General features: G+C 35.0%; 1 long non-coding RNA gene across 2 annotated transcripts; it reads left to right on the forward strand.

Annotated features, from left to right (window-relative positions):
* The first annotated feature begins 46,586 nt into the window (after positions 1-46,586).
* LOC146993511 (uncharacterized) lies at positions 46,587-225,112 on the forward strand. Of its 2 annotated transcripts, none has more exons than XR_015038288.1 (3): positions 46,587-46,944; positions 80,354-80,414; positions 224,619-225,112. It is a non-coding gene; the product is annotated as an uncharacterized LOC146993511 (long non-coding RNA). The 2 variants fall into 2 exon arrangements; XR_015038289.1 differs by having other exon boundaries at positions 224,622-225,112.
* Positions 225,113-288,358: the final 63,246 nt, after the last annotated feature.

The raw sequence follows: 288,358 nt of genomic DNA on the forward strand, positions 1-288,358 counted from the left end.
AACATGGCGGGAGTTCTGTTATGGTTTGGGCAGCCATATCGTGGTTCTCTGCTAGCCTCATGATAACTGTGTCAGGGCACATGACTGCCAAGACTTTTGTGAACATTTTGGCAGATCAAGTTCATCCCATGGTACAAACTTTGTTCCCCGATGGTGATGATGTCTTCCAAGACGACAAAGCCCCTATTCACGCAGCTCACATTGTCCAGGACTGGTTTTCTGAGCACGAGGATGAGTTGTCCCATCTCCCCTGGCCACCACAGTCACCAGACCTGAATATTATCGAACCTTTGTGGTCTACATTGGAACGGAAAGTGCGTTCTCGTTATCCACCGCCAACATCGTTATCTGAACTTGCCACCATTTTGCAGGAAGAATGGTATAATATTCCCTTGGCAAACATACAGGAACTATATTTATCCATTCCGAGAAGACTGCAAGCTGTTTTGGATGCCAACGGGTTTCCTACACCATATTAAGCAAAGAAACATGTTTTTTTAAAGGTGTTTCCATATTTTTGTCCAACCCCTGTATATTTCAAGATGTTTAATTAAATAACTGACTGTTATATTGTAGAAAATAATGAGATGTTAATTGTACATCCAAACGTTTCCGAAGTAAAAATTGATGTATCAATCTATACAATAGTAAATAAAGAAATATTTGCTTTTATAATGGGTCCTTCACCCGTAAATCTCTTACAGGAAATTACATCGTTGTGTCTGTCGAATATGGCTGAAGAGAGAATAGAGAAAGAATTATAGATTGATGATACCTTTCAATAAATTAACTTAATTTGCATAACTTGCGTGTAACTTCGAGAACAAAGGAACAATGGAAGCTGAAAGACACTCAATTAAACTATTTAAGGGGACTCATACACCTTAAAACCCATAAGATCTTCGAATATGTGACTGTTGCAAGAATTTGAATAACTAATTTATTTTAAAAGAAATTAATTACAACGTTTTACAGCTGACTTCATAATATAGCTGCTTCCTGAAATAGTAATCAGAAAGTTTGTACATGTTGTTTCGTGTTGTTTCATCAATCCGCTTTGGGACAAAATTGTTCATCATGTTTCCACCTTGCGCGCACAATGTAAAACATTCTGTTGCATAATTTAATTCCATATTTAATGTGTAGCTTTTATAACATTTGGAAACTACCGTGAACCCAAAATTCTAAGAATTTCATGTTAAATTTTTATTTTATTTGGAGTTGAGTTTATAAAATGTATTTTATTAAGAAAATCTGTAATGTTTTCATGCATAAAATTTTTTAATATTAAAATATCATCATATTTTTGGTTCCGTTAGAAAATAGTGCCCATATAAAGAATTCCATCTAATTTCAAGTATGTACCATTAGCCATTTTTAAAATATCATGCGAGCAAGGTGGAAACATGACGAAAAATTTTGTCCCATAGCGGTTTAAATTACAAAAATATTTGTGGCAACACATACTTTCTGGTTACTAGTTCCCAAACCAGCTATATTATGCAGTCACCTGTAAAACGTTGGAAGTAATTGCTTTTAAATAAGTAAAATATCCCAATTCTTGCAGCAATCACATATTCGAAGATCATAAGGGGTTTAAGGTATATGAGCCCCCTTAAAGCAAAGGGGTTAAGGGTTGAAAAAGTAAGTTTGTAACAGGGGCAACATGAAACAACATGTACATTAGAAGTAGTTAAAAGGGGAAAAAACTGCACTATTGATAAATGCAAAAAATCATGTTATCTCTATTAGAGAGTGCCAGTACATATTAAAAGCTGAATTTATTGAATTATGCGGAAGTTAAAATAACTACGAAATGAAACGTAAACCTTTAGGCAATTACCTAACTATAAAGCATTATCATTCTAATTCTAATTCATTACCATTCATTAAGCATTATATTCTAGTTCTAATTTATTCACCATCATTCTAATAGTAACAAGATATAGATATTAACTCATTGAAAATTCAGATATGAAACGGTTATTAATTCATGGATAATTTAAATAATAACATGGATCATTTAACAATAAAGGACGTTTAATAATAAATAAATTCAATATTCTTGTAGTGGTTTGAGATCAATGTGCATTTTTAGTCAAAAGGGGCAATTTGCCCAGAACGACTATTAATTTCGTTTTGGCATTTTGCGTCTATTCGCTATGAACCTTGATTTACTTTCCAAAGTGTTGCCACCAAATATTATCGCCCTGTATTATATTTGAAGGAATTAAATAACGAAGAATCTGCATAAATCTGTGTATGTTTCTCGCATTGTGATAAAACAACGGTATATAGAGCCATCCAGTTTTGAATAACGTACGTTTCCACCCGAATCTGAGCATCTGCAAAACCGAATTTGGAATTTGTTCAGTAATCTGTTTCATATTTTGTAAAACATGACCAAATTTTTGATTAACAGACTTAGCGCTTTCAAAGCGAGCAATAGCAAAACTGTACAGGGAAAAAAAATTAACTCCAGCGCGCAAGATTTTGTATCGGAAATTCTAAAGATACGCTCATTTTAAAATTATTTTGCGATATCGCTGTTGAACTGAATTTTATGGTTTAAGTGCGAAGAACATGATATTTTATAAATAAAGGTAACACACAGAAAGTTAAGAAAAGCCGCATTGGGTGTAATGTAAAATATGAAAGTTTTCAGATTTTTTTTTTTTTTTTTTTTTTTTTTTTTAGTCCAAAGGGATTTGAATCCCGAAGGACTATTAGTTTCGTTTTGGCATTTTGCGTCGGACTCATAAATGTCAGTTCACTTTTCAAACTGTTGCCATAAAATGTTAGAGTCCTGCATTATATTTGAAGAAATTAAATAATGAAAAATCTGCATAAATGTATGTATATTTCTCGTATTGTGATAAAACAACGGTACATAGAGTCATCGAATTTTGAATAACGTAATCCTCCAACGAATATGAGCATGTGGAAGACCAAATTTGAAATTTGAAATTTGTTTTATGATCGATTTCCTATTTTTTAAAACTTTGACGAATTTTTGATTAACAAACTCAAGGATTTCAGAGCGAGCAATGGCAACGTTGTGCAGAAAAAACATTTTTATCTCCAGCGCGTGAGTCTCTGTATCGGAAATTCTAAAGATATGCTCGTTTTAAAACTATTTTGCGATATTGCTGTTGCACTGGATCTTATGGTTTAAGTGCGAGGAACATGATATTTAATAAAGAAAGGTAACACACAAAATGTTAAAAAACGCCCCTTTGGACGTAATTTAAAATCTGAAACATTTCAGATTTTTTTTTAAAATTTTTAATTTTTTTTTTTTTTTTTTTTTTTTTTTTTTTTTTTGTATATAGTGATTCCGTTTCTTCGCTGTATTACAAGCAGGCAAACCAGACGATAAGGGCTCCATTTACTGGCGAGTCAGAAACTGCCTAAATCTCCAGAGGCTATACGAGAGAGCTCCACTGCCCTCGGCCAACCCAGGAGTAATTCACATGTCAGATATCGTCCGCCCACAAGTGTTGACCGAGGGGTGCCACTCCCCCAGACAACCTTCGATATCTGACCGTATAGCGTCCCTACATCTGAGAAGCAGACAAAACACCAGTATGGTCCCTGTCAAGCCTGAACCAACTACTGAATAAATAATGGCACAAATCCTGTGAAGACTGAATATTTACCCCAGAGGTTGAGGCTGTCTAGACATTGGTCTAGCCAGTTTGCTGGACAGAACTCCGGGATTCCTCCCATAAACGGTCGGTTCTGGAAATTCCAACCCAATTGAACCCCAGAGATTGTGTCCGATATCATCAGCCCAAGTGTTGATCGAGGGGTGCCAATTCCCCAGACAACCTTCGATATCTGACCGTATAGCGTCCCCACATCTAAGGAGCAGACAAAACACAAGTATGGTCCCTGTCAAGCCTGAACCAACCACTGAAGAAATAATGGCACAAATCCTGTGAAGACTGAATATTTACCCCAGAGGTTGAGGCTGTCTAGACATTGGTCTAGCCAGTTTGCTGGGCAGAACCCCGGGATTCCTCCCATAAATGGTCAATTCTGGGAATTCCAACTCAATTGAACCCCAGAGATTGTGTCCGATATCATCAGCCCAAGTGTTGACCGAGGGGTGCCACTCCTCCAGACAACCTTCGATATCTGACGTATAGCGTCCCCACATCTAAGGAGCAGACAAATCACCAGTACTGTCCCTGTCAAGCCTGAACCAACTACTGAATAAATAATGGCACAAATCCTGTGAAGACTGAATATTTACTCCAGAGGTTGAGGCTGTCTAGACATTGGTCTAGCCAGTTTGCTGGACAGAACCCTGGGATTCCTCCCATAAATGGTCGATTCTGGGAATTCCAACCCAATCGAGAACCTAGTTACCCAGGAGAACCTAGTTACCAGCGAGGCAACGAGGAGTCCGATGTCGGACTGGAACAGGAAGAGCTATATGGTAGTGCGTTACTGTCCCGGCAGCTGCACCCACTCTCAGAAAATCCAGATCGAACCCCGGGTTTCCTCCCATAAAATGGTCGGTTCCGGAAATCCAATCCTTGCCATCTTCAAGGGAGTACAACTAACCCCCGCCGTTATATTTATTACAGAAAATTAGTTTTTCAGAGAAACTTTCTATTGAAATTCAGGCTATTATTAAGACATCGCAAGATCTTGATATCGACATTCATTTTGCTTAGGTTCGTGAACACTGTGGAAATTGTGGAGCTGATGCTCCAGCAAAGCCAGACACGAAACGTCACACTGATTTAAATCTCTGTGTTCCCGTTTCTCAATGGAAGCGCTTTTATAGAGATGATAGTATCTATTCTAAAACTGGCCAAAAGCACAATGGACTAAAATTTGTTCAGTTTTCAATAGATTTTAAACTAACACAATTTTCAACTGAACATGGAAATTTTAAGAGCTATTTAAAGTGATCTGGACTTCTAGCGCTTTGTGCAGCTGTGGTAGTGGCAATGAAGATGTTAAGCATATCCTTTTTGAGTGCATTCGTCATGTTCAGCGGAGGAAGATATGTCTAGAGAGGAGAAAACGTTGATCCTTCTCTCTATATCTTGGCTACCAACTGTTTCTGAACTTTTCCAAACTAAGGATATAGCTTTGGCTTTTAGAAATTTCATTCTTATTTCAGATTACTGAGTTTTGTTAGCCTAAAGGGGCAGTTTACCAGAAGGTCTTTTAATTTCATATTCGCATTTTGCGTTGATTCATTATAAATATCGAATCAATTTTTAAATTGTTACCTCTAAATATTAGAGCCATGTATTGTATTATATTTAAAGAAATAAATAATGAAGAATCTTCATAAATGTATATGTATGCTTCTCGAACTGTGGGAAAAAAGGTACCTAGAGCCATTAAATTTTAAATAACGTACGTCTCCAACCAATTATGGGCATCTGAAAGCCCGAATTTGGAATTTCTTTTATTATATGTTTCATACATTTTAAAGCATCTATGAATTCTTGATTAAGAAACTCAACGATTTCAAAGCGAGCAATGGGAATACTGTTCGGGAAATTTTTTTTTTAACTCCAGCACGAGAGATTGTGTATCGGAAATTCTAAAGATATGGTCATTTTAAAATTATTTTGCGATATTGCTGTTGAACTTAATTTTATGGTTAAGAACATGTTATTTAATAAATAAAGTTAAGGCACAAAACGTTAAAAAAACGCCCCTTTGTTTGTAATATAAAATTTGAAAGCTTTCAGATTTTTATAAATTTTTATTTATTAATAATGTTTTCCCTTTTGCAGTGCTATCGTACATTTGCTTATTTATTTTGTTAGTGCTATACTTTGAGAAACACTAATAGTTGAAATTAGAGTTAACCAAAGAAAGGTTTAATAAAGCTAGAAAGTTTAAAACTAAAATGAGAAAATTTTGCATGAAGATCCACCGAAACAGGAAAGTGGTTAGAGACTCTGACTGACGTACCGAAGGACCCAGGTTAAATCCCGGAGAAGGCATGTATGTAACTTGTCCGTCCCTTCAATAAGAGGTAACGGTGTTGCACCTGTTGAGTGCCTTCGTAATAAAGTGACCACCGCTTCGGGCCTTAGTTGTGGCCAAAACCTATAAACAGCTCGAGCTCGCCATTGTGGGAGAGGGAGAATTCCATGAAGATATTAAAAGATTGCTGGATTCCGTGAAGGAATAGCACAATCATCACAAGGTACTACAGTTATTTTACGTATATGGGAGCAACAGAAGTGAAGTGTAATTAAAAGTATGTGTCTCTGAGGTATTATAAGACAATACAAAGTCATCTTCATGATGCATGGCACGACAGCTCAGGATGGGACAAGTCCTTCTGAACTAGACATTTTCAACCTCTTTTAGTAGCGACCAAACTCCTCCTTAGTTTTAAGGACTAAACAATCCTCCTCTACAGCATATATCCATCGAAGTCTAGGTCTTCTTCTTGTGTTACTTAGCCAGCTGAAGATATTTCTTTTGGTATGTTACCGTTGCTCATACGGATAACATGTCCAGGCCAACTGACGAGGCTTATTTTAACAGAATGAACATGACCTGGCTCTTTGAACATTCGTCATTATTCGTTGTTGCGTTGTCTATGCTAAAAACCATTTTTTCCTGATTTGTTCCGAAAACACTCTTCAGGACCAAGATGCCCTCTTCGTTCACGTCATAGCCCAAGTCTCCGAAGCGTAAGGCAGGACAGGACGGATTAGGGTCTTGTAGATCTTTGTCTTTCTTTAGAGGTCTTACAGAGCTCTGTCTTTCCAGATGAAAAGTCGAATCGAAGTAAATGTTTTGATCCATAAAAAGATTTACTAGATTCAACAATACGTCTCTTTATTTCAAGTACAATGCAAAATAGTGAGAATAATTAAGCAAACTGCTATGGAATGAAAAGATAATGACTCTGCAACAAAAATAAAATGATCCCTTCCAAATCTCATTATGTTAATCAAAACGGTAACAGGAGAATATCAATTAATGGTGGATTACCGAAAGTAAAATTTTGAAATAATGAAAGAGGAATATCCTTTACTTTGGAGAAACAACTAATTCGAAATCTCAAATTGCTGCGAAGCGTTCTCAACATTAGATATAGGATATTTGAAAAGGATCGCAAGGATATTTGAAAACAACCGCAAGTGAAGGAATGAAACCGGAGACTACTTTCATAGCTCCTGATTGAAAGAGGATGAATTCCTGTCGTCTTAGTCATTGGTCTAATTCACCAGCTGAACTTCCGCTTCGATGTCTGTGGGTTTTAAAATTAATGCAAATTAAGAATCTTTGTGCAATTTGGATCATTTTGTTACAAAATACGGAAAGAAATTGTGGACGGACGTACAACCAAAGTTTTAAAATCTTTAAATATTGCAAAGCTAAATTTAGAGATATCTGGATGCATGTTGAGAATGAGACAAGCACCAAATTCCTAGCCTTTATAATCTATGTTACATTGTAAGCCAGTATATGGTAAAACACGAGTAAATAAGAATAACCTCAACTAGAAATCATAGAAGAATAGCAACATTTACAGGATTAATGGTGTTCTTTAATTGATTAGTTACCAAATACACTCGGCCACCAATGGTGAGTAGTTGAGACTGAAAAATAGAGAGAGTCCTGGGCTTCAATCCAAGGCAATAATCGTCGTAAGGAAATCGGTGAGTTTCGTGATTTTCCTCAATTGTAACGTACATAAGAGCAACGTTTCTCTTACAAAGTCCTCCACGAAACATCCCTTCAATTAGGTATATAGACCTTGTGTGCTATGCTTTACACGAATAACCTAACGTAACCCAACTTTGTTCGAAAACAAAACATTTAAGTCGATTAACTCAGAAGTGAACTGAATTCGAAACGTAAACTAGCAGCAAAAATCCTTTTACTTACTTAAGAATCGTTTAATTGATGAACCTCTTTTGTCAGTATGCCAGGCTGTTGTAAAATTGTACTGTAGTGCTTGTTGAAATATTTTAATCAATGGTATTTATTTTACTATGTTATCAAGAAGACCAACACGGCCACATTAATATATAATCCAAGTAAATAGGAACTTTTGACAATTATGTGTATGTTACACAGGCTAAGATAGTTTTTAACTCGAATAATATTCACAATAACCGATTGCCAAATATTATATTTCATGCCAAAATAGCTTTTGCATGTCGTACCTTTGCGCATATTACATCAAGGATAAACTTATGATTCCAAGCAAATTGCAAACCCAGTACTCCGGAACAACTGAACCACTGAAGAAGAATTTTTAATGCTACAGATGTTGACTCACAGGCAGATAAATTCATCATGTTAGAAAAACCCTAGCGATGGAAAGGACTAAAACAAAAAACCAATTTACAGATTATTTCTCTAGGATAAACCATTCTTTTGAATTTTAAAGAATAACAGAAACGAAACGTTATTTCATCCAATGCGAAAAAGTCATAGAAAAGGTTCGTTTGTTAAGGTTTTCTGCTGTCTATATATACTGAAGTGACAAACGTCGTGGGATAGCAATATGCAAATGTACAGATGGCAGTAGTATCGCGTAGAAAATTTATAAATGCGAAGTGTTTTGGCAGGGCTTTCATTTGTGTTCAAGTTATTCATGTGAAGAGGCTTTGACGTGATTATGGCCGCACGACGAGAATTAATAGACTTTGAACGCGGAATGGTAGTTGAAGCTAGACGCATGGGTCATTCCATTTCGGATATCGTTAGGGAATTCAACATTCCGAGATCCACAGTGTCAATAGTGTGCCGAGAGTATCTAATTTCAGGCATAACATCCCACCATGGACAGCGCAGTGGCCGACCACCTGCACTTAACAACCGAGAGCAGCGACGTCTGCTTAGAGTTGTCAATGTTCACAGACAAGCAACACTGCGTCAAATAAGCGCAGAAATCAATGTGGGACGTACGAGGGACGTGTCCGATAGGACAGTGCGGCGAAATTTGTCTCCCTTGGGCTATGCCAGCAGAAGACCGACTCGAGTGCCTTTACTGACAGCACGACATCGTCTGCATCGACTCTCGTGGATTCGTGAGCATATCAGTTGGTCCCTAAACGAATGGAAAACCGTGGCTTGGTCAGATGAGTCACGATTTCAGTTGGTAAGAGCTGATGGTAGGGTTCGAATGTGGCGCAGACCCCACGAAGCTATGGACCCAAGTTGTCAACAAGGAACTGTTCAAGCTGGTGGTGGTTCCATAATGGTCTGGGCTGTTTTTACATAGCATGGACTCGGTCCTCCGGTGCAACTGAACGGAGATTGACTGGAAATGGATACCTTCAGCTACTTGGAGATCACTTACAGCCATTCATGGACTTCACTTACTCAAACAACGATGGGATTTTTATGGATGACAATGCGCCATGTCACCGGGCCACAATTGTTCGCGATTGGTTAGAAGAACATTCTGGACGATTCCAGCGAATGATCTGGCCACCTAGATCGCTCGACATGAATCCCATCGAATATTTATGGAACATCATCGAGAGGTCAGTTCGTGCCCAAAACCCTGCACCGTCAACACTTTCACAATTATGGACGTCTATAGAGGCAGCATTGCTCAATATTCATTCAGGGGACTTCCAACGACTTGTTGAGTCCATGCCACATCGAATTGCTGCACTTCGCCGGGCAAAAGGAGGATCGACAAAATATTAGGAGGTATCCTATGACTTTTGTCACTTCAGTGTATATAAAGAAGAAAGTTTGTTTCTTGACTAATAACTCAGTCATAACTATAGCAATCGTCACCAAACTTTCTACAATTCTTTTCTGATCCTGGAAAAAGTTGACGTTCACTTTTTTCTGAAAAAGGTAGCTAAAATCAGAGATATTAATTAAAAACTCGGGAAAATGATCCTTTTCGCACTCATTTTTCCGAGTGGCTACATTCTCCCAAGCTCGAGATGAAAATCTGCGTTATTTCGAACGTTGTTGCCACTGCTCGCTTTCAAATCGTAGAGTTTGTTAATCACAAATTTCTAAGTTTTACAAAATCGACATATGTAAGGAAGAATGTCTGTTTGTATGATTGTTTGTTTGTGCGCGTTATTGATTTCTGACGAATACTTTGCAACATTCAATCGACTAAAATTGAATATAAGGGAAATATTGGATGGAACTTGAGCTTCTACGACCATTTGATTAGAAAGACCAAAATCGTGCGGGGCATTGTTGCCGATATAATGAGAGAGAATTTGTTTATTTTTCTATCGAAATTTTTTATGTGGGTTCCATATCGCATCAGCCTGAAAATGTATGACTATGAATCGTATTTTTTGCATCGTTATTAGAAAAGGATTATAGCGGTATCGATCTATCTGTTGTTAGATGCATTACTCTCTATCTTACTTAAATACTATTGAGTACTTTCGCTAGTATATGATATTCTGAAGCAAGCAGAATTCTAGGCGTAGTTCAAGATGCTACTGATATTCCTCAACGAAAAAAATGTGACTTCCATCTTATTCCTATGTGATATTTGAATGCTTTGAAGGGGGCTCATAAACCTTAAACCCCTTATGATCTTCGAGTATGTGACTGTTGCAAGAATTGGGATAACTTTTTTATTTTAAAAGCAATTACTTCCAAATGTTTATGGCTGACTACATAATATAGCTGCTTTCTGAAATCGTAATCAGAAAGTTTGTGTTGCCACAAATATTTTTTATAATTTATACGCTTTGTGACAAAGGTTTTCGTTGTGTTTTCACCTTGCGCTCACAGTTTAAAATTATATGTTCCATTATTTAATTCCATAGTTTATATATAGCTTTTATAACATTTGGAAGCTACTGTAAACCAAAAGACTGAGAATTTCATGTTAAATTTTTATTTTATTTGGAGTCGAGTTTATAAAATTTATTTTATTAAAAAAATCTGCAACGTTTTCGTGGATAAAATTTTTTAATATTAAAATATTCATCAAATTTTTGGTTCAGTTAGAAAATAGTGCCCATATAAAGAATTCCATCGAATTTCAAGTACGTACCGTAAGCCATTTTTAAAATATCATGCGCGCAAGGTGGAAAAATGACGAAAGATTTTGTCACAAAGCAGATTAAATTACAAAAATATTTGTGGCAACACAGACTTTCTGGTTACTAGTTTACAAAGCAGCTATATTATGTAGTCAGCTGTAAAAGGTTGGAGGTAATTACTTTTCAAATAAATAAACTATCTCAATTCTTGCAACAGTCACATAATTCCAAGCTCATAAGGGCTTTAAGGTGTATGAGTTCCCTTAAACAAATTTCGGCCGGGAAACTGCAATACGTTTTATAGCGTGTAAAATCAAGAAAGAGATAATTTGAAATCATACATATGAAATATCTCTGATAATTTTGTCAGTCATCCAAAAAGAAATTTGGTTTCTTAAGGATACGTTAACCAGATGTATGCCTCTGTAAATACACTTTGCACTAACACAAAAAGAGGGGCAGTTCTATATCTCCCTTTCTACTAGGCCGATTGACGAAACTTGTTTTTCTGATATAGATTTGTTCAAATATCAGTATTTTCACACAAAATCAGACTTTTTCTGAAGTGAATATCGATATTTTTGCCTATTTTAATTCCATGCCACAAATTATGCCAAAGTGCAAAGTTTTGCAAAAATCGCCCGAGTAGGTTTTAAAACATTAGCTTCCAAACTTTTAGCTTTTCAGTGTTAATTGAAATCGGTATATATTTACTAATATATGCTTTTCTGTTTTTAACGTCTTTTATATTTCGGAGTTTAAGCTTAATATAAATAATATTCGCACATTTTTGTGATTTATTCCTAAAATTTGTATTTTTAGTAATTTCTATAAAATTGTTAAAACACTTTTTGAATTGTAACTTGTGAAGTTTTTATTTAGATATATTTTTAAACATGCCTGCAAAAAATTAGACTTTTTTATTTAAATTTTACCAAGATATATATATATATATGAATTTATATATTGGGGCGTTTTGAAATTTGTCATATTTGTTTTTAACGAATAACATCAAATGTGATTTGCGCATTTTGTTAAAATTACTTGAAAGAATAAACGAGGCACCTTTTTTTCCACTCGTGCTCAGTGAAAGAGAAAGGAAAAAAGGTTATCATAAATTAAGAATTTCGCCGAGTGAATTATTCTTGACGCTAACTGAAAAACTTGCGTTCAACATAAATTTTTAAATTTCTCGGGAAGTTTCGAAGCAAATTTTACAAAATTTAACATTTAGCGGTAATTTGAGTCGTATAATTGAAATATGGAAAAACATCGGTTTGTCATTTATAAAAAATATCCGATTTTGTGTCAAAATACCTATGTTAGAACAATGCTCTATCAAAATATTATATATATATATATATATATATATATATATATATTCTAATTTTCGCTTTTGAGACATGAACAACGCAAGTTGAATTTTGTCAATCCACCCAGCAGAACAGGAAAAATAGAACTGCCTTTTTTTTAGCCCAAAGAGCGCATAAGGTCTATTAATTTCGTTAGCCCAGAAAGGCTATTAATTCCGTTTTGGCATTTTGTTTTGATTCACTATAAACGTAGGTTCACTTTTCAAATTGTTGCCACCAAATATTAAAGCTCTGCATTATATTTAAAGAAATTATAATGCAGAATATGCATGAATGTATGCAAATTTTTCGCACTTTGAAAAAACAACGGTACCTAGAGGCATTAAATATTGAATTACGTAATCCTCCACCGAATATGGGCATGTGGAAGCCATAATTTGGAATTTGTTTTGTTATCAATTTCATATAACATTTCAACGAATTTTCGATTAACAAACTCAACGATTTCAAAGAGAACAATGGCAACAGTGGGCGGTAAAAAAACCTTTTTTTTATCTTGAGCTCGCGAGACTGTGTATCGGAAAAGGTATGCTCATTTTAAAATTATTTTGCAATATTACTGTTGAATTGAATTTTATGATTTAAGTTCGAAGAACGTGATATTTAATAAACAAAGGTAACACACAAAACGTTAGAAAAGTCCCTTTGAGCGTAATGCAAAATCTGAGAGCTTGGGGATTTTTTTTCTTTCCTCACTACTTTTTAACAAAAGCAGGTAAACTGTACGTTTAAAAGTCCATTTTTTTTCAGAATGTACATAAGGTACTACGTAAAAATTTCGTTCGCGAAAAACGCTTATAAGAAATCTGATTTGTGTCTCGCCTGCCAATATCTCTCCCAGAGTCATCCAGCATTAAGTGCAGGGCAACTACTCAGATATGAGGCATCCATTTCCTGATGAAGTTTGCACAATTTACAAATTGTGCAAATTGTGTGAGTTGGGATAATATTCATTCGATGTAGATGTTTTAAAAGGCAGTCGTGGCCAGTAAGAAGAAGAAAGATAATAACAGATTTGTTCCTGAGTCATAAAGGAGCGTCTGAAATTCTGTTAATTCATAATTTATGACTGTTCCTTTCGGTAACATCTTCCCAAAAAGCTTCTTTGTTGTAATTTTTGATTACGTTTTTGGTAGTGTAAAAATGGGATGTGGTGGTCAGTTATTTGGAGAATATTGGCCCCTTTCGTTGGCAAAAAATCTGTCTTATCATTTCCATGAAGGCCATAGTGTGATGGTAACCATCGTATAGCAACTTCTTTTCCCTCCTGAGCTAAGTTGGTATTAAAAACTGCTGACGTTTTAAAACATCAACAGACATTGGAGATTCAAAAGAAGAAATGGCTAGAGCAGCAGCTTTAGAATCAGGAAGTATGTCAACCTTTGAAAAATGATCAAGGTGACATTGGAGTTGGGATAAGGCCGTGCATATGGCTGCGATCTCACCATCAAAAGCATTTTTATTACTTCCAACAGGATTATAAAATGAATAAAGCTTGCAAAAGATGCCAGCTCCTCTATTAATACCATCAGCCAACACAGAGCCATCCGTAAACACATGCAGCCATTCGCTGTCAGAGTATAAAACATTGATGGTTTCCAAAGACATAGATTTTAAAATTTGGTCATTTGTTTCTTTTTTGAGGATTTCTTGCAACAAATTAATTCTGACTACATATTTTCTTATATCAATTGGACATCGTGGTTTCACAAAATTTTCAGCTTGCATCTAAGGTCTAGCTGATCTCTGATGAAAACGGCTGCCTGAAGGAAACCATTCTGAGTTTTAAGTCTTCTTTCCGTCAGTAAAAGGCAATAGTTCCACAGAGCAAAGCAAGTCTGGTTCCCTTAATGTTTTTCCCATAGGATTAGTGTTTTCTCTTCCACAGTGGATTTAATGCATATATGGTGTGTCGCTAGTAAATGTGGATCAACTGGGCTGGTTTTAATTGCGACAGTGATAAGTCGGAGAGCCTGGTTTTGAAAAATCGAGAGAATCGATCACGTGATTAGATGCTACCACGAGGGTTCGGCTCGCAACAGTAAGAAATAAGAGGTAGAATATAAAAGCTGTATGTCAAATCAAAACGTGGTTCTTGAACAAACCCATTTAGATCCAGTATAGTTCCTTTTATTACACTCTTCATTTCAACATGGTCCTTCTAAGTCAATTTTCTGTCGCAAACGGCACCCAATAAAAACCTCAATATCGAATTAAAAAAATAGTTTAAAATCAATTATATTTCAGTTGTACACCTTGCATAAAAAAGGAACAGTTCTATATCTCTCCCCGTTCTACTGGACCAATTGTCGAAATTTAACTTGCTTTTTCCATGTCTCGACAGCGCGACTTAGGATATATATTAGATTTATATATTTTTTTTGTTTTTTGTGCAAGGTATACAGCTTATTTTTTTATTTCTGCGACCGAAGTCAGATGCATATATACATATTACCATATAGTCAAAGATATCTATCAATCCTGCTTTGGGCAAAAATGGCTTGTATTTTTTGTCCAGTTTGGCAACGCTCCCTTTTCTTTATTTTCTATCAATCAGGTGTCAAAACATTGTTAATCCGAAGGGGCTTTGTCCCTGAAGAACTATTGTTTTCGTTTTACGATTTTGCGTTGAATTCTGAATGTCCGTTGCACTTTTCAAACTGTTGCCACCAAATACGATCACCCTGTATTACATTTGAAGATAATTAAATAATGAAGAATCTGCATAAATGTGTGTATGTTTCTTGCATTGGGATAAAACAACGGTACCTAGAGCCATCCAATTTTGAATAACGTAATCCTACTGCGAATATGGGCATCTGGAAGACCAAATTTGAAACTTAGAATTTGTTTTATGATCGGTTTCATATTTTGTAAGCCTTTAACGAATTTTTGAGTAACAAACTCAACGATTTAAAAGCGAGCAATGGCAACACTCCACGGGAGGGAAAAAAACATTTTTATCTCCCAGCGCGTGGAACTGTCTATGGGAAATTCAAACGATATGCTCATTTTAAAATTATTTTGTGACGACGTTGCTGTTGAACTGAATTTTATGGTTTAAGTGCAAAGAGCATCATAATAAATAAATAAAGGTAACACACAAAACGTTAAAAAAAAACGCCTCTTTAGACGTAATTTAAAATCTGAAACATTTCGGATTTTTTTTTTAATTTATATATATTATTTAATATAAATTTATTAGTTATTTCAGTTACTATAAAATCTGTGAAGCATGTGTGTCCAATTTCTCTAGATTAGGCCATATCGCAATATATAGTGCTTTTATTAGCCATATATTTTACTAAATGGTAATAGCTGTATAAATGTTCATACTAGATCTGCTGGGTGATTTAAACTTCGCCAAGTTGTGGTTCAAAATGGCTCAGATGCCAGACTATCGCAAGAGCCTTCTACTTCCTATATTGTTTTTATTGCTTGATCTGCCTGCAGCGAAAAAACGAAGTCCTTCCTATCTCTACGAGCAGTTCTGATTAAAATCTCGGATAATATTAGGGAGGACAGATATAGGGGCACAACTATATTGATTCCCAGTATCTGTCGTCTTCTCTGTTTCCCGAGTTCCCCCCCCGTCCTACTCTTTGTGTGTTTATGCGTGTTTTTTTTATTTTATTTTTTTTTTTTTTTTGTATCAAAATATTTGCCTTGCAACAAATTTTTCCCCTCCCCTTCCTTCCTACGTTTACTACGGAAGTATTATGAAGTGTTTGCTCTGGATGAAACTGAAAGATATTAGGTTTTCCGAAATTAAATTTCGATTTTGAATACGATGATGCAATTACCTAAATTTGATGAAAAAGGTGGAAAATTCATATTAACTTAGTCTCTGGATATACTTTAGGTGCAGATGAAGTACGTCTGTCTACAGATGAACTCCTCCAACAAATATTTAATATTTTCTTACTCGGATTTAGCCATTCTTGGGTACCACATGTTGCAATGGTTACCGGAAGCTGACGCGTAAACATTTGAGCCTGTGTTTAAATCATTGGTTAAGCATGGACATTAGACAGTATAGTGTCTCTGTATAATAGGGGCACATAAAATTTGTCAATACGACAGCCTTCTTGGGCGGTTTTTGGTGACAGAAAAGAATACCCAATGCTAAGATTCCATTCTCTAGATGACGCTCGTCAAATTAGGTGAGTACACACACATGTTCCTCGTGTGCTTTTCCTAAATGAATAATTTGAATTAAAATTTAACTAAACAGTAGTAATTTGACTTTTAAAAGGTAAAAAGGAATCAAGAACTTCGACTTTGGCACTCTACATCACATGGATAGTAACGGAGAGCAACTCCGCCAATGTTCTTCTTAGTTATAATATTTTCTCATTCTCTCATTAAAGCAGGTGTAACGTGTATACGAGCCAGTTCCCTTAGAAAGTGCTCCACGAAGGCATCCCTCCCCTTAGGCAGATAGCTCTCGAGGGTTTGCCATAATCACACACACACTGAAGCTCACCTGGGGCTAAGAGCTAAAGTCGATGAACTTTGGTAGTTCGGTCCGGGATTAGAATTCCGGCGAATGGAGCGCATCTGTGTTTTTTCCCATGTGTAACGTGGATATGAGTTAGTTTCCCTTAAAAAGGTCATCCACGAAGACATCCCTCCCCTTCGGCGCATAACATTAGAGTGCTTTGCCATAAGTAAATAAGCCAACCAAACTGAACCAATCCAATATTTCATTGGCGAAATTATCTGCTGTATTATTCTTCAATTACTTAAATTGGAATAATTTTTTACGAGATAATCACACAAAATCAATTTTTCGCTTTTACATATATATTCCGTTTATTATCTATTTACGAAAACATTCTGTGATCATTCATAGTTAAAGAGTAAATAACAACATTTCAGTGCAACGATGTATGCAGAATAATACAAAAAGAAATTCCATTGCAAATGAATATTTCTGAAGAAGTTTTCTAGATTACTAAGGTTTAGATGAAAAATATATATTTTTAGTGAAGAAGATTTAAACTATCAGAATTCTTGATATTCACTGCTCTTCATTATTAGGATTTATGTAAACTAATGAAGCTTGGAAATTCTAAAATAGAAATAAATATTTATTTATCATTATTAAAAATCAATGTGTGCATAAATTTTCCAGTGAGAACTTTTAGTACGTGTTTGAAAAATGCTAATAAAATATTTTATAATTATAATGTACATTTTTAGTTTATAGTAGCTTCTAAAGTTAAAAGAATGCAACATGGATTTCTGATAATAAAAAAGAAAATTAGGTGACGGGGGGAGGGAAAACTAAAGTAATTATCATATTACTGGCAGACTAAATTCTAAACTGGCCTATGTTAATTAGTTGAAAATGTATGGTAACATCCCTAAATGGCATTTTTCCAAAATGAAACGAAACAATGTTTTTGAAGCGGCAGATTTTTGAAATGTTTAAGTTCAAGAATGAAACCTCGCAAGTGTGAAAAAACTGTGATGTTTTCCTGAAGCTAAAGTATGTAAATATTCAGAGTTGTATAAGTTAGCAGAGGAGATAGATCCTACATAATGCAAATGCAACAGTATTTTCTGTTTCAAAATAGCAAATATGACAGGCATCAGAAGACAGCTGCTAATAGATTGGTATATTTAAAATATAATTCAAATCAATAGCTTCAAAAAAAAGCTTAATTAGGTTCGAAGTTGAGAAGTATTAAAATTCTTGGCCATCAGAAGGTAACGGGAAATATTTGTACGTTTTTTCAGAGTCGTAGGGGTTAGCCAGAGGGATCGCACAAAACATTTTTTGATTCAAACGACGAGTGTGGACAGATATTATAAAAAAAATCTCTTTATATTTTTAATAAAATTAGAAACGCAACAACCTTGAATTTAGCGTAGTTTAGTCAAGATCTCAATCGATTTCGAGGGCAACCAGGTACAGGTCCCTCTTCTTCAGGCGCAAAGAAATCGGCGAGGATGATTATAGATAGTTATATTTAAATTACAATTATATTTAATATCTTTAAAAGATATAAATTATATTCTTTTGTTTTGTTTTGTTTTTTAATTTGATTATGACAAAGCACTCGAGGGCTATCTGCCTAAGAGCAGAGATGCCTTCGTTGAGAACTTTCGTAGGAAAACTGACTCGTATACCTGTTACACAAGGGGAAAACACCAAAGCGCCCGTGCAGCCAGTCCTTTCTCTAAGGTTGAGTTCTGAACCGACTTTACTACTCGGCCAGTGGTGGGCTTGGTTAGGTTCGAAGTTGAGAAGCGTTAAAATATCGATACTTGGTGATCAGAAGGTGGCAAGGGTTGGTTTTTGTTTGGTTTATATAATTATGGTAAAAACCTCGAGGGCTATCTACCTAAGGAAAGGGATGCTTTCGTGGAGGACTTCCTAAGGAAAACTGGCTCGTTTACACGTTACACATAGGGAAAACCACGAAAACGCTGGTGCAGCCAGCCTGTTCGTTAGGATTCGAACCCCGGATCAAACTACTAGTGTTCAGATACTTTACCACTTGGCCGTGGTCAGCAGGTGGAATGGAATAATTAATACATTGCGATATGTCATTAATGTGATTAATACATTTTGTCAATGTAATTAATACATTATGTCAATGTAATTAATACATTTCAAAATGTTTTGCTATTGCATAAATGTTTTTTATTGGATTAATAGGTAGGACATATAATGATGCGAATAGTAACCAAGAAAGAACTATTTTAAATGTTTCTAATATTAGTATGGTTGGATTTGAGAAGTATTATAGATGGAAAATAAACTAACACTGGTTTAGAAGTGTAAATTATAGCGGTGCACAAATATTGAAATGAGAAAAGAAAGAAAAACTTCTAAAAGTTTAAAATCTTCTAAGAATTTTTCAAAATTCTTTAAATTAAAAATCGAATTAATCATATTTCTTCATAAATTAATAAATGCTGAAAATTATTAACCGAAAAGGGCTATTAGTCTCAAAATGGGTATTTTCGTTTGTTCACTGTAAATGGTGTATCACTCTTCAAATTGTTGTCATCAAATATTATCGCCCTGTATTATTTTTGAAGAAATTAGATAGTGAAGAATCTGCGTGTATACATGTATATTCCTCATACTGTGAAAAAACTATGGTACCTACAGCCATCATATTTTGTATAACGTAGTTCCTCAGCCGAACATGTGCACCTAGAAGATCGAATTCCGAATTCAGTAAATTCGTAATGCAGTAAAGTCTAAGATACTTTCAATTTATTCTGGAAGGTTATTGTGTTATAAATTAAGAGATTTAAAGCAAATAAACACAGTTCTTCAGAATATATTTTTCTACTTTTAAATATAATTGATCTAAATAATCATGTATTAAAATGATGAGATATCTAAATAGAAATATGCAATATTTTTTTAATGACATTAGCTGGTTTTGTGGAGACATTAGGTATTTTTTTGGAAATAGGAGAGATGAAAAATGAGCAACGCCCTCGTCGGGAATCGAACCACGGACCTCTGGAATACGCGCCCAACGTACTGACCACTACACTGCGAAGACAGGCTAAGAAGGCGGGAGAATACCTTATATACTCCCCCTTTTAAAGGGCGACTGGGGTTTAAGGGACCCAATCGCCAAATCCTGGGTGTGGAGAATCAACATCCACCACTCTTTTAGTTCGGGCGCCACTGTACAGACATTAGGTATTTTTTAGAAGCAGGAGAGATGAAAAATGAGCAACGCCCTCGGCAGAAATCGAACCATGGACCTCTGAAATACGCGCCCAGCTTACTCACCACTATACTACGAAGGCATGCTAAGAAGGCGGGAGAAATACCTTATAGTTCCATTAACTCTTTGAAAACCGAAGTTTTCTCTAACCTGTATGCATAAAATACCGAACCGCCCGAAAAGCTTTTCGAGAGTCACAGCATTTTCCTCCCCTCCCCATCCATTAACGCACAAAGAAGAGTGAAGATTTCAAATATCATCCTGTCTACTTCCTAACAAATAAAGATAAGAAAAATAAAGATACCACGAATAAATCCTTTTAGGACAAGCTGCCTGCAATAAACTGATACAATGCATTTGGGGAAACTGCACCTGCTGCTACATACCTTAGGGGAGGGAAGAAAAGAACATCAGAATTTCGGCCGTTTTGAGTGGTTGTGGTCGTTTGAATGAAAGGCTGTCTGGGGCGTTATGGTCTTCAAAGAGTTAAAATCGTTATATATTTCGTCTTTTTTATAATAACTATTTTAAGTGGCTGGCAGCGCGAAAGGCTAGTTTTTAATGAAATAATATAACGAATATAAAAATATGTATGGCAGCCTCTAATACCCTTTCAGGAATTCTAAAGGTATGCTGTTTTAAAATATTTTGTAATTTTGCTATTGCATTGAATTTTATGCGAGGTAAGGACAAAGAGTGTGATATTTAATAAATGAAGTTAAGACAAAAAAAGTGGCCACTAGTGGGGTCCCTGAAAATTTGACAGAGTTTGAAAAATTAAAGGAGCAGTAAACTTCGCTTTCTCATTGCAGGTTTAAATCTTTTTAACTGATATATGTTTAGAACTGGATAAAGGAGTTTGAGATAAATATAGAAAATATAATGTTTTCTTTCGATATATGATCTGTTCATCGAATGGTTACGTAGAATAACAATTGTATTGTATGATGATCGAGAGAAAGGTCGATGTAAAACAAAACAAAAGCTAACTAATTTATAGAGAAAAATATTGATTTTCAATCATTTCTCGGTAGAAGAAAATGTGTGTGTGTGTGTATGGCAAAGCCTCGAGGGCTATCTGCCTAAGAGGAGGGATGCCTTCGTGGAGGACTTTCTAAGGGAAACTGGCTCGTATACACGTTACACATGGGGAAAACCACGAAAACGCCCATGCAACCAGCCCGTTCGCGGGATTCGAACCTCGGACCGAACTACCAGTGTTCAGCGACTTTACCGCTCGGCCGCTGGTGGGCGGTAGAAGAAAATGAAGGTTGCGCAAACGTATTATAGCAAACTATACAAAATTTATGATTTTTTAAAAAATATTATCAGTTACCCCAAACAAATTAAATATATTTTGCAATTTCAAACTAAGTTATCTATAAGAATATTTTCTCCCTCCTTTCTGCATGCCTTCGTGGTGTAACGGTAAACACACTAACGGTGCGCGTATTCTAGAGGTACTGGTTCGAGTCCGGGCTGCGTAATGGCAAACTGCACATTCAGTTGATCAATGGTAAACGAATTTCGCATACTGCGCATGCCCAGAAGATAATTTGGCGCAATTACGACTTTGGTACGGTCTTAAAAGTAGACAAATACGACGTATGATTGATTTTCTGTTATCTGGGTTTTAAAACTTGTTAAGTTGTAAGTTGTTAAACCTGTTAAGTTGTAATTACTTAGAGTATAAATATTGATCGTAATCTACACAAATTTTCGTTTAAAAATGATTACAAAAAAGGAAACATTACAAGATACATTAGCTGAATCTTTGTTGATTATACTTGTGAAGAATAAAAGCAACTGCGTACGAGGGTTGGAACTTTAATAGTGGCAACTATTTATTTACAAGGAATACAAAAGTGATTCATGTCACCATGTTTTACAGTCCTTCAATATAGTCGCCAGCATTGTGTACAACCCATTTCCAACGATGTGGAAGTCGCAGAATATCTGTAGCAGCGCCTGTTTTGTTGATAGTTTGAATGGATCGGTCTACTGCCGCAAGAATCTCAGGAACAGTTTGGAAGCGAGTGCCACGAAGTGGTTCTTTCATCTTAGGAATTAAGTCATAGTCACAAGGGCTTAGATCTACGGAGTATAGTGGATGGTAAAGCACTTCCCAGCCCCATCGCTTGAACAAATCAGTCACAGCTTGCGCTGCATGCGGCCGACCATTGTCATGCAAAATGAGAGGAGCGTTCTGCAGAAAGTGTCGCCGTTTTTTCTCAAAGCTGGTCGGAGATTGTGCTCCAAAAAGGAGCAGTAATACTGAGCAGTGACGGTCTGCTGTGAGGGAACGGTATGCGTTAGAATGACACCATCACAGTCGTACACGAGAATCACCATAACTTTCACATTGCTGGGGTTCTGACGAAATTTCGAACGTCGTGGTGACCCGTGATGACGCCATTCGTTTGATTGGCGTTTCAGTTCTGGCTTGTACGATCGGGCCCAAGTCTCATCCAACGTAATGATACGGCATAAAAAAGCATCTCCTTCGCACTTATAGCGCTCCAGGTGGGTTCGGGCAGCATCGTATCGTAGCCATTTCTGCATTTTACGTCAATTGATGTGGAACCCATCGTGAAGCAATTTTTCTCATGGACAGGCGTTCCTTCAGAATGTGCAGCACAGTCGTATGCGCTAATCCTGTTTGTCCGGCCAGCTGACGAATCGTTTGGCGGCGATCACTGTCCATTAGTGCGGCAACAGCTTGCACGTCTGCATCGCTGACACTCGGACGACCTGGCCGCAGCATGTCTGCCACGTTTTGGCGTCCTTCATTGAATGCTTTCATCCATCTTGCTACGGTTCTGTAAGGCAATGCAGATTCCCCGCAAGCCTCTTGAAGCCCTTGATGACACTGTCGTGCTGTACGACCTCTGGCACATTCAATATTTATCCAACATCGTTGTTCTTGTTTTGAAAACATCCTGACAACACTTACTTTAGACCGCGAGCTAATACAAGGATTCGTTCTTCGCGTCATTCTGCATGTGCGTGACGTAAGCAGGACGAGTCATTTTCCTGAGAGGTAAGGTAGGTATGTAGTTTACGTGTGGTATACGCGATATTCTTTGGTTTTGTTGCGTAGCGTTTTTTCAGCTGTGTTGCCACTATTAAAGTTCCAACCCTCGTATTTACCATTATCAGGACTTGTATTTCTCTTGACTTGCTTTGGAAACATGAATGGTCCTGAATAGGAACAGGGAGCTTACTCAAGCTGTGTTCAGGAAGGTGTGAAATAGACAACACAAGCAGGAAGGGTACACGAAACCCTTTATTTTCTATCTTTTACAGGTATTTCCGAAACTTCGGAATACAGAGACCAACCACTCGTGGTCTGAACGTAAGAATATAAAACTACTAACTAAAACTCTAACTAAAATCTAACTTTGAATTAGTATACAAATGCCTAGCACTAAGATTGGCCTTTATTTAATGAAAGGTACGTATGTAGTACGCCGAGCTGCTTAAACTACAAAACGTTCGCAAATAACAAGAGGGCTAAACCTCTGGCCTTGAAGGCAACCAGCAACAGAGTGAAAACTCGTAAAACTACAGTGGCAAGCGGCTTGCTTCCTATAACTCCTTCCTCTCTCTCTCTCTCTCTTGGCAAAAAGCCACAACTTAAATACTCGGCGTTAGCAAGACAATTTGCATAAACAAGTTAAAGCATTTAATTCTGGCCGGAAGTAGAAAATAAGAAGTGATAGTACAGTTTTAAAATAAAATAAACGTTAGTAAAACTTAGGATCCTTACACCATAAGTTCCATTCGTATATACCTTAACAAATTAAGGAATAAATCCAGTTTAAATTGCGGAATTAAAGGAAAGGAAATTATTATAAATAACTGATATTAAATATAAAATTTATGAACAAAATAAAAAAAAATGAAATGAAACTGAAGCAAATGCATTAAGTACAAACAAATTTCGGTACTATTGTATTTGTAAACACTCGATAAGACTTACATGGCAAACAGAATTATGTAGGGTTGCTTATGCCTTAGTCGCAAGCATTTCCACCCAAGCCAACGGCACACTACTGAGCATGCGCAGTAAGTGAAATTCGTTAACGTTGATCAACTCAATGTGCGGTTTGCCATTACGCGTCCGGGCGACGGCATTGCTCATTTGTAATGTCTCTGCTTCGAAATAACCTAATAACTCTACGGTGGCACCCGAACTGAAAAAGGTGGTGGATGATGATTCTTTACCACCAGGATTTGTCGGTTGGGTTCCCTAATCCCTAGCCGCCCTAGGGGGAGTATTTTCTCACTCCTCTCTACATGCCTTCGTGGTGTAACGTTTAGCACACTCGGCGCGTATTTGAGAGATCCAGGTTCGAATCCCGGCGAGCGCATTTCTCATTTTCCCCATCTCTTGCTTCAATAAATCCTAATGTCTCTATACTCTTACTTCCAGTACTAAAGTTACATTTTTCAATCATTCCTAATTCTGATAAAAGAAATTACATACTAGACTTAATCAAATGATAATAAAGTTGCAGTTGTCGTTAGCATTGTTATGGTGAAATGTTACCTAAATCCTTTGAGACAAGAGAAGCATTTTTGTCCCACATAGTTTTCTTCAAATGCTTTCACTGTATACATTGGTGTAGAAAATATGTCAGGTTTACTTGAGAGAAACCTGTCGCTGTAAGCGTCCTCTTAAGCCATTATTTACTGGGCCGAAAGTGTGTCTCCGAGAGATACTATAAAAAAAACATCTAACTGAATTTTAATGATGGCAATCTTCCCAGAATCGGAACGACGCAGCGTTTTTATTTACGATAAACATGCAAATATTGGGAGAAACAAAAAATAAGTAAGGAAAAAGGAGAAAAATACTAAATTTGATAAAGAGCGCCATTGAGAAGGGTAAACAATACGAGATCGGAATGCGAAATGGGATTTTTATCGAGTGTATATTCAAAGTAGCGTCCGTTTAAGCTGCCTCGTTGCAACAGAAACAAACGAGAGCAAGTAAAATAAAAATCGATGAAATTTGCATGCGAGGAGACAATTTCCTGAATATATCATTGGTTCCGATCTTAGTGCAGTTGGTACGGGAAATATCCGTAGGGGAAATTATTTGACGGTTGTAAAAATTTTCTGATAAGGTAAAAATCTATGAGGTAATACTATCAAATGTTTTCTGAATTTAAATATTTTGATACATTCTCATAAATATATCCCTTTTTTGTCAAGTGCACAAACTTCTGCTGACTGATTTTGAGAATAAAAATATGTAATAGCTGATAATTGGGTTACAGCCGAAAACATCGCGGCAAAAACATCGTGGACGAAAACGTCGCGGAGAAAACAACGCAAGGCGAAAACGTCGTGCTACAAAACATCGTGGGAGAAAACATCGCAGTTCTAAAACGTCGTGGTACAAAACACCGTCGTCGAAAATAAAGCGGTTCAAAAACTTCGCAGTTTAAAAACATCGTCGTCGAAAATATCGTGGTAAAAAATAAAGTATCTACAAATCATCGCATGACGATAACATCGCAGACATGCTTTTTTCAGGCATGCTTTAATAAGTGTAAATGGATATTCCCATAATGATTTGTGAGCGCAAGATGGAAAGAAGGATAATTTTTACTTTCATATTTTTTATTAATTAATAATTTTTTGCTGAGAAAATAAAAAAGAAACTTAAGCATAGAAAATTAATGCAACTTATAGCACTTAATAGAATTTTAAACCGACATAGTTAACTAACAAAGGCCATTAATAAATCATTTTTATAAAGTTTTTACTGATAATATTTCATGAAAAGTATAATCTATAAGTTAAATTTAATTTTCTATGCTTAAGTTTCCTTCTTACGTTTTCAGCAAAACTTTATTAGTTAATAAAAAATGTGAAAGTAAAATTTATCCTTCTTTACACCTTGCGCTCACAAATCATTATGGGAATATCCATTTACAATTATTAAAACCTGAAAAAAGCATGTCTGCGATGTTATCGTCATGCGATGATTTGTAGGTACTTTATTTTTTACCACGATATTTTCGACGACGATGTTTTTAAACTGCGAAGTTTTTGAACCGCTTTATTTTCGACGACGGTGTTTTGTACCACGACGTTTTAGAACTGCGATGTTTTCTCCCACGATGTTTTGTAGCACGACGTTTTCGCCTTGCGTTGTTTTCTCCGCGACGTTTTCGTCCACGATGTTTTTGCCGCGATGTTATCGGCGGACACCGATAATTGTTATACTGAACAACTCTATTTCTACTAATGCTTTAGAGAATATTATGCTTCAGAGTATAAAGGTAAAAATGCGTATAGACCCGACCTCAAAAGCGATCGAAAATGCTTGCTTATAACAAGTTTGACAGAGCTGTAAAACGTAGCCATGTCTAAGAACTAAGAACATCCTCCGTGAATATAGCTAAATAATCACTTCGAGTTCTACTTTCACACTGGAGTATCAAAATGAGATTTACCTAAAGCAAAAACTTCTGGATCCTCGGCTATATAATAAAAACAAACAAACAAACAAAAAGCTGAAAGCTTTCAGATTTTACATTACGCCCATATATTTTAGCCATGTTAAGTTTTTTAAGACGCTCATTTTTCAAAGAAATCTTCCAGATTTTTTTTAGGGTATAAAGGGAATTGTTTGAGAAAATATTTCTATGTTATTTTTTGGCTCTATGCTAATCTCCTTATTCTATATTAGTTTTAAATTTTTACCTTGAAATCTTGCCTAAAATCAAACGGCGAACCCTAGGTGTGCCCAGACCGGGCTCACCGATAGTCTAGAACAACTGAGAGTCTGTATTCTTTGGTTTTCCGCATCTCATCGGTCAGTTCATTGAAAACAATTTCAGCACTCTTTTCGAAGCTGTATTCAATCAGTTTGCCCACTTTGGGCACACCCACGGAATTAAACAGTAAGTGCTACCTTCACAAAATTTTACTTTTGTATTCCTGTAAGCCTAATTAGACTGCCTCCCTTTTTCTTATCAAAACTCTAACTTTAAAAGGTAGCGTGCCGGAAAGGGTTAATCAAAAATTCCTTAAATTGTTACAAAATACGAAATTGATAAAAGCAAATTTCAAATTCCAAATTCCGGCTTCTTAATCCCCATATTCGGTGGAAGATGACGTTTTCAAAACTGGACGACTCTAGGTATTGTTGTTTTATCACAATGCGAGAAACTTACATGCAGATTCTTCATTATTCAATTTTCTTAAATATAACACAGGGCTCTAATATCTGGTGACAACAATTGGAAAAGTAAACCAACATGTACAGTGAACTAACGCCAAATGCCAAAACGAATGTAATACCCCTTCTGAGCTAACGCCCTTGGGGCTAAAAATACGATGATTTAGGGTAGTTAGCGAAAAATATATGAAGTCCAGTCCTTTTGAATATTGCATTGCACCAATGTGCGCTGTGACATCTGATATTCCCCTGGGGCTAGTAGAAGCATGCCTGTTGCACGGTGCATTCTGGAGGTTTAATACTGCGGCACAGTGGTAGGTCACGATACATTTTCTACCAGATGTATTCAGCGTAGACCAAGTCTGGAAAGAGGTCTAGGTCTGGAAGTACTTGCATATGATGTATGCAATTCTGAACAACCTGTGATGAATGTAGCCGGAAAATGTCATGCGAAAATTAAAGCTCTATAACTTCAAGCAAGGCAACTCACGTAGCCCTACAGCCTAATCTCCATTTCGCTGGTGCCACGAACTTCTACTAGAGTGTTCCCCTATCATAAGATATGGCTCTTCGAGCCATAGTGCTTCGCCCTTGAGTAGTTGATGTGTCCTGCTTGTAGGATTTTCCTTAAGTTCAATTAACCAATTATTCAAATTTTCGTTATCTTGCCTGAACTCCTCAACTTTCCCTCGCATTTTTTCGCCAGGATGCTAATTTAAGAGCCAGTGGAAGTTTCGTTTCTGATCTTACTGTTACGCGGAGTTGCTGATACGCCTTTTGGCCATTTGAATAACTATCACTCCTGGTAGGTTGTCGAGTCAACCTAGTCAGCCGTAACTTAAGGTGGTAGTCTATTACTACTCTTTTTTAGACTTGAATTAATTTATGTAAAAACCCTTGAGTTCCACCGCAGGTTGTCGGTGTTACTGTAAAGCACGAAGTACGTGCCTTTCTGTTCGTAGTTGAAAATAATAAAGGGTTATTTTCCCAGTTCTTCTGTGCTGGTAATATTTCACGTCTGTGCAAGAAGTCGTCAGGTTCATTAGTAGGATCTGGTACAGTTTATGTGGCCAAAGAGAGTTAGATCCTATATGCTGAGCATAGGGCCTCCATACCCGGACACGATCCGAAACTGTAAAGTGACTCATCACTCACTGGCGTCATAGATTGCCATTCCGTAGCATTCCACGTTGCTCGGGTTGTACACCACTGGAAATGAAACTGCCATATTCCTGTATTAAAGACAGTATACATAAAAGGCACAATCGCAGATTCGCTTTCCGTACGCTTCTTGGAATAGTTTTCTCAACCACTTGCGCCTCTTCACGTATAGTGGACGAGATTATCACGTGATCTATAAGTCCCTAGGTGAATGATTCTTGTATCTTCTCTGGCCGTGGTCTGGTTGGTCCTTCCCAAACGGTATGACGTGTTTAGCTTCTGTACTGTTGGTGTTTAGCCTCATATACTGTTGGTGGTATTGTCGGAAGGTATCTCAATGATCAATGCGGTGAGTTATATGGTGCACAGACAGCGATTTTCATTTCAATGATAATTCCCTTCTTGGTGTTTGATAAATGTGCCATTTGTTGTCTCCGCAGTCTAAACGGCTTAGTCCTTCTTCTGAGCATGTGACATCACCTGCCGATACTGGATCGTATCAAGATTTTAGAACATTTGCATGTCAACACACACTGTAGCAATTTCGCGGTTTCGTGGTCGTCGCACGGTTTTTTCGATGTGCTGATTTTATTGAACATAAGCGTGTATTTAGTTATTTTACAACATCATATTTTAAGTTCATGTAATTAATCAAAATATCTTGAAAACTAATTTACTATTACAAGCATCCTAAGATAATTTATAGAGTTTTAAATGAGCTAAAATACACTCATGTCCATAAATTAAGGATAATGAAAAATCTGGCAAAGGAAGAGTTAGAAGCAAAACAAATTTGACTTATTTGTAAATCTTATTTATTAAACAAAAGCTAAAGAGCAAAAAACGATGTTGTATGTTTGATATTATTAAAAAAATTAGCGATTTTTTCTCCCTGGAGCAAATTACAAAAAAAAACTATTTACAAAAAAACAATATTACATGGTTGGTATGATTGTTAATACATTGTATGTCTCCCAGACGATGCAATACAGTCCGTACAACGCCTAGGCATGCTGAGTATCAAATTATCGATCTGATCTTGGGGGATATTACACCACTCAAAAAGCAATGCTCTCCGAAGTTCCGGTAGACATGTAGGAGGAGGTTGACGGGCTGCAACTCGTCGGCCAAGCATGCTCTCTACCCCAGGCTAACCGCAGGCGACAGTGAGTTGCAATAAGTGGAACGCATCTGACAGGTCTACGTGCATATAGACCAATCTAAGCGTCTGTACACGGTCTGCCTTGAAATTGTCGTACCAGTGGCTGAAGAGAGCTGACGAGACAAGTCTGAGGCTGTGCTCCGCCTGTTTCTTTTGGCAGTAACTGCCAAATACCGGTCCTCATTGGGCTTTATAACTCTGGGGCGACCTGTGCTGTAACGTCTACTCACATTACCATCATCTTGGAATCGTTGCCAAAGCCTGGAAAGGAAACTCTGGGCAATTCCAAGTTCGTCTGATACTTCCAGTTGGGTACGCCGACATTCCAGACGGCCGATAATTCTACCGCGTAAAAAATCATCCAAATGCGTCCTTTGTGTCATAACTATTCGGTTATTGCACTGAAATGCTTATAAAGCGCCTGCGAACAATTTTACTTCTTTGCCTGTATTCCTTATGTATCACTCTCTTACACTCTTGTCATTGTGACGTACCATCTGTGTCATCTGGTTACTTCCTGAAATTTGCATATCATTCTTGAAGATGTGTGTAGTGATTTTACAGGTGATATATTTATTTTAGAGTTCGATTTACGCGTGACTTCGAATTATCCTTAATTTATGGACATGAGTGTATTATGCCTCGAAGAAGCCTGTCTTTTGTCCAATATTTAAAAAAACATGTGTTTTAAAAGTGTGATTATTCCTCGTAACCGGTAATATCAAAATAACGGATCTTTAAATCCGAAATATAAACCTATGAGGTAAAAAGTATGCTAATGGGCTAAAAATCTAATCTTTATATGCTGGAATATTTGTACTGTGTTTCTGCCCCCCAGCTTATCAACCCATCAAGCCTTACCTAACCAGTGAATCAAGGACTTATCCAGAATATAAAGATGAATTATCAATGTCTATTAATGTGTGTATAAATGAAGTTCAGGCGGCCAACCGGTATAATGGTTAGCGTCTCTGACTGCCGTGCCGAAAGGCTCGGGTTCGAATCCCGGAGAAGGCATGGATGTTTGTAAATGTATAGTGTCCGTGCGGCATGGAGGCAGTCCAAATATGCGGCGAGCCGAAAGTCCTCTCGAGTGGTTGTGGTAGGGGAAGAGTGGTGAGAGACCTTCGGTCCCATCTCCCCTCAAGGTGCTCTCCATCAAAATTAGGGGCGGAATTGAGCTAAATCGAACTGTCACCTGTAAAGCACCGTTCAGACAGGAATTTATCTGAGCTAACGGAAACAACTGACTTAATCGACTCATCTCCATAACCAGTTTTTCCCATAGCGCACAGAGTTGAAAAGTTTGAACTGCACGCATAGCGAAGACGCACGCATAGCACATGCAACTGACTGCATTAATTCAGATAAACCCCAGTCTGAATGGCCCTTAAAGCGTTCAAGGCTGTTGTCAACGGCAGGCGTAAGCTTGAGCTTGTTGCCTTATTGGACTAGGGCTGACTATAGGTCAGACAAATGAGCATTAGCAGCAACAACAATATGTGAACTCTGAAAGTAGTGTTCACGATTAGTAGAAGTAATTCGCACTGAAGAAAGCAACATTTAGCTTGTCTTTCACCTGGTAAGATACAAAGAAAAGTAAGTCACTGTTTTCTGTAAAAATCGTGCCTCTGATCGTAGTTGGTATATGATAAATCGAGTGACAAAAATTTTGTTGTTTTAAATTATTTTCGGCACCCGTTTCACACATCTTAGATTTGCTTACATGTTCAGATAAGTTTGGTGTTAGTCAGAGGATCTCCAGGCTTAAGCGGATTGTAGACAATTCTGATCCTTTCCCACTCTCTCAAAAGACGACGAAATAATCGAAATAATCTGTCTCCGTTACATGATGCTATGAAGCTTCTTTGTACAGTGAATTTTTAAAACAATGGATTTCTATCAATCCTGCTTTGGGCAAAAATGGCTTAGAATTTTTGTCCAATTTGACAAAAATCTTTATTTATTCTCTTCTTTATTTTCAATCAATCAGGTGTCAAAACATCGTTAGTCCAAAGGGGCTTTGTCCCTGAAGGACTATTGTTTTCGTTTGCGACTTTGCGTTGAATCACAAAAAATAGCGAATCGCTTTTCAAACTGTTGCCACCAAAGTTAGAGTCTTGCATTATATTTGAAGAAATTAAATAATTAAAAATCTGCATAAATGTATGTCTATTTGCATAAATGTATGTCATAAATGTATGCATAAATGTATGTCTATTGGGATAAAACAATGGTCCATAGAGCCATCGAAGTTTCAATGACGTAATCCTCCTACGAATATGGGCATGTGGAAGACCAAATTTGACATTTGGAATTTGTTTTATGATCGATTTCCTATTTTGTAAAACTTTAACAAATTTTTGAGTAACAAACTGAAGGATTTGAAAGCGAGCAATGGCAGCACTCCACGGGGGGAAGGGACTTTTTTGGTTTAAGTGCAAAGAACATGATATTTAATACGTAAAGGTAACACACAAAACGTTAAAAAAACGCCCCTTTGGGCATAATTTAAAATTTGAAATCTTTCATATTTTTGTTTTATTTTATTTTATTTTATTTTATTTATTTTTGCCTGTACAGTTTTGCCATTGCTGGCTTTTAAATCGTTGAGTTTGTTAATCAAAAATTCAATGAAGTGTTACAAAATATGAAATCGATAATAAAACAAATTTCAAATTCCAAATTAGGGCTTCCAGATGCCCACATTCGGTGGAGGATTACGTTATTCAAAATTAGATGTTTCTAGGTACCTTTGTTTTATGATAATGCGAGTAACGTACATACATTTATGCAGATTCTTCATTGTTTAATGTCTTTAAATATAAAAGAGGATGATAATATTTGGTGACAACAATTTGAAAAATGAACCGACATTTAAAGTTTTCGACGCAAAATGCCAAAACGAAATTAATAGCCCTTCTGGGCTAATGAGGGGTATTAAATGGAGCATTTAAAATATAGAACGTTTAGGTAAAATATTTCTGTAAATACATTGAAAGTCGTATAAAAAAATGTGCAAAACAGCTTTTGTATTGTTAGTGATATCCAATGCTTTGTAATTCATAAATTAATCATTTCTTGAGAAATTTTCATAAAACATTTTTCACTTATCTTCGCCCATAGAACCCATAGATCACTTATCTTCGCCATAGATCACTTATCTTCGCCTCTTAGAAATACACTGACTACCAATAAGTATTTGGACACCTATGCAAATGACCATATCTGCGGTCCTAAGGTACGACACGGACTCCGCCGGTATATATCGTGTAAGAAACAGCATCGGCTTTAGCCGCATGCAAGATGCCTCGCAGTTCGGAGCTCTCTGATTTCGAGAAAGGTATAATCATCGGATATCACAAATGTGGCTATCCTTAAGGGACATATCTAGCGTTCTGAAGTACCCAAAATCGACAGTGGCCTATGTGATTAAGAAGTGTAAGGTGAGCGGTGATTGTCGGAATGTGCTCCGAGTCGGCAGACCAACGAAACTGGGAGATAGAGACCGACGAGTGCTGTTCAGAGAAATTCGGAAGAACCGCACCCAACCGATGGCCCTCATCCGCGAGGAGTTTCAACAGGCATCCGGGAGTATTGTTTCAATGAATACCATCCGTAAGGAAGCACATCTGCTTGGTTTTCATGGTCGTGCTGCTGCCCATCAGTCTTTGATCCCAAAGTCCAACCGCGCTGCTCGGTTAATGTGGTGCAAAGCACATCGAAATTGGACTGTAGATCAGTGAAAACGGGTTCTTTGAAGTGACGAATCAAGGTTCACCCTTTACCGTTCGGATGGCAGGGTCTGGATCTGGCGTCTACCTGGAGAACGTCTCCTGCCAGAATGCATTGTGCCAACAGTCAAGTTCGGCGGAGGTGGAATTATGGTCTGAGGGTGTTTCTCCTGGTATGGGCTGGGACCCTTGGTCCCCATTCATGGTAAGCTCAACTCCGATGCCTACTGCACTATTTTAGATGACAATGTGCTTCCTACGTTGTGGCAGTTTTACGGGTTGGACCCCTGTTAGTTTCAGGGCGACAATGCCAGTTGTCATGTTTCGACGTTAGCCAAGGCTTCGTATAGTGCCAATGGAGTTCATCGAATGAACTGGCCTGCCCAGAGTCCAGACCTGAACCCTATCGAGAATCTCTGGGACGAGTTGCATCGCCGAATTCAGGGGTGCACTACCCGTGCAAAATCGGTGAAGGAACTTCTATGTCTTCTCCAAGCCGAGTGGGAAGAAAATACCACTAGCTGTCATACAAAGACTTGTGGAAAGTATGCCCCGGAGGGTCCACGCTGTAATTACCTCTCGTGGAGGCTCTACCAACTATTGATTTTGAATAAAGTTAGTTTTCTTTTCTATCACAGGTGTCCAAATACTTATTGGCAGTCAGTGTATAAGAGATTCAGCTTCGAGATATCGTATCTTTGTAATGTATAAGATGGTTAGAATTGTTCTGGATCAGAACTGCCATAACTTTCGGAAAAATTTTTGTTGGAAAAGGAAATGAATTTTTTTTACCAAGCTAAGAAATTACCATATTAGCCAAAGAATAATCCTAAAACGTGCATAATAATATTAAACCACCCTAATTATTAAATTTATTTGGCACAAAAATCGTATTAGGTTTAGTACAAATTAACTTAGTGGATATTCATGTCAGTATACAGTGGAGAGAAAAAAATGGTAATCCTCGCTGCTGTTTAAAATTTAATTCTAGGAAAATAAAATTGCATCATTATTATTTCCGACTTCTGTTTCTAAAACGGAAAATCAAACGAAAGGGGTAGCTCCAATTTAAAACGCATCTGAAGGTCGCTTCCGATTAAAGACCAATCAACGAAAAGAGACCGCGTTATCAAATTATCACAAAAGCGAAGCTATTAATTAAAATAGCCTATGCTTTTCTAACAGAAAGTTTTGATAACGATTTTTAGTTGCCTTCGCTACATTTATCGAAATGATAAATTGAAAGTCATGATTAATAGACGGCGGAGTTTGGCTTCAGACTCGCGCGGCTGCAGAAGTTGAATCCCTTTAGCAAACCACAGAACTTTGCAAAAGACTTTTCGTAATTACGGAGTGGTGAAAATTATGTTTAGACGCGAAGTTTTATAACCTTCACGTAACGATCTTAACTTGATGAGTCATTAATTTTAATTATCTGAAATAATTCATTTATCGCCGCCAGTGGAAATACTTAAATGCAGCTCAATTTGGAGGTAACTTACCGTAACGCAACCAGCCCATCACTTAAACTAAATGGTACTTGAAATATGGCGATGAGAATTAATTAACTTTCATTCTCGTAAAAGAATAATTACCAACACAAGAGGTATTTCGTTTTAAGTTAGAGTGGAATTTTAAAATGGTGATTAAGTTTATCCTGAATCATATTTTATAACACATAAAAAAGAGGTGCCTATTAACAAGCGCAGAGAAGACACGGCATCATTCTTTTATTGGTTTGGGTTCTACGTCAACAGTTAAAAGGTCTTTCGTCAAATGTGTTTCTGGTTGCTAACTTCTACTTAAAATGATTTTACAAAGTTACTAACTAGCGTTTCTGAAGTTCAACTCTGTTCTGTTCAATCTAAATTTAACATACGCATAATCTGTCCGGGCGATTACGCAAAATAGTTAAAGTAGGCAGGTGACAGGTGATGGAGGACGCGGACGCCTGATGTTTAGCAGAGGTAAACAGGCATGTGTCCCACGCCCTCCCTTAACTAGAGGCAACACCTCCCTAGAGCCGCAAAAGGCCCGCCCCGAGAGTGTATTGAGATATTCAAATGAGAGTTAAACTAGGCAGGTGACAGGTGACGGAGGACGGGGACGCCTGGCGTATAACATAGGTAAACAGGCATATGTCCCACGTCCTCCACTATCTCGAAGAAGCAACTCGCTGGAGCCCCGTGAGGCTGCACCGGGAGTTTACATGGCCATACAGGGGCTAGATGTCAAGTAGATTTTATATAGGACGTTATTAATAACTCAAAGTAACTTAAAAAGAATATAAAGGATAGCTTTAAACACTAAAACACACATATAAGCTGAAACACATAGATATACAAAATTAAACGTAAAAGCATAAAAACACACTCGAAATTACGTAACATAAAGACATAAAAACACACACGAGAATACATAATATGACACATAGAATACATATAGAAACACGTAGAGCACATAAATGCAAATATTGCACACAGAAGAAACATATGAGACATAGTAATGTGTGGGTAAAGCAGAAGCGCTGTGCGGAAATATGCTCAATACCCATAATACAAAATGTGCATACTTTCATTAGGGGCTTCTGTTGCATGATTTACATATTTCCTTGCATACACTACATTGGTGCATTGTACGGATATTATATATTTCGATTTGGGATAATTACAGTTATAGTTAAACTAGGCAGAAAGACATTGCCAGTGGTTATAAACTTTTGTAAAGTTTTTCTACATTATATGACAATAACTTAACTACCTCTGGCCGACCAGCGGCCAAGCAGTAAAATCGCTGAACGCTGGTAATTCGGTCTCAGGTTCAAATTCCGGCGAATGGGTTGGTTGCATGGCCGTTTTCGTGTTTTTCCTCATGTGTAACGTGTATACGAGCCAGTTTCCCGTAGAGAGTCCTCCCCAAGGCAAAAAAATAAAAAAAAAATGTATAAATTATGTATTTAAAAAATACACAAATTTTAAAAAATAAATAAATAAGATATCTCGATATTGCTCTTTCTTGTATATACTCTTGTCATTTCTTTAAGCTGTACTAACATTCTCCTAATCTCAGGCAATGCATGTTAAATTTGTACTCTGATATTAATGTATCGTGTACCGTGCAGTATATTCAAGCAATGTAATTTATTCTTTACTGTAATTTAAATGTAATGTAATCCGCACATGTCAAACTGTAAATTGTACACTTATCCAGTGTATTGTATACCGCAATGTATCCTCATGCAGTGTAATGTATCGTATTTAGTACTGTTTTATCATGTGTATAATTTAAACGTAATGTAGTGCTGTGTAATGTAACTTCACCTTCCAGGCAATGCATATTTATTGTATGCAACATAAATCAGTGAATTGTACGCAGCATCACCTACGGTAGTTAGAGACAACAGTTACCTCAGTCTAAGACACAAACATCCGGTCGGCCAAGTTCTGTCGAATTTTTTTCTGAGTTAGCATTACTCCGCTTGGTTTGTTCTTAGGACGGAGGCCTTCTTAAAGGCCCTTACGGAGAGGCCCTTACGTTTACCCTTACGGAGAGCCGACCACTGGTACTGTGGTCCGCGGTTCGAATTTCGTGATTTGGCTGGCTGCATGCGCGTTTTCGTGCTTTTCCCGTTGTGTAACTTGAATTCGAGCCAGTTTCCCCCAGAAATATCTCCACGAAGGCATTCCATTTCCTTACGCAGATAGCCCTCGAGTGCTTTGCCATAGTTAAAATAAACCAAACCAAATCAATTTAGTACTTTTGTAACTTAATACGAAAGAGTATATATCCAGCCTATTTGAGAAATAACAGAAATAATACAGTCACAAAAAGATAGTCTGCCGGAAGTTACAGTTAACCGTCCAAACGCAGGATCAGTTAATAATGCGTTCACTTTTTATACTGAATATACATAAGATATGTTCCGATCGCCTAGGTAGAAAATCGCAGGAAGAAAAAGTACCGATTTTTCTTCCTTCCCCCCCCCCTGCGTTTCTGAATTTTGTACCCGCAGTCAGATGTATAAGATTCGTTCGGACTAAGAACAAGACAAGAAATAAATGGCTTCATGCTAGGAATTGATTGTACAAGATTTAGATATTGCAATTCTTCAAGCTCATTTAATATCTAGAATTTGTGTTGTTTTTTGGGTCTAGCAAATCAAGAAGTTATTCAATATGAGAAAGAGTTTTTTTTCCTCTTTCGTCGTTGTTTTCGCTTATTAACTACAAACCAAACAACGGTTTGTAATACACTGCTGGCCATTAAAACTGCAACACTGTGAAGGAAAGTAAATACAAAGAAGATACTTATTGTACGTAAACAGGATCGCGGGAATACAAATGATTAAGTTTGTAAGCAATTTTGGGGTTTACAGGGGTGCGAAATTAGTAGAAAGAGCTGCCACCCTTGACAGCTAAAACGGCCCTTACCTGGTTAGGCATGGAGTCGAATTGGGTTTGGATGACTGAAATTGGCAACTCATTCTATGCTGCTTCAAGTCTATGCCCCACTTCATCAACCGTATTATCTGGAGAGGGATGCGGGCTATTTGAGTGGGTGAAAGATCTAGAGACCGGGCAGGCCAGGGCAGCAATCGAATACCCTGTGTATCGATGAAGGTCAGAACACGACGCGCAACATGTGATCTTGCATTAACTTGTTGAAAGATGATGTTTGGCAGGCCTCGAGGATAGGGCACAACCACTGGACATAAGATGCCAGAGACGTACCGATCTTTGTAAGCAATTTTGGGGTTTACAGGGGTGCGAAATTAGTAGAAACAGCTGCCACCCCTGATAGATAAAACGGCCCTTCCGGTTAGGCATGGAATCAAACTGGGTTTGGATGACTGAAACGGTCAACTCATTCTATGCCACACTTTATCAACCATATTAGCTGGAGAGGGGTGGCAGGATAGTCTCTCAGCAACCAATGACCAGATGTTTTCAGTGGGTGACAGATCTGGAAACCGAGTAGGCCAGGAAGCAATCGAATACCCCGCTTATCGAGGAATGTTAGAACACAACGTGCAACATGTGGTCTTACATTATCTTGTTGCAAGATGGCGTCGAAGATAGTTCACAACCACTGTACGGTAGATGTCAGAAAAGTACAGATCTGTGTTCAAATTACCTTCGATCCGAACTAGAGATGTGCGTGTCGTGTACCCAGTGGTCGCCCAAACTATCACAGCAGGTGCAGCGCCCCCTCGCAATGCAAGCAATGTCCTTCACATCCGCCATTCGCAGAGCTTTTTGTATTTCAGGATCCCGGATGCCATCGATGAAGTATTTGCAAGGACAGGATTTCCCTTGTTTCTGTTGGGCATTCCGAAAAGGCGAGATGGGACAGCCTTTCAACATCCGTGGCGAGCTCCTGAAGTGTTTCGGTAGGCTTCTGTTAACGAGATTTTAATTGGAGTCTGCTGTAGTCTTAAACACTTCTCCCCAAAGCGCAGCTCCAAGGCGCCGGGAAGAGCTTCGAAATCTAATCTTTTGTTTTCGGGAAAAGTCTGAAGGATATCCGCTGCGTCGGCTCTTAAAGAAGCGGCGAGATGACAGGCCTTAGCTTGGGAATCTCATCCATTCGCAATCCGCCACGATAGAAAATTGTGTCTTATACACCTGCCAGGAAGTCTTCCCATCATATGTCGATAGCTTCAGAGAGGGACAAGCAGGCATGGGTAGAAATTTTAAACCATTTAATTTATAATTGAACTAACATTAGCTTTTTAAATACAAAATTCGTAACAATATAACGACTGAAAGCAATTACGTGAGTAAATATAAAACTATTTTAGTAAATATGAAACAATTGCATGCTTATTATTAATGCACGTCACTTTAAAAAAAATGGTACCACAAAAGATATTTAGTGTTGCCATCTTACCGAAATTCTATGCATAGGAAAGGAATGATGTCGAGTATTTAAACAATTTCATAAAAATCATTTGTTATTTTTTTCCCAGCAAGTGAATTATATCATAATTAATATAATTGTATCTCGTTCCAAAGAAAAACAATTTTTTTTCTTTCAGTTCTTGTTCCCGCAGGCATAAACTGAAAAGCCGAAAAATGAAAAAAAAATGCCCATTTAAATTTTTAAAATATTACCTTTTTTCGAAGCTAAAGATTGACACTTGGGCTTTGGCAACAAAACATTTGAAATCCTCCCGCCTCATTATGGAAGTTAAAGGACTTGTTGTGTGAAGGCAACAAAATTTTTTTGGGTGTTTCAATTAAAAGGCGAAAAGTATCGAATTTCCTTTTTTATTTGATAATAATTAGTTTGTTTGTTTCGGACCTGAGGGCTAATTTTCGATCTTTTTATATCTGAGACCAAGATTAATTTTACGCTGGGTCGCTTTTCTGACTTGGGGCTGTAATTTTTTTTTTCTTTCTTAAACTTACTGTGTTTTCTTTCACTTGTAATGATGTTTGAGCGTAATTAAGACAAATTGTGGACGGTATATCGATGCATGAAAAGAACTGAAAAATTTCATGCGCTACAATTTCTCCTAATTGCGGGAATACTGGGTACTTTCATGGTTAAAAGTACTTTTTTATCGAAAGGATTTCGAATGAAGCTTTTAAAAAGATGTTTTTAAAACTTAAAAATCTTTCACTAAAGATACTAAACCAAAGTTAAAAAATAGTATTTGTAATTTGTTTTTAATATTTAGAACTCAGTTTGAATAATGGATAGCATTTTAACTTGCCCCCCCCCTATTTGTGGCAAGTTACTTAGAATTATCAAAAAGTGTTACTTATTTGGTAATAAAACGTAAAGGAAAGTAATTACAAAAACAAAAGCCTTTTCTTTCGACAATACATGCGTCACACTTTTATTGTACGGAGACACGGGCACACAATTATGTTGTTGTTTCTTATGCTCATTTGTCTAACCTATAGTCAGCCCAAGCCTACGAAATTCCTCTTTGCAGGGAGCGTAAAATACGCGTGTCGTTGGCAACAGCCTTGATCACCTTACAGGTGACAGTGCAATTTAGCTCAGTTCCAACCTCCAATTTTGATGGACAGCACCCCGAGGAAACAGCTCCGAGAGTCTACCACCGCTCTTCCCCTACCATCAACCTCTTGAGAGAAATTTAGGCTCGCCGCGTATTTGGAGTGCCTCCATGGCGCACCGACACTATACATTTACAAACATCTATGCCTTCTCCGGGATTCGAATCCGGGGCCTTCGGCAGGGCAGTTGATGATGCTAACCTCTTTACCGATTAGGCGGCAGTAGACAATTATCATGCCATGGAACAATTTTTTGCATACGTTTATCCTGCCACAAGAAACTTACCATAAAACGAGACAAGCTTTTATGTATCTCCTCATACATATCTGTCGTCATGAGAAATATAGTTATTTGGGTAAAATTCTCAAGTCGTTAGCAAAACGCTTCGCACCCAAACTTGTCTTTAATTTTATGAAAAAAAAATGGGAATCTCTACGAATGAGGTTTAAGTTATATAACACTTGCTCCTAAACCTTTCAAACGAATGTTCTGAAACGAGTGTTGTTTGCCTGCAAGAACATTTTTTTTAATGGCCGGGCGCTTTATTTAATAGCCATTAGCTTTGCGCCACTACAAGGGCCGGAAGTGGTGACCATTTCATTACGAAAGCACCTAACAAGTGGCTACCGTTGCTTCCTATTAAGGGACGGACTATTACAACCATGCCTTCTCCAGGATTTGAACCCGGTCCCATTATTATAACAGCATCACTAACGGCTGGGCGGTGCATGCAAGAACATTGAAGCAGACATTATATTGTAGTACGGTTTTTAATGGATAGTATCACACTGACCATTAAAGAATTCCGCCACCGAACCGGTATAATCGTTAGCGTCGTCGACTGCCATGCCGAAGAATCCGGTTCGAATCTTGGAGAATGCATGGATGTTTGTAAATGTATAGTGTCCGTGCGGCATGGAGGCACTCCAAATATGCGGCGAGCCGAAAGTTCTCTCGAGAGGTTGATGGTAGGGAAAGAACGCTGTTAGACCCTCGTAGCTGTCTCCTCGGTGTGCTGTCCGTCCAAATTGAGGGGTGGAACTGAGGTAAATCGCACTGTCACCTGTAAGGTGCTCAAAGCTGTTGGACACGCGTATTTTACGCTTCTTGCAAAGAGGAATTTTGTAAGCTTGGGCTGACTTTATGTTAGACAAGTGAGCATTAGTCCACACCAACAACAAAGAATTCCAGCAAATAACTGCCTTTCTTAATAGATTAATGGTAGTAGTGTATGACCGGAAAATCTATTTTCCTCTACAATAAAAAGTGACTCAATGCCGTAGATACCTGTGTGTAAATGTAGATAGTCTACGTAGATACTTCTTTTTTGTTACAGTGGCCCGGAGATTGAATCGCCAATCAACCGAGAAGTCTTGCCACCTACAAACTACCACCAGATCTTGCAAAATCTGGCTGCGTGTTCTTATATCTCGCCAAGCGATCGTGTTGCGAGCACAGTGTTGAGTTTTTGCTCTCGCCGCTTGTCTTATATTATTCATTTATGATGAGGTTTTCGAACTCGCATTGTTTATTTCATTATATTCATTGCTTTTTTGTGTGATTATGACTTTAACCATCTTTAATTTACCAAGTAATGAGGTGGATGCCGTACCATTTTTTTGAAGAAAAGAGTCTTTTTACCTGACAAACGAGTATGTGAAAATGGCCACAATATGAAACTTTGTGTTGACGACGAAACCATTTGTAGATGCGTTGCTAAAAATTGTGAAAAGAAGGGCCTGCATGTTGGAAATTGGTTCAACAGGTTCCTGAATATCGTTCGTCACCGGTATTAGATTTTTGTATTCTTGGGCAGAGAAGTTGACGTCCTTGAAATGGTGTCACAAAAAGTTTAATGTGTTGAAATGGTGTCACAAAAAGTTTAATGTTCTTGAAATGGTGTCACAAAAAGTTTAATGTGTGAAAGTACTGCAGTTGACTGGAACAATTACATGCGGTAAAATAATAATAATAATAATAATGGGAAGGCTTCGTAAAAACATTCTTAGGAAACCATATGTGAGTATTATTGTTATTATTATATATTGTGTTGTTTATTTTTACATTAACGCTTCACGAGTTTGGCGAGATTACAGCCGAGATCTTGGCTCAAATCTAAAATCGCCAAATATGGTTGGTGGCTGCGATATTAAAGAAGTATCGTATGTACTGAGGTTTTTATTTAAAGGTTTTAACCAACTTCTTTCATTATTTTTTAGATCCGCCGCTGAACACTGATAGTACGGTCGTCCGAGATTCGAATAAGTGAACGTGCTGGCTGCATAGGCGTTTTCGTGGTTTTCCATATCTGTAACGTATATGCGAGATAGTTTTCTTTAGAACGTCCTCCACGAAGGCAAATAACCCTCGAGGCTTTGCTGTAATTACATGAAAGCAATAAAATCCTTCCGGAAATGTATTCAGAAGAAATTAATAGTTACTTATTAGCAATAATATTTTCAATTACAAATATTCAGTGCATTTGGAAAATCAACAGGGGGTCTCTTTCTTCATGAATAATGACTGAAACTTCCATTACGCAGAGAATCAATCTTTTCCAACCGTAGAAGGTATAGAAGAAAAACATACCAAACAATAAAGAAATCCTTATTTAGGATCCCAAAATATTGATAACATACATCGCTATTTTTAATCCGCGTTGTTTCATTTCGTGATATCGATTTAAAATTATTAAAATTCTAATTCAGTGCTTCAGTGCCCACCAGCGGCTGAGCGGTAAAGTTGCTGAACACTGGTAGTTCGGTTTGAGGTTCGAATTCCGAGAACTGGCCGGCTGCATGGGCGCTTTCGTGACTTTCCCCGTGCATAACGTGTATACGAGCCAGTTTACCTTAGAACACCCTCCATGAAGGCATCCCTTAGGCCCTCGAGGCTTTGCCGTAATCAAATAAACCAGACTAAGTATAAAAAAATAATTCTACAACACCTTTTTTTAATATTTAAAACCTACTTTAGTGTGGTATGACAGCATTTTGATATCAGACGTTTCTTGATGCTAATAAAAGAAGTTCGAGAGGAATGTACGTGAAATGCGTTTTAAAAATATTAATTTTATCTTTGAAATTACTTTGAAAATTCTATAGCACATCTTTCCTACCAGCGGTTCAGGAAAAATTATTTATTGAAAATAATTTTTAAGGAGCATCCGTTTCCATTTTATCCTTTACAACAGTAAATTAAAATTTCAATATTTGATTATTATCCTTTTCCATAAAAGAAAGACTACCCATGAAAATTAAATTTAATATGCACAGAACTACACAAAATTTTAAAATTATTTTCATAAAATTCTTTAAGTTATTCTGAGGAAGTGTGTAAGCAGACGTAAAACTAGAATGAATATTTAAAGAATTTGAGACTATAACCACCGTTTTTGAACACCATTCTTATCTATTTACAACATAGATAAGAATTCTTGATAGCTTGAAACAATTAAGTTGCAGAGCGAAATGGAAGAGTTCACACATATTAAAACTGAAGGAAATCAGACATTTCTTGGCAGGGCTAAATATTAAAGTGAATATATAATTGATAAGGAATACTTATATCAGATTGATAGTAACAATCGCAATCAAAATAAAGAGAATTATTCCTATGCAACGAAATTGGTATATATCGTGCAAGTCATTTTTAAAAAAATTGTCAAATACCCGCCTAAAAGATGAAATTATTTACTACTCTTTCAGATCTGTTTTGGCCGTGATTTTTCCTGTCGACACGCCTTCCGTCGATAGAGTTTTAAACATTTATTTCATCCAAATAAATTAAAATTAGCCCTAAATTAAACTTTCGATCTGAATTTATTTACACTCCAACATTTAAAAGAGCCACCGTACCGGGACAGAGGTTAGCGACGCTGACTACGTACCGAAGGAGCCGGGTTCGAAACCCGGAGAAGGCATGGATGTTTTTAAAAGTATAGTGTCTGTGCGGCATGCGGGGACTGTAAATATGCGGCGAGTCGAAAGTCCTCTAGAGTGGTTAATGGTAGGGGAAGAAGGGGAAGACTTTCGGACCCGTGACCCCCCTGGGGTGCTGCCCATCAAAATTAGGGGGGACTGAGCTAACTCGCACTGTCACCTGAAAGGTGCTCAAGGCTGTTATTGTGATGATGTAACTGTCAGACAATTGAGGTAAGTCACAACAACATTTCAAAGAAAAATGTACCATAAAAAACCAGAAAACAAGTAAAAAAATAAAAAAAAACAATAAAATTACACAAATAGTTTGCTTTGCTTTTTGCGTGAGAATAGTGTCTTTTATGATCCTTAATAAAATAAAATTTTTATTTTTTAATAAATTTAAAATTCAACCCAAAGAAAATAACAATTTTTTGTTTATTTTTCCTTTCTCAACGCAAAATATCATGAACAGAAAAATAACAACTTTAAAAAGTACATATCACTTGGTTAAAATATTCTTAAGAAGTACAGATAAAACAACTTTTTCTAAGTGATTCAAAAACTTACGCTGATACGCATAGAACTTTTATTCGCGGAGAAGTTTAATGAAAGATTTTATACATCCTTCATTGACCATAATATATTGTCGTGTTTCTGATCATTTTCTGCAACGGATAACATTTCTTCGCTAACTGAAAACAATAACACTTCTATTAGATATTAAAAACGTTTCTTGTGCCATTTCATCTATGCTAATATATATATAAAGAAGAATGTCTGTGTGTTTATTAGTTCGCTATTAACTCAGTCACCACTATAGCTATCGTCACCAAACTTTCAACAATTCTTTTCTGGGTTCTGGCACAGGTCGAAGTCCACTTTTTTCCACAAAAAAAATTAAAAATCAGAGATGTTAATTAAAAGCTCTGAAAGCGTTAATTTGTGCACTCCTTTTTCCAAACGGCAACATTCTTGCACGCTGGAAATGAAAATCGGCTTTATCCGAGAAGCGTTGCCATTGCTCCGTTTCAAATCGTAAGAGTTTGTTAATAAAAATATTTAAGTTTTACAATGAAATAAAAATAGCATTGGCAAACATTAACTACATTATTCCCGATTCCAAAAACTCGTGGGAAGCCATTTTGACTATTTCCATCTTCGTACGACTTTAATCAGCCGAAACATTAATTAAAAACTCTGAAAGCACGAATTCGAGTGGCAACAGTCTCGCGCGTTGGAAATAAAAATATTTTATTTCGAAAATTGTTGCTACCGCTCGCTTTCAAATCGTAGAGTTTGTTAATCAAAAATGTGTAAGTTTTACAAAATCTATGTATATAAAGAAGAATGCCTGTGTGTTTGTTTGTTCACGTTATTGATTTATGATCAATTATGATCCATTTTTTGCCACATTTAATCGATTAGAATTGAATATAGATGAAATATTGGCTGGAACTTGACTTTTTACGATCAATTAATTAGAAAGACGAAAATCATTGAAACCTGCGTGCCATTGTTTCCGATATAATGAGAGAGAATTAGTTTATTTTTTATGTAGCTTCCAAATCGCATCAGACTAAAAAATGTATGACCATGAATCGTAATTTTTACATGGATTTCTCTACAGAAATTGCTTTTTACTCCAAATTGAATTGGCTAAAATGCTTCATAAGAATAAGTTCTTTGAGTATCAGCATTGGTTCGTAATCCCTTCTATTCGCGGAAATATTTGGCTTGAATACAATTGCTGGTTTGGCTTTACCTTATAACTCAAGTAAAGACGAAACACCTTAGTATTTACGTATTTTTATTAATTATTGTTCATTGAACGAGAGTTGGTTTGTTCCCCTTGAAAAGTCAACTAATTTCCGATCAATGACAATGATTACATGTTTTTAATTTAATTCTCCTTTTACAATTGAAATTTTGTTCTTCCTGATGATTTAATTCCAGACCCCGTTAAAACATTATTAACATTTTACTTTCAAGTTACTTCAAAACATCTTTCAAAATATAACTTACCAATATGGATTCACTCTTTTAAAATAATTCTACTTTAATTAAACATAGGAGATAATATAATCAATTAATCAATATTGTTTAGGAAATAAATTATTTGTTCTATACAAATATTTCATGTCTGTAAAATTATATGGTACTTTGGTATTATCGCAACCATCTTCGCAGAAACCGCCAAACTTTCAGAAGTCGCCAAACTGTGGCAAACGATAGTTCTTCAGGTCACCATATCGATAACTGTAAGTTTGAATAAGCAACTTCACCTGTTGTGGTTGTATCAGAGGTTCTAAAGGCAAATTGCTATATTTTTATTTTTCAGTTGAATTTTGAAATATGCGCTTGTGGGATTCGCCTTCAAATGATTGCAGGTTCTTTAAAATGATTGCAGGAATTTAGTATTTTGCCACAAAGGATGGAATATTCAAATTCGCATTTCATGATGAAGCGTGAAAAAGGAGTCACGAACACGTCGGTTTCCGAAACGGTTAATTGGTTCCAGAATAGTCGTCTGTCATTTACTACAGCAGTCAGACTTGCATACAGCCTGGAATAAAGAATTAACGAGTGTTAAATGTTGCTTGGAAGAGTTAGAAATACCTAGTAAGACTGTGGGAGACTAGAATAACATGCGGAAGATACAATAACCTATTTGTAAGTAGTTTCATAATTTTTTCCCGAGAGATATATTGAACTAAAATTAAAATATGTACCTAATAATATATATGATATAAAATATATAACTTTCTCCGATTTGAAATGACCATTCTTTTTAAAAGAAATCGCCAAATTGCTCCAGTGTGCTTGCGATAATTACAAATTATATTGTATATATATTGTCGTTGTACTCTCTTTTTTTCGATTTTTATAAATTTCTATAATTTTCACGGTATTTTAGAATATTTCTATCTGACTAATAAACCACAAAATTTGCTTTTAATGTAATATAAGAGTAATGGCAATAAACCTTATAAGTTAATGAGAAGAAGTGTTTTTCTCGAGATCAAATAATCCTGTTACCTGTTCTACATAAATTCCTTCTAATTTATGCAACGCGTACAGTTAAATGAACTTTCGTTACTTCTATGTGGACCTCACAAAGATATAATTATGTAGGATCCTTAAGATAATGTTTCAACTTTTGTAGATAATATAGAAAAAGATCCACTAATAATTTTCTGAGAGAGGAAATGTACTACATTATCAACAAACTTTTTTTTCCCCTACAAAAAAGAGGGAGACAAAGTTAATGAGTTACGTTTCTCTTAAATATGGTATCGACAATGGGCTTGTTAAAGTGCGTTTTCTTTCAGTATTATATGTTCTTTTAACGCAATATTTCACTCATAGATTTATGGATATCTTGAATTTCGTACATTTGCTCATTTTTTACTTCCTTATACAAAGTAAAGAAAGTATTAGAATCACGAAAATTTCCAGGTATCATATTTCAACGAAAATAGCCATTTTGACAGCTAACGAATACAATTTATCGATGCTTTTGCGTGACATCTGTACTTAAGGAGAGAATGAAGGACTCTTTTTCCTCAAACGAATTATAAAATTGATTTAAAATGGATTCAAAAGAGATTTTTTTCGTGGCGTCTGTACGTACGTACGTATGTATGTTTCTCGCATAACTCAAAAACGAGTAGCCTCAGAACGTTGAAATATTATACATAGGACTGCTATAACATGCACCTCCCGTTTTGGTAGCAATCAGCAGCGCCAAAAGTATAAAATTTGCACAAGTAGTAGTAACTTGTTTTCGCACTAAATGAATTTAAGATCATACAACATTATATATATATATTCACTCTGTTGGCTCGGTTCAGTGTGCTCAGTTTCTTTATTCTTATATGTTTGTAAACTGCATTTTTTGCTTTAAAAATGATTGAATCATGTTGTTCTTATCTTCCGGTTAAGGTTTTTATGCCTTTAATTAATCTGCATGCAATATTTGTAGAATTATCAACAATTTAAAAGTTGTTTAAATGCGGCTAAGCCTAATTTTTGGTTATTTTATCAGCAATATTTGTTGACTACTGAAACTTTGCAGAATAGTGAATTTAGTTTTTGCCCCTTCAGTGTCTTTTTGCCGAGTGGGATCAAGAGTAAAGTTCCCGTTTTGTGCTCCGAAAAATCTGCCTTATTGCCTGCTGGCGAATTGCTTGTTTCCACTTAGAAACTGTAATTTTAATCGTAATTTTTTTTACTTGTTTTAGCTGTATTTGGTGTTTTATGTTTTTCTATATTTTTCAATTTTTAACGAAAATATTTTGAGATTTTATGTATCTTTGCTTTCCCGCGAGGTGAGAACTGAATTAATAGGATGAGAAATATATCTCTAATGAAATTCGAGGAAATAAGTTTAAATGAAATGCAGGAGAAAATGATAATGAATAATTTAATATTCCGTACAATTGTGGTTGTATTCATCAGATATTTTTCTTTACAAAGAAAACCATAGGGGGGGGATAAAAGAGGAGTCACCTTTCTTTTAAATAAGGTACCAACAATGGGTTTGTTAAGGAGCTTTTTCTTTCAGTATTATACATTCTTTTAACGTAAAAATTCCATTCATAGATTTATTGATATTTTGTATATTTGTTTCTTTTTTTTAAATAATGAACAAACTCTCCCCTTTTGTCTTCCAGTAGATAATAAACAGAAAGGGGGAAAACTCTTCATCACAAATCACTTCCGCCAAAAATTATTTATATACCATTTCAATTCAGACGATTCGATCTCTTTTCAGAAACTCCAAAATGGCGCAGAGTTGCGAAATTAACTGCTCGCGTTATTATGTTTACCAAATGCACGGGTGATTTTCCGCAGAATGCTGAATGCTCTCCTCGGTGAAACATTTTAATTACAAAACAGGAAACGTTAGCTGTTGCGTCTCAAACAATAGAAGAATGCGAGACTTTAATGACGAGCAATTCTCGCAATGTGGAGGAGGTGAAAGATGTATGGAATTTAAACGCCCGAATGTTTCCAGACAAAACAATAAAGTGCTTCTAGTAGCGGATTTAGTAATGAATAATCTAGGGGCTTTTGTTTGCTCGGAATCACGGAACGGGCTCCTTTTCTTTAAATTCAATTTCCAATTCTCTTGAGTTTGGGATACGAAGCACTCGCTTTGTTCCTTCTGGGATTCAAAAAGATTATTTGCTTTTCGTGCAATTGCATTCATACGTTTTATGAAAGAGTAGTTAAATCAGTTCCTGTATAAAAGAAAGAGTGAAGTTTTAATACAAATATCCATATATGAAAATATATGGATAGCTAAAGCGCTTTACCTTCCCGCGCTAATTCTAAAAGGCTTAGTGTTATTATAAACCAAATTTGATAACTACGCCCATGGCAAAGATTCCTTACTGTTTTAGATTAAATACAGAAATTTATTTTCAGGTGACGAGCAACGATCATTGAGTGAAAATAATTCTACAGCCTATGAATAAGATATATCGCACCAAAAGCCTCTTTTATTAATATTATATATTAACTATGTAAATGTCAGAGTTTATTTTAACACACATAAAAAACAAGTAATTTTGGGAAAGATATTTGCTGCACTATTTACTTAAACTATACTTCCCGGTGGCGAAGTAGGTAGCGCGTCCCGCAGTTGCACCACAGCTCAGGGCCGGGCAAGGTTGACTCAGCCTTTCTTCACTTAAGTGTATAAGGTATTTCTCCCACTTCCCTAGCGTGCCTTCGTGGTGTAGTGGTTTGCACACTGGGCCGGTATTCCGCGGTTCGATTCCCGGCGACCGCGTTGTTAATGTTTCATCTTTCCTGCTTCCAAAATACTTAATGTCTCTACAGTGGCGCCCTAACTAAAAGGGTGTTGGATGATGATTCTCCACGCCCAGGATTTGGCGATTGGGTCCGCTAAAAACCGCAGTCGCCCTTTAAAAGGGGGAGTATATAAGGTATTCTCCCACTTCCCTAGCGTGCCTTCGTGGTGTAGTGGTTCAGCACGCTGGCCCGGTATTCCAGAGGTCCGTGGTTCGATTGCCGGCGAAGGCTAATTTTTCATCTGTCCGGCTTTAAAAAAATCCTAATGTCTCTACAAGTGGGTCGCTAAAATGAGTCCCGAGTTCGCTTGGAGACTAAACACAGGAGGTCCTGCGACAAGCTGACCACTTGCCCAGAGCATATGCTGATGCCCTCTGGAGTCAAAGGTCAAGAAAGCAGAAAATGGCACTGCAGGCTGCGGCCCACTAGGGCTGTTGCGCCACTGAATTTAGTTTAGTATTTACTCAAACTAAATTAAATTCGTTTCATTGAATTATTTTAAAATTTACTGAGTTTTATTTTAGTAACGGAGGAAGCGATAATTATTGCTTTGGTACATGGTCTAAAGAAGCAGTATAATGTCACTGTATTGCATCATTACATTATTTATAATATTCAGTGTGCAAGGTAAAACTGTACAGTACATAATTTATAATTAACTGCTTTCAAATAACATGTAGTATCATTGCATACGCAGCTTTGGCACTGTCCTGTGTGATACTGAGGAATAAGTTGTGGTTTGATTCTTCATTAAGTGTGGTCATCAATCACTCCAAATCCACGAAATCCACTCCAAACGCAAAGCTATCAGTAAATTACTGTCACTTCAAAATGTTCTTCTTATACCAGAAATGAATTTGAGACCTTTCAGTCTGCAGATGAGTTCTACTTCTATTGCACCGTCGAAGCCTTGAAAATTGTTTCATCTAATTTTTATTTCAATTTATTTGCTCGTATTCCTTTTTGTCTCCTACTCAGTTTACTAATTTTTCTTTACGGATTGATCCAATTCAAATTCAAAATAGGCCAAGCATGAATATTTCATGATCAGGCAAGAGCTTTGCCAAATATTTGTTTTTCCCCTTGAAGATTTTTTTTTTTTTTTAAAGCCAATGTTCGAGCAATACATTAATCTTTTGAGGTACGGGGAATCTTGAACCGAATGCTTTCCCCCCTTTAAAAAATCACCTCCTATTTGCAACAAAGATTCTTGTGTGTAGTTTAATGGATTCTCAGAGGGGTGCATCTATGTTGCAAAAGGAAGACCTTTGAAAGAGATAAGTGATTAAAATCCCAGGGAAGTCAAATTTGACATTTTACCCCACTTTTCAGCCTGGAAAATGGGGGAAAAAGACATGGCCACTAAAGTGGACAACCCCGTCTTTTCAAAGAGAGGACTCTATGGCCACTATAATGGCCAACCCGTCTTCAAAAGGTTAACAAACCCCTAGCTCTCTTTACCGTTATTTCTTCGTTGATTTTCTATACTGGCTGACTATTATTTGTTGTATTAAGACAGTTTCGCGACAAAGCACTAAAGTGCAGCTCCCGACTCAGTCGATCACTCTCGAGATAATCTCTAAACTCATATCACTATTACTGAACTCAACGTACTCTAGATACTCACTTACTCCGCGTATAAGCAGGGAATATACAGCTTTTGACCAGCCTTCGAGAATAGTCTCGGGAAAACCAGTAAGAATTCGTTGTAGAATGCTCTCGCTCCATCTATGATATATCGCCAATTTTGTCGCCAAATCGGCGATTCCGCACCAAATTTTGCACCCCTACCTTTCCTTGCCACTTTCTGGCAACCCTATACCCCACTTTGTGGGGAAGCTATCCCACCGCATCTGGCCACTTCGTAACAATAGGATTTATAACACAAATTAGTAACGGCATATTAATTTGCAGGATGCAACTTTTATTTCCATAAATATGCCATATTAACATGAAGCGTTACGTTCTTTGTCTGAACCATGGAGGTTAGAATAAATAGAGTAAGCCTTCTGAGTATGTCCCGTGCAATGAAAATTAAGCTATGACACGTCACAGTATGACTTCACGTCTTATCATGGCCGCTGCCATAGGCGAACTTCTGGTTGGTTTTAATTCGTCCTGAAGATGTTTATGTTACTGATAACTTTCTAGGCAGCAATTTTTAGCTTACGTTAAGAGATAATTCTCCGAAAGGGACTACGATGTAATGTCTCTAATTTAATAGTTTCATTCCAATAGTTTCAAAGAAAAAATAATAATTTCTTTCCCTGTATTTGATTAATTAGCCTTAAATCCCTCTTACACTCTAAAGTTGGCTTGTCCCAGACTGGAAAAAGTTTCACCGCCACAGACTTTTTTAACAGGAGACGGAAAGAAAAACCACTCTCAACAACAACTATTGATCCTCCTAAAAAAACTTAAGACTTTTAAAGATCATCTATCAAACCTAAGTCCCGGCAATCATTGAGAAAAGAGTAAAAACCAAAAACCGAACGATTATTTTTGCACGTCCGGAATCGTTTGTTTGTTTCGGTGAGCAGGGGGTGAACCGTATCGACAGAAACAATCATTAGAGTTGAGGTCATTTATCAAGTCTGGAAAAGGTCTGAATATCTGGATACCTGCTCTTGCTGAAATTCTTTTTATAATACACTTTTAAGTCTTAAAAGTTGCTCGGGGCTCAATTTTCAAAGCTCGAGAACTTAAGATAATTTTCTTCGTAGCGTCGTAAACGAAAAAATACTTATTAATACTTTGTTCCCTTATCACCTTCTGTACGTTGATGCTTCTACTATTTGCAGAACACTTTCTGGAACGAAGATCCTGTAATATCTTAGCCAGTTATTTTAGTGTTCAACGACAGTAATCCTTCATCTTTAACTCAGTTGGTGAAACTGTTTTTCCCGTTTTTTGAGTGAATGAAATATTTATATTATGCTATGCAGATGATGTTCGCACATTCTTTAGATAATTTTCACTTTGTTTAGAGTGAAATATTTCACTTAAACTTTTTGTGTTTTAAATGTTCTGTTTGATAACTCTTATTCTTTATTACCATTGAAACTTTCCCTGGTTTTCCAGACTTTACTATATACAGGGTGATACTAGATTATTTTTACAAATGAGGAGGGGTGATAGTAATCATCCAGATGATGAATAATTACCAAAGAACACAGGGTCGCATTTCATTCTCAGAGGCAGAAAAGATTGATATTGTTACGAAATCTACAGGCGCGGTAAGATAGCTTCCCCGCAAAGCAGTTTTAGGGTTACCATAAAATGGCAAAGGGAAGGCAGGGTTGCCACATTTAAGGATAAATCGCCTATTTGGCGACAAAATTGGCGATATACCATGGACGGATGGAGAACCTTCTGGAACGAATTCTAACCGGTTTAGCACAGAATGTTCTCGAACACAAGCCGAAAGCTATATAAACTCTGATGGTCCGCAGTCAGTTAGTGTGTGTGCCTCGTCTAGCGAGCTGATAGTCAGTCATTGAGCGAGTGTCTCGAAGTCTAGCGCCGAGGTGGTCGTCGAGTGCATCGAGAGTCTTTTAGAGCATCGCCAATTAGTGCATCGTCGAGTTTTGTCTTGGACTGTGCTGAGTCGAGAACTATACTCTTGTATATCGTCGAGTGCATCGTGTGGAGAGTCTCGAGAGTACGTGGAGTTCCGAGAACAACCAAGCAGAGATGGAAGCTTTGCAGTGAAGCTGTCTCCACCGTTATTGCCTGACAGTGTGAAGACTGTGTCGCTGAGTTTCAGCGTGTTTATAGGAGATCTTCGACGACTGTAAAAAGTGACTTTGGAGCTGTTCTGATTAAAACTGGCTAAAGTGTGTTTCGATACTTCATCAAGTGTCGTCGTTATTCACTCCAAATCCATACGAACCCCGTACGAACGTGAAGGAAAAGAAATTAACGTAACAACTGGTGTCAGAAGAAAAGAAAAACGCAACAATATTAAACTTCCAACTTGAACTTAAACAGAGCGAATGAACGAGACCAAAAGTTGCCCAATCAGTTTAGTGAAAAACTCAGAGAGAGTGCACAAAACAGGTAGAACCGGAAACTTGGCTTTCGAGCGTTAATTCGAGCTCAGACTTTGATGGCAAACACTCAAATGCACATCTTTGGTTAGGAAGGTCTCAACCTCGCAAACGATTGCAATCTAATCAAGGGCTGAATATTATCAACTAACTCCAAATTCCGCTGCGTGCTGAGATTAGCATGGAATATCCATGCTGTGTTCCGGCTGCCAGAACTTTGTGTGCCATGGAAGGGTGCTTCAATTAAATGAGTACAGTAAGTCCAGGAGGACGGGACAGACGATGGCGAAGGGAAAAAAACTGCTTCCTTGATACTTGATATCAAGGTAGCAGTTTTTTTCTTGATATTTTACTTGATATCAAGGTTTTTTCCACTAATAGATAATTTTCCCCTAATAAATTAGATAATTAACTTGTTGCAATCGTTTGCGAGATTGAGACCATGCTAACCGTGCATTTGAATGTTTGCCATCGATGTCTGAGCTCGAATTGACACTCGAGAGCCAAGGTTTCGGTTCAGTCCGTTTTGTGCACTAGCTGTGAGTTTTTCACTAAACTGATTGTGCAACGTTTGGCCTCGTTCATTCGCTTTCTCAACACTGTTGTCAGTTCAGGTTGGAATTCTGATATTCCTGTTTTCTGCCTCTCAGAGTGGAATGCGATATTCTATGGTAGTTATTGCCCATCTGGATGAGTACTAACCCCCTCTTAAATTGTGAAAACAATTTGGAATCACCCTGTATATATTTGTCTTATATAGTTGCCATTTAGAAATTTTCATGTCGTGTACTGTCGCCTGTTTGATGATCAAGGCTCTTGCCAACGATAGGTGCAATCTTAACTCCTTGCCACGATGAGTTTAGTTGGCTTGTGCTGATGCTACAGCACAGACAGACAAGTGAGAAAAGTCAGACAGACATTTTCATGTACCTAAATTCCTTCTTTTACCCTTATTATTATTGCAAGTTTCAAAACAATAAAGGTTTTTATAGTATCGGAAGAGGTATTTGATCCCATTCTTCTTGAACAACTCTCCAAAGTCCGCGAAGAGTTGCAGGTCGACGTTCGAACAATTTATTCTTTAAAAGTCCAAAAGCGTAAAAATACATGCGAGATACGTTAAGAAATTTAATGGGGATATGAGTGAAGGGTATGGCCTTGATACCTGTTTCTTATTCCATTTTTTGTTTTCAAGAAATTAACAGTGGATTTGGACGTGTGACCTCCTTTGTCTTGATGCAGCTCCACTGATTGATGGCACTGTTAGGAAAAAGATAATATATTTCGTGTTTGAAAATTGGGTAAAAATATGTACCTGATAATATGCAGAGTTGATATTAACATTTTCTCTACTCTCCTTATCTTTAATCTGTCGTTATACGAAACAACAGCAAGAATCATGAATCTCTTTGAAAAACTTTCTTTAGATTCTTTGAACCATGATTTAAGATTTTTCTTCTCTTTGATGATAATATATGGATCTCTTTTTTTGTTGCGGTCATTTAAATATATCCAAGATCTGTCTAGTGGGACAGCATTTTTCCATTTTTGTCCACATAATTGCTTCTCATATAAAGAATTCTGCATCGCTTTCTGCTTTAGGCGCTATGTTGTGGAGAAAGACAATGCACATCATGTGTTTTCGTCTTTTTAAGTGTCAAATCAGCATTATTTTCTTTGTTTGAATATAACATTCAGCGCTATAATGATTTTGCAACTTATCCTTTGGTGAATTTTCTTTTAACGTTAAAGATGTTATCTTCGCAACATTTGAAACGTTCTGTTTTTCGTTAAATACGTAGTTGGAACAATTTTCAACTAGAAGCAAACTTTTGACGTTTTTTCCTTTCTTGTTGATAATATTATCTATCGTAGTTTATATATCGGAAACACTGTAGGTTTTACGCCGTTTTTTGATAAATAGATATGAATAACTTTCTTCGGAAAGAGCACAGATATAGCCTCACATTACATCTTTCAAAGCGCCATTTTCCATGAAAACAAAACTATCAAATAGCAAACAATGCTTTATACTTTCTAAAATTTATTTGCAGCTAGAAAAATCATTCCCAACCCTCCGTTTTATTTTCTTGTTCGAAGTAAAGCAAGTATTGTAATCATGAAAAACTCCAGGTACCATATTTCAACGAAAATATCCATTTTGACAGCTATCGAATGCAATTTAACGATGTTTTTGTGTGACATCTGTACGTATGGACAGAATCTCCCTCCTCCCAAAATTATAAAACTGATTTAAAATGGATTATGAAGAGATTTTTTTCGTGGCTTCTCTAGTACATGCGTTTGTATGTATGTATCTCGTATAACTCAGAAACGAATATTTTGTATATAGGACAGCTATAGGATGTAGTTGTGCACCTCCCTTTTCGGTGGCAATGGGCCGCACCTAAAGCAAATAAATATATATATGTATATAAATATCTCCACTCTGTTACTCGGCTCAGTGAGCTCAGAATTTTTATTTTTATATGTTGGTAAATTGTGCATTTTTTGCTTTAAAAATAGTTGAGTTATGTTGTTCTTATCTTCCGGTTAAGGATTTTATGCCTTTAGTTAACCTGCATGCAATATTTGTAGAACTATCAACCATTTGAGGTGTTTAAGAGCGCTAAGCCTTTTTTTACCATAGCAGCCATATTCGTTTATATAACAGAATAGTAGATTTGTTGCCAATCTAAACAAACTAAGTTTCACAACAACAACTGTTTCTTTTTAATTTGTCTAACTTTTTTATATATCATTTTAGATTTATTATAATATTTGAATAGAATATGTGGCAACGATTAGATAATTCTTCAGATGATATAATTTTTGCGCATTCCGAGTGATAAAATGAATGAGACGTAACGCTGTTAAGTGGACCTAGCGCCAGAGTGTCGCTATGCTAAACAAATGTAGTGAATTTTAAAGAGTGCGTTTTTTCTATTGTGGTTTATACGCTGTCAAGGAAGTAGATTTAATTCAATTCATTAAGTTTAAATGAAATGCAGGAAAGAACGCGTATAATTTAATATTCCGTGCAAGAAAGTCACGTGGTATACACACCAGAGTTTTTAAATAACAAAGCAAAACCATCTAAAAAATGTTGGAACAGCCGCTGTGTAACCAATCTTAAGTGAATTTGTTTTGGAGAAAATTAAATTACTCATTTCTCTTCAGCCATATTACTTTTAAAAGATGCTCATGTTAAAGGATTGAAAACTTAAACTTTAGCATAGCAGGATGCATTTTCGAGTAACTTAAGATAACAGGATTCTTTGCAACTGCAAAGTTAAAAATACGTAAATTGTAACCTACCTGAAAAAAGGGGAAACGTTTTACTCATTCATGCTTGTTAGAACTTCTAAGCTAAGAAAAATTAAATTGCAGTTTAAAAATGAACTCAGTATTGTATTGCTAAGGAATTCCAGCCTTTTATTCCTCAAATGCATTATAATTCAGTCGTCTTTGCTTTTTAATCTGTCTTGTACGCTTTGTTTCCTTGTTAAAACAGTCCAAAAGTCTTTTCTAATTAAAATAAGATCTTCTTCGAATATAATAAGATCCATTTTCACATGGACATATTAAATGTAGTTAAGAGTTTTAAGTTTTAATAATCTGAACTTTCCAAGACAGTATAACTACTTTCATCATGAAAATCTATGTTTTTCTTTCATTTCTCCGTAGACTCTGATCATTATATAAAGAATACAAGTTCATGCGTAGAATAATCAACTTGTTAGGAAGAAGACTACGTCAGGCGGTCTTAAAACTTGCTACAAAAGTAAAGGTAAAGGTAAAAGTATGGGGGACACCAGCGATGTACCATAGGTCAACTGGTAATGCCTTCCCATACTAACTCTTTGAAAAAAAAAAAGGGGTGGGTGGTAATTGCAAGTTTTATAAGAATTTACATAGACTGAAGCTTTCCAAAGGGTCTAGGGTTTGCCTATTATGGTGCATCGTGCAATGGCACTGTAAGCCCCGCATCCAGTATTTATTAAAAATAATGGTGTAGGGCATATATAGGTTACAAAATAGTCGGAATACAATTTGAGATTCACAACATAAATTGAACATCTGATTTGGTGCAACAAAAATAGGAGATAAACATAATTGATAAACAAATAAACATAATGAGATAATTGTAAATAGTACTGGCAACACAATGTTAAAATGAATTGTAATAATAATGCTAAAGAGGTGGGTGTCCATGGGTTATTTCAGATATATTGGGTTATTGCAGTTTATAAAGTTCACGAGCGGAGCCATTTTGTTCATAATCACAGCATGTAAAAGTTCACTAAGTTTCAACTGTATGTGGACTTACACTTGACAGAGATCTAGGCCGTAGGAAGATAGTCGTTGCATAATTTTCTGAAACTTTGGATATTGATGTTTATCTTTAATTAAAAACCTTTGGAATGCCAGGAGATCAGTTCTTGGGGATTTTATGTGAATATTCTCAGTTAAGGGGCATGAGAAAGTGTAATGATCAGGAGTTCCCTGTTCCCCACATAAACAGATATCAGAATTTGCCAAATTTCTTGCGTAGAAATATGTGGGGAAGGGTCCATGCCCTGTTATAAAGTAATTTAGTGAAGGATTCGAGTTCAGAGATGCGAAGCTTACATTGGAGATCAAGTTATATGTGCGTCTTCCCTGTGGAGTATTGTTCCACAAATCCTGCCAAGATTTTGAAGCAAGTTGTTTTAATTGGTACTTGAAATTTGAGCGAGGCCACGGAATGATGATTTCAGTACCATCTTGATTAATAACTTCTTCTTTGGCTAGTTCATCTGCCTGAGCTTTACCAAAATGGTCACTATGTCCTTTGATCCATGAAATTTGAATTTTGTAGTTTGGAATTTTGCCAAGAAGAGAATTTATGTCGGATATCAATGGAGAGGAAAGTAAGGGATTTTTAATAGCTAGAATAGCTACTTGGGAGTCATACAAAGAAACACACATCGTGCGCACAAAATTGTTAAAATATATATTTAAGAAAAACTGAAAGATTTCAGATTTTAATGTTTGTACATAAGGCTTTCTTAAGGGTCTAAAGGGTCTCCCGCTCAGATCGCAGTCGATCAGTCTGCATTCACTCCTCCTAACATTCTTTTTTTTTAGTCCAAATGGGCAATTTGCCCAGAAGGACTTTTAATTTCGTTTTGGCATTTTGAGTCGAAAGCTTTAAAAGGCTGTATCACTTTTCAAATCGTTGTCACCATATATTATCGTCCTGTCCTATATTTAAAGAAATTAAATAATGAAGAATCTGCATAAATGTATATGTATGTTTTCTGCTTTATTTCACAGTGGATGCTGCAATAAATTACATAAAAACTCTAGTAGTGGCGCCCGAACTAAAATACAGTAGACGATCATTCGTCACTACCTGGATTTGGTGACTGGGGTCCCGTCCTTCCCAGTCGCCCTTTAAATACCGGAGATTGTAAAAAGTTTACCCTTCTTTAGAGCATGCCTTTATCATGTCACTGGAAATACATCTCGTTGGGCAATCAAGAGGCTCGAAGTTTGAATATCAGTGAAAGCACTGCACAAATTCTGTTTCCTACTTCGTCTAACATAATAAGTCTTTTAAGGGGACTCATACACCTTAAAACCCATAAGATCTTCGAATAGGTGACTGTTGCAAGAATTGGCATAACTTATTTATTTTAAAAGCAATCACTTCCAACTTTTCACAGCTGACTACATAATATAGCTGCTTTCTGAAATAGTCATCAGAAAGTTCATGTTGCCACAAATATTTTTATAATTTAATCCGCTTTTTGGCAACATTTTTCGTCATGTTTCCACCTTGCGCGCACAGTTTAAAACATTTGGAAACTACTGTGAACCTAAAATTCTAAAAATTTCTTGTTAAATTTTTATTTTATTTGGTGTTGAGGTTATAGAATGTATTTTATTAAAAAAATTTGTAATGTTTTCGTTCACAAAATTTTTCAGTATTAAAATATTTATCATACTTTTGGTTCAGTTAGGAAATAGTGCCCATATAAAGAATTCCATCCGATTTCAAGTACGTACCATTAGCCATTTTTAAAATATCATGCGCGCAAGGTGGAAACATGGCGAAATATTTTGTCTCAAAGAGGATTAAATTACAAAAATATTTGTGGCAACACAAACTTTCTGGTTACTAGTTTCCAAAGCAGCTGTATTATGTAGTCAGTTGTAAAAGGTTGGAAGTAAGTGCTTTTAAAATAAATAAAATATTCCAATTCCTGCAATAGTCACATATTCGAAGATCATGAGGAGTTTAAGGTGTATGAGGCCCCTTAATAAACAAACAAACAAATTCTATGTGTTGAGGCATTGCTGATTTTTCGTCAAAAGATGTACTGAAGTAATATTAATTATCATTACCATAAATATACTCAAAAACTACAGTAAAGTCTCCTTTTAAGATGGTTTAAAGAAGGGATCTTTACAGGCAGATAGGAATTTCAGAAGAAAAAGGATTTTATTCAGAATTTCCGACAACTCTTCCATTATTCACCTAACATTCACGACAGAGCGATAAATTGTCAGAGAAAACGTCTTACGTGGTGATTTTGAAGAAGAAATATAATACTGCGAGAAGGAAAAACTATTTCTAGATTGTCTTTCATGACAGTGCTTTTCTTGGCGTAAGCGAATTTTTAGTTAAGTAAAAAAGCATTTCGACAAACTTGTTTTCTTTTCTCGGTAGTCTCTAGTAACAAAAACGTTTTCTTTTTTCTCAAAATTGAAAACGTTCAAAACAAAAAGCATTTTGTTACGATGACTTTAACAGTGGATAATTCTTTATTCAGACTGTAAAACTGGAGATTTTAAAGGCTGTTTTAAAACGAAGGTGATAAATTAACAGATAAGGGAAAGGGAGCTAATTTGATGTTATAAACTCTCAAATACTGTATGCCGAGGAAAGAGTGCTTTTGATGCATAATATATTTATGTATTTTAATTTTGATAAAGTATCCGAGAACTGCCTCTTTTAGAACTAGCGCATTTGTGAAAGATCTTAGAGAGGAAACTATGTCTTATTCTGGTTAAGAGAAAATAATATACAGCTAACTTACTCAGCTTTTCAGAGCCGTTCATGAGGGAACTGCAAGTGCTTTGCTGTTTCCTACACGATATATACCGGCGAAGTCCGTGACGTACCTTAGGACTGCAGATATCGTCATTTGCATAGGTGCCCAAATACTTATTGGTAGTCAGTGTATTACATTTGATGTCTTGAAAAATAGACTTAAAAACTTTGTAGAACCATTAGGTTATTTTGAAGCAGAAGATGTAAACAATGTGCAGTGCCCTTGCCTGGACTTGAAGCATAAACCTCTCGAATACGCGTCGAGTATGGTTGCAATTACAGGTGACAGGTGACGGAGGACGGGGACGCCTGGTGTTTAACTGAGGTAAACAGGCATATGTCCCACGCCTTCCCCTTTATAGATACAAGAACTCCCTGGGGTCCCACAAAGGTGCACCGGGAGTTACTGAGCCTTCATGAAAAAGTTTACATGGCCATACAAGGGCTATTCCAGTTTGACATTGGTTCTGTACAGATTCTTATATTAATGGTTGACCTGGGTGTTCATAGGCCATAATGCATACATGAAACATAACATTACATACATGATATATGACATGACATTAAACTTATACAATAATACTTGCATGAATTAGTACATACATACTTTACACTTCACATGACATTAGACTACACATACATAATGCATGACATTAATCTACACTTATTAGAGTTATAACCTGACTGTATTTTCAGCTATAATCATATAAAACAATCTATAAATGTAATTCAGTTCTGAAAATGTAAGATAAAGAAACGGCTTAAAAATGGAATCAGCATTGAGATTCTCTTTAAGAAATATGATGAAGCTTATAAAAATCTAGGAAGCGATATACGCGTACTTACATACACACATATACAGTGGTGGCCAAAATTGTGGACACTTTTGGAAATTTTTATGTTTCTGAACTTTGTATGCTTATAGAAAATGTTACGTTTCGCAAAATGCAAACTTGTATATATCAGTTTAAAGAGAGTTTATTACCGAATTCAATACAAAACAAAAAATTCAATTATTTGCAGTACAAAAAAGTTATATGTACTTTAATATAAATAAAAAACACAGTTATTAAGTGGTTTGTAATGTCTAGCTTTCCTGGCCAATCACTGTTCTTGTTCTGAGAACCAATCAAATGCTAGTAACTGCCAGTAGAAGCTGACATCATGTTTATACTTGAAACAATTCATTATTTTGCTTTGTTCCGTAGAAGGAGGACCTGTTTCTTATACACTGCAATTACAAGTAGGAATTTTTGTAAAAATTTTTAATATTTAGTCAAGAAGCAATATCATCAAATAAAAGAGTAAATTGGACACCTAGAAAGAGATGTAATATTATTGTGTTACGAGAAAGTAGTCTTTCCTATGCTGAAATTGCAAGACAGGTGGGTGGTTCAGTGACTACATCTGGAGTCCGAAAGCTCTGTTTACGATATCATGAGACAAATTCAATAAAAAACAAAGAAGGGAAAGGCCGAAAAAGGTGCACCACATCTATTGATGACAGAAGAATACAAAGACTCTGTCTCCAAGATAGAGAAATGTCATCAGCGGCCATCAGAAGTGATCTGAATGATGCTGGTGTTTCTGTCTGTTCAAGAACAATCAGGAGACGATTAACAGATGTTGGAGTGAGAGGTAGAATTCCACGAAAAAAGCCTTATCTTAATTTTCAGCAACGAGAAAAAGGACTACATTGGGCAAAGGAACACATTAATTGGACAGATGATCAGTGGTCACAAGTTATATGGAGTGATCAAACTAAGATATCGTTATTCGGTAGTGTTGGGGGAAAATATGCAAAACGTCGAATAGGAGAAGAGCTACATCCTGACTGCATTCAAGCAACTGTGAAGAACCCAGTTAGTATTATTAATACTAGTATTAATACTACTTTAACTATAACTAATAACTAATAATACTAAGTATTATTAATACTAGTATTAATAATACTTAGTATTATTAGGATGGTATTGGTCGCCTTCATGTCATCGATGGGACACTGAATGCCAGAAAATACATTGACTCTATTCTAGAACCAAAACTTCTACTTTCCATCAGAGATCTCTTTCCCAACAATGCTTCGTTTATTTTTCAGCAGGATTCTGCTCCTTGCCACACGGCCAAAATATCGAAAGAGTGGTTTCGTACAAAGAGCATTAAATTGTTGTCATGGCCAGGAAACAGTCCTGACCTCAATCCTATCGAAAATTTGTGGCACCGTTTGAAAACTCTTATCCGAATGAGGCGCCCATCAAATAAAAGGGAACTAATTGAGGCTATAATTGTTTCCTGGCATCATGTAATAACGAAAGAAGAGCTTAAAACTCTTGTCAGCTCAATGAAACGTCGATGTGAAGCTGTAATCAAAAATAAAGGGTACCCTACTAAGTACTGATAACTCACTGCAGTCATCACTATCTAATGTATATCAATAACTATTATCGTTTAACTTTTTTCGTATTGCAAATAATTGAATTTTATGTTTTGTATTGAATTCAGTAATAAATTCTCTTTAAAATGATATATACAAGTTTGCATTTTGTGAAACGTAACGTTTTCTATAAGCATACAAAGTTCAAAAACATAAATTTCCAAAAGTGTCTACAATTTTGGCCGCCACTGTATATATAATAAATGTAATATTTCAATTGCGTAGAAGACACCGGTACTTTTAACTTTCGATAGTCGTCATGGCTGAGGGTAAAGGCATACAGACGAAACTAACAAAATTTGACGAATCACCAATTTTATCATCACACATATGAAATTATTTTGGCAGATATTTATTCAATCATAGTTAAATACGATCATTTTTATGTGCACAGGCTTTAAAAGTGCAACGTAACCATCTTAGACATAAAAGCATAAGCAGCGTGGAGATGTTTGCAAGGCAGAAGTTCAGAAACGGAGTGACGTAGTTGTTTGCGAAGCAGTATTTATACTAAGTAAGTGCATAAGTATAACTAAGCTGTGATTTGTTAATTTTAGTTTTAGTTCCTTTTTATAGCAGCGTTATGTAACATGGAATGATCTCGAATTTGGGAGAACAAATAAGCTTAGGGGAAGAACACCAAATTTAGAATGGTCAGTTTTGAGATTGCCAATCATTTCATAGCACAGCCATCGTGTTTTGTTATATTTTGCATATATATATATATATAAAAGAAAGCTAAAAAATATGTAAAAGATAAAATATAATTTAAATTAGCAATAGCCTCTTGATGGTTAATTTTAATTTTGTATACCACCTCTGTATTCTAAAAAGTAATCTGAATTGGATTGGATTATTCAATTATGGCAAAGCACACGAGGGCTATCTGCATAAAGGAAGGGATGCCTTCGTGGAGGACTTTCTAAGAGAAACTGGATCGTATACACGTTACACATGGAGAAAACCACTAAACCGCCCATGCAGCCAGCCCGTTCACGGAATTCGAACCTCAGTCCGAACTACCAGTGTTCAGCGTTTTTACCGCTCGGCCGCTGGTGGGCTTAAAACGTGATCTTTCAGGCACTGTGTCATATGAGTTTTGCAAAACGCTGGTGACGTAAATGGAACTAAAACTCAAGCATACAATAATAATTTTGCGGCAAAATTAATTACTCAGTCAAATGCATTGAGAACCGAAATTAACTTATTCTGAATTAAGATTTCATCCTGAACACAACTGTACTTGCTTTCTACACTTCGGTTAACAGGACTTTCTTTCTTCTTATTTCTTCCTACTTCAACGTTATCAAAAATGTACACATTTGGAAATAGATACAAGAAGCCTGCCAGATTGTTTCTGGCGGCAACATGCTTACTGAAATAAAATTGAAGATTTAATCTGCCTCCACTTCCGACTTCCTCGTCATTATGGATCTACAATTTACTTTATTACGCGATCAATGTTTCTACGTATCTACGCTATCCATGTTTCTGTAATATTATATCATCTAAATTTGATTTCATTGCGTATGTACATACACATTTACTAACACGTAAACAATATTAAAAAATCTGATGTGTACACTACATGATTTCCTTGTACGGAATATTAAATTATACGCATTTTTTCTTGCATTTTATTTAAACTTATTAGATTGAATTAAATTTACTTCGCCGACAGCGCATAAACCACAATAGAATAAATGCATTCTTTAAAATTCACTTTGTTTACCATAGCGACACTCTGGCGCTAGGTTTACTTAATAGTATTATATTTCATTCATATTATAACTCAGAATGCACAAAATGTATATCGTTTAAAGAATTATCTAATCGTTGCCACATGTTCTATTCAAATACTATAATAAAGCTAGAATGATGTATAAAATAAATTAAGCAAACAAAACGAAAAGAAACAGTTTTTCACAGACGATTGAGTATTTCTCATTCAATTAATTCAGTTCTCACTTCGCGACAAGACAAAAATACATAAAAACTAAAAATATATGTATTAAAAATTACGAATTAAATCTCAAACACTTATTTCCTCGAAAAAATTCCAGAAAGGATTAAGCATGATTTAATGGGCAATAATAAATGAAAGCGTTATCTTTGTTGTTGCGAAGCTAAGTTTCTCTAGATTGGCAACAAATCCACTAGTCTCCTGTTTCAAATGTAAACATCAATGGCCGCCATTAAAAAAAGGCTTAGCGGCACTTACACAACTTTAAAATTGTTGATAATTCTAAAAATATTGCATACAGATTTACTAAAGGCAGAAAAACCTTAACCGGAAGATAAAAACAACATAATACAATCATTTTTTAAAGCAAAAAATGTACAATTTACAAACATATAAGAGTAAAGAAACTGAGATCACTGAGCCGGGTAACAGAGTGGATATATATATAAATATATTTATATACGTTTGGTGCGGCCGATCGCAACCAAAATACGAGGGGCACATGTACATGTTATAGCAGTGCTATATACAAAATTTCAACGTTCTGAAGCTACTCGTTTTTGAGTTATGCGAGATATGCACATGCGTACATACGTTCGTACAGACGCCACAAAAAATTCTGTTCAGAATTAATTTTACAGCATTTTTATAATTTTTTTGGAGGAAACGAGTCTTTTATTCTGTCCTTAAGTACAGAGATCAGGCAAAAACATCGTTAAATTGCATTCGATAGCGGTCAAAACGGATATTTTCGTTGAAATATGCTGCCTGAATTTTTTCGCTATTAGAACACTTCCTTTTTACTTCGTACAAGGAAGTAAAAAAGCTAAAAAAAATCTGAAAGCTTTCAGATTTTACATTACGCCTAAAGGAGGGTTTTTTAACATTTGTGTGTTATCTTTGTTTATTAAATATCATGTTCTACGTACTCAAACCATAAAATTCAATTCAACAGCGATATCAAAAAATAATTTTAAAAGAGCATATCTTTAGAATTTCCGATACACAGTTTCGCGCTGCAGATAAAAATAATTTTTTGTAATCATTGAGTTTGTTAATCAAACATTCTTTATTTTTGGCTCCCAGATAACCAAATTTGGGCTTTATTCGAATGGAGGACTACGTTATTCAGAACTGGATGTCTCTAGAAACCGTTGTTTTTTCGTGTGCGAAAAACATACAAACATTCATGCAGATTCTTCATTATTTGATTTCTTTAAATAGAATGCGAGGCTCTAATATTTGGTGGCAATATTTTAAAAAGTGATTCAGACTTTTATAGTGAACCAACGCGAAACTCCAAAATGAAACTAACAGCCCTTCTGGGCTAACGCCGTTTGGACTAATTAGAGCAGAAACAACAAAATAGCATAACCAAATACATACAAAATTTAAATGATAAATAATAGTTGAAAATTCTTTGGTCTCTTTCAAGAAGCTGCTGTAAAACGTTCAAGACAGCCACTTTCTGTTTAAAATCAATTGATGTTTCTCAGTAGTTTTGTATTTTTAAATTTATAGGTCATGTGACTGCATGTTTGGTAAAGACGTGTAGTACTAGAATTATCAGATAATTAGAAGATAAGATGAGATATTAATGAGGTTCTAAGTCACTAAGATCAGGTATGCAAAGAAAGAGAAGTTATTCCTACTTCCGTTCAGTCTCAATTTTCTTCATATCCTTTTTTTCTTAACTGAGGAAAGGGGGATCATATAATCCAGGGGAAACTGCTTCTGCATGCGCGCGCAGATGTATCAGGCGCGACAGAAATATCTCGCGCACGAAGCAACTAAATTATCCCCTCCACTTTTTGAAATCACCTGCCAATCATCATAAAAGGAAAATATCGACCGCCGCCCCTCTTCTCGCTGCGTAAACGCCCGACGACGGAAATGACTTAGTAATTATTCACAACGCCAGCCAAACTAAAACAAAAGAGGTATATGAGAGCAAGAGGCAGAAAGTGGAGCAGCAAAAAAAAAAAAAAAAAAAAAAGGAGCAAAAGCAAGAGAAGAGAAAACTGTGCAAAGTCCTTTCAGAAATGCCGCCCCGGGGGTAACGGTCGTTAATTAAACGATAACAGAGGGAAAACTGCGGTGAAGTTTTCTTCTTTACCGTAATCATTATCGCATGGCGGACGTCAAAGTCAGAGAGAGTCTTCTTGAGCGTTGAATGGAGATATAATCTGGCATCTTTCCTGAAGAGAAGAAGATGGCTGCTGCTTCTTTTGTGGGATAAGGCGTTAAAAATGAAAGAAAGTACTGAGGGATAAGAGCAGATTTTTGGAGTTTTGTTCTTCTTCACTGCGGAGCAGGAAGTAACTTGTTCGTCCTGTCATCGGTGGAATTAAGGATCAACAACGATAATGGAATTATGTCCGTGATCATGAACAAGAAGAATCTCGTGGACGTGTCACATAAGATATTCTTTTAAAGCCAATAAAATGCTTACAGTTAAACATCATTTACATGTTACAAGAAAAATAGCTGGTGTTAAACACAAAACATCTTACTAATCCGGCTTTATTCCAGACGAAAGGTTTTATAATTTTAATCCCAATAATGAAAAAAAGGAATTTCTGAAAATTACTTGATTGATCCCGGAAGTAAATAAAAAGTGATGAACGCATCACTACGAAAGCTTCCCAGGAAATGCAGCTTACTTGGACAAGAGGCTTTCAGAAAACTTTAAATGGTTGTAAAAATGGCGCCTTTTACTCGTATGGGGTAAATCAATAAAATCCCTGCAAAAATTACACTTTTTTAACTCCAATACAATTCTTCTCACAAATCTCAGAAAGAACTTAGAAATATTTTTAGCCCAAAGGGTGGTAGCCCAGAAGGGCTATTAATTTCATTTTGCGTTGCTTCACTAAAAACGGCCTTTTACTTTTCAGATTGTTGGCACCAAATATTACATCCCTGCATTATATTTAAAGAAATTAAATAATAAAGAATCTGCATGAATGTATGTAAGTTTCTCGCACTGTGAAAAAACAACGGTAGAAGCATCAAATTTTGAATAACGTAGTCCTCCACCCGAATATAGGCACCTGGAATACCGAATTTGGAATTTGTTTTATTATCTTTTTCATATTTTGTTAAACTTTAACGAATTTTTGATTAACAAACTCAACGATACTAATTCAGAAGTCAAACAACAAAAATCAGCGTTATATTTACAAAATTTTCACAGGACTAGTTTCGATGGTTTTACCGAACCACCATCTTCAGCTGCAAAACTGCAAATGAACAAGATAGGAGATAATGATTAGATAAGATAAGAAAGCCTGGACAAGAATAAGCAAGTGGCGCCATCTGTTGGTGAAACCAGAACTAAAACATAATTCCTTTAAAGGCCGAAGGCAAATTTGGATTGGAATTAGGATCGTTAACTAGAACAGAAAGATTTTTATGAATGTGAAATGCCTCTAGAAAATACAGTTCTCCAATGGATGATTTTTTTTATTTCCTATCTTGTTCATTTGCGGTTTTGCAGCTGAAGATGGTGGTTCGGTAAAACCATCGAAACTAGTCCTGTGAAAATTTTGTAAATATAACGCTGATTTTTGTTGTTTGACTTCTGAATTAGTATTTATTCGGCGTGTTATTGTGTCTTAAACTCACCGATTTCAAAGTGAGCAATAGCAACACTGTAGGAAACAAAACAAAAAAAAAAAAAAAAAAAAAAAACATAATTATCTCAAGCTCGCGAGTATCGGACATATACTCGTTATCTAAAAATATATTAATATTTTCAATATTAATATCAAAGAACATGATATTTAGTAAATAAAGGTAACACACAGAACGTTAAAAACGCCCCTTTGGGCGTAATATAAAGTCTGAAAGCCTTTAGATTTTTTTTTTTATTTATTAGTACAAAGGGGCTTTGTCCCTGAGGAACTATTGTTTTCGTTTTGCAATTTTGCGTCGAATCATTCTGAATGTCCGTTTCCCTTTTCAAACTATTGCCACCAAATATTACGCCCTGTATTATATTTAAAGGAATTAAATAATGAAGAATCTGCATAAATGTATGTATGTTTCTCGCATTGCGATAGAACAACGGTACCTAGAGCCATCAAAATATAATTAGCGTAATCTTCCATAGAATATGGGCATGTGGAATCCCTAATTTTAATTTTAATTTTTTTTTTTATTATCGATTTCATATTTCGTAACGTTTCAGAGAATTTTTAATTAAAAAACTTAACGATTTCAAAGCGAGAAATGCAACGTTCTACAGAAAAAATATTTTTAATTTTTATCTCCAGAGCGTGAGTCTGCATATCGGAAATTATAAAGATATGCTGAAGTTAGAATTATTTTGCGATATTACTCTTGAACTTAATTTTATGGTTTAAGTGCAAAAAACATTATATTTAATAAATAAAGGCAAAACACAAAAAGTTAAAAAAACGCCCCTCTAGGACGTAAATTTAAAATCTGAAACCTTTCAGATTTTTTTTAGACTTTTTAAATTTTTAATTTATTTATAATAACCCTGTATTCTTGTCACCCCACTATTTGTCTTGCATTCGACCAAGAAAATAAGAAGAATTTAAAAAAGAGCGTTTAATAAAATAAAATGAGAATGACAATGAAAATGAAATTAAAACATTTTCATTGAAAACGTCATTGTAACTTTCATTGAAAATGTTTTTATTGTATATTTTACTTTTCTTTGATGTTAGCTAATAGCATCATTCCTTGGAATGATAAAGTTATTCATTTGAATGATGTTGCTAATGATTGTGAATAATTTGATTAGTTAACTATCACGATTGTCATAAGGAAAAGTGAGTAATAAGGAAAAAAAGTGATAATTTATGTGTACCCAAAATTTTTATCGTCCTCAATGCAACAAAGAAATTATATTCTACTCTTCATATAAAATGTTAATTACAGTCCGAAAATTAATTACTGAAAAAAGTTGTCAATTTATGGAATAACTTCATACGCATAAAACCAATAATAATATAAATCGGCTTATTTTATTAATTGTTGGCTGGCAAAGGTATTAAAATTTTAAATCGCTCTAAGGATTTCCTAAATTTTGAATATTAAAGAGCTTTTTTGTCATAATTAAAATACATTTTTCATGAAAGCTTTCCTCGAGGGAATGTAGTGGTAGAATAAATTTTTTGTCGTTTAATGATTAGGCTCTCGCGAAAATCGCTATAAAGGCCACTCCCATTCGAACAATTAAAATGTTGCCATAAAAATGAACTAAAGGTTTATATGCGCTGTATTTTTTCCCTCAGAAAAGAAAGAAATGATAATTAAAATCAGAGAAAACGAATGTAATTTATTAGAACGTAAAAATATGCTAATTAATGTCTTTTATTGAATGTATGTTCTTAAGAAGTATTTATATTTCTGAAAAAAAAAGAACATTATACAGAATATTCTCTATAACAGAAGCGAAATGAGTTTATATTTCATCCAGAAGCTAGTAAAATTTATTCCCAAATTGTTTATTACTTATCATGATAATTACTTAGTCTCTTAATATTTTCTGTTTCTTATCTCTCTTTATTAATCAGTTATGATAAAAAGAAAGTGCCCCCCCCTTTGTGGGCCTCATGAATAATAGTAAAACTGAAAATTAGAAAGGCATCAAAATTATTTTTCATTTAAACTCTAAGTCTTAACTCTAAGTCTACATTTAAACTCTAAATCTGCGATAAAAAAAAAAAGCATTGAAATAATTTCAGTAATAACCAGCACTGTTAAACCTAATTTTATCTACACATTACTAGAATATACAAAAATACATTTTACAGACACTGCTTGCAGATTTTTAGACCATTTTCATTGTATTTACAAAAATATTTTACCTAAACTTGTAGAGACATTAGGTATATTTTGAAAGCATTGAAGATGAAAAATGAGCAACACCCTCACCGAGAATCGAACCACGGACCTTTGAAATACGCGCCCAGCGTGTAGGCCACTACACTAAGAAGGCATGCTAAGAAGGCTGGAGAAATACCTTATATACTCCCCCTTTTAAAGGGCGACTGGGATTTTAGGGGACCCAATCGCCAAATCCTGGGTGTGGAGAATCACCATTCAACACCCTTTTAGTAGAGACATTAAGTTATTTCGAAACCAGGATACATGAAAAATGAGCAATGCCCTCACCGGGGCTCGAATCATGGACCTCTCAAATCCGCGTCGAGCGTGCTGACCGCTTTCTTGAATGCAGAAAGAGTTATTCTGCCTGTAAGTCTCTTTAAATTCATAATAGCTAAGAACATTTACTGCTAAGAATGCTAATTACACTGCTGGCCACTCAAAGAAAGACAAGAGATGTCGCAACAAAATTTATTTAGTAGATAACATGTTGACCAAGTATCAAATGCTTAAATTTATAGACTTCTGTGAAGTTTAGTTCCTTCCAGAATCAGTAGCCAAAGTAGCCGCCATTGTTGGAGATCACCGCTGCCACGCGCCTCGGAATTAATTCAAAGAGACTTTGGATTTGTTCTTGGGGTACAGCAGACCAAGCAGCTTCCACACGTTGCCAAAGTTGATCTGGAATGGCAGCTTGGGATGTAATCTGAGTCAATTGTTCAGCAATCATGGACCACATGTTTTCTATCGGCTAAACATCCGGAGAGCGAGCCGGCCAGGGAAGCAATTCAATCTGGCGATTGACGCAGAACCCTTGGACAATGCGTGCCACGTGTGGTCGCGCATTATCCTGTTGAAATATGGCTGTGGGCAAGCCCTAAATGTAAAGAAGGACAACTGGCTCCAACACCTCGGAGATGTAGCGCAGGCTGTTTGAAATACCGGCAATGCGTACTAGAGGAGTGCAAGAGTGATATCCAATACCGCCATATATCATAACACCCGGTGCAGGACCAGTGGGGCGGTGCATAACGCAGCTGTTCAACATCCTCTCTCCACGGTGTCTCCAGACTCGAATTCGACCATCGTGCTGTTGCAGGCAGAAGCGTGATTCGTCAGTAAAGATAATTTCATTCCAATCTGCCGTCCACATCCTTCTTTCTTCGTAACATTGGTGGCGGAGACGTCTGCGGTTCTCTGTCAAGGGTAGATGAAACAATGGACGTCTTGCGGACAGACCACTATGCTGTCGAATGGTACGCGCAGACACTGGATGATGCGTTAGAGACTGAATGTGCTGTGCTATGGTTCGTGATGTGACTGAGCCATCTGTCACTGCCATGCGCACAATGTTTCTGTCATCACGTGAAGTGGTGCACTGAGGTGGATGCGATCGAACACGTCGGTCCGTCGTACCCTCCTGCATCCAACGGTCACATATCCGCATTACAGTTGTTTGGTTTCGTCCAACACGACTACTGATTTCCTTGAAAGATAATCCACACTCTCGGTAGGCCACTATCCTTCCTCTATCAAACTTGGATACTTGATCAAATGATGATCGCTGTTTATTACGAGGCATAATAGATCTTTTTTTTTTTTTTAACCACAAGAAAAACACAATTGCCGAATTCGAAATCGTCGAAAACTCCAAGCCTTAAATAGCGCTTTGAAGTGGCGCCACAGGCGCGCCTGATATGCGTCTGCGCTGCAATTTTAATCGTTTGCATATCTCACCTCCGCTAATACATGTTGTAAATTTCATGTTATTTGCATGCTTCCTTCAGGGTGATGTATTTACGGTGGCCAGCAGTGTATTATAACCCTGCCTTTAACATCTGACAAGCAAACCCTTCTCACCTTTGATACCGGTTTTCCGACAACACATATATATTCTGAAAACTTATGTCACAGCTAGAAAAACTATGAAAACTTAGGGACAGAGGGGCAAGCGTTTAGGAGTTATAGAACCCACAACTTATCGGTAAAGTGTCGGAAACATAAGAGCAAAAGTCGCTAAAATGCTCGTTTCACGTATTTATATGAACTAATATTATGGTAAGAAGGTGGAGATTTCAATATAAAGGAAGAAACAACTCGTTGAAAAGAAATAATATACGATGGGATGTTGAAAATGTGACTTGTTGTTGTCTTCAAACCAAATCTATTACAAGAGACAGTTAATGTGCATTTTATCAAATAAACAGTAAGAAGGCCATATTTAATCAGGTTCTTGAAACGAGGAGCGCTGAGCTGAAAGGACTGCAGGGCAAGAAAACTACTGCGATGTCAAATATGTGTCGATAATGACTGTGTCCGTTATGAAACGAACAAAAGTTTTGTAGTGCCTGAAAAAATTAATATCCAGAGGGTGTATCTTTCCCGTTCATCCTTCAGGTACTAATTCATTTTGTAAGACTTTACCATCAGGTACTTCGGAAGCAGACAATGCATAAACATACAAGAAATAGGGACGCCATTACGGGAATGTTCACCTATACACACTTTTCTACTCGTGACGTAAGTTTTCAGAAAATATATGGGTTTCCGGAAAACCGGTATCAAAGGAGAGAAGGTTTACTTGTGAGGTTTGCTTTTGTTTAGGCCTTTCAGTTGCTTAACACATCTAATTTTCTCATATGTTAAATGAGATGCATGTTTTTCCGTAATTTCATCACTTAATCCATCATCTCCACGTTTGCACTTATAGAAAGGGGCAGTCTTCATCATTTACTCTTGCCTAGTAAGTAGAGATCATGACCTCTGTGCCTACCACCGATGCATTTATTTTCATGCATTATATAGCAAGTATGGATCATTTGTTCCAATGATAAAGATTAGTGCAATAACAAAATAACTCACGATTTACGGAAAAACATTTTTCATTTGTTTTCACCAAAAATTTATATATTGGTGTTGTATGCCTCATGCGTAACTTGCACAAAAAAAAAGGGGGAGCGGATAGTTCTATATCTCCCGTTTTACTGGGCCAACTGACGAAATTTAACTCGCGTTTTTCACGTCTTGAAATATCGACTTGAGATAATATTAAATTTATATATGCCAGCATTCAAATATAGGTAACGGGTGGCCATAATTAAGCTGACAGTGCTCACAGTGTTTTGTAGCGCGATCTATTTGCGAGAATGACGCCACATTTTGTAGGAAGATTAAACAAGACGGGGGACGAAGGATTGCGTGAAAAAAAAAATTAGTTCCAAAAGTCACCGCTAGGGGAATATTTGGCGCGGTGTAATAGAAAATAGAGTGTTAACAAATGCAAATCAATACGGAAATTACCTTTTATTTTGCATTCAAATGAGGTTCAATGTGGCTGCCGTTGTTGTGGACCACATATTGCATTTTGTGCACAGTATGCAAAACAGCAGAAAGTAACATGTCTGCAGGAATCTCCCGTACAGTCCGTGATATGTTATCCTTCAACGTAGCTAGGTCATGGACCACTCCTTGATAGACCTTGGACTTGAGGTAACCGCATAGCCAGAAGTCGCATGGGGTAAGATCAGGCGACCGAGGTGGCCATGCAGTTCGAAAGTAGGGCTAATGACTCTTTCTGTTGTGAATTTCTGTCGTAGAATCTGTTGCACCCGTACAGCAACGTGTGGAGTACATGAAAATGATTTTCCCCAGGCATTGTCTTTGCTGCAATGCCGGAATGACAAAGCTGTTCATCATGTGGCGATATTTCTCTCCGGTAACAGAACAGGTTTCCGGTTCTGTCCGGGTAAAGTTCTCATAGAAGAATGGACCTACGATAAATTCCGCTGTGAACCCACACCAAACAGTTACCTTTGGTGAATGTAAGGGAATTGCTGTGACTGCATGTGGTGATTTGTCATCCCAAATTCGGCAGTTCTGGGTATTCACAGTTCCATTCAGGTAAAAATGGGCCTCGTCTTCCCATAAGATTTTCCACGGCCAAGCATCATCCACTTCTATTCTTGCAAGAAAGATGAGAGCAAAAGTCAATCGCTTATCATGGTCGGGGTACAATAATTCCTGTACACGCCTGATCTTGTACGGATAGAAGTTGATAATCTTTCGTAAGATTTTCCATACCGTACTGTAAGGCATATCCATATTCCATAAGGCATATCCATAATAAAAGGTAATTTTATTCCGTATTAATTTGCATTTGTTAACCCTCTATTTTCTATTACACAGCGCCAAGTATTCCCCTAGCGGTGACTTTTGGAACTAATTTTTTTTTCGCGGAACCCTTCGTCCCCCGTCTTGTTTAATCTTCCTACAAAATGTGGCGTCATTCTCGCAAATAGATCGCGCTACAGAACACTGTGAGCACTGTCAGTTTAATTATGGCCACCCGGTATATTCAGTCACAAAAATTATAATTTGTAAGTTAGCATAATAGACAAAGAAAAAGTTAGAACTTAGCAATTATAAAATGTTTCCAGATCGTATATTACCGAGTGCAATAAAGTAGGCTTCAAGTAATTAAATACGCATGGGCCCAGAGATTAAACTTAACAACTAACAGTCTTCCGCCAGTCTAAATTCCATGCTCATCCTTGCCATAATATTTGTAGATAAAGAGAGTAGTCATGCAAAACATTAATTTATTTTCGATGTTGTAACTAATAATAATAATAATATCAACAGCAAACACTTTAACGCTCCTGTCACGAATACTTACCCCGAAAGAATAACAAAATTGTATTACCTCCATCTCTTTATCTTTCCAGTTTGGAACGCATCAGCCGAACATCACGCGTTCGAGAGTGAACCAACCAATCACTTCATGTGTTAAATTTGTCACTTACTCTTGCCCATCTACTGAGCACTTTAAATTATTCATAAAGTCTCTTCTCTAAATGTAATAAATACTCCAAGATACATCTTTAGATAATGAAGAAAAGGTTTGTTCGGCTTTCGGGCCGCCTATTTATCAAAGCCTTTCTAAACCGGCCTATCCCTTGGGAAGCCTCCATTTCTGTGGCTATGATATGAGATATAAATAGGCGCTGGTGTCAAATATTCTCCGGTTGACTGAGTGCGCTAAATTTACATATATTTTAATTAGAACCAAGCCCCTTGTTCGAAGCAAGGCTTCATTTTCCGAGCTTCCCCCGCAAACAGCAAAGTGATCAAATTTAATAATTATGCTGCACAACTCCTACGCGCCGGCTCGGCCATAAATATTCATTTTATTGCGCGCACAAGTGGCGTTAAAGCGGTTTATTTCTGTTGGCGGGCCGAGAATTTGTTTCGATTTAAATGCCGTTGCCAGTCTGCGAAGGACAAATACTTCGGAGGTTAATCATAATCGTAAATGCCGCCGCTGATCGGACAGTGTGGAGCGCTTGACGAATGCATTTATGGTTCTTGAGTGTCCATATGTCCGTCCTATTTTCTCTAAGGCACATCACAGATTTTGACAAAGAGGGGAGAACCAATTACTGCTGGTTGATATTTTACGGTACTTCATCAATAGATCCTTTCAGTATGTAGTTGTAACACGTTTGGACTTCTCATTCAGCAGCTCAAGAGTTTCGAAAATAATTAAAAGGCTTTTTTTTACTTGTTCGATATCAGGTTTAATTCCTTGTACGAAGTAAAGAAAGTATTGTAATCACGAAAAATTCCAGGTATCATATTTCAACGAAAATATCCATTTTGACATCTACGGAATGCAAATTAACGAAGTTATTTCGTGATATCGGACAGAATAAAGAACTCTTTTTCCCGAAACGGATTCTAAAACCAATTTAAAAGGGATTCAGAGGAGATTTTTTCGTGGCGTCTGTACGTACGTATACGTACGTACACTTGTGTACAAAACTTGTGTTCTTTTTGCCATAATTCCACGAGAAATCATCTGAGAGACATGAAATTCAGAGAAACGAGAAACGGTATTTTGTATTTAAACGATGATGAAAGCACAGTTGCGAAAAAATGAATAGAATGCATGCAGTATGGAATCAAACAAAAGCATGCTTTATTGAACTCATAATTTCGTTACACATAATTGTCTGTACAACAGGAAGAACAACAAGCAGATGTTCCTTAGTATAGGGTATGCCCTTCCCTTACTGCAATGGTTGCTTCGCACCGTCTCTCCATACTCAGCACCAGATTGTCCAATAGATCTTGAGGTAAGACTGCCCATTCCTCAAACAGTATCTGTTTCAGTTATTGGCTGTTCTCCGGAAGATGCAATAGCGTCTTCCCAAAGCATCCCACATTTGTTCTATGGGATTTAAATGAGGGGAGTATACTAGCCAATCCATTTGAGTGATATCTTCACTTTCCAGTAGCTTCTGAACAGCAGGAGTCCGGTGAGCATTGTCACCCATAAAAAGGAAGTCTGCTCCAGTCTCACGTCAGAACAGGTGCACATGGGGAAGGATTTCATCCTGACAATAGTGATCTCCGGTTACAGATCCTCTGTTGAAAACGTCGAGCTCTGTCGGCCAGTTCAGCATAATGCCTCCCTAGACGAGAACTCCAGGGCCATCGTAACGGTCTTGTTACATGATGTTACTAGAATGAAACCGTGCCCCGACCTCTCTCCAAATCAACTGGCGTTGAGAATCGCTTGTGTCACTAAAACTACTCTCATCCGTAAAGAGGACACGACTCCATTGATGAGATGTCCAGTTTTATGCTCCATGCACCACTCTAAACGGTGGTGCTGATGGCCAACTTTCAAAGGGATGCAGCGTTCAGGACGGAGTGCGAATAGGCCACCTTTGTTTGGGTCTCATCCCAAATAACACGCACTATAATAAATTCGCTGGTTCTTACTTTATTAATTCTCATAATTAATTACAATCACTCATTATCTCATAGCTGTGACCAGCCCTCGTACTTTATCGATGGCAGTTCTCAAACTCGTTTGATCACAACATTACAGATGCGCATGCGCGGATTACATTACAGGTGCGCAGGCGCGAACAATAATGTCGCATTGTTCGGAAAACTGTTAGGGATTCAAGTACCACTTCCTGTTGTCCATTAAAACTGTTAGGTATTCAAGTACCCCTTCCGGTCGTCCAATTCCGGAAAAATGCCTGAAGGGAATACCAAAAGTTAAATTTAAAAACTGCGCAGAATTTTCCTCTGCAGAACAACTTCATAAAAATATGTATTACATATAACAAAATTACGATGAAATAAGCAATATCCCTTAATAAATTAATTATCCTAATAAATAAATTAACCAAATTCTCTTTGCGCTCTCTCGACAAAGGTTTAGTATCCAAGACAAACATTAAATTTAAAAACTACACAGACTTATCGCCTTCATTTTTCCAAGTGGCAACAGTGCTGATTTTCAGCAGTCAACAGTTCAGTATACAATTGAATGTAAAACTGGTGCCAAAACCACATTTCTATAAGAATGAAACTATTCAAAATGATGCGATAAACTCGAAAATATGAAGTAAAAAAAAATCTGATTCGAATTTTGAAAAAAAAATCGCTCTTGTCTAGATGCACCTATATACCAAATTTTATAGCCCTGGGTCTATTAGCTTACGCGCAGTACGAACGAAAGGCACACATACTTTTTCTTTTATTATATGTAGTGATTTAACATTTAAGAAGTATTTTAATAGTTAAGAAAATTCTCAAGATTTCTTCAAAAGCATTCTCCCGATTTTTTGTATTGGTATACTGGTATTTTTTATTACAATAAAATTTCAAGCTTCAAATTCCTAATTATAACTTTATTAGTAAAATAAGTTTCAAATAAATTAAAATATTTTTATCTTAATCATAATGAATATATAATAACTATATCCCTTAATACAAATATTAATTATCCTAATAAAAAAATTAACCAACCTTCCCTTGAAGAGAAAAAAATCATGCAAAACTTTTTAATGTCTTACAAACAGTGAAATAAGCAAAAAATAACATGAAAGAAATTCAAAAAACAAAACATTCCGCGTAAAATTTTACTCTGAATAACAACTTTAACAATAAAAAAATCAATAAAATGTATTATATATATTGAAAAATGACAATGAAATATACCAGTCTCTTAAAAACAGTGACATAAGAAATACGATGAAAAATTGTTGCCAAACCCATATTTCTAAAATAATGAAACTATTCAAAATGATGCGATTTCATCAAAAATCTATCAACAAGAATAAGAAAGGAAAATTGTTGCCAAAATCACATTTTTAAAGATGTGAGATGGGAGAAGTGTACTCGGAAGCTTCATTTAATTTTTTTTTTAAAATACAAAATATTATCATTTTTTCAAAATTCTTTTTGTAAAAGCAGTCGCAAGGATGAAAGTTTAACGTGTCCAAAAATCAAAGAAAAAGAAAATGGACATTTTTAAAAATAAACTTTTTTAGAAAAAATCCCGTCGAAAAGGTGTTAAGCTCACTTTGTTAAATAAATTCGTATTGAATCGATTTATTGAAACACGAAATTTATTTTAAGTTCGTAAAATAGCTAAGCGCCTACGTTTCATGACGATGTGAAAATGGAGGGTGTAGAGTAAAATCTCGCTTTCCTATAGCTCATTATGTCTCAAAATGACGCGATTTCGTTACAAAACATAAAATAAAAAAAATTCGAATTCGAATTTCGAAAAAATCGCTTCGAGGTGCACTGGCTCTTGTCTAGATGCACCTACATACCAAATTTTGTAGCCGTGGGTCTATTAGCTTATGCGCAACGCAAACGAAAGACACACACACGCAGACTCTTTCTTTTATTATATGTAGAGATTTTGTTATCTTTTAGCATTTAATTGATAATTTAAGTTCTCTGAAAAAGTCCTGACTGGCAATATATAAATTTTTAATTTTAAACATATTTTATATATTTTTAATTCTATATTTTTATAGTGGCATCAAAGATGTTGCTTTGAACGCGCCATTTTGAAATCACGTTTGGTTACGATAAAATGTAAGTAAAATTTACAATTATTTTGGTCTATTAATAAATAAAAACCCACTGTTTGTAAGCCTTTTATTTGTATATTTCTTTTATTTCGTTTGCTTCCTAATTTTTATTTCATTCGTTCTTTTTTATATTTATTTTTCATTTATTTTTATTTTTAATTTAAGGTATTGTGCTGAATAAATACTATTGTTATTTCCATTTATTTTTTAAATTAATTGCCTAAAATTATCGCTTCGGTGAATTTTTTCACATTTCTGAAATTATTCAAGAGTTAAATTCAGGTATTTTATAAAACTGAGCAGCAAATTTAAAATTGGAACAGGGATTTTGTTCAGAAATTCGAATAGGCGAAACGCGATCGTTATGAATTGTTGGGGGTACAGAGAGATTATTGGGGGTTCCCCTTCAGAAGTCGGGATTTTTCTGCGGAATAAACGACGATTTTGTTTTAATTGTTCGACTACAATATGTCATGTCAGGAATTCCCAACTTTTTTTCCCCTTAGAGCACATTCTAGAATATCTGTTGGACGGCGAGCACCATTCACTTTTCCAAGGTGAATTTAGAGCTGTATAGAGTTAATAATACATGCATATGAGAAAGATCGGTCGCATTTCGCTTTGTGCTGCTATCTGTGTTGGCCGTAATTTCTAGTTCATTAAAAATGAGAAAAATTTCACGCAGAATAATTTATTGTAAACTAAAACATTTTGATTGTGATCGCACAGCTGCGGGCACACGTTAAAACGATTGGCGGGCATATGGTTGGAAACCCCTGTGTTACGTTATATGTATGCCCCAATATGTTGTACTAATCCTTGTAAAACTGTCACGGGCTTCAAGAGTACCACTTCCTGTTGTCCATTAAAACTGTTAGAGATTCAAGTACCACTTCCTGTTGTCCATTAAAACTGTTAGGGATTCAAGTACCACTTCCTGTTGTCCATTAAAACTGTTAGGGATTCAAGTACCACTTCCTGTTGTCCATTAAAACTGTTAGGGATTCAAGTGCCACTTCCTGTTGTCCATTAAAACTGTTAGGGATCCAAGTGCCACTTCCTGTTGTCCATTAAAACTGTTAGGGATTCAAGTACCACTTCCTGTCCATTAAAACTGTTAGGGATTCAAGTACCACTTCCTGTTGCCCATTAGAACTGTTAGGGATTCAAGTACAACTTCCGGTCGTCCAATTATACCCAAAATCTAATCAATTCTTTACATGAATGCAAAAAGCTTAAATATGGAAAATGGATATTTTTGGAAATTTGAAATAGGAGATATAGTGGACAAAATCATTGTCACACATATGCACACAGACTGGCAGACAGCATCTTAAAAGCAGTAAAGACGGATTGTGAAGAACCTAATTCGGGTTTATTCGCTGAAAACCCGCTATGGAACTTTTGGACAGAAAAAATAAACTCCTTTACGTCTGCGTATCGGTTAGCGAAAGGTAAGAAAGAAAAGATATCGACAAAAAACTACCTCAGCTTAATGAATTCTTAAACATTCGAAGAAGCCTTAATTTCACAAACTCATTTTTATCTTAGCACATTCTCTGAAAAACAGCTTGTATTTAAGCAATAAATGATGAGCCTGATTGGTCCGTAGATACAGCAATAATAATAGATCTCACACTGTGCAATAAATCTTGATTTCAGTCAGAAAACTGGAAACAACCATGAAAGCGACAAAAACCTATTGCCAGTTATAGTAATTGTTATACATTATACATTCTTGTTTCATATCTGAGCATCCATGAGAGCACGATTGGTTTTTTTAAGGCCTAATTTTATGTTACATGGTTAAAAATTACCAAAACATGGAAAAGATATACAATATTAATTTAAAAAGTGTTTGTTAAAAAATAAAATAATTTTAGGCAAAATTCCAGCGTTGAAAAAATTTCAGATAATTGTTATACCTTTATTGGCACTTTCTGATTATTCACGCCCCCACGAAAAGTTTTCAACGCATTGTTGACTTTATAAATTGGCGATAAATATTTGTTAAGCTATCTTTACGTCGTAAAATTTATAGTCTGTAAATAAATAAACAAATAATAAAAAAAATAAAAAATAAACAATTTTTAAAAGAAAAATTTATGCGGGAAAATATAAAAAACTGTATGCCGAATATTTATATTTTTACATTGAAAGATACTCTCCATTTAAATTTAAAGCATGTAAATGCACATACACTAATACACTAGGTGCATGTGAGATGGTGTGTTGCCTCGTGTATACCATGAAGTTAAGGCAGAAAGTAACTCTACTTCTTCTTCTCATCCTAACTTGATATGCATAGTATACACACAAAAATACTACAGAAACGCGAAAATACTTCAAAAACCTTCCACCGAATATTGAAACCTGGGAGCAGATAATTCGAAAGTACCTATTTATTTCAATTTACTAATTTTACATGTACACATCTATTTGACATTTTGATACATCTAGCATAATGTTTGTGGCATTTAATATTTGACTGAGAATGAGGTAAAAAGGCGTAAAATGTCATTAATATTTTTCTTAAATTATCACTAATGAAACTCTTACTCATATTTTCTCATGAAAAGTTAAAAATGGAAAAGTATTGTTACAGTACATGAATCTTGGATGTATTTAAATGACTGCAATAAAAGGAGTTTCATTTTTATTATCATCAAAGAGGAGACATAATTTTTTAAGACAGGGTAAAAAAATTCTAAAGAAAATTTTTCTAAGGGATTTATCGCCCACCAGCGGCCGAGCGGTAAAGTCTCTGAACACTGGTAGTTCGGTCCGAGGTTCGAATCCCGCGAATGGGCTGGCTGCATGGGCGTTTTCGTGGTTTTCCCCATGTGTAACGTGTATACGAGCGAGTTTCCCTTAGAAAGTCCTCCACGAAGGCATCCATCCTCTTAGGCAGATAGCCCTCGAGGCTTTGCCATACTCACACACACACTCTAAGGGAGTTATGATTTTTGTTGGTTTTTCATATAACGACAAGTTAAAAATGAAGAGAGTTGTGAAAATGTTATGATCAACTACACATATTATCAAAAACATATTTCACACCAAATTTTTAAATATGAAATATCTTCTCTTTATACACAGTAAGATCAATGAGTAGAATTGCGTAAAGACAAAGCAACCAGTAACACGTCAAAATCTACTGTTAATATCCCGGGAAAAATTAAACAAGAAACTGGTATCAAGACTATAACCAGGGGCGTAGCTAGAGTTTCCAGCGCCGGGGGACAACTGAAAAATTTGCGCCCCTTTCTGTGTGCGAAAAATGGAAAACATTTCATTAAAAAATTTCGTAGCATGAATTTGGCGCCCCTTGGATGCTGCGCCCGGGGACAGATGTCCCCCTTGCTCCACCCTAGCTACGCCACTGCCTATAACCTTCATTTCTATCTCTACTAAATCTTCTTTCCTCTTACGAACGTTTTTAGTGCAAAGGGGCTTTGTCCCTGAAGGACTATTGTTTTCGTTTTGCGATTTTGCGTTGAATCACTATAAACGGCGAATCACTTTTCAAACTGTTGCCACCAAATGTTAGAGTCCTGCATTATATTTAAAAAAATTAAATTATGGAAAATCTGCATAAATGTATGCATATTTCTCCCATTGTGATAAAACAAAGGTACATGGAACCATCGAATTTTGAATGACGTAATCCTCCTACGAACAGGGGCATGTGGAAGACCAAATTTGAAATTTGGAATTTGTTTTATGATCGTTTTCATATTTTGTGAAACTTTAACGAATTTTTGATTAACAAACTCAAGGATTTCAGAGCGAGTAATGGCAACACTCTACGGGAGGGGGAAAAAACATTTTTATCTCCCAGTGCGGAGAACTGTCTATGGGAAATTCTAAGGATATGCTCATTTTAAAATTATTTTGCGACGACATTGCTGTTTAACTGAATTCTATGGTTTAAGTGCAAAAAGCATGATATTTAACAAATAAGGGTTACACATAAAATGCTAAAAGAACACCCCTTCGAACTTAACTTAAAATCTGAAACCTTTTTCTGAACCTTAAAGATTTTTATTTCTATTTTTACTTGCTTATACGAAGTAAAAAGGAAGTATTGTAATCGCGAAAAGTTTCAGGCAGCATATTTCAGCGAAAATATTCATTTTCATCGCTATCGAATGCAATTTAACGATGTTTTGGCGTGATATCTGTACGTAAGGACAGAATAAAATACTCTTTTCCTCCAAAAAAATAATAAAACTGATTTAAAATGGATTCTGAAGAGAATTTTTGTGGTGTCTGTACGAAAGTATGTACGTACGTACGTACGTATCTCGCATAACTCAAAAACGAGTAGCCTCAGAGCGTTGAAATTTTGTATATAGGACTGCTATAACATGTAGATGTGCACCTCGTATTTTGGTTGCAATCGGCCGCACCAAACGTATGTAAATATATTTATATATATCTACTCTGTTGACCGCCTCAGTGGTCTGTTTCTTTATTCTTATATGTTTGTAAATTGTACATTTTTTGTTTTAAAAATGATTGAATTATGTTGTTCTTATCTTCCGATTAAGGTTTTTATGCCTTTAGTAAATCTGTATGCAATACGTTTAGAATTAATAACAATTTTGAAGTTGTTTAAGTGCAGCTAAGTTTAATAATTTTTTTGATGGCGGCCATTGCTTGTTTACATTTGAAAGAGCAGGATAGTGGATTTGTTGCCAATCTAGAGAAACTTAGCTTCGCCACAACAAAGATAACGCCTTCCTTTATTATTGCGAATTAAATCATGCTTAATCTATTCTGGAATGTTTTCGAGGAAACAAGCGCTTAAGATTTACTTCGTAATTTTTAATACAGATATTTTGGGTTTTTATGTATTTTTGCCTTGTCGCGAAGTGAGAACTGAATTAATTGAATGAGGAATACTCAATCGTCTGCGAAGAACCGTTTCTTTTTTGTTTTGTTTTCTTTATTTTTTTTTCATACATCGTTCTAGCTTTATTAGAGTATTTGAATAGAACACGTGGCAACGATTAGATAATTCCTTAAATGATGTAAATTTTGTGCATTCTGAGTTATAATATGAACGAAATATAATACTGTTAAGTGAACCTAGCGCCAAAGTGTCGCTATGGTAAACAAATAGGGTTAATTTTAAAGAATGCATTTATTCTAATGTGATTTATGCGCTGTCGGTGAAGATTTAATTCAATAAGTTTCAATGAAATGCAAGAAAAAATGCGTATAATTTAATATTCCGTACGTGGAAGTCGTGTGGTGTACACATCAGATTTTTTATTGTTAGTTTCTTCCTATTCGTTCATTAACGCTCTGCATAAATATCTAATTTTGCTTCTAAATTGCATTTTCGTGTGAGCCCAAATTTCTAATTTTAAGCGACACTCAGAAGTGGATTATCTTCAACTGTCTGGTTAACATATGGCTGGAAAGGCTCAAAAAGCTGTCACGTTCTTCGGCTTCTTTCTGCGTATCGTCACCAGATTGATTGAGTTGTGAGCTCGGCGACAGGCTAAGCTGCCTAATTAAAAATGTAAAGACACAGGCTCGCTGACAGGCCTAAAATTAATAGCCGAATAATTACCACCAGCTGGCGGTAGTGAGTGACAGTCGGAGGTCGACCAGTTTACGGGCCGTAATTTCGAGGCCGATGACGCTAACCTTTCCGAACAGCGGGAGTGAAAACGGAAGTTTTAATTTGGTTGCATTAACGTGGCTTTATGGTAACACCCAGGCATCGAGAAACTTTGCAAATTCAAATGAAGCTCTTCTTCAAAGGAATGCATTATTCTGGTCTACTTAATATCCATGATCTTATTGATGTTGGTATTGCTCGGAATATAAATTTATGGATCGTTCCCTTCCTCTGTTACATTTAAATGTAGAAGCCATAATTCACTGTAGGTATTTTCCGCAGATTACTACTACTTTCAGTGCACACGGGTAGTAGTAATCTGCGGTAAGAGTAGTAATTTGTAATTGAGTAGTAAAAACTGTAGTAATCTGCCAAAGCGAAGCAGAATCTGAAAACTGAACCAACAAATGAGTTCACAAACTTAAATTGTATACCAATGCTTAATAATTAATACACTTATTAATATTTGAATTATCTCACATTGAAATAAACAATTAAGCACTTAAATGACATATATAAACACTTTTACTAACATAATACCAATACTTGCCTAGTATCTCATTATACATTTTTTTTTCCTTAACAAAATTAATTCAAAATATATGAACATAATACGGGGTGGTTATAATTAAAGTCCCATTTTGAAATGGTCGTAAAAGGAAAAAAAAACTACTGGACGAAATGTTATCAAACTTGGTAATAATGTAAAGGAGGTCATGGAAATTTATTTTCTGCGTAAAAAAACTTCCGAAACTCCCCACCAGACGGTAAATGGCGCTGTATGCAATATTGTTAAATGAAATAGACATTAAGACGTCGGTTTAAAATATGTTTAATCCTTTCTTGAAACGTGCTACAGAGCATGTGCAATGTGGCATCTACCATTTTCCGAAAGCAAGTTAAATCGTATTCCTGCATCCCCCACAGCAGATCTTAGCATAATCAGGAGATAGTTTCCCTTAGAAAGTCCTCCACGAAGGCATCCCTTCCTTCAGGCAGATAGCCCTCGTGTGCTTTGCCATAACTGAACAATCCAATCCAATCCATAATCACCAGGAATGTTACGGACTTGTTGGTGTACCGCATCTTTCAATTCTTCCAAATTGTTTAGATTATCACCACAAACAGTCTTCGTGTTTTAGGGCCGAATTCGGGCTTCAGAAATCACAAATGAGCGATCTGTAAGAAAACGATTTCCGGAATGCGCACACTTTTGCGAGTGATTTGCGATCTCAAATTTACTAATCGCTAATTTGTGGTCTTCACAGACAGATTTGTCCTTAACGCGGATGGCGCACTGGGCTTTTATCACCTTTAACGCCTTTAAATGGTTTGCTTAGGTCAATGTTTCTTAAGGTTTTAAACCTTTTTAACGAAAGGGTTAAGTTAGATTCCGACCCTTATTTCGTTTAACAATATTGCATACATTGCCATTTCGCCCCTGGTGGTGAGGTTTTGAACTATTTTTTTTTTCGCGGAAAATAAATTCTCATGACCTCCTTTATAGGATTACCAGGTTTGATAACCGTTTGATCCAGTAGTTTTCCTTTTATGACCATTTCAAAATGGAACATTAATTATAACCGTCCTGTATATTTCTGCGAAAAAGTGTGAACTACTAGCAGAGAATATTCCTGGATATGAATTCTTGTGGTATTTATAGGATTCCTTGCCAGTGTGGTTTAATTTACATTGGCCAAACTAAGAGAAATTTCGCGTCAAGGAACATGAGGCATATGTTAGAAAAAAGGAAACACAGAAGTCTTTTGTTCCTCAACATTGTTGGTCCGAAAATCACACTTTCAATTTTTCTGCTGCCTAAATTATTCAAAAAACATCTTCCATTGGAGAACTGGATTTTCTAGAGGCATTTCACATTCAAAAAAATCTTTCTGTTCTAGTTAACGATCCTAATTCCAATCCATCTTTGCCTTCGGCCTATAAAGAAATTATGTTTTAGTTCTGGTTTCATCAACAGATGGCGCCACTTGCTTATTCTTGTCCAGGCTTTCTTATCTTATCTAATCATTATTTCCTATCTTGTTTATTTGCGGCTTTACAGCTGAGGAGGATGGTTCGGTAAAACCATCGAAACTAATCCTGTGAAAATTTTGAAAATATAACGCTGATTTTTGTTGTTTGACTTCTGAATTTGTACTAGCAGAGAGCTGCAATTAAATGTTCTACCAGTTTGGGAAAGGAAAGAATTTTACAAATATTATAAAGTTTCATTCTGGTTTAGCCAGTTTTCTACTATTAACTTTAAAAATTAATACTTGACCTGAAATTGACAATGTATCCTTATCGACTCTAAGATTTTAATTTCCGTTTTGCCCTAAGAATCTTAAATTTGGAGCATACTACATACTATACCAGTTTGGGTTGTATGCTTTCCTAATGATATTTTACTTCGGCTTTTAAGATTCCTTTTCCCATCGATCCGATATTCGGATTCATAAAATTCAAATACTATTTAAACATCAAATTAGTGTATTTTTACTTCCTTGTACGAAGTAAAAAGGAAGTATTGTAATCGCGAAAAGTTTCTGGCAGCTTATTTCAACGAAAATATCCATTTTGACCGCTATCGAATGAAATTTAACGATGCTTTTGCGTGATATCTGTACGTAAGGACAGAATAAAAGACTCTTTTACTCCAAAAAAATTATAAAACTGCTTTAAAATTGATTCTGAAGAGAATTTTTCGTTGCGTCTTTACGAACGTATGTACATACGTATCTCGCATAACTCAAAAACGAGTAGCCTCAGAACGTTGAAATTTTGTCTATAGGACTGCTATAACATGTAGATGTGAACCTCGTATTTTGGTCGCAATCGGCCCCACCAAAGGTATATATATATATATATCCACTCTGTTACCCGGCTCAATGATCTCAGTTTCTTTACTCTTATATGTTTGTAAATTGTACATTTTTTTGTTTAAAAATGATTGAATTATGTTGTTCTTATCTTCCGGTTAAGGGTTTTACGCCTTTAATAAATCTGTATGCAATATTTTTCGAATTATCAACAATTTTAAAGTTGTTTAAGTGCGATTATGTTTTAAATAACATGGCGGACATATTTGTTTACATTTAAAACAGCAGAATTGTAGATTTGTTGCCAATCTAGAGAAACTTAGCTTCGCAATAACAAAGATAACGCCTTCATTATTGCGAATTACACCATGCTTAATCCTTTCTGGAATTTTTTCGAAGCAATAAGTGTTTAAGATTTACTTCGTAATTTTTAATACAGATATTTTGAGTTTTTATGTATTTTTGCCTTGTCGCGAAGTGAGAACTGAATTAATTGAATGAGAAATACTGAAATGTCTCTGAAAAACTGTTTCATTTTGGTTTTGTTTGCTTAATTTCTTTTATACATCATTCTAGATTTATTATAGTATTTGAATACAACATATGGCAACGATTCGATAATTCTTTAAATGATATAAATTTTGTGCATTCTGAGTTATGATATGAACGAAATATAATACTGTTAAGTGAACCTAGCGCCAGAGTGTCGCTATGGTAAACAAATAGAGTGAATTTTAAAGAATGCTTTTATTCTATTGTGGTTTATGCGCTGTCGGCGAAGTAGATTTAATTCAATTCAATAAATTTAAACGAAATGCAAGAAAAAATGCGTATAATTTAATATTCCGTACAAGGAAGTCATGTGGTGTACACATCAGATTTTTTATACAGCCAAACTGGACTTTAAAAAAAATGAGATTCTGATTTTTAGCCTAAAAGGAATGTTAGTCCGGAATGGGCTATTAGTCTCGAAACGGGATTTGGCAATGACTGAATGAAACACTTTTCAAATTGTTGCCACGAAATACTATCGCCGTTTGCTATGTTTAAAGAAATTAAATAACGGAGAATCTGCATGAATGTGCGCATATTTCTCGCAAAGTGAAAAAATAGCTGTTCATAGAGACATCAAATTATGAATAACGTAGTCCTCCATTCGAACACTTTCACCTGGAAGCCCGACTTTTAAATTTCAAATTTCTTTTATTACTTATTTCATATTTTGTTAAACTTTAAGAAAATTTTGTTTAACAAACCAAACGATTTCAAAGAGAGGTGTGGCAACACTGCACGGAATAAAATATATTTAGTTCTATCTTGCAAGATTCTCTGTCGGAAATTCTAAAGATACGCTGTTTTTTAAATATTTTGTGATTTTCCTGTTGAACCTAATTTAATGTGACGTAAGCGCCAAGAATGTGATATTTAATAAATAAAGTAAACGCACAAATCATTTTTTAAAAAATAAATTTCATAATAAAAGGAATTCTAATTTTATGATAAAATTCGATAATAAAAAGAAAAATAAATAAATAAATAAATAAATAAAAAATCTGAAATGTTTCAGATTTTAAATTACGTCCAAAGGGGCGTTTTTTTAACGTTTTGAGTGTTACCTTTATATCATGTTCTTTAATATCATAAAATTCAGTTCAAGAGCAATATCGCAAAATAATGTTAAATTAAGCATATCTTTAGAATTTCCGATGCACACAGTCTCGCGAGCTGGAGAAAAAAGTATTTTTTTTTCTATATAACGTTGCCATTTCTCGCTTTTAAAGCATTGAGTTTGTAAATCAAAAATTCGTTAAAGTTTTACAAAATATAAAATCTATAATAAAACAAATTCCAAATTTGGGATTTCAGATGCCCATATTCGCAGTAGGATTTCGTCATTCAAAATTCGATGGCTCTATGTACCATTGTTTTATCACAATGCGAGAAATAGACAATCATTTATGCAGTTTTTTCATTATTTAATTTCTTCAAATATAATGCAGGACTCTAACATTTTGTGGCAACAGTTTGAAAAGTGAACCGACGTTTATGAGTCCGACGCAAAATCGCAAAACGAAAACAATAGTCCTTCAGGGACAAAGCCCCTTTGGACTAAAAAGAGTTTTGTAAAGCCATCTTAGTAAGAAGACTGAATATTGATATTGTCAGGACTTGATGTCTTTTGATTTGCTTTGGAAATATAATGTGTCCTGAATAGGAACTCGAATTAAAATTCAATCCCTTTTTCTAATTTGTTTTAACAATGTTTTATAGTTTTGCTCAAAGATTTTAATTGCAACTTTAAAAAGCTAGAAGAGCATCAGAAAATAAATATTTTAAATAAATGTATTTAAAAATGTGTGACTGTTATTCAAAGAAACTGGTGAGAATATGCTATTATAAAAGAGAAAAAGTCCAGTATTTATACATATTTGCCATTTTGTACTAGTTAATATGATAAATCTTGCTCAGTTAAGAAAATTTACTGCGTGTTATGCGTAATTGCTAGACTAGAATATTTGGGAATTATATGAATCGCTATCAAATGTGTGAAATTCTTAAAAATTTGGGTACTACTTGACTGTTACGGCCCCAGCGAAAAATCGCCAAATTATGTAAGCCTCGTGAAATCATAAAAATAATTTTTTCCAATTCGATATCTGTTTCCAGGTGTTGGTGTATTTAATTATGGCAAAGCACACTAGGGCTATCTGCCTAGGGGGAGGGATGCCTTCGTGGAGGACTTTCTAAGGGAAACTGGCTCGTATACACGTTACACATGGGGAAAACCACGAAAACGCCATGCAGCCAGCCCGTTCGCGGGATTCGAACCTCGGACCGAACTACCAGTGTTCCGCGAATTTACCGCTCGGCCGCTGGTGGGCCCATATCTGTTTCCAGAGCTGACGAACCGCGTGGCATCGTAATTATCTTTTCTCAGTTCAAGTATTTAAATTTAAAAAAAAGTGCTTTCACTTTCACTTTCTATTTGCCTTATCTGATGAACAGCGTAATATTGTAGTACTCTTTCAGTTTCAGCAATAAAAAACAATAATTAAAAAATAAAAAGATCTGAAAGCTTTCAGATTTTATATTATGCCACAAAGGTCCTTTTTTTTAATTAAGCACACATACGCGTTTTGAAAGCATTTGGAATAACGACACTTTGCGCTAAAAATATTTAAAAACAGCATATCTTTAGAATTTTCCATACAGAGTCTCGAGCACTGGAGATAAAAATATTTTATTCCGTACGGTATTGCCACTGCACACTGTGAAATCGTTGAGATTTTCATCGAAAATTCAATAAAGCTTTACAAAATATGAAATAGATAATAAAGCATATTCGAAATTCAAAATTCGAGCTTCCAGATGTACATGTTCGGGTTGAGAAGTACGTTATTCAAAATGTGATGGCTCAAGGTACCATTTGTTTTCTCACAATGCGAAAAACATATATACATTCATGCACATTCTTCATTATTTAATTCCTTTAAATATAATATAGGGCGATAATATTTGGTAGCAACAATTTGAAAAGTAATTCAAGGATTTTAGTGATTTGACGCAAAATGCCGTTCCGAGACTAACAACCCTTCTAGACTAACGCTCCTATGGCCTGGTGCCGTGTCGTTTTTACAGGAAAAAAGACATATTACCTGGCAATCGAATATGCGTAAATGGCCACGAAATGAAGTTATATGTAAACCAAAGTGTATGGGGTACAACGTGAAAGGTTGTAAATAAAAAATTAGAATTCAATCCAGCAACTCGTTTAACCCTTTCCGGCACGCTACCTTTTAAAGTCATAGTTTTTGATAAAAAAAAATAAAAAAAAAAAAAAAAAAAGGCAAGCAGTCTAATTAGGCTTAGAGCAGTACACAAGTAAAATTTTGTGAAGATAGTACTTATCGTTTTAATTCTGTGGGTGTGCCCAAAGTAGCACACTGATTGAATAGACCTTCCAAAAGAGTGCTGAAACGAGCATTGTTGTCAATGTACGGACCGATGAGATGCGGAGAAACAAAGAATACAGACTGTCAGCTGTCCTAGATTTTCGGTGAGCCCGGTCTGGGCACACCTAGGGTTCGCCGTTTGATTTTAGGCAAGGTTTCAATGCAAAAATTTAAAACTAATATAGAATAAGAAGATTAGTATACATCCAATAAAATAACATAGAAATTTCTTTTCAAACAATTCCTTTTATATCCTAAAAAACATCTGGAAGATTTCTTTGAAAAATGAGGGTCTTAAAAAACTAAACATGGCTAAAATATATGGACAGGTTTGTGTTGAGCTGCCATCTACTATAAATAAAGAAAGTTCAGAGTAACCTATAGTAACCTAATTCAAAACTCAAAAAACAAAAATCAGTGTTTTTTCAAATTTTCACAGGACTAGTTTCGATGGTTTTACCGAACCACCATCGTTAGCTGAAAAAGCGCAAATGAACGAAATAGGATATAATGATCAGATAAGATAAGAAAGCCTGTACAGAAAATAAGTTAGTGGCGCCATCTGTTGATGCAACCAGAACTAAAACATAGTTTCTTTAAAGGCCGAAGGCAAAGATGGCCTGGAATTAGGATCGTTAACTAGAACAGAAAGATTTTTTTGAATGTGAAATGCTTCTAGAAAATCCAGTTCTCCAATGGAAGATGTTTTTTGAATAATTTTGGCAGCAGAAAAGTTGAAAGTGTGATTTTCGGACCAACAATGTTGGGCAACAGAAGACTTCTGTGTTTCCTTTTTTCTAACATATGCCTCATGTTCCTTGACGCGAAATTTTAAGGCTCTCTTAGTTTGGCCAATGTAAATTAAACCACACTGGCAAGGAATCCTATAAATACCCCATTAATTTATATCCGGAATGGAGGTCCTTGAGTATGGAACTCGGAATTTTATTGATGGGATAATAAACGACCCGAAAGTTAAATTTCTGCAAAATATGTGCAACGTTACATCGATAAGAACACTTACATCGATGGTGTCACTAAACTCTTAAACGAAGGATCATATAATCCGATGCCTAAAGCTCCTAAACCTTCGGAACTGTCAAAAATAAAAACTGCGATCAAATCTTTACAAATCACTTCAAGCAAATTAAAATATTCGCTTATTCCCATCTGTTGCGAATAGTGTCAGATTATATGCTCTTCCCAAAATTCATAAAAGTGGTATTCCTTTCCGCCCTATTGTATCAAATTTAGGTACTACCTCGTATCCATTAGCTAAATATTTAGTTTCTACATTTTCAACTCTATTACACAATAACATTTACACATAGAAAATTCAATAGAGTTTGTAAAAAAGGTTAAAAACATTTCTCCTAGAAATTTACTCATGTTTTTTTTTTTTTTTTTTTTTTTTTTTTTTTTAATGTAAAATCATTATTCACCGATATTCCAGTGGAGGGTGCATTAAGATGTCTAGAAACCAGACTTCGTTAATTTCCTTTCTCTTGCATCGAAATTGATGAGCTAATTTCTCTCACTCAACTCTATTTGAAACAAACACATTTTGTTTTCCAAAATAAATATTACAAGCAAACTGAGGGATTAGCCATGAGAAGCCCCCCCTCAGTCCGATCCTGGCTGATATATACATGCATTATTATGAATCAAAATTGTTTGAAACTTTAAACTTCCCGGTATAGTTTCGCTACGTAGACGATACTTTTACCCTGTTTGAAGGTAATAAAGATGATTTAAATACTTTCAACAATGAATTCTATTGATCCTGCTGTTCAGTTCACTTTTGAACACATCCAACTTCAGTACTACGGTTTACCGTAAACCGTCATCGGTTTGCTTTCCACCACACTTTAAATCATGTTATCTGACTAAACAGAAGTTATTTATTCATTTTATTCCTATGTTTCCCGTGCTCTTCAAGTTTGCTCCTCCAAACTATCCCTTGATAAAGAACTAAATTATTTAAAAGCAATAGCTGTAGACAGGGGCTTTTCACCCAACATTATTAATCAAGCAGCTAAAAAATTCTCATCTCAAAACACTAAAAGGTACACTCTTGTTTTAGGAGATGATAAAAATTCTGTTGTCTTCCCCTTCTTTCCATCAATTAGCTGTAAAGTTGCACATATTTTGCAGAAATTTAACTTTCGGGTCGTTTATTCTCCCATCAATAAAATTCCGAGTTCCATACTCAAAGACCCCATTCTGGATATGAATTCCTGGGGTATTTATAGAATTCCTTGCCAGTGTGGTTTAATTTACATTGGCCAAACTAAGAGAGCCTTAAAATTTCGCGTCAAGGAACATGGGCATATGTTAGAAAAAAGGAAACACAGAAGTCTTCTGTTGCCCAACATTGTTGGTCCGAAAATCACGCTTTCAATTTTTCTGCTGCCAAAATATTTCAAAAAACATCTTCCATTGGAGAACTGGATTTTCTAGAGGCATTTCACATTCAAAAAAATCTTTATGTTCTAGTTAACGATCCTAATTCCAATCCATCTTTGCCTTCGGCCTTTAAAGGAATTATGTTTTAATTCTGGTTTCATCAAGAGATGGCGCCACTAGCTTATTTTCTGTCCAAGCTTTCTTAGCTTATCTGATCATTATATCCTATTTCGTTCATTTTCGCTTTTGCAGCTGACGATGGTGATTCGGTAAAACCATCGAAACTAGTCCTTTTGAACATTTGAAAATATAACGCTGATTTTTGTTGTTTGACTTCTGAAACCTTCTGAAAGATGTTATATTAAAAGCAATTGCGGAGATGTGGCAGCCATAAACTACTATATACGAATAGTGTAAACTTGGCGATAATCTTAGCGCCATTTGATAACATGAGCCGTGAAAATCAAGTTGTAGTAAAATTTATCAAATTTATAAAATGCATTTGGGAATTATGCAAAATAGCAGTAAAAAGTAAAGAATTTAGCGGAATTTATCAAATTCAATATGAATGGTTGCTAATCACTGGATATATCACTTTAACAAAGTACATATATATATTTATATATATATCATAATTTAAAGTGATTTATAATAAATGTAATCCGAGGAAAATATAAAAGAAAGAAAAAGACATTTGAAAGGAATAATGACATCGAATCGAAGCCCTTTCTTACTTTCTATGTATTAATAAGATTTACAACCAACTTTTTTTTTTCATTCGACTTCATTTATCAAACAAATTACAATGAACTGACTTTTATGAGCGTCAGTTTTTTTCATTACCTTAATTTAAAAATATGGTGTCGTCAGTAATTTTCTTAAATATGGAAAGGTTTTAATAATGCTATGAATGTAAGTTAGAGAAGGATGTTAATTTATTGAATTCTAAAACTCAGACTTCTGTTTTCAAAAATATCGTTTGCATACCTTTGGATGGTTTCTATTTCTTTTGTAAAATAACTAAATGAAATACAGGAAATCACGGAATGAGTAGCCGTATCGTCTGAAAAACCTTCAGCTTTTTTTGCTCATTTAGCGGATTTAATTTCTCAGTCATAATCCTCAGTCAGCTGTTATATTTATTGTTTTCCAAAAATTTTTCATTGCTTAAATCTGATGTGCAGTCAACGAATATATAACTTTTGAATGAAAAATTACTGAAAATTTAGAACATTAATTTACTGAAAATTAAAAACATAAATTTACATTTGAACATTTATCGAAAATTAAAACATTAAAACTAATTTAAATATTTTTATTGTTATACATAATACTCTTTATAAATGGTGAATTCAAATAATATTAAATGCACGTAGAATCTGAAAATGCAGAATTCTAAATTTTACTGCTTGTACAATTAAAAAATTTTGTTAGACGTGCATAATATGAGTAGTTACTATTTGCAGGCTTTAAAGTGTGTGTGATTATGGCAAAGCCTCGAGGGCTACCTGTCGAAGGGGAAGGATGCCTTCGTGGAGGACTTTCTAAGGGAAACTAGCTCGTATACATGTTACACATGGAGAAAACCACGAAAACGCCCATGCAGCCAGCACGTTCGCAGGATTCGAACCTCGGACCGAACTACCAGTGTTCGGCGACTTTACCGCTCGGTCGCTGGTGGGCCCGCAGTCCTTAAAGACAATGAAAGCATGATGCACATTTGTCATTATATTCGCCCACCAGCAGCCGAACGGCAAAGTTGCTGAACACTGGTAGTTCAGTCCAAGGCTCGAAAGCTGGCAAACGTGATGGCTGCATGGGCATTTTCGTGGTTTTCCCTGTGTGTAACATGTATACGAACCAGTTTCCTTTAGAAAGTTCTCCACGAAGGCATGTCTTCCCTTATACAGAAAGCCTTCGTGTGCTTTGCCTAATCAAATAAACAAAACCAATGTCACATAGTCTCCCTCTATCGATATATATCTCTTTTTTGCATATATTTAAGTTTCCAAAAGACAAGAATTGTAATTTAGAACCTAAAATTAGTTTTTGTTGTAACGAAACTTAGTTTCAGATTTCGTACTGATGATAAACTATGGCTAAAAAATTTGCTGAATTTGTGGTAAGTTTGTCACACACACCCATTTTCCCCACTTTGTTATATATTTCTCTGGCTCCATGCTAGCTATGTTAGGAATGCAGCTGTTTTTTCCTTCTTGCAATTCATCATCTTCGGAATTTATCAGCGAAGCTCCAGTTCAGTGAGTTTCTCTGTAAATCCAGTGTTTATTATCATTTTTATAAGTTCCCGGTTCATTGATATAGCTGTGGTCAAAAGTTTGTCATCGTTTCTAAAACAATTTCTTGATAAGTTATCGATTTCAAATTTTTTACACAGACGTACTGTGTGGGTTACAATGTAATGAAGCACCTATAATTTTTCCAAATTCCATTTTTATTTTTTCAATTTAAAGTTGAAATGATTTTTCTTACATATCTGTAATCAAGTAAACGTTTTTCATTTTCCCAATAGCAGATTGTGAACAGTTACAGTGTATCACAGTCCATTAATCTATACAAGGACAGATTTGGTGGTCTCTTTATTATGGAGGCACCTAATAGGTGGGCCACCATCGCCTCCTATGAAGGGACGGACAGTTACAACCATGCCCTCTCCGAGATTAGAACCCAGGCTCATCGGTATCGCAGTCAGGCTTCCCTAACCTATACCGTCTGGGCAGTGTAATCAAGTAAACTAATGATGTCAAAAATATACTGTTTGCTCCATCGAATACAGCGAAAAAAAAATCTTTTAAGTGAAAGCTTGCATAAATTTTTAACCTAGTTTCTGATTTTTAGTCGAGTTTTTGGAAATTGCTAGATTCTGGTAATTATTTGACATCCATAATTTTAAAATTCAACTTCTAAAAATCCATCGGTTGCAAAGTTTCGAAATTCTTACAGACAATAAACTAAACTCTTCTATCGCAATCAAAATAATAGTTATAAAAAATATTAATTAGGCTATTTTTTTTTATTCTTACTTCCTTGTACGAAGTAAAAAATGTATCGTAATCTCTAAAAATTTCGAATTCGGCTATCACATTTCAAAGGAAATATCCGTTTTGAGCGGCGATCTCTAATCCACTTGAACAATATTTTTTTGCGTGATCTCTACATATGGACAGAATAAAGGACTCTTTGTTTTTTCGCCAAGTGTGTACGTACGTCCTACATGTGTAATTCGCATAACACAAAAATGAGTCGCCTTAGAATGCTGAAATTATGTATATGGGATCATTATAACATATACTCCCCTTTTTGGTTAACTAGTTGCGATCGATCGCACCTAACATACATATGTATATACAGAGAGCCACTCTGTTACGCGGCTCGCTAAGTTCAGCTTTTTTATTCTTTATATTGGTAAATTGTGTATTTATGTGCATTTGTTGCTTTAAAAGTGATTGAATTATGTGTTTCTTACTATCCAGTTAAGTTTTTTATGCCTTTAATTAATCTGCATGCAATAGTTATAGAATTATCAACAATTTAAAAGCTTAAGTGTCGCTAAGCCTAACGAGGCCGCCATTTGTTTGGGTTTGATACTGTTAGTAGAATAGTTAATTAATTCAGTTCGTGCACCAAATTCAGTGTCTTTTCCACCAATGTGACCAAAAGTTAACTTTCAATTCTGTGCATCGAAAATTTTTTTATTATTGTCCGCTGGCCGAATTGCTTTTTTTGCGTACGAACTGTAATTCTAATTCTAATTTCTTTTTCTAATTGTTTTTAACTGTATTTGGTTTTTAAGGTTTACAATATTTTACAATTTTTAATGAGTTTGAGTTTTTATGCATATTTGCCTCGCCACGAAATGAGACCTGAATTGATGGAATTAGAAATAAATCGCCAATAAAATTCGATGAAATACGTTTATAAGAAGTGTAGCAAATAATAGTCATGTGGTATCCACATGGCGTACTTTTAAAATATGCTGCAGAATGAAACAGATGAGAAAGTATCATTTCTGTAGTTTTATGATTATGTCTTTACGTCGTATTGTAGTTTTTTTTCTTCTTCTTATAGAGCAGCGTTTAAATTATTTGAAATGATATTTAAAACTTCATTTTTAATATTTTTCCATTTAATAAGATTTTATACATTTATCATATACTCTGTTCTTCAGTTTGAAAGTTGATTTTCTTAATTTTATTGCGGTAAAAATTTTACTTTAATTTATATCGCTTAATGAATTACAAATGAATTTTGTATAGGGAATTGTTTTATATCTTTTTCCCGTTAAACAATATTATATATTATTTTTGTCCTTTTACTTCATTAATGATATGATGAGTTTTAAATAAAAGTTTATTTTATAAAAATCTTTTTTTATTTAAAAATACGTTTAATGCTTATAATCTACCATTGAATATAGCTCTGTATGTCTACGTTTGGTCTCGATAAAGTTAGGCTTCGATAAATTCACGATCACGTTTTAAACCGCTATGTATGAAAACACCAAAAGCCAAATTTAGAATAACTACATCGATTGAAAACAGAATTGCATATTACGTTTGTGCATCGTTCTAAAATTATTTCACGTTACTTGGCGTAGTGATAAGATAGTTCCGTTAATGGGAATTTATTACATAATCCCTGTCTCAACAAATGAATCTTTCAATAACAAGTTTTTGGAAAAGGAATGGATCAGGAAAGATTCATTCTTCCGTTAGTACAAATTTCTGTTGAGAGGTCTTCAGATAGTAGTGAATGATTAGGGGAAGATTACATCAGTATGAGTTATTGATGAAGGAGATGGAGAATAGTAATGGATGAATTGGCTCGATTTTCACCACAGAATCCTAAGAGAAAGGACGAAACGTTAAAAGTGTCGAACCACCTGTGAATGGTCTTGCCTACTCGACCACTGATGAAAAGTAATGAATCGGGAAATATTAATCTTTCCGTCAATAGAAATTACTGATGAGAAGACTGCAAATAGTAGTGGATAAATAGGGGAAGATTCCGTAGTGGATAAATAGGGGAAGATTGATGAAGGGAGATGAGGAATAGCAGTAGATGAATTGGCTAGATTTTGGCCACAGAATGGAAAGAGAAGGGACGAAACGAAAATGTCTGTCCAACCACATGTGAATGGTCTTGCCACTCGATTGTTGATGAAAAGGAATGAATTGAGAAAGATTAAGCTTTCTGTAAGTAGAAATTACTGAAGAACGAGCTGCAGATAGTAGTGAACGAAAGATGAAGTTTCCGTCGGTAAGAGTTACTGATGAAGGAGATGGGAAATAGCAGTGGATGAATTGTCTCGATTTTGACCACAAAATGGGAAATAGAAAGGACGAAACAGAAAACTGTCGAAGCACTTGTAAATGGTCGTGCCACTCGACTGCTCATGAAAAGTAATGAATCGGGAAAGATTCAGTTTTCTGTCGGTAGAAGTTACTGATGAGAGAGCTGCAGATAGTAGTGGATGAATATTGGAAGATTCCGTCAGTAAGAGCTATTGTTGAAGGGGAATAGTAGTGGGTAAATCGGTTCGATTTTGACCGCAGAAAGGAACGGGTAAGGACTAAATGGAAAATCCCTGTCGAACCACCTATGTTAAATGGTATAACTCCACATTATGCGTAAGCATCCTCAGCTACGCTGAAAAATCAATCTTCCCCCTTGTTAAGTTTCTTCAACAATTTAATGAGACGGCAATGATTCAACAAGGAATACAACAGCTGAATAAACTGTCATAATCTGTGCGATAATGAGCATACGTTGTAATCCGAAATAAGACATGAGCGCTTCATAGTTTTTGTCATTGTATAGTAGGGGCTACTTAAATGTCCTCTTGACGCATTGGGGACTGGAACGGTTACAAGAACCTCGGATTTTCTGCTCCAGAGTGTGTCCATTAAACGGGGATGGATCTGGGCAACGTTTTGTTATATCTTAAAGTGCTTACAACATAAACAAAATTTCTAGAAGTTTCAAATATCTCGAAATTTATTATCAGTGGCAGATGCAAATGTACCTCCATAATTATACATGAGGTTTCAATGAAATTAAAGGTATTTCTCCCGTTGTCCACACGGTCAACAGAATCAGAAAGGAGCTGGATGATTTTGAATTAGATTCTAGTCCAAGGTATCACTGCTCATAAAAGCTTGCTGACTGCCCAGGTGTATTTGCATACTTAATGCTAGAACTTTTAATAAATAACTAAAAGCAATTACAATACGTATTTAAATTACCTTAGCTTTTTTACACTGTTGGCCATTGAAATTTCTTTTACGAAGAAGGAAAGCAATTAGCACGATCCTATTTATTTTACAAATACATTATAATGAATGTTATAATGGAAGAATGAAATTTAAATTAAAATTTAATTTTAAATTTCAGGAGAAAGATAAAGCTTAAATTTGACTTAAAATACATGCATAAATCCGTCCCAAGCATCCGGGCTTTGGCAGCAATACCAGCTGTGGTACAACCGGACATTGCGTAGAACAGACTTCACATAGCATTCTGAGATACTGAAGTCCAAGGAGCTAATTCTATGCCAGAGATATCATCTGTCGTACTAGCTCGCAAGTGTTGTCATGCTAGTTTCTCTGCGATCATTAATCAAAGTTTTCAGTTCGTAAAAGATCTGGAGAACGGGCCAGCCAAGACGATAATCCAACGATCTGCGGAAGCCGTCTTGTGAAAAGGTGGAAGAATGGGTAATCTGAAGATATGTCACAAACTCAGTGATGTAACTGTGGCTATTCGCCCACAGGTGAATACGATATGTACCCAATGACACACCATTCCATCAATTTACACTCATGTCCATAAATTAAGGATAATTCGGAGTCACGCGGAAATCGAACTCTAAAAAAAATATATCACCTGTAAAATCACTACACACATCTTCAAGAATCATATGCAAATTTCAGGAAGTAACCAGATGACGCCGATGGTACGTCACAATGACGAGAGTGTAAGAGAGTGATATATAAGGAATACAGGCAAAGAAGTAAAATTGTTCGCAGGCGCTTTATAAGCATTTCAGTGCAATAATCGAATAGTTATGACACAAAGGACGCATTTAGATGATTTTTTACGTGGTAGAATTATGGGCCGTCTGGAATGTGGGCGTACCCAACTGGAACTATCAGACGAACTTGGAATTGCCCAGAATGTCATCTCCAGGCTTTGGCAACGATTCCAAGATGATGGTAATGTGATTAGTCGTTACAGCACAGGTCGCCAAAGAGTTACAACGCCGAATGAGAACCTGTATTTGGCAGTTACTGCCAAAAGAAACAGGCGGAGCACAACCTCAGACCTGTCTCGTCAGCTCTCTTCAGCCACTGGTACGACAATTTCAAGGCAGACCGTGTACAGACGCTTAGGGCAGATTGGTCTATATGCACGTAGACCTGTCAGATGCGTTCCACTTACTGCAACTGACTGTTGCCTGCGGTTAGCCTGGAGTAGAGAGCATGCATTGTGGACACCGCAACAGTGGGCTTGTGTGATGTTTTCCGACGAGTCCAGAGTTAGCTTGCAGTCTGATTCTCGCCGGACTTTCATATGGAGAGCTCCAGGTACCCGTTACAACCAAGAAAACATCATTGAACGACACCGTTACGGTGGTGTAAGAGTGCTTGTTTGGGGTGGAATTATTCTGGATTCCAGAACTGACCTGCAGGTTCAAATTGGAACCATGACATGCCAAATCTATCGGGACGTGATTCTGGAGCAACATGTACGTTTGTTTCGGGGCGCCATGGGCGCACAGTTTGTGTTTATGGATGACAACGCCCGTCCTCACCGTGCAAACATCGTAAGCGAATGCCTTCAATCATAGGATATCACCCGTATGGACTGGCCAGCATTCTCACCGGACTTGAATCCAGTAGAGCACGTGTGGGACATGCTTGGTCGACGAGTTGCAGCCCGTCAATAGTCAGCAGTATAATAGTTAATTTTAATAGTCAGCAGTATATTTATTTGATCTCCCGGTGGCGAAGTGGCTAGCTCGTCGCGCAGCTGCACCACAGGTCGGGGCTCGATCTCCAGGCTGGACAAGGTTGACTCAGCCTTTCATCCCTTGAGTGAGTAGCTAAAATGAGTACCAAGTTCGCTTGGGGACCTAACACTGGGGGATCTCGCGGCAAGCTTGTAATGCTTATTCCAACCTGTTATTTACAGCTAAATGCGTGGAACCTTGAGAACTGGTAAGCGAATAATCACTTTAGTTCAGCAGACAGAGAACAGAATTCAGGAAGTGTTAATTACCTTTTATTTCTCAAAATGAAAATATAACAGTTGATTTCTTCTCTGAGTTTACAGCAATGCCTCCACTCGGGCTTGAACTCAGGAATACTAAGAAATAAAACTTAACTAAACTAAACTAAAAACATATATCCGAAGCTATCAAGATTCTACAAGAGTTAGCCCCTTATCGCTAACTAAACGACGAGACTATCAAGGCCCTAAAGTCAAGATAGCTTTAGAGAGAGTATAGCCAAAAGACGAACGTGCGCTGGCCAGAATCTCCGGCTCTCTAAGGAAGTCAGTAGAACTTCAATGTTAAATACTTTCTCCTCCTTCATTTGCATTTAACCGCGATTCTGAAAACACGTTTTGGTAGGAAACTGTAAGCTGAAATTAAGAGAGATAGGACAGTGGCTTTAAGTAAAATTAACTGTTAGCATCTTGGGATAAACCTTACGAGCTGTCCACTTGTCCAGGGCATATGCTGATGCACTCCAGGGTCCAAGGTCAAGAAAAAGGGCACTGTAGGCCGTGGCCCACTAGGGCTGTTCCACCACTGAGTTTAGTTTTTATTATATTTATTTATTTGTTCTAGTATCCTTAACTCGCGGGAAAGCGCGTGGGGTGTATCATACCCCAACCCTATATAAAAGTGAAATATTCCTAACTTGTGAAACTGAAATTCTGTGCTGCTTTCAGTAGCTGAGTTTCTAGTTGTGGTTGACTTTCAGAACCACTTTTTCTTTGCCTGTGTGTTTCAGAAAAAGATTTATCTGTCTTTTGTTGGAACTGGGGTATGACACCCCACTGTCCGCGTAACTGTTTTTTTGACTGAATATTTAGTTCAGAAATTTATTTCGAGAGTGCAACAATAAATATTTCTACTCACAAGTGATTTTAAAGTACTTAACATTAAATTCTTAAAAATTTCTAACTCTTATGGTAAAAAGAATGAGTCCCTATGAATGGAGATGCAATGCATGTGAGATTTATTAGAAATATTTGAAGGCGATGAAGATTGCATTTCGGAAACTGAAAATGAAACGAAGAATATTTTCTACAATGTTTTGGTTTTGAAAAAAGATAAAACATTAATTCCTGATGTTCCTAAAAAAGGAAAAACTGTTCTTATGCTTTCAACATTATATAACGATCATACTATAGATGATATTATTGGAGAAAATAAAACGTCAGGAATTATATGTTTTAATAATATGACTAAAGGAGCGGTGGATAAGGGGGATGAAATGTCAGCCAATTATTCAATTGCCAGAATAACAAGGAGGTGGCCAATGGTAATTTTCTATCCTATACTGAATGTTGCTGTAATAAATGCTTGAATTATATTACATTCAACTGCTAATCCACCAACCAGAAGCAGAAGTCTGTTTTTGAAGGACTTAGCATTACAATTAATGAAAAAAAAGTATTGAACAAAGATCAGAGATTAATACTTTTCCAAGAAATTGTTGACGTACTGCATGCGAAACAAAAGCAGAAGTTTCGACGAAGAATTAAAACGAATACATGAAATTCGAAACAACTAAGTATGAAAGATGTGATAAATTTTTTGTCCTCGCGCCAAGGACAGAAGAACGTGAATGCAATGTTTAAAACGTGAAAACATTCTGTGCCCAGAACACATGAATGCATTTCGTTCAAAGTGTGAAGAAATAAAATAAGCATGGTGTATTAGAGATGCAATGAAACTTAGAGGCATGATGTTTATTTTTTTATTATTTTCATTTATCTTAATTTTAACTGTAAGATTATTTTGGAAATTAATTTTTTGAAACCCAATTATTATTCACTTATTTATAATACACGAGAACAAAAAAAAAACAGTTTTAAAACTAAATAATACTATTTTTATTGTATTTTAAATATCGGGGTATGTGATACCCCACGCGCCCACTCTAGTAACTTTTCTTGGTGCGACTTCCGCCGGGTTAAAAAAATTTCAGCTACCATTACATATAGAGAAATTCCTTTCCTGCTACTGAAATGTGAACTTCTATCTTTATGCTAATGATAATTTATAACAGCATTTTAATATTTTGTTGCTAATAGTAAACCATCCTTAACAAGATAAAATTTTCTCATTTCCAAACCAATTTTCAGTTCCATTATTATTAAAAACAAATGTCACTGTACTATGTGGTTTCTGATTATGTAATATTTGAAGGAGAAAGGAAGATTTTCAATAAAAAGGGTTTGGAATATGATTCGCGAAACATAAACAGCTTAAGGTAAGCATGAAGAATTTAAAATAAATAGAGAAGATTCCAATTTCCTATTTGGAGTCGAAGCAGACATGCTGTACGAAATACAAACCCGGCTATAATTAAAATTCCCATTTTACATTCTCAATATTGACTTAAATAGCAATTTGCGAATCTTCACATTTCTCTGCTGTGTTTTTTTATTTTATCCTCAGCAAAACTAGAAGTTTAGAGCTCCGAAAAATAGTTTATGGAAATGAGTTCCGACTTCCTTGCTTATAATTACATTCCTTAGCTGTACACGTATTTTAACACTTTCCTCGCAAGAGGACACGTGCTTTTGTGACGAGAGGAAAATCGCAACTTTATGAATAATTTATTTCACGATACTAAACTCGAAGTTAGGAGTTGAAATTTTATGGAGTTTCATTCCGGATTATATTATTTTTTGAAAGAAAGAGAGAGAAAAAAAAAAAAACAAACAAAAAAAGAATACTTTGTTAGCATTTCGGAATTTCCGGCTTCAAAAGCCGGGTTACTTTCTTTTTCTTATCTTATTTTTCTTTTCAGAAACATTGATTGCTAAAGCTGGATTTGCTTTGAAAAGTTTTCGCCGTGAGCAAAAGGCAATTAGAATTTTTAATAAGAAACTGAAATTCCTTCACTTATTTTTGAGAGTAATAAGTTGAAGGATTTTGTGAAACATGATGACTAACAATTTAATTTGGGAAATGAATTTGATGGCGAACTCAATATTCTGTTTCGTGTTTATGAACTGCTTAAAATAAGTTTAGCAGGTTTGGGATGAGATAGAATTAGTTGACGTTAAATTCTAGTGTGCTTTATAATGGCAATTTTTTTAGGCCAAAGAGCGTTAGCCCAAAAGGGCTATTAAAATTTCGTTTTGTCATTTTGTGACATTTCCCTTTTTAGATTGTTGCCACCAAATATCTGTATTATATTTAAAAAAATTAAATAATGAAGAAGCTGTATAAATGTATGAATGTTTCTCGCACTGTGATAAAACAACAGTACTGTAGTATGATTCTAAACTAATCAGTGGACTGTATAGCAAAAGAACTAACTAATTTATTTACAGTAATTAATTATTCAGATCTAATCCATGCTCTGGCATGTTGCTTAGCCGAATCCAGATGGCCAAGTGAGAGTTTTTCTCCTTATCCAATAGGTGGCGCTGTATTCTAACTTAACAAGTACCTAGAGTCATCCAGTTTTGAATAACTTAATCCTCCACCCGAATATGGGCATCTAGAAGGCCAAATTTGGAATTTGGAATATGTTTTATCATCTATTTCATATGTAAAAATTTAAAGAATTCTTGATTAACTAACTCGGCGATTTCAAAGTGAGCAATGGCAACACTGTACGAAAAAAGAAAAAAACATTTTTATCTGCAGCGCGCGAGACTGTGTATCGGAAATTCTAAACCATATGCTCTTTTTAAATTATTTTGTGATACTGCTCTTGAATTGAAATTTATGGTTGAAATGCGAAAAACATAATATTTAATAAATAAAGGTAACACAGAAAACGTTAAAAAAACGCTCCTTTGAGCGTAATATAAAATCTGAATGCTTTCAGATTTTTTTTTTTTTTTTTTTTGTTGTTGTTGTTGTTTTGTTCAGGTAGCAAGGGAAGAAAATCACCAAAACATCTGTGCTGCAAAACTGTTTTCAACGCATTTAAAACTACCAGAATGAAGATACCAGTGTTCATATGCATATTCCTGTACTATATTCCTGGATCACCATTCTTGCTTAGGGTTCTGTTGAAGATCTACCCATTTTCCTGGCGGATTATACACTCTTTCGAAAAAAAAAAAAAAAAAAAAAAAAAAAAAAAAAAAAAAATCGAAGCACCAAAAAGGACTTTTACGATCGTCACGAAATTTGGTATGCAAAACCTTCTTGATCGAACATGCAAATGATCAACGTTTCAAGGCAAAGGAACAGGAATTGCGATCCTAGCGCGCATTTCTAGTGCGTAATTCGCAAAGTATAAAACCAGAAACAGAGGTGGAAAATTTATCTTTTTTTGTTGCTGCCATTGTAATTCCACAAAGAAGCAACTAAAGATGCCATTACGACGATATCGAAGATCTTACAGACAGCCAAACGACTTCGAACGTGGTCGCATTGCAGGATTGCGTGAAGCTGGGTGCTCATACCGAGCAATAGGCCGCCACCTGGAGCGTACAGGCACTGCTGTGCAAAACTGATGGCAGCAATGGTTGCTAAAGGAAATTGCCGACGAAATGAAGCCTCTGAAAGGCCAAGGAGCACAAATGCGAGGACATGGATGATTGTTCGCCAGGTCCGAACCTCCCCAACGGTATCATTATCGACTATTCAACGGACTATAGCCGCGTCTTTATCTCCCGTGGTTTCGTCCACCATCTCACGACGCTTGTCTGAGGCGGGGTTACGCTTACAGAGGCCTTCGACCCCACAACATCGGCGAAGTCGTTTGGAGTGGTGTCGCAGCCGATCATCATGGCTGCCATCAGACTGGCATCGTATAGTGTTCAGCGATGAATCCCGCTTCACTCTTGAAGCAGATGACCTCCGTGTTCGTGTCTCGAAAGGACGGGGCCAGCGGTTCCAATCAGCCTTTGTTTTACAAAGGCATACAGTCATAACCCCTGGTGTGATGGTGAGGCGCTATTTCTTATGACAGCAGGTCATCTTTAGTCAACCTCCATGCATCTTTAACAGCTCAACGATATGTTGATACCGAAACGCAGTCGCATGGTTCCGACCTAAGGTTCTACACCAATCAGTGTTATATGTGCATGCGACGGAAAAGAATCTACCATCCACCGCCAGCGGCATTAACTGAATCAATGATAGTAATATTACAATGCTAAATTGACAATGACATCTATACAATAATTGTTACATAATAATCCGTATGAAAAATAAATGTGCGATCAATTAATAATTACATAGTCATGGATAGGATCTATGTTGTGGAGAGTGTAACTATATTAACCAGTTTTTAAACCTATGTCTTCTTCAATACGTCATAACTTCATGTTCTTATCAGTTACACACCTAATGATGTGTGTTCGTATTATTTTTGCAGTTATCCACAGAGTAGGCCAGTCACATCAGTTCAGGCAGTTGATAGTTCTATAGCCCAAAGTAAATCATGTTGTGTAGGCTATTCTATGTTCATATAAACTCAATTCTAAGTTAACCTTTGATAAATTCGAAGTACACTTTTGTTAAGTTCATTGTTCGAGTAAATACTACTTGTCCACTTCGGTATATCATAACTTCGTGTCCTTAATAGTTTGCAAACCTCATTATGTGTGTCCATAGCAATTTGCACACTGTGTCGCAATTATCCACAAAGCAATCACGAAATTGCAGTTGGGAAGTTCACTGTAATATGCACACTATTTTACTCTTATCCACAGAAGCAAATGTTTTGTAAATAGACGCTTTTACTGTACTTTTGAATAACTTATATACACTCTTTTGCAAAAAAAAATCGAAGCACTATGAAGGAAATGGTTCTTTTTGATGAAACTGAATATGTGTATAACTCTTTAACAGATAATAAAATGATTAAAAAATCAAGGTCATAGTACCTGTTCACTGCTCACAATCGACCATTGAGTGTTCAAATTAGTAATTGGTCGAACAGCCCCCGTCGGCAATGCATGCTTGAATTCGTCGAGGCAAGAAGTGGTAAATGTTCCTAATGAAATCCTGCGACACAATCTGCCAGGCATTCATCAGTTGTCGCTCCGGATTTGCGATATTTTGTGGTGCCCGAATCTACTGTGTCCCAGACATGTTCGATTGGTGAAATTTCTATTGACCTTGCTGGTCAAAGACGATTATCAGCCTCACGACTTGGCTCCCAGATGATAAAAAAGAAGGAAACTAATTCTTAAATTTTTCAATACAATTCTAAATTGTGCAAAACTACAGATTTGTTAAACAGTTCCAGTCAATACAATTTGACTGGTATATCAACAATATAAAGCGCATATTCTAAAATAAAACGTCTAATGGAAAACAGGAACTAATTTCCAATTAAAATAGACATAAAATACATAATTATTCAGCACATATTATTTACCAATCATCATACCATAAAAATACACGTTTCAAATGCTGCAATTAATTTATTACAGTTAGAGTATTTACAAATCAAACATATTACAAATGTACATGTTTAAAAAAACTGCAACTAATTTTTTTCATTACAGTTAAAATAATAAATTTCTATTATACAATTATAAATAGCACAAATAAACAATTTCAATCTATACAAATTGACAGGTATTCCTACAATATAAGAACACGTATTCAAATATAGCTAATCATTCTTGTAAAATGGCTATAATAGTGCCCAATTTCTTCAAATAATTAAAAACATCGACAGGAAAACAGGAACCAATTCCCAATTGGTCCAATTCAGACTGGCAACGTATAGTGTTCAACGATGAATCTCACTTCACTCTGGAAGCAGATGACCACCATGTTCGTGTCTAGAAGGACAGGGGCCTGGGGTCCCAATAAGCCTTTCTTTTACAAAGGCATACAGCCATAATCTCTGGTGTGATGGTGTGAGGCGCTGTTTCTTATGATAGCAGATCATCTTTAGTCAACCTCCGTGCATCTTTAACAGCTCAACGATATGTTGATACCATCCTGCAGCCGGTTGCATTACCATTCATGGCACGTCATCCTGTGACCATTTTCCAACAAGATAATGCCAGGATACATACCGTTCGCCTATTTCTGGACTGTCTTCGTGCGCTTGATAATCGTCTTTGACCAGCAAGGTCACTAGACATTTCACCAATCGAACATGTCTGGGACACAGTAGATTCGGGCACCACAAAATATCGCAAATCCGGAGCAGCAACTGATGAATGCCTGGCAGATTGTGTCGCAGGATTTCATTAGGAACATTTACCACTTCTTGCCTCGACGAATTCAAGCATGCATTGCCGACGGGGGCTGTTCGACCAATTACTAATTTGAACACTCAATGGGCGATTGTGAGCCGTGAACAGGTACTATGACCTTGATTTTTTAATCATTTTATTATCTGTGGAAGAATTATACACATATTCAGTTTCATCAAAAAGAACCATTTCCTTCATAGTGCTTCGATTTTTTTTGCAAAAGAATGTATATAAGTTATTCAAAAGTACAGTAGAAGCGTCTAGGTGTTATTAGTTCTTTAATTTTTTGCTAATAATACGCCAACCTCAATCATAAAATTAATGTAAAACGATAGAGTTGAATATGTGCTCTTTTTAAACCTATTCCAGCCAGATATATAATTTTATTTTCCCTCTAAATTAGATTAATGCTGTACTTGCATATGAACCCGTGGGCATCGAAAAGTGGCTACCATCGAACCATGAAAGTTGGCGAAGATCCTAAATGTTGCGCAAAAGTTGCCTAGAAAGTTGCGCTAAAAGTTTCTGCGGAATTCTGAAGGAACGAAATCTGTTTAATAAACAAACAAACACTATTCAACCCGTTTTGTTTCTGCCAGATATATAATTTTATTTTCCCTCTAAATTAGATTAATGCTGTACTTGCATATGACTCCGTGGGCCTCGAAAAGTGGCTACCATCGAACCATGAAAGTCGGCGAAGATCCTAAAAGTTGCGCGAAAGTTGCCTAGAAAGTTGCGCTAAAAATTTCTGAGGAATTCTGAAGGAACGAAATCTGTTTAATAAACAAACAAGCACTATTCAACCCGTTTCGTTTCTGAGCTTCGTAAAATGGCTTTCGTCTATTTCTACTATTTTATTATCCCGTTTTATCGAAAGCTATGTTTATAAACTCTGTCCGCTGTGAAGAAATTTCCCGAAGATAATGATTCCATTACTGTTTTATTGCATGTATTTATGTATTGCAGTATGTCTTATTGTATTTATGGCATTAAAAATGGTCAACTATTTTGTCAATTATATTCAATGACTAATAAAACAGTAATGAAATCATTAAAAGTGGAAAACTACCATTTCTTACAGCTGACCATTTCGTATCCACTAATCCAAGCTTTTTGATGGTACGACTCCATAATTCCGAAATTAGCCCAGTGATTGTTTTCTGTAGAAGAGAGGTCCTACATTCTAATAATTAATTTCAAAATGAAAGAAAAAAATTGCAGCAATAACATTTAATTTATATCCTTGTTTATAAAAACAAAAGGTGTCTTATTGAGAATCATTCGGGTTATACCAAACATAAACGCCAATGTTAGGAATATTTTGTTACGTCCCGCTTATCCATAACTGGCGATTAATCGCTCTGTTTGGCGACAGGTTTGTGGTCGATGGAATAATACGTAAGTACTATTAATACTCCCCTAAATTTCATTTTTTGAAATAAGTGAAATTGTAACTGCAAGGGGCAGTAAGAAGTAAAAGCGTATTATTACTTTAAAACCTACAAGAAAGTGCATAAGACCTTTAATTTATCTTTTATGCGTCCTCGTGTTGCAGGTTCTGAAAGTGTTGGCATTTAGCAAAGCGTAAGATCTTTGTTGTGCCTATCAAATAGTTAGTAATTCAAACTTTTTTTTGCTTTTTTAACCTTAATTTACTTTTTTGCTGATTAAAGTGAATTAAGATACGTTTAATTTCTAATACATCCGAATGATAATTTTTATGAATATTTCTACCTTTGTTGTAATTAATATATGTTCCTGTTGCCGTATATTTTGCAAGTAGTACAGAATCATTTTGAGGTTGCCAAACCGATCTCCTAAACTTAGATTCTTGTTCTTTACTCAAACTCACTCCATTTACATATTCTGGTCGAATAGAAGGAGCAACAGAACAATAGATTCAATGTAAAAAATAATATAGTAATTAAAACAAACTTTACAAGATTTCCACACCTTTTAATATCAATCAATTTTCTGTGAATTTCGTAAGACTGCTGCCATATTTGGAAAATTTAAAAATAAATTTATAACAAATATTTTATACATTAGAAAGTTTCTCTAAATTAAACTTTTCAAATTCTATTCTTTAGTCCTATTATGGAAAGTTACGTTGTTAATACGCAGGTACTAGTATTTGAATTAGTATTTTCGCCAGAAGTTCTATTATAATTACGGACGATATTACGATATGAAGAATGAATAATATATACCTACCAGTTTCAAAACATTTCTTTCGCATCGTCTAGAACAAACATTCCCAACGCTTTTTGTGTTTCGACATATTTTCTAAGAATGATATTCTTCTACACTCTCTTTACATTTTCTCTGTGCTAGATATACAGAGTACAACATAATAATAATAATAATTGAACATAAATAACTTAGATAGCTATAAAACTATGAATATGAACAAAAAGGTTGAAAAATGGGTTAATTCATTTTCGTATTATTATTTAAATTTTACTTCCTTGTACGAAGTAAATGAAGTATTGTAATCGTAAAAAATTTCGGGTATTATAGTATTTCATTAATTACCGCTATCGAATCCAATTTAAGAATGGTTTTGAGTGACATCCGTACGTAAGGACAGGATAAAGGACTTTTTCTCAAAATGAATTGTAAAATGTATTCAAAAGAGATTTTTTCGTGACGTCTGTACGTACGTACATATGTATCCACCTTGCACAACTCAAAAACGAACAGCCTGAGAACGTTGCAATTTTGTGTATAGGACAACTATAACATTCAATTGTGCACCTCCCTTTTTGGTACAATCGGCAGCACCAAAAGTGAATGAATATATATATATATAGACATACATATACCTACTTTGTTACTCGGCTAGTGAGTTTTGCTTTCAAAAAGATTGATTTATGTTTTTCTTATGTTCCGTTTAAGATTTTTATATTTTTAGTAAATCTGCATGCAATAGTTGTAGAATTATGAGCAATTTAAAATTTGTTTAAGTGCGGCTGAGCCTAACGGAGCAGACGTATTTGTTTACATTTAAAACTTAGCATAATAGTGAATTAAGTCAGTTTCTGCACCTTCAATATCTGTTTGCTGACAAGTCAACTTTCTCTCCTTTGATACCGGTTTCCCGGAAAACAATATATTTTCTGAAAGCTTATGTCACAAGTAGAAAATCTGTGAAATCTTAGGGAAAGAGGGACAAGAGTTTAGGAGCTATAGGCTCCACAAGTATTAGAAAGTTGCTCGAAACATGACACCAAAAGTCGCTAAAATGCTCGTTTCGCCTGTTTATAGGCATTAATAACATGGTAAGAAGGTGGAGATCTCAATATAAAGCAAGAAACAACTCGTTGAAAAGAAACAATATACGTTGGCATGTTGAAAATGTAACTTGTTATTGACTACAAACAAAGTCTGTTACAAGAGACAATCAATATGGAATTCATCAAATAAACAGTGAGACGGGCGGAAAGACAGTTCACAATGGGCACATTTTACAAAAGCGATAGCCTCACACTTTGCACACTTCTTATTTGTCAATGAATCGAAGCAGTTATGCATTGGAGCAATCCACATTCCAGGTTCGTCTTCCAAGTATCCGCCCTTGTAAAAAAGCATACTTAATCCAAGTTCTTGAAACGAGGAGCGCTGAAGTGATACAGTGAAAAGGACTGCAGGGCCAGGAAACTCTCATGATGCTAAATGTGCTCCTAGCGTCTTGATAATGATTATACCCTTTGTGTAACGAACAAAAGATTTGTAGTGTCTGAAAAAGTGAATATATAGAGGCTGGATCTTTCCCGTAAATCCTCAGGTACCAATTCTTTTTGTAGGACTTTACCATCAGATACTTCGGAAGCAGACAATGCATGAACATACGAGAAATAGAAATGGCCATTACCGAAATATGTCCATCTATACACACTTCAATAATATTTTGTGGGTTTTGTAGGTCCTAAACGTTTGTCTCTCTGCCCATAAGACTTCACAGTTTTTCTGCTTGTGATATAAGCTTTTAGAAAATATATGGGTTTCCGGAACACCGGTATCAAAGGAGAGAAGGTTTACTGGTGAGTGGGACCAAAGGTAAAATTAATAATTTTGTGCACCGAAAAATCGGCCTTCTTGCCCGTTGGGCGAATTGCTTGTTTCTTTCGTAGAAACTGTTATTTGAACAGTGAAAAATTATATTTTAATTGTTTTATCTGTATTTGGAATTTTATGTTTTTTCATATTGTTCAATTTTTAATGAAGCTATTTTGAGTTCTGTGTATTTTTGCCCTGCCGCGAAGTGAGAACAATTAAATTCGAGGAAATAGGTTTAAATGAAATGTAGCACAAAAATGTATAATTTAATAGGCCGTGCATGGAAGTCATGTGGTGTGCAGTTCAGATTTTTTTATATTGCACTTTTTGCATTAAATAATTTTATAGTATATTTAAAAAATATTATTTATTTAAAAATGTATTAAATAATATATTTTAAAAATATTATTTATTTTAAAATGTATTAAATAATATATTTTATATATTTAAAAAATATTATTTATTTTAAAATGTATTAAGTAATATATTTTATAAGTTTAAAAAATATTATTTTTTTAAAAAATGTATTAAATAATATATTTTATATATTTAAAAAATATTATTTATTTAAAAATATAATAAATAATTTTAGTGTATTTGCCCCTTTATTTTGTACAAATTCTGCTTTATTACATGATACAGCTTTATATCAATAAACAATTAATTATCAGTGTATTAGTAAGTTTTAATTAGTGAAATTGTTATTGTGTCACTCAACTGCTAGTGTATACTCGGCTTTGCATCAATGACCTCTTTAAAAAGCTATCGATCCCGTTGGGAAACCGTGGTCTAGAAAAATAAAAATATATGAGAATTTTGTATTTATAACTTCTTCAGATTATTTTAGTTACAGTAATTGCATAAGTAAACATTTTCTCGTATTAATTCTTTTCACTAAATTATGTGCCAATGGTGCCAATGTGCTATTCCATCGCGTAGAAAAAAGAGGTTTGAGAAATTTTCTATTAAAAAATTTATGTAAAAATAAATGCTAAATTATGTATGATTAATTATCCTTTATCATTTCAGTTAAGTAAAGAATTCTTTAATGCATAAAAATAAAATTTGGCATAAATGTTAAGCCAAGATAATATGCTAATAAACAAATTCCTTAATGAATAATCACAACTGCGGCTGCATAAAAGAGGCAAAATAACTAAAAACAAAGCCGTTCTGAAGTTTTAATCAGTTTACACAACCATTTTCCGAATTTTTCTTTTCCTAAATTTAATTTAGTAAAAAAAAGAAAAAGTCCGCAAATGTCATTATTGTAGAGCTACCCTTTCATTCAAATTATATGCCCCGTTAATCCATCGGGAACACTGTGAGTTTTAATTACGTTTACTAATCACTCTTTTAAATATATTTACCGACTTTTAAAATCCAGATAGGAAAAGAAGAGAGAGAGAAATAAAAAACTCACACAATTTATTTCAAGAAAGCACATCTAATGGAAAATGAATTAATAAAAAAAGGCACGAAAAATAAATACAATCGAAAAGCCGACGTACGTGTTAACCATTTAATCAGGCATAAGCTTTTAAAAAGAATAAAACACTAATCACTGAGATATAGCAAAAAGTCAAATCCATACATCACACATTAATTATGAACACCTTTCGCCGTTAGAGAAGTTAAACGAGGTTTTCGAACCTCGCACGCGATTTCGGTTCTTCTAATGCATTTAATCGTGTCTTTTAAACAAAAAGATTTAAAAAAAAAAAAAGTGGTGATGACTACGGGAAAAAAATGATTTCCCATAATTTTCACTACATATTGCTATTTCACTGTTTAAAGCATCTTCTTGACTAATTAATCATTAAAATATGTTTCCTCGAAAGGAAAAAAACAGAAGAGGCTTTTTTTTTTTTAATATTCTTTAGAGGAAATGTAAGAGAAGGCGTTGGTGTGTAATAATGGTCAGGAAGAATTATTAATGTCAAGTTTTTGAATGGAAGAAAATCATTAAAAAAAGAAAAAGGATGAAACAGTGTTCTGATTTTTTTTTTTTTTTTTTTAATTGTTGCTCATATTCTATTCAGAGCTGAATGAACAAAAATCGTTAAAAATATCTTTATGTTGGCGCGTTACACATATAACATTTTATTGTAAATGTCTTTTATAACTTTAAATTTATTTAGCCCGAATGTCGTTAGCCCAGAAGGGCTATTAGTATCTTGTGTCGAATCACCTTTAAATGTCCGAATCTTTTTCAGGCCCACCAGCGGCCTAGCGGTAAAATCGCTGAACACTGGTAGTTCGGTCCGAGGTTCGAATCCCGCGAACGGGCTGGATGCATGGGTGTTTTCGTGTTTTCCCCATGTGTAACGTGTATACGAGCCAGTTTCCCTTAGAAAGTCCTCCACGAAGGCATCCCTCCACTTAGGCAGATAGCCCTAGTGTGCTTTGCCATAATTAAATACACACATACACACCGAATCTTTTTCAAATTGTTGTCACCAAATATTATCGCTTTCTATTATATTTATAGAAACTAAATAATGAAGAATCTATTTTTCTGCATTGTGAAAAAGAACAACGGTACCTGAAGTCATCAAATTTTGAATAACATAGTCCTCCACCCGAACATGCACACCTGGAAGCCCGAATTTGAATTTGTTTTGTTACCTATTTCATATTTTTTTAAAACTTGACGAATTTTGGATTAAAATAAAAATTAACGAATTTTTGATTGACAAACTTTCAAAGTGAGCAACGGAAACACTGTACGAAAAAAAAAAAAAGCATTTTTATCTGCAGCGCGCAAGACTGTGCATTGGAAATCCTAAAGATATGCTGTTTTTAAATATTTTTTATGATATTGCTGTTGAATTGAATTTTATGCGTTTTAAGTGCGAAGAACATGATATTTAATAAATAAAGGTAACACATAAAACGTTAAAAAAAAAGCCCCTTTGGGAGTAACATAAAATCTAAAATCTTTCAGATTTGTTTTTCTTTTATGTAATTTTTTTTCCTTTAAGAACATCTCATCGCAATCAGGTGTTTTATTTAATGAATTATATAAAACTGCAGCACTTAAAATGGTATTCGAAGAACAGAATATTATTCAGGGATAAAACATAAAAAAAAATGTAAATTGTTTGAATTCTTGGAATTTGTTTAAGTTTGCAAATCATGTGTAAATGTGTAAATCAAAATTAACCCTAAAATTCCCCTCTCTATTCTAAAAATCGTAACTTATCTGGGCTGCGTCATTTCTAGATCAATCCAAATTGCATGACTCGTGACGTAACTGATTCGAAGCCTAAACTATGAGAACTGAAACCTTTCTAACCTAAACCCAATCCTTTCTTTGAAGAGACTGCCATATTGGATGAATGCTCACTTTTAGCTTCAGTTAAATATCGTATCTATTAATGCACAGTTTTTTACTTCCTTGTACGAAGTACGATCAAAATACCCATTCTGAGCGTTTCCGAATCCATTTGAAGGATTTTTTTCGTGATATACGTGATATATGTGTATCACGAAATATATATTTTTGTTCGTGATATACGTGATATATGTGTATCACGAAATATATATTTTTCCCCGTAATATACGTGATAAATGTGTGTCACGAAATATGTATTTTTTCTTGATATACGTGATATATGTGTATCACGAAATATATATTTTTTTCGGGATATACGTGATATATGTACAAGCAAAGGATTCTTTTTTCTAAAACGGACTCTAAAATGGATTCAAAAGTGATATTTCCTGACGTATGTATGTATCTCGTATAACTCAAAAACGATTAGTCGTAGAATTTTGTATATGGAACTTATACAACACCTAGTTGTGCACTTCTTTTTTTATTGTAATCGGGAGCACCAAATGTATATAAATTTTGTTTTTGGCATATTACTACGATTTTCTTTATGTATAATGCATATGTAAAAGCATACCCTTTTATTAAGTGTGGCTTAAAATTCCTTTTCTGGTCTTCATTTTCGCAATCGTTGGTCGTTGTCATATACTTCCAAATATAAGTACCTCAAGATGTGGAAATTGTACAACATTACCAACATTTTTACAACCAAGTGTTTTAAATGATGAAAATATTCATGTTTGTGAAATTTAAAAAAAATAATAATAATAATTTCGACAAATAACGAAATTTAGCGTTTAATAAGGTCTCAGAGGTGTCGTATACTTATATTTACAGGGAAGTATAAAGTATAGTATAAAGTCATGTGGTGTCCAAATCAGATATTATTATAGTTTGTGTTACCAATCTCACTTGTCTGACAACGGTTAGCACGAGCCCACGACCTTCAGGAGTCAAATGCGCCTAGGACTTTAGTGACTTTAGTTCATTTTCACTAAAGTCCTAAGCCTTGACAACTGACTTTAGTTCATTTTTGCACCCCACCCTCCAATTTTAAGAGAGAGCAGCTCTGGGGACGGGTTCGAGTGTCTCTTACCCCTCTTTCTCTGCCACTAACCCCTCGGGAGAACTTTCGACTCGCTACATATTTAAAGTGCGCCCATGCCGCACAGACACTATACACCTAAAAAATCCATGCCTTCTCCGTGTTCCGAACCTAACCTCTTCAGTACGGCAGTCAGAGCCACTAACTACTATCCCGGTTTGGGGGGGGGTATTATTATTTCCATTGAATCACATTGAAAAGAACCCCCTGCTTGTTGTTCTGTAAAAGGCGGTTGCAAAGAAATAACTACAGTAACAGTTAATTTAATTCTTGTTCTTAAAAATAAAACGTAGCTGAATCAATCGGGTTTACATGTAAAGAAAGCGCAGGTGTTGTAAGCACGTTGTTACGTCTCGCTTATCCACGATTGGGGCTAAATCACACTAGACACTTTCACGGTCGACGGGATATTACGTAAGTACCCTTTCTATCAACTTGGAGTTCAAATGCGTTTTGGAATTAAAACAAATAAATCCAAATAAATCAACAGCAAGCTTAATTTTATCGGCTTAGATAGAAAAACAACAGAACCGAATAATTGCACTATTAAACATCCGGAACACGGATAACTGGAGCTCTAGTGAAATTATTCAAATCAGAAAATTCCTGTATCGTAAGGTATTTACCTATATTTCTAATTTAGACAAAGCGTCTGATGCTTGGTCGAATTTTTTTTATATCAAAACCATGTGTAGCTAGCTTTCTACTTACTGTTATTTGTATAGATTTACAAAAGTCTTTGTTTAGAAATGCAAAATAGAGTGAGAAATTAATATAGCATTAACACCGAATTGTATGTTTTACTTCATGCGTTGAAGTGCTATATTAGATTAAAAGCTATAGAACGAACCGCGAGCCGGATGTGTTTATTAACGCATTTATTAAGTATCTGTACACGGTTTGCTTAACCCTAATAAATTCAGTCACTGAGTCTTTTCCTTCATTCAGCATAATTAATGTTAATTTAAACACGCTGGAATGCATTAAATGGAACCATTAAAGTATACATTCATTTCTTCGAAGAAGGCGCTTTCATATTTCTAAACGCCCTTCTAAGAATCTTTTTTTACTCTTTCGTGCTTTGTCCCACGAGACTGACTTCCAAATGTAAGAAACGCGGCCAACCGAAGCACATATACACATAAGGGGGGGGAAGCAAATTCCAATTTTCTTGTCTCCATTGTACCTCCCGTGAAACTTTTACTTTTTGCAACGGTGGACGAATTCGAACATTTAATAGCGCTTTTCCTTTTCGCCAAACCTACAATGGACTTTTTTACCACCTACTGTGTCGAGTAATAGCCAAAAGAGAACATCACAAGCAGGTGTCAATATTGTACGCGAACATGTGCGCCTTCGCATCCTAGCGACAGTGACGTAAGGTCTTGAACTTACTCCTTAAAATCTATTACCTAAAATTTAGCCGTCATAACTGTCTGCATCTGTAAGGGTAATGAATTGTTTAATCCTTATTTGGTACTATTTTCGCTTCAAGTGGTAGGAGTTAAGGAATTTTTTGAGATACTTGAATTCGCATGTGGAAGTCTTGATTTTAATTTGTTCCGCAATTTGCATTGTAAAATAACTACGTGAAACCTCGTTACAACAATATTTTAGGGACCAAATAAATATATTGTTGTAGAGAGGCATATTGTTATATCGAGGGCCCACATATTTTGAGCATTTAATAAGAGTTTTATTATTATTATTATTATTATTAGTTTAAGGTGCATAACATACTACTTTTAAGTCTATATTTAGAAGAAATTAATTTGTAAAATACTAATAATAGTGGTTTAAATACTAAAAAAAATAAATAAATAAGATAAATTCAGAAAATAAGCACAGAAATATTCACATACCTGAAAACACTTTTTATTGAAAATAATCCAATACTTTTTGTTTGTTTATTGATTTTTTTAACTGTTAAGTTCACCAATACTGTATGCATTGAGTCTAGTGCACGAGTTCTTCATTTGTCGACGGAAGGCTTGAAAAAATGTCCGTAGAGAATTCACAGATTGAAGAGCTTCCTGGGATGACAATAAGGACTGCGATGGACCTGTATTATCATCATCATCATCTTCATCATTGTTTCCTATCACATCAGCAATTTCAGAGAGAATATCTTCATCAGTAACTCCTGCGAAAACCATAAGATCATCATCTGCTGTTAAATAGTCTTCTATACTAATTCCAAACTTTTTACCGCTTGTTTCCTCAAGTTGGGATACGGATTTTTTGATGTGCAAAACACATTCTTGATCATCTGAGAGATCATTGTCTATGAAATTTTCATCATTATCAGATTTCTTATCTTCCATAACACAAAGACCGGCCTTTTTCCAGCAATTCCGAATGGTTTTTTCTGTTACTTCCCACCAACTTCCAGCAATATTGTCACACGCTTCCTTGACATTTACAGCTTTGAAAGATTCTTCTACTTTATTTTCAAAGTTTACAACTATGGAGTCCACCAACCGTTTTCTGTAATATCCTTTGAAGCACTTAATTATGCCCATATCAAGAGGCTGTAAAACTGAAGTGGAATTGGCAGGGAAAAAAGCGATTTCGATATTTTGTAGCTTTGGAAATGACGTGTGAGCACCGCAGTTATCTATCAACAAAACGATTTTTTTCTTTCTCTTCTTCATTTCATTGTCTAACTTCTGTAACCATTCGGAAAAAAATTTAGACGTCATCCAAGCCTTCTTATTTGCTTTATACTCCACGGGAAGACTTTTCACGTTCTTAAAGCACCTTGGCTTCAATGATTTACCAATGACGAGAGGTTGTATTCTATGCGTTCCTGTGCTATTTGTACACAGAAGAACGGTCAGTCTCTGCTTTGATTTCTTCCCTCCATAACACTTTTCACCCTTGAATGCCAATGTTCGATCGGGTAGGAGTTGGAAAAACAGCCCAGCTTCATCTGCATTATAAATGTCTTCTGGAGCATACTTTTCTAAGATTTCTTTCATCTTGTTTTGCCGCCATTCATTTGCGTCGTTTATCGGGGCTGACTTTTTCTCTCCGTGAACTTCTTGGAATGTTATTCCATGACGATCACGAAAACGCATTAACCAACCATTGCTAGCTTTGAAAGTTTTGTTCCCTAGCATTGCTGCAAATTTCCGTGCTTTTGCACATAATAAAGGTCCATTTATTGGGACATTTGTTGCTCTCATCTCTTGAACCCATTTTAAAACAGCAGCATCAATGTTTTCATTTGTTGCAACTTTCAGTCGTTTTCGCTCTGGGTTAATTTCATTTGAAGTTACAGCATCTTCGATTTGCTTTCTCTTCTTTAGGAACTTTGCAACTGTAGATTGCGATAATCCATGTTTCATAGCCGCATCAATCTGCTTCATTCCCTCATCAATATCATTGGTAACGTTCAGTTTATCTCGAAAAGATAGTTTCTTTCGCCCTGCCATCTTAGGGAACAATATCGCGTGAAAGAAAGAAAAGTTTAAACCAAATGTTTCGCGTAGAACTCAAAATCGTTAAAGACTATAAAACAACCTTTGAACTCACTTTTCAGTACGTCACTTAACAACATCCCGCCTCCATCTCCCCCTGTTCCTCTAACAAAGGGCACTTGTTCTGTGACAAGGTGACCAGACAGGTCTAGATGTCCTTAAACCTTATCAGAATTCCAAAGCTTACTGGGAAATGAGACTAGGCATACATTTACACTTCAACCCCCCCTCACCCACTCCAATTCCCAAAAGGATGGTCTTCATCTGTTTTGAAATCTGAACAATAGCTATTTATTCAGGGATAAGTTGAATATCCACAATGAGTCTTAATAGACGGAAAAAATAACAAAAGAAAACGAAAAAAAGTATTTGAAAATCAAAATATTATTATAAAGGGAGAAAATAATACTGAAATTTAGATTGAAAAAATCGTTTTACAGAGGTTTATTGTTCTAGAGAATATAGCAATATTGAGGGGAGATTAACATTAGTTTATATGCAAAATCACCGGGACCGCAAAACATTATTGTAGTGGAGGGAGTTATTGTTGTATCGGGTATCGTTGTAGCGAGAGTTTACTGTATTTCTTTCATCAGAAGTGCAGAAAGATTTAAAAATTTTTGAAAGCTTTGGTGCACTTTATTTATTCTATATGCAGTCTGCATATGCTTATACATATATTTTTTGCAACACAAAATCTTACCGTCCTCTACTAATGCACAACACGGTACTTACACAAGTTAACAAGTTAATTAACTGAAGTCCTCCCTTCTCTTAGGCATATAGCCCGCAAGGCTTTGCCGTAATCACATAAACCTAAACAAAACCTTTTCAAATATCTTGATTATAAATAAAAGAGCTCGAAGTTGTAATTTGATGAAAAATACTGGTATATATCATTTTCCAAACTAATTGCAATGAAAAGTGGATTCTTCTAACAGGCAAGCACGGATTCTTCACCTCGAAGATTCAGTTACCGTATATACCCGCGTATAAGTCGAGATATTTTGGACAAAAAAAAAAGACTTCAAAGTGGGGGGTAGACTTATACGCGGGGCCATAAAAAATTAAAAGAATCGGAAGTTCAACAATTTCTTTATATAATGCAGTTGTTTTCTTCTCGCACTCAAATTGGACGACTTATCAAATAAAGTCACTTACTAGAAGTAATTTCGTGACTTAAATTATGTGACGAACTAATCACAGAGTTTCATACTTTAACTAGAGTAACTTTCGATTCAACCAAAGAATTTTAGTATACGATTCTTTTCGTGGACACTTTTCTGAAGAAGTGACAAAACACCTAAAAACGACTGTGGCCGTAATTCCGGGAGGATTGACATCCGTCATTCAACCCCTAGATGTCTGCCTCAATAAGCCCTTCAAAGTAAATGTTAGAAAATATTGGGCAGAGTGGATTAGTTACGGTCCACCAACATTTACAAAGGGAGGCAACATTAAAAAGCCCGATATTACATTAATTGCTCAGTGGGTTAAAGATGCCTGGAACGAAATACCCTCTGAAATGATTATAAAATCATTTAAAAATGTTGTATTAGCAAAGAACTAGGCGGCACGGAAGATGATACTGTTTTTGAAAGTGAAAATGACGACGAAGGCTCTAGTAGTGATTGTAACAATACAGAGTTCGAGACTGAAAAATATGTATGATGACGAGCCAATGACGACAGAAGAGTTCTATGAAATGTTTGGCGAATCTGACCATGAATCGGACGTTGAAGGATTTTGATTTTCTTTATTTACCAAGGTATTTTTTATCGTATATTTACTTTTTTTTTCTCAGATGATTTTGAATAAATGTAGTACTTAAAAAAAAAAATTTCGAAGTTTCTCGATCGATTTCGGAAGTGGGGGGTCGACGTATACGCGGGTTTCTTATTTTCTACGAATTTTTTATGTCGAAGTGGTGGGGTCGACTTATACGCGGTATCGACTTATACGCGGGTATATAAGGTAATACGTTGACTTTCAAGCAAGTTTGTAAAAACGTTTCCTTTACCCGAAGAGGCGTTGCTAGACCATACGTCCATTGTTTCCGATAGGACTTTAACTTTAGAACGTCTAGTACGAAACATTTTGGGATATGCATTCAGTTTAAAATCTTTCCTCAAGAACGAAATATTTAAGAAAGGGTATGAGATTCGAAAGTTGTTCTCTTGTTCCTTTTTTGTATCGAAAAAAAATGGTTGAAAATTTTTTGTATTAAAATTGTTGCCCCAACGTTTTGCTATGTCTAAAAGAAAAATGAAAGATTAGTTTATAAGTGAATCATATAAGTGAATAAGAAAAGCCTGTTTCGAGGCTTACAAAAATTCAAATATTAGGGATGAGGGACAGTCGGGACTTTTCAGAAAGATAATTTTAAAGAAAATCGCATTTTCAGATTCTGATTCGGGTACTGATAAATGCAGTGGTAATAAATGCGATGTAGATACTACTAATCATATTTTACAATATCTGGTTGTTTAGGAAGAAAGATACCAAAGAAAGCACAATTCAGTTTAGTGAACGGAACGAATTTAGCTGTCGGCAACAATTCTTTTCGTTTTTTCTTTCAACAATCAGCAATCATTTTTTCAAATATCTCCTTTACCTTGCAAGTACTCAAAGAATTGTTATCCGAATTCGGATAAGGGATCCCGATTACAAATTCCTCCTTCACCCGAATACAGGCGGCGCAGCAGTGGAAGTGCTAAGGAAAGTTTAAGAGTGTCTTGTAGAAGACTATATCCCAATAAACTTCAAAACGATTCAGATTTTGTGCCTTTTTGGACTTTATTATGAGTCTCTTTCTTAGCAGCTACAAGCCGTTTCGTATTAGCTGTTATTAAACAATTTCGTAGTGGAGTTTCTACTGTAGCTGACAAGAAGCTATCAGTGTGAAGCAATTTTCAATAAATGCTGAGGGCTGAATTATGCATGCCATGTGGAGCAAACTCAAAGGTGTAGAAGTCCATTATCCTTTAGAAATAAACCCAGGTTCCATGCAGCAAATAAACTGGAGTTTATTTATTGTATGGAAAATCAGACACCTGTTATCATCGAAATACCGTACCCCAAACAGACGATTAGGACAACGCATGTTCGAGAGATCGTTCCTTTAGATCGAGTAACTTCTTCTATGGAAGGAAATAAAGTGGAAACACCATGCTGGAAAATTAAAACAGCCCCACAGCGGCCAGCGTATTTACCTTTCGTGTTTAGGAAACGCAGCCCACCAGCGGCCGAGCGGTAAAATCGCTGAACACTGGTAGTTCGGTCCGAGGTTCGAATCCCGCGAACGGGCTAGCTGTATGGGCGTTTTCGTGGTTTTCCCCATGTGTAACGTGTATACGAGCTAGTTTCCCTTAGAAAGTCCTCCACGAAGGCATCCCTCCCCTTAGGCATATAGCCCTAGTATGCTTTGCCGTATTCTCAATACACATTAGGAAACGCAACCCGCGAATAATTTGGAGATTTACCAGCATGCGCATGCCCAGAGAGAGACGAACGACGAACTATCATCGTGATGGGTTGTTGTATTTTCAGTTTTAATGTTAATATAATGTCAGTTGTGCGTACATCAAATATCGTTAGTGAAGCAGCAAAGTTCATGTAACATTTGCGAGGGGAATGGTTGAATAAAGAAAAATGGTTGTTCATTTTTCAACAGAGTTTTGTACGATATATTTTTAACCATTACGAATTTACTAAACGAAGCGATACGTTGATACGAATGTGGTTATACTGGGGTTCTGCTACCTAAGTAGTACTTCAGCTAAATCCACAAAGAGCCTTATGGAAGAAGGCACGAGACAAAGTTACTTTCCTTTTGCGCATGCGCATGTTGTTACAGTTTCGCCAAGACTTGGTAAATCGTTAAATTTCCTCGCTGGTTGCGTTTTCTGGGGAAGAAGGCTAAATACGCCAGCGGCCAAGCGCTGAATACTGGTTATTCAGCGGCAAAATCGCTGAATACTGGTCGTTTGACCTTTTTAGCGTGGATACGAGCCAGTGTTTCTCAGAAAATCCTTTATGAAGGCATCCCTTCAGTCCTAGCATGCTTTGCAGTAATCAAATAAACCAAACCAAAATTAAAGATGTCATATTCTAAATATAAGTAAATAGAATAGATGTTATAAAATTACATTAAAAGGTGTTACCTTGCGCCCCCCAGGGAACTCAATTAACAAAAAGGCTTTATGTTAAAATGATAGTGTGCATTTATCTATCAAATGCATTTCTGTGCTAGCATCGACCAAAATACTAAAAAAAAGATATATTAGCACCCTAACGTCATATATCATCAGGCAAGGGCTTAAAACTAGGTAAAGAGATAACACTCATTGCGGCAAAAGACTGCTTGACATCGTTAAAAATACTACAGAACATCATTTCTATAGTTTTGGGCCTGCATTTGTAATAAGAATTGAGTATACTCCGTATTTACTTACGTACTGCATTTTGTTACCTCATTTTTGGGACAGATTCGTGTATGAAATAATTTTTGGAAAAAAAAGTTTTCTCTATTTTTTCTCATATACATAATTTTTATTTCGCATGCCGTATTCTTATGTTATTCCAAAATTTGCTATTTATTTCGCATACCTCCTCAGTTTTTATTATCGAAATTCATGATGCAACTTTTATCTTATTAATTTTCTTATTTGTTCTTCGTTTATGGAAATCAAGGTATTACATAATAAAATGACTACTTTCTGACCTCAAAAATAAACTGCACCAGGAGCACCAAGGAATCGAATGAATTAATCTCCACAAATGGTTCGTTTTAATCTTGGATATATTTATTCTCAGTAAGTTAAATTAGGTAAATTATTGGAATACGGCAAAGCAAACGAGAATATCTACCTAAGGACTTTCTTGCTTAAGGACTGCGTAAAGACTTTCCAAGGAAGAATGGCTCGTATTCACATTACACATTTGTTAGCTGGTAATGTTAACTTGACTCGTCAGAAAGGATTATAGCAGTATTATTTAAGACATTAGGTTTACATGCACACTTCCAGCCAGGGCCGGCGACATTTTGCCGCCCGGTGCAAACTCCACAAATCCAAAATTCTGTCGCCCGGTTTCTTTCTGAATATAAAAAAATTGCCACCCTAGAATTCCGCCGCCCAATGCGGTCGCACTGGTTGCACATGTTTTGGTGCCGGCCTTGCATCCATCTTTATCCTTGGTAACGTGGGAACATCGCAACTTTTCTACTGAAATATATAATGTTCTGAAACATGATGCCTGTACCCACTACAATAGATAGCATCTTGAAACATGCATCTATACACTATATACAGTTAGTCAATAAAATCTGCGTACATCAAGAAAAGTAATATCAAATCCAAATTTTATGGTATGAAAAGGGTAGTTTCTTAAAGTTTTATTTTTTAAATATTTAGTTTCAATTAGACTTTGAAATTATTTAACTGTAATATTTTCATATCTAATAATTTATGCACACTAATTTTTAAAAGATAAGTGGCCAGAAATCCAAGCCAAAAAAGTTTGCGTACAACGCGAAGAAGGCGGGGGATTTCTTATCTAACTTTTAAACTTCAAACTTGAGAATGCAAAGAAGGTTACACTTTCAAGGTCATTGACTTCCGAAGCAAATTTCACGTTGATTGGGAGTTGTTATTTCTATTTTCTTTGACGGAAATGACAACCAATAAAGAAATTCCTTTAGTTACGAGACAACTAATTATCAAATTGAGAGATGGAGGTAAACCTCTTCGCTATATATTGGTAAAACCATTGGAAAACCATTTTCTAGTGTGCAAAGACTTATTCAAAACTATCTTGACACTGGTAGTCTTGCTGTAAAACGAAGGTGTGGGAGACCGAAGAAGCTAACGCAGAGAGAAGAAAGAAAAATTCTTTTACGAATTAAACAAAATCCTAAACTTTCTGCTGCAAGCATTGCAAAAGACATTTTTTTTAGCTAGCAACAAGGAAATTTCTCCTGCAACTGTACGAAAAGTGCTGCGAAAGGCCGATTATCATGGACGCAAACCTAGGTCTAAGCCATACATTTCCGAGACAAATAGAAAGAAAAGAATTGCTTTTGCCAAAACATATTTAAACTCTTTGTAGGACTTCTGGAACAATGTAATTTGGTCAGATGAAAGTAAATTTACAATATTTAAAGTTAATGGCCGCGCTATTGTATTGAGAAAACCAGGAACAGAACTGAATCTGAGAAATTTAAATCCAACTGTCAAACATGGAGCTGGCGGTGTGATGGTATGGGGGTGTATGTCGTCGAAAGGAGTTGGAAATTTTCACATTATTTATAAAGTCATGGATAAGTATGTTTATCTCGATATTCTAAAGAAAAATCTAAGAGACAGTGCCCGAAATTTAAACCTTTTTAATACCTTTATTTTCCAACAAGACAACGACTCGAAACACACAGATGAAATTGTGAAGGAATATCTCCTCTATCAAACTCCAAGACAGTTGCGTACTCCTCCACAGTCACAAGACCTCAATCCAATCGAACATTTGTGGGCAAAATTGGAGAAACGAATTCGAAAACACAATATTACGTCGCGAAATGAGCTAATTAGTAAATTTCAGGAAGAATGGGCGAAACTTACGTCGGATGACACTGAAAAACTAGTTCAGTCAATGCCCAGACATCTGCAAGCTGTTTTGAAGAATAAAGGATATCCTACAAAGTATTGAAGTAATGTAAAAAACTTATATTTTGCTTTCTTTTGAAAGTGTACGCAAACTTATTGGAGGGATTTTCTGAGTTTTTTCGACAAAGTATATTTTTGAAAAAATGTAAAAAGTATTACACTGATATTATTTACTTTTTTTTTAAGCTTACAACTTTAGCCAATAGAAGAAAAAAAATGCAATGATTAAAATACATTTTTCTATGCTTTAAGTGTTTTTTTAATTTAAAATTTAGTCTGTACGCAGACTTTTGTGGCTAACTGTATATGGTAATGTGTATCATGTAATGTAATCCATTTTACCTGAGCTAATTGAACGCTGAAAAGTTAGGAGTGCCGCTGATGCCGCCGGCGGTGGTAGAACTTGTAGTGTTGGCTGGAGTCACAGTTTCCATCAGGACTCGAGAAATGATACCGGAATGTTGTTAGTTTTCTAGTTAGTGTGTGGGGCTAATACCTACTTACTTAGGGTAAACATTAGATGTCCCCTTTACTTCTACATAACATAACACTTCGCCATTGCATTTATTTGCGCTCTTTTATCTGTCTGGCGATTCTCAATTTTGCACCCTCTAACAGTGACTTTCTTGCAACGCCTTCTGTCGGCTGCTTAATCATAGGAAAAGCTATGGAATCCAGTCATGAGGCCAGCCATAACCGAATCCAGGTCTAACTACCAATATTCATGTATCTTAACCGCTCTTTCCCAGTGAATAAACGAGGTGGCTGTATGTATGCCAATTCGCTGCAAATACTCGTAGTATTCGCAGAGATTCATGTATATATACGTAAAGAAAATGCAAGGATAAAAAGGTTAACTTTTCATGAGCAGGAACCCGCTTTCGAATTTGCGTAAAATATCTAATAAAAGGAAACATTCTAGTGTTAAACATATACGTGTGGATGGGGTAACACCACACCTGCTGTTCGGCACTTCTTCCAGACCAGTGGTTTTCAAACCTTTTTCCTCGTGAATCCTTTCCACCATTGCTAGGTGAAGTGGATGTACTATCTTGAAACACTGCAACATTCTGCTTAAGCTGTGCATCAGTTTCTCCCATCTCTGCATAACATGAATTTTCAGATGGTTGAGTTCTTGCTGAAGATCATTCTCCCCTTCCTATCTAACACTCGAATAAACTAACACATTAGATTTAGATAATTTTAGGGGCATAGCAGGAAGCAGGTAAAATCAGACTATTCGCATTCCCTTTTTGACTATAAAATCCCCCTTAGGAGGAATTCCAATTTGGCTGAGAACCCCTGTTCTAAACTGTCGAACCCCTTTCAGCAACTCAGGCAGGCGGCTGTTATACTTCTAGAACATCTTCTTAAGCTAATGTGTACCGACAATGCAGACGATCCCGAAATTTGACGTTTCAAATGATTGCTGATTAAACTTTGAAATCTTTAATTACTGAAATCGGCGTTATTCTTCTTTTATGTAAATTGACTGCTATAATCTAATGATCATCTGACAATTGATGGCTAGAACGATTGTATTTTGAAGAAGATATGTTTAGAATGTGCAACTAATGAATTTATTTCTAAACATGCAAAATGTTGGCCATTTTCTAAGCTGTGTATGCATTTCTATTTTGTCTTTATTTTCCACCATTAAAATAAATTTCTAGGCAAGAAAATATTAATTCTATTGATCAGTTACACTCATGTCCATAAATTAAGGATAATGCAAAATTAGGCAAAGAAAGAGTTAGAAGCAAAACAAATTTGACTTATTTGTAAAGCTTATTTATTAAACAGAAGGTAAAGAGCAAAAAAAGATGCTATATGTTTGATATTATTAAAATAATTAGCGATTTTTCTCTCTGGAGCAAATCAAAAAAAAAAAAAAAAAAAAAAAAAAAAAAAAAAAAAACATATTTACAGAAAACCAATATTACATGGTTGGTATGATTGTTAATACATTGTATGTCTCCCAGACGATGCAATACAGTCCGTATAACGCCTAGGCATGCTGAGTATCAAATAATCGATCTGACCTTGGAGGATATTACACCACTCAAAATGCAATGCTCTCCGAAGTTCCGGTAGGAGGAGGTAGGAGGCTCATGTAGGAGGAGGTTGACGCGCTGCAACTCGTCGGCCAAGCATGTACCACATGTGCTCTACTGGATTCAAGTCCGGTGAGAATGCTGGCCAGTCCGTACGGGTGATATCCTCCGATTGAAGGCATTCGCTTACGATGTTTGCATGGTGAGGACGGGCGTTGTTATCCATAAACACAAATTGTGCGCCCATGGCGCCTCGAAACAAACGTACATGTTGTTGCAGATTAACGTCCCGATAGATTTGGCTTGTCATGTTATCAATTTGAACATGCAGGACAGTTCTGGAACCCAGAGTAATTCCACCCCAAACGAGCACTCCTTCACCACCGTAACGGTGTCGTTCAATGATGTTTTCTTTGTAGTAACGGGCAACTGGAGCTCTCCATATGAAAGTCTGGCGAGAATCAGACTACAAGCTAAAACTGGACTCGTCGGAAAAGATCACACAAGCCGACTGTTGCGGTGTCCACAATGCATGCTCTCTACTCCAGGCTAACCGCAGGCGACAGTGAGCTGCAGTAAGTGGAACGCATCTGACAGGTCTACGAGCATATAGACCAATCTGCCCTAAGCGTCTGTACACGGTCTGCCTTGAAATTATCGTACCAATGGCTGAAGAGAGTTGGCGAGACAGGTCTGAGGCTGTGCTCCGCCTGTTTCTTTTGGCAGTAACTGCCAAATACCGGTCCTCATTCGGCGTTGTATCTCTGGGGCTACCTGTGCTGTAACGTCTACTCACATTACCATCATCTTGGAATCGTTGCCAAAGCCTGGAGATGACTCTCTGGGCTATTCCAAGTTTGTCTGATACTTCCAGATGGGTACGTCCACATTCCAGACAACCGATAATTCTACCACGTAAAAAATCATCCAAATGCGTCCTTTGTGTCATAACTATTCGGTTATTGCACTGAAATGCTTATAAAGTGCCTGAGATCAATTTTACTTATTTGCCTGTATTCCTTATATATCACTCTCTTACAATCGTCATTGTGACGTACCATCGGTATCATCTGGTTGCTTCCTGAAATTTGCATATGATTGTTGAAGATGTGTATAGTGATTTTACAGGTGATATATTTGTTTTGGAGTTCGATTTCCGCGTGACTCCGAATTATCCTTTATTTATGGACATGAGTGTAAATAGAACTGAACCCACACGTATATACAGGATGAATCTGTAGAAGTGACGGTGGAAGGGCACTGTGCCTCTACCATATTGGTTAATCAGTACAGCATCACGTCCACTATTAACTAGAATAGCCCCAGATGTCAAGAGGCGTGCCACATTGCGGCTTCCCTTAATTAGTATGCTGAATAAGTATGAATTGATTATATATATAAATACAGTGTCTTTTACATCGTTTCAGATACATATTATGTGATTTTCTACGGCGACCTTAATAACAAATTATAATTACATTCACAAATTAGAGTTATACGCAGTTACACATATTGTTACATAGAATAAGACTTTGACAACATATCATTCGATTGAAATATACTTTGAAATATGTTGGGCAGTCACCATATGACTTGATTAAAATATGCATGGAAATACGAACAGAATATTGTTACAAAATGTTCAGGCGCGGTGAGATAGCTTCCCCGCAAAGTAAGATTAGGGTTGCCATAAAGTGGCAAGGACAGGTAGATTTGCCACATTTGGCGAAAAATCTACCATTTGGCGATATTTGGCGACAAAATTGGCGATATATCATGGACGGATGGAGAATTTTTTGTAACGAATTCTTACCGGTTTGGCCCAGAATGTTCTCCAACACAAGCCGAAAGCTATATAAACCCTGCTAGTCCACAGTCAGATTAGTGTGTGCCTCGCATAGAGTGCGAGAGTGTGGGCCTCGTCTAGCGAGCTGATAGTCAGTTATTGAGTTGGTGTCTCGTCTAGCGAGTCAGTCCGTGCGGAGTCGATCGAGTTGACAGCCGGGCAGGGAGTGCCGAGTGGGTCGTCAAGTGCACCGAAGGAGTCTCTTAGTACATCGCGGTTAGTGCATCGTCGAGAGAGCGTGTTGAGCTCCGGGAACGACTGAAACGAAGAGTCGGAAACCGTGCTCTGTGTGTCGTCGAGTGTATCGCGAGTTGTAGCGTGAAGAGTCTCGAGAGTACGTGGAGTTCCGAGAACGACCGAGCAGAGTCGGGAGCTGTACTCTGGTGCTTTTCAGTGAAGCTGTCTCCACCGTGATAGCTTGATAACCTGAAAGCTGTGTCGCTGATCGTGTCAGCGTGTTTATAACAGTTCGACGACTGTAAACGAGATTTTGGAGCTGTCCTGATTTATACCGGCCAATAAAATATGTTTCGATACTTCATCAAGTGTCGTCGTTATTCACTCCAAATCCACACAAACCCCGTATGAAAGTGAAAGAAGAAAATAATGTAACAACTGATGTCAGAAGAAAAAAACGCAACAATATATTGGGATGCGCGTGATGAACAAGAAAGCAAAACCTTAGGGGGTGATAGAAAGCAGCTATACGAACAATATTCGTCATAGAACGTATCGTCGGAAAACAAACGGCAAGCCGGTAGTTGGCATTTTAAGTAAATGGTATGAAAAAGGTTGGTCCTCGCACACAACGGGGCTCACCAGCGGCCGAGCGGTATAGTCGCTGAACACTGGTAGTTCGGTGCGAGGTTCGAATCCCGCGAACGGGCTGGCTGCATGGGCGTTTTCGTGGTTTTCCCCATGTGTAACGTGTATACGAGCCAGTTTCCCTTAGAAAGTCCTCCACGAAGGCATCCCTCCCCTTAGGCAGATAGCCCTCGAGGCTTTGCCATAATCACACACACACACACCTCGCACACAACGGCATTTTCTACAGTGTATTGCCAAGAGGATTGCTGATTATGCGAACCACAAAATTTCCAATGCGATGGATTGGTCAAGGTGGTCCCATAGCTTGGCCACCAAGATCACCGGATCTCTCGTGTTTGGACTTTTTTGTGGGGCTCTATGAAAAGCCTAATATACGAGTGCCCCATTGAACCCAATAGGGATTTAGTCTCCAGGATCGCCTTTGTTGCCGACGATATTCGGAAAATCCCTGGTGTCTTCGCAAATGTGCGTCAATCACTATCCCGCAGGTGTGAAGCCTACATTACAGCCGGAAGAAGGTCTTTAGAGCAACTTTCTATTAGCATCTTCTGTTAATAAAGCGTTTTCTGAAAAATCTCCTCTGATTCTTGTGTTAATTCTTTAAATGTGACAGTGGAAAAGAACTTCTCACCGCTTGTGTTCCGACTATACATTCTATGACGAATATTGCTCGTATAGCTGCCTTGTATCACCCACTAAAGTTAGGCCCTCTTCCTCAGATTCCCTTGCACAAACTCGGCGTCGCGCACAACCTCGGCATTACGCACCACATTGGCTTTGCCCATGTACACATCGATCTATTTTCACTTAAAAAAACATCCCAGAATTGTAGAAACTCGGCATCGCGCACAGCATTGGCTTTGCCCATGTGCACATCGATCATTTTTCAGTTAAAAAACGTTCCAGAATTGAACAAACTAGGCATCGCACATAACCTCGGCATTGCGCACCACATTGGCTTGCCCATGTGCACATCGATCTATTTTCACTTCAAAAAACATTCCAGAACTGCACAAACTCGACATCGCGCGCAACCTCGGCATTACGCCATAATAATGTTTGATGCTATGTATATTTTTTTTAATGCTATGTGTAATTTTTAGTGCTATGTATAATCTTCATGCTATGTATGTAATCTTCATGTTATGTATATCATCATGCTATGTATATCATCATGCTATGTATGTATGTATGTATGTACAGTATGTCTTTAGTATGTGACACGGACAGATACGTAGCATAGATTAAGCCAAGTTCACCAATAACGATTTGTAGTGAAGTCTGGACACCTTACTAATTCAATGTACTAAATTTCATGCAGTGCTCTTAACCCATTACTGCCGATGGAACATTACACAATCAGAGCAATTGTAATTACACGCGCGTATGAATAATACTCAGCTCAGTACAGCACTTACATCTTTTCATGTAGCAGACAACGTCTGCAAAGGTGCCATTGTAACAACCATTACTGTGAATCGGTAACTTCTGACTTAGACTCAATAAATGCCGCTGGTTTGCGGGGCTCGCCCTGGCAGTGGCGGAAGTAGATAGTAGATAATTTCTACAGGTCAGGCACTATTCCGATTGGTTATACCTGAGGCCGGAAGCCTGGTCTGTAGTGCTCTGTATATGGCAAATACATAAATGCAGTATAAAATAAGCGCAAATATTTTTATCAGATATTTTGTGCAAACGTTACGCTGAAAGTATCACGAGACAAAACTTTCTGTATAAGACCAGATGTCCACAACTACGTAAAATCTTCTTGGCAATGTTAAAGGGAAATACGACCTTATTTTCAGGCGTTTATCTTTTTACACTATTATTTCTAATCTTTGCTCTGTAATGCTGCTGAATGTTTAAAACTACGCCTTTGACATACGTCACTTCTTCTCAGAACCGAAGATTTTTGACACATTGGCTTTTGACAGAACGGAGAATTCATTCCCTTTTCCCGAAAGAGGGGAGGGTCGAGACAGTATATCAGGATTTTTTTTCTCGTCCTTTTCATCGGAAATCAAATTCTATTCATCGAAGGATGAAATGCGGAAAATTACGCAGATCGAAGTTCGGACATACTTTTTTTTTTCTTTCTTTCTCTCTCTCTTCAGAACTTCATTTCATTTTTTCATGATTAAGAACTGCCAAGTACAGGTGCCGGAGTACTGCTGACTTGTGCCAAACTGAAAAGAATGTCTTTGTGGAAACACGTGCCTTTCAATTCTCGGGCCTCACGCGGTGATTGCTTCACAGACGATGTAAATAAAGTGTTTTGAAAAGTTTGGAATTTTTCAAGAACTGGAATAAGATTTTAAGGGTTCAATACCTTTTTAACGTACTTTTTGAACTGATTATTTCAGAAATCCTTCAGTAGATTACGCCGAATACAAATGGTTTGATATGATTAGCAGTACTTTCGCGAACAGTAACACCTATTGGTCCATTTGATAATAATATGATTTATATGTTTATGTGGCAAATGCAATTTTCAGAATTTACTTCCTTCTCCTTCAGATACAGTTCAACCTCGACAGCCGCGACCATGAGCAAAGAAACGAATGCTCCATTCGAACCGATTAGAATACGAAATAGCAATAGGAATAGGGCAAATATTACGAAATAGGGAGAAGGGGAAGGAATCATGTAGTAGGGATTTTTCCCTGTTTACTTTTACTGCGAGTAATCTAAGATAATTATGCTGATCATCATTTATAATTAACTGCTTGATTACATTGTGTTTACTTTTTAGCGTTTATTTATTTATTTATATACTGGTAAAAATATAAGTGTTTTCAAAACTTAATTTTGCTATATATATATAATTTTATGATAAAGTTTACTAAATAACTACAGAGGCTGTTCGCACATTTTTAGACGATTTTGGTAAGCGGTAATAAAAAATCTTTTGATGAAAAGAAGTAATTGCAATTGTACTATGTTTTTAAAAGTCAAAATTATCGTATGTGGCTTCAAAGTTTTGTTTTTATTCAAAATGGCGAATTTAACAAAGCAGTGGTTCGAAGGCTACATCCGAAGAGAAATATGCATACTTCGTTATCCAAAAACGATGTGAGAGTCATGTTTTTGTGATATCTAAAGCGTCGATAGGTAATATCATCAACAAGAAAGGAAAAAGACGTAAAATTGGAGCCTGAAGTGGGACAAAAATTCCAAACAAGTATCCAAGGAAAAAAACGGACATCTTCGACTATTGCAAAGTACGTTGTTTAATGTTAAAAGAAAATCCCCCTAGTCAAAGGACAGTTGCAAAATCATTAAAATGCTCGGTGTCCACTGTAAACAAAATGATAAACGTTGATTTAAATCTTAAGAAAGCGAAAAAATGCAATGTGCATCGTCTTCTTCCAAAGCATATCGCTCAAGGCAGGACACGCTGCAGAATTTCTATATGAGAAACACTTATCCAAAGAAAAATGGAAAACAATTGTCCCAATAGATGAAGCATGGGTGTATTTAAATGACTGTAACAAAAAAAGAGCCATTTATTGTCATAAAAGGGGAGAAAAAAATTTAAGTACATGGTTTAAAGAATCGAAAGAAAGTTTTTCTAAGGGATTCATGATTGTTGCCGGTTTTTCTTATAATGGCAAGTTAAAAATAAAGAGAGTGCAAAAAAATGTCAAGATTAACTCCAAATAATATCAGGAACATATTTTATTGCCAATTTTTCTGAATGAAATACCATCGCTTTACCCACAGTGCCATCCATCTTTGAGACTCCATCAGGACAAAGCTAGCAGTCACACATCAAAATCCGCTGTAAATTTCCTAAAAGAAATGGAAAAAAAACTGGTATCAAGGCCATGCCCTTCACTGATATCCCTACTTAATCTCCCGATATGTCACCTATGGATTTTTGTGCTTTCGGACTTTTAAAAACTGCATTATCCAAACGTTGTCCCAAAACCCTAACAGGACTCTGGAAAGCTGTTAGAGAGGAATGAGATAGAATACCTCTTCTGCCACTTCAAAAGGCATTATTATCCTGGAAATTGCGGTGTCGAAAGATAGTTCAGAATAAGGGATGTTATAAACATTTAAAACGCAAGAATTTTATGTAATTTAGCTTTGTGAATACGATATACATCGTCTAAAAAATGTGCAAACAGCCTCTGTATTATTGTATAAGAATTGCCATTCTAATAATTCAATTATTATGTTTTATGTAGTGCATAGTTGTCATTATTATACTATCATAACAATTAAGTCTAATATGATAGTTATTACAATCTATTATATAAGTTTACGATGATAAATAATTGTTAAATTACACTATACTTAATAATTGTTATATATCTTTTTTTTTCTTTGAGATAAAATGTATGTTCACTAATATACACAGAAAAAAAAGTTTTTTATAATTATCTATATGAATTATACGATAATAAATGATTATTATAGTTATTTAATTAATTACTGTAAATAATTGTTATTTTATTATTATTATTTTTTGAGCTAAAATCTATATGTATTGTTATACATATCTTGAAGGGGGAGAGGGAAACTTATTTTAGAAAAATTAATGAAAAAAAATTCTTTCATGAAGGACCACAGTATTGGCAAATGTAACGTTAAATAAACTATGAGAGGAGGAAATTCCTATGAAATGGGAAGAAATATGCAGTACAGCGTCTTTGGTTCCAAAGGTTAGAAATCAATACGAATTTTCCGGTTTATTTCTGCAAATATAAAACAAAGGCGCGAAAGACAACTCATGATAGGAGCAACCGATGAAACGAGGACTTTCCGTTCTTCGGTAGTAAATTCCCTTTTTCCAGCAAACAATGAACTCTCATGTGAGCCTCTTACCCCTTCTGGACGATTCTAAGTGTTTTGGCAGAATGCCAGCCTAGGTTACGTTTGCCGCGGTCAAACTATAGTATACTGAAGTTTTAACGGATTAATCATTACTTTTAACTTCATTCATTACTCTTTTGTAGCAAACGTGTAGATTGACAATTTAATGTCAAATAATTCTTTCGCGACTATACAGATAATTTAAATTTGAATTAAAGGAATTAAGTATCACTGGCTGCCTAAAATATCATATACTTAAGCACCTGAAAAATTTTCCCTTTAGTCATAACTTTCTATATATTTTAACCGCAAAACGTTCTTTAATTCCCTACAAATTCTTTGGTTACAAAAAGAAGTCATGCGTAAGAGAGGGAGAAGATACCTTATAATATAAGCCACATAATTTAGAGCATCTAGTGATAGACTAAGGAAGTTAGTTCATATTAACGCTACATATGCGAAAAATCAGAAAAAAATATCTTACGAAATAATCCTTTCAGGTATTAGGAACCAAACCTTGGATGAAATGACAATATTCTGCTAGCTTCACCATTTGCTTGGTAGTGAAGCCTTAAAATTTTAAATTGCCTTATTCTAAAACCCACTAAACTCTAAAAAACTCAGTTTATAAGTCATATGCTTACACTAAAAAGATTTAACATGTTTAAAGGAAGTTAATGTCTGCATCATAAATTCTAAGTCGTGTTTTATAATCACACTTTTATTATATAAATACACCGTCATTAGAAGAAAATATTAGAAATTCACTGAGGAGCAAAACCATATTCACTTTTTTTTTTCTTTTAAAGTTTTATGAAATACCCTACCTCTATAGAGGATTACCTACCAGTTAGTTCTTCTACTATTCATGATGACATTTCCCACTCCATTGTTGTTAACTCCGGAAACACTTAAACATTATTACTGGATCACCTACTTTTCTTATGCCTAACACGATCTCCATAACGCTTGGGAGAAAAAAGAGGAAACTCTTTTTATGTGCATTACATGCATAAATTACAATATCTGCCATTTTTATATAGTATCTTATTGAACAGCGAGTCGACGGTGAAGTGGCGTTTGTAATAAAAATTTAAACAAGAGAGTTTCAAAGTGATTCAGATGCTTCAAACAGCGAGTACGTGCCGTTTGAAGGAACCTTTCTTCGCTGGAATATCGTCTGCTTTCCAGAAATCGGTCCCATATCTCAGCGTTAGGTATTGGGAATAGAATGCAAAATTAATAAGACACGCAAGGACGGAATGGCAACAGTGAAGGTTGGTGAGAACGTTAAAATTTTTTCGCAATACAACAGAAGGTAAGATTAGTAGATAAAGCGGGAAATGGCTTTCCTGAGAATAACAACCTATAGATATTCGAAGCTCTTAAGTTATTTTCTTTCAGGAACGATCTACAAGCGGAAATTTTGAAAACAGGGAGGGAAACTTTTCAAGCATTTTATTATAAATATAAATGAGCTTTTGTTTTCAGACATGTTTTCATTTAAAAAAATTTCTTGCATGGTAGACAAAACGCGCTTTCATAAAATCCTCTAACCGGCTAAGCTATGTATATATTTGGAGTTACAGAATCGAAATATAGAAAAAAATGTATGTTATTTCAGAAAAAGCCCGATTTTGTGTCAATATACCTACTATGTTAGAATAATGCTATGTAAAAATCTAATATGTATCCTAAGTCACGCTTTTGAGACATGAAAAATGCAATTTGAATTTACTCAATCGGCCTAGTAGAACAGGTGATTCAGAACTGTCCCATTCTTTTTTACTTCCTTGTACGAAGTAAAAAGGAAGTATAGTAATCGCGAAAAGTTTCAGGCAGCATATTTCGACTAAAATATACATTTTAACCGCTATCGAATGCAATTTAACGATGTTTTTGCGTGATAACTGTACGTAAGGACAGAATAAATTACTCTTTTCCTTCAAAAAAATTATAAAACTGCTTTAAAATGAATTCTGAAGAGAATTTTTTGTGGCCTTTGTACGTACGTACGTATCTCGCATAACTTAAAAACGAGTAGCCTCAGAATGTTGAAATTTTGTATATAGGACTGCTATAACATGTAGATGTGCACCTCGTATTTTGGTTGCAATCTGCCGCACCAAACATATATAAATATATTTATATATATATAATCCACTCTGTTACCCGGCTCAGTGATCTCACTTTCTTTACTCTTATATGTTTGTAAATTGTACATTTTTTGCTTAAAAAATGACTGAATTATATTGTTTTTATCTTCCTGTTAAGGGCTTTATGCTTTAGTAAATCTGTATGCAATAATTTTAGAATTATGAACAATTTTAAAGTTGTTTAAGTGCCGCTAAGCCTAATAATTTTTTTGATGGTGGCCATTGCTTGTTTACATTTGAAACAGTAGTGCATTTGTTGCCAATCTAGAGAAACTTAGCTTCGCGACAACAAAGATAACGCCTTCATTTATTATTGCCAATTAAATCATGTTTAATCCTTTCTGGAATTTTTTCGAGGAAATAAATGTTTAAGATTTACTTCGTAATTTTTAATATAGATATTTTGAGTTTTTATGTATTTTTGCCTTTTCGTGAAGTTAGAACTGAATTAATTGAATGAGAAATACTCAATCGTCTGTGAAAAACTGTTTCTTTTTTGTTTTGTTTGCTTAATTTCTTTTTTACAATATTCTAGCTTTATTATAGTATTTGAATAGAACATGTGGCAACGATTAGATAATTCTATTCTTTAACTGATGTAAATTTTGTGCATTCTGAGTTATAATATGAACGAAATATAATACTGTTAAGTGAATCTAATTTTAAAGAATGCCAGAGTGTCGCTATGGTAAACAAATACTAGAGTGAATTTTAAAGAATGTATTTATTCTATTGTGGGTTATGCGCTGTCGGCGAAGTAGATTTAATTCAATCCAATAAGTTTAAATGAAATGCAAGAAAAAATGCATATAATTTAATATTCTGTACAGGGAAGTCATGTGGTGTACACATCAGATTTTTTTTTCGTACTGTACTTAGGAAACATATAGGCTAAATCCAATAAATTCAAATGAATATTTAACTTGCACATTTAATGAAGATTATCAAAGATAATTATTTACATATGAAAATGGATATGTACAGATGTAAACAAAGTCCAACATCTAATATAATGTCATATTATTTCCGCTAGCATGCCTTTTCTTTAATGGCGGCATCGTCTGCCTTCTACAAACAGTTTAGTTTTGTTCAATGCCCCGGAGCACCATCTGTGTGTAATAGCAGATGTAATCCCATATTATGAAAATCAAATTAATGTCTGACTGAAACTTAAGTAAACTAAAAAATCTAAATTAGTTTAAAACTTACGTAAATTAAATCAAAATAATGAAAGTTCCTGCGTAGCTCGGAACTAAATATCAAATTGCAAAACTGTTAAAGCGTTTTGTATGTTGATTGTGTCTCATGTAGCATTTAATACATCTTGTCTTCAAAACTTTTAAGCAGACCTGAAATACGAAAAATCAGCGAATTTAATTATATAAGCACTGGCTTTTCTCTGAGTAACGTAATGAAGAATAACTGTGTAATTAAAACATTCATTTCTGCGTTTGCAGAATGCTAACATTTAATTGATTAAAAAGGAACTGAACTGAATAAATGAATTAAATAGGAGAAAATGCTGCAATTAAGGAAATTTAAATATTGGAACGTTACATATCTAAACAAATTATAATCATTAAATTATTATTATTTTCATTAAAACGAGGCATTTTATAAACAACATTTTGCATTTAAAATCGAAGAATCTCCGTCAGCATATAGGTTTACGGCGCTAATGATTCAGCGAATATACGAGTGTGTCAAACATTATAATTAATTCCTGTGTTATTTTAATTGCTATTAAAGTAAGATATTTTGAAAAAGGTTTGTAAGACAATTTTCTGCTGCGGAAATTTAAATGCAAATCTGAAATATTTATTCATTCGTAAAAATCCATCTATTATTAGGAAAGTAAACTGAATGAAATTCAGATAGTTTAGGAAGAAATAAAAGTTAAACTAGGAACGTAAATTAATCTCTGAATAGATAAAATTCAATTCACTTCAGAATACGAAAAATTTTAATTGACAAAAAATAATAAAAATAATCAATAAAAAATCACTCAGAGGAAAAAGAAAGTCAGAGGCTTATCTGCTATAATTTCTTTATGCGTTGAAATCCATTTTAGAGCTGGTGCTGTATTTGTTGACTAGAGTGCTCCTGCTATTTTGATGTGCTATTTCCTTCAGACTTGATGTACACTGGTGTGCAAAAATTAAGGACGAAGTCGAAAAATTAGCATATCAGCTGAACGAAGAGGCAGAGCGGACAGAAAGACCAATCAGGAGATTAAGTAAGGCGATGTACGGTAGCACATGAGCAGATATGCAGGTAGACGTAATGGGAGAGTGTCTGAGTAGTATAAAGCATGTTGTCGGTGTAAGATCAGTATTTCTGACAAAGAGATTGCACACCGTATAGCAGTTAAAATCACGCCGAGTTGCTGCCTCAGCGAGAAATGGCGAATAATCAATCAGTTAGACGACATCTGGATGCTTTTACCCGAGGTCGAATCATTGGGAAGTTGGAGGAAGGCCGCAGTTTCACAAGTGTGGCTGCAGAGTTCGGAATTGCTCACAGCATCGTTTCACGATTTTGGAGACAATTTCAAACTGCAGGAACAGCTATCCGGGGGTTTAGTAGTGGCCGTCCACGAGGAACCACACCCGCAGATGACCGGTATATTGCCTTACTGGCCAGAAGAAACAGGCGGCAGACAGCGGGAGAAATCGCTAGACAAACGACACAGGCGACTGGACGACCGATATCGCGTTTGGATATGTACAGATGTTTGGATACGTCGTGGCTAGAAGACTGAACGATGGTGGTCTGTTTGCACGACGCCCTGTACGGCGTGTACCTCTAACGCCTGCCCATCGGAGAAGGCGTTCTCTGTGGTGCAGGAAACACCGGAATTGGAGAGACAATGAATGGGGACGAGTACTCTTTACAGATGAGAGCAGATTGAGTCTGAGTAGCGATTCTCATCGCATACCCATCTGGAGAGAGCGGGGAAGCCGCAATCATCCCTCGAACATCATTGAAAGAGACAGGTATGGAGGTGGCGGTGTTCTCGTTTGGGGAGGCATCATGCTTGGTAGTCGTACAGACCTTCACATCTTCGACGCAGGTTCAGTCAACGGGACCCGTTATTGTAACGAGATTCTTCTTCCATATGTGCGTCTTTTTAGAGGCGCTATGGGTCCGCAGTTCCTTTTCATGGACGACAATGCACCATATCATCGCACAGTAGCTGCCGAACAGCTCTTAGAGAGTGAGGATATTGAACGTATGGATTGGCCGTCACGATCTCCGGATCTCAATCCCATCTAGCATGTATGGGATTTTCTAGGCAGACGCTTGGCAGCTGGTACCTTACCACCAGTAACGATTCCGGAGCTTCGATTGGCGCTGCAAGACGAATGGGCAGCAATGCCTCAACAACTCATTGACACCCTCATTCTCAGCATGGGCAGACGCTGTGAAACCTGCCTAGCAGTGAGGGGAGATCATATCCCCTATTAAAGACCAGATGTTTCTTGCTGGACACCCATCACAGGGATGTTTCGGCCTTCAGTCGCATTGCGCTCCATGCTACTTTTTCAATAAAGCTTCTTTTTATCAATCTGATTTCTCTTTTAGTAAGTGTTGCTTACATTACTCATGTCCTTACGTATTGGGGATCTTACGGTATTAAATGTGTTGATTTCGAAAGCTTTTGTATTGAAAAAACCGTCTCGTCCTAAATTTTTGCACACCAGTGTAGAGTGACTGTAAATTACAGTTCTCTTATTTTGAAGTTCAAACCTAATAGCTGCGCTGCGAGAGCTATCAGCTCAGCTTGGATTACTGAGTTATTGCTTTCAAGTTTTTACATTAACTACATGATATCCATAAATGTATATTTTATTTTCCGTGCGACAAAATCCTTTACTTGCATCTTCTTCCGTTTTATAAGCGTCTGTGTAGAGATGCATATGTTACAAGTGGTTCCTTGTTGAAATATATTGCATCGCACGGATGAAAGTCGGCTTTATAGAAAGACTTGTGAATGCATCGCTCTTCGAAATCACTATAATGAAAGATGTGGCATCAACATTTAGTTGTTTATTTCAGTCTGATCGCTCTTCTTCTCGTTCCAAAAGCAAATCAAGAAACGGAAGCTGCGAACCCAGCCTCGACATCGTTCTGTGGACTCTGCTTATATGCAGTAGTTGTAACCTCTGTATGGCTCGTCTGGTAGGGTTTTGATTTGGTAGGGTTTGTCTCATTTGGGAAATATAACTCCTTTTTACTTCCTTGTACGAAGTAAAAAGGAAGTATTGCAATCGCGAAAAGTTCCAGGCAGCATATTTCAACGAAAATATCCATTTTGACCGCTATCGAATGCAATTTAACGATGTTTTTGCGTGACATCTGTACGTACGGACAGAATAAAAGACTCGTTTCCTTTAAAAAAAATTATAAAACTGCTTTAAAATGAATTCTCAGGAGAATTTTTCGTGGCGTCTGTACGAACGTATGTACGTACGTACGTATCTCGCATAACTCAAAAACGAGTAGCCTCAGAACGTTGAAATTTTGTATATAGGACTGCTATAACATGTAGATGTGCACCTCGTATTTTGGTTGCAATCGGCCGAACCAAACTATATAAATATATATATATATATATATCCACTCTGTTACCCGGCTCAATGATCTCAGTTTCTTTACGCTTATATGCTTGTAAATTGTACATTTTTTGCTTTAAAAATGATTGAATTATGTTGTTCTTATCTTCCTGTTAAGGTTTTTATGCCGTTAGTAAATCTGTATCCAATAATTTTCGAATTATGAACAATTTTAAAGTTGTTTAAGTGCCGCTAAGCATAATATTTTTTTTGATGGCAGCCATTGCTTGTTTACATTTGAAACAGCAGGATAGTGCATTTGTTGCCAATCTAGAGAAACTTACCTTCGCAATAACAAAGATAACGCCTTCATTATTGCGAATTAAACCATGCTTAATCCTTTCTGGAATTTTTTCGAGGCAATAAGTGTTTAAGATTTACTTCGTAATTTTTAATACAGATATTTTGAGTTTTTATGTATTTTTGCCTTGTCGCGAAGTGAGAACTGAATTAATTGAATGAGAAATACTGAATCGTCTGGGAAAAACTGTTTCTTTTTTGTTTTGTTTGCTTAATTTCTTTTATACATCGTTCTAGATTTATTATAGTATTTGAATAGAACATATGGCAAAGATTAGATAATTCTTTAAATGATATAAATTTTGTGCATTCTGAGTTATAATATGAACGAAATATAATACTGTTAAGTGAACCTAGCGCCAGAGTGTCGCTATGGTAAACAAATAGAGTGAATTTTAAAGAATGCATTTATTCTATTGTGGTTTATGCGTTGTCGGCGAAGTAGATTTAATTCAATCCAATAAGTTTAAATGAAATTCAAGAAAAAATGCGTATAATTTAATATTCCGTACAAGGAAATCATGTGGTGTACACATCAGATTTTGTTTAGCTTGCTGCTCCGTGTGTGAAAAAGTTTTGCTTTATCATTCTGTACCATGTCTTAATTAATCTTGACGAGATTCCCCCCCTTTGATGAGGTCCTCCTATCTTAGCGATGTTGAGCGTTTCCTATGATTGTTTAAAAGAGTAATTATTTCTCTTAGTTTTCTTAGAGGAAGGAGCCAGAAGAATCTCTCATCTATTCTAATTACAAGGTAAAATAGTTAAGGGGCACATTTAACAAAGAATTCGGGCAGTTTTACTCTACGGTTTCTTCTTAGCTACCTAAACCAACGAGTAAGTAACACTTTCGCATATTGTACAGAAATACAAAGAGTTGATAATGTATTCGCACCCACCGTGTTAGAAGTCCAGACCATTCTGAACTCTAGACCTCAGGTCTCTCCTGCCTGTCCCTAGCAGCATGAAATCATCTGCATACACTATTAAATGGGGAAATTCCGAATTGCCAAGGTGTTGTAAGACTGTGTTTGCCGTGTTATTCCAGAGGACTGATCAGAAGCACTGACCCTGTTGACACAGCGTCACCTTGTGGTGACACTGTGAAGGCCGATTCTTGAAACCATTCTATTATTTTTCAATGGAGGTTACTTAGTCAATTATGTATATAAAAACCATCGCAGCTGAAATAATCATGATTTAAAATGGAAGGAAATGTAATAATAATAATAATCAGTTTGTTGAATTATTTCTCGCATCCTCGTCTGGGTCTATCATAAATTTCATTAATTTTAAGTGAAAAAGACGTTAAATTTTCCACTTGGCACAATCAGCTTTTAATGATGTACAGAAAAGTATTTAGTAATTTCAGAAAACCATGAGTAATAATAATTAGTTCTTTGAGAAAAATATTGACTGCGGATTTTAAAAACGGCTTATCTACAAAAAAGGGGAGTTCATATTTGTTACCTGTTACTGAAACCATTTATATTTGTATACCTATTATTGAAGGAACACTGGGAAGATCCATTTTATGATATATTTTCTTGGTCTCAAAACTCTCTCCTAATTTTTCTGATTATAACCGAGAAGAAAAACAAAACCTTTCTGTGAAGATAAATTGTAATTTCTCTTCGCATGTACATCTAATTATAATTCTTCTATAGACAGTAAGTAAAGAAAAGAAACCTGCTAGCGTAAAACATAAAATTAGCAAAGCAACGACTGGCGTTTGGCGTAGATTCAGGCAAGAACTCTCGATTTCAAGCGCAAATAGATACAGATCCCCCTTCATCAGGAGCAAAGAAATTTCCTGCCGGATTAAAATTTTCTCTCAAACTCCTCCAGATTCATTATCGTAGCTGCTGCATCAATGCTAGTACAAATCTTAGGAGATTATTTTCTTTTTCCTGGATGTGTGCCTTAGTAAGCAAACGTTCTCTTCACTTTTCCCTGTCGATGAGCGGTAAAGTCGCTGAAAACTGGTAGTACGGTACGAGATTCGAATCCCGCGAATTAGCTGACTTCATGGGCGTTTTCTTGGTTTACCCCATGTGTAACGTATATTTTAGCCAGTTTCCCTTATAAAACTCTCCACGAAGGCGTCCTTCCCTTAGGCAGATAGCCCTCAAGGCTTTGCCGTAATCGCTTAAACCAACAAACCAACCCATTGTTGATGGCGGGAATTGTACTTTAAAATCACACTTGCAATCTCAAGTCCTCATTATTGTACTGGTATGTAATAAGGCAATGTGATGTTCTGGTATGTATTGCAACTTTAAATACCTTTTACATATTCAACGCCCTCTTCGTCAAATAACGTACGTTGAGTATTGTGAATCTAATCTCAAATGGAAAAAATGAAGTTTAATATACCATTCCCCTCCACAATTCACAGTAATCCATTACATTTATTTCAAGCGTGTAACCATAGTTTGACTCAACATTGTAGAAGAAACGAATTTCTCTTAATTTGTGGAAAAAGAAAAGAAATTAAAATCCTTCTTGCTGTGTAAGAAGAAATTAAAAGCTCTGTTTGCATAAAAATATCTGTTAAAAATTCCTGCTTTGCTCAGTTCCATAACGTTTTCTGCCCTGTGTTAGATGGTAGTTAAAATGCCCTCACGTAAACTATGAAAATAGAAACCTTTATTATTTTATTACATTTATTTTATTCAATTTTATTTTCCATTTTATTGTTGCAAATATCTTATGCAAACTGAGCAATATATTTAAAATTTATGCATTGCAATAAAAGTTCCTCCTTCCAAAATAACAAAAATCTGAATTTGACCTTTCTTTATCATCCATCTATCTTCTAGCAATTTCAATCGGCGGCGTTCTAGATGTATCGTGACTTTTAATTCCTCAAAAACTTTCTTTTGTGACCTTCAATCAGTTTTTGACATTTTCCAAGCTTCCCTTTACTGTCATGTCACACTCATACGCTGTTGCATATTCATTTCCAATCTGTCATACATAAGTTTGTAGTCATTTAGATTATTTTATTTTTTCAAAATCAAAAAGCTGAAGAATCCGCAATACCCTCGCCTGGGTTCGAACTCAGGACCTCCCGAATACGCGTCAGGCGTGCTTTCAGTTACAGCAGGAACGCATGGGAAAAGGAGAGAGAAAATAAATTATACACTTCCCCTTTTAAAGTGAGACTGGGGATTAGGGGACCCAATAGCCAAATCCTGGGTGGTGACGGATTATCCTCCATCACCTTTTAGTTCGAGCGTTATTTGTAGAGTCCTTTAAAATTTTTCAATGACAGGAAACTAAAGAAATCCGCAGTGCACTTGGCAGGATTTGAATACCGTATCTCCCGAATAGGCGTCGGGTGCGCTTCCAGTTACACCACGAGGTTAAAAGGAGGGAGAAGGAGAAAATACCTAATAAGTTATATTATAAGTTATACTCATTTTTAACACTTAAGGCCAGTTTACATCTGTCAAAGCAGCTCGTAGCGAGCCGCTCGTCCGGGCGTTTCGAACCGAGTGAACGGACCTGTACTCTGATAGATAGTTTACACCAATCAGAGTGGACTGACAACTCGCCTCCGTTTGTTTACGAAATGGATACCGACGTTGCAGCTGCAGGAAAGAATATGCATTGAACATACATAGATGTTCTTAGGCTGCAGTGCTTGAAGTCTGCGAAGCAGTTTCAAACGAATTAATTTCTGCTCTTGGGAGGGGGAAAAAAAGAAGAAAAAAAAATCTGAAATGTTTCAGATTTTAAATTACGTCCAAAGGGGCGTTTTTTAACATTTTGTGTGTTACCTTTCTTTATTAAATATCATGTTCCTCGCACTTAAACCATAAGATCCAGTGCAACAGCAATATCGCAAAATAGTTTTAAAACGAGCATATCTTTAGAATTTCCGATACAGAGACTCACGCGCTGGAGATAAAAATGTTTTTTCTGCACAACGTTGCCATTGCTCGCTTTGAAATCCTTGAGTTTGTTAATCAAAAATTCGTCAAAGTTTTAAAAAATAGGAAATCGATCATAAAACAAATTTCAAATTTCAAATTTGGTCTTCCACATGCTCATATTCGTTGGAGGATTACGTTATTCAAAATTCGATGACTCTATGTACCGTTATTTTATGACAATGGGAGAAATATACATACATTTACGCAGATTTTCATTATTTAATTTCTTCAAATATAATGCAGGACTCTAACATTTTATGGCAACAGTTTGAAAAGTGAACCGACATTTATCCGTCCGACGCAAAATGCCAAAACGAAACTAATAGTCCTTCGGGATTCAAATCCCTTTGGACTAAAAAATGGGTACGTGATTGGGTAGCTTGCCGCGATGAATTAGGAGTATCAAATAAACTATTAAATGAATTTTGGACGAGAATATCCAAAGTTACGAAAACGTTATTGCATATCAGATACAAGAATTTAAAAGAAACTCAGTTTGAGAGAAGTTATTTAGTCAACTGTGGTTACTGAAATTCAAATTAACAAAGTTTTTCTACTATATACAACTGTTTATTTACACCTAATTATTCATTTACAAAATAATGTAAAAGTAATAATGTGTTTTATTATTTATTAATAGAAAGAATGTATTTATTCATCCAGAATCCACAGAATCAGTAGCTCTCTGTGCATGAATTAATTATGCAGAGTTCTGACTGGAACTGTATTATTTCTAGAAAAGAATGCAAAATTAACACATGGAATATTTATTCAAAGCTACCATTAACACGACAGAAGTGAACTGTATAATATCTACCTAATTATTCAGAAAATCTGAAATAAATAAGAAGCGGCAAAAAACTTGGGAGCATTACATATATTTACCACAGGTAAAAGAATATATATTATGACATAGTTCCAACAGGAAGATATTTATAGCCAATTGTTACTTTTGGATCCTACTGAAATTGTGTTTCTGGACAACACACAAAGTGATATCAACAAAATTAATAATGGTTAAATATACTGAATATACTTTACTTTTAAAATGCTAAAACGGATAGTTTAAGAAGATTAGAATTCATCTAGCATAATTTGTATAAACCTTAATACACCTTCAGTACTTACACTCATACATCCAAGCTGAATATGTTTCACATCCAAGCTGAATTGTAACGAATTATAGCGCAGAACGTTTTTATACAAAGCAAGAAATTTAAATATCCCCAATAAAACAGATCTACATATCTTTTTCATAATTCCATTTTTATTTTTGTAGTTTATAATATATATTTATTGCATCCTCATGTAGGGATGCTTGTAGAAAATGAATATAAGCTCACATAATTATAGAAGTAAAACACTTCATAACATGCGTATGCATTAAAAAATGCCATAGAACTCACTGTCACGACATCCCTGCGAACGTTGCTCGGAGTAACTGCCCGGAGAGATTTTTCAACAGGTTCAAAGTAGAAACGGAAGCGCTGACTCATCTTCCCTACGTTTCTACTCCGTTGGTAAATTGTAAGGAGCGACTCGCTCCGAGCCGCTCTGACAGGTGTAAACTGACTTTTATACTCATTTTCAGCACTTATTAACACTTAGACCTTTAACATCCTAATAAGTTATACTTATTACGATGTTATATAAGTATAACGTATTATACTGTTACGTTCTGGGTTCGTACGGATTTGGAGTGAATAATGACGACACTTGATCAAATATCGAAACACACTTCATTTACCAATATCAATCAGGACAGCTCCAAAACACTTTTACAGTCGGCGAAGATCTACTATAAACACACTGGTATAATCAGCGACACAGCCTTCCACACTGTCAGGCAATAACGTTGGAGACAGGTTCACTACAAAGCACCCGAGTACAGCTTCCGACTCTGCTTGGTCGTTATCGGAACTCCACGTACTCTCGAGACTCTCCACGCTACAACTCGCGATGCACTCGACGACACACGAGCACAGCTCCCGACTCTTCGGTTCAGTCGTTCCCGGAGCTTAACACGCTCTCTCGACGATGCACTAACCGCGACACACTAACAGACTCCTTTGGTGCACTCGACGACCCACTTGGCACTCGTTGCTCCGCTGTCAACTCCATCGAATCCGCAGGGATTGACTCGCTAGACGAGACACACTCACTCTCGATGAGAGACACACTAACTGACTGCGGACCAGCAGGGTTTATATAGCTTTCGGTTTGTGTTCGAGAACATTCTAGGTTAAACCGGTAAGAATTCGTTCCAGAAGGTTCTCTATCCGTCCATGGTATATCGCCAATTTTGTCGCCAAATGTCGCCATATGGGTGATTTCTCGCCAAATGTGGCAACCCTGGCTTTCCTTGCCATTTTATGGCAAACCTAAAACTGCTTTGCGGGGAAGCCATTTCACGGCGCCTTGACATTTCGTAACAATACAGTTAGTTATACTTTTTAGGATAAGTATAACTTATTATTCAGTTATTTCATAAGAATAAATTGAGTTTAATTAAAAAATTTAATTTAAATACATATTTAATTAAATATTCTTTGCGCCATTGTTGCAAGGAATAAAATTTAAATTTAAACAAATTTAAATTCTTAACAAATACGTATAAAAGAAAAAAGGAAAAAAGGAAAAAAGCCAAAATAATTTTAAATAATTTTAAAATATGCAAACATGTAAAAGATTTAATTCTCGAACTAATCTACAATATCATTTAAATTCAGAAGCATAAGCAAATCAAGTGCAAAATCTATCCATGAAAATAAATCTACTAATTTAATAAATTAAAATTAAATTAAACAATTTTTTTAAAAAATGCATATATGAATGATCGTAGAGTAGGCAGGAGACAGACTTATCAAGGGGAAGTTGCCTCCAAACCTAACTCTCCAATCATTCAATTCGTGTTTCGTCATTCATGCAGGCAAGGGTGGAAGTATGGAAATTCATGCAGGCAAGTATGGAAAATTAGAACAAGAAGATTAAAGAAGATTTTAATTAAAATCTTCTTTAATCTTCTTCTTCTAATTCTCCATACTTTAGCCAGTATTTAGTTAAGTTTTGATATACCAATTAAATCAAGTTCATTAAACTTTTAATATTTTCTTTTTAGTTTTATTTAACTTCCTAAAGGAATTTTTGAGAAATTTCTGAGAATTTTTAGAGGTTTTTTAAGGACTTCATATCAAAAAAATTTTGGGAAATTTTACTTTAAAACTTTAATATTAAAACATTTCAGTTTTTCTTAATTAGTTTAATTTTTTGCATTTTTCACACAAAATATCTTTCACTTAATTTTTTTAACAATTTTAACAATTTTTCAACAGAACACACATTTCAAATTACAAACAGTTTACATTTTTTTCACATACCACTTCACTTTAATTTCCTTCATGCAAACATACATCTCTTGATTGGCTCAGTTACTTAACTCCCTAAATAATTGATATTACTACCTCTAGGATTTTTAATTTAATTAATTAATATTAATATTTACAAGAAATTTTTTACTATAACAAAGATAGCAGCTTGACACTCAACTTTACCTACATAAGCGCCATCTATATAATTTGAAGAACACACTTACTTCTCTTTCACAACACTTTTGCAGACCTCAACTCTCATATAGTAGGTAAGTTAGAATTAAAACTTACTATTTACTTGCTTTAAGTATTTTTTTAAAAAATTTTTTATGTGGTATCTAAGTATTTTCTAAATATGAAATTATATTTTTAAATATATATTTATTTTTAAAAATTGTAATTAGTTCTTTTGTTTCTTTTTATTTCTTATTGGTTTATATGGATTATGTATATTTCTTTTTATTGATATGCATATTCGTGTAGGGGAAGTTTCTGTAGGCAAGGATTTCTAAAATACATTGGTTTCTAGATTTTTTTATTATTTTATAAAAAATTAATTTTTTAAAAAATTTAATTTTTTAAGAAAAAGTTTAATTCTTGACTTTACTTGCTTGTTTCTCAAAAGACTTAATTAGTATTTTCCTTTTTGAAATTTAATTCTTAAATGTTAATTTCTAAGGGTACCACTTTATTGGAATTACTTTTGGTTTTGACTTTTACCCTTGCCTGCATGAATGACGAAACACGAATTGAATGATTGGAGAGTTAGGTTTGGAGGCAACTTCCCCTTGATAAGTCTGTCTCCTGCCTACTCTACGATCATTCACCTATGCATTTTTTAAAAAAATTGTTTAATTTAATTTTAATTTATTAAATTAGTAGATTTATTTTCATGGATAGATTTTGCACTTGATTTGCTTATGCTTCTGAATTTAAATGATATTGTAGATTAGTTCGAGAATTAAATCTTTTACATGTTTGCATATTTTTAAATTATTTTAAATTATTTTGGCTCTTTTCCTTTTTTTAGAATTTAAATTTGCTTTTTTACTTTCTTACTTTTTTACTTTTATACGTATTTGTTAAGAATTTAAATTTGTTTAAATTTATTATTCAGTTAGTTATACTTATTAGGATGTTATATAACTTATTAGAAACGTTGAAAATGTCATTTTTAACACTTATTAACACTTAGGCTTTTAACAGCCTAATAAGTTAGACTCATTTTCAACACTTATTAACACTTAGGCCTTTAATATCCTATCATTTTATACACTTAGGTCTGATTAACACTTAGGTTTTTAACATCCTAATAAGTTATACTCATTTTCAACACTTGCTAACTTTTACGCCTTTAATAAGTTATACTCATTTTCAACACTTATTAACACTTAGACCTTTAACATCCTAATGACGTTTTCAATACTTATTAACATTTAGGCTTTTAACAGCCTAATAAGTTATACTCATTTTAAACACTTATTAACAATTAGGCCTTTAACAGCCTAATAAGTTATACTCATTTTCAACTCTACTTTTAGGTAACTGTAATCTGTTTCATTATCATTATGTATTTCTATGAAGAAAGGTAAATGATAGAAAGAATACAGTTCCGATCGGCTGTTAGAAATTTTAATGACTGTTTGTTTCTAACTACTAATTGCAAAGCTGATCACCTGAAGAGAGATATCAACGATTCCTTATCCTTGATACAACTTGCCTTTTAAACTCGAAGAGTCATGTCATAGGCTGCTGAGGCTTTGCTTCAGTTTTCCAAAAAATGATCGCCAATCTACGAAAGCAGATGCCCCAATAAAAAATTTAAAGCCAAAAAGAAAACTAAAATCAGACACTTTAAAATGACGACGATAAACACGCGACTTTTATGAGGAGTACCCTGCAAGTGCATACGACACCACGAGAGGTAAGAGCAGGCCTGATTTTGTATTCTGTTTTATTTATCTGCAGTCCCTTCATCCACCCATCCCCTAGCAAGTAGCAAGGAATCATCATTTACTGTTATGGGCAGTTTGAGGTGGCGATATATGCACGAGGTATTAATTTCAGGTACGAAGGCGTATATGTAAAGATATATATATAAATAAAACGTGTCGAGAGTGCGAGACACGTTGCATCGTAACAACCGGCTGGAGACTAGGAGAGTTGTTGCTGAGATCAATCGATATTTTGCTATTTAGTTGGAGATCCTGTGTGGGTTTCGATGATTAGTAACGCAAGTCATGTATTTCCAAAACTGGGACCTTACCTTACCAGAGCGTTCAATCTAATAGTCAGTTAATCGATCCTTATAGTCAGATATCTTGCTTCAGACTAGTGATCTCCAGACTATCAGACTCACAACAGAGTTTTTTTTAGTCCAAAGGAATTTGAATCCCGAAGGACTATTAGTTTCGTTTTGGCATTTTGCGTCGGACTCATAAATGTCGGTTCACTTTTCAAACTGTTGCCACAAAATGTTAGAGTCCTGCATTATATTTGAAGAAATTAAATAATGAAAAATCTGCATAAATGTATGTATATTTCTCGTATTGTGATAAAACAACGGTACATAGAGTCATCGAATTTTGAATAACGTAATCCTCCAACGAATATGAGCATGTGGAAGACCAAATTTGAAATTTGAAATTTGTTTTATGATCGATTTCCTATTTTTTAAAACTTTGACGAATTTTTGATTAACAAACTCAAGGATTTCAAAGCGAGCAATGGCAACGTTGTGCAGAAAAAACATTTTTATCTCCAGCGCGTGAGTCTCTGTATCGGAAATTCTAAAGATATGCTCGTTTTAAAACTATTTTGCGATATTGCTGTTGCACTGGATCTTATGGTTTAAGTGCGAGGAACATGATATTTAATAAAGAAAGGTAACACACAAAATGTTAAAAAACGCCCCTTTGGACGTAATTTAAAATCTGAAACATTTCAGATTTTTTTTTTAAACAATATTTCTTTGAATACAAAGCATTATTCTTTTTTAAAGCAACAAGTATAATGTCTAGGAACTGTGTTAGACTGAAAGGTGGTGGATATTTACCTGTATTTGTAACGAATTTAACCCTAGTAGTTTATGAAGGCATTTTCTTCCTCTTTTATGCATGCATTCGTGGTGTTACGGTAAGCACACACGGCGCGTATTCGAGAGTCCAGGTTCGCGTCCTGGCAAGGGCATTGCATATTTTTCATGTCTCCCCCTTTAAAGTAATCTAATGACTCTAAAGTGGCGCCAGAACTAAAAGATGGTGGATCATAATTCTTCACCGCCAGGATTTAGCGACTGGGAATCCTAATCTCCAGTCGCATTTTAAAAGGGGGAGTATATAAGGTATTTTATACCTCTTTTCTACATGCCTTCGTGGTGTAATGGAGTCATTAGGATATTTAAAGCAAGAAGACGTGAAAAAGTACAATGTCCCTAGCCGGGACTCGAACCCGCTCCCGTGCTCTCCCGAATACGCGCCCAGTGTGCTACCGTTACACCACGAAGGCATGCGGAAATGAGGGAGAAAATGCCTCGTATACTCCCCTTTTTAAAGGGCGACTGGGGATTAGGGATCCCAGTCACCAGATTCTGGTGGTGAAGAATCACCATTCACCACCTTTCTTAGTTCGGGCGCCAGTGCAGTCGTTAGGATTTTTGAATCAGGAAGACTTGTAAAATGTGTGTTGCTGTCGCCGGGACTCGAACCTTGGACTTCTCAAATACGCCCGAGTGTGCCAACATTACACAACGAAGGCTTGCGGAAAAGAAGGAGAAAATACCTCATAACGGTAGCATCCTCGGCGCATGCTCGAGAGGTCCAGGTTCGAATCCAGGCGAGGGTATTGCTCTTTTTTTCACGTCTCCCGTACCAAAAATACCTAATGACTGTACAGTTCCCTGTCATCCTCTTAAAAAAATTAAAGTCGCGCACGAGTAACTATAAAAAATAGAGTCAGTGTCGTTTAGAGTTGATTTTCTTTTTTCAGTTACCATGTAGTCGGTGGTTAGTTTTTGCGACGATTGTTGTTTCACTAGATGCTTGTACATGTCTCGGTGGCCAGATATACAAGATTGAAGCTCCTTTTTTATTGATTATTTATTTTATCCTTTTTATTAATAATTTCGTCAATAGTGTTCCAATTTGATTGAAATTTTCATATACCGCACAGAAAAAAATCTGATGTGTACACCACATGACTTCCTTGTACGGAATTTTAAATTATGCGCATTTTTTCTTGCATTTCATTTAAACTTATTAGATTGAATTAAACCTACTTCGCCGATAGCGCATAAACCACAATAGAATGAATGCATTCTTTAAAATTCACTCTAGTATTTGTTTACCATAGCGACACTCTGGCGCTAGGTTTATTTAACAGTATTATATTTCGTTCATATTATAACTCAGAATGCACAAAATTTATATCATTTATAGAATTATCTAATCGTTGCCACATGTTCTATTCAAATACTATAATAAAGCTAGAACTATGTATAAAAGAAATTAGGCAAACAAAACAAAAAAGAAACAGTTTTTCACAGACGATTGAGTATTTCTCATTCAATTAATTTAGTTTTCACTCTGCGACAAGGCAAAAATACATAAAAACTCAAAATATCTGTATTAAAATTACGAAGTAAATCTTAAACGCTTATTTCCTCGAAAAAATTCCAGAAAGGATTAAGCATGATTTAAATAATAAATGAAGGCATTATCTTTGTTGTTGCAAAGCTAAGTCTCTCTATATTGGCAACAAATCCGCTACTCAGCTGTTTCAAATGTAAACAAGAGCAATGGCCGCCATCAAATTAGGCTTAGCGGCACTTAAACAATTTTAAAATTGTTGATAATTCTAAAAATATTGCATACAGATTTACTAAAGGCATAAAACCCTTAACCGGAAGATAAAAACAACATAATTCAATCATTTTTAAAGCAAAAAATGTACAATTTACAAACATATAAGAGTAAAGAAACTGAGATCACTGAGCCGGGTAACAGAGTGGATATATATTATAAATACATTTATATACGTTTGACGCGGCCGATTGAAACCAATATACGAGATGCACATCTACATGTTATAGTAGTCTTATATAGAAAATTTCAACGTTCTGAGGCTACTCGTTTTTGAGTTATGCGAGATACGTTCGTACACGTTCGTACAGACGCCACGAAAAATCCTCTTCAGAATTCATTTTAAAGCAGTTTTTTAGTTTTTTTGGAGGAAAAGAGTATTTTATTCTGTCCTTACGTACAGATATCACGCAGAAACATCGTTAAATTGCATTCGAAAGTGGTCAAAGTGGATATTTTCGTTGAAATATGCTGCCTGAAGCTTTTCGCAATTACAATACTTCCTTTTTACTTCGTACAAGGAAGTAAAAATCGCACAAATAAAAAATCGTACAAAAAAAAAAAAGACTTCACGGAAACAGGTTTGAGTGTACAGGTACAGACTGAAGCAAAGCCAGTACCTGTACATTCCTGAAGGTACATAAGCTACCGCCGGGCCTTTCTGACTGTTAAACTCCACCCCGAGTTTGGAAAACACTCCAGAGATGGTGCGATGCCCTCCCATCCCACTTCCATTCATCTCCTTCTAACAAACTCTCGAAAGAGGACTTTCCGCTTGATTTTCCTCACAGTGACTGTACACTTACAAACACTCATGTACTCTCCGAAATACAAACTTGAGCCCATTCGTAGGGCACTCGTTCTTGCTAACCACAATACCGATGGGCTGTCTGTATTAAAATTAAATACAGCAAAACATGATAAATTTTCATATTTGGTGACGTTTCATCTCGATGGGCATACACGAGTATGTTTATGTTCAGTTAACTGAAAATATTTAACTGCGAATAACAAAATATAATTTATGTAATCGGAAGTTTCCTGTTATATACCTAAATTCAGAAACAAACTTATGTCATTTACATATTTTGATTCCCCTACTTTTCTGATAAAATAAAATTGTTGTAGTTGTTACATATGGCTTTATTGGAAAGATCAATCCATACATATAAAATAGCTCAAGTATCACGCAAAATAATTATATTGTAAAAATTATGTTAATTTTATTAATAGTTAAATTTTGAGCTAAAGTTCCTTTCCTAACGATTCTTAACTTCAACTTACCACATCCGGCGAGAACGTAGTTTTAGAATCACGTCTGAATACATAATGAGAAATCGCGGTATTTAACCGCGAAGTTCTTCGGTCTTAGAGAGAGAGAGATACCAGGTATTCTGGCTGCACGCGTCCGCCTTTTTAGGCTACTCTCTCGTAAGCTATTACCACGCTCGGCCTTACTTAAGGCCCTTGATAGCTGTGCAGTCTATTAACGTTAATGTGCCAACACTGTTAGAATTTTGATAGCTTCAGCTATACCTCTTTAGTTCAGATTAGTTTAGTTAATTCTTAGTGTCTTAAGTTCAAGCCGAAGTGTCGGCTTTATTGTACTCTCCAAGACGGAGTTTTGTTAAACTTTAGTTGGAATAATAAAGGGTTAGTTTATCCTTCTATCTTGTTGTTTCTTGTCACACGAACTTAAGCGATTATTCACTTACCAGTTCTTAAGATTCTCCACTTCCAACAGTAACTTAGAATTACACAGTGAGGAACTCTACAATATAAAAAAATAAGAAAAAACCTGAAAGGTTAAAGAATTTGTTTTAAATTACGTCCAAAGGGGCGTTTTTTTTTTAAACATTTTGTCTGTTTCTTCGCACTTAAACCATAAAATTTAGTTCAAAAACAATATCGCAATATAGTTTTAAACTAAGCCTATCTTTAGAATTTCCGATACGCAATCTTCCGCGCTGGAGATAAAAAATGGTTTTCCTGTACAACGTTGCCATTGCTCGCTTTAAAATCATTGTTTTTGTTATTCACAAATTTGTTAAAGTTTTACAAAATAGAAATCGATCATAAAAGAAATTCCAAATCTCAAATTTGGGCTTCCAGATGCCCATATTCGCAGTAGGATTACGTCATTCAAACTTCGATGGCTCTATGTGCCATTGTTTTATCACAATGCGAGAAATATACATACATTTATGCTGATTTTTCATTATTTAATTTCTTCAACTATAATGCAGGACTCTAACATTGGGTGGCAACAGTTTGAAAAGTGAAACGCACATGTATAGTGAACCAACGCAAAATCGCAAAACGAAAATAGTCCTTCAGGAATAAAGCCCTTTTGGACTAAAAAATTTAAACAAAAAGGAAAGGAACCTAAGAGATGTTAGTCTTTACAAGGAGTTCATGAAGGCTCTGGCATTCCAGTATAGTTTACGTTATCTCACTACGTTTCTGAGACTCTTTATCTAGTTCTGGGCATTGAAAAAGATGCTCTGCACTCTTAATGCCCGAACTGCAAGTTTGGTATATACTACTAGATGAAAGGATGGCAATTAAGATGATGGGCTATGCAATCGTGGCCTGTTTGCAATCTGATGTATTCTACAGTCTCTTTATGGGGTTTTTGTCAAAACTTTTACCATGTGTCTAGAATGTCAGCCCAGGATTCGCCTGTTGATTTTTCTGCCCGGTCAGATTTAAGACTGTCCATTAATTTCTCAAAAATGTGCTTTTTAAGTGACTCTGGAGGAAGTGGTTTGCTGTATTGTGGCTCAAGTGCTCCTCTCTTGGCTAGTGAGTCTGCATTTTCATTACCGTCGATACCTACATATGAAGGAATCCATTGTAATAACACAATTTGCAGAAACTCTGATAAAAAAATTGTTTATTCTATACAGTAAATAAGGTAATGATGTTCGCATCCAAAAGCGTATAATATCAGATTATTTTAAACTCATTATTTTCGACAAATAACAAGATTTTCGATACGAATTATTGTGCAATTTTTGCTAAGCATGGCTAATCTTTAGAATATAGTAACAGGTAGTTTGGCGACATTTTGGTAAGGCGATATAGGTTACTAGCTCAGACTTTAGCAATAATCTGAGAAGTACACAGTTCCAATCACAGATTATTTTGTCTCAGAGAAATGAGAGATCATGAGACATGTCATGTGACTTTTTCCGGAAAATTTCAATGGGGATTTTAGCTAATAAGCACTTAGAAACAATTTCGCTGCTAAAGTGCAGAATCGTCCACTTATTTGTTTGGCGCTTTTTACAAGAGTAAGAAGAATTGGATTTTTGTCAATTTTCTTTGACTTTTTAAGTGAAAATAGGTCGATGTGTACATGAATAAAGTCAAGAGTGTGCGCAATGTCATTTTTGTGCAATTCTGGGATGTATTTTTAAGTGAAAAATAGGTCGACGTGTACATGAATACCGTGTATATGCAATTCTTAAAAACGCGGCAAGCAGTGGACGATTCTGCACTTTCTCCCAATTTCGCACCTAATCTTCGTCGTGATTAAACACTTTTGTTCCATAAAAGTTCTAGCATACGCGTAATTCGGCTAGCAGATTGTTGGAAAAAATGTTGATTAAAAAATAAAAAAAAAGCATGCCTTTATTTCGTGAATACAAAATGGCGTCCAAAAAGAAGTAGCATGTTGCTGTAGCAGAGTTGGTCGCCAAAGTTTCGCCAAAAAATCGCCAAGTTACCATAATGTAAAGATTCCACCCTAAACATTACTTCATTGGTAATAAGCAATGAAGAAATGTAATAAATTATGTGTTTCTCTTAGGAGGGTGAAATTTCCCATGATTAGTTTAAGATAATAATATGTCCTTTTAAATGTTAAGGATAATTTCAAGTACTTTCTTCTTGAAAATATAATTGCATAAGTATATTAGAATGTTGCTACTCTGCATATCGCTACGGTAACTGCTTTGAAAAATAAATACCCATTCTAATTAGATATCATTTAGTAAAAGGTATTAATTCTTAAATTTCATGAAGAAAATACCAGTATGAAGAATGTAGTCAGTATGTAGAAATAAGATTCCAAATCATTTCTGGTTTCAAGATAATTTATTGCAATTTCATTCGAATACTGGTAAGTAATTATGATCATTTTATGTTGCCATTGGAAGGAAAAAATAATGTTCCGCCAGAAAACTAATGTTTACCTTTTAAAACTTTCGATACGTTGTCGATAAAAACATTAGAAGAATCATTCAAAATAAACAGTATGTTACCCATACTATTTTCATGTGGATTTTAATATACTATTTAAGTTTTCATGCAACTTTTGGCCATTTCTGTTTCATATTATTTTTTACTGTAATTTCATGTTAATGTTTTTACTTCCTTGTACGAAGTAAAAAAAAAAAAGTATTGTAATCGCGAAAAGTTTCAGGCAGCATATTTCAACGAAAATATCCATTTTGACCACTATCGAATGCAATTTAACGATATTTTTGCGTGATATTTGTACATAAGGACAGAATAAAACACTCTTTTCCTCCCAAAAACTTATAAAACTGCTTTAAAATGAATTTTGAAGAGAATTTTTCGTGGCGTCTGTACGTACGTGCGTATCTCGCATAACTCAAAAATGAGTAGCCTCAGAACGTTGAAATTTTGTATATAGGACTGCTATAACATGTAGATGTGCACCTCGTATATTGGTTGCAATCGGCCGCATCAAACGTATATAAATATATTTATATATATATCCACTCTGTTACCCGGCTGAGTGATCTCAGTTTCTTTACTCTTATATGTTTATAAATTGTACATTTTTTGCTTTAAAAATGATTAAATTATGTTGTTCTTATCTTCCGGTTAAGGTTTTTATGCCTTTAGTAAATCTGTATGCAATATTTTTAGAATTATCAACAATTTTAAAATTGTTTAAGTGCCGCTAAGCCTAATAATGTTTTTGATGGCGGCCATTGATCTTGTTTACATTTGAAACAGCAGGATAGCGAATTTGTTGCCAATCTAGAGAAACTTAGCTTCGCAACAACAAAGATAACGCCTTCATTTATTATTGCCAATTAAATCATGCTTAATCCTTTCTGGAATTTTTTCGAGGAAATAAGTGTTTAAAATTTACTTCGTAATTTTTAATATAGATATTTTGAGTTTTTATGTATTTTTGCCTTGTCGCGAAGTGAAAACTGAATTAATTGAATGAGAAATACTCAATCGTCTGTGAAAAACTGTTTCTTTTTGTTTTGTTTGCTTAATTTCTTTTATACATCGTTTTAGCTTTATTATAGTATTTGAATAGAACATGTGGCAAGGATTAGATAATTCTATTCTTTAAATGATATCAATTTTTTGCATTATGAGTTATAATATGAACGAAATATAATACTGTTAAATGAATCTAGCACCAGAGTGTCGCTATGGTAAAAAAATACTAGAGTGAATTTTAAAGAATGCATTTATTCTATTGTGGTTTATGCGCTGTCGGCAAAGTAGATTTAAATCAATCCAATAAGTTTAAATGAAATGCAAGAGAAAATGCATATAATTTAATATTCCGTACAAGGAAGTCATGTGGTGTACACATCAGATTTTTTTTCTTTGTTGTTCTTTAAGTTCTCCTTTTATTCTACGAAAATTCTTTATTACCTTTTACCATTTTGTCTTTAACAGATCTATAAAAATTTACATATTCTAATTTTAGAAGCAGATAACTTAACGAACAGATAAACAAACCGAACTAAAATGACTGCTATTCAAAAGTGCTTTGAATTCTGACAATTTAAAATGAACATTCAACTTGATATCCTGAAAATTCATTGTCCTTATTATTTGATAAACGCTTTTATGTGAAGCAATTCAAATCGCTCAAAAGGCTTTTTAAATTGAATGCATAAGAGCATATATTCAAACAAGACTACTTGAAGAACGATTGTAAATCCAGAGAAATTTTTAATGGTTCTTCAACTCTTCGCTCTGGTTCTTTAAACTTTGCATAAAACAGAGCATTTAGAGAAGTAAAATTGTATCCGGATATGTTTAATCCTACCGTTGTTTACAAATAGTTTAAATAAAATAGCTTATTTCTTATTTTTAGAATTTCAGTTAAGGACAACAAAATTTTCCATTAGGGTACATTATTGTTCGCAAAGTATATAGGTGTTTTTTTATAAGTGGTAAAATATATTTCCTTTCAGAAACTGAGAAATATACATTTACTTGGTTTAAAATCGTCAATAATACACTAACCTACTGAGTTGAAAAAGGACATTTGAGACTCAATCTGATGCCGGCCAGACTGTATAGTGGATAGGCGAGTCGACTGCGATACCAAAGAGCCCGGCTTCGAATCCCGGAGAAGGTATGGTTGTAACTGTCGGTTCCTTCGTAGGACTCTAACAACCATGTAGAGCAGTCTGGATCTGAAAAGTGCGTTTGATTCCCTGTGGTGGGCAGCTATCCTGGAGGCACTTCACGACGCTCAGATCCCTGATAATCTGCTGCCGATGTGCAAACGTTATCTCTCTGATCGCACTCTTGTAGCAGTGAATGACGGAGGAGTTATTGAGAGAAAGCAAACCAGGGTCTCCCCTCAGGGTTCTTGTGCACGTCCTGACCTATGGAATGCAACTTTTCATTCCATTTTCAAAGCACTGTGGCCAACTCACACAGAGGTGATTGCTTTTGTTGATGACGCGACATTCATCATCAGAGACAAATCGTGAGACAAGCTGGAAAGTAACAGCAATGAGACCATAGCACAATTTGTACGCCTCTGTGAAGGCAAGAAACTCACCATCTCGGAGCGAAAGTCAAAGTATTTGATCACACACAAACCAGGTCAAACTCTTGCAAGAAATCCAGTTTTGAAACTAAAGGCCGTACAATCAAACGAACTCGGGAACTAAAACTGCTGGGGCTTATAATCGATGAAACGCTCTCCCGGCTGCCTCACCTCACAGTAGTCCACGCGAGGACACACGCAATTGCAAATACTTTAAGAGGCCTTCAAGGCTGGGGCCTTAGACCACATATCCTAAAAATTCTCCATCAGTCCGTCATGGAAAAAATGGCCCTCTATGGATCGGCAATCTGGGCAACTCCAATAAACGAAAAGAAAAGGAAATTGCTCAGTAGTATACAACGCCCCTTTGATCTGGCTATTATAAAAGGATACCGTACAACAGCGACAGCGGCAGCCACAATACTGGCGGGACTTTTGCCATTACACATTAGAGCAACACGAGAAGCAGCAGTAACGACTGTCCTCCAGTTACATCTCTGCACTACTTTTGGACCGCTATGCTATGATCCAGAGGAGTATGAAACAAAACGTCTCATAAATGCAACCCATCCTTCACACCATGGAAAAGGGGTCATAGCACACACCACCTCTCAGCACAACCCCCATGAAGAAATAAGGCCAGTAAATGTCAGCCATTCGTCTAACTACGGAAAAGGAGTCTCGCCCCACACATCATGGAAAGATGACTCTGACACACTAGATAACCATGTTTCTTACCTAACCTTAAGCTAATAACAACAATAATGCTAGATAACCATTTTTATTACCTAGAATTAACCTAACAACAACAATAATGCTAGATAACTATTTTTCTTACCTAGAATTAAGCTAACAACAACAATAATGCTAGATAACTATTTTTCTTGCCTAGAATTAAGCTAACAACAACAATAATGCTAGATAACTATTTTTCTTGCCTAGAATTAAGCTAACAACAACAATAATGCTAGATAACCATTTTTCTTACCTAGACTTAAGTTTTCAGTTCATTCTGTGAACTTATAACTAATATTGTGTGAAGTTATTTGCTCCATAACCATGAATTCCTTTCAAAATTCGCAAGTGCTTCATCTTCTTCAAATGCCAGTTTTAGAAACGCTTTCTATTAATGGATTTTATTTCTAGTTAAATACGTAACTGCATTAGTGACCTCGCATTCAGAGACAAGTTTGTGTGTTTACGGCAATTTCTAACGTACTTTTATTAAAAGAATCTAAAATTTTATATAACTTTTCTATTAAATCACGTAAAACGTTCACGGAATATTAAAGAAAATCCGCATACGATATATTTTTCCTTTCCGCATAAACAAATGACATGGAAAGATCTTTGGTACTAAAATCTTACTAAGGCGCTGAAGAGAAAACATAAGAAGATTTACATATTTATCATATGTCTTGATTTCTTTTCGATACAAGATCAATATTTGTTTTATAAATTTAGTTATACTTTACGCAATTCTGGCTTTGCTACCATAGTACGACTTGCACAGAAAAAGGGAACAGTTCTATATCTTCCATTCTACTGAACCGATTGAAGAAATTTAACTTTCGTTTCGCATGACCCGAAAGCGTGACTTAGGAAGTATATTAGTTGCATAGATAGCATTGTTCTATCATAGGTATTTTGACACAAAAACGGACTTTTTCTGAAATAGTATACCCATTTTTCTCCATATTTCGATTTTACGACTCAAAATATGCCAAAGTGCCAAGTTTTGCAAAAATCGTACGAGTAGTTTTTAAACCGTTAGCTCTCAAAATTTTAGTTCCTCCATGTTAGTTGAATTTGATATATATTTATTAATACCTATTTTTTATTAAATTTATTTTATTCTTCCTTTTACATTTCGAAATTTAGGTTCATTCCAAATAAAATTCACCTATTTTTTATGATTTATTTTTTTAATTTGCATTTTAAAATAATTTTTATGAATTTTTTGAAAAAAAATATTTGAACTATAAGTTATAAAGTTTTTGCCATCATCTTAAAGTATACGTATTTCTAAACATACCTACAAAAAATTAGAAATTTTCATTTTACATTTCCTAAGATATACGTGAATTTGAATACTGGCGCGTTTTGAAATTTGGCATATTTGCTATAAGCGATAATAACGCCAAATGTGGTTTACGTGCTTTGTTAAAATTATTTGAAAGTATGAACGATGACTTTTTTCCGCTCGTGTGCAATGAAAAAAATCTGCTGTATACACCACATGACTTCCTTGTTCGGAATATTAAATTATACGCATTTTTTCTTGCATTTCATTTAAACTCATTGGATTGAATTAAATCTACTTCGCCGACAGCGCCTAAACCACAATAGAATAAATGTATTCTTTAAAATTAACTTTGTTTACCATAGCGACACTCTGGCGCTAGGTTTACTTAACAGTATTATATTTCTTTCATATTATAACTCAGAATGCACAAAATGTATATCATTTAAAGAATTATCTAATCGTTGCCACATGTTCTATTCAACTACTATAATAAAGCTAGAACTATGTATAAAAGAAATTAAGCAAATAAAACAAAAAAGAAACAGTTTTTCACAGACGATTGAGTATTTCTCATTTAATTAATTCAGTTCTTACTTCGCGAGAAGGCAAAAATACATAAAAACTCAAAATATCTATATTAAAAATTACGAAGTAAATCTTAAACGTTTATTTCCTCGAAAAAATTCCAGAAAGGATTCAGCATGATTTATTTGGCAATAATAAATGAATGCGTTATCTTTGTTGTTGCGAAGCTAAGTTTCTCTAGATTGGCAACAAATCCACTATTTTGCTGTTTCAAATGTAAACAAACATATCCGCCATGCTATTTAAAAATTAGGCTTAACCGCGCTTAAACAGCTTTTGAATTGTTGCTAATTCTACAAATATTTCTTGCAGATTTCCTTAAGGCATAAAAACTTTAACCGGAAGATAAAAACAACATATTTCAATCATTTTTAAAGCAAAAAATTTACAACTTACAAACGAGTAAAGAAACTGAGATCACTGAGCCGGGTAACAGATTGGATATATATATAAATATATTTATATACGTTTGGTGCGGCCGATTGTAACCAAAATACGAGGTGCACATCTACATGTTATAGCAGTCCTATATCCAAAATTTCAACGTTCTGAGGCTACTCGTTTTTGAGTTATGCGAGATACGTACGCACGTACGTACATACGTTCGTACAGACGCCACGAAAAATTCTCTTCAGAATTCATTTTAAAGCAGTTTTATAATTTTTTTTGGAGGAAACGAGTCTTTTATTCTGTCTTTACCTACAGATATCATTCAAAAAATCGTTAATTTGCATTCGATAGCGGTCAAAATGGATATTTTCGTTGAAATATGCTGCCTGAAACTTTTCGCGATTATAATACTTCCTTTGGAGAGGGAAATAGAAATTAATTATTAAAATTAAGGAATTCGCCAAGTAAATTATTCTTGACGAAAACTCAAAAAAAAAAAAAAAAAAAAAAAAATATCCGCCACAATAAATTTTTGAATTTCTCCGTAAATTTCTTACGAAAAATTACAAAATTTAATACATAGCCAGAATTTGAATGTAGAATTCTAGAATCAAAATAAAGAAAAAATTGGTATGTTATTTCAGGAAAAATCCGATTTTGTTTCAAAATATCTATTTTAGAACGATGCTATTTATAAATATAATATATATCCCAAGTAGTGCATTCGAGGCATTGAAAACGTAAATTAAATTTCAACAATCGGTCCAGTAGAATGAGAGATATAGAACCTTTCTTATAGTCCAAAGGGACTTTGTCCCTGAAGGACTATTGTTTTCGTTTTGCGATTTTGCGTTGGTTCATTATAAATGTCCCTTTCACTTTTCAAACTGTTGCCACCCAATGTTAGAGTCCTGCATTATATTTGAAGAAATTAAGTCATGAAACATCTGCATAAATTTTGTATATTTTTCGCATTGTGATAAAACAACGGTACATAGCAGGGCTAAAGGGCTGGCTCATCAGCTCCTCGCCGCTGAAACCGGAAGAAGAGAGTGATGACGTAGATGGGTTCGCTTGCTGCTTTGAAAGAGTTCCTTATACCACCTTCGGTTTCATGAGTATTTGCTTGAAAATCAAAAGTTTTTGAACAACTGTTCGGTAAATAATATGAGGAAGAGATTTTATCTAATGAAATTACAATGTGTATGGATATATAGCTGACCTAGTAATGTAGCTATGGTCGATTTAATTAAACTATAGTACGCGTAAAATATAAGCCTTAAACTAATATTTAAAGTCGAATATACATTAAATATGGTTAATTTTTTTCTACAATATTTTTTGAAATGTATGTAAATAGTAACTTATCGATAAAAAACATTGACAAATTTCTATAGTTACGAATAATTCTTTTTGAGTTAAAATATCACAAGTTGTGTTATAGAAATATCAAATAAAATTATGCAAACGTATATTCAGAATACATCCTTACAAACTCATCTGATTAAAACCTAATGAATGCTAACATATTTCATAATATATTAAATCCAAACAAATTTCACTTCATTTAATTTTGTCTTTCAACTAGCACTGGAAATGAGATAATTAGGTTTTTGTAAGTCTTGACAATGACTATTATGAAAGCATTATTATTGATCATCAGGATTACTATGCAGTGTCCATTACTCATAAATTAATAAAAATATTTTAAATTGACATTTATATACTTTCTTATGAATAGTGTAGTCTTATATTTTAAAAGCATGTATTCTAATGCTAATTTATCTCTATGCAGAATTTCATGTTTTGTTTTGTATAGTTTCATAAATAACCAAAAACGCATAAAATAAATCACATAACACATTATGAATAATAAACCAAATAATAAAATCTTATTTTTAATACTATAAAATGAATTAGTTTACATGATTTATTTCCATTTACCTATTTTATGGTTAACTTTTCTTGCCGACACAAGGGATGCATTCCAATTTAAGTGTCAAACTCTTATGACTGTTCATAATCAGCAAAATAAACGAATCGTGTTCCTATTGAGGGACGAAAGACGTTAAGTTTAGAAATATGATTTTCAATTGCTCCCATACATTTTGAAGAATTTTTTTCAACCTTCGGGGAGGCTTTTCAAGGAAAATTGCTGATATCTACCAATCATTTTACGCATAATCATTTAATTACAATGCTTTTTGAAGTGCCATTTTGAAACAATTTAATTCGCTTTTGTTTCACTAATGCAGTTATTTGTATTTCGGTATATATGGTTAAAACATAAATTTTCATTTTCCATTTTCTCGATTAATTTTTAGGCTCTAAAGAGATGTTATTCTCGAATGGGATATTAGTCTCGATACGGCATTTTGAGTTGAATAACTGTAAACGGCGTATGGGTTTCAAATTGTTGCCACCAAACATTATCACACTGTATTATATTTAAAGAAATTAAATAATGAAGAATCTGCATGAATGTAAACATGTTTCTCGAACTGTGAAAAAACAACTGTAGAGCCACCAAATTTTCAATAACATAATCCTCCACTTGAACATGGCCACCTGGAAGCTCGAATTCTGAATATCGTATTTGTTTTATTATCTATTTCATATTTTGTAAAAATTTTAATGAATTTTTAAATAACAAGCTCAACGATCACAAAGCAAGCAGTGGCAACACTGTACGGAAAAAACCATTTATATCTCCAGCGCGCGAGACTGTCTGTCGGAAATTTTAAAGAAAAATGTTTTTAAATATTTTGAAATTTTGCTGTTGAATCGAATTTTATGTGTAGGAGACGCCAAGAAAGGGATGTTTGATAAATAAAGTAAACATCAAAACGTTAATAATAAAAAGGCTAAAAAAATTTGTAAAGCCAACTCAGTAGGAAAACTGAATATTGATATGATGAACTGATTAAATACTGGACCCCCCCCTTTGCACTTAAACCATAAAATTCAATTCAACAGAAATATCGCAAAAGAATTTTAAAAATGAGCATCTCTTTAGAATTTCCGATTCAGATTCTCGCGCGCTGGAGATAATTTTTTTTGGGGGGTGGAAATGTTGCCACTGCTCGCATGGAAATCATTGAGTTTGTTAATCAAAAATTCATTAAAGTGTTACAAAATATGAAATTGATAATAAACAAATTCCAAATTAGGGCTTACAGATGCCCATATTCGGTGGAGGATTACGTTATTCAAAATGTGATGTCTCTAGGTACTGTCATTTTATCACAATGTGAGAAACATACATACATTATGCAAATTCTTCATTATTTAATTTCTTTAAATATAATGCAGGGCTCTAACATTTGCTGGCAATAATTTGAAAAGTGGTACCGCGTTTATAGTGATTCAACGCAGAATGCCAAAACGAAATTAATAGCCCTTTGGGCTTAAAATAATAATAATAATAAAAAATAAAAACAGAAAAACGTATGCTTGCTATGCTGCCATTCTTTCGTCTACTGAAGGTTTCTGTACGGAAATTGTTGAAATATCACGTTTGTTTGTTTCGTATTATGGTACGCATTACTGCACGTAGCAACGGCACATGGCTCCATTTTTTTTGAATAATTTCCCGTTACAAACACTAATTCATTTTAAAAATATCCTCAGCTATAATTTTCAATTCAAAGAAACCTCTTTCAAAGAAATAAGAAGTAAAGATTTAAGCTTTCGCACTGTGAAGCTCTGGTCAGTAGACGAGGCGACGAACCCAGTGACGTCACACTGCTTCCCAACTGGGTTCGTGTCGGCATCGTTCCCCCTCAAACGGATGACCTAGCCCTTCTTTTTCTTTAGCCCTGGGTACATAGAGCCATCGAATTTTGAATGACGTCATCCTCCTACGAATATGGGTATGTGGAAGCCCAAATTTGTGATTTGGAATTTGTTTTATTATCGTTTTCATATTTTGTAAATCTTTAACGAATTTTTGATTAACAAACTCAAGGATTTGAAAGCGAGCCATGGCAACGTTATGCAGAAAAAACATTTTTTATCTCCAGCGCGAGAGATTGCGTGCTGGAAATTCTAACGATAGGCTCAGTTTAAAACTATATTGCGATATTGCTCTTGAACTGAATTTTATGGTTTAAGTGCGAAGAACGTGATATTTAATAAATAAAGGTAATGGGTTTTCGCCCATAAAAGTTCCTGTTGATATTTAAATTGCATCCTGTGTAATTATTTTATTTGATATTACTCAGAACTTGTTTTTTAAAAGGTTGAATAATAATAAAAATTACGGGATTTAATTATATGTCTACCCAGAAGGAAAATATGATCTTCGTTTAAAAGAAACTATTTTTGAATCGTAGGAAATCAAATAATTACTTATCTGAAAATTTGCATTCAGACTATAATATGCTACAAGATGCATAAAAAGTCTGACTAAAACTAACTGTCTAGCCTGGAATTCCTTTTTTGGTTATTTCACAGCGAATTTTAACTCGATTGCTCTTAATATGATAAAAAGAATTATGCAACATTTAAACGTTCATAATTATGCAACGTTTGTAAAAATTATGCAACGTTTGAAGTTTACACAAGATTTCAGTATCCCTAATTTATGTTTTTTCCCTATAAATTTAGATTATAGGATTTTAGCTGTGATAGAATTATCAAATAAAACCATGCTACAAACATGTCATAGATGATAAGAGTGAATATCAATCTTATGCCTTTTAATGAACTTCAGTGATAATTTTATAATGTTCCTCAATAATTTGTCAGATGAAATATCGAGGAACTTATAGTGTTGCGAGGCCCCAACTTGTCAACAACAGTGGTAGTGACTGCTATGAACTGTAAATTACACAAACTCGTAAGAAGTTGCATAATTCTTTTTATCATATTAAGGATTTAAATCCCTTTTTATTCCACTTTAGAAATAACAGCTGCGCTCACTTGACGCTCACAAACTACGCCGACCCGGCGGTTTAACAAAACAGAAATGTGAAACTAAAAATAATTGACAGGCTGAATAAATAACGAGATCACTACCTACGAGGCTCTAAATTCGTAACTAACTTAACCGCGTTCTAAGATACAGCTGAGATTCAGCAAGCTTACTGATTAAGCAGTTGAAGATTCAACGAACTGCCGAAATAGGCACACAGGCCGAAACGCGCGGTTCTTAAATTTCTACCTAGCAACCTTCACGCTCGGGATTCAAGAAGCACACATACAATCTCGTTTCCCTTCTATTTAAACTCAACTTACTTCTGCTAAAATTTGAATAGACTGCGCATTCTACTACAATTTACATACTCTGGCATTGGCAATTCTAGGGGAAAGTAAAGGCTTGACAGGAAAGATTGCTTAAACTTGAAAATAAATGTTAGTTAAAATAAATATAAACCCTACAAACTTAGTGAACTAAGTAGCGAATTATCATTGAGTCCAAGTAGTTGACACAGAGACTTGAGAAGGGTTAAAATGCCCTTTTATTCGCTCAAAGAAATAATAACAGGTGGCCCCTTTTCGGGCTCACAGGAAAGCCTCCACTTGGGGTTTTAAATCAGGATAAGTAAATAAGAAATTAACCTAATACTAAACTAAATAGACTTACCTAAGCTAGACACAGGTACCTAACGTAGTTGGCCCTTAACCTAGCCAGCGATTATGAACAGGCACGTACAATACAGGCGAGAGTAGTAGATTTTGCCAGAAGGCAAACACATGCCACTAAGGACTCCTAAGCACTCTCTTTCGAAGTAAGTTGAACTTTAAATACTTCTTCTAACTCATTTGCATTCAACGCGGTACTAAAAACTGATTCTGGTAGGGAGTTGTAAATGGGAAACACGAATTTAAAGGAAGGGTTTCAAAATTAAAAATGACTGTTAGAAAATTAAAATACACCTTACAATTTCTTTCACTTTCTTTACTGGTAATCATTTTTACTGATAATCATTTATCATTAATGTTTTCAGAAAGGGTCTAGAAATGACGTAAAGGTCATTGCTCAGATAAAGTTTTAATTATATATCCTTAAAGTAAATTAGAAATTTGTCAACTTGTGTATTCTTTTGAATTTTTGAAGTCAGGAAACATAATATATCAGCAGTACCCTCACCGGGGTTCGAACCCCGGACCTTCTGATTGCCAGCCAGACGTGCTTTCCATTTACACCATAAAGACACGAGATAAGTATGAACAAAAACCTTGCATTCTTTTGTTCGTAATATGTGCTTTGTTTTCCAGTTACACACTGTATCGTTTCTCTTTGTTAAAGACGAGATCAGCATCACTTCTGCAAAACAAGTAGCCTCAGAAAGTTGAAATTTTGTATATGGGACTGCGATAGCATGTAGTTGTGCCTCTCCCTTTTTGATTGCAATCGGCCTCATCAAACATATATATATATACCAACCGTAGTTATGTTACAAAAGTAGTTTCCCATTTCCTAAACTTTCTTGTTCTTACATTTTCACTAAAATTATAGGCCTCTTGATAGTTATCATGCATCATTAAAAATCTTACGCCATTAACCTTTTGAGGCCGGGGCTTTGGTAGCAGTAAAAGCTACCAAAGGACGGGGAATCTTGAACCGAATGCTTTCCCCCCTTTAAGAAATCACCTCCTATTTACAACAAAGATTCTTGTGTGTAGTTTAATGGATTCTCAGAGGGGTGCATCTATGTTACAAAAGGAAGATCTTTGAAAGAGATAAGTGGTTAAAACCCTAGTGACGTCAAAGTTGACATTTCACCCCACTTTTCAGCCTGGAAAATGGGGAAAAAGACATGGCCATTAAAGTGGACAACCCCGTCTTTTCAAAGAGAGGTCTCTATGGCCACTATAACTTCAAAAGGTTAATACTTCATTTCTAAATAGGAGGGCCCACCAGCGGCCGAGCGGTAAAGTCGTTGAACACTGGTAGTTCGGTTCGAGGTTCGAATCCCGCGAACGGGCTGGCTGCATGGGTGTTTTCGTGGTTTTCCCCATGTGTAACGTGTATACGAGCCAGTTTCCCTTAGAATGTCCTCCACGAAGGCATCCCTCCCCTTAGACAGATAGCCCTCGAGGCTTTGCCGTAATTAAATAACCTAACCTAACCTATCTAAATAGGGGCATCACTTAACATCCATTTCTAAAGCAAGTGGTCTTCTCTGCAAAATTTTAAAGTATTTCGAATGTATGAATTTGCAAACTCGTTTACTCAAAATAAACTTGGTTGCTTTTAAATGACGGAGAATTAGAGATGGTTCTTTTGACTTTATACAGTCCAAAGCGTGAAACATATAGGCATGTCGAAGGGAAATATATTGGAATGAAAATGAATTCTTGATTTTAGAAAGAATTATATTTATGATGTCATATGTATGTATGAAAACTTCGATTTTAATTGAAACGGAAGATAAATTTCATTTGATAGCGGGTACGCTTTAAAATTTAAGCTGCAAATCAAGCATCATATGAATATATTTTGCAAATTAAATTTTCAAATTATTGGAAATAATGTTCCTTAACTTAGTGAAGAAGAAATATTCAAGAACGAGTTAAAGGGAATACATAATTGGTTTGCTTAAACATACATACTTTAGAAATTAGTTTGATGTTGCCTAATATAATTATACAAATAAAATTAGAATAAATGTAACGAAACTGTTTTGAATATTTTAAAGTAAACAGACTGTCTTCGCGTCGCATTGGGATTATTTCTAAATAATAAATATAGCATGAAATTGGTTCCGATAGTGAAATTGATTTGTTTATGAAATATTTTGAGACAGTTAATCTATTTAAAGCAAACATTGAATTGACTTCTCCCTGCGAGTATAATTAAATTATTCATAAAATCTATGATTTATACATACGATGATATAAAGAGAATACTCCTAATAAGAATACATGACATTAAATGGATTTTGTATATTTAAATTAGAATTTAAAATAAATAGAATTAAGAGAAAGAGAGTCAAGTTAAAAGAAACACGCAGCCTGGAATTGTTTGCATTTCGATAATAAATATATTTTCCAGTCCGCGTTTAAGTTCATTCGTTCAGTGCAACTGAAAAATTATTAAGCATATTGGATGAAAAGAATTATGATTCCAAATCGAATTTTTTTATTCTCAAGCAATGAAATATGCAGCAAAACTAAATAAAATTACTTAAATTATATAGAAATGATATTTTCTGCACAAAATACTTCATAAAATAATTTCGCTTTGAGTTATTTAACTTTCAGAATAAACCCACATGCTGTCGCGATTGATTATTTCTATGAGATTTGAGTTTCTTTGATTTCTGTGTTCAGATTTAATAATTATGTCCAGATAAACCAAATTATGAAGCAATACATTACATGGTTTGTTGGCAGCAAAATTAAATCAGAGAAGAAACACGCCAAAAGGAAATTTAAAATTAGTAGGGTATAAATAGGACCGTTACAGAAGCTTCTTTAAAGTCTTGCAAATTCCTTTGATGATTGTGAATTCCTTTGCTTCTATTGCCCACTGAGTCAACTGAGTTTTTTGTCTATATCTAAGCCAAAGTTGTTTCTTTACTACTTTTACACGGCTACTAATTATTTGCTAACATATTTCTGTGTATAATATGTTACCGTGTATAATATGTAACCGTGTAATAATATGTTTAACACAATATCTAAACAAATCAAAATTAAAATAAGAATTCATGGTAGAACAAACTTGAAAAATAAAAATGCGAAAGGGAAAATATACAAAATTATAAAAAATATAAAAATTTTAAAAAATTAATTTTCCGTTACTGAAACTCTAGTTCAGGACTCATATCAGGGAAAATGAACTAACGCTTCAGAAAGTCGATTACTTTGTGTCGAAAACATGTTTCGTTCCCCTAACTCATTTGAGATCAGAAACCAAAAAAAAGATTGAATTAAATTTTCAATTAAGCAATTCGAATTCATATAATGTAGAGACATTAGGATTTTTTGAAAAAGCCGGAGAGATGAAAAATTACCAACGCCTTCGCCAGGAATTGAACCACGGACCTCTCGAATACCGGCCCAGCGTGCAGAACCACTGCACCACGAAGGCACGCTAGGAAAGTGGGAGAAATACCTTATATACTCCCTCTTTTAAAAGGCGATTGGGGTTTCTAAGGGACCCAATCGCCAAAACCTGGGTGAGTCCTTTTAGTTCAGGCGCCACTGTAGAAACATAAGGTATTTTTGGAAGAAAGAGAGATGAAAAATAGCGACCGCCTTCGCCGGGAGTCGAACCGCGGACCTCTGGAATATTGGCCCAGTGTGCAGAACGACTACACCACGAAGGCACGCTAGGAAGGCGGGAGAAATACCTTATAACGTAAGAGTCATATGACATACATTTTTCTCGAAATGACGCAGTGCAGAGAGGGGTTACTATTTTTAGAATAGAGAAGGGAAATTTACTCTGCTAATTTAATTTTTTACATATTCTTTATTTTTCATACATATGTATATTATATAAGGTTTTTATGCCTTTAATTAATCTGCATGCAATAATTGTAGAATTAGTAATAATTTAAAAGTTGTTTAAGTGGGGCTAAGCTTAACCTAGCAGCCATATTTGGTTACGTTTGAAACTTAGCGGAATAGTGAGTTAAGTCAGTTTCTGCACCTTCAGTGTCTTTTTGCCGAGTGGGACCAAAAGTAAACTTTTCAGGTTTGTGCACCGAAAAATCTGTCTTCTCACCCGCCGGCCGCATTGCTTGTTTTTGAGCAGAGACTCTAATTTGAATTGTAAGGTTTTTTAATTGTTTTAATTGTATTTGGTGTTTTATGTTTTTCTATATTTTTCAATTTCTAATGAAGATGTTTTCAACTTTTATGTATTTGCCTTGCCGCGAAATGGGAACTGAATTAATTGAATGAGAAATATATCTCTAATGAAATAAGTGTAAATGAAATGCACTAAAGAATGCGTATAATTTAATAGGCCGTGCAAGGAAGTCATATGGTGTCCGCATGAGATTTGTTTTAATAAAATGAATATTTGGTATTAGGTCAACCCTGTTTTAAAGCTTGTTAAAATATTTTATAAAGAATCAGGAATAAAAATAAAATGGTAGTTTTAACTATTTTGTATTTCAGTTTTACACCAATAGCTTTACTTAATTTTTGCAACATTTTTAACCTTCTCATACGTAATCTGATTTGAAGTTTTGAAATACCTGTGTTTAAATATTGACTAATGAAAAACAGACAATATCAAAACTGAAAGACACAAATGAAACTAAGAAAACTGTAAGTTTGAATTAAAAGCCAACACATCATGTTGAAAAGATATTATGTAGTATCTGAAAAATTTTCGGAAATTAGGTCTCTTTATTCATAATATTCAAAGCAAAATTTCAAACAAGCTCTTATGACTGTATGGACAAGGAGTATTCAAATGAAACTGTACCAACCACATTGCATAGTTGTCATATGCAACGAGTTTATCTCACCATTTGGCAATGGAGGGCACTAGTTTCGCAAAATAAAAAAGAGAAAAGAGGAAAGGTATTTGTGATTTTTGAGTCAAAGACCATTAGAAATGGGGAAAAAAAATACCAATCTAATTCCTCGAAGAAGAGGTATCAGTCTAATTCCATTTAAAAATTTCGAAAAGAAATATTCTTCAAAACATTTTTTCTACTATAAATTTTTTTTTGAGAATTTTGACCCAATTAAGTAAAACATGGCATTAGAAACATCTTTGATTAATGACAATAAAGGCTGAAAATGTTCACAAAAATTATTATTTGCATGTATTTTGAATTAAATACATTTTAATTTTGTACTTAGGTACTATCGCAAGAATCTTGGCGCAATTTGACGATTTTTTAGAAAGTCAGTCTAATTCCGTTTAAAAAAAAAATATATCAGTCTAATTCCATTTAAAAATTTCGAAAAGTTAAGAAATACTCCCCAAAATATTTTTTCTAATGTAAAAGTGTTTTTTATAAGAATTTTGGCCCAATTAAGTAACACATGGTATTAGAAATATCTTTGATCAATGACAATAAAGGCTGAAAATGTTCACAAAGATTATTATTTGCATGTATTTTGAATTAAATACATTTTAATTTGGAGATTTTTTTAAGGATGAAAATAAAAATTTACTTAGGATGTGCAAGTTAGTGATTTTCGCGCCTTCTTTTTTAGAAAGATTCGCAAACTATAGATATTTATAGGAAGTTTGGTAAATAATATCAACATAGGCAAAGAAAATATACTTTAACAACCAAAAATAAAAATTTGAATTATTAAATAAGGATTATGTCATACATTAAAAAAATAAAACATTTGCATTCTTCTTTGAATCTCTGTAACTTATTTTTCGTTATTCTTCTCCCGAAGTACACAGCGATCTGTTTTCACTTAAAAATCTCAGAGAATTGCGCAGACTCGACTTCGTGTAATCTTCTGCAACAGCGGCTTTCTAGAAAACAAATTTCTTCATTGTTCCCGTCAGAAAATTTTCAGTAAAATTCTATATTACTGCTGAAATTTTATCATAGTTTCATCCATAGCTTTCGAATTCCCCACGCTCATATTTAAAAATTAAGTTTAAGGCAAAAAAATATCACGATTTGTTTATAAAAACCGTTGGAACTGAGAATACAACAAAATAGAACGCATACGAAAATGGCGGCATTGCTTGTGAAACGACTGTTATGAGCATGGTTGCCAGAAAAATGGTTATGCGCATGGCTGCTAGAGTTTGGCACTTTCTGAAAATTTGGCTGCTTTTACTAAGGTGGTTAAGATAGTATGTAAATACCTTTAATTTATATCAATTAGATGCATTACTAAAAAAGGAAAATAAAAATTATAATTATTAAAAACGCGTTTATTGCTTTGAAATAGGGGATTTTTTTAACCAATAACAGGCAGGGTAAATTTGAAAGGTAAATTAAAGATCTTATACTTTGTTGAAAGACAGTATTACAGTTTACATGAGAGCATATGAAAGACAAATTACTATCTTATATTTCTCATATGGAATATATTTAGTGGCAACGCGCGGATGGTAATGCTGCTTTCAAATTATTTCTATCCTTCGTCATTTTCCGAAGTATTTGATCCTGTTTAAGGACTTTATTTTGCCAGGATGTGATTATATTTGGTAACTTACTAACGGCACCTCTTCGAGCTTTTAAAAAAGGAAAAAAAAAAAGAAGAGTGGCGGTACATTTTTTTTTCACGATAAAAGTGAACAGCACAGAAACCTGCGTGAGGGAAAAGGGCAAGTTGACATTTCAAGATAACAGACAATGATAAATTTTTATAACGCATTTCATATTTATTAAATGAAACCTTATTATATACACTCATGTCCATAAATTAAGGATAATTCGGAGTCACGCGGAAATCGAACTCTTAAATAAATATATCACCTGTAAAATCACTACACACATCTTCAGGAATCATATGCAAATTTCAGGAAGTAACCAGATGACACCGATGGTACGTCACAATGACGAGAGTGTAAGAGAGTGATATATAAGGAATACAGACAAAGAAATAAAATTGTTCGCATGCGCTTTATAAGCATTTCAGTGCAATAACCGAATAGCTATGACACAAAGGAAGCATTTGGATGATTTTTTTACGTGGTAGAATTATCGGCCGTCTGGAATGTGGGCGTACCTAACTGGAAGTATCAGACGAACTTGGAATTGCCCAGAGTGTAATCTCCAAGCTTTGGCAACGATTCCAAGATGATGGTAATGTGAGTAGACGTTACATCACAGGTCGCCCCAGAGTTACAACGCCGAATGAGGACCGGTATTTGGCAGTTACTGCCAAAAGAAACAGGCGGAGCACAGCCTCAGACCTCTCTCGTCAGCTCTCTTCAGCCACTGGTACGACAATTTCAAGGCAGACCGTGTACAGACGCTTAGGGCAGATTGGTCTATATGCTCGTAGACCTGTCAGATGCGTTCCACTTACTGCAACTCACTGTCGCCTGCGGTTAGCCTGGAGTAGAGAGCACGCATTGTGGACACTGCAACAGTGGGCTTGTGTGATGTTTTCCGACGAGTCCAGCTTTAGCTTACAGTCTGATTCTCGCCGGACTTTCATATGGAGAGCAGCAGGTACCCGTTACCACCAAGAAAACATCATTGAACGACACCGTTAAGGTGGTGCAGGAGTGCTCGTTTGGGGTAGAATTATTCTGTGTTCCAGAACTGACCTGCATGTTCAAATTGGAACCATGACAAGCCAAATCTATCGGGACGTCATTCTGGAACTACATGTACGCTTGTTTCGGGGCGCCATGGGCGCACAATTTGTGTTTATGGATGACAACGCCCGTCCTCACCGTGCAAACATCGTAAGCGAATGCCTTCAATCGGAGGATATCACCCGTATGGACTGGCCAGCATTCTCACCGGACTTGAATCCAGTAGAGCACATGTAGGATGTGCTTGGCTGACGAGTTGCAGCCCGTCATCCTCCTCCTACATGTCTACCGGAACTTCAGAGAGCATTGCTTTTTGAGTGGTGTAATATCCCCCAAGATCAGATCGATAATTTGATACTCAGCATGCCTAGGCGTTGTACGGACTGTATTCCATCGTCTGGGAGACATACAATGTATTAACCATCATACCAACCATGTAATATTGGTTTTTTGTAAGTAGGTGTTTTTGGTAATTTGCTCCAGGGAGAAAAATCGCTAATTTTTTTTAATAATATCAAACACATAGCATCTTTTTCTGCTCTTTACCTTTTGCTTAATAAATAAGCTTTACAAATAAGTCAAATTTGTTTTGCTTCTAACTCTTCCTTTGCCTGATTTTGCATTATCCTTAATTTATGGACATGATTGTAGATTGCATTGCTTGAAAAAATAAAGAAGCTATATAACAGATGTGCCGTTCTAAATAGATTTTTTCCATCACTGAATGGCAACGTGAAACGTGTTAGAAATGCATTTCATTTAAATAAAAGATAAGTGGCAACAATGCGAAAGAGAACATTCTTCGATTTGTATTAAATGTAGATTGAATGCTACATGTTGTATTCTTTATGTTAGTTTTGTTTATGATATAAAAATATTCTTTTTAATTAGACAGAGTGCTGCTTTAGATAGAGATACCTCTGATTCGTTATATGCAGATTTAGAAGCAATTAAATCTTATTAGATTTATCGTAGAATTTTGGAGATTCGCAACCCCATTATTGTGCAATTGATAAAGAGTAAACTCAACAACTGTTTAATGCTGAACTTTGATGTGGCACTTTATGATTAATACGTAAAAGGCTTGCATTTTCATTGCATTGAAACCCGTGTGTTGCTATATGAATTCGTAAAATCTACATTCTCAGCTGTGACATCCCTTTTTAACTGCTTTTAGCATTGTAAATGATGCCTTGTGTCGCTCCATCCTAATGATATAATACCGAATTGAAATTTGCATGCAATTGCGTTCACATAGAAGGACTGGAATATGAGCAGTTGTAGTTATTATTTCATCATTCTAATCGCAGTGTGATTTAGGCAATAATCCTAAACACGAATCGGGTCGCACGTTTTCATAATATTGTTGCGAATTTTTGTATATATATGTAAAAAAAAAAATCTGAAAGGCTTCAGAAGGCGTTTAAAGAGGCGTTTTTTAGCATTTTGTGTGTTACCTTTATTTATTAAATATCATGTTCTTCGCACTTAAACCATAAAATTCAGTTCAACAGCAATATCGCAAAATAATTTTAAAATGAGCCTATCTTTAGAATTTCCGATACACAGTCTCGCGCTGGCCTTATGGTTGATATGAATCGACTAGGGGGGGGGTCGGGGCTGCGCCCACAACAACACAGTCTCGCGTGCTGGAGATAAGAATGTTTCCTCTGAACAAAACAGCCATTGCTCGCTTTCAAATTCTTGAATTTGCTACTCAAAAATTCGCTAAAATTTTACGAAACATTAAGGGATATCAGAAACCCCTATACCGACAATGTTAAATCGGCCAATTTTGATGTACCTTTTCTCAAAATCTGATATAGATATAAGCTTGAATTTTTCCTGTAATTAAAGTATACCTATCTGATTATACTGAAAAGAGCTTTTGAAGCATTTTGAATTTTAGAGTAAATTACAGAATATTTTGTTAGGCATAGTAAAATTTAGCACATTTCTCACACAAAAAAAATTTTAAAAAATTTTTGTTCTAAGTTTATTACAAAAAGCTCATTTCAGTAAATATTAGGGAACGTAATAAATAGGCCATAAATAGTTTAGATACCTGTGAGCAGTAGTTCCTGAGAAAAGGTACATCGAGTATAAAAAAATCACGTTTGGAGGAAAACGCGTTTTTATGTAAAAATCCTCATTGATCAAAGCAGTAGATATCAAATTAAAACTAGAACTTTTTACAGTTCTAATTTTCATAGAGATTAAAGAATGGTATTTTTAGAAAGATAAAACTGTAGAGAACTAAAAAATGCAAAAATACGAAATCACAATTTTTTGAAGATTTTGGAGTTCCAACACCCCTTAAATCGGTAATAAAACAAATTCCGAATTTCAAATTTGGCCTTCCAGATGCACATATTCGCAGGAGAATTACGTTATTCAAAATTTGATGGCTCTAAGTACGCCAGAAACATACAGACATTTATGCAGATTCTTCATTAGTTAATTTCTTTAAATATAATGCAGGACAATAGTATTTAGTGGCAACAATTTGAAAAGTGAAACAGCGCTTATAGTGAATCAACGCAGAGTGCTAAAACGAAATTAATAGTCCTTCTGGACAAATTGCCCCTTTGGACTAATAATTTTGGTGAAATTATATATATATATATATACATATACATTTTTTTTAATAATGTAATATGAAAATTTAAAGAAACGAAACTTTGCCGGAAAAGCAAGAATACAGGGGCAAGTCTATTTAACACTGAGTAAATTTCTATCTCATTAAATTGGGGAGCCGTGAAGTTAGCGAAAGCTTTGGCAAATAATCTTTGTCACCAAATTTGGCGAGAAATCTCCAAAAGTCGCCGACAAATTTGGCGATCATTTCGCGACTTTTTTTCCAGTCCCTGTAGAACTGTAATTTAATTGATTCAGATATGCAACTGTAACCGTACACGACCGTTAGATGAAACTAACCGTATATGCCTTCCAGTAATTCCAAGAACTAGAATTTACTAGAGATTTTTTGGCGGCCTGGTCAAAACTATATAAGGCCTGAGACAGTATCTGCTCTCAGTTATTGTTTAGTTCAGCTTGAGTTCGGAGTGTTGAGATGTCTCCGTGTGACCTTCACTACTTAGATGTGCTTTGCATTGCCTTGTGTTTAACTTTCTTAGCAGTTTGAAGTGTAACTACTGATTGTGCTGCGTGATACTGTGAACAGCTGCAGGGGAACGTTCCAGAACTGTGAAGTCTTTCTTTTGATAAAATAAATTTTATCAAGTTCTCATCGGTTCTCTGTGTATTTAATCTCTTACGAACCCGTACCCTATATGCAGCAATATATTATCAAAGAATTACTAAATACAGATATTATATATTAATATCTGTATTTAGTAATTCTTTGATATGCATGATGCAGCAATATATTTATCAAATACTACTAAATACAGATAATATTACCAAAATTTACTATACAGATCCGTGTAACGTTCATCATTTTTCACTTAAACATTTCAATGCAAATTTTAAGATACGGGCATTACTAATTCTCTAAAATATCTTGATTTTATTTATTGTGGAAAGTTCATGAAAAAGAAAAGAAGAAAGAAAAGGAAGATTAAAAACTTAGATCAAAATCTCTTGAAATATTAAAAAACATTCGAGGGGGGGAAAATGTCAAGGGAAAGTACGGATGAGTAAATGCTTTATCTAGTAAATCCTTTAAACTAGACAAGAAGCGCTTAATATTCAACAGCAGCTTTTTAAAAATTATTTTAAACATATTAATCTAATATAGTTTTAATAGTGTGTCATTGTAAAGTGCGCGCACCAGAGTGTGCAAGAACATAACAGTTATTCTTCGCTGCCATCTTCCAATGAATTATCGATTTGCTATTTTTTTAACTATTGTTATTGCAAACATTTCTATCGGTAATAAATTATCGTCAGTTTCAGTCATTCTATTTAATATGCCTATTATTTCTTTTCTGGAATAAGTTTATCCAATCCGTACAAACATTATTACTTCCTTGTGCGAAGTAAAAAGGAAGTATTGTAATCGCGAAAAGTTTCAGGCAGCATATTTCAATGAAAATATCCCATTTTGACCTTTTTCAAATGCAATTTAATGATGTATTTCCGTCATATATGTACGTAAGGACAGAATAAAACACTCTTTTCTTCCAAAAACATTATAAAACTGCTTTAAAATGAATTCGGAAGAGAATTTTTATTGACGTCTGTACGAACGTATGTACGTACGTATCTCGCATAACTCAAACACGAGTAGCCTCAGAACGTTGAAATTTTGTATATAGGACTGCTATAACATGTAGATGTGCACCTCGTATTTTGGTTGCAATCGGCCGCACCAAACGTATATAAATACATTTATATATATATTCACTCTGTTACCTGGCTCAGTGATCTCAGTTTCTTTACTCTTATATGTTTGTAAATTGTACATTTTTTGCTTTAAAAATGATTGAATTATGTTTTTCTATCTTCCGGTTAAGGATTTTATGCCTTTAGTAAATCTGTATGCGATATTTTTAGAATTATCAACAATTTTAAAATTGTTTGAGTGCCGCTAAGCCTAATAATGTTTTTGATGGCAGCCAATGCTCTTGTTTACATTTGAAACAGCAGGATAGCGGATTTGTTGCCAATCTAGAGAAACTTAGCTTCGCAACAACAAAGATAACGCCTTCATTTATTATTTAGATCATGCTTAATCCTTTCTGGAATTTTTTCGAGGAAATAAACGTTTAAGATTTACTCCGTAATTTTTAATACAGATATTTTGAGTTTTTATGTATTTTTGCCTTGTCTCGAAATGAAAACTGAATTAATTTTTGTTTTGTTTGCTTAATTTCTTTTATACATCGTTCTAGCTTTTATAGTATTTGAATAGAACATGTGGCAACGATTAGATAATTCTTTAAATGATATAAATTTTGTGCATTCTGAGTTATAATGTGAACGAAATATAATACTGTTATGTTAAGTGAACCTAGCGCCATAGTGTCGCTATGGTAAACAAAGTGAATTTGAAAGAATGCATTTATTCTATTGTGGTTTATGCGGTGTCTGAGAAGTAGGTTTAATTCAATCTAATAAGTTTAAATGAAATGCAAGAAAAAATGCGTATAATTTAATATTCCGTACAAGGAAGTCATGTGGTGTACACATCAGATTTTTTTCCACTAGCGTTTTCTTTGCTCTCTATCATTAAACCCATGAGGTATCTTTTTTCCTGCGTACTGCTCATAGATTAATTCTGAAAACGATATGTGAGACTAATTTATACAGTGTGGTTCTGTAAGACTAGTCCCGTAAGCCTAGAGCTTTGTTGACCGGCGATTCAGAAAATTCTTCAAGCCTCGTATTACTAGCTACTTGTTGGTGGTGAGAAGTGGCGAGTGATTACTTATCTGTTCAGAGATAAGAAAGGAGATTTGTAGTGCAGTCAAGGCTTTATTGGTGTTACTTGTTTGTATGTTTGTAACGTTAAATATTTTGTGCTCATTTGACTCCTTGCAATTAATGGTGGACATATTACGTTAATTTTGAATCTTATTGTAAAAGTTAAACTGCTAGTACAAGATAAATGTTTAGGTGAGTTTTGCCTTTGTGTGTTAATTGAATGTGCATATAATACTTAGCTTGCAATGATTCATCTCAGCAAGGTTTGGTTAGGCAGTTTAACTCTTTGAAGGGCGGTGGTTACCTACAGCAACCACCTTTTCTATTGAACGTCTTACTCACTCGTGTGAGTGGTTTTGAAGACTGACCGTTTCTGAAGTTCCCTTGTAGCTCACTAGATGGCAGTCAAGAAACATAAGCCAATAGTTGATGCAGCAATTCGTCTTCAAAAAAATAAGCATCAGCCATCGAAGACAATATCACGTCGATGTGCACTCTGCAGCACCAAGAAAAAGCCTGTAAGAACAGTGGGGGAATGCAGCACATGCAAAGTTGCACTCTGCTTGAAAAAAAAAAACTAAAAAAAAACTAAACTTAAAAGAAAAACTGTTTCTGTGAGTACTATAGAGACCGATTTTTGTAGGGATGTGTTCTGTGGGTGGTGGTCACTGACACTAAACACCACAAGTGGTTCTTTTTTTCACGTTCCTTGGACAAAATTTATGTAATTGTCGCAAATAATTTCATTGTAACCTGATACAGTAAATAAAACAAGAGTTTTGTTGAAAACCTTAATTGCCTTTTCCTGACCCTCAAAGAGTTAAGGAAAGTTAAACACCGTATACGGAATGAATACAGTTTCTGAGAAGAACTTCTGTGTATTCATCTGGCTGTCAAATGGATCAAGGACAGCACCCTCAAGGTACCTTAACACATTGAGCCTGGCGCCGAATTTGCCGTCCTTTCCGTTCAGCCGTTTGGCCAACGCCAACCAAACGAAAATTCCAGTGTCGGTCACCAGGGACCGACACCGGCCAAACGAAAATTCCGGTGTCGGTACCTAGGGACCAGTACTGGCACTAGGAACCGGCCACACAGAAAATTCACTGCAGGTCCCTAGAAACCCCACGGACCGACTTTATGATTAATACGTAGAATGCTTGCATTTTCACTATATACAAACCCGTGTGTTGTTATATGAATTCACATGGAAAGTTCACTGGGGACCGGCCACGCGGAAAGTTCACTGCCGGTCCCTAGGGACCGGCGCTGAGCTCAACGTGTTAAATGTTCTGATTCTTTTTCCTCTCTTCCCCTTTTTAAGAGTATTACCAACAGCGGCAAAATTTAAATCGAGACCCTATTAACTGTCAATCCGCTTAGAAATAGAGGAATTGATATCCGTTTTGCTTATGTGTGTGCTCATCATGGATTCTATAGAAATGAAAGAGCTGATATTTTCGCTAAAGATGCCTTAAATTTACCCATAGATTTCAATATTAGCATTCCAAAAAGCTATTGGAAATCCTTTCATTATAAAAGCTAAGTAGAATTCATTATGAAAGCTTTTAGCTAAGTAGAATGAGGAATATATTTAATCTTGTAATGCTGAGGACACCAAAACGTTCTTTCCTTGTATTTACCATAGACTGCATTTCGAGTCTTTCCTCTCTATTAATTTTAAAGTTTCTCAGTTTTATCTGATCACGGCAAATCGACAAGTTACCTGTTTCGTTTCAGTCTAAGATCAAATAATTTATGTAAATATTCAAAAAACGTATCCCAAGATATGGATCATTTCATTTTCTCATGCCCTACCTTTGATGGTCGTAGGTTATGCTTGCAGAACGATTTAAAAATGTTCGGGGTGACTTGGCCAGTGAACTTATCTGTTTTCGTAAAGTCCAGACTGCTTCTTCTCTGCTTTTGTTCGTTTTATTTACGTATGCAACTTTTAACGTTTTAGTTAACTTCTATGATCCCCGTGTTGTCGTGTTGTATATCTGTGGTGAACGGGGAGATCGTACGAGTTCAAAAAAAATCTTACAAATGTGATTCTTAAGTCTAATGTTTTCTTTTGTTCTCCTTGTAGTTCAAAATATTGATAGGTCTGGAATTTTTTAATCGTATTCTTTTATTCTGAATAGATAGTTTCGTTATTCTAAGATTTCTCTTGGAAACTTTACACGGTTTAAATTTCAAAATGTAAGTACTGGTACCATTTTAAATTTCATTCAACTCTTTCCTTCGGATCGTTTTCTAAATATTCGAAACACTGCTAAGATATTCGGATCGTTTAGGGTATTCGGCGATTTCTGGATCTTTGTTTCCTTGTTTCGATCCACAAATTATTGCATATTAAGAAATTCTTGAAGAGGCTTGTATTCTGAAACGGTGAGTCATGAATCAAAACTCATTTTAATTGCTATTTTTTTTCTTCAGAGTAGCAATAAATAGTTGCGCTGCGGGATTAACTATCTCTCAAAGAGGAAGGGTGTCTTCTCTTTGAGATGGCGAAGCGATAAAGAGGGGTGCGTTCTGTGTTCTGGAGCAGAGATATGTTGAACATCGTCAGTAAAACAGCATTATGAAACAAATCACAGATCTTTTTATCACAAAAACTAGAGAAAAAAAAGAAATTCATTGCATGTGCGATTAAAGAGAGATTTAAACAATATACATCTATTATCTTATATATATGCGGCTTAAGTGTTTGTCGCCGATAGTTTATTGGTTGCTTGCGTAACTGTAAATTGTTTTGCTCCCGGTGCAGTGCAGCGCGTGACGAATATTATGAGAAAGCTAAGCCGGAAAAATTAAAAATGTAAGAGTACGTGCATTTAACATATGCATTTAATAAATAAATTTAATACCTATAGATAATAGAATTCAGAAATATGCAACCGGCAAAAACCGGCAGCGATGAAAAAACAAATAAAATGAAATAAATAACTATATTTTTTATATGCGGCTTAAGTGTCTGTTTGTCTCCGATAGTTTATTGGTTGCTTGCGTAACTGTACTAGCCAACGGGGGGAAGTTGCCACGGCACAGGGTTGCCGTTTCAATTGAGCCGTAGACAATTTCCTGTAAAACTTGCCTTTGCTATGATCATCAATACGTCTCAGGGCCAAACGCTTAAGCGTGTTGGCATTTTTTTACCTGATCCTGCATTTGGACACGGTCAACTTTATGTTGCCTGTTCAAGAGTTCGTGAAAGAACGGACGTAAAATTAAAAATAATGGATGGTCCTCTGCAATGCGAGCTTAAAAATGATGGAAAGATCTATACAAGAAATGTTGTGTACAAAGAGATCTTTGACATGTGGATTAACATTTTATTATTTAAATCACCTTTATTTATTGAGTTAGCGACGGCTCTTAAGAAATGTACAGCCAGTGGTTTCCTTCATTGCATTCTACTTTAAGCAATTAAGCAAGAAGAAGGGGAAAACCCCGTGGGGCAATAAGCAAAGGGGTGTCCTCGCCGCCTGCCAATTTCAATTAGCAGACACCTTTGCACAAATCATTTTAGTTACAATTTATAATATCTAGAACAGCGGTTATTTCGTATGACCGCCGGGCTTTCTAGTTAATTACATAAGCAAGAAATTGTCGTACCAGTGCCTCATGTTTCTTTGGCTGCAAATGTCATTGCCCGGCATGGTAAATTTTTTGACGAAGGAGAACTATTGGCATACAATGTCTTACTGATGTATAACAATATTCATTGGTTGAGCCACGATAACATACCTCGAAGATTTGTTGATTGCTTAAAGAAAATCGGACTGTTTTTACAAAATGAGCAGAAAATTGAACAGTATTCACAATTGATGAATGTTACGTCGCTTGCAAAATTGATGTATTTTATGGGCATGTGCCAGCATATCAGTGATCTAAATGTAAAACTTCATGGCATAGCAATAGATCTCATCCGCAGTGAGAGCTATATTCCTTTAAAAAGTTAGTTTTCATTTTTTCTAAAGAGGTGTTTTTTTTTTTTTTTTTTTTTTTTTTTTTTTGTTTTTTTTTTTTTTTTGTTTTGTTTTGTTTTGTTTTGTTTTATTTTATTTTATTTTTTGGATGCTAAATTGACATTTTTTTCCCAAAAACTACAAGTATTTCCAAAACTTGAAAACAATTCCCTACGATTTGGATTTACACGAAAAATCAGACCAAGCAAAATTCGCAGAAGAACTTTTCTTTAGAAATAAATTCTTCAATCAAAAAATTTTCATTCAGTTTTCTCACTTTACAGGGTTATCCGAAACACTCAAATCTATTATATACCCTAATGTAACTTCACTAACCTTGAACTGAATAAGTTCGATTGGTGGAAAATTGAAGAAATTTAAATGCAGCTAATAAATTTCCATTCTAGCTCAGTATGAACTCAAAAATTAGAAAGATTATCGGGCAATATGAGCGAAAATACCAATCCAAAAATTATAGAAACGTGAAATTCAATACCTGATATACGTAGCTGTCTGACGAAGCCTGACGTTTATTATTTTGACAATATTTTCATCTACTTACACTTGTACGTCATTATTTTCAGAAATGAGTAGCATTAAAGATTCGCTTAGAAATTGTTCATCAGGTGATTCCAGTTCGACTCGCATTCTGCTAAAAGTAATGAAGTGTGAGCCTAATATAAGTTACTTGGAAACAAATTTGCAATAACAGATGTCGTACTAATTTTTTCTTTGTTCAGAAAGCTTAAACAAATTGATGTTAATGCTATTATTGCTGTATAAAGATCTGTTACTGGCTGCAGATAAAGAACATTAACGTAGAAGTACTTAGTTTTATTTTTACTTCCTTGTACGAAGTAAAAAGGAAGTATTGTAATCGCGAAAAGTTTCAGGCAGCATATTTCAAAGAAAATTTCCATTTTGAGCGCTATCGAATGCAAGTTAACGATGTTTTTGCGTGATATCTATACGTAAGGACAGAATAAAAGACTCTTTTCCTCCAAAAGAATTATAAAACTGCTTTAAATTGAATTCCGGAGAGAATTTTTCGTGGCGTCTGTACGAACGTATGTACGTACGTGCGTATGTGCGTATCTCGCATAACTCAAAAACGAGTAGCCTCAGAACGTTGAAATTTTGTATATAGGACTGCTACAACATGTAGATGTGCACCTCGTATTTTGGTTGAAACCGACCGCTCCAAACGTATATAAATATATTTATATATATATCTGTTACCCGGCTCAGTGATCTCAGTTTCTTTACTCTTATATGTTTGTAAATTGTACATTTTTTGCTTTAAAAATGATTGAATTATGTTGTTTTTATCTTCCGGTTAAGGTTTTTATGCCTTTAGTAAATCTCTATGCAATGTTTTTAGAATTATTAACAATTTTAAAGTTGTTTAAGTGCCACTAAGCCTAATCCTTTTCTTGGTGGCGGCCATTGTTTGTTTACATTTGAAACAGCAGAATTGCAGATTTGTTGCCAATCTAGAGAGACTAAGCTTCGCAACAACAAAAATAACGCCTTCATTTATTTTTGCGAATTATATCATGCTTAATCCTTTCTGGAATTTTTCGAGGAAATATATGTTTAAGATTTACTTAATTTTTAATAATTAGTAATTTTTAATACAGATATTTTGAGCTTTTATGTATTTTTGTCTTGTCGCGAAATGAAAACTGAATTAAATGAATGAGAAATACTCAATCGTCTGTGAAAAACTGTTTCTTTTTTGTGTTGTTTGCTTAATTTCTTTTTTTACATCGTTCTAACTTTATTATAGTATTTGAATAGAACATGTGGCAACGATTCGATAATTCTTTAAATGATATAAATTTTGTGCATTCTGAGTTATAATATGAACGAAATATAATACTGTTAAATGAACCTAGCGCCAGAGTGTCGCTATGGTAAACAAATACTAGAGTGAATTTTAAAGAATACATTTATTCTATTGTGGTTTATGCGCCGTCGGCGAAGTAGATTTAATTCAATCCAATAAGTTTAAATGAAATGCAAGAAAAATGTGTATAATCTAATATTGCGTACAAGGAAGTCATGTGGTGTACACATCAGATTTTTTCCTCGCTAATCACAAGGTTAGCTTTGTATGTTGGCACATCATGGTCACATGAAATATTTCTGTCAAAAAACTAGCGCATAGGAATATGTAATTCCACCATGGTCAGACATGGAAAGCATTGTGGAAGCGTTTTAAGCTAAATAGAATAGATGCTCTAGAATCCTTCGAATCGTTGGGGAGAGATTTAGTGTGAAGTGTCACCAGGTTATTTTTTAAGCAGGAGATGTGAAAAATATGCAAAGCCCTTGCCGGGACACGCCAAATCCTGGTGTTGAATATTCATCATCCGCCACATTTTAGTTCGGGCGCCACTGTAAAGCCATTACGTTATTTTGAAGTAGGAAACACAAAAAATGAGCAATGCGCCCCCCCCCGGATTCGAACCTCGACCTCTCGAATACGCGCGAGTGTGCTACCGTTACACCACAAAAGCATGCTATAAGAAGGGAGCAAATACCCTAAAAATGAATAGACTGACACATAAAGGACCTCCTTAGGACTGTATAGTACTGTGCGCCACCAGGCATGACCACTGATCTAAGTAAACGTTTCCCAATGTACAGTCATCCTGACAGATGTTAGCGTGGACGGCGTAATTATTGTGAGTAATCAAGATTCACGGAATACAGGACCTACATAAATACAAGGTTCATACATACGTAAGGTTCTTAACGTACTTGTACATAAAGTTCGTAACATATATGTACGTACCTGGTTCACTACATAAATATGCAAGGTGCGCGCATTCATTACATAAACTAATACACTCATTGCTTGTTTTCAGGCATTATTTGCTTGCTATTTACATGAGTTTTAATAATTTCGATGTGCGTCCGTATGCACCCAATAATCCTGATTAACAATATGTGCATGACGGGATTGAGTCCCATCAAAAGTATGAAATGTTATACAGTCCATATTTACAGTTCTGTTACAGAGATATATATATAATTTAAGCAGTTGAAACATTTTCATTGACTTGAAGTTCTTTATGAATGAATGTTCAGCTGCTTTATGAAAGGTATTTTCAGCAACTGCGAGTAGTAATGAGAGTAATTAAATCTATTGTACGCTGCAATTGCGAGTAGTAGTGAGAGTAATTAAATCTATTCTACGTTGCAATTGCGAGTAGTAATGAGAGTAATTAAATCTATTGTACGCTGCAATTGCCAGTAATAGTGAGAGTAATTAACTCTATTGTACGTTGCAATTGCGAGTAGTAGTGAGAGTAATTAAATCTATTGTACGCTGCAATTGCGAGTAGTAGTGAGAGTAATTAAATCTATTCTACGTTGCAATTGCGAGTAGTAGTGAGAGTAATTAAATCTATTCTACGTTGCAATTGCGAGTAGTAGTGAGAGTAATTAAATCTATTGTACGTTGCAATTGCGAGTAGTAGTGAGTAATTAAATCTATTGTATATTGCAATTGCGAGTAGTAGTGAGAGTAATTAAATCTATTGTACGTTGCAATTGCGAGTAGTAGTGAGAGTAATTAAATCTATTGTACGTTGCAATTGCGAGTAGTAGTGAGTAATTAAATCTATTGTATATTGCAATTGCGAGTAGTAGTGAGAGTAATTAAATCTATTGTACCCCCCGTAAGTACCTACATTTATAATGCTGTTTTTCTATACTGCATTACAAACTGATTAATTTATGCTACATCTCAGTAATCAACATTTCTAACTCAGAAAGTGATGAAACCAGACTGACATTCCTGGTACCTTTGTGGTGATACGTTGAGTTACTGCAACTAATATTGAGGTTAAAATAGCTGTAATGAGATTATCATTATTACTGTACCAAACCTTTGAGCGTTAGTGTTGTTTGGTTATACTTGCGTTGGGCTGCAGTTCACCTAAGAATGTTTAATCGAAGCACTGCTCTCCGCTGCAGGGAGCAAAATATGTTGTGCCGAAACTGCTAGGGCATTTCCTGTTATTAGTATTTTACTGGGCAGAGTCTGATAATGTTCTCAATCTCACGTTTGCCTTGATTATTTCCACATGTATTCTCGGCCCACTGCGGCCAGCAAGGCCCTGCTAGGAATTTTTAGGTGCTCATTCTTTGTGTTCGGACAGTTGAAAAAGGTAGTGATCTGGATCACATACCTCTCCGCATTCACGTGAGTCTCTGTCTCGTTTTCCAATTCTATGAAGGTAATGGAAAAACGGACCATGGCCCGTTTAAAATTGAGTCTGCGCTCCACTATGTGCCACGGTAATATATCAAACTTTTGGGAAGAACTGGTATATCCTTCACCATCCCATCTTTTTTTCACTCCTGTACTAGATAGTTTAACGTAATTAGCTTCAAATATGACTGTAGCATACTTCCTGGTTTTCGAATCGATTAAGGATCGTTAGCTCCAGATTTAGTGTTAAGTCCGCTACATTGTTCCCAGCTATTCCCACATGTGTGGGAAACCAGACCAGATTGGATGTGTCATCTGATGGGGTACTTAGAAGAATTTTTTATATGTTCGGTACTGGTGGACTCCTACTTCTTTGTCCTCGAATTGCCTACAAACTTGAGGCACTAAAATGTGCTAAGATGTACAAACACTAGGATTTTTTTGGCATATGAAAGCTCGGTAATTTTTCATATGCATCCAGAATAGGAGCTTACATTTACTTAAAATCTGCCATTATATTGTCTTTAGGCCATAGGATACCTAGCAAATTTTTATAGTTTGTAAGGATCCTAAGTTTTACTAACGTTTATTTTATTTTAAAACTGTACTATTACTTCTTATTTTCCATTTCCAGCCAGAATTAAACGCTTTAACTTATTTATGCAAATTGTCTTGCTAACGCCAAGTACTTAAGTTGTGGCTTTTTGCCAAGCAAGAGAGAGGAAGGAGTTATTGGAAGCAAGCCGCTTGCCACTGTAGTTTTACGAGTTTTCACTCGGTTGCTGGTTGCCTTCAAGGCCAGAGGTTTAGCCCTCTTGATAATTGCAAACGTATCGTAGTTTTAGCAGCTAGGCGTACTACATACGTACCTTTCTTTAAATAAAGGCCAATCTTAGTGCTAGGCATTTGTATACTGATTCAAAGTTAGTTTTTAGTTAGTAGCTTTTATATTCTTACGTTCAGACCACAAGTGGTTGGTCTCTGTATTCCGAAGTTTCGGAAGATCCTGTAAAAGATTGAAAATAAAGGGTTTCGTACACCCTTCCTGCTTGTGTTGTTTACTTCACACTTTTTTGAACATAGCTTGAGTAAGCTCCCTGTTCCGAGTCAGGACCATTCATGTTTCCAACGCAAATCAAGAGAAATACAAGTCCTGATAAGATTAAAGTTCATAAATTCGTAATTCCTATAAAACTGTGTAAGGATCTTAAGTTTTACTAACGTTTATTTTATTTTAAGTCTTTACTATCACTTCTTATTTTCTACTTCCGGCCAGAATTAAAAGCGTTAACTTATTTATGCAAAATTTGTCTGGCGAACGCCAAGTACTTAAGTTGTGGCTTTTTGCCAAGCGAGAGAGAGGAAGGAGTTAATCGAAGCAGGCCGCTTACCTTAGAAGTTTTACTCAGTTGCTAGTTGCCTTCCAGGCCAGAGGTTTAATCCTCGTGATAATTTTAAACGTATTGTAGTGTTAACAGTTCTCTGTTAACATACGGCTTCCTGTTAATATAAGGCCAATCTTCCACGTTTATTATTCCAAATTTAAGTTAGAGTTTAGTTATATTTTTATATTCTTACGTTCAGACCACAAGTAGTTGGTCTCTGTATTCCGAAGTACGGAAATTATTGTAAAGAGTGAAAAATAAAGGGTTTTGTATACCCTTCTTGTGTATCTTGTCTACTTCCCACAGTTATTGAACATAGCTTTAGTAAGCTCCCTGTTCCGAGTCAGGTCCCTGCATGTTCCCAAAGAAAGTAAGACGAAACATTGAACCTGATAACTGATATGTAGAAGTATGAAAGTTCATCCGATACTAGATTGTAAGCTCTGGGGAAGCGTTTATTCATTATCTCTCAATCACTTAAAATTGAACAATTTTTAATTTTAGTCATGGAATAGTTTTCTTCAATCATCACATTTATATACAAAATAATTCATTTGTTTAAAGGTCCTCAACAATTGTTGTTTTCACAGACATAACATCCAAAGTCCATGAATATTTTGCATACTTATACAGTTTAGTTTGTCGAAGTCCTCTTATGTAACAAATATAGTTGATATTACAAATTTTACCATTTAATATGATTATTTCGAATAAAGCTCAAAAACGTATTTACAATTTAATAGGCACTTTTTAGTAATTAAAGAAACATCGTAGAAAATATATACAAGCAAGCATGTTATGATTTTGTTAACTTTTCGAATTTATTTTCTCTTATACGAATTAATTTTTCAGAACTTCCTTCTTTCATTTGCAGAAAGAGAAATGGAAACAGTTTATTTTAAACGTTTATTCATTTAACTGTTAAAAACTTTTCCACACCTTTATTATTATTCATACATGCATTCCGAAGTTTTACGCCATTATTCTCATTTAATTTACGCTTTTACTTCATTAGAGCAAATGTTCTCCGGAAAAGTTGTTTCTTTGCTGTTTTGAGATTTATATTTCCCCCCCCCGAATCTTTTTCTGGATGATTTTTCTGTTGCACATAATCTCTTTAGAAAGCGGAAAACACGTTTCTGCACTTTTCTCAGCAAAATAATTTTTATGGTATTTTCATTTTAAAGCTATTTTATATTTCAACGCATTTGTTGGCCGCTTTGTCGGTCTCTGTGCGCTTGCTTACAATGTCACGTGGGTTAACACCTAGAGGCATCCTTCTTAATGAAGATTTTGAACCACTGAAATTAATCTTGTCATGAATTAACTCGACTGGCTCCTTAGTTAAACGAAAGTATACTGTCCTAATCTTCTTTTTCTAAATGTAGAGAATTTCAGTAAGGTCCATCTACATTGGTTTCCAGAAATTAAAGAAAAATCACAAAAATAGCGACAACTTGTTCAGAAATAAGCCAATCCGTATAAAATTTCAATATGTTGTCTAATACGAATTACTGAGGAAAACTACAGCATGCAAATTAGTGGGGTTGCAATCGGAATACGCTTATCTGCGAGGAGCATTAAATTGCATGCTTCAGAGCAAGCCTGCAAATTTCGTTGCGGTACTGAATCCAGGATAGCCAGTTCATAATAATGAACTCCAGGCATCATTTGATCGAAGGACTGCAATGGAGAGCTATTGAGAGACTAGACAGACAGAAGCAGCCAGATGGCTATCTGTCCTGTAGTTCATAGACTTTGGCAACCATGTCTAATCAAATAATAGACATCCAGGAATTTCAGCAAAGAACGGCCAACCTCTACGACGAGCGCCAATGACCGATATTTGTTGTTATCCGCAAGAGGTAATAGAACCTCAAATCCAACTTAACTCAGATCCTCCCTTGTAGCAGCGACTGGAAGGTTCGTGTCACCGTAAATCGTCAAGTAGTATAGTAAATCTTAAACACTTATTTCCTCGAAAAAATTCCAGAAAGGATTAAGCATGATTTAATTCGCAATAATAAATGAAGGCGTTATCTTTGTTGTTACGAAGCTTAGTCACTCTATATTGGCAACAAATGTACTATTCTGCTGTTTCCAATGTAAACACACATGTCCGCCATGTTATTTAAAAATTAGGCTTAACCGCACTCAAACAGCTTTTAAATTGTCGATAATTTTACAATATTGCTTGCAGATTTCCTAACGGCATAAAACCCTTAAACGGAAAATAAGAACAACATAATTCAATCATTTTTAAAGCAAAAAAATGCACAATTTACAAACATATAAGAGTAAAAACACTGAGATCACTGAGCCGGGTAACAGAGTGGAAATTATGTACGTTTGGTGTAGCCGATTGCAACCAAAATACGAGGAGCACATTCTCATGTTATAGCAGCCCTATATACAAAATTTCAACGTTCTGAGAGTTATGCGAGATACATACGTACGTACGTACAGACACCACGAAACAATTTCTTCAGAATTCATTTTAAAGCAGTTTTATAATTATTTTGGAGGAAAACAGTCTTTTATTCTGTCCTTGCGTACAGATGTCACGCAGAAACATTGTTAAATTGCGTTCGAAAGCGGTAAAAATGGATGTTTTCTTTGAAATATGCTGCTTGAAACTTATCGCGATTACAATACTTCCTTTTTACTTCGTACAAGGAAGTAAAAAATCTGATGTATACACCACATGACTTCCTTGTACGGAATATTAAATTATATGCATTTTTTCTTGCATTTTGTTTAAACTTATTGGATTTAATTATATCTACTTCGCCAACAGCGCATAAAGCACAATAGAATAAGTGCATTCTTTAAAATTCACTCTAGTATTTGTTTACCATAGCGACACTCTGGTGCTAGGTTCACTTAACAGTATTGTATTTCGTTCATATTATAACTCAGAATGCACAAAATTTGTATCATTTAAAGAATTATCTAATCGTTATCTTTGTTATTGCGAAGCTACGTTTCTCTAGATGGGCAACAAATCCACTGGTCTGTTGTTTCAAATGTAAACAAACAATGGACGCCACCAAGAAAAGGATTAGGCTTAGCGGCACTTAAACAACTTTAAATTGTTAATAATTCTAAAAATATTGCATAGAGATTTACTAAAAGCATAAAAACCTTAACCGGAAGATAAAAACAACATAATTCTATTCAAGTACTATAATAAAGCTAGAACGATGTATAAAAGAAATCAAGCAAACAAAAAAAAAAAAAAAAAAAAAAAAAAAAAGAGAGATTTTGACAGACGATTGAGTATTTCTCATTCAATTAATTCAGTTCTCACTTCGGGACAAGGCAAAAATACATAAAAACTCAAAATTATCTCTACTAAAAATTACTAATTATTAAAAATTAAATTACTAAAAATTAAGTAAATCTTAAACACTTATTTCCTCGAAAAAATTCTAGAAAAGATTAAGCATGATTTAAATCGCAATAATAAATGAAGACGTTATCTTTGTTGTTGCGAAGCTACGTTTCTCTAGATTGGCAACAAATCCACTGGTTTGTTGTTTCAAATGTAAACAAACAATGGCCGCGACCAAGAAAAGGATTAGGCTTAGCGGCACTTAAACAACTTTAAATTGTTAATAATTCTAAAAATATTGCATAGAGATTTACTAAAAGCAAAAACACCTTAACCGGAAGATAAAAACAACATAATTCAATTATTTTTAAAGCAAAATATTTACAATTTACAAACATATAAGAGTAAAGAAACTGAAATCACTGAGCCGGGTAACAGAGTGGATATATATATAAATATATTCATATACGTTTTGCGTGGCCGATTGAAACCAAAATACGAGGTGCACATCTACATGTTGTAGCAGTCCTATATACAAAATTTCAACGTTCTGAGGCTACTCGTTTTTGAGTTATGCGAGATACGTACGTACGTTCGTACGCACGTACGTACATACGTTCGTACAGACGCCACGAAAAGTTCTCTTCAGAATTCATTTTAAGCAGTTTTTTTTTTTTTTTTTTTTTTTTTTTTTTGGAGGAAAAGAGTCTTTTATTCTGTCCTTACGTACAGATATCACGCAAAAACATCGTTAAATTGCATTCGAAAGCCGTCAAAGTGGATATTTTCGTTGAAATATGCTGCCTGAAGCTTTTCGCGATTACAATACTTCCTTTTTACTTCGTACAAGGAAGTAAAAAAGGACTTATTTTCATTAATTTTACTTTTTCTGAAAATGTTTTATTTTAGTATCACAAAAAATGATCTAATCAGTTGATTGAATAAAACTTTTTATTAAACCAAAATAGAGAAAAGCAGATGTTTTTTTTTTTTTTTTTTTCAGCCGCATTTTTATGTAAAAGTGACCTTGAATCATCAATTAGTGAATTGAATTATATGGTACACAAAACGACTCCCGCATGAAGGCATCTAAGTAATATAATTTGGGTTGCATAAGCTCTAATATATGAAGAATCCAGAAGTGTAAAATGACAGTATGTATGTCTGAAGATATCTAAAGAAACTGCAAGTGCTATAAACGAAATTTGTGACAGCTCATAGGTTTGAATAACAGAGAAGTGAATGATCTGTAATCACGCCAATATTGAAAACTTCTCATCAATGAACTGGTTGCAGTGTAAATTATTACCCGTTTTTTTCCAGTCACAGCGAAAATGAGTTCCCATCAACATTAATGAGAACAAAAATGGATTTGATAATATTAACACTAAAACATAAAATTTTAATTAAAAATTACTTAATTTATTTTCAGGAAAGAAGAATTGTTTTTCGATACTTTTTACTTCCTTGTACAAAGTAAAAAGGAAGTATTGTAAAAGCGAAAAGTTTCAGGCAGCATATTTCAACGAAAATATCCATTTTGATTGCTATCGAATGCAATTTAACAATGTTTTTGCGTGATATCTGTATGTAAGGACAGAATAAAAGACTCTTTTCCTCCAAAAAAATTATAAAACTGCTTTAAAATTAATTCTGAAGAGAATGTTTCGTGGCGTCTGTACGAAAGTATGTACGTACGTACGTATCTCGCATAACTCAAAAACGAGTAACCTCAGAACTTTGAAATTTTGCATATAGGACTACTATAACATGTAGATGTGCACCTCGTATTTTGGTTGTAATCGGCCGCACCAAACGTATATAAATATATTTATATATATATTCACTCTGTTACCCGGCTAATTGATCTCAGTTTCTTTACTCTTATACTTTTGTAAATTGTACATTTTTTTGCTTTAAAAATGATTGAATTATGTTGTTTTTATCATCCGGTTAAGGATTTTATGCCTTTTGTAAATCTCTGTGCAATATTTTTAGAATTATCAGCAATTTTAAAGTTGTCTAAGCCCTTTCTTTAATGGCGGCCATTGATGTTTACATTTTAAACAGGAGACTAGTGGATTTGTTGCCAATCTAGAGAAACTTAGCTTGGAACAACAAAGATAACGCCTTCATTTATTATTTCCATTTAAATCATGCTTAATCCTTTCTAGAATTTTTTCGAGGAAATAAGTGTTTAAGATTTACTTCGTAATTTTTAATATAGGTATTTTGAGTTTTTATGTATTTTTGCCTTGTCGCGAAGTGAGAACTGAATTAATTGAATGAGAAATACTCAATCGTTTGTGAAAAACTGTTTCTTTTTTGCTTTGTTTGCTTAATTTCTTTTATACATCATTCTATCTTTATTATAGTATTTGAATAGGACATGTGGCAACGATTAGATAATTCTGTTTTTAAATGATATAAATTTTGTGAATTATGAGTTATAATATGAACGAAATATAATACTGTTAAGTGAATCTAGCGCCAGAGTATCGCTATGGTAAACAAATACTAGAATGAATTTTAAAGAATGCATTTATTCTATTGTGGTTTATGTGCTGTCGGTGAAGTAGATTTAATTCAATCCAATAAATTTAAATGAAATGCAAGAAAATATGCGTATAATTTCATATTCCGTACAAGGAAGTCATGTGGTGTACACATCAGATTCTTTTAGTTTTAGTTTACTATTTTGCACTTGAAAGTTCTTTAAAAACATAAAAGGTTTACGTAGATTATTATGACAATTAATTTTTGTGATTTAGATTTAGGTATGCGAAATTCATATGATTTAATGTGTATAAATTTGACGTAAAATAGTATGATAAATTCTTCCTGAAAAATTTATATTTCTTTCATCCATGATAATAGGTTTAACAAAAATACTTTTTTTACAATACTGTCATAACTACTGGCAACCACACTTTGCATTTTCAAATCATTTGACAAGCAACCAAATTAAATTCTCTATCGTTTTACGATTTCTTTGCGCTCGTCCCTCTATTGGCTTATTAACGTAAAATCCAATTTGCGTTGAACGAACATCTGAAGACGTAAGACTGGAACTAACTGTTTTCAGAACATCAGAAAACTTCGTAATCCATCCAAAGGCATGTCTGAATGCAAACCAGAGCTTGGTTTTTCAATGCAATAGATGCTTTGATAATTACAGTGAATATTTTGAATATCATAACATCACAAGAGGTTCATAACTCGGCGTCTTTTCCTTTAATTCATCTTCAAAACATAGAATCAGAACGCAAGATTTCTAAACCAGAGTTTTATTTCTGCTTCTTTCAATCCATATTGCTTAGTTTATCTGTCAGCATTTCTGCATCAAGCTCTTTTGTAAAGTCATCGACTTTAAACGGGATAAGATTTGCAAAACAGAAGAGCGGGAATATGCAAATAAATTAATAACAGTTTCTGAAATTAAGAAACAGATCTTCGCATATTGCATCGGAAGTATAATTTCCATTAATAAAGCTATAAAGAGAATTTTATGCTTCGTTAACTTCAATTCAGAGTATTTTAAAAATATTTTTCAGTTGTTAATAACAGACGAGTAAACTTTAATCATTTTTTAAATACTGACAGCTAATCATATTCGAGAATATGACAGTTAATTAAAAATGGAATCCGCTTTCCCTGTTTTAAAAATTTCGTTGTATAAAAGTATTAAAATTGATTATTGGAAAGCTGCTTCAAGGCAATAAGAATCTATTTTATTACCTTATCGCTGAGAAGCTGCATTTTGGCATTTTTCTCAGATAAAAAAAAAGTCATGCTCATCTCTTTCCTGAACTTACTGCATTGCACAAATTCGATCAAATTAGTAAAGGAAATTAATTAATTCGATCAAATTAGTACAGCAGTTTTATAATTATCAGTTGAATTAAATCTTTGTATAATTTTACAATTTCCCATATTATAGACTAGACAAGAAACACGCTAATGTGACAATCAAAATCGTAAAAACAACCTTGTATTTAGCGTAAGTATAATGAAACACTCAATCGATTTCGAGGGCAGCTAAAGGTCTCTCCTCATCAGGAGAAAGAAATACCTAGAAAGAAAAAAATAAAGGACAAGGAGTCTCAGAAACACGTGGTCCTTATCAGCACTGCACGTGGTTATAACTGGATTTTTAATCAGAGTTGCACTGGCCGCCTACTTTTACTGAGCCAGGCAATCTGATCAAACATGAAGGACAAGAAAAATTAGCGAAGTTAAAATAGGGAGGGAGGGGCAAATGCACCTTCAAGCTCAAAAACCACTGAACGGATTTTTATACCCTCTGGTAGTACCGCGAGGAGGTAACGCCATCTATCGGCAAAAATTGTTTGACCAGATAGCCTGGCTCAGTAAATGTAGGCGGCCAGTGCAACTCTGATTAAAAATCCAGTTATAACCACGTGCAGTGCTGATAAGGACCATGTGTTTCTGAGACTCCTTCTCCTTTATTTTCTTCTTTCTAGGTATTTCTTTCTCCTGATGAGGAGGGACCTTTAGCTGCCCTCGAAATCGATCGAGTGTTTCATTATACTTACGCTAAAAACAAGGTTGTTTTTACGATTTTGATTCCCATATTATATTTTCGGTTTTTTTTTTTTTTTTTTTTTTTTTTTTTTTTTTTTTTTTTCATAATTAAAAATCAGCTACTTTCAGTTTGAAATAGCTTACATTATTATCTTACTTAATTATTTTTGTAAAATAATGATACCTTAGATATTATTTAAATTATCCAGTTAATTATATTATCAGCCTTTACTATAACTTCTCTTTTCTCTTTCCTCACCAGAGTACTAGTAGTTAAACTGCGGTTTTAGAAGTTTTAACACATAACGAAGCCAATAATCTCCAAACTTCCGGATTTTGTTTTAGCTCCGCTACTTATTCGGGAAAATTTTGAACCCTGTAGATATTGTAAATTAAGACATACCCAACCCAGTACTACTGTTTCCAAACTCCAGGATTTTGTTTTAGATATTGAGGACTGGTGAAAAAAGTAAAGAATCAGTGTAAATGGTTCAAGGTCTAAGTTCCTGTTGGTAAGGAGGCGCAAGATTTGGGAACGAACAATTGAACAACTTCTACTTACTCGGGAAAATTGTGAACCGTGTAAATAATATAATTTATCTGAGGGTTATCATGAACCAAAGGTTCCCATAGACTTGCCATATTAAGCATGTCAGAGAAAAAGACAGTGGTGTCGCCAACCAACTTTCCATACTCTTTTTTGAAATTACTCTGAATTGTCTGTCAACTGAAAAAGAAGGATATACGTATAAGGCCAATTCTATACTACGCACCTGCAGCCTAGGCGTCAGCCTCAAAGGCAGCCCTTCTACAAACTTCAGGTAGTAAAGAACAAGATTCTCAGAAGAATCGTAAATGCTCATTAGCTGATTAGAAACAAACTGATCCGTGACGACTTGAAAATCGACCCTATAGTAGACCACGTTAAAAAACGTTTCTTCCAAACTCGACTTAGTTGTCACATAAACAACTTCATAATCCGTATCCGTATCTGTTTCAAAACAAAGCTTTGCGTACTACTTTTAATTCCTGGCAGCTCTGATTATTGTAATTATTTGGCTTTTCGCTGTATCGCTGCCGACATTTGATTTTGATATTTTTACTACTACTTCACGGATTAACTTGAAATCTACTGCTCTTTTAGTTGCGTTACCAGAAGTTGTGGTTAATTTTTTTAGCACATGAACGTGCATTTATAAGTTCCGCTTAAATAGAAAGGCTTATTTTAATCTTTTCCTGAACCTGTAGTTACTTTCACTTCACGTCTGTCGGAGTTACTGGACTAATTGACTTTAACAGATCAACTCTATACGATATTATACAATGTACAATTGACACTATACAATACTATGCAAATTTTGCTTTAGCCTGGAAATTTTAATAAATACGTTTTCCTCTTGACATACAAATTAACATTATTAAAAATTAATAAATGAATAAAATCAATGTATTGATTAAGTCTAGCTGATTGAAAGTTCACATAGGTAAGCATAAAAGTGAAAATATTGTTACGAATTTTGTATTCAGATAGGCAACTTTAGTAGAATTATGATATAACGCGAGACACATTTGTAAGAAAAAGCAGCTATGCCGGAAAAGTAAGAATAATTGGCTCGTGCATTTAACGTTGAGGAAATGGGTACTCGTTAATTTGCATTGAAATTGAATTAATGTAATTGACCATTATGTTCGCTGTAACCGCAATTACAGCCTCTTGTTGCTTTCCAGTAATTTCGAGAAGCATAAATTGCTATAAATATCTAGCGCGGCTAGTTGAAAACTATTTAAGACCGAAAAGAGAGCATCCGCTCTCAGTTGTTCAGTTAGCTACTGTTGTTACTTTTGCCAATTCAGCGTGAGACTGGATTAGCTTTCTTTTTAGATGCTCTTTGCATTGTGTTGTGTTTAACATTCGTAGTAGTTTGAAGTGTAGCTACTTATTATACTGTGTGATACTGTGAACACTTGTACGGATATTTCTGCGGAAAATTCCAGAGTTTTGAAACATTTCTTTTGATAAAAAAATTAATATTATTAACCTGTTATCGGACTTCGGTATTCAGTCTATTACGAGCCCATACACAAGCAACAATATATTAAGGATGATTATCTAATTTCATTTTTACAGCTATAAATAAAGCTACACGCGAAAGTTTTTAATACAAAGAGATATGCTTAAAAAACAGCAGCATACACTGAAGTGACAAAAGTCATGGGATAGCAATATGCAAATATACAGATGGCAGTAGTATCGCGTAGAAAATGTATAAATGCGTTCAAGTGCTTTGGCAGGGCTTTCATTTGTGTTCAAATTATTCATGTGAAGAGGCTTTGACGTGATTATGGCAGCACGACGAGAATTAACAGACTTTGAACGCGGAATGGTAGTTGGAGCTAGATCATGTGTCATTCCATTTCGGATATCGTTAGGGAATTCAACATTCCGAGATACACAGTGTCAAAAGCGTGCCGAGAGTATCTAATTTCAGGCATAACATCCCACCATGGACAGCGCAATGGCCGACCACCTGCACTTAACGACCGAGACCAGCGACGTCTGCGTAGAGTTGTCAATGTTCACAGACGAGCAACACTGCGTCAAGTAACCGCAGAAATCAATGTGGGACGTACGAGGGACGTGTCCGATAGGACAGTGCGGCGAAATTTGTCTTCCTTGGGCTATGCCAGCAGAAGACTAACTCGAGTGCCTTTACTGACAGCACGACATCGCCTGCAGCGACTCTCGTGGGCTCGTGAGCATATCGGTTGGTCCCTAAACGAATGGAAAACCGTGGCTTGGTCAGATGAGTCACGATTTCAGTTGGTAAGAGCTGATGGTAGGGTTCGAGTGTGGCGCAGACCCCACGAAGCCATGGACCCAAGTTGTCAACAAGGCACTGTTCAAGCTGGTGGTGGTTCCATAATGGTCTGGGCTGTTTTTACATGGCATGGACTCGGTCCTCTGGTGCAACTGAACCGGTCATTGACTGCAAATGGATACCTTCAGCTACTTGGAGATCACTTACAGCCATTCATGGACTTCAACGTACTCAAACAACGATGGGATTTTTATGGATGACAATGCGCCATGTCACCGGGCCACAACTGTTCGCGATTGGTTAGAAGAACATTCTGGACAATTCCAGCGAATGATCTGGCCACCTAGATCGCCCGATATGAATCCCATCGAACATTTATGGAACATCATCGAGAGGTCAGTTCGTGCCCAAAACCCTGCACCGTCAACACTTTCACAATTATGGACGTCTATAGAGGCAGCTTGGCTCAATATTCCTGCAGGAGACTTCCAACGACTTGTTGAGTCCATGCCACGTCAAGTTGCTGCACTTCTCAGGGCAAAAGGAAGACCGAAAATATATTAGGAGGAATCCCATGACTTTTGTCACTTCAGTGTAAGATAAAGTTTTTTCCTGTCCTTTCATTCATTTGGAAGGCAGGGAACCAAACGATCATTGTGTGAAGAGTAGAGAATTTGAAAGAATTTGTGCTTATGTGAATATATATAAAACTTAATACCATTAATTCACGATTTACAGGGTTGATACTGGATATGCGAAAACGTAATGAAATTAACTCCTGAATTACTGTGTTAATAATAGATATGCGGTTGACTCAAAACCACGGTTCATCTGAGGGCAGTTAAAAACACAGAAAAGTGGAGGAACCTACATTATGATTAATATAAAATATTATTAACAATTTCCCTGTACTTTCCCTGTACCTTGTACGAAGCAACAATTTATCTCGACTTCAGTAAACGCTATGATCTGGCGGATAATTTTATTTGTTCATGTAAATTATTTTAGTATTCAATACCAAAATATCACATTTTGGATAACGGGAAGATATACATCTTTAGAAATTAAGAAGCTGAGTTATATGCGGCATTAATGTACAATATTTACAAAAGAACTATGTAACTGGATTCAAACGCTCCTAAAAAAGTCGTTTAAAACACATTTTTATTGTATAATTTTTATATATTCCGGAATACATATAATTAAATTATGCTCTGTTGTCGGTACAAAGAACTAGCAAATACTTAACGCAGCGTAGCAGCCACCGAGTGGTAAAAGCCGCTGAACAGTGGTAGTTAGGTCTGGGTTTCCAGTTCCAGCGAACAGATGGGCGCTTTCGCGGTTGCATGGGCTGTCTGCATGAGTGTTTTTCGTAGTTTCTCCCATGTGTAGCGTGGATAAGAGCCAGTTTCTCTTGAAAAGTCCTCCGCGAGGCATCCCTTCCTTGCCGTGCAGTTTTCTTACTGCAGAACATGTAATAAATTAAATGATTAAATACTGATATGTCCTACACTTCTTTATTATTTTCCTGTTGCTTTTTTCGCGCATAATTTTGCTTTAACTAATTTTTTCTATCCTTCAGAATTAAGCAAAATATTGAGTATCCTCTTCTTCTTCTTTCTTATCATTCTTTCTCCTTCCTTTTCTTCTTCTTCCTCCTACTACTTCTCCATCCTTCCTTCTCCTTCTTCTCCGTTCTCCTTCTTCCTTATCATTCTTTCTCCTTCTTCTCCCTTCTTCTTCTTCCTTCTTCTACTTCTTCATCCTTTCTTCTCCGTTTTTCTTCTTCTCTTTTTTTCTCCCTCTTCCTTCTGCTTTCTTCTACTTTTTCCTTTTCCCTTCTTCTTCCTCTCTTTCTTCTCCTTCTTCCTTTTCGCTCTCCTTCTTCCTTCTTCTCTCTTCTTTGTTCTCCTCTTCCCTCCTTCTTCTTCCCTCCTCTTTCTCCTTCTTCTTTTTCTCTTCTTCTTCCTTCTCCTACTTCTCCATCCTTCCTTCTCCGTTCTTCTTCTCCCCTTTTCTCCTCCCTCGTCCTTCTGCTTTCTTCTACTTCTTTCTTTTCCCTTCTTCTTCCTCTCTCCTTCTTCCTTCTTCTCTCTTCTTCGCTTTCCCTGTTCCTTCTTCTCTCTTCTTCGTTCTCCTTTTTCTTTTTTATTCCTTTTCCCTCCTTCCTTTTCTCCTTCTTCCTTTTTCTTTCTCCTTCTCCTTTCTTCTTCTTCTCCTTCTTCACACTTTGTGGGTGAAAATGCAAAGTGTTGAAACAATTGTTTCAAAATTCAATTTTCATTTTTTTTAATTTAATGTTTAAATGATTTTTCGTGTTTACGTTACCAGAAATTTAAGTTGTCATTATACAGAACGCCTTCTTAATATATGGAACACAAAATCTTGGACGTCAAAGTATAAAATAATTATATTTCACACATTTCCTATGCATTCTATGTAGTGTCGAAAAATAACCCGAAAAATATCAGATACTTCTGATAATATTATTTCTAATGTCACGTTGCGAGACACTTGATTGCTGATGTTCTTCTCAGACAGATTTCACATTTGCAATGAAATCTTAGTTCGAAAGTGACAAAATAACGTTACTTTGAACTTGTTCAGCAAAGGCTTCAGCGTCAAATGGAAGGGTAAGCTGTAGTATTCGAGAAAGAATCATGGCGTGATGATAAGCAACGATGAATTCGTCAAAGTTCATGCTACAAAAACAGTGTTTTCTTAGAATATTGAAGAAAAGAGATAACTAATAACAAGGAGTGTCACGTGAGCTCCTGAATCGCTATGATGTGATGTTAGTGGAAAACAAAAGTAAACTGATTTATCTTATTAAAGAGGACGTCAGCGTTATCCTTTATTGAAAAGACAAATACCTTTTCAATAAAATATATGTATTTAATCGGTATAGTGAACAGCCTACAGCAATGGTTTCCAATGCGAACTGATGACACACTTAACAAAATGCTGTTGATTTTTCAATAAAGGGATTTAGGTTTTAAAATATTATTATTATCATCATCATTCGATTGATATTCACTTTTTAACTTATAAAGTATTTTCTCCCTCCTTCCTCCTCTTCTTCTTCTTCCTTATCATTCTTTCTCCTTCCTCTTCTTCTTCTTCCTTCTCCTACTTCTCCATCCTTCCTTCTCCTTCTTCTCCGTTCTCCTTCTTCCTTATCATTCTTTCTCCGTTCTCCTTCTTCCTTATCATTCTTTCTCCGTTCTCCTTCTTCCTTATCATTCTTTCTCCTTCTTCTCCCTTCTTCTTCCTTCTCCTACTTCTTCATCCTTTCTTCTCCGTTCTTCTTCTTCCCTTTTTTTCTCTCTCTTCATTCTGCTTTCTTCTACTTCTTCCTTTTCCCTTTTCTTCCTCTGTTTCATCTCTTTCTTCTTTTTCGCTCTCCCTCTTCTTTCTTCTCTCTTCTTCTTCCTCCTTTTTCTTCTTTCTTCCTTTTCTTTCCTTCTTTATCTCCTTCTTCTCTCCTCTTTCTTTTTCTTCCTTCTTCTTCTTTCTCCTTTTCCTTCCTTCTTCTTCTCCTTCTTCATGGTGTATCATGTGCCTTCATGGTGTATCATGTACCTTCATGGTGTATCAGTAGCACACTCGGCGCGTATTCGAGAAGTCTTGGCGAGGACATTACACATTTTTCATGTTTTTAGCATCAAAAATTGTAATTACTACATTGGCGCCGGAACTAAAAAGGAGGTGGATAAGAATTAGTTACCACCAGGATTTGGCTATTAAGTCCTCTAATCCCCAGTCGCCCTTTAAATGGAAGAGTATATAAGGTATTTTCTCCCTTCTTCCAACATGCTGTAACGTCTTAAGCTATTTTATCGACCACCACAAAGTTCTGAGAAAAGGAATGACCACCTCGAAAGTTACCACGGGCAGAGTATTTCTTAGTGAATTCTCGGAAAGAGGAAGTGACCAGCAGTCGCAAAACAATCTCAGCTTTTTGTTCCTCATATAGTTGTTCGAAGGAAGATATTGTTCAGCTCCCTTTCATCAGTTTATAGGTTCAGTGACCCGGTTTGAGACCCCAGTTAGAATCGAAAAGTTCTCACGGACCTTTTTCCCAGGCTGTCTTCAACATATCCAGTTTTTAATCAAAGTGCCCTCGCCAATCAAGAGGCGCTTCTAAAACGTACGGACAAATAAGGATCCTAGAATTTTTTCCGACATGCCCAGGACAACTTGAACAAAATCATGGTACGCAGTTCCAGAGAGACAGAAAAAAGTGAGAGGTAGTTGCAGTAAGTAGAGAGAGAAACCTTCTCTTGGGTTTTCTAACTCGGCCACTAGCAAATTTTTGCGTCGCTCTGCGTAGAGCGATACTAATATCTCTGTCAAGAGATTTACAGCGAGGTAGCCGGGTTCGCCGCTACCTTACGAAGAGCATCCTGCTCGGACACAGCTCAGTCCGGCAACCACCGGCGGCTTAGCGATTTGATTTATTCAAGACAGCCTCATCTTGAGCCTATCCTCATCTTGAACTATTTCCAAACAAGAACTTTCATCTTATTCACCCTACTGTGAGAACAATATTTTATAAGTTTATTTATTTTTATTTATTTATTTATTTTGCATATAGCCTAGAAAGAACCCAAATAAAATTCAGTTACACTACTTCTTGTCTTTCGAATTCGTCACAACGCCTTCGTGGTGTAACGGTAGCACACTCAGCGCGTATTCGAGAAGTCCAGGTTCGAATCCCTGTTCGGGCACGAGAGGTTATTTTAAGCAAGAGGCAAGAAAAAAGAGCAATGTCCTCGCGGGGACTCGAACATGGACCTCTCTAATACGCGCCGAGTATGCTACCGCTAGACCAGGAAGGCATGCTGGAAGGAGGAAGAAAATGCTTTATAAACTTAGTCTGTGTTCGTTTTGACGGATTTGAATAATTACTCAAGACGCACAGCTTTTTGATTGGCAGGTCCATATGCAAATCATCTTAAAGATGCAGGAATTTTTGTGTTTAGATTTCTCTGATTTTAAAGTGGGAAATATTAATTTGAGCGAGCTTTGCGTAGCAAAAAGAAGAAAATGTTCATACTTAAATTAGAAAATTTGGAGCTATAGTCAATGGACACAAAGACTGATACCTGATCTAGGTAGCAATCTCATTCGAGCATGCTAATTTATTTATTTGAAATCGTTTGCATTTTCTGCCAATTTCACTCTGTTACTACTTCTGAATTGGTTCGTGTTCTTACTTCCTTGTACGAAATAAAGGAAATGTTGTAATCGCGAAAATTTTTGCGTGTCAATTTCAACGAAAACATCCATTTTGAAAGCTATCGAATTCAATTTAACGATGTATTTCCATGACATCTGTACGTAAACACAGAATAAAGGACTCTTTTTCCCAAAACGGGTTGCAAGAAGGATTTAAAATGGATTCAGAAGAGATCTTTTCATGACGTCTGTACGTACGTACGTACGTATCTCTCATAACTCACAAACGAGTATCCTGAGCACACTGAAATTTTGTATATAGGACTGCTGTAACATGTAGTTCGCATCTTCCTTTTTGGTTGCAGTCCGCCTCACCAAAAGTACATAAATATATGTATATGTATACCCACTCTGTTACTCGGCTCTGTGAGCTCAGTGTTTTTTATTCTTGTGTTGTTAAAGTGTACATTTTTTGCTTTAAAAATGATTGAATTATGTTGTTCTTATATCTTTAGTTAATCTGAATGCAATAGTTGTGGAATTATAAACAATTTAATAGTTGTTTAAAAGCGACTAAGCCTAATTTTTCTTAGCATAGCAGCCATATTTGTTTACATTTGGAACTTAGCAGAATATTGAATTAAGTCTTTCTGCACCTTCAGTGTCTTTTTTCTGAGAGGAACCGAAAGTAAACTTCCAGTTTTGTGCACCGAAAAACATGTCTTTTTGCCCGCTGGCTGAACTGCTTGTTTTTGCGTAAAAACTCTAATTTTAATCGTCAAAATTGTTTCTTAATTGTTGTAACTGTAATTAGTGTTTCATATTTTTCTATATCTTTCAATTTTTAATAGAGATATTTTGAGATTTTATGTATTTTTGCCTAGTCGCGAAGTGAGAACTGAATTAACTGAATGAAAAATATATCTCTAACGAAATTCGGGGAAATAAGTTTAAATGAAATGCAGGAAAAAGTGCGTATAAATTAATATTCCGTACAAGGAAGTCATATGGTGTACACATCAGATTCTTATTATTTTATGAGCGTGTTAGAAATAAAATCGCCAAATGAAATAAAGAACTGCATCTAAATATGAGTCAAAAAATCCTAAAAATTTGTCAAGCATTTAAATTTTTTGCACGATCTAAGCAACAGAATATATTATCAAAATTAGAATATATATATATATATATATATATCTTGAATTCTTGAGTGGATAAAGATATCTAAAAGTACATTTGTACAATATGTTGGCAACAAAGAAATAAAGTGTATGCATAGCTGTTTTACACATTGTTTATTTCTACGTATTGTTTAAATCTCTGCGGGGGGCTCCCTCTAAAATCTCTGGGGTTAAAAATGCAGTTCATTCTTGGAAGCCTTAACAATGAGAACTCTCTCAAAAAATCGTTTTCCTCAGTACAAAAGCGTTGATCTCTCTCTAAAGTATATCAGTCAGATTTACCAATGTTTAATTGGTGGTAAATTCTAGTTAGTTTAACTCACAGACGACAACATTGTAAAATATATTTTGTTAAATATTCCAAACAAGTTACAGATCATTGCAAAGACGTAAGTGATAAATTATATTTACATTGTAAGTATCTGTGTTAAGAATTGTACACGTATCATCACTTAAAAAAAATACTCGAATTTTGGAAAATATCATTTTACCACCAGCCGTTTAAATAATGATAATAAATGACATAAAGTGGCCAACAAAAAGACAATTTGCCAAATAAGCTCAAAATAGTTAATAAAAGTGGCAAAATACTGAGAGATAAAGTTAAATAAAGAATTAAGTCACCAAAGTCCTTGGTTCTCATCTTGGTTTGAATCAGTCATTTAATTTAAGCCAAATAAAAGCAATTAGTTTGACACAGACTATGGATAATTCTCCCGATTTCGAGAGAAGTCAGACAGGTCCATCCTCTTCAACAGCACTAAAAATTATGCAGAATTTTTTTTTCTTCTCTCCTGCTGAAAATATTAGATCTCCCGAAAACAAAATCTACCCCATATTAAGGCTTCCTTTTCAGCTAATTTTAAATTAAACACTGACATATGCTCTTCACACTTAATTAAGTCAACCATTTATAAAGTAAACCAGTTTCCAAGTCCAACTTTTCTTTAAAGTCCAACCTCTCTTTGGAGGAAGGTCTGACAACCATTGTTCCATGTAATATGGACAAAACAATAACTGTATGGAACTACATCATTTTTTGACAAGTATTTAAATTACACAGAAGACACTGTGCAGTTTATTTCTGAGAGTTGATTATTTAATTTATTTTTTAAAAACTTTATACCGATTGCGTAAAAAATTAAGATTTTTCATTCATTATACATCCATGTTTCTTCTCGATTCTGCAGACCTATATGCAGTTATAATAGGTAATACTTAAAACAAATTTAAGTATTTTGTTTATTATTAAGAAAGACATAGTAAAAAAATTAATTTTCTGCTGTGTTGATGACATTACATCTGAAAATGTTAAATTCACTATTTTTTCCATAGTTAAAAGTTTTTGCAATTATGCTTGTTTATCAAACGCTGGTAAATTCACCACGTACAACAAGCTTATAAACGTTTGTTGAAAATGTAGGTCTGAGTTTCCTCAAAGGGAATTTATTACGTTTCTAAAAAAAACGACTTTTGAATTATCTACTCTTTCTCCCACCAACTACTACTATTTGTTTAACTTTGTCTATTACCCGTTGTCTTGATCCAGCTACTATTCTTTGTCTAGAAAAATAGAAAAATATATATTTCAGTTCACTCCTTTGTACGACATCTTCTGTCTTAAATAAAATTGCGGTTTTTATTGCAGTTTTCCAGAACTGATGTTGATAGTTTTCGAAAATTAGGTTATCGTAAATAGTTCACTGTTATCAGATTTATCCTTTCAATTTATTATTTTTATTTTATTTATTTATTTACTTTGGCCAGTGTTGTAGACAAAAAATATATCAATGCAGCTTCTGAAAAGCGTTCGTGATTTAAGAATTTAGGGATTTTAAAGAATAAACTGAGAATTATATTTCGAATATCATTCCTCATTCTGTAACTGATGAAAATCTATATTTGTATCTGTATTATTAAAAGCTATGCGCGTTTGTCTGTTTGTTTCGCTGTGGCATTATCTTTTCCGGATTCCAAAAATTCGTGAGAAGCCATTTCGACGTTCTCATCTTCGTACGACTTCAATCAACCGAGATATTAATTAAAAACTCTGAAAACGTTAATTTTCGCCTTTATTTTTCCGAGTGGCAACAGTCTCGCATGCTGGAAATAAAAATATGTTTTATTTCGAAAAGTGTTGCCACTACTCGCTTTCAAATCGTTTATTAATAAAAAATTTGTAAGTTTTACAAAATATGAAATAAAAATAGCATTACCAAACATTAACTATATTATTATTACATAAGATCATGTTCTGATGTTGAAGAAAGCACATGATTACATGTGACGTCACTGTATGTCGAAAGGTTATCGTTAATGTCAGCATTTTAAATAAATAGCTGCTGTTGGCAACATTTTGGCCTCAGGTTAGGATAAATTGACACAGTGTATTATTGTCATATTAATTCTTTTACTGATATTGAGAAAATTTATTCTATTACATTAAATTTAAATCATAACTTCATACGTTTACGTATTAACCTGACGTGTCAAGCGTTTTGTCTCCTGGTTTGGCAACAAAAAATAACTTACGAAGTTTCTGTTGCTTGGAAAGAATGAACTAATTTTATTCATAGTGATATGTAATTCTTTTCTGGCGTACATAGAACTTCTAAATTTTGCTTTGGCCGCAACCGGCCTATCTAGCGGGCTTGTCCGCTAGCGTTTTATAAAGATGGTATTTTGACTTTTGAGTTGACAGTTTCCAAAACCTAAATTTTGAATTAAAACTAAAGCTGGTTTTGGATAAAAAAATGCTATGTATTCTAAAGTTCTATTACTCATTCCTATCCCTCCATTAAACATTAAAAGGTAAATGCGAATTTTTATGACTTAATATTTGCAGACATCTATCATCATATTATAAATTTTTACATAAAAATCTAACTGATGCACATATTACTTATAGCTAATGACAAATGTCCAGTTAGCTTTAAAATGATATACAGGTACTAGCAAACTTCAGTACTTCACTAGCAAACTGCAGTTTGAGCAAAAATTAAAATTCGTCTTAAACGGAAGAATGTTTTGGTTATAACCAAATGCATCTTTAATTATAAACGAATCAGATCCTAAATCCTAATATGTTTACTTATTTAATGCTAATCATAGAAGTAAAAAAGAAGTTGAACCTCATCTACAGCACAGTGACACATCTTTCTTTAGTATCATAATAACGATTTGATAATAAATATTTATTAATTTGATGATAAAATATCAGTATTAGAAAGGAACTAAAAGCAACAAATTAAACCTTAGTTGGTACTTACGTATTAACGCAAACACTTGGCACAACTTAGCGATTTTTTACAGATGAGAAAAATTTTCAATTATCTCGCCGGGACTCGGACCTGGACCTCTCAAATACACGTTCAGTCTCAAATACCCAGTCCGAACGGGTGGTGGACGATAATTCGTCACCACCAAAATTTGACGTTTGGGTTCCCTAACCCCCAGTCGCCCTTTAAAAAGTGAAATATATAATGTATTTTCTCCCTCCTGTTCGTATGTTTCGTTAAGCCTTTTTGTGGCCGGAAACGTGACAAATGAGCAATGCCACTACCGGGACTCGAACGACCGTTACGTCACGAAGTCAAAAAGCGGAAGAAATACTTCTTGGGTGCAAGTTGGTGGGTTTTTTTTTTTTTTTTTTTTTTTTTTTTTTTTTTTTTTTTTTTTTTAAGATTTTTAAACTACCAAGATTTATCGCGAATCGCTAAAAATTATCAACATAAGAAAAAGAAACATTTATACTTTAGCAATTTAAATTACAAATTTGAATGATTAAATAATGATTACGTGATACATTACAAAAAAAAAAACAAAATGTTTACATTCATCTTCAAATCTTTCTGTAATTTTGCGTTATTCTTCTTCCGAAGTACACAGCGATCTGTTTTTGCTTTAAAAAAAAAAAAAAGATCAGAGAATTGAGGCCTTGTGCAGTCCTAGGCTAAAGTGGCTAACTAGGAAACGCATTTGTCCCCTTCAGAAAATTTTCAACAGAATTATGTATTCCTGGAGAAATTTTACCTCTCTTCTATTGTTGGCAAATTCCACAAGCTCACATTTTAATACTAGTACATTTAATACTAAGGCAAAAAATATCACGATTTGGTTATAAAAAAATCTTTGTAACATGGAATGCGCATAGCATGGCTACTATGTATGCATTGCTGCTGTTATGCGCATGGCTGCTAGAATTTGGCGCATTCTGAAAATTTGGCGACTTTTACTAGGTGTTTGCGTTAATACGTAAGTACCCCTTAGTTATGATAAAGTATATTACTCAATGAGGAAAAGTGGTAGAGCAAATTATTGTTATGAATTGGAAAAGAGTAAGACTTTCAAATAAATATAGTCACGTTTGTCCAAAACTAAATGTAAAAAGACTGCTAACTAGCGCATTATACTCCGAGTATAGTATTTGAGATAAAAATAGTATGCTGGGGATGTATGACATTACTTTGTAAGGTTTATTTTTTTCTCCTTACCTCGTGCCTTCGTGGTGTAATTGGAAAGCATGACCGGCTAGCAGTCGAAAGGTCCGGAGTTCGAGTCACAACGAGGCATTGTTCATTCTTCACCTGTCCTACTTCCAAAACAGTTCTAAACTTAATAGCGTTTTTACTGTTACTAACAGGAAAATATGGCTATATTTATTGAGCTGAAAAATACTTTTGAATACAGTAGAACTCCAATTATTCGAATCAATTTGGACCGGACCACATTCGGTTAATCAAAAATTCGGATAAGTGGATTTTTCCCGAAGAAAGGATCTACGTACACTTTTGTTAATTACTGTATGTTGAAAATGGAAGAAAAAAACTGTTTTTAAAGAAAAAGAGGTTTTTAATTAATTAAAATGAGAATTGAGGCCTCGTAATTAATTAAAATGAATTGTAATTAATTAAAGTTTAATGAATTGTAATTAAGTAAAATGAATTGTAATTAATTAAATTTTACATTAATTGTAATTAATTAATTAATTGTAATTAATTTAATTGTAATTAATTGAAATGAAAAGGCAACACTTTTACGTGCATGTGAGTTAGTGTACTGTACAGTACTTACAAGTGCTGAAAGTCATTGCTTGCTGAACATCTTGGTCAAAGTAAATTGCTTGACGGACACTTCAAATTTCTTAGCCAGACGTTACATGCTTTAAAGGATGACAAGCTAAGATCTTAGATTTTTTCCAAAGGATCGGATCCGATTTTTTTCTTAGGTACTAAAAGCGATTCTGATAATCAGCAATTCGGATAGTCGCAGTTCGGTAATTGAAGTTGTACTATATTTGAAAGATCTTATCGTTTCTTGACCCGAAATGATAATTTACTCTTGCAGCTTATCTCTATTAATATGATTCGTATATTCTACGAAAAATGTATTATAGGAAAATGCTGGCAAAAGAATGATGTAAATTTTTCAGAAAATACCTTCCAGACTGAATTTATTCTTCATATCTACTTAAATCCATTTCTACATTCAAACATTTATTAAAACTGAACCTCATAAATAAATGCATATACATATACCAATATACTATAAGACATAAATTCAGATTTTCCAAGTATGACAAAAGCCGATCTGCAGAATAAAATTTTGCTTACAAAAGTAATGAAAAATGTAATAAATCTCTTTCATCTTTAAACATGCGTGTTATGTAAAGCGCTCGGGTTATATTTTTACTGTTTTTAATCTAGGCATCTATTGGGCATTTTTAATATACCATATGGGATCAATAAAACGTTTTGCGGGAATATAAATATTAATGTTGAAATATACGGCTTCTAACGCTATCTGTCTAACAACCTTTTTCAAATAAAATCTGACTCGCAAGGATTATAAACGCGAAACGAATGCATAAATTTTGTGGATTTCTTCGTGGTAGTATGTAATTTGATTATTTTAAGTAAACACAATATAAAATAGATATGATAGTAAAGTTGAATTATTTATGAAAGAGGTAGTCGCAATAGATAGTGTAAAGTTACGTATAAAAAGTAAATATCGCGTTCTATGATTTAATTAAATTATGTATAAGCTCCTTTAGCTGATAACGCTTTTGAAATATACTCGGTTTTGTGACGTCGACAGAGAATTCCTTCAAAGTGTACACGGCGCTGAAGAGTTGTTGCATATTAGGAGTTATTGAATAAATTATGTTAATATAACCAACGTTTTGCTTAAAGTGTAGAAGTGTAGTAGTCCGTTGGACATGATTTTTAGCATCCCCCTAATGGCTGGCACAGCGTCTATAGTCGTTGGCTACTACTAGGGCCAGAAACGGTGGAGGCACCAAATAGGTGGGCCACCTTTGCGTCCTGTGAGGCGACGCACTAAAGCAACCATGTCTTCTCCGGGCTCTTTAGTATCGCACTCTTTAGTTAACTCTTAGTTTTCGAACCCGGGCTCTTTAGTATCGCAGTCCTCTCTCCTAAAGGGCTCCTCCTAACTGTCTGAGAGGCTGTTTTTGTAAATGTTGTTGCTGATATTTACTAATATTTCAAGATATAAAAATCACATGAATTAAACTGTAAATTAATTGATTTATCATAACATTACAACTGAAATTCTAATTTTTAATAAACCATCTGTAGACTGCTTAAACAGAATTTACATTATTTTACACACTGACATTCTTCAGGACTACTTAAGGAAAACGCATTTGACGCTAAACATAACAGTATGTACTAAATAATGCAGTTGCTTAGAATGTAATGTTCAAATGCATTTTTTCTGCTTCAGTATTACTAGCTGTAGCAGACAGATTTTCAGAGCTCTGTTGGTACATAGAAAGACATTGAAAAGATGCTGATGAAGATCACAATAAATTTTAAAAAAAGAAAAGATAAAAATTTGTATTTTGATGGTTAAAAATTCATAAAGCATGTTGAGTGTGCCATCCTTATATATCGCATATCACCTATTTGGTGCCTTCAGAACTCCCCTAGCGAATTTTGGCGCCTAGCGTACACTGAGCCTATTTTCGTTGTCATATTTGAGGATCATAGTCAGGATTATTTGATCTTTCGTTTACATGATCAGAAATATTCCCTCTTTCAGTTTCAGTTTTAGTTTAGAGAATAAAAATACAATACGATTATGATAAAGGAGTGAAAAATAGTAAATCAGTGTCAGGTAACATTTTTATCGAGGTGAAAAATATCTTTGAATTTGCAAGTTCGAAGTCACTTTTAATTGTGTCCGAGATTATTCTAGCTGTTAGTAAAAATTTATGTGACTAAAATAATCTTTTGCTGCGTTTAGATGAAGTATGAAGTCACTTCCGGTAAGTGAGCGTTTAGATGAAGTATGTAGTCACTTCCGGTAAGTGAGCGTTTAGATGAAGTATGTAGTCACTTCCGGTAAGTGAGCGTTTAGATGAAGTATGTTGTCACTTCCGGTAAGTGAGCGTTTAGATGAAGTATGTAGTCACTTCCGGTAAGTGAGCGTTTAGATGAAGTATGTAGTCACTTCCGGTAAGTGAGCGTTTAGATGAAGTATGTAGTCACTTCCGGTAAGTGAGCGTTTAGATGAAGTATGTAGTCACTTCCGGTAAGTGAGCGTTTAGATGAAGTATGTTGTCACTTCCGGTAAGTGAGCGTTTAGATGAAGTATGTAGTCACTTGCGGTAAGTGAGCTGTGCGAAAATGTAGAAACCATGTTATCGCCTTCTCCAACATCCGTTTAGCAACCTATAGACCATAGAATCTTCTCAATTTTTAAGAAATATTATTTATTTCTGAACAGACAACACAAGATGTTACAAGTTATTGTTGTTTTGTCTGTGTATTTCATGGAAGAATGGTTGCCAGAGCCTCAAAAGGAGGTTGGACTTCTACTTCACCCTAGATTTGAAGGAGAGCACCCCAATGGGGGGCCGAGAGTATCCCACCCTTTCTCCTATACCACCAAATCACATGAGAAGACCTTTCGGCTCGCCATATGTTCAGGGTGCCCCATGAAGCAAAGACACTATACGTTTACAAAAATCTATGCCTTCCCCAGGATTCGAACTTGGGCCGCTCGGTACCACAGCAGGCTTCCCTAACTACTATATCGTCTGGGGGAGCAGATTTTACAAGGGATAAACTAGTTTCATCAATCCAGTTCAGAAAGAAATTCAGCAGGAGCTCTAAACATTCGAGATTCGTATGATGGACATCAAGAGATACGAAATATTTATGGAAAACGTTTACCTCATTATGGAGCTGATTTATTTGACTTAACCAGCAGTTAGGTTCAGGTTATGTCGAAATTAGGGGCACTGAAACTTCATTTCAAGAAACTCGCCAGTTATTTATAAATCAGTGAATTAACATCTCGAAGTAGCTCACCATATTGACCGTAGATATCACATCCATCAACAGTAAATGCACGAACGAACATGATGTCGAATTTATTTTGAAGCAAAAAAAATGAAGTTCTAAGTGCATTCACAACAGTTTCAGCAAAAGTTCCGAAGAGCTGAAGCAAGAACATAGGAATTTCTATCCAAACCTGACAGTAAGCACCAAACGTTTGATCCTGAGATGCAGCAGGAAAGCGTAGGAAGAGAATTTAATAAATATTTTGTTGAATCTTTGGATTATGGTAACTTGGATATATTTTGGCGAACATTTGGCGACCAACCCTGCTACAGCAACCTGCTAGTTTTCTTTGGACGCCATTTTGTTTTCACGAAGTAAAGGCATGTTTTTTTTTAATTATTTATTTATTTATTTATTTATTTATTTTTTTTACTCAACATTTTTTCCAACAATCTGCTAGCCGAATTACGCTTATGCTAGAACTTTTATGGAACAAAAGGGCTTAATCATGACGAAGATTAGGTGCGAAATTGGGAGAAAGTGTAGAATCGCCCACTGCTTGCTGCGTTTTTAAGAATTGCACATACACGGTACCCATGTACACGCCGACCTATTTTCACTTAAAAAAACATCCCAGAATTGCACAAAAATGGCATTTCGCACACTCTTGACTTTATCCATGTACACATCGATCTATTTTCACTTAAAAAGTCAAAGAAAATTGACAAAAATCCAATTCTTTTTACTCTTGTAAAAAGCTCCAAACAAATAAGTGGACGATTCTGCACTTTAGCAGCGAAATTGTTTTTAAGTGCTTATTAGCTAAAATCCCGATTGGAATTTTCCGGAAAATGTCACATCACATGTCTCATGATCTCTCATTTCTCTGAGACAAAATAATCTGTGATTCGAACTGTGTACTTCTCAGATTATTGCTAAAGTCCTAGCTAGTAACCTTTATCGCCTTACCAAAATGTCGCCAAACTACCTGTTACCATATTCCAAAGATTAGCCAATATTTTTTGTCACAAAATTTAGATTAAATTATGCTTTTATGCTTTAATAACATTTATGAATTTTAGAGCTTTATTTTAGCTTCCTTTTAATTCTCTGTAAAGTGTCAAAGGGAAGTACAAAAGAAATTTTGACAAAAAGTTGGAGCATATAGAATTTTGGTATACCTCTTTAGAATCAATTACATCGTTATTTTGCTGGATAAGGTAGGTGATAAGAATGTTTGAAGAAAACTTATTCAAACAGGCAAGCACTAAGTTTGAGATAGGACAAAAATGACGACATTTGGTTGGTTGATGTCGTGTCCTTTGAGAACTCAAAAGGATCCATGCGTGGAATTCATAGCTTTTGCCAGTTCCACAATCTTCTTAAGCTCTACCTCGAAAAGAAATTCTCCTAAGCTTTGCAGAGCTGCAATGACTGCCAGACAGGTGAAGATGTGTTCTGGAAAAAGCTCCGTTTCGGGGCAGTTTCTACAAGTCCTATATATCTGGTACCATCTTCATTAATTCTCATTCCTCTAAAATGAAGGGCTCTCAGTCCAGTAATGGTCTTTGTAATTTCTCTGTTTGCATCAATCTCACATATCAGATGGTCTTTCTTTATAGATTTATCTTTGAGTCTATATCTGGCAATGGCATTGGCATTTTCATGACATGTTCCATGGAAAGTTCGATGGCACTGGGTTGTTGCGTTTTCTTGCCTTTTTAGCCAGTTCATGGGCGGCTGAGGTCAAATGACGACATTTATGTAATTGAATACTTCTCTGGTCCATGGAAAAGGAAGACAGTTATGAAATTATTAAAGCTATTAGTGACTTTTACAGCATAGAGGAGGTACACTTGAGTACATATGACGAGGACCTAAGTTCATTTGCCATTTTAAAACGAATTTTACTTCAGCGCATGAACTGAAACCGAATATTTGGAGAATTAGGGGGACTACTGCTGATTTTGCATGATGCTACCGCCAAAATGGCACGAGGTACGTGAGAACGCACAGAGTTAACCAAAATTCAATGTTGCAAGGATTTCAGTAAGATCTTGCAAATTCGCTTCCGTGCGGGCTAAGTTATGAATTCGATTCTCAATAAAAGCAAACGTTAGAATCTAATTAATAAATATTTTCTTATCTTAAACTGTACATTAAAATATCAAATGCGCAAGAGTAAATAAGTCAAGCGTCTTTAAACGATTTTTTTTGGATGTAAATGCGCATAGCTACAAAGTACATTTTGTAGAGTCATTGGGTTATTTTGAAGCTGGAGTAATGAAAAATTAGCAATGCCCTCGCTAGAACTCGAACCTGCACCTCTCGAATATGCGTCGAGCTTGCTAACCATTACACCACGAAGGCACGCTGGAAGGAAGAAGAAAATAACTTTTATACTCCTAAAAACTAAAATATTGAATAGGACATTAAATATTTTAGTTTTTCTTTTGTTTACGAGTTTATGTGTTGGGTATGTGTCGTCTTATAATTTTTTGTTTTCTATGCTTATGCTTATGATTTTCCTTAGTTTGTATTGTGTGAGTGTATTTTTAAAGGTACACAATCTGTGTTAATCTGTTTAATCTGTGTTTTAATCTTTTGTTTATATCTTTTAACTGTATTTTTGTTTGTCTGCGTCGGATGTGTTGCGTTTGCGTTAACCATGAGGTCGATTATTATCGGCAGCATATTCGTAAACTAAACTAAACTAAACTAAACCTTATATACTTCTGGTCATAAGGTCTTTATTGACAAGGGGTACCGGGTCATACTCCAATCCAACCTTATATACCCCCCTTTTAAAGGGCGACTGAGGATTAGGGTACCCAGTGGCCAAATCCTGGTGATGAATAATCACCATTCACCATCTTATAGTTCGGGAGCCACTGTAGAATCATTAAGTTATTTTGATGCTGGATGCGTGAAAAATGAGTAATGCTTTCGCCGCGACTCGAACCTGGCATCCTCGAATATCCGCCGAGTGTGCTACCATTATATCACGAAGGCATGCTAGGAAGGAGGGAGAGAATACCTTAAATATGCATAGCACATTTGTTGCTTGTAAAACGCATGTTTAAAATATTACCAATTAATCTGCCTCCAGGTTGCCATTTGTATCAAAATGTTCGTTTCTTGTCAGACTATCTGTTCTCAGTTTTCTCCTTTAGCTAGTAAATGAATTAATTCTTGAATATTCTGTTCTCAGTAGAAATGGCTTCTTCCTACAAACGTATTGACGACTGTTCCGAAGGAGAGGAGGCGTGGCCTTTTGGCAATTATCGCGAGGAGCCCTCGGTCCTGGAAAAGATTAAGATTCATGCTACTCGCTTATTAGTAGAGACAAACGAGAAAATGCAAGAAGTACGTGTGAACCTGGCAAGGCCAACAAAAATATTCCATTTCGTCGGAAGACATATTGCAAGCTCTTCGAATGGAGCAGTGGGTATTCAGATGCATAGATTGGCTCGCCGGATCGCCAGGAATTTCTTTTGAAGGAGAAAGCTAAAAAACCAACAATCGAGGAAATACCAACAAGAACTGTAATCTCCGTATCTTTGTTTCTGTAATTCTCAATCAGTGAATGAACTTCATCAGCAATATTAAAAATTCCTGGTATCAGTAGCATTATAAATTTCTGCCACGATGAGTTTTGATGACAAAAAATTAATATTCTCAAAGTAAACGCAATAAAAATTTATTTTTTTTATAATTGTATTTCCTTTTTCTTTGCATGTTAAGTATTTTTTGCTTAATACATTACAGAAAAAATAAACAGATCTTTATTTCGTTGAAATATAATACATAAATATCTGCTTTATACAAGCTTTACATCAGTGGTGGGATCTCGAACTGTGCAATGCATATCCCTCCACAGAGACATCTTGCAGCAATAGCTGCTCTCTAGGTAAGTTGTATTTCCTTAATTTATATTAAAATTTACTTATTTATAAATATTTTTGTCGGGTTATTGGTCATATTTTTAAGTCATGTATTTCGTTCATGATATCTTGTAACCCAAATGGATAACAAGATACAAGAGAATTAACCATTAAAATTTAATGGTAGACTGCATGATATTAAACCATGAAGTCTTCCATTAATAGTGCATGGTATACTGCAGACAAGATATAAGGCAAAGAAACCATTAAAATTTAATGGTCTGCCATTAATAGTGCATGGTATACTGCAAGCAAGATATAAGAGAATTAACCATTAAAATTTAATTGTAGACTGCATGGTATTAAACCATGCAGTCTGCCATTAATAGTGCATGGTATACTGCAAGCAGATATAAGAGAATTAACTATTAAAATTTAATTGTAGACTGCATGGTTTAAACCATGCATGGTAGATGCATGGTAGACTGCATGGTTTAAACCATGCATAGTAGATGCATGGTAGACTGCGTGGTAGACTTAAATTTAATTGTAGACTGCATGGTATTAAACCATGCAGTCTATAATTTAATTTTAATGGTTAATTGTAGCACTATTAAACTGCGTGGTATTAAACCATGCATTCTGCCATTAATAGTGCATGGTATACTGCAAGCAAGATATAAGAGAATTAACCATTAAAATTTAATTGTAGAGTGCGGGGTTTCTGCCATTAATAGTGCATGGTATATTGCAGTCTACCATTAATACAGCATGTTATTAAGCCATTCAGTCTACCCTCTTACAGAAAAAACTCTGAAGATTTAAAATTTCTGATACCCAGAATTATGATTAAAACTTTAGATTGGAAAAAATTGTATTAAGCTTCATTATTTTCACCTGCAGAAGGAAATCTGGAAGAAAATGTTTAAAACCTTTTCACGGATTATTTACAATAAAATAATAGTCTTGTTTTATTTCATTAATTGTTTTCTATGATTCTCAATAAAAGGTAATCTTAAGGCATCAAAATAGAATTATTTAAAATGTTTTGAAATACTTTTAGTGAAAAGTACATTTCAATATGTTAAATATATGGAAAAACTCTTCTAGGTAGATATAAACGTCGTTTTTAAACGACTTATTGAAATTTGAACACACAGGAAGACCATTGTCAACAGTAATCCAAGATAATGCGTCTGCCATGCAGAAAATGTTAATCGATGATAATCGCTGCACTTACCAATTGATACAGAAGGAACTCAACGTTGGATCCACCGCCATACATAAAATTATTCATGAAAAATTGCGTATAAAAAAGCAAGTTTTCCGTTGTGTTCCCCATGATTTAACTGAGCACCAAAAAGAGGAGCGTGTCAGAATTAGTAAAGAAACATTTACATTTCTTAAAGATGGTGAAGACAGCATTATTTCTAAAATCGCAACTGGTGACAAAACATGCATGCCATTTTTTGACGTTCTAACACGTCAAGAAAGTGAAGTATTGGCCTTTGAAGATGATCTCACATCCAAAATGGTGAAAAGACTACATGCCATGAAAAACGTAATGTGTGCCATTTTCTTTAGAAGTGCAGGATTGGTCAAAGCCGTCAAGCTGGAAGGAGAGCTAACTAGTATACCTTCTAGCTTGATGGCTTCCAGCACTCACTGCTAACTAGTATACCAGTAACTGTATTTCAGAAATTCTTCAAGAAGTGGACTCGTGCACAAGCATGCCAATGCATCTTCTCATTAGCAAGACTGACAATTTAGCTTCTTGAACAAAAACACATCAGAGTGATAGGACATCCACCCTGTTCATCCAATCTAGCTATGTGGGAGTTTTGGTGGCCATTTCTGAAAACCACTTACGTGGATGTCGTTTTCATTCCGAAGAGGAGATTGATGAGGCTATAAATTAATGTATTTCATCAATTCCAAGAATTGAATGGCTTGAGGCATTTAATCTTCGCAAAATTTGCCTACAGAAGCACACTGATGCTGGAGGTGACTACTTTGAATACTCTTAAAATTTCGTAAATATAACTTCAAAAACCTATATGTATCTCAAAAATTTCAGAGTGATCCTCGTATAATAAAAAAAACATCAAATATTCCTAACTCAGTGCTTAACTTAATTCATCTAAGAGCAATCAACTCCTTCTCTCAGACAAAAATTCTACATTAACATCGCGCAAAGTGCTAGTATTCTTCAATGTTCCTTCACTGGGACGCTGTCTACACATAATTATCATACGCATATCTTCTTTTTATCATACACATATCTACATAACACATAATTATCATACACGTATCTTCTTTTTATCATACACATATCTACATAACACATAATTATCATACGCATATCTCCTTTTTATCATACACATATCTACATAACACATAATTATCATACACATATCTTTACACATACCTTCTTTTTATCGTACACATATCTACATAATTATCACACACAATCTGCACATATCTTTTTCACATAATTATCTTTTACGAAGCCTTTCCTCGCTGTCTCTTGCGAAGTCATAAACTTACTGCATGTTTTATATAGAAAGTACAAAACATGGAACAGTTCTTTTATACAGTTTTATAATAAAATTTCAAGTAATAATTTTTATAAGTAAGATAAATAGAATGAACAGTTTGTCTATGGAATTTTCTGACGATTGAATTTCCGGCATTTTGGCCGATATGTTTTGGAATGTACTAGTTAGTGAGATGCCTTTGAACAGTTTTATACAGTTTACAGTTCCGTTACGTTTTACTAGTCAGTTTACAGTTACTTCATGCAATTCTTTATGCAGTTCTTTTATACAAAAAGTATAAAAGAACTGTTCTGCAAGAATGTAAGGAAGTTATGCTGTTTCGATTCATCTGCAGGTTGTTAAGGCTCCAGGTTTGAGTTCTTCCATTCAACCAGGCGTTGTTTCTGCATTGCCTTTCAAACCAAATACATATTCATTTAAGAGATGTGTTCGTGAGAAGTACTCATAAACTACTCCAACATTAATCAAACGCACCTATAATGTGTTTGTATAAGTAATGGTTATACACGCAATATAGAATTAATTTTAAGTCTGAGAACATCTTATTAAGAATTAAGACAGACTTATAGAGAGCGTTCTTGCTTATCAGTGGGTATAAATAATGCCGTAATCATCCGGAGCTCGGGATATCAAAGATAATAAATTCCTTCCGTTTTCAATTCATGGGCCTTCATTGCCCTTAAAAATGCAATATGAAACGAGGAAGACGACAACAACTTTGCATTCTCTTAATAAGATTAAGGAGAAATTCCGGAATGATTACCGGAGCGCAGATTTGGGAGTCGGACGGCGAAGTCCTCTTAATGAGGGCATTATCGGATTTAAATCAAGCCTTTAAAAGTAGCTTCCCCGCAGCGCTCGGGCATTATTAGGCAGTTTCGTTAAACTCTGCGATAACAAGGCGCAGATTACAGTTTAAATGGAAAGGCTCTGTAAAAGGAATAAACCTGTGAGCAATGTTGAACTCTAGAAGAACTTAAGTTCGACTCTTTTATGAACGAAAGGTTCGTAGTTAGTTGTTCAGCCTTGCTTTAGGAGGAAACTCCTCTCCATCATGTTCGACTCTGTAACTTCTGTCGTTCAAAACGTCACATGATGTCATCATTTATCCTAAATCCGTTGTACTGAATACCGTAAGAAAATTGTTAAACTGAAATATGTAAATTTTGAAGCATATGCTATCATTTCTAGCAAACGGCCAAGTTATTATTTTTAAAAAAATTTCACCGTCAATTGCGGTCAATTTTAGAAAAATATTTTATGCAATAATATTTTATGCAATTAATAGGCTGTATAAAATTATTTTGATGGTCATGTGCGACATCAAAAAGCTGACAAACTGCCGTACAAAAGACTTCGGAATCTAACTTAATAGTTTATGGCGCCCACTCATTATGCATGACATTTAAGGTAATCAAACATTTTTAGCCCAAAAAAGCAATTTACCCAGATGGCCTATAAATTTCGTTTTGGTATTTGACGTTGATTCACCATAGACGGCGAATCGCTTTTTAAATTGTTGCCACCAAATATTAGAGCCCTGTATTATATTTAAAGAGATTAACTAATGAAGAATCCGCATAAATGTATACGTGTTTCTCGCTTTGTGGTACCTAGAGCTATCCAATTTTGAATAACGTACGTCTCCACCCGAATATGGTCATCTAAAAGCACAGATGTGGAATTTGTTTTATTAACTATTTCATATTTTGCAAAACTTTAACGAACTTTTTATTAACAAACTCAACGATTTAAAAGCCAGCGATGGCAACACTGTCCGGAAAATAAATTATTTTTATCTCCATCGCGTAAGACTGTGTATCCAGAAATTCTACTAAAGATATGCTCTTTTTAAATACTTTGTGATATTGCTGCTGAAATGACTTTTATGGTTTAAGTGCTTTTATGGTTTTATAATGGACAAGTGCTTTTATGGTTTTATAATGGACAAGTGCTTTTATGGTTTTATAACACACAAAACGTTAAAAAAACACCTCATTGGGCGCAATATAAAATCTCAAAGCTTTCAGGTTTTCCTTTTGTTTGTTCTTTATAAATCCTTTGTCATGGTGTGATCATTCCATTATGATATCCAGAGTGATTAACTCAAGTCAAGAAATTCGCGTAAACAAAATTCTTATTGTTCCAGAATAAACATTCACAAAACGGTGAACAAATAAAAAAACTATTCGTTTGTGACGATTCTATTTAAATTTCTTAACCAAAAAAGTAACTGGTCGTGTACAATTGTACATATGTACCGGCTTTGTAATACCTGCTTTGACAGGAAAGCTTCTTTATCGCTAGCTCAACAAAATTGTCCCACATTAAGGAAGCAAAAATGGGAATAAATACCACGATGTGGAAGGATGAGAGGGGGAATCAATATTCAAATGGACCAGCGTAAAGACCCGAGTGCATAGCAGCCGCATTTCATCTCGCAGGCATCTTTCTGAAGATAATGACAAGATGGCTGACAGGGTAGCCATTATTGCAGAAGCCGAGTTGAGAGAGACTTCCGCTGCTGGATGTATATTTCTTATTTTAAAAGAGCATCTTAACGTCCGCTAACCGCAACCGCCGTTAAATGATGGAGAAAATAGTGTGTTGTTGTGATTGGAAAGTGGTTCGGGTGAGGGTAAGATATATCATTGGAAGGAGAAGAAGGGAAGTCGCACAAAATGGGGGCACGGAATAGGGTTATAAATTTTATTCTTATTATGCATCCGCAATTTAACCGGCGACCGTGGTGCATAGACTCTCTCTGCACAGGCACTTTGTTTTATTTCCTTGCCTTATGCAGACCGCCTCGGAAATTGGTTGCATGATGTATCGCGATCCAAATGAGCAATAACAACGAAATAAAGGGATGCATAAGTTTGTATGATGCTTAACGAGTTTGTATAAGGTCTCGTAATTTATGATGTTTAGGTGCATGCAAATGATTATTTTAATAATTTCAGAGAAATTTATTGTTTTAGAAAGCATAAATTGTGCCGGGATATTGCCAAATATGCATATGCGCTGGAAGCATGTGCCAGATCATAACTGGACATCCAAAAGGAAACTGTGCTGCTGTTTACGTATCTTATTCCTAAATAAATACCGCCAAGTTTGCTTAAATGTACATAATGAGACACAGAATAAGGGAAAGTGAAATAAAAAAATAAGCAACGATATATTTAAAAAAATCTAATGTGTACAACACATGACTTCCTTGTACGGAATATTAAATTATACGTATTTTTTCTTGCATTTCATTTAAACTTATTAAATCTACTTCGTCGATAGCGCATAAACCACAATAGAATAAACGCACTCTTTAAAATTCACTATATTTGTTTACCATAGCGACACTCTGGCGCTAGGTTCACTTAACAGCGTTACTTTTCGTCCATATTATAACTCAGAATGCACAACATTTATATCATTTGAAGAATTATCTAATCGTTGCCACATGTTCTATTCAAATACTATAATAAATCTAGAACGTTGTATAAAAGAAATTAAGCAAACAAAACAAAAAAGAAACAGTTTTTCGCAGACGATTTACTATTTCTAATTCTATTAATTCATTTGTCACTTTGTGACAAGGCAAAAATACATAAAAACTCAAAATATCTATATTAAAAATTACAAAGTAAATCTTAAACACTTATTTCCTCGAATAAATTCCAGAATGGATTAAGCATGATTCAATTCACAATAATGAAAGAAGGCGTTATCTTTGTTGATGAGAAGCTTAGTTTCTCTAGATTGGCAACAAATCCGTTATTCTGGCAACTTTTCGATGTAAATAAGCATGGCCTCCATTGCAAAAATAATTAGGCTTAGCCTCACTTAAACAACTTTTAAATTGATGATAACTCTAAACATATTGCATGCAGATTTACTAAAGGCATAAAACCTTTAACCAGAAGATGAAAACAACATAATTCAATAATTTTTAAAGCAAAAAAATGCACAATTTACAAACATGTAAGAGTAAAGAAAGTGATATCACTGAGCTGGGTAACAGCGGGGAGATATATATATATATATGATCTACCAGCTTTTGTTCGGAATAAATAGATTGGTAAAGAATCATAGATGTAGTCGAAGCTCAAATTGTCAGACGATAAGTTTAAAAAACAGGATCCGTTCATTATTATTCAGGAGAAATAGTAGTTACAAAAATCATATCTCCGGAGTAAATAAAAAAGAACTACTAATAACTTTTTGTATGAAGTTTACTGCATCGTTACATTAAAGAAATGACCCCGATAATCCTTTGCGAGTCATTTTATAGCCTCTGGAAAGGCGGAGCTTCCAAGAAATGACGTCAGCCATTCCAGTTCGCTTTAAATATCTCCAGAACATTCTATAACTGTACGTGTAGAAAAGGCGGGAAAAACAACTTGAATACGGGGCTGTGAATTTTAATTCCACGTACTTTCAAATAAGAGACCGTCGCCATTAAAAATGAAAAGAACATACAGTTAGAATTATTACATATATATATATTTATTATTAATTTACCAAGCAAAGCAGTAATAACAATTTTGGTCAAGAAAACATCTTGCGCAATATGCTGCAAAATAAGTAAAAAATAAAAATTGCAGAAAGCTCGCCTAAAAGTTACCAAGAGCTGCTGCTCCAAAAGGTTAAAGACGTTTTCAAAAATTAATACACATGAAAAGCAAATCATTAGACATGTAAAACATAAATACAATAAAATTAAATAACAGAAAAAGTTAAAAAGTAAGCGGAAAATGGTAAATTAGCCCAATTCGACATCCAAACAGGCTTTTCAAGGGAAATTTCAATTATTTGAACGTCGAATCAAGCTAACCCCATTACGCGTTTCGCCGAAACAGACAATTGAAACTTTTTCGCTAAAAAATTTTTTGACAAAGTGTCTTGGAAATTTTAATAGTCTCAATTCTCTTTTCCAATTTCCCGACGCGTCCGCTCAGAAAGACACATTAAGGTGTTAAAATATGTAAATCAAAATCAAACTTTCTAAATCTAGTCTAAAATTAAAATCAAAACGAAAATAAATAGCGATGAGCTATTAGTCCTAAAAATACAAATATATTCGGGCTGGGCCTGCAAGCTTAAAGATTAACAATTTAATTTTTAAAAACTGTAGATTTTCTGAAACTGTAAGAAAACCTGTAGTTAATAATCAATATAAAATAAAATTGAGAAAAGAACAACTCAGTGGGTCTTGCTAAGACCAAGAAAAAGTTGTAACAAAAGAAACAAAAAACTGACCTTTGGCGATGTAAAGCTGTCCCTCTGGAAACATGCAGAAAAATGGCTGCTAAATTCAAGCGTCTTATTTTTGGATGACGTAGGTAGGGGGGAGCGAAGAGTTGTGCTAGCCAATGCGAAGTGATTTTCGTTATCTGTAACTCGTCTCCTATTATCGGAGGGGGCCGGAAACCTCGGGAACCGTGTGAAGAGCTCAAAAAATGGCGCTTGGCTTGTAGAAGGATGGAAAAAATTTTTTCGAAGTGAAAATGGCAAATTCAGCTAAAACTATAAAAACTTGGCCATTAAAGCATGAGAAAAAGGAAAAAACAGTAATTTGTTAAAAAAGTCGTAATTCTTCAAGCTAGCGGGCGATCAAGCTACTATGAAAAATGAAAAAAGCCCGATTTGTTAATAAAAGCAGTAAAATTGGCCACTAAAGAAATTTAAATTTAAAAATATGTACATAATAGTATTTAAGATTAAAGTGCCAAAATTTTTTAGGAGGAGAGAGAATGAATAAACAAGAATTTTCTGTACATTTTTACAATAGATTCTCTGAATTAGTCATCCTTCTTAAACCGTCCGTAGCTTTAGGTATAAAAAATCATTATCTAACTCAAAAAATCTATAATTAGGTAAGGTTAATGCCAGTTTTGGTCAGGGAATTTTTAATTATTTTATGTGGTATTTGGTTACTTTTTAAAATAGTTACGAAGTATAGTATTTCTTCTTGTAAGTGATCCGCAGTATTGCAAATTCTTTTCATTCTAAGTAGCTGTGAATAAATTGTGTTGATTATTACTCTTTTGGAAATATTTGAATTCCAGTTAGTGAGTTTAAGTGTGGAAAAATTAAATTCTCTTCTTTTATCGTAAACTTTAATAAAACGGTAATCAATAATATGTAAATCAAGGTAGACTATATCATGCTGTTCTGTATTGGTTTTATTAAGTTTTAAGCAAGCAGGGTAGATATTAGCGTTTTCTATTTTGTTGTAGTTATTAAATGCTATGACATCATCAATATATCTATAGATGTGTTGGAAAAAGAGACTTTCTTCCGTTCTGAGTGAACGTACATAGGTTAGTTCTTTAGTGAACAGGAATAATTCACAAACTGAAGTTGAAAAATTCCCGCCCATAGGTATTCCCTGAACTTGTTTATAGATGTAATTGTCAAACTGAATAAAATTATTGAAGAGAACGCTGGTAAGGAATAGCTGCCATTTTTCGTTGCTGAGAATGGTAGAAATTTGTGGAAATAAATCTGGAAGAGCAAGTAAACTTGTAAAAATTTCTTCGAGTGGTAGAGATGTATAAAGGTTTTCAAAGTCGTAGCATTGGATATGTTCTATTTGAAGGGAATTCAGAGTTTTAATAACTTGTTCATTACTAGAGATCATCCAGTTGCAATGCAAACCTTTAAAATCATAGTTATTGATTAGTTCACGAATCATACGAAGTTTTTGCGCAAAGAGATAATCTATTTCTTTGAGATAACTTTTAGTACTATTAGCTATGAACCTGAATTTAATTGGAGACTTATGAAATTTCGGTAAGGCATAGAGATTTGCAAACCTGTTGTTATATTTCTGGGGTTGTATTTTAAGTCTTTTATGTAATGCTTTAAATTTATTTAGAAGAATCTGAGTACTGGAAGTTATTTTTTGGTAAGTGCAAGTGTTATTTAACTCTTTATGCAGAAGGTTGTAGTAGAAGTGTTGTCAAATAATACTAAAATTGTTGCTTGCTTTGTCAATCTTCGTGATGATAAAGTTATGTTGCAATTTTTGAATGAGATCCTCCAGGCGTTTTTTATTGTGTAAAGAGTTGAAATTAGGCGCCTTGAAAAGCAAACATTGAAATTCTTTTATAAGTGCAGCTTTCCATTCAAGAATTGTAGTGGGTAAATTGGATCTTGTACTAGCAATAATAATAAATTTATCTAGATCATTATTGAATTGTTTGAGGCAGACGTGTCTATTAAGACTGAAAGTAGGACGAAACTTGGTGCCAAGTTGCATAAGGTTACGTAATTCAGTATTTTCTATAATATTAAGATCTCCTGTGACTATATGTTGGTGGAAAGGATCGACATATTTTTTGTAGACAGGCATTTGGCAGTAACAAGTGCTATTATCTTTTATAACGTGGTGGTTTATAACTAGTTGACCCAAGGTTTTTTTCAAATTTAAAACAGGGTTGAATCTGGACAGGTTGGTTAGGAAGCAAGTGCTGATATTTTTTGAAAATGCTAGGAATTTTGAACTTATCGTAAGAAGGGTGTTTGAACTGAATAGTACAAAAAAGTTTTTTGCGAAAGAAATTACTGTTTTTTAGTTTAAAATTGCAGAAGTCTAAAATAAGATCCTTGACTATTTTGGAGCATTGAGACGGTTGATTTACTGTTTTAATCAGATTCCATAAGGTAGTATTCTTAAAGGTATGAAGAAGTTTTATGACATTTTTAACGAAGTCTTGATGTCCAAGGTAGGAATTAAGATTATGAATAATTAATTTCAGATCTTGTGACGAAAAAAATTTTTTTGTTTTTAGCATCACCTCCTCTAGTTCCTCTGTTAGTAGTAGTGCTAAAAAATCTGAATTGTCCATATATAGAAATCTCGTGCTGCCTATTAGTGGTATTACTGAGATATGCATTCAGTCCGTAAGGATAAAGTGACTTATTTTGAAGTATGTAAATCGACTCCTTAAACAGTCGATGTTTGGTGTTAGGAACAATATCAAGCACGTTAATTTCTATGTGATCAAAATTATGTTGATAATAATGTTCAAGAATAGCTGTAAGTTGATGATCTTTGGTGCTATTATTGTTATTATTTTTAAATCTTTTAATATGAGATCTATGGTTATTAATTCTGAGGTTGAATTTTATTATTACATATACGAGTATATATATGTATAATGTTGTATGATCTTAAATCCATTTAGTGCGAATACAAGTTATTATTACTTGCGCAATTCCTGCATAGTTAATAATAATTTATTTCCTAAACAGTATTGATTAATTGATTATATTATCTCCTAAGTTTAATTAAAGTAGAATTATTTTAAAAGTGTAAATCCATACTGGTAAGTTATATTTTGAAAGATGTTTTGAAGTAATTTGAAAGCAAAATGTTAATAATGTTTTAACGGGGGCTGGAGTTAAATCATCACGAAGAATAAAATTTCAATTGTAAAAGGAAAAATTAAAACATGTAATCATTGTCATTAATCGGAAATTAGTTGACTTTTCAAGGAGAACAAACCAACTCCCGTTCAACGAACAATAATTGATAAAAATACGTAAATAAGAAAGTGTTTCGTCTTTACTCGAGTTATAAGTTAAAGCCAAACTGGCAGTTCTAGTCAGGCCAAATATTTCCGCGAATAGAAGGAATTATGAACCAATGCTGATACTCAAAGAACTTATTCTTATGAAGCATTTTAGTCAATTCAATTTGGAGTAAAATCAATTACTGTAGAGAAATCCTATTTAACTCGAGTAATCGTCCCCGACACTTTCATGTTTATGCATTTGAGTACTATATTATTTGTAGAAATTAAACATTGGAAATTGTCATTATGAAATCGAATTCAAAGTAAAGTTGAAATAAACATAGAAGATTATAAAAAAAGATAAATAATGCAAACTTTGTAAAAACAAATCAAAGACAATATAAAAATAATATAAAAAACAATATAGAAAATAATATAAATAAGATCAGTGAATGTACATGAAGATATAAAGGCCAGAAAAGGTATTAAGTAACTTACATTCTTTCTAGTGGGGGAGTTGGCAAAGTGTTCTCTTCGTGTCTGACTCAGAAGTGTAGGGTGTCCGAAAATTCTTAGCGGCAGTAGGGGCTTTGAATAATATCAGTCGGTAAGACTTGGGTGAAGTAATTTATGGTAGTGGGTGGGACTTGGAATTCTTGAGGGATGTATTTTGTGGAGTTCTTATCTGAGAGAAACCGTCTGTTAAGATTTTTTTTAGAATACTAGTGAATGGAAATTAATTAATTTCTGGCTAATTGTCGTGTCGCAATGATTAAGAATTTAAGAAAGGAAAAAGGCATTTTCACTGTCCAAGAGCTAATAGACAGTCTAAAGGCATGAAATAGGCCCATTTTTTTAGTAACAGTATATGTCTGAAGACAATTAGCTTTTTACAATATATACAATTGAGTAATTACACTATATACAAATCTTCCAACTGACAGTCATCCAACTTATACCGCCTTCTCAGGTTTAGGAACAATAGATTATTTTTGAGAATTTTGATAAGGATCAAAATTTCGCGTTGTAAATCTATTGTATCTGTGCATATAGTTTTAATTCGTTATATTTGATTAATTATAGTATTGTTAATTACTTTTTTGGATATGTTGACAAATATAGGTTTGGTGCGCCGCTTGCAACCAAAATTACAAGGTGCACATCTATATGTTATAGCAATCCTATATACAAAATTTCAACGTTCTGAGGCTACTCGTTTTTGAGTTATGCGAGATATATACGTACGTACAAACGTCACTAAAAATTTTCTTCAGAATTTATTTTAAAGCAGTTTTATAATTTTTATGGAGGAAAAGAGTCTTTTATCCTGTCCCTTACGTACAGATGTCACGCAAAAACATCGATAGCGGTCATCATTTAAATAACTTTTATTGAGAAAATGGTAGTATAAATTGACAAAGACATGACAAGGGTTTATTTTATCCATGACAAAGGATTTATAAAGAACAAATAAAAGAAAAACCTGAAAGCTTTCAGATTTTATATTGCGCCCAATGAGGTGTTTTGTGCTACCATTTTCTCAATAAATTGCATTCGGTAGCGGTCAAAATGGATATTTTCGTTGCCTGACACTTCCTTTTTACTTCGTACAAGGAATTAAAAATGGAAAATATTATATTTGTGTTATTGTACACATATATTTATATATTTGAAAACATAAGCAAAATTAAATAAAAAAATTCTAAGACATAAACTACGAATTATGGGTTATAAGGTATTTTCTCCTCCTTTCCGCATGCCTTTATGGTAGCACACGTGCGTATTCGAGAGGTCAAGGTTCGAGTCCTGACGAAAGCATTGCTCATTTTTCATGTCTTCTGCTTCAAAATAACCTACTGGGTAATTATTAAATTTACTGTCTCTACTGGGTAAAGTACATAAAAACTCCAAATATCTATGTCTAAGTCTCTACTGGGTAATTATTAAATTTCATAAATAAAAGATCAAAGCGGAGCAAATGTATATGTTTTTAGACCAAAGGGGCAATTTTCCCAGAAGGGCTATAAATTTCCTTTTGGCATTTTGCGTTGATTCCCTATAAACGGCGAATCACTTTTTAATTTCTTCCCACCAAATATTAGAAACCTGTACTATATATTCTAAGGATTATGTTAATTTTCCTAACAGTTAAGAGGACTCTTACACCTTAAAACCAATAAGATCTTCGAATATGTGACTGTTGTAAGAATTGGGATAACTTATTTATTTTAAAGGCAATTACTTCCAACTTTTTACAGCTGACTACATAATATCGCTGCTTTCTGAAATAGTAATCAGAACGTTTGTGTTGCCACAAATATTTTTATAATTGAATCCGCTTTATGACAAAAGTTTTCGTCATGTTTCCACCTTGCGCGCACAGTTTAAAACATTCTGTTGCATAATTTAATTCCATATTTAATATATAGCTTTCATAACATTTGGAAACTACTGTGAACCAAAAATTCTAAGAATTTCATGTTAAATTTTTATTTTGTCTGGAGCTGAGTTTATAAAATGTATTTTATTAAAAAAATCTGTAATATTTTCGTGCCTAAAATTTGTCAATATTAAAATATTCATCAGATTTTTGGTTCAGTTAGAAAACAGTGCCCATATAAAGAATTCCATCCAATTTCGAGTATTTATCATCAGCCATTTTTAAAATATCATTCGCGCAAAGTGGAAACATGACGAAAAATTTTGTCACGAAGCGGATTAAATTACAAAAATATTTGTGGCAACACAAACTTTCTGGTTACTAGTTTCCAAAGCAGCTATATTATGTAGTCAGCTGTAAAACGTTGGAAGTAATTAATTGCTTTTAAAATAAATAAAATATCCCAATTCTTGCAACAGTCACATATTCGAAGAGCATAAGGTGTATGAGCCCCCTTAAATTTTGAGTTAAACCTCCTTTCCTGGCTTTCTGAATTCAACTTACAACTTCTGGCCAGAATGTATTTTTAGAAACGAGTTTGAAAACAAATTGAGAATAGATATTTATCCGCCAAGTTCTACTGTCTTCGTTAGAGAGAACCAGTGATTATGTCTAACACGCTTCCGCCTTTTTAGGCTACTCTCTCTTAAGCTATTATTACGCTCGACCTTGATAGCTTCGCCTTAATTCAGCTTTAAGGAGCCAACTCGGTTAGAATCTTCATAGCTTCGGTTATATCTTTTTAGTTAAGATTAGTTAAGCTTTAGTTATTAGTTTCCTAAGTCCGAGCCCGAGTGGTGGCTTTATTGTAAAACTCCAAGACGTAATTATGTTAAACCTTATTGGAATAATACAGGGTCTTTAACCCTTTTCAAGTTTTATTTACTGTCTCACCTGCTCAAGCGATTATTCGCTTACCAGTTCTTAAGATTCTTCACATTCAACTGTAACTTAAAAATACACAGTACAGAATTTTGCAATTTAAATAAATTAAATAATGAATAATCTACGCAAATGCATGTATGTTTCTCGCACTGTGATAAAACAACGGTACCTAGAGCTATCCAATTTTGAATAACGTACGTCTCCCCCCCCCGCCGAATGTGGACATCCCGAATCTGGAATTTGTTTTTTTATCTATTTCATATTTGTTAAAGCATTTATGAGCTTTTGATTAAGAAACTCAGCGATTTCAAAGCGAGCAATGGCAACACTGTACAGGATAAAAAAAATTATCTTCAGCGCGTGAGACTGCGTATCGGAAATTCTAAAGATATGCTTTTTAAAATATTTTGTTATATTGCTGTTCAATTGAATTTTTTGGTTTAAGTGCGAAGAATATGATATTTAATAAATAAAGGTAATACACAAAAGGTTAGAAAAACGCCCCTTTGGAAGTAATATAAAATCTGAATGCTTTCAGATTTTTTTTTTGTTTGTTTATTTAATAATTTTATTTCTTAAAATTTGGATAACTTGTTTTAAGTTTAGAAATTTTAATTAGCGTTATTTGCTAAAACTTTAGTTACAATACAGTGTTTAGAATTTAACAATAAATTTACCTGGATTAAAATCTCACTGTCTCTTTCCAAAAAGAGACAGTAGTGTTTAATTTACAAACACGGTAACAAATTGGAAACCAATACATTTAACCGTCCCGTAGTTTAAAGTGAACTCCTTTTCAAAGTATTGCAAAGCGTTATTTAAAGTTTCTGGACTAGTAAAACACGTTAAAATGTAAATCATGCAGATCCTTCCTGAGCGGCTAGCATTTAGGATTTGAGAAACAGGAAGACTGTGGTGAAAATGGAAGAAACCTTCCCATTAAGCTCTTTGGCAAGGGATTCCTTTATATGCAGATTTAAAGTTAGAAAATTTCGCGGTCGAATACAGCTATTCGAATTTGATTTTTTATTGATACTACCATTTTATCAATAAAAATTATTTAAATGATGACTCGCAAAGGCATAAGTGCAAAAGGTAGAAGCAAGAAAATTTTTAAAAAATGTTAATATGTGAAAGAACTGTATTAACATCAAGTGTCATCCACTACAAGTTTTAAAAAATGTATTTGAACTTGAGTGGATGAATAAAAAGTATTTTATTAACGATTGAAAATTTGAACAAGATTAGACGGAAAGTGTGAGCTAATAGTAGGAATTAATAAATAAAGCTCTAAAGCATCTTGATTTTTACTTCAATTAAGTTATATTTTCCAGTTATGTAGACACTAATTTAAAATTTATCAGAAATGCTAGAACCGTTGTTTCAACGCTTAATAAAATAAGAATTGTTTTTATTGGTGTTTTTAATGATGGTTTTAGCGAGAAACCGCCTTTAGTCCGGAATGGGATATTAATCTCGAAACGGCATTTTGCGCCGAAATTTTAAATGCGTACTATCACTTTTCAGACTGATGCCAACAAATATTATCGCCCTGTATTATATTTAAAGAAATTAAAATACGAAGAATCTCCATGAATGTATGTAAATTTCTCGCAACAACAGTACCTAGAGCCATCAAATTTTGAATAATGTAGTCCTTTACCCTAATATGGGCACTTGGAAGCATGATTTTTGAATTTCGAATTTGTTGTATTATCTCGTTCATATTTTGTAAAACTTTAAGGAATTTTATACTAACAAACTCAACGATTTTAAAGCGAGCAGTGGCAACACTGTACGGAAAGGAAAACATTTTCATCTCCAGCATGCGATAATGTCTATCGGAAATTTTTAAGATACGCCGCTTTTAAATAATCTGTGATCTTGTTGTTGAATCGAATTTTACGTGGTGTAAGTGCCAAGAGCGTTATAGTTAATAAATAAAGTCAGCGCACAAAATGTTATTGACGAAAAGACAAAAGAAAAGGAAGGAAAGGGGAGAAAACAAAATATAAAAGGTTTCAGATTTTAAATTACGTTCATTTACCTATATTTAGTAAATATCTTCGCACTTAAACGATAAAATTCAGTTCAAGAGCAATATCGCAAAATAATTTTAAATTGAGCATATCTTTAGAATTTCCGATACACAGTCTCACGCGTTGGAAATAAAAATGATTTTTTCCGTACAACGTTGCCATTGCTCGCTTTGAAATCCTTGAGCTTGTTAATCAAAAATTCATTAAAGTTTTACAAATATGAAATCCATAATAAAACAAATTCCAGATTTCAAATTTGGGCTTCCAGATGCCCATATTCGCAGTAGGATTACGTTATTCAAAATTCTATGGCTCTATGCACCGTTGTTTTATCACAATGCGAGAAACATACATACATTTATGCTGATATTTCATTATTTAATTTTTTGAAATATAATCCAGGACTCTAACATTTGGTGGCAACAGTTTGAAAAGTGAAACAGGCATTCAGAGTGATTCAACGAAAAATCGCAAAATTCATGTCAACAGTTAACGCTGCATAGGGAACTCTAAGCGTATACTGCAATGCCTGCAATGCTACTTTTAAAAATTTTGTAATTTTGCTCGTGAATTATGTATGACGGAAATACAACGAAAATAATGCTTAATAAAAAAAAAATCTCATGTGTACACCACATGACTTCCTACTACGGAATATTAAATTATACGAATTTTTCTTGTATTTCATTTAAACTTTTATTGGATTGATTTAAATCTACTTCGCCGACAGCGCATGAACCACAATACAATAAATGCATTCTTTAAAATTCACGCTATTTGTTTAGCATACCATAGCGAAACTCTCGCGCTAAAATCACAACAGTATTATATTTCGTTCATATTATAACTCAGAATGCACAAAATGTATATCATTTAAAGAATTATCTAATCGTTGCCACATATTCTATTCAAATATTATAATAAATCTAGAACTATGTATAAAAGAAATTAAGCAAACAAAACAAAAAAAGAAACAGTTTTTCACAGACGATTGAGTATTTCTCATTCAATTAATTCAGTTCTCACTTCGCGACAAAGCAAAAATACATAAAAACTCAAAATATATATATTAAAAATTACGAAATAAATCTTAAACACTTATTTCCTCGAAAAAATTCCAGACAGGATTAAGCATGATTTAATTCGCAATAATAAATGAAGGCGTTTATCTTTGTTGTTGCGAAGCTAAGTTTCTCTAGATTGGCAACAAATCCACTATCCTGCTGTTTCAAATGTAAACGAGCAATGGCCGCCATCAAAAACATTATTAGGCTTAGCGGCACTTAAACAACTTTAAAGTTGTTGATAATTCTAAAAATATTGCCTACAGATGTACTAAAGGCATAAAAACCTTAAGCGGAAGATAAGAACAACATATTTCAATCATTTTTAAAGCAAAAAAATGTACAATTTACAAACATATAAGAGTAAAGAATCTGAGCTTACTGAGCCGGGTAACAGAGTGGATATATATATATATAAATCTATTTATATACGTTTGGCGCTGCCGATTGCAACCAAAATACGAAGCGCACATCTACATATTATAGCAGTCCTATATACAAAATTTCAACGTTCTGAGGCTACCCGTTTTTGAGTTACGCGAGATACGTACGTACATACGTTCGTACAAACGCCACGAAAAATTCTCTTCAGAATTCATTTTAAAGCAGTTTTATGATTTTTTTTTTTTGAGTAAAAGAGTCTTTTATTCTGTCCTTACGTACAGATATCATGCAAAAACATCGTTAAATTGCATTCGATAGCGGTCAAAATGGATATTTTCGTTGAATATGCTGCCTGAAACGTTTCGCGATTACAGTGCTTCCTTTTTACTTCGTACGAGGAAGTAGAAAGCTAAAATTAAAACAATATGGCTTAATAATCAGTGAGTATAACAACAAAGTAACAGTGAGTGTAACTGCGATCTCAGTGAGAGCGTAAAAACCCTTAACAAACCCTTCTGGGCGACCGTTAAAATCTGAAACCTTTCAGATGTTTATTTGTGTGTTTATTTATTTATTTATTTTAGTGTTTTAGTTTTGTTGGCGTTTTTATAAAATCAAAAGCGCATGTTATTTAAAAATTTGAAAATGATAATGTCCATAAATTAACTTCATAAGGTGCTGAAGAGAGTTTGGTAGCGGGTGAAAGGGATTACGAAAATCTTATTTTCCATTTTCTGTTTTCATTTTAATCAGGAACCGGGTTTAGTTGAAATGTTTTTCATTCTGATCTTAAAAGACGTAAATCAAACCAAACCTTTCTTGCTTAAATTTGTTCTTACTTAATTTAATTTTATGCAAGATTTTTACTTCCTGGAACGAAGTATAAAGGAAGTACTGTAATTGTGAAAAATTCTGAGTATTCTATTTCAACGAAAATATCCATTTTGGCCGCTATCCAATGCAACCTTTTTGCGCGACATTCGTAAGGACAGACTAAAAGACTCTTTTTCACAAAACGGATTGTGATATGGATTTAAAATGGATTCAGAAGTGATTTTGTTTCGTGATATCTGTACGTACGTATGTATATATCTCGTATAACTCAAAAACGAGTAGCCTCAGAACGTTGAAATTTTGTGTATAGGACTGTTATAACATGTAGATGTGCACCTCGTATTTTGGCTGCAATCGGCCGCGCCAAACGTATATAAATATATTTATATATATATCCACTCTATTAACCGACTCAGTGAGCTCAGATTCTTTTCTTATATGTTTGTAAATTGTGCATTTTTTGCTTTAAAAAGATTGAATTATGTTGTTCTTATCTTCCGGTTAAGGTTTTTATGCCTTTAGGAAATCTGCAAGCAGTATTTGTAGAATTATCAACAATTTAAAAACTGCAAAAGTGCAGCTAAGCCTAATTTTTAAATACCATGGAGGACATATTTGTTTACATTTGAAACAGCAGAATAGTAGATTTGTTGCCAATCTAGAAAGACTAAGCTTCGCAACAACAAAGATAACGCCTTCATTTATTATTGCAAATTAAATCATGCTTAATCCTTTCTGGAATTTTTTCGTGGAAATAAGTGTTTAAGATTTTGTATATGGAACTGCTATAACATGTAGAATTTTTTTCTTTAAAAATGATTAAATTATGTTGTTGTTATGTTCTGGTTAAGGTTTTTAAGCGTTTAGTTAATCTGCATCGAATAGTCGTGGAATTATTAACAATTTAAAAGTTGTTTAAGTTCCACCAAGTCTTAAGATGTCGCCATTTGTTTGCATTGGAAACTTAGTAGCAGAGTGAATTAAGTCAATTTCTGCATGAACTTCAGTGTCTTTTGGTCGAGTCGGGTAGAAAGTTTTGTGCTCCGAAAAATCTCTCTTTCTGCCTAATTACTTCCTTGTACGAAGTGAAAAGGAAGTATTGTAATCGCGAAAAGTTTCAGGCAGCGTATTTCAACGAAAATATCCATTTTGACTGCTATCGAATACAATTTAACGATGTTTTTGGGTGATATCTGTACGTAAGGACAGAATAAATACTCTTTTCCTTCAAAAAAACTCTGTTTTAACTCTGTTTGGTGTTTCAAGTTTTTTCTACATTTTCCAATTTTTAATGAAGATGTTTTGAGTTTTTATATATTTTTCCTTGCCGCAAAGTGACAGCTGAATTGGTTGAATGAGAAATATATCTCTGATGAAATTCGAGAAGTAAGTTTAAATCAAATGCAGCAAAAAATTGTGCATAATGTAATAGGCCCTACAAGGACATTATGTGGTGTTCATATTAGAATTCTTTATTTTGCAAAGCTAACTAGACTGTGCTTTTTGGCCTTCTGTACTTTGTCCATGAATTTAAATTAGAAACTCCATAAAATAATTCGAACATAATTTATCCAAGATTCACTTATTTTTAGACACTAATTCCGCTAAACAACTAAAACGTTTATTGTATTGTGATAGATCTCGTAGATTATTTGTATTTATGCACATTTAATATAAGTGAACATGTAAAGCCGATGGTTGTATATTTAAAATTATGTAAGCATTATAAGTGCGAAAATGTATTTACTTTTATTCTACATAATAAAAAAGTCGACTTATTTTTTATACCTGCGCTGAAGTAAATATTCGAGTTATTTTATTCTAGCTAGGACGATCGTTTTTGCCTTACTTAGTTTTACTCAACAATGGCTGTTCTTTTTTTTTTTTTGTTTGTTGGTTGGTTTGTTTGTTGTTGCTGTTGCATACCGTCTGAAATATTTTTATGTCGAAAGCGAAAAGAATCTCTCTGTGTAGAATTCATCATCTTTATTAGATGCAATGCGATCCCAAAAGAGAAAAACTATGCTCAGGAAAATTCTTTTGTAGCTCTCCTACAATAGGGAACAGTTAAATATATTCTTTGTTCTTCGAAACAAAAATCCATAACTTTTTGTTCGTTCCACTGCTTTCTGATCCTGTGTAACAGTAGAATTGTAAAACTTCTGAAAAGTTCCAACAGCAACTAAAAAGGATTTTGCTGCATTATACAGAATAAATGAATTCGATTCACTTCGCGAATTTAAAAGGACAATGAAAGCTTTCGAACAACACTTACAGAATACAACACTACACGTAATCAGGAAAGAGAGTTATATTTTCAATACAAGATTTCAGAAACTAGTAATAAGGTGTGCAATGTTAGTTCCTGCTTCAAATTTTAAGTGCGACATTAAGCACCCACTTCACATTAAGCGACATTAAGCACCCACTTCACATTAGGCGACATTAAGCACCCACTTCATATTAAGCGACATTAAGCACCCACTTCACATTAGGCGACATTAAGCACCCACTTCACATTAAGCGACATTAAGCACCCACTTCACATTAGGCGACATTAAGCACCCACTTCACACTAAGCGACATTAAGCACCCACTTCACATTAAGCTACATTAACCACCCACTTCACATTAAGTGAATTAAGCACCCACTTCACATTAAGCGACATTAAGCACCCACTTCACATTAAGCGACATTAAGCCCCCACTTCACATTAAGCGACATTAAGCCCCCACTTCACATTAAGCGACATTAAGCACCCACTTCACATTAAGCGACATTAAGCACCCACTTCACATTAAGCGACATTAAGCACCCACTTCACATTAAGCAACATTAAGCACTTCCAAGGTAAATTTTACAATTAGCCGCTGGCACAACTAATCTAATGCTTAGATCTAAAGAATGACTTGATTTGGTTTTGTTCATTAGGCAATGCACACGAAGACTATATTGCCTAAGGGGAGCGATGCTTTCGTGGAGGACTTAAGGGAAATTGGCTCGTATACACGTTAAACATGGGGAAACCCACAAAATCGCTCACGCAGCCTATGCGCAGGCACTGTACCGAGCCACGCGCATTGGGAAAAACCCTTATTTGTGATTGGACATACTTTCAGATGATATCATTTTCTCTTGGTATAATGACGTTTAGAGGGGATTCTTATGGTTTTTGTTTTCACTGAAAGACGCGCATGAGTGGCAACGGAAGCGGGAAAGTTATCTTTTGTTTCCTTCTGTAAGTATAGTATTTTTACTGCTATTTTGTTGCATTCTGTTTCTTTCATATTGCAGAAAATATTTCCTTTGCAAATGCTATGTTATTTCCATGTTAATCTCCATGTCTTTCACATTTCTAATATTCTGTTTCCTTAAATCAAAGAATAATCGCAGAAATCTGGTGGTACACAGCAGATTCAGTATTCCCGCTGAATTAAATACACGTGTATAAAAAAAAGAAACTTCCTTCTCTGACAAACATTATTTTTATGCAGAGGTATAAAAGACGTTACACATTAAAAAATGGCCAATATTCATAAAATAATATTTTTCAATTTAAAACACGTATCTCTATTTCTCTGTTCCAAATCTACTATATTAGTATAACCTCAGAAATAAATTTTCACTTTTTCAGACTGATTATAAATATTGTGAATCTGCTGTGAATATGTTAGCTCCCAACACCGTTTTTGCTATTTCCGAAAATTGACTTGTCTCATGCTTTCGGGGATTGCATCTGCAGAGCATGGTATATAGTGAACATGAAATAGTTAATTAATAATCACAAACCTTAAATATGAAGGCTTTTAAATTAAGAATACATTTATTGAAAATCTCTGCAATTAATGCACATTTACGAAGTTAGCACATGAAGAAATAATACGTTTTCTCTCTAGAATTATCAGCGATTTAAAAGCAATACTAAGTCTAAGGATGCCGTCATTTGTTTACATTTGGAACTCTTACTAGAACAGCGAATTAACTCAGTTTGTGCACCGATTCCAATGTCTTTTTGCAGAGTAAGAGTAAAAGTAAACTTTTTTTCGCACGCAAAAATGTGTCTTCGCTGGGCGAATAGCATGCTTTTGCGTAGAAACTCTAATTTTAATTGTTGAAAATTTTTTTAACTATTTTTAACTGTGTTTAGCATTTTATGTTATTCTGTATTTTAAATGAAGTTGTTATGAATATATTTTTGCCTTTCCGAATATATTTTTGCCTTTCCGCGAAGTGGCAACTGAATTAATTGAATAATACGTAGCGTATTCGGAAACCAAGTACCGTTTCATTCTAGCGCCGTCGCAGCGCTGTGGTAGGCGTCCCGCGCATGCGCACTAGTCTTTCTTGTTCACTTTCTTGTTCACTTTCAATTGTCGCCATTTTGGTTGCTCTATGTTGTGTTTTCAGTTTGCTGTGCACATTCAAAATGTTTAAGACAATTAGTTCTCCCGCTGACTGTGAGATTCGTGCCGTGATTAAATTTTTGAACGCGAGGAATGTTAAACCGGCCGAAATTTATCTTCAAGTAACAGAAGTTTACGGTGAATACGCGATAAGTGATGGAATGGTGAGAAAGTGGGTAAGAATGTTTAATGCAAGTCGAACAAATGTCCACGCCGAGGCTCGGAGTGGTCGGCCTTCTGTTGTCACTGATGATTTGGTAAGAAAAGTTGATGAAGCAATTCATGAGAACAGACGCTTAACAATGACAGTTATTTCAGAGGCATTTCCACAAATTTCACGTACTGTTTTGTTCGAAATTGTGTCTGAACCCTCGAATTATCGCAAACTGTGTTCCCGATGGGTTCCAAAAATGCTCACTGATGTTCACAAAACAAAGCGACTTGGTAGTGCCCTGACATTTCTCACGCGGTACAGTGATGAGGGAGAAAACATTTTAAACCAAATTGTGACAGGTGATGAAACTTGGGTGTGTCATTTCACACCAGAATCGAAACAACAATCGATGGAGTGCAGACACACTCATTCTCCGAAAAAACAAAAGTTAAAATGACAATGTCATCACAAAAAATCATTTGCATTGTCTTCTGGGATAGGAAAGGCGTTTTGCTTACTGAATTTCTTCCCAGAGGTGAAACCATTAATGCGGCGCGATATTTTGAGACTTTAACAAAAGTAAGGCGTGCCATTCAAAACAAACGAAGAGGAATGCTCAGTAAAGGAATTGTGTTGCTCCATGACAATGCTCGGCCCCATACCGCTGGTGTCACTCAATCGTTAATTCGACAGTTTCATTGGGAGCAGTTCGATCATCCGCCGTACAACCCGGACTTGGCGCCGTCCGACTATCACTTGTTCCTGCACGTGAAGCGCGAGCTTGGTGGCAAGCGCTTTGGATCTGACGAAGACACGAAAAATGCCGTGGAGTCGTGGTTATCGAAACTGGCGGGAAGTTTCTTTGACGATGGTATACAAAAACTGGTGACCCGCTATGACAAGTGTTTGATCATTTGCGGAAACTATGTTGAAAAATAGTTTAAGACATGTATTTTCATGTAAAAATAAAATTGGATTCGAAAAAATTGTTTTACTCTTTTTTTTTTTTTTTTTTTTTTTTTTTTTTTTTAAGGTACTTAGTTTCCGAATACGCCTCGTAAATATATATCTAATGAATTTCGAGGAAATAAGTTTAGGCGAAATGTAACAAAAACTGTGTATAATTTAACAGGCCGTAAAAAAAAAATCATGTTGCGTCCACATGAGATGATTTTTTTAAAGATATTATAGCATTTATAATATTTACAGTAGCGTGTAGGGGTACATTTCTAGTTTTTTTTTCCCCATATTGCGATAAAATGCATCATGGTTTTAGCGTTCAAAGCTGTAAATATTCCAATATTCCCGTGCATCTTGTATTGAATTTCTATTTTCTGATAGCTCCGTTCAGTAAAGTGAGGGTTATTTAATAGATGATCCCCTTCAAACGAGAGTAGCAGTCATTCGACGATGCTGAAGAAAACCGCAGTTAAAACGAAGACAGCAGGGTTTTTTTTTTTTTTTTTCTTTTTTTTTTTTTTTTTCTTTCTTCTACATCTCTTCTCTTACGTCGCTCTTAAAGCTTATAGATATTTTGTGCAAACACTGCGCTTCTCATCTACATGATTTCTGATCGCCATATTTCCATCGTAATGATGAGAGCGATCCGTTCGGGGGCATTTGCGGTTTTGGACTGCAAGGAGGTAAAAAGAGAAGGAAAGAAGCTATTAGCAGTAAATTGAGGGTTTCTTTGAAAGCGAGATGACATTGGAAGTGAGTGCTGCTTCGCTGTGACTCTTTTTTCTGAAAAATAACTTCTTGGTGAAGTGTTTTCGAAGCAGAGAATTTGCTCTCATGTAACAAATGAGGGAAATTTATAAATATCGAAAAATAATAACTATAGACATTTATAGCATAAAAGGGAAAATGTCATATATCTTTACGTAAGTATTAGATGTGTTTCATATTTAAAAAAATCTGATGTGTACATCACATGACTTCCTTGTACGGAATATTAAATTATACGCATTTTTTCTTGCATTTTATTTAAACTTATTAGATTGAATTAAACCTACTTCGCCGACAGCGCATAAACCACAATAGAATAAATGCATTCTTTAAAATTTACTTTGTTTACCATAGCGACACTCTGGCGCTAGGTTTACTTAACACTATTATATTTCATTCATATTATAGCTCAGAATGCACAAAATGTATATCATTTAAAGAATTATCTAATCGTTGCCACGTGTTCTATTCAAATACTATAATAAAGCTAGAACTATGTATAAAAGAAATAAAGCAAATAAAACACAAAAAGAAACAGTTTTTCACAGACGATTGAGTATTTCTCATTCAATTAATTCAGTTCTTACTTCGCGAGAAGGCAAAAATACATAAAAACTCAAAATATTTATATTAAAAATTACGAAGGAAATCTCAAACGCTTATTTCCTCGGAAAAATTCCAGAAAGAATTAAGCATGATTTAATTGGCAATAATAAATGAATACGTTATCTTTGTTGTTGCGAAGCTAAGTTTCTCTAGATTGGCAACAAATCCACTAGTCTCCTGTTTCAAATGTAAACATCAATGGCCGCCATTAAAAACAGGCTTAGCGGCAATTAAACAACTTTAAAATTGCTGATAATTCTAGAAATATTGCACACAGATTTACTAAAGGCATAAAATCCTTAACCGGAAGATAATATAATTCAATCATTTTTAAAGAAAAAAATGTACAAATTACAAACATATAAGAGTAAAGAAACTGAGATCACTGAGCCGGGTAATAGAGTGGATATATATATATAAATATATTTATATACGTTTGGTGCGGCCGATTGCAATCAAAATACGAGGTGCACATCTACATGTTATAGCAGTCCTATATACAAAATTTCAACGCTCTGAGGCTACTCTTTTTGAGTTATGCGAGATACGTACTTACGTACGCACGTACGTACTTACGATCGTACAGACGCCACGAAAAATTCTCTTCATAATTAATTTTAAAGCAGTTTTATAATTTTTTTGAAGGAAAAGAGTGTTTTATTCTGTCCTTACGTACAGATATCACGCAAAAACATCGTTAAATTGCATTCGATAGCGGTCGAAATGGATATTTTCGTTGAAATATGCTGCCTGAAACTTTTCGCGATTACAATACTTCCTTTTTACTTCGTAGAAGGAAGTAAAAATGAATGTTTGGACCATTGAATAAACAACAGTGACAGTTTTTTTCCTAGTGGTTTTTTGCTACGAGGAATTTGTCAAAGAATAATATGCGAGTATCTATGTAATGCATAGAGATTTACCTCCTTTATATTGTGTTTCACAATTGTTGTGCTTTTAAAAAAAACAAACATTTGTCGTACTCAATCTAACTGATGTGCGACATACTGCGTACTGTTTTTGCTATGTAAGGATTATTTTAAGATATGTGCCTTTCCTGAATTTGTCGTTTTGGTGAAAAGTTTCGAAATTGTTTGTATTTATTCATTTTATAGGCTATATATTTAGGTTTCTAAAAATGCCTTATTTTTGTTTTTGTGGTAACTAGAAGCAAAGTTATAGTAAAAAAAAAATAAACCGGAAGTGAATTTTTGGATGCCTGAAGTTGGCATTTAAATGGTCGTAAAAATGTAAACAATAAGTTTAAAGAATTATTTTCTAATTATTAAACAAAATAAAAGCAACTCATCTTTCACTGTGTGACACTTTGCTGATAAAATGCCTACACGGGAAGACTCAAAACAATAATGAGTGTCTTAACCTTTTGAGAATTATTTTACCTAAAGAAACTTTTGTATAACTGAAAACATTGCTTTTAGGTGCACAAATTGCTGAATTATTAATTCAAGATACTTGACTTTTACCTATTTTCAGGTATATAAAAATAGAAATTAATACCATTATGCTTGAAATCTACATGAGAATAGACAAACAACGAATTTAGAAATCGAAACGCCAATCTCTACAAGCAACAAAGTTATCCAGAAAAATGCTAAAAGAAAGTCAAAATTAGTTAAGAATGAAGTAAAAGAGGGCTTAACATACAAATACGGCGAGTTTTAAATGTCTAAAGTGGCTACAAAATTTTTTGTGCTATATTAAAATCTTTAAATGCATTTTCTGAGAATTTTTTTTTTTTTCCGTTACTTTTGAATGCGATTACGTTAATTTCTCAAAATGTATTTAGAATATTGAAATGAAATTTTGCCAAAATGTTTTATTCATCTTTAGCTGTGTTCTGCAGCAAAATCTGACCTCTTTGTGTTTATTGGCAGTATTTTGAAGAAAAGAGGATTTATTTTGTTTTAATTTTGAGTTTTTGTACCAAGTTTTGAATCTTTCAGAAAATTTTATAAGTACATCAAATCTTTTGCTACAGAACACAGGTAAGTATGTTATTTATATACTCTGCAAAGATTATTGAAGTATATTGATTAGAAACTATTATAGGAGATCTGGCGTAAATGAAAATTTTCACTAAAATTTTACTAAATATTGCCTATATTTAAAAAATTAATGAAACCTTCTATAAAATCCCGTTTAAATTCATAGTTTTATATCCCATATTACTCAAAAACATGTGTGGTGTGTTTAAATAAATTTTATGTATTTAAAAAAAGTGCTTCGTATGTAGGCACATACCTTAATTTTATAATATGTTACATTAAGTCAAATTACTTTTCTATCAAGCCTCGTTTCATTTCCCTGCCAGAACGTAAATTTCCAGCGCGTGTAATAATCAAAATAGGTAGTATGATAGGAAAATAATGTGTAATAATCAAAATCGCGTGTAATAATCAAAATAGGTAGAATGAAGGAAATATTTAAAGGAAGGTTTCGAAGGATGAAATTAGAGCGTCTTCTGCCTGATTGAAGATCACGTTGCTAAATTTGATCCTCTAGCGATGCGTATTCTGCAAAGTTGAGTGATTCTTACACACACTAGTTCTGTAATATACGTAATTAGAAACATTTATTATTTACAATGCATCTGCGTATGCTAAAAAAATTTAGCAAATAGATACATTAAAGTATCAATAGTTTCTAACCAGTTATTTTATGTAAATTTACTTTTCTATCAGCCTCATTTTCCATTTCCCTACCAGAACGTTATTTCCAGTTGTCACGATATTCAAATTAGGTAGAATGTAGGAAGTATTTAAAGGAAGGTTTCGGAGGATCACAGCGTGTTCAACCTGCTTGAAGGTCACGTTGCTAACTTTAATCCTCTAGCGTTTAGTGTTCTGGGGCATTAAGCTATTTTTGCCATTAAGTTTGTTTACGCCGACTTCAGCAAAAGCTAGCTTACGCGCTAGTTAAATTGTGAAGCCGCTAGCCTATGCTTAAAGTTAATTAGCGCAAGGGGGTAATTTGCACAGAAGGGCTATTAATTTTGTTTTGGCATTTCGCGTTTGTTCACTATAAATGTCGGTTCATTTTTCAAATTGTTGCCACGAAATATTAGAACCCTGAACTATACTTAAAGAAACTAAATAATGAAGAAGCTTGCATGAATGCATGTATGTTTCTTGCACTATGAAGAAAGAACGATACCAAGAGACATCAAATTCTTAATACCGTTGTCTTCCATTCGAATATGGGCATCTGGAAGCCAAAATTTGGAATTTGTTTTATTATCTATTTCATATTTTGTCAAACATTAAAGAATTTTTTATTAACAGCTCAACGATTTCAAAGCGAATAATGGCAACACTGTACGGGGAATTTTATCTCCAGCACGCGAGACTGTGTATCGTAACTTCTAAAGATATGCTGCTTTTAAATATTTTGTGATATTGATGTTGAATTGAATTTTTGGTTCAAGTGCGAAGAACATGATATTTAATAAATAAGGGTAACAAACAAAACGTTAAAAAATCGCCCCTTTAGGCTTTTCTAATTTTTAAGTTTATTCATTACCCTTGATTTTAAGACAAAAGTGTTGGCTTCTGTAAGAACGAGTTGGTGCCGTCTGTTAAACTTTATTTGGATTAATTAAGATGTCTTTTACAGCCTTTTCCTGCCTCTGGGGTACTTATAAGACAAGCAGAAAATAAGAGGTCTGGTCTAATTATATGTTCGCGAAGAAGACGAGAGCCTATAACTTGCTTAGTATATTTTAATTCCATTCGTGTTCAGAAGTTTTCATAATATTACAAATTTTTCATTATTATTATTAGAATGAAGTTAAGCCTAGTACATTTTTACAATAGTAGTGTAAATGCCATAAGTAGTATTAATCTCAAAGAGGTTAATTCTATTCTTAAAACTGCCGACAGAGGAATTTATTTATTTTTGAAATATTGTAGATTTTTTTTTTAAATTTCAAACATTTAATTTGTGTGTTCGACAGCATTAAAGTACTCTATTCAAAAGAAATACACGAAGTGAAATCACCTGGGACTGGGTAGTTCGAGGTGTAAGGAAAACGAAATTAAAGCATCTTTTGATCATTCGGCTAATAACGCATTTTGTGCTTTAAACTAAGTTTTCTTAAAGAGGAAATGATCCCATAGCTGATTTTTTTTTTTTTTTTTTTTTTATAGATTTCTGAAATGCTGCTATTCTATCTTATCTCTGTGGTTACATAGGATCAAACGTTTCAGACGATTCAAATTACCTTAAGCAAAATAACAACCATTCTAGTATAACAGGAGCAAAAGAGGATGTTTCTTAACGTCAAAAACGCTGGAGCAAGTGCATAGGTTGCGTTGGATGTTACTTCGAAAGTGACCAAGTGACTTTTTCCTTTATTTTTAAGCAAAACTACGGCATAAAAATCTTTTGCAAGCTTATTAATCCTAAAATAACATTGCTAACTTTCGAGCTATTTCAATTTTTTTATTCATATCATATTGAAATAAAAACTGAAGATTATCACACAAATTGCGAAATAAGTACAGAGAAGAGTTGCGCATTTCTCATTCATTAAAAGAATTATCAGTCTGTACGGAAAATGCCTCAAAAATCAAATCGCTTGGCTTCAAATAATTAACCAACCTGTGGATGCAAAGGAAAGATTCCTGATGGAAATTAAAAATACTGTTGCTAAGAAAGAGAAAAAACCTTGTTGCTTTACAAATTTCAGTGAGTATAATGCAAACAGAGGTGTTATATTTAACGAGAAACCAAGAAATTCATTATGGAGTTTGAATTTATTTGGTGGTATTAACTAGTGTCAAAACTCTTAACAAATTTGTAGCGAATTATAGCTGGGTCTGATGATCACGGCAAAGTCTTCAGAAAACTACAATTTAACTTTTTTCATTAAATCAGAAGTTTAACAGAAGAGCACGTCTCTTACTCGACAAACTCAGCCAGCACTTGTGGCGAGATAACGTAAAGTAAAAGTCAGTTTAAAGTTTAAATAAGTTAATAGTTGTTAAAAGCTGTATAATTCAGTTAAATGAGAAGTTGGCTCACAAATCTAACAGACGTAAGTATTCAAATGTTCGGCAAGAATAATGCAAAGCCGAGTAATTCAGGCTATCAGAGCTGGAAGAAACGTATAATATGCACGCATACCGGCAGAAGCACGATATCCTACAATCTAACCCACCTCAGCTTAAATTCTCAATCTAATTTGCATTCTGGTAGAGGAACGGAAAGACAAATGCAGTAAAGTTCTAAAACATAAACTAAATCGTTATGCAATATAATAATAACCCTACATCGTTATATTACGTTATTCGGTTTGTTATAGGAGCTTGTAATCGACCTTTATTATGTTGACACTTACTTCTATACTAAAAAACTGCACAGGTATTATATTTACCAAGAAATCAAGCACATGTGTTATATTTATGCACATGTCACCATCTGTGCACAGGGCCAGGAATTAACCTTTAGTATCTCGACGCATGCTTTTATACTGAAAAATTGCCCAGGTGTTATATTTACCAAGAAACCAAGCACAGGTGATATATTTACCAAGAAACAAAGCACAGGTGTTATATTTACCAAGAAACCAAGCACAGGTGTTATATTTACCAAGAAACCAAGCACAGGTGTTATATTTATGCATAGGTCAGCACCTAAGCAATTGCCCTATTTAATTGATTATGGTGGCCAGAAATTGACCTTTAGTATCTCGGCATATGTTTGCATACTGAAAAACTGCACATGTGTCATATTTACCAACACACCAAGCGCATGTGTTATATATTTACGCACAGGTATTTCTCTCGCCTTCTTGGCACGCCTTCGTGGTGTGGTGGTCTGCACGCTGGGCGCGTATTCCAGAGGTTCGCTGTTCGATTTCCGGCAAAGACGTTGCTCATTTTTTATTTCTCCTGATTCCAAACAAATACCTAATATCTCTGCAGTGGCGCCCGAACTGAAAGGGTGGTGGATAATGATTCTCCAAACCCAAGATTTGGCGATTGGGTACCCTAAAACGCCAGTCGCCCTTTAAAAAGAGGAGCATATAAGGTATTTCTCCCACCTTCTTAGCGTGCCTTCGTGGTGTAGTGGTCTGCATGCTGGTCGCGTATTCCAGAGGTCCGTAGTTCGATTCCCGAGGAAGGCCTTGCTCATTTTTCATCTCTCTTGCTTCAAAAAATACCTAACATATCTGCAGGGTCAGTACCTATGCGCAGGTGTTGTATTTGCCGAAAAACCAAGAAATTCGCCAGGCATCTTATAATAATGACCGAAGTAACATTGAGCTATTCAATTTATTATGATGCCCTAAAATTGACCTTTAGTATCTTGATACATGCTTGTACACTGAAAAAGTGCACAGATATTTTACTTACCAAGACACCAAGGACGGATGTTTTACTTATGCACAGGTCAACCATCTATGTTTTATTTACCGAGAAATCAAGAAATTCGTTTTATTGCGCTATTCAATACATTATGGTGACCTTAGAATTGACCTTCAGTATCTCGAAACATGCCTTGTATACTAAAAACGTGCGCAGGTGTTACATTTACAAAGAAAGCAAGCATATGTGTTTTATTTATGTACAGTTCAGCAACTATGCACAGGTGGTATACTTAACCGAGATACCAAGAAATTTGTTTCATTGCGTCACACAATTCAGTTCGGTGACCTAAAATCGAACACTTAGCATCTCAACACATGCTTGTACATTCAAAAACCGACAAAATTTACTTTTATTTGTGAGTACCAACAAGTGTATGTCACAAACGCTCAGCAAATTTACAACACTGTTAAACTTGCCTTCTGCACCGAAAACTGTTAATCACATTCTACTTGTGATGTTATCGAAAGGGTATGGAACAGCTCGTCTCATTATTGTGACGAACAATTACGAATTTCGAAATTCTGAGAGGTCGCGCGTGCCTTTTCAAGCGTTTCACGTTTGGGTCATGAATTACACTAAATGATCTAACGGAAGGAAAATGCGCATTGCATTGCTCTGAGCTCTTTAAGCACGATTCATCCATGATGACATCTTGACTTATCGTTACAGAAAAATGGTAGAATAGAAGGTCCCGTGATAAAGCATCACTAAACTGTTAATTACTTTAAAGCAGCTTAGCACTTAATGTTACTTCGGTCATTATTATAAGATGCCTGGCACGCTCTTCGCGAAACTGTATGGTCTCCTAGTTCTCAGTAAATGTAGCCGTTTCAGATAGACGGACACTGAAATTTGATAGCATATGAGATCACAATATTGTGCTCTATGCAAAGCGTTCTTTAGCTTGATCATCTCTCCCAGCAAAATTGCCTGCCGCAAACGCTCAGATTTAATACTGATGATGATTTAAATACCATCTCCATATTCGAAGCTGAAGAGATTAAAAAGATGTTAAAATATTACACAGATCCAAGAAGAACCTGCAGTGGATGGACAAAAATATGGAAACACCTTGTGAAATGCATGTTTGAAAAGAAAGATTGATTTTAATGAAATATGTAGGTGGCGCCGGCATTTTTGACTACTGACGCCACCTATACAACTTCGTAAATGTGCTAAACAGTTCACTTGTTGTCGGAGTACTGTTATGTGAGGTTGTCATTGCATTATGTCAGAGTTAACAGACTTCGAACGTGGGCAAATTGTTGGAGCACGTGTGGTAGGTGCTTCCGTAAGCAAGGTAGCCGAGATGTTTAGTGTTTCAAGAGGTACTGTATCGAAGATTTATTCCGCATATTTGAAAAGCGGAAAAACATCATCTGCTAAATCACAGCGCGGACGAAAGTGTGTCCTGAGTGATCGTGACAGACGATCATTAAGGGCAATTGTGACGAAAAATAAGAAGACCACAGCTGCAAAAGTTACTGCTGAAATGAATGTTGTGTTACCGAACCCTGTGAGTACCAAAACAATTAGAAGGGAGCTTCATAAACAGGAAATTGCTGGCCGTGCTGCAATGGAGAAGCCACTCATCAGTGATGCTAATGCCCGTAACAGGAAAAGGTGGTGTTTAAGTCATAAAGCCTGGACTATAGAGCAGTGAAAGCGAGTAATATGGTCTGACGAGTCTTCTTTCACATTGTTTCCCACTTCTGGCCGAGTTTACGTCTGGAGAACGCCATCTCAAGCTTATAATACAGACTGCTTGTTGCCAAGAGGGAAACATGGCGGGGATTCTGTTATGATTTGGGCAGCCATATCGTGGTTGTCTGCTAGCCCCATGATAACTGTGTCAGGGCACATGACTGCCAAGACTTATGTGAACATTTTGGCCGATCGAGTTCATCCCAAGGTACAAACTTTGTTCCCTGATGGTGATGGTGTCTTCCAAGACGACAAAGCCCCTGTTCACACAGCTCACATTGTCCAGGACTGGTTTTCTGAGCACGAGGATGAGTTGTCCCATCTCCCCTGGCCACCACAGTCACCAGACCTGAATACTATCGAACCTTTGTGATCTACATTGGAACGGAAAGTTCGTTCTCGTTATCCACCGCCAACATCGTTATCTGAACTTGCCACTGTTTTGCAGGAAGAATGGTATAATATTCCCTTGGCAAACATACAGGAACTGTATTTATCCATTCCGAGAAGACTGCAAGCTGTTTTGGATGCCAACGGGTTATAATATTAAGAAAAGAAACATGTTTTTTTAAAGGTTTTTCCATATTTTTGTCCAACCCTTGTATGTCTGATCGTTTTCAACTGTGACTCGAAATCTACAACAAACTGAGGTTGCTTTTCTGCTTAATTTTCAATTTTATATTGGCATGATTCTCATCCAATTAGATCTTCGATTTATTTCGAAAGTGCATTAATACGTAGCTGACAGCATTTTTGTAATGCGTTATATGGTGTGGCCATCTTAAGTATCATAATATTAAACCAGAACTCTAAAAGACCATTGGTGAATCCTCAGTGTGTCTTGCAAGTACCACACAGACAGAGAAAGAACGTAAAGGACCCTATATTAATCCAAATAAAGTTTATTAGACGGCACCAACTTGTGCTCGCAGACGCCAATAGCTTTGGCTTAAATCAAAGATAATAGCTGAACTGAAACTAATGAAATTAAGTGTAGCCTGACGTCATCACCGTACAACTAGCGTGAAAGCTGGCTCTGACGGATGTCGGAAGTTGGAATAAACAAACCTAATCGCAAAAATAATTCAATGCCGCACAATACCAATCGAGTGATTGTATTTTGTAACTTTCCTTTAAATGCTGTCAACGTTTTACCTTATTTCAATATCACGCGAGCTAGAAATTGACATTCTGGCAGGAAAAGGGAAATTAGGGAGATATGGTAGAGATTTAAAATAACTGGTTAAGAAACTTGCATGACATTATTACCAAACGCCCAACTGCGGTAAATATCTTCCCCGCAAAGAGGGTTTAGGGTAGCCAGAAAAGGGCAAGAAAAGGCAAGGTTGCCAGATGTGGCGCGAAATCGTCCATTTGGCGATTTGCGTAGACAAAGTGAGAATATAATAGAACGAAATTTTATCGGTTTTTCCCAGAATGTTCCCGAAGGCAGGTCAAGAGCTACACTGGTGTGCAAAAATTAAGGACGAAGTCGAAAAATTAGCATATCAGCTGAACGAAGAGGCAGAGCGGACAGAAAGACCAATCAGGAGATTAAGTAAGGTAATGTACGGTAGCACATGCCCAGATATGCAGGTAGACGTAATGGGGGAGTGTCTGAGTAGTATAAAGCATATTGTCGGTGTAAGATCAGTATATCTGACAAAGAGATTGCACGCCGTATAGCAGTTAAAATCACACCGAGTTGCTGCCTCAGCGAGAAATGGCGAATAATCAATCTGTTAGAAGACATCTGGATGCTTTTACCCGAGGTCGAATCATTGGGAAGTTGGAGGAAGGCCGATGTGACAAGTGTGGCTGCAGAGTTCGGAATTGCTCATAGCATCGTTTCACGACTTTGGAGACAATTTCACACTACAGGAACAGCTATCCGGGGGTTTAGTAGTGGTCGTCCACGAGGAACCACACCCGCAGATAACCGGTATATTGCCTTACAGGCCAGAAGAAACATGCGGCAGACAGCGAGAGAAATCGCTAGACAAACGACACAGGCGACTGGACGACCGATATCACGTTTTACCGTGGCTAGAAGACTGCACGGTGGTGGTCTATTTGCACGACGCCCTGTACGGTGTGTACCTCTAACGCCTGCCCATCGGAGAAGGCGTGCTCTGTGGTGCCGGGAACACCGGAATCGGAGAGACAATGAATGGGGACGAGTACTCTTTACAGATGAGAGCAGATTCAGTCTGAGTAGCGATTCTCATTGCATACTCATCTGGAGAGAGCGGGGAAGCCGCAATCATCCCTCGAACATCATTGAAAGGGACAGGTATGGAGGTGGCAGTGTTCTCGTTTGGGGAGGCATCATGCTTGGTAGTCGTACAGACCGTCACATCTTCGACGCAGGTTCAGTCAACGGGACCCGTTACTGTAACGAGATTCTTCTTCCATATGTGCGTCTTTTCAGAGGAGCTATGGGTCCGCAGTTCCTTTTCATGGACGACAATGCACTATGTCATCGCACAGTATCTGCCGAACAGCTCTTAGAGAGTGAGGATCTTGAACGTATGGATTGGCCGGCACGATCTGCGGATCTCAATCCCGTCGAGCATGTATGGGATTTTCTAGGCAGACGCTTGGCAGCTGGTACCTTACCACCAGTAACGATTCCGGAGCTTCGATTGGCGCTGCAAGACGAATGGGCAGCAATGCCTGAACAACTCATTGACACCCTCATTCTCAGCATGGGCAGACGCTGTGAAACCTACCTAGCAGTCAGGGGAGATCATATCCCCTATTAAAGACCGGATGTTTCTTGCTGGACACCCATCACAGGGATGTTTCGGCCTTCAGTCGCATTGCGCTCTATGCTACTTTTTCAATAAAGTTTCTTTTTATCCCTCTGATTTCTCTTTTAGTAAGTGTTGCTTACATTACTCATGTCCTTACATATTGGGGATCTTACGGTATTAAATGTGTTGATTTGGAAAGCTTTTGTACAAAGTTATATTGAAAAAACCGTCTCTTCCTTAATTTTTGCACACCAGTGTATATCAACCTTGACTGTACCCGGAGTAGGAGTTTATCGTGAAGAGTATCTTGAGAGTGCTGAGTTCACTAGTAGTGCTTTGAATTCAGAGATTAGCTCCAGAGCGATCGACCGAATCAGAAGCTGTACTTTAGTGCTTTGCAGTGAAGTTGTCTTCACCGTTGTAGCCTGATAGCCAGAAGGCTGTGCTGATAATAGTTTCAGCGTGTTTTAGTCTTCTGACGACTGTAAAGCGTCTTTAGAACTGTCCTTTGTAAAACTGGCGAATAAATTGTGTTTTGATTCTTCATCAATCACTCCAAATTCGCGAACCCGTATAACTTAACAATACTTTATAGCGTAATTGTTGAATTTCACCATGTGAAGTATGATAATTTACCGTGAACGGTTTAAATGCAGATATTTATGCAGGCCAGCTGCTCTGAGTATTTTAGACTCACTGCTCAGTCTGGAATGGGATTACCCCACCTTAGTTCACCATAAAATCAAAATGCTCTAAAAACGTATCAAGTAAAACCTAACCTATCGAGCAATGTACCTATCTTACTTCAAATGGGCTTAGCAGACTTAACATTCGTCTATAATAAGTGTTCTGGTTTGACTAGAAACTTTCACTATACCGATGTTCCGGTTTGATTATAAACAAACTTTTCTCTGCCTCGGAATGGCAACAGTGAGAACTTGACTTTTCGATTTGTTGTGACGCAGCTAGAACGCTGCTCATGAGATGTAACATTAGATTCGATTCTAGATTAGATTAATTTGTTTAGTATTTAATAAATCTTTTAAAGCTAGATTGAGTATTTGATCATGGAATTATAACTGAACCACCGCTTGCAGAAACTTAGATGTGGCATTTAGATGCGTCGTTAGATTCACAGTTAGGCAGAGCCATTCGTTGATTCGATTAGTGTACATTAGTGCGTACATAAACAATAAGGAAAAATATGCAACAAAATTTGTTTGGGATTAAAGTCATCACCATGTCATGTAGTTTACTAAATATTGCTTTGCAACTGAAGAATAGTAATAGGATAAAAAATCAAGAGAGAAAACGAATGTTTGTTGTTGTTGACTTAAGCCCTAGTTGGCTAGTTTGTTAGCATCTTTAAGTTTATGTATTTATAACGCAGTTAACTACATACAAAGGCTGTTCGCTGATTTTCATTGTAGGTACAGAAATATTTTACCAAACACCTTTGTGTCTTAAATGTCGTATTTAATAACTCATATACTTCACTATCTGCCCAACCGGTATAGAAGTTAGCGTCACTGACTGCCACGGATTCGAACTCCGGAGAAGGTATGGATGTTTGTAAATGTATAGAGTTGGTGCTACATGGCGGCACTCTAAATATGCGGCGAGCCGAAAGTACTCTCGTGTGGTTTGGTGGAAGGAGAGAGGAGTGGGAGACTCTCGGAACCGTCCTTCTGGGGTGCACTCCATCAAAATTGGGGGGGCGGAACTGAGCTAAATCGCACTGTCACCTGAATGGCGCTCAAGGCTGTTGCCAACGGCAGGCGTAATCTAGCGCTCCTTCCCACGAGGACTTTCGTGGGCTTGGGCATGGACTTTATAAGAAATAGACTAACCCAAACGGGTTTTCTCCCTCGTCTGAGGCGTTGCCAGCTGTCCCCTTGATCACATCCGGAGGAGTAGGGATGACTTGCAGAAATTTAACATTGGTTGCCTATTGCAGCGTGTATAATTCTCAAGAAAAAGCTGGTTGTAGCGCCTCATTACACAAATTAGAATTTTTACATATTTTTATTTTTTAAATTGAGATTGATTGTTAAAAATTTAGCATATTTATCAAGCATAATTAACATTCCAAATAATTATAAAGCTATTGCATGCTTTCAGGGCTGGATATTTTTTTAGCTTTTCCTATGCTGTAAGGAAATTTGTAACTACTTCTTTTTAGAAAATAGTATTTTAAATCTGAACTAATAGAAAACTTCAAACAAGCAATTTTCTCTTGCAATTTTTATATTTTTTATTGGTGTGAATAAGTAAAAATTCCTAAAATATTTAAAAACGAATTTTTGAAATTTTTGTTTAAAATTCTAAATCGTGCTTCTTTTTTTAAATTATAGATGAGTATTATAGCACAATTCCTGTAAAGGAATTTTATTTCAATTATACTTCATAATACATCATAGTGATAAACACTTTTGACTCCTTAATTTTTATACACTTAATATTAAAATTGTATTTAACAGTAATAAAAATTTTGTTTGCATTTTATAGTGATTATTTTTTTTAATTTATTTTTAGTTCTGCATAAGATTTTTTTATTTACTGTTAATTTAATTTATTAGCCCAAAGGAGCGGTAGCCTACAAAGGCTGTTAGTTTCGAAGCGGCATTTTGCGTGTTTTACTATAAATGTCCGTGTCTCCTTGCAAATTGTTGTTAACAAATATTATCGCCCTCTATTATATTTAAAGAAATTAAATAATGAAGAATCTGCATGAATACATGTATGTCTCTCGCACTATGACAAAAACCACAGCATTTATAGCCATCAAATTTTCAATAATGTAATCAATCCTCCACCCGAACATGGGCATCTGAACGGGCAAATTTTGAATTTGCTTTAATCTATTTCATATTTTGTAAAACTTTAAGGAATTTTTGATTAACAAACTCAACGTGTTCAAAGCGAGCACTGTACGGAAAATAACAGTTTTATCTCCCGTGCGGAAATTCTAAAGATATGCTGTTTTCAAATGTATGTGGTTTACGGGCGAAGAACATGACATTCAACAAATATAGGTAACACACAAAACTTTTGGGCGTAATATAAAATCTGAGTGCTTCTAGATTTTATTTTATTTTTATTTTCCTTCATTACGCTCAGAAAATTTTATGAATTATTAAGATAACTAATCCACTTTAATGTTAATAATTTAATGATCATATAATCAAATAAATATGATCGTTTCGTAATGTTATTATAGTTTGGAAAATCACTGCCTGAAAATTTTCATTAAATTAAAAAAAAATATATCGGATCTTGTTTAATTTTACCTTCTTTATGTCAAAGCAGCGCGTACTATCAATCTTATTTAATTTTACTTTATTTTTACTCAAAGTTAAGTTCATAAAGTTTGTACTTAGAGTTTTTACCGTTTTACCGAAGTAACGATGTACAAGATGTACAAAATGTACAAGAGTTACGAAAAAATGAGCGAAATGCAGTAAAAAGTGCTTTAATGAGATATATTAAATCCTATTTGGAAAAAACAGAGGCTTTTATAATCTCATGACTATACAACGTATCACATTTAATAATTAAAAAGAGTTCATTGATACAAACGCCAAAGATTTCAGTGTTAAAGTAAACCAGATCGTCCCTACTCTTTCTTGCCGACATATGGGTGACGCGCGCCCCGCCCACTGGGTTAGTCTATCTCTTATAAGGTCCATGGGCTTGGGCTGATTACGTCAGATAAGTGAGCATAAGCAACACCAACAACTATTTTTCTGCACCGTAATTTCCAAAACAATAAGGTCTTTTGTAGTATCGGAAGAGGTATTTTATACCAATCTTCTTGAACAGTTATCGAAAGTCCAAGGTCGACGTTTGGACAATCCACTTTTTAAAAGTCCAAAAGCACAAAAATCCATCAAGTAATTATCAGGTGATTTAGTAGGGATATGAATGAAAGGTACGACCTCGACACCTATTTCTTGTTCCATTTTTTCAGGAAATTAACAGTGGATTTTGATGTGCGGTTGTTTGCTTTGTCTTGATGCAGTGCTACTGATTGATCGTACTGTGGGTACACAGGAGGTATTTCATATTTGAAAAGTGGATATAAAATATGTTTCTGATAACATGTGGAAATGATCTTAGCATTTCTGTCCATCCTGTTTATTTTTAATTTGTCATTATATGGAGAAACCAACAACAAACATGAATTCATTTGAAATAATTTCTTGGAATCATTTTTAAGATTTTTCCCCCTCTTTGATTATAATAAATGGATTTCTTTTCATTGTAATCATTAAAATATATCCAAGATTCATCTGCTATGGCAACATTTTTTCCATTTTCGTCCGGATAAATGTTTCTTATAAGGAATTCGTAAGCGTGTTCTGCGTTCAGTGATATGTCGTGGATAAAGACGATGCGCATTATGTTTTTTCGCCTCTTTGAGATTCAAATCTGCATTCATTACTTTGTTTCAAGTTTACACAAAGGATTTTAATATGTGTGTGTGATTATGGGAAAGCCTCGGGGGCTATCTGCCTAAAAGGAGGGATGCCTTCGTGGAAGACTTTCTAAGGGGAACTGGCTCGTATACACGTTACACATGGTTAAAACCACGAAAACGCCCATGCAGCCAGTCCTTTCGCGGGATTCGAACCTCGAACCGAATTACCAGTGTTCAGCGACTTTACCGCTCGTCCGCTGGTGGGCGCTGAGGATTTTAATGATTTTTCAACTCTCCTTTGACTTGGCGAATATTTGTTTAACATTAAGGATCTTACCTTTGCAATATTCGAAACATTCCGCTTTATTCTTGGATATGTGTTTGGAACAGTATTTTTCCTCGAAGTCAAACTTTGATGTTATTTCCTTTCTTTTTGACAGTACTATATATCGTAGTTTTAGATATCGAAAACCCATGACTTTTACAGCAATTCTTAATAACTAGATACGAATAATTCTCTTCGGAAAGATGTGATGTGATTTTCTAAAAAGCGCTGTTTTGCCTGAAAACAAATCTATTAAGTAGCAGAGAACAATTAATATTTTCAAAAATATAGCTGCAGTTAAAAAATATTTCCGAGCAGTTAATTTTTACTTCCTTGTATGAAATAAAGGAAGTATTAAAGTCATGAAAAATTTCAGGTATCATATTTAAACGAAAATATCCATTTTGATCTCTATGGAATGCAATTTAGTGATGTTTTTGCCTGACATCTGTACGTAAGGGCAGAATAAAGGACTATTTTTCCCCAAACGAATTATAAAACTGATTTAAAATGGATTCAGAATAGACTCTTTTCGTGGCGTCTGTACGCAGAAATTTCGTATATTGGACTGCTATAACATGTAGCTGTGCACCCCCTTCTTGCTTGCAATCAGCATCACCAAAAGTATATATAATATATTTTATATATATATATATATATGTAAGATAAAAATATATGAATCAAAATTATAGATTAAACTATAAACATTAATTCTTCCTCTCTATTCTAAAATAGTAATAACTTCTTTGCATTGCGTCATTTCTAGATCACTCTATGATCGGCGCAGCTCTGATGACGTAATCATTGGGAACTGAAACTGTCCTTGTAAACCAAAACTTTTCTCTTCTCGTGCCTCCATCTTGCATAACTACGCACTTCAGCTTTTGCCCTCTACTGTCCTAAGATGTAATTTCGCTGGCTTGCTTTCTATCCCAACAATATCTAAAATGTAAATCTTCTGTGGAAAGGCACGACTAGAGTGCCAAGTTATTGTGGCCACATATGTCAATTGGAAATAAAAATGGAATTAAAACTGCCTCGACTGCCAAGTTCTTTAAATACTACGCAATCAAAATTCTTCAATATGGATCTAATCAAGCATCGACACTGCTCCGGCTTTTCCTTTCCTTTGCTTTTATTATTACATATATATATATATACGAAGAAATAAATACGAAGGTGTTTCGTCCTTTACTCGAGTAATAAGGCGATGCCAAACCGGCAATTCAAGCTATGCCAAACATTTCCGTGAATACAAGGGATTAAGAACCAATGCAGAGAACCAAAGAACTCATTCCGATTAAGCATTTTCGCTAGTGCAATTTTGAGTGAAATGCAATTTATGCAGTAAAATTGATAAATTACTTGAGTAATTGTCCCCCGACACCCTCGTGTTTATGCATTTTAATTCAGAACTAGTATTTGTAAAAAAATTAAACATTGGAAAGTGGAATTGTGAAATAGAACTCAAAGTAATTGAAATAAACATTAGAAAATTAAGAAATATAATGCAATCTTTGCAAAAAGACAAATCAAAAAATAAAAATTGAAATTTAATATATACATATAATAAGAAAAGGGAATGTACATGAAGATATAAAAGGCCAGAAAAAGCATTAATTAACTTACGTTCTTTCTAGTGGGAAGTGGGCAAAGTGTTTTCTTCGCGTCTTACTCAGAAGGGTTGTTTGTCCGAAATTCTTTATCGGCAGCGGGGGCTTTGAATTATTTCAGGCGGCGAAACTTGTGTGAAGTAATTTATGGCAGAGGGAGGGACTAGGAATGCCACGTATATTGTGGAGTTCTTATGTGAGTGAAACCGTCTGTTAAAATTTTGAATATACTAGTGAATGGAAATTAATTAATTTCTGGCTAATTGTCGTGTCGTAACGAGGAAGAAATTAAGAAAAGAAAAAAAGGAATTTCACTGTCAAAGAGCTATTTGACAGACTAAAGATTATGAAATAGTCCTATTTTTTTAGTAACAGCATAAGAAAAGTCTGAAGACAATTAGCTTTTTACATTAACAGCTTTGTAATTACACTACGTACAAATCCTTCAACTGATAGCCATCCAACTTATACCGCCTTCTAAGGTTTAGGAACAAATTATCATATCCCTATAGTGTGTTTAACGCCTGCTCTTTTAAGGCAATGGTTAATAAATTAATTAGGTATTAGATTATTTTTTAGAATTTTAATAAGGAGCAAAATTTCGCGTTGTAGATCTATCGTATCTGTGCAGATATTTTTAATACGTTGTATTTTATTTATTATTGTATTGTTAATTACTTTTTGGAGATGTTGGAATTCCAATTTATTAATTTGTTAGTATTGAAACTGAAGTTCCTTGTTTTGTCAAAAAGTAAAATTTTTTTTGTAGTTAATGATTTGAAGATCCAGATAGTCTATGTTATTTTGAGAATTATTAGTTTTATTAAGTGTAAGGCAATTTGGATAAATCTCGGAGTATTCAATCTTATTACAATTATTAATTATTAATTGTAATAAGACAATTATTAATTGTAATAAGCTCATCTATATATCTGCCGAGTATTTTGATATGATCTGCCGAGTGGGCCGAGTGCCAAAAGTAAACTCTTCAGTTTTGTGCACCGAAAAATATGCTTTCTTGCCTGCTGGCTGAATTGTTTGTTTTTGCGTAGAAACTCTAAATTTAATTGTAAATTATTTCTAATTGTTTTAACTGTATTTGGTATTTTATGTTTTTCAATTTTTCATGAAGATATTTTGAGATTTTTATGTATTTTTGCCTTGTCACGAAGTGAGATCTGAATTAATTGAATGAGAAATACACTGAAGTGACAGAGTCATGGGATAGCAATATGCAAATATACAGATGGCAGTAGTATCGCGTAGAAAATGTATAAATGCTAAGTGCTTTGGCAGGGCTTTCATTTGTGTTCAAGTTATTTATGTGAAGAGGCTTTGACGTCATTATGGCCGCACGACGAGAATTAACAGACTTTGAACGCGGAATGGTAGTTGAAGGTAGACGCATGTGTTATTCCATTTCGGATATCGTTACGGAATTCAACATTCCGAGATCCACAGTGTCAAGAGTGTGCCGAGAGTATCTAATTTCAGGCATAACATCCCACCATGGACAGGGCAGTGGCCGACCACCTGCACTTAACGACCGAGACCAGCGACGTCTGCGTAGAGTTGTCAGTGTTCACAGACAAGCAACACTGCGTCAAATAACCGCAGAAATCAATGTGGGGCGTACGAGGGACGTGTCCGATAGGACAGTGCGGCTAAATTTGTCTTCCTTAGGCTATGCCAGCAGAAGACCGGCTCGAGTGCCTTTACTGACAGCACGACATCGCCTGCAACGACTCTCGTGGGCTCGTGAGCATATCGGTTGGTCCCTAAACGAATAGAAAACCGTGGCTTGGTCAGATGAGTCACGATTTCAGTTGGTAAGAGCTGATGGTAGGGTTCGAGTGTGGCGCAGACCCCACGAAGCCATGGACCCAAGTTGTCAGTTGGTGGTGGTTCCATAATGGTATGGGCTGTTTTTACATGGCATGGACTCGGTCCTCTGGTGCAACTGAACCGATCATTGACTGGAAATGGATACCTTCAGCTACTTGGAGATCACTTACAGCCATTCATGAACTTCACGTGCCCAAACAACGATGGGATTTTTATGGATGACAATGCGCCATGTCACCGGGCCAGAATTGTTCGCGATTGGTTAGAAGAACATTCTGGACAATTCCAGCGAATGATCTGGCCACCTAGATCGCTCGACATGAATCCCATCGAACATTTATGGGACATCATCGAGAGGTCAGTTCGTGCCCAAAACCCTGCACCGTCAACACTTTCACAATTATGGACGTCTATAGAGGCAGCATGGCTCAATATTCCTGCAGGGGACTTCCAAGACTTGTTGAGTCCATGCCACGTCGAGTTGCTGCCTTTCGGCGGGCAAAAGGAGGACCGACAAAATATTAGGAGGTATCCCATGACTTTTGTCACTTCAGTGTATATCTCTATTGAAATTCGAGGAAATAAGTTTAAATGTAATGCAGCAAAAAAATGCGTATAATTTAATATTGTGTCCAAGGGAGTCATGTGGTGTCCGAATGAGATTTTTTTAATAGCAAAGCGAAATCTTCTAAAACGTGGGCTAACAGCCTCCGTATAAGGGCAACGTGCAGTTGTTTAGCAAGTGTAATATTTTTAGTTAGAAGATACAAAGTTTTTACTGTAAAATGATTTCTTCTTCATGTTATATTTCTTTCTAGTGAGTATAAGCACTTATTTCTGACGGTAAGTGTCACTTTTGTTTTGTATGCCCTGCGCCATATATGCCTTTTTGTGTGTGTGTCTCCAGCGTCATATTTACCATATATTTCTAGGGGCAAAAATGAACAAGATTCGAATTTCGGAATTTTCTATTATTGCATAGGACATTTCTATCATCGTAAACTCGAAAAATCATTAGTCGAGCGATCGTAACTGCCTAAAGTTTTATAGCTTAGACCAAATTTAAATGAAAAATTTGAAAGTAGTTTCATCTAGTTAGTTCCCTTTAGGAGCCTCTAAACATAAAAAGGGAATAAAAATAACGAAATTGTGATCTACTTCTCCGGAAACTTCCAATTTTAATAACCAGATGGATCGAGAGAATAGTATAGTTTGTATTTTCGACATGGCAATAAACTACAAAGAACCGAGTAAACATAATCGTCTGAAATTGTATTTTTCCTTTCATTTCAGGTTGTAATCTACTAAATGATAAATATAACTGAAATAGAAGAAAGTAACAACTAACTGAATTACTAAACGGCTATGCAGTTGAAGTATTAAACACAAAGAATGTTTTCACATTTTAGATCGATTTCAATAAAGAATTTTAAAAAAGCAAATGTTTTTTAATACACATTTTTGGCAACAGCTCATTATTGAAATGAAAAATACCGTCTTCTACTTTTAAATTTATTCTTCTTTTCAAAATGTCGCATGTAAACAAGCTGTGGATACTGTGGATTGAAGGATATGTTTTTGCACTTTCCGAAGGCAAATATTTCTATTCCCTAATTCAAAAAAGGTATCGAAATGCTTAGTATTAAAATTTCTAAGCATGAAATAAACAATATTATTAATCTTTAAGGGAAAAACAGTCAGTATTACTTATAACTAGAAGAAGAAGAAACTAGATGTGGACAAACTTTTTGGGAAGAGAGCCACTATTTCAAAAACAAAAGTTATGCTAGCCACTTCCAACGTTTTCAACATACTTATAAAAAATACAAAAAGATAGAAAAAATGTTATTCATAGCTGATTATGGGATTTTTACGCAAACAGCCCATTTTTTATGCAAGTCTTAGTAGTGAACATTTAAAAAATAATACAATAAATAAAACAAAAGTACAAACTAGGGTTTTATTATTAATAAACATTTTCAAAGGTTCAGGCAGTTATGTAAAAGTTATGTATAAAATAAAAGTGAATAATTTGAAACATTTTATTCTAAATAACTATTAAACAGTCAGTGCTTAATTAAAGTGGTTTTTGAATGTTTTTTTTTTTTTTTTTTTTTTTTTTTTTTTTTACTAATTCACCTATATCAGGATTAGTTGTTAAAAATGCTAGCAAAGATATGTGTTTTAGGTGCATATCAGTTAATCTTGAACGATATTTTGATTTTATTATTGATTTAAATCTACTACAATATCTGACAACCAAACAAGTTCCTTATATTTGCTTTTCAGTGTCAGTGTAGTATGCTGATGAAGGTTAATCATTTCGATCTGGATTTCAGTTGGATAACAATTAATGTCTTGCAGAGAAATTGAATTTTTATATTTATTCTAGTGTGATTATCTGTGTATCTGTCAGCGGAGTTGACACAGATGATATTTTTATTTTTCAGATCTTTTAATTCAATAAGTTGTAGGACTTGAAAAATGTACACTGAGCGAAAAAAAAAATTGCGCTTATAGAGATTCGAGCAACATGTCATTTCGAGACTAACAGCTGTTCTAACGCCCCTTTGGGTTACAAATGTTAAAATTCTGTGTACAATCAAGAGAAAGTTTTGGGACCCATATTTACAGAAGAAGTTCTGCTTCATTATTTCAAAGAGTGAAGCTTCATCAAGACAAAGCAATAAGTCATACATCGAAAAGTACCACTGCATTGTTTCAGAAAATGAAGACTGATACAGGTATTGCATGTATACCTTTTCAGCCTATTGCTGCGAAGTCCCCTGGCGTATCAGGGGATTACTGTGGCTTTCTGAAACAGCAGACGTTTAGTTCGGAAAGCAGGTTATCGTATCGAATATTTAAAGAAATAAACTTTAGATTTGAAATATTAATTAAAAGGCCACGAATTCATTCTAGAAATGTGTAACCACCTCAGTAATTGAGCTTTTATTTCACGCTGAGTGATAATGTTTTACGCATTTCCATGGATATTGTATATGATGTATTTTTTTTATCCTTTCTGCATGCCTTCGTGGTGTAACGGTAGCACACTCGGCGCGTATTCGAAAGGTCCAGGTTCGAACCCTGGCGAAGGCATTGCTCATTTGTCACGTCTCCAACATTTAAAAAAAATCTTAATAGGTCTATAATTTTAGTTTACATCTCAAGATGTCGCTTGAACTTATTAATTTCGCCAGTTATTAAAATTCAGCTTCAGTTGCATCTCTTACAATCTGTCTCTTCAGAAGAAAATCTCACAGGAATCAACAAGAGAATTAACGTTTAAAGGGCTATATTTAATCGTTTGCTTAATTTTCGCTCGGTTTTCAGTTTTCAACTAGATAATAAAGAAACGATCTTTTAAGTTAGATTCAATACCTTCCGTTCGACATTTCTAAGCATTCCAGAGTTCTGTTAGAAGCTGATTTTATAAAACCATTAAGCGCTAGTATTCGATTCTCCGCAGCTAGTGGGTGGATTGTATGGGTTCTTCAGAACTTCCCCCCCCCAAAGGCCATTTTCGATTGTCATTAGAAAGAATTCGTGAAAATATAAGTTCGACAACAGATATTGCTTAAGGTTTGTGTCATGATATATTATATACCTAGTCACGAAGTACTGGGGGGGATCGATGTTCAATATAGGAATTTTTAAAAATCTGCGTAAAAACAAGTTTCCAGTACCTCCAGGAAATATTTCTGTTTTTACTAGTCAATAATACTTCGTTTCGTAGACTATTAGTATTTGATAAATAACTTTGGGTCTCGTATGTCGAACATACTTCATATTTGTAAGGTAAGATTTATAATACAAAAGCTTTAAATAGTCAGTATTCGAATGAATGTGTATGAACATAGATATGCTTCTAGCATTGTAAAAGGACGGCGATACCTAGAAACATTAAATTTTGAATAACGTAATCCTCCACCCGAACATGAGCACCTGCAAGCCCTAATTATGAATTTTAAATTTGTTTTATTATGTCTCATATTTTGTAAAACTTTAAAGAATTTTTGATTAACAAACGCAACAATTTCAAAGCGAGCAATGGCAAAACTGTACAAAATATATTTATCTCCAGCGCGCGAGACTGTGTATCAGAAATTCTAAAGATGTGCTGTTTTTGAAGATATCGTGATGTTACTGTTAAATTGAATTTTATGTGGTTTAACTGCGAAGAGCATGATATTTAATTAATAAAGGTAACACACAAAACGTTAATATAACGCCCCTTTGGGGGTAATATAAAATCAGATTTTTGCTTTATTTATTTATCTGTTAATGTTTTATTATCATTACTGAATTTTTCACAGTTTTGAAACTTAATTCAGAATTTCAGATTTTATTCGAATTATGCGAAGTCATTAGACCAATAATTTCAGTTAACGAACATCATTACCAATACTTGTACAAAACTGAAATTTTTGCAGCATTATTCTTTGTCCAGATTACCGAAATCATCAGCTATCGCATTTTGAATTAACTAGAGATCACTGTAGATTATTTATATTGTAAAATTCTATTTTTCTCTGAACGTGAACAAAGAAACTTAGTAACATAATACGTTTAAATAAGCATTTTATTAGTTACTGAAGAATATCCTAATTCATTTAACATGTCATCTAAAAACACATTATCACTTAATATTTAAGGTTTTGAAATTAAATACGGGAATTCGCACGAAAGAGTCAACAGTCATGGCGACTGTTTGTACTAGCGCATGAACGTAATGTGCCAGGTAATTTTCAGCAAGGGAATTGCTTATTAAAAAGTCAGAGAGAATGAGAGATCATCATCATCATAAGGGCTCAACCCCAATCTTCCTAGCCGGCACAAGCCGGCCATATGACGAAAAATTGAGACTGGTATGTATTTTTATAATTAAGAATCAGAGAAATATGTATTATGTTCGACAACTTTGAGATGTTTGCTCTGGTTTGTAAAGTTCACTACGGAGTATGTTATTATACGTATTATTATCAACCCTGAGGCTGCGTTCAGAGGACTACGCAAAGGTCACAGATAGTTGATAGTTGACGGAGGACGTGTGCACCATCCCTTTACCGTAATGATTAATTGACATATTCAACACATCCACCTCTATCTTGAGCCAGATGGGCCACACAGGCGACCAGCACCATACACCGAAACCCAGCGACCAGGCCATCCAGGTGGCAGTCCAAAAGACCAAAGAAGCCCCAGAAGCATGTTCACACCAACCGCCCGGGCCTAGTATTTATTGAGTCAAAGTTCAACAAATACATGGCCAGACAAGGGCTCAAAACAAATAAAATAAATAGATAAATAAAAGGTACATTTGTAGTTTTGACAAAGCATAAGATTACAAAGGTGCAAGTGCCAGTTTTGAATAAATATTATAATCACATAGACATAATTAAAACAAAACACATACAGATAGCGATAACAATAGAAAACCAAAGGCGTAAACACCATTACAAAACTACTACTGCTACATACTACAATACTACAAAACTACTACTAGAATACTTACAAACACTACTACAAACTGATACAATGCTAAATATTACACAACTGCTACTGCTGCTATATACTAGTCTGATAATAATGCTGATAGTATAATATCGGTGATGTAATGATCTTAATACTGATGGTAAGTTCGATACAATAGTTAGTGTACAAAGCAAGGATACAATACATAAATACATTATGCAACTATATGGTCACAGAGGTATCGTCACAAGGAATAAAAGTTGGGAATTCCATTCGTACCTGCGACACAGGGTCTAAGCCGCATCCTCTTAGAAAAGCTAATTTTGCGCATGCGTGGATGTGTCTACAGCTTTCCCGCTCTGTTTCAAGGAGGTTAGAATAGAAGGAGGGAGGGTTTGCAGTTTCCTACATTATCGGGGAATGAAACCTTACGTAACAAGCGGCGTCCATATTTGTAAATTCAAAACATGGCATTGCGGCAGTGAAACGTACGTTCCGTGCATATATTCCGTGCTGTTCCGTGCATGTATTTTCCAATAAAAATATGTTAAATTTATAATGAAATGCCTCGCTATTGTTGAATTTTTGTTTTAAAGTAATAAAGATGGGTTCTACTCTTATATGCGCGCTAAGATCACCAAATGTGGCGACATGTGTTCTGCGATGGCTTTTGGCGCGATTCCCTGCTGTGGGATGGTTTGGTGGACGATGCTGTTTGTATGGCAACCCTTTTCACGTTGAAACTTAACTCTTTTGCTTCAGTGGTTTAACTGCTCGTTGGTTCGAGTCGTGCGTGTTTTGAATGTTGCAATGAGAGACGTGGTGGGAAGATTTCAGTCGCGTATTTTATATTGTGCGCAAAGTGTATTTAGTATTAAAAGGTACGATGTTGGAGTTGTTAACGAGTCTTTTTTTCACGGGTGTGTTTATGCGGATAGAAGTGCATTTTTGGAATTTCTGTTGGAGTCAGGACTTTTAAAACGGAGTTAGGCGTATCCGAAACGCGGAGCTGATATGAGAACTCGGACGAAGAAGCGTGTTTCTGATAGACTTGTGTGGGTTTGAAGTTAAATGCTTGCTGGTAAAGTGTATGGCTGTCAGCGGAGTTTAAGATTTGGATTGTGTAGATCGATTTTCGTATAGTAAGTTAACTTTGGAGGAAGTTTTTATCGTTACTTTCGAAATTTCGAATCACAGTAAGACATGTGATATAGCAAAATCGTGGCACTTTTGTTCACAGACTTTGTGTGACTGGCGAAATTTTATTCACGTATGTATTATGGTAAGTCCATTTTATTTTATTGTTTTTATTTTGTAGAATGTTATGTTCATTGTTTTTTACTATGAATTTCTGTTGTTATTTGAATTGTTTGTAATTTATTTTAGTTATTTTATTTTGTTGATTTGTGCGTAATGCCTATATTGTGCAATTCGTAGACTTTTTTTAAATTTAAACAGAATTCTGTGTAAATGATATTCTTTGAAATTTATTGTTGTTACGTTAATTTATTAAAGCGAGGTGCGCGTAGTTCGTAGATTCCTTCCCTGCCTAGATTGTGCAATTTTTTTAAAGTTAAAACATATCATTGTGTACATGGATTCTTGCCAAATATTTTTGATTAGAAACTTTACGTTTTTGCTATCTAACTTTTTGGTTTTTGTTTCGGATTTTTAGCTTAAATTGTATGTCCAAAACGTGGTTTTTTGCATGTGCGAAAACTGCGTTTTTTGGAGACATTTTAGGCTTAAAGTTTGAAATGTAGACAATCGATTTAGATAGTAATATGGCACCGTGGACTTTCATGTCAAAAATATTTGGCGAGAAATTTGTCGCCAAGCGAGGGCTTATATAAGAGTAGTTCCTAAAGATGATATCCATAATTTACTATGTACAGAAAATTATTAAGAAATAGTTCGAAATCTAAATGTATATATATAGCATTAAAGCTTTTAAAACTGATGCTGCATATTTCAAGGATTTGTTTAGGTTTTATTAGCAACCTGTTGGGTGTACTTTCCAATTTTTCCTTCAAGAAATGATATTTCTGATTTATTCACAGTATTATCATAATTTATTAAAGAATCATTGCATATACAAATGTTTAAGAGCTAGGAAAGAAAGTTATTTTATTTTAGTATTTTCAATACTTCAGCTTTAAGTTGTAATACACTAAAACAGAAATGCACATATTTTTTAATTGCAGTTATAGCAGTTGTTGAAATAGCTAATTTCAGGAGATTTGTACTTGATGCAAATAGTATTTCATTTTTTTTTCCTTTTTACTTCCTTGTACGAAGTAAAAAGGAAGTATTGTAATCGCGAAAAGCTTCAGGCAGCATATTTCAACGAAAATATCCACTTTGACCGCTTTCGAATGCAATTTAACGATGTTTTTGCGTGATATCTGTACGTAAGGACAGAATAAAAGACTGTTTTCCTCCAGAAAAACTAAAAAACTGCTTTAAAATGAATTCTGAAGAGAATTTTTCGTGGCGTCTGTACGAACGTATGTACGTACGTATCTCGCATAACTCAAAAACGAGTAGCCTCAGAACGTTGAAATTTTGTATATTGGACTGCTATAAGATGTAGATGTGCACCTCGTATTTTGGTTGCAATCGGCAGCACCAAACTTATATAAATATATTTATATATATATCTACTCTGTTACACGGCTCAGCAATCTCAGTTTCTTTACTCTTATATGTTTTAAATTGTACAATTTTTGCTTTAAAAATGATTGAATTATGTTGTTTTTATCTTCCGGTTAAGGTTTTTTATGCCTTTAGTAAATCTGTATGCAATATTTTTAGAATTATCAACAATTTTAAAATTGTTTAAGTGCCGCTAAGCCTAATTTGATGGCGGCCATTGATGTCTACATTTGAAACATGAGACTAGTGGATTTGTTGTCAATCTAGAGAAACTTAGCTTCGCAACAACAAAGATAACGCATTCATTTATTATTGCCAATTAAATCATGCTTAATTCTTTCTTGGATTTTTTCGAGGAAATAAGCGTTTAAGATTTACTTCGTAATTTTTAATACAGATATTTTGAGTTTTTATGTATTTTTGTCTTGTCGCGAAATGAGAACTGAATTAATTGAATGAGAAATACTCAATCGTCTGTGAAAAACTGTTTCTTTTTTGTTTTATTTGCTTAATTTCTTTTATACATAGTTCTAGCTTTATTATAGTATTTGAATAGAACATGTGGCAACGATTAGATAATTCTTTAAATGATATAAATTTTGTGCATTCAGAGTTATAATATGAACGAAATATAATATTGTTAAGTAAACCTAGCGCCAGAGTGTCGCTATGGTAAACAAAGTGAATTTTAAAGAATGCATTTATTCTATTGTGGTTTATGCGCTGTCGGCGAAGTAGGTTTAATTCAATCTAATAATTTTAAATAAAATGCAAGAAAAAATGCGTATAATTTAATATTCCGTACAAGGAAGTCATGTGGTGTACACATCAGATTTTTTAAAAGCATTTATTGACATACTTTATGCGTGTTTCATATTTATGAATCTCAAAGAACCTGCCTTGAATTAAGCTAAATTATAGAAATATAACTATGAAAAACTTTTGATACGTCTTTCCCCATGTTCATTTATGTAAATATTTTACTTACTTTTATCGCTATACCGCACAGAAATTTGTAAGTTTATGCAAACAATTTTTAAGAATAGAACAGTTTATCTCGATCAAATGCACAAATTATATTTATAACAGTTATGAATAATAATTAATACATAATGAAAAGCATTATTTTATTTAACACCTTTATAATTCATAAAAATAGTAACAATTGATCTCTTACATTTCATGAAAATTATAAAACGAATTACCTACAATTATATAATTTAAACCCTAACATATATCATTGCATGTTAAGAAACGAAGATACCACTTATAAACAGAAACATTAAAATATATTTAACATATTTTGATTAAGTCCTTTTTTTTCACATCTGGAACGACAATAACCTGACACTGTGACATTTTTCAACATATTTATCAAATTAAATAAAAAAAAATCTGATGTGTACACCACATGACTTCCTTGTACGAAATATTAAATTATACGCATTTTTTCTTGCATTTCATTTAAACGTATTGGATTGAATTAAACCTACTTGGCCGACAGCGAATAAACCACAACAGAATAAATACGTTCCTTAAAATTCACTCTATTTGTTTACCATGTTTACCATAGCGACACTCTGGCCCTAGGTTCACTTAACAGTATTATATTTCGTTCGTATTATAACTCTAAATGCACAAAATTTATATCATTTAAAGAATTATCTAATCTTTGCTACATGTTCTATTCAAATACTATAATAAATCTAGAACGATGTATAAAATAAATTCATCAAACAAAACAAAAAAGAAACAGTTTTTCACAGACGATTGAGTATTTCTCATTCAATTAATTCAGTTCTCACTTTGCGATAAGGCAAAAATACATAAAAACCCAAAATATCTGTATTAAAAATTACGAAGTAAATCTTAAACACTTATTTCCTCGAAAACATTCCAGAAAGCATTAAGCATGATTTAATTCGCAATAATAAATGTACACGTTATCTTTGTTGTTGCGAAGCTACGTTTCTCTAGATTGGCAACAAACCCACTACTCTGCTGTTTGAAATGTAAACAAGCAATGGCCGCCATGAGAAAAATTATTAGGCTTAGCTGGGCTTAAACAATTTTAAAATTGTTGATAATTCTAAAAATATTGCATACAGATATACTAAAGGCATAAAAACCTTAACCGGAAGATAAGAACAACAGAATTCAATCATTTTTAAAGCAAAAAATGTACAATTTACAAACATATAAGTGTAAAGAAACTGAGATCACTGAGCCGGGTAACAGAGTGGATATATTTATATACGTTTGACGCGGCCGATTGCAACCAAAATATGAGGTGCACATCTACATGTTATAGGAGTCCTATATACAAAATTTCAACGTTCTGAGGTTACTCGTTTTCGAGTTATGCGAGATACGTACGTACATACGTTCGTACAGACGCTACGAAAAATTCTCTTCAGAATTCATTTTAAAGCAGTTTTATAATTTTTTTGGAGGAAAAGAGTCTTTTATTCTCTCCTTGCGTACAGATGTCACGCGAAAACATCGTTAAATTGCATTCGATAGCGGTCAAAATGGATATTTTCGTTGAAATATGCTGCCTGAAACTTTTCGCGATTATATTACTTCCTTTTTACTTCGTACAAGGAAGTAAAAAATGAATCAATATTTAATCGTGAAAGACAATCCCAGCAATCTTTTCAGAAAATCGGTTCGTGCATCCATATGTAACACAAGAAATCATGCTTCAAAAATAAAATAAATAAATTTTGTAAAGACAGACTTCCTTGCACAAGTCATAGCAGTAACAGTAACATGGCCGCCATGATTCACGGTTTGAATTGAACCTTCCTTCCTTCTAGTCTATCCTCTTGCTCTGTTTTCCCATTCAGGTTTCGCGCGTTCGCTCTCATTGGTCGTCGCTTATCCAAATTCGGCATAAAGTTGAAAACTTCGAACTTTATGCCAAGAGCCCTAAACCAGATTTTGTGACGTAGCATAGTTTGGTTGCCTGGCAACGTAGCTCATCTTAAACCACTTATGCCTTTTATACTGTCGTCTGAACGCAGCTTTAAGAGAAATGAAGCATCTGGCTTCCCCGTTAGAGTTTTGGTGCTTTACGTGTTGAATCTTTCAATGAAAAGTATAGCAGACCAAATTTTTGTTCGTCTGAGAGATAAGAGAGAAGAGGGGTATCGTCAGATGATCTAATTCCACCATTAAATGGCAAAGCGCTCGATAGTAAAGGGTAAAAAGTAAAGAAGTTGAGTTCGTTCCATGAGCGAATTATGTCTCTTTTCTGTCTGTCCTTGTCACTTCGGCAATTCACTTATAGATGTATGATATGTTATCTTAATTTCGTATATCTTGCTGTTTGATAATTAACAATCGAGAAATAAATATGGACGAGCCGTTCCTTCCCAATAATTTGTTGAGTATTGTTGTATATGTTTATTTTAGTATATTTGTGTTTTTCAGTATTGTTGTAACATTACTGTCACAGACGAAATCACCGTAGATGAAAACTGGTTGCGAAAACAACGCAAGGCGAAAAAGTCGTCGGACAAAGCATCATGGGAGAAAAGAAAGCGAGGAGCAAACATCGCAGTTCTAAAGCATTTTGGTATAAAACATCATCGTCGAAAATAAAACTGCTCAAAAACTATGCAATTTAAAAACATCGTTGTCGACAATAATGTGGTAACTATTTAAGGTTTACTGGTGCCGAATCCATTCAAGGTCACGCAACAAGCCTCGCCCATGTAGTTACTCCCAGCTTCAGGCAGGGGTCATTGGGTTCGCGGGGCTCATCGCACCACTCAGGGTGCAGAGCCAAGAGTCGAAATGCTGGTCATCCGAATGCTACCCGTCAATACTAAGCGGACTGCCCGTCACCTTAAGATATTACCTAGGAAACTCGGTGCCATCTCACACCGAACTACAAAGTCAATGGTTCTAAGGTCTTACGCCAGTCTCCCATGTCAAACCGTATAAACGATCCAACCCCGGGTTCCGGAACTACTAGGTTCATAAATTTTATTTCCCCATGGCTGAGACTACCTATGTATAGATCTTAGCTAGTAGCTTCGCAGAGTTGTCTACGTCGACCCCCCCCCGGGGGTATCGTGGTAAAAATAAAGCACCCACAAATCATCGCACAAGATAACATTGTAGACGTGCATTTTTAAGCTTTAAAAGTTATAAATGCATATTCGCATAATGATTTGTGAGTGCAAGATAAAGAATATTTTTAGTTTTGTATTTCATATTTTTGAATTAACTAGTTAATTAATTTCTGCTGAGAAAGTAACAGGGAAACTTAAGCATTCAAAAACTTAAAATGAGCAGAGATTTAAATCTGTTTATAACAATTAACAGAATTTTAAGCTTACGTAGTCAACTAATATAAGTCATTAATTAATTAATTAAACTCATTTATAATATTTTACTGGTATTTTTCATGAAAAATATAATCTAAAAAAAAGATTAGGAAAAGGTAGATGATTAGGTATTCGAGGTAATCTCTATTAAAATTGTTTAGTTAATTATCGAATTATCAGATTATTTTCTTTCACCTTTATTAATTTGATATTCTTTATTCTGATTTAGTGAAAATTAAATCTTGTTTTGTTTCGGTTTATTCGCCTTCTTAAAGTGTCTTTAAAATTTTCATGTACTGTGTGCAATGAATTATTTGGATGTTGATTTGTTAGTTATGACGAAACGTATCATCTGCGTAATATTTCAGTAATGAATTTGAATTTATTGAATTATGACAAAGTACTCTAGCGCTGTCTGCTTATGGGGTAGGATGCTTTTGTGGAGGGTTTTCTGAGGTGCTGTCTTGTATCGACGTAACCATCGTAAAACCATGAAAATCTCATTCAGCCAGCTCATTTGTCCGATTAAACTATCAGTGTTCAGTGATTTTACCGATTTCAGTTACTGTTGATGGCCATTTCAGCTGGGGAACACTAACGGAAACTAGTTTGCTTTTAATACATCAATCATTGGAAGAATCGAATTTAGAAATATTCCTCATTGCACTTTGTCCTTACAAATCATTACGGAAATACGCAATTACAGCTTTCAAAGTCTGAAAAATATTTGTCTGCGATGTTATCGTCATGCGATGATTTGTAGGTGCTTTGTTTTTTACCGCGATATCTTGATGATGATGTTTTTAAACTGCGAAGTTTTTGAACCGCTTTATTTTTGACGACAATGTTTTGTACCAGAAGATTTGAAGATTCAGAGCTGCGATGTTTTCTCCTTGCTTTCTTTTCTCTCAACTGCGATGTTTTCTCCTTGCTTTCTTTTCTCTCAACTGCGATGTTTTCTCCTTGCTTTCTTTTCTCTCAACTGCGATGTTTTCTCCTTGCTTTCTTTTCTCCGAACTGCGATGTTTTCACCTTGCTTTCTTTTTTCCCAAGATGTCTTAGTCGACGACGTTTTCGTTTTACGATGGTTCCTCTGCAATGTTTTCGGCGCCCGCATATTGTTACGGATTTTTTTCATTTGTTTATCTGTAATATTTTACACAAATTTAGCATGTACTTCTGTTTAATGGAATTTTGCAGCCATTATTTTGTACATAAACGCTTCTTTTAAAGCGTGGTAGATCTTATGATTTTAAGTTCATCAGTGTATAAATTGGGAAAATAGCTCGATTAGAAGCTAACCTTCTTGACGGACTTTGATGACATTTTCTGCTTCCAAGTTGGCGACAGCTGACGATTTTTTTTCAATTTGGAAATTTTCTTTAAGTTTTACAAGCTCCGCTGTAAAAGCGATTTTTCCCGAAGCTTCTAGAAAAAAGGACAATCCTATATAAATACGTCTCCGACAGCCAGTCAGTCAATTACTTCAGGACTCAGTAGTGAGTTGCTTCATAGACTTCAAAGAGTAAATCGTGTGCTTTAGTTTTTATTCTGTGAGCGATATCGGTAATTTGCGATATTTCTCCTGTGTCTCATGTAGATAATCTGCCTTATCTCTGTGCTCTCCTTGAGATATTTACAGCTATTTATTATCCTCCGTATTGTTATCATTTACAATAAATTGTCGATTTCTTCCTGCTCATATAGCGAATGAAGAGATGTCCACGAACCAATAGCGCATAACAGTACATTATTTGATTTTTTATCGCCTATTGCAGTACTCTTGTTGATTCGAATATCAATAGCTTCATTTTTTTTTTCCCTAAAAGAATTCGTGACACGAGACACTTTAACTCATAATTAAGTAACGTTTAAGTTACTTAATTATGAGATTATTATTATTAATTATTACTTAATTACAGAGTTTTCTGCATTTATCATTTCCAATTAAACTTTAAGAAAAAGTGAGTAACGCAAAGATATCATAATATATAAAATAGTCGAAATGAGATGAATTGCAGTGTGTAAACTGAAGAAGTTCCATATACTATAGTATGCCCACAAGTTCCAACCTGTCTTTTACCTGTCCCGAATTACGTTAATTCTGAAAACTTTGATAATTATCAGTTGACTTAATAAATGTATTTAATATAAAATAATTAAATGCATTGAAATTTCGGTAGCTGGAATTAGCATTAAAAATAAGAAAGGAATTTTGGTTATTTAAAAATTTATTTTTTGCTTTTAAAGATAAATATCATATGCCATATACTATGAAATTTGGTATATGAGACACTTAAAACATCTAGTTGTGCACCTCCCGTTTTTGCTCCAGTCGACCAAATCAAACATATATGTATCTCTCTCTCTTTATAATTAAAGGGTAATACTCCTATTAAAATTCTTATATTTCAAATTAAATTAAGAAAGCTAGTAAAGAACTACAATTTGCAATCTAAATAAAATTTACAAATTCGTATTTTTAAGTAATATTAAAAAAATTTTAATATAAAAAGTTTCAGAAAAATTTTTAGTAATAGTCATAAATAGTAAACGTTAAATCGACATGAAAAAATTGCTTTACTGGCAATGGCCAATAGTAGTGGATATGTACATGTTAAGAGGGTGGGTATCGTGCTCTATGAATTCTGTTTTTTTATTCTTATATGGTGGTAAATTGTCCATTTTCTTTTTGCTTTAAAAGTGATTGAGTTAGGTTTTTCTTTTGTCTCGGTTAAGGTTTATGTCTTCTGTTAATCTGCATGCAATAGTTGCAAAATTATCAGTTTAAAAGTGTATGTCCTAGGCCTAATGTGCTGGCTATTTGTTAACATTTGGAACTCTTAGTAGTATACAGAATTAAGTCAGTTGGTGCACCAACTGACACCAACAAAAGTGTCTTTTCGCACAGTGAGACCAAGCGTTGACATTTTTGTTGTTGACAGAAATTTTGTGCACCTAAAATTGTGTTTCCCTGCCCATTGAACGAATTGCTTGTTTTGCTTAGATACTCTAATTGCATAAATTGTTTTCAAACTGTTTTTTTAACTGTATAGGGTTACGAGGTATTTCTCCGGAGTTCTTAGCATGCCTTCGTGGTGTAGTGGTCTGCACGCTCGGCGCGTATTCGAGAGGTGCGTAGTTTGAGTCCTGGCGAGGGCATTGTACATTTTTCAAGAATTGAACTGATTGAATAAGAAATATATCCCTTATGAAATTCGGCGAAATAAATTTAAATGAAGTACAGCAAAAAATCTTTATAATTTAATAGCCGGTTCTAGAATCCACATCAGAATTTGTTTATTCACAATGAATTTCAAATTAGATGCGCTGAAAAAAGCGCCTCGTTGATTTAATCAATGCAGAGCTTTCGAACTTCTTGTCTCCTATGCCTCGTGTTTCCTTCATATGTTTTTAAACTGAAATTTAAAACATTTTTTAAATATTTGTAATTAGTCTCCTCAGGAATGAAAAATTAAGGTAATGAACGAATATTTTGTTGTAATGGTTGTAATTCGAAATTTTATTCCCAGTAGAGACCTAATTTTGTTGATTTCTACAGAAAGAAAACTTACGTCGAAGAATTTATTTCTCAACGCACATTAAAAATATTAAACGGATAAAGTAAATCATGTTTACATTCCAAGTCTAACAAAGCCAATTACAGTTAGAACAAATTCCATTTCTGCCTTTTAAAATGAACTCATTTCGTTCTTCAACACCAGACTAGCAATATTTCTAACCGCGGACGCCGAATTGCTTCTCGCCAATCTTTAATTTTTCGGATCTGAAATATAACTGGAGCTGATATTGACTTCCAGTTCTCGTATTAGCAGAAAATGAAAGGCTGAAAAATTTTCCGAAATTAAAATTACGATCGCGCAAAAATCTCCCTCGCGCTACCAAACGGCAGCATTAACTCATGACAAGCATTCACAGAATTCTCCGAATATACCGGCCTTCGAAATTGAAAAACATTTTTCTTTCCAAGTTTTGGTGTGTTAATATCTCGCATGCTCCAGCCTCTGCCCTCCCCCCTTCATCTCCCTCTCCCAGTTCTTTCCCCTCCTCAAGCCTCATAATGGGAATATGAGTCTAAAATTTCCTTCTCTTTCTTCTTCTTTGGTTTCTCCTGGAGAGAGCGATTTGCATAAACTCTGCAAAGATGATTCGCTTGTGCACAATCCGGCCATTTTTCATCTCCGTTTTCCCGAGTCATAATGAAATTAAAAATTATTAATCGCCATATTTTGGAAGGAGGACTGCGTAAATTTGAAAGATCTATGTTTTCTTTTCTTAATTTTTTTTTATATATTTTTACATTCTTCTTCTTTTTCTTCGTCTTCAGTGTTTTCAATTGCAATTTTTGTGCAAACAGTTGAGGCTTTGCCTTCTTCCGGACAAGATATATTGTAGCGTTCGAATTAAATATGTGAAAACTGTGAAATACATTATTAGCGGAAAGCTCTTAATTAATGCAATAGCTATATGTAAGTAACGCTCATTGTGCAATAAATTAGCTTAAAATTTGCGCAAAAGGAAGAATTAATTAGTTAATGAATTATGTATGAAGTTATGAAATTAGATTTTAAAAAAAGAATTATTCAAGCTTTATTCCATTCTAAATGTTTTAAATATTTTTCAGATTCCTTTTCGGAAGTCATGTTCAAATACTTTTATTGAAAAATTAAATTTTATAAGCGTGAAAATAAAGGGTAATGAAAGTGGATATAAAAACAAAAAGATTGAGAATGAAATAATCGCCACGTATATATAAATCTCAAAAATATTTTTAATACAAGAATCCTCAGCAGTTTTAAATTTGAAAATGCTTCTTTAAAGCTCAGGATAGCCCTCGATGCTTTGCCATAATCACAGACACACACACACTTTAAAGCTCAGATTCCAAATCAAAATCATAATTATTTTTTCATCTTTCATGGAAATAACAAATCATGAAAACTGAAAATAAAACATTTTATTAAAGTGGGAAAATCCTAACTGAGAAAAACACTATTTTTAATGGAAATGTTTTATGTCTATTCTTCATTAATAGTACTACCCTTCGTTGGTGACCAGTCCAAGCAAAGCTGTAAGCATTCGGAAATTAGTGAATTTTATTCAAAATGAGCTATAACTCTTCGCGGAAGTTTCTTTTTAACGTACTATAAAATTGTCTTCCTTATTTCCTAAAGCTGCAAATGATTTAACATACCTATCACTAGAGACAATTGCAATTCACAGATGTATTTATTGTTGAAATATAACCTAACGTTGAAATTCTGGCGTATGCAAAGCTTATATTCAGGGGGCACTCAGCCGCAATTCTGCTTAATTTTTGAAAGAAATCGTAATTCCAGCTGTAGTTATGTATATATCTCACTTTTAAAAAAAATTAATTGCAATTTCGTCAGAAAATTCTTTTAACTGTTAGGAAGATTTGTGGGGAGTGCAAAAAAATATGCCTAACTTTCTCTGAGAAAAGCAAATTCCGCTATATGATTTCAGCAACCCAAGGCGATAAAATATTCCATGTTACTCTTAAAGAATTGGAATATTTATAGACTGTAACCATTGAGTCAAAAAGATTTAAATGCATTAGAAGCCAAAATAAGCAGAAATTTTATCTGACCTCCAAAAATGGCGCTCGAAATGTTTACTTATCATTTTATCCTCTGTGATGCTTTCTACTAATCTTAGTTCACTTATTTTCCGCTTGGTTAACTATTTAATTTCAATTTTATGGCATTTATTAACTCAAAAAAGCTATTAGTCATTTGACTTTTCAATCGTGTCTGTTGCCATTCGGTAAAATGCAAGATATTTATTTTTCTTTCAAATTGAATCTGTTTGTTGTGGATTAACAATTTGAAATTAACAATTAAAAATTATTATTATAATTAATTATTATTATGAATTATTATTAT

Source organism: Stegodyphus dumicola, chromosome 12, assembly GCF_044657685.1.
Source record: "Stegodyphus dumicola isolate Sdum_Otavi_A_Nest chromosome 12, ASM4465768v1".
Classification (NCBI taxonomy): domain Eukaryota; kingdom Metazoa; phylum Arthropoda; class Arachnida; order Araneae; family Eresidae; genus Stegodyphus; species Stegodyphus dumicola.